The sequence below is a fragment of the Sitophilus oryzae genome, unplaced genomic scaffold (assembly GCF_002938485.1).
Source record: "Sitophilus oryzae breed Bouriz unplaced genomic scaffold, Soryzae_2.0 scaffold_1443_pilon_pilon, whole genome shotgun sequence".
In the NCBI taxonomy this organism is placed as follows: domain Eukaryota; kingdom Metazoa; phylum Arthropoda; class Insecta; order Coleoptera; family Curculionidae; genus Sitophilus; species Sitophilus oryzae.
Window position 1 is genome coordinate 478,056 of NW_022146108.1, and position 259,452 is coordinate 737,507.

Here is a 259,452-nt window from a genome sequence, read left to right on the forward strand (position 1 = left end):
AATATTCTGCTGGCGCCGTTCTTTAAAGCTGTTGCGGACAATTTTATGCGGTTCCTTTAATTCTACCAGTAGTAAATCCATTGTAACTGTCGTCGCAACATTCGATATTCCGGAGGGAGAGGGCCATAAATTTTACGCCGTTCACTATCAGATGTTTCGGGAGAGGACTTCTTTGCATAGTTTACACACACGAAAATAAATGTAGTTATTTTCTTTAACGTTTTGGTGGTTTATTTTTTAATAAAATTATAGACACAACAGTTTAAATTTGTTTTAAGATATATAGAGTTTAAAAATTAAAAATGTAAATGAAAAAACAACTGATAGTCCTTTTAGTTTTAAAACGCTTTATTTTTTAAAAAGATTCTTGGATATATTAATTCGGATAATATTGTTCACAGTAATAAATTCTATCGCTACAACCTCTATCTCTGTCCGTCAAAAAAAAACGAATAACTTTGAATTTGACAGTTCCCGCGGGCTTTTCTAGTGCTAATTTTATTAGGTTAACAACTTGCGGCCATGCTGACGCAATGCCGTCTCTAATAGAACAGCCTCGGAACAAGATTTATGACGTCACGCTAGTTACATACTATAGATTAATATATTGTAGAATACATGGAAAATATAATTATTCCTCGTTTTGGTTTGTATTTTAAAACTGATATAGTTTACATGAAATATACATAATATACAGTTAATATAAACAGTTAATATAAATAAGTTAATATAAATATATATATATATACAGTTAATAAATAAAAACGCTGATTAAGTTTTCATTTGGTTTTTCATTATTTTTTTTGGTTTAAAAAAAACGTTTCGGCTAACATTATGGCCTTAATCAGTGCTGTGTTATATGATTTTTTTTTTTCATTTTAAACCAACAAAAATAATGAAAAACCAAATGAAAACTTAATCAGCGTTTTTCCCGAACCTAAATCCCAAGAAAATCAAAAATCTTAGAATAATGTTACATATAAAATGACAGCGATCTTTATTTCATAGCCATCGCTGACGCCTTTTTTTCTATGATATGGTATTACTTGCAAATATAATTTTTCGAACATTGATAGTTGCAAAATATACATATAAATTTTGTTAATGTAAATAATAGTAGATCACTATTAGAAGATATTGAATGTTTTTTTGTTAAATTAAATCGATTTTCAAACCAAAATTTAAAATATATTTTACATTTTACCCAATATCTATTCATTATTTGTATATTGTAAAACATTTGCTGCATTTGTATAGTTTCATAGTTTATTTGCCAAAGTATTTATTACTATAAATAGATATATAATATATTGTATTTATTAACTGTATATTATGTATATTTCATGTAAACTATATCATTTTTAAAATACAAACCAAAAACACGAGGAATAATTATGTTTTCCATGTATTCTACAACAAATTTATTAATCCGTAGTATCTAACTAGCGTGACGTCATAAATCTCGCTCGAGGCTGTTCTATTTAAAACGGCATTGGTCTGATATTTAGAAATGTCAAAAGCTGATGACATTTGACTTTTGACAATTATGCCATTTCGTGATGATTTTTGCAAGAAGAGGCAGAATTGTGACTTGTTTTATAATTTTCCTTTTCTATTTCACGAAAGTAAAAAGAGTTACCTATCTGATTCGTTCAGTCACTCAATTTAAACAATATCAGTAACTTTATTGACAGAGGGATTTTATATTTGCCATGATGGTAAAAAATAACGGTCAAAATTCAAAGTTATTCATTTTATAGACTATAGATATGTTTTAATTTCAAAGTAGTTTATTTTATTCTACAAAAAAATAAGTTGATACAATTGGAATGCATAGTAGAAAATTAATATATTTAAAATTTGAGTGACAAGTGATTACTTAAAAATATTATGAGAAAGAAACTGTATAAAACTGAAAAAATCTAATCGAGTTGTTTTATTTAAAAAAAATTACGGTATATGTTAGTACAAAACAAACAAGGGTGTATTTTAAATAAAACACCATATACCAGAAAATATACCAAGGAAATAAAACTATTTCTTACTTTCAAGCTTCAAGAAATTTCCTGCATTTAGTATTATATTTATCAATATAACTTATGTACAAATAACAAAAATAATATTGCACAGGAATAAATAAAACTCAACATAAATAAAACAAAATATTTTATTAGTAATAACACTTACGGAATTTTATCCGTTCTATTTACGTATCGTTTGACCTGGTTATTTTACAGTTACTCCTGTTTTTAGTACCATATACGAGATGGTATATAAACTTTACTGATGGTAACTTTATTGGTTATTAACTAAAGAATAACTTAAAATTCACTATAAACTGTGCTCTGGATCTACAGTTCATTTTCCCTCGATTTTTCCTCCACTTCAAAAGACACAAAAAGCAGGTAATCACATAAACCATAATGCAAAAACAATTCGCAAATGTTTATAATCTTTTAAAATGCTGGTTATTTGACATAATTTGATACAAATTTATAACATATAATTTGGCAAGACTTTGACAAACCTCAACAATTTTTATTAAGTCGAGTTTATACGCTTCAGCGTCCATGCATCGTTCACCGCTGCGTCACTCTCAATATGATCTCTCATTTTTGACATAAACTAATCAAACTAAAAGACGATCCACGATGGATTAATATATAAACCTATCCATAGTTAACTTAAAAAAATATTAGAAACTTTTTTTAGTGAAATAAAGAGGTTGGTATTGACGTCATCTGCTTTTTTCTGTCATCGTCTGTCGAAATCTTACCCGAGAAAAATATAGAGTGTATATATTGTTTATAAAGGGTTTACATAAAATTTTGTTAGAAATTAATATTTAAATAAATAAAAATTTTGAGATATACAATATGTAGATTAATTAACGTAAATATATCCAGAAAGACATATATTTTGATTTTGTTTATTGTATTGTTCCTAGTAATTACGTAAGCCGCTGTGACGCCGTTTTTTAATTGCATGGTCCATAACCTGTATTGTTGTATATAAAATGATACAAAACACCCGCATTAATGTGTTTCCATTAAGCTACACGCACACTAGAGCGATCACGGTCGCGATCACGTTCACGATCAGGGTAACGATAACATGAGCGATCATTCCTACAGGATAGCTCACTACATATAGGTGCGGCGGTGAACGTGAACGCGTTGGTGTGTGCTAGAATGATCGCTCATATTATTGCTGCCCTGATCGTGATCGTGATCGCGACCGTGATCGCGCCAGTGTGCGTACAGCTTTAATGTCATTACTATTGTTGTTAAAATGTTGTTTATAAGAAAACGTACCTCATATATCTTAGAATTGTGTAATGTTATAGCTATTTTTTTTCAAACGTCACAAAGGTATTAATTTTTGCGACGTGATTGACAAAATGAAAAAGTAGTTTAAACGCCTAGACATAAAAGTAAAGCCCTTTAACGCCTAAGCATAAAAGTACGAAAATATATTATTGTGTCAAATTCAACAAGCGTAACCATAGTTTCTCAATATATAATTACATACAAGGTATGACTTTTAATCATGTTGATATTATTTAGAACGTTTGAAATTGTTTAAAAATTATTTGTGGCGTTTGAAAAAAATAGCATGTTCTATTCGGAGTAAAAATTACTTTTGAGTATTAGAGACTTAGACTTCGGAGTAAAAACGTACAGCCTCGCCAAAAAAAGTGCCATTTTTACTCCTAATAAATCAATATACTATTTTTCTAACATATAATACAGCCAATAAATAATATTCTGTTACTTTAGGGCTCATAAAGAAGAAAAACTTTATACTGCAAAATTACTATTCCTTTTTTAGATTACCAAAAAAACATTTCAGCCCAAAGTACAACTCTATAACTCCATTTCGTGCAGGGATTAATTAGAACGACAGAGCCTGCGGGTGTGGATTTTAATTTTACGAATTGCCTGTCCGGAAATTGTGTAACGTCGCTTTTACCAGCGACATGGCCGTAACTTACTTCGGCCCAATAAAATGCCAGAAATACTGACGTCGGAATTATTTCGTTTCGTTGATGGGATAGAACCGCCTAGTCTGTCTAGCTCTAGCCGGATATACGGAATATCAACGGAAACAGAACGCTTAACTGATTTTCCATATAATTACCTCTTTATGAGATTAGAACGGATAATGTTATTATCGTTGAGGATTATTTTGCGCGAACTAGTTCTGCAGATAGCCCGTAGTTGTTATTGCGTACTAAACTATTCGTGAAGGCGTAAGGAAATATTAATCCTAGTAAAATTTTATTTTTACAAAGTTTTTTTCTTTTTTTTTTATAAATATTTAAAATTTCTAATGTTTCGATCAAATATTATTTAATTAAAATTATTAATTATAATAATAATAGCTCCCGTATATAGCGTTCAGCGCCTTATGAGTAGCAAGGTACAGTCGACCTAGGTACCCAAACTATTTTTATTTTAATAAAAATAGTCGGCTGATGCAATGCCGGGTATGGGATTTGAGCCCACTACCTTGAGATCGGTAGACGAGAGCCTGTACCCCTACGCCACCGGGCACCTTATTATTATTTATAATTTTGTCAATAATGAATATAAATTACTACAACTTTTGATTTTTAAATAACACCCTTCTTATTTTTTACTTTATTTGATAGAAAATGACACTATGAATAGAATGACATATCGTATGTCAACTTTTGACATTTTTGCATATACACTTGCGTGCATAGAAATCGGCCCAAGGCAAATTTTTGAAGTTAACTATATTTTTTTTAGAATCTATTTGTCAGATTAAGAAAAAATATATGCTGTTTGAAAGACAATTTTATATTCTTTGAAAATAGGTTGGAGATATTAATTTGTATTTTAGTTTTTTTGGATTAAAATTGTTAAATTAATACATGAAACAAATTATCGTTTTTTATTACTAAGAGAGGTATGTTATTATTTATTAATTTATTTATGGACAATTAAGTAAACTAAATTTTCAATAATGGGTATTATACCCTCTTGCTCTAACAACATTTCTCATACGATTTGGCATAGATTCAATCAAGTTTGATATTGTTTCTTGCGGGATGTTAAGCCACTCTTCCTCTACTGCAACAATGAGCTCTGGGATAGAGGTTGGGGCTCTTCGTCTAGCACGAATTCTTCGTTTTAGCTCATCCCATAAATGTTCTATCGGGTTTAAATCTGGACTGCATGCTGGCCATTCCATAACCCGAAAACCGACTTCTGAAATGTAATCTTGTACAATTCTTGATGTGTGTGCCCTCACATTGTCATGCATAAAAGTGAATTCGTTTCCAATGTAGTCGACGTAAGGTACAACATGAAATGCTAAAATCTCTTCAATATACCTAGCACCAGTTAAACCTCCTCTCCCGTGCCGACGGTCGCCCCAACGGATGAAAACTGGGTCGGTTCGCGCAGTCATAGAAATGCACCCCAGATCATGCAGGAACCAACTCCATAAGCAATCCGCTCCTCAATGCAGCATTCTGCGAATCTCTCACCTGGCCTCCGGTACACTTTTCTTCTTTGGTCGCTACCATAGAGGCATATCCTGATCTCATCTGAAAATAAAACAGATTCCCATTGTTCTAGTGTCCAATTCAGATGTTCCCGTGCAAAACGCAGGCGTGCTTGACGATGAGCTGGGGTAAGTTTTGGGCCAATTGCGGGTGTTTTGGGGGTAATGTTACTTTCCTTCTTCTTACTGTCCACAATCTAATAGTCAATCTTCTTCTTACTGTCCACTGGCTAATAGTCACTCCTCTTGTTTCACGGAGCTGTTGTTGCACCTGAATAGCATTAAGACGCCGATTTCTTAACATTGTTGACACAATAAAGCGGTCATCACGATCCGTTGTATATCTCTTTCTACCAGTCCCAGGTCGCCTACGAAAGGATCGAATCTCCTCATATCGTTCAAACACTCTTCGAACCGCTCCACGTGTCATATGCAGTTGCCGAGCTACAGCTCTCTGTTTCAGTCCATTTTCGATTAAGGCGATTACTTGGGCGGCTTTTTCCGGTGATGTATGCATTATATTGAAACACTAATCAAACAATGAAATACAACTAATTAAAGAATGAAAGAACAATGTGAAAATTTCCATTACAAAGGTAGTAATTGCAATATTTGACAAGTTTATTATTCTTATTGTCACCACAACACCAATGCATTTCATTTGTTTACCCGTTGCTACGCATATAAATGATAAGTACTCTGGATAAATTTATACTCATATCAAAGCATGTTAAATTGTCTTTGAAACAGCTCATAGTTTTTACTTGCTCTGATAAATAGAATCTAAAAGACACAGTTAAAGCCAAAAGTTCACAGTGGGCCGATTTCTATGCACGCAAGTTTAGTTTATTTGAAAATGTAACATGCAGATCAACGACAATTTGATTTGCTATGCCAAGTGTGTGGTACCAAATTATTCCACCATATGCTAATGAGCCACCCTTGTTCCATTTGAAAAAATTGAGATATACTTAAAAATATGATCCGGGAATCCTTTAATCGGCCAGGATAAGACAGTAAACGACTCTTAGAGAGACGATCAAATACAACGAGAGACGATCAAATCTATTTTGGTTTGGCTCTTTAATTAAAAATTAGTGTTTTTAACCCAGTTATGACACTCTAGATTGAAATTTAAAATACATTTTTAAACGAAAGTTGACATATTATGTCATTCTATTCAAAATGTCGTTTTACATCGAATTAAGTAAAAATATACCGAGAGTGACATTTAAAAATCATATCTTGGTTAACTCAAAAAAGGGTTATTTGAACATTCCTTGAATACAATCGTATAACTAAAAATATATTATTGGAAATGGTTTATTCTTAGTTAATGTTTTTTTAGCTAAAGAGTTGAATAACCCTTATAAATAATAATAATATTATACACATAAAACGTTGTTTCAACTTTCCCGGTACGCATTTCGAACTAAAAATTAGATGTTCACATTTTCATAATTTGTAAACATTCTTAGTAAGGCCCATGTACCTTAGCAAGGCCAGCCGTCAAATTTTTGATTGGCCTTATAAGGAACCACCGCTGGCTTTCATAGGAACACTACCGATATTTTAAATAAAATCAAAGTAAAATTAATATATTTTTCTTTAGTACCATAACAAATTCTTATATGACAATTTACAGTAAAAAATAAGATAATAATTTGTTATTTACATAAAAACTTACCTTTCCCTGTGCGCGCGAATTACAATTTCAACATCGACAACCGAAGTCTATGAAGCGAGGGATCGCACTAACAAGATAGCGACACGAACGACTCGCCGCCGCGTCTATGTCCTTGAGTTTAATCGAGCTTAGTGTGAGTCGAAGGAATTTGTCATCACATTGCAATAACTATGACTTTTTTATAGTTGGCCTTTAAAGGAGCATGACCTGCCTTGGTTCACTCACATTAAATAATTCTAATATTCATTTAAACGAATGAATCAATTTTTACACGAATCAATTCTCACGAACATTCGAAAGAATAAAAGAAAAAACAAACCGTAATCTAAGCGGTGAATGAACTCACTCTCACTATTTAATACTCTTTCAATCGATTGTTTGACCATCTCTACTAAATTAGTGGGAAATAAAATATAATCCATAAAATTGGTATCCACTTTTTAGCCAAGAGCTTTTATTTTTCCTACAAATTATAAAAAGTATTCTCTAAACTATAACCAGTAGTCTACTTCTTTTCAATTACAACCATTTTACGTATAATTCTTTTTTAAAAGCCTGCATTCCACAAACCTCCGAGGCTATTAATTTGAAATTTCCACTTGGCACTGGCTGCTTCTCCTCTCATAAGTCACCGACGCGATAGTGGCTTTCCAGCGGCTTTTTCCCACGGAAAAATGGCCCAAAACAATTTCATTAGTGAGGCAAACACACTCACAGACACATTTTCACACACACGGAGAGTTTTCCCTCGCAGATTAGATTAGGAAAATTGCCGCGCGATTTTTCCTACTTATCTTGCAGTTTGGGCTTAGCTTAGAAAAAATCGCCCAGTGGGAAAGGAATATATATTTCCGGAAGGAGATGTATGCGGTATACGTTTCGGCTTTTCTTTCCATTAGGGTTACGTGCCTTTATTGTGTCTTTTTTGGGGGAGTTTGGGAATGGTGTGGATTAAGAATAAATTTATTTTTTCCTCGGTTAAGTGTTATTGATAGCAGACGATTTATAGTTGAGTACTGAAATTTTGTTTCATTAAATGAACTGTTATTATGTGCACTATACAGGGTAAGTCTCAAAAGTGGCTCACCTCTATAACTTATTTATTTTTTCAGATAAAAAAACGAGATTTGGTATGTTAGTATATGTACATAATATTATAATATGTTAGTGTATGACATATATTACACCCTCGGTATTTTTTTACTTATATGTAAAAAAAAAGATAAAACCATTTTTACTTAATAAAGGGTATGGCCTCCTCTACTGTTCATTACAGCCCTACATCGTCTCCCCATGCTCCTGATCAGATTGTCGATCTCTTCTTGAGGTACAGCCTGCCACGCTGCATTCACGGCCCGAACCAGATCCCTACGAGTTTCACGAGGCATACCCACTCTCAAAATTCTTCTTTGGACCGCGTCCCATACGTGCTCGATGGGGTTGAGGTCAGGAGATTGTGCCGGCCAGGGTAAGATGTTTAATTGATGAGCATTGATAAACTCACTTACCACTCTGGCTGTATGAGGCCGTGCATTGTCATGCATGAGAATGAAGTTTCTCCCAAAATCATTGGCATAGGGTAACACGACAGGCTCAAGAATTAAATCACGATATGTGATTCCTGTTAGAAACCTTTCAAGAAAAACGAGATCCGTTTTTTGACCTAACTGGACTCCTCCCCAGGCCACAACTGTTCCACCTTGATAAGGGTACACTTCCTGAACATGATCCAACCAAATAATATTTCCCGGTTCTCTCCATATCTCAAGCCTTCTCGAATCCGGATGAATTCCAAAGCGTGACACATCCGTGAAGAGAAAATTGGCCCATTGTTTATTCGACCACTGAACATGATTTTGAGCCCACAAATATCGTACCTCTCGATTTCCTCTCGTTAAGGGTTGAGCTCTCCAGGGGCGTCTGCTTCTTAAGTTGGTCTCTCTTAATCTATTGCGAGCAGTGTCAGGACTAACGGTTACATTATGTGTTTCCTGGAGAATTAAACTAAGCTCTGGTGCTGTAATAGTCGGTCGGCGTCGAGCATTTAATTGTAAAAAAATGATCTTGCTGAGGGGTAGTAATGCGATGTCACCCTGTGTGCCTTTCAGCAACATCACCACTTTCACGGTAGCGTGCATTTAATCGCGATATTACACTTTGCGTTGTATTCAATGCTCTAGCTACGTCGATTTGGCGCATTCCAGCTTCGAGCATACCCATGGCCCTTAGCATTTCGTCTCTGTTAAGATGTCTACGCTCCATAATGTCGTTTAATACTAAACAGAGTTATTTGAATGAATTCTGGCCAGTTATCATAAAAACATAGCCAGTACAGGTTAAATTCGTACAATTGATGCTAGGTGCTTTTTATATATTTGACAAATAATGCACAAACACTTCTGCAAATATCCCAAATTTAGGAATAAATAGTGTGACTACTTCATTTCAATCGAAGTAGAAAGAATCAAACCAAAACATTTATTTTTAACTTTAATAAAATGATATCCCTAGATTTTTCCGGTGTGTGTATTTATATTATAACATAACGCAAAACTGTAAAGCAAGCATTAAACACACCTTCATTTAGAAGCCTGAAGCGAGCACATCATAAACACCATTGGCCTAATTAAAGTAGTGCAATTTAAACGATACTGAAGTAATAAAGTTAATATTAATATGGCGCCGAGCAGAAAATTATAGTTAAATTTCGACCGCATTATTAAAACCAATGGAACCAATTAAGTTGTAAAATAGAACACTCCTAGCGCTATATCGTACGTTGTTGCGCAAATACTTTCTAATTTAACGGTTTGTTATAACTTAAATAATTTAGTTCGCTCGGGCAATTTTCGCTGTTGTTGCCGTACCTTGGGGAATATCGTACGTGTCAGTCGCGTGGTGCAGTTCGATTGCTTGAAACTTAATTTGCAAACGGAATATGTATCCGTTACTGTACTATTATTGTAATTAGTTTGGGAAAATTGCTTGCCAGTAAGATGATTTTAGATATCGGTCGTTGTTACGTTGAGCAGCTATTATATTGTCATATAATTTTCTATTTGGATTGTTATATTTTCTTGTTTGTTATATTTGTTATATTCTTAAATTACGATAATACAAAATGTATATCCTTCTATATGTACAGGGTGGCTCGAATTCGACGCTCATACATTTGATTAATTAACCTGCCCTAATAAACGGACTTTAGCTTAAAATTTATATTTCTTATACAGCGCAACGAAATCTAAAGAAACTCATTGAATTAATTAACAAAAAATAATGCTTTCTGTTATCATTTACATTTTGATCTGCCTAAAGTTATAAAAACACAATGAAATACTGACTGAATTGTCAAGTTCAAATTTGTCACACTATCAAAGATCGAACCCAGAAACACCGTTCTCTTAATTGGAAGGACTAATTATCTTTCGAAAGGATAAGGACCAGATAAAAAAGTAGAAGAAAGAAGACAATGAGAAGAGACGGGGTCCCCAATTCCAATTGTTCTTGCGTCAGCGACAGGAGGGTAATTTTTTCTCCCCTTGGTTATCGAATCGTAAATCGTCACTTTGAAGTGTAAAGGGCATTTTTGTTTTTATAAATACGCTTTTCTTTCCGTATTTCATTCTCCTTCGCTTTTTTATGATGATAATTAGGTAAGTCAACCTGTCATCTTTTATTCTTCGTTTTTTAAAGCTTTTTCGTTTGATAAATACTCTTGATTTTTTGGGTATATTTTACAGTAATGAGATGACAAAACAATTTATATAAAATATTATGCTTTGCTGTTTCTTAGTACTGCTTTGCTTTTTTAATTATTGAAAAAAAAATATTTTCCTGACAAAAAAATAAGAGACCTTTGGTACGCTGATTTCATAATATTTTATGATAACATTTTAAGGCTACTTTTTTAACACCTATTTCAGAAACAGTTGACTGAAAATTTTTTTCTTTTGTTTTTTTTGGTATTTAAAAGGTGTTATTTAAAAAATATTTTTTTTATTTCTTTATTCTTAGTTTGTTTATGAGAAACCAATCAAACCAAACCAAGTACATAGAATTTAAGATTACAATTCGTCAATGCAGAAGAAGAACGTTACATCTTAAAAATTTATATTTTTGAGATTCATTTCTGTACCAACTAAAAATCATTCAAATTTTATTTTATTTTAATAGTAAAGCACAACCACAAGTTGCTTCTTAGTTTAGTTGATGGTAAGTGTTATTAAGACCATTATCATTTTAGTTAATTTTAAATTGGCTCTTCTGAAAATTGTGGTTTTTGAGATGTGATGCTCTTCTTCCGCATTGAAGAAATATAGTTTTTTGTAAAAGGTAATGAGATTTAAGAAAACCAAGAATTAATTAACAAAAATTGTTTCTTTCTGATGTTATTCACATTCACATTTCGATCTACCTAAATTTTATATATAAAATTCACAAATTTTGCAACATGCGCAACCATCATAGGTTTACCCTACCCCTGAGAGCGACGCGAACAGTACAGCGTAATAGACTATTAACGACGAAAAATTCAAAAAAATTAAGTAGATTGGTTCTATAAAATTTTCATCACATTTAATTCCTTTTCCTAATCCTTTTTAATCTTTCTTTAATTAGTATTAATTTTTGGATAGTTTTATATCAACTTATTGTTAATGAGGTCTAGAGATTGACCCCGCCAAGAACAAAACCAAAGCTTTAAGCAAAAAAACTTTAAACAACAGTGAAAAAGAAAAAATTAGCACACTCCCGAAACTTTGCTCCCCAAAGAAAACACACGTGTGGCAAAAAATCCCCAGTAATAAATTACGAGGCCCGGGAAGGGAGAATTTCTCTAACGTGAAAAAATCCCCGCTAGCAAATAAAAATCATCCCCAAAGTGTGTATTTCATCCCTTAAATCGATTTACGAACATCCGCGGGACTACGGGGAAGAAATTATACGGTGAACTGAAACCAGACATTTATGAGCGCCAGGGAAAAAAATTGGATATTCCTTTTTGAGGTCTGATCTATTTTTTAATGTTTTACGATTATCTTTGTATAATAAATTCAAGGAGATAGTAGGTTTACGATATTGGCTTAAACGAAGATTCTGGTTAACAGATAACGGTCTAGAAAACCCAAACTTTTAATAGAGGTTCTAATGTGTTGAAAGAAAAAAAAATTGTGTTAGCACTATGTCCCCATTTTTGAAGTGAAACTTCTTGCCAACAGCTATTAAATTGAAGGATTTGAAGGATATATATTTTTTTATGAATGCTTTTTATAAACTTTAAAAAAATTAGAGTTAATATAAAACCGTATACTATTCCAGCTTTATTTATAATGCTTTTTTATTTTTTATTAAAAAACGATAATCCTATCACTCGGTCGGATAACCTAACAGCTGCTACTACTACATTTATATCTCTGACTACTACTAACTGCTACTAACCAACAGTTTGTTTTGTATAGTCTGTGGTCTGTGTTTGTTTAAATGTTTTGTTCATTATTCATGTTGGGAATTTATTTTTAAATTAATGTTAACCGTTAGGCAAACTCATAGAATATGTATTTCTTTTGCATAATCAAAATTGTCACTCTAAATTTTACAAAACCAAATTATTACTCTAAATTGCTGTTTTTTAGACAGATGTTATTTGTCTTGACATTATTCAATTCATTATTTGAACTCACAGAATGTTGATAACAAAAGTTTCAACAACTATATCAAAATATACCAAAAATAAAATTTTAATCAATCACAATTGTTTATTTCCATCAATTACCGAATTACTAATACCGAAATTACTGTTAAATTACAAACAATTTATTATTTATAGTGATTTACAATAATTTTATTAATTTATACGAATATTCTCGTTGATTATTGGTTTGAAATAAATACGACAGTTTTCTCCAATGAAAATGCGAGTTACTAATTCTAAATTATAATTCTGAGTTGGCAAATAAACTAGATGCTCTACCTAGACGGTTATTCAGATGCTACAAAACTTTCGATGAAAATATGCATGAAAATTTAATTCCTAGCACACAAGGTTGGCACAATAATATCAAGTTTATTATAGTGATTTTTTTAGCGGCCTATGACACAGATAGTTACCCAGTATTGCCACAAGCTTATTTTTCATCGGGGATATTATTACAAGACAGCGGTGTTAAATTGTTGTTTTACAAAGGGGTGGATCTACCCCGAATAGGGTAGCTGTAGCAACACTGCCGTTACCACGTTTCCTCTCGCGCGTCATTCAAGACCGAGCGTCACGGTCTTGAATTTTTACTCCCAACGCGCGTTTCAAAAAATCGTTTTTGAGAACACACAAATTTTTTAAATAAAACATATTTTGTCATAACACAATAAAATATGAATTTCATTTCTTTATCAATAATTTTTAACGTATGTTTTCGAGCTCCAACTACAATAAAAGCTATCTAATAATACTTTAAAATTGTCTTATTAAGTTGAAACACATTTTTTTAAGATTACACCTATTTTAACATTGAAAATGTTTCTGTTATCCTATATATTGGAGCCCAAATCGAATTAAAATGCTACATTTGCCACACCATGACGTCATATATACAAGGGTATAGGAAATCTCGGCGCAGCGGCGGCAGTCGGCCAGCGCGCGCAAAAACCATTACATCGCTAATTGTTTATTTATATATCTTTATTAGTTTAAAAGCAAAAAATATGGGGTTTGCTTTGTTACCTTGTCAAGACATAAGCGAAACTTATAAATTGTTTCTTTTTTTCATTTAGGCCTTCGTTTTTCGTTAAATGAAAGTTATATTTAAAAAAGTCCATTTTTAAACCAAATTTTTTCATGATTGAAATGAGTTATTCATGATTAAAGTTTTTTCGGTCATAAGCGCTAATGGAAATGTTTTTTGTAAATAATTATAAAAATTACTCCCTACGAAGACTTTATTTTGTACTGGATCAAAAAATAAGTATTTGTTTTCTCTATACGGTGGTATTAATATATCGATTTTTGATGACAGTGTCGTTTTTCCCGGTCTAATTTTGTTCTACTTTTAGAATAAGGGTCCCCATATCACGTACTTGTACTTCCTTCCCTGAAAAATTCAGCTTGTGAGACCGAAGTGGGATACATATATAAAATCTCAAAGGTTTTCTTTGTTACATCCATCCCGCCGAAACAGCCTCACCAATCTTGATGATTCTTTTTTTAAATGAAAGGTATATATGTCTAGATTTGTTATGAAGTATTATTATATCGTTTAATGGGTATTTCATTATGTAAAGCGAATAAATATTAAAACATACCTGAAAAACACCTACACAAAATACCCCAGAAATCAATTATTTGTCATTGTCAGTGGTGTGTCAGTTAGATTATAGAGATTATATATCAAGTTTTTAGATATTTTAGGGGTCAGTTCTTACCACCAGCTTTAGATACATCAATATTAGCACAAAGATTCGTTTAAAGGACATTAGTGATTAGTGAATTAGTTATGCAAAGCGATTTTATAAAATTCATCCTCTTAGAGTGTAAAATTATGTCGAACGATTTGTTGTATGAAAATCATTTACTATCTGGTCTAGAAGAATGAAATTCTACAGAAAGAAGAATAAGAAGAGATATTTGAAATTCATCAACCAAATAGGTTTGCCTTTAATAGTTAAAAAATTATATCGTAAAGTGTAACTTTCCGTAAGAATTCTTTATCTATCATCGATCATGATCTGTCATCATGTTAACCTGATGTTTTGTATGTTAATTTCTTTTTTTGCTTGTTTGTTTTACGGATAGGTGCGATCGCATAATTATTATTGATTATTGATAATGTTTTTTTACTGTTAACATTACTACTTTTTCAGTGAATGTTTAAATCTCTTGTTTTTTGTTAAGTTCGTTATTTAAACATATGTATGTAATACACTCATATTAACACTAATCATATTTTTACGTTTTTATTCATCATTTTCAATGCCCCCCCGGTTGCATCTTTGTAAAGGACTGTGAATTTTTTAATGTTATTTTTTAATGTACGATTATCTTCGAAAATTACTTTCAAACAAATAGTTAGTTACTAATCACAATAACACTGCTCAAGAGATTATCTAGTAAAAGCTAAAAGATTATATCAAGCTTACAATCTTTTGAAAGTCTATCGCCATTGATTCAGGAATATCCAAAGGACTACTGGGGGGAAAATATATTTTTCTTCTTCCGGTCCCATATATGCAATCTTGCACGATAAGGATCATTTGTACATTCTCTTCAATTGATTGTGAGGGTATTGTCTTCTGCCCGACGGAATATGGTTACTGCATCTGTTATCCCGCTTCAGTCCCTGATGTTCCGTAGCCATCAGTGCTGTTTTCTTCCTGGCTCTCTTCGACCTTCAAGACTAGTTTTGGAATGACATAGCGAGTTCCTCTTAAAATGTGCCCCAAATATGACATTTTTAGGAGAAAATATACGGAGCACAAGGAAAACATGTTATTTATTTTTGAGATCTGATCTATTTGTTAATGTTTTACGATTATCTTGGTATAATAAAAAATTCAGGAATATAAAAGGTTTGCGATATTGGCTTTTACGAAAATTCTAGTTAATACATTGTCTAGAAACCCAGACTTTCAGTAAAGTTACTAGTCTTTTGAAGACCTATCTCTATAGATTTACGAGTATCTACAAAATTATGGAAAAATGAGGAGGTGAAATCTTCTCTTCTTCTTTAACATATAATATGCGACTGTCCGTCTTTGCGAGCAATTAGAGAGTCTATTCTGGATAAAAGTACTGTCGGAACTTTATGGAACATCAGTGAGTAAATTGTTTTAGGTGATATAAAATAAACAGAGCTAAATAATGGTATCAAAAAAAAATTAGTAAGTCAAACAAGTGATCAAAATATCGATTCTTTTATGAACACTGTGAAAGCATATGACTTAAGCGTCTTAATTTTTGAATAAGAAACTTTTAAATATGAGCTACTGGTTAGACAAGCTACTGGATATACAATTTATGAAGACGAATTTTTATTACAAATATAATGTTATTAATATCACATTCCAAAAAAACTTTTTGCAAGTATTTTTTATTAAATTTCTTTTATTGAAATTACCTTATCCAAAATTATCTTGTCGGTAGCCTTATTATCCTTATTATTTATCTACATTTTTACTTTACAAAACAATAATTAAACAGAAATTTAATTAGTAGTAAAGAAACGGTCTAACAAATCCAAAAATATATCTTAACGGAATTTCAGATTAATTCGGTAAATACAACAATACAAGCTAATTAAGATTGCTTTAGATATTAGATTTACAGCAAAATAATTAGGGGCAAAAACAGAATTCTATTTTAAGCATTATGAACAGCATAATTAAACTGAAGTTGAAAATGAAGTTTTTAAGGACAATAAATCGCAAATTTACGAAAAATGTTGTAGTGTTAAAAAAATTGCAGATATGTAAAATTTTTAAAGTTGACATTAGAGATATACCAAAAGGTAGAACATTGAGTTCAACCAAAAAAAAAATATTAATATATTTTTTATCGATATTTTAAATAGTTTTTTGTTTTGTTTTTGAGGATGGAGGAGATATACCTTCCGAAACTATAAGCATTTTTTGTCGGTTAGTCAAATTTGTATTAGTAGTAAAAATTGGCGCCGGGCGGCACATATAGCCGCCCATACTAAAATATGTTAATATCTCGAAAACTGCGATTTTGACTGATTTTGATGTTATTACAAATTTTGTTGCAAATATTATTCCTAATATTCATTTGAAAACCGCGTTTCGCTAGCTACTGTGATTTTGGAGTTACGATTTTTTTAAATTTTTAACCCCCATACCCCCTTACCAACCCCCACCCCCACCAAAAACTAATGACCAGATTCTCGGGTGCCACAGTATTTTTGTGCCAAATTTGGTTAAAATCGGTTCAGCGGTTTTTGAGTTATCGTGTTACAGATGGCAAACGGACAGACAGACAGACAGACACCATGAAAATATTTTGTATTTAGGTCATTTATGACCCTAATAACTCATTTTTTTTCTCAAAATTTTTTTTGTCGATCTTAATAGCCTACCATATTTATTGGTATGGTGGGCTAAAAAGTCACTGACAAGCTGGTTTAAGTTTAAACTGGTTTTTGTTTGGATTCAACGTAGAGAGGGAGTGGTGTTTAAAAAATATACCTTTTTTACTTTGTAGATTTCTCTTTCAATGGCCAATTTCGACATAAAAACGTTACGCTTTCAAAGCGGTAAACAAAAGTATTCGATTAGCGGAACGCCAAGCACTGGATTTTGGTATTCTCGGTGCCGTGCGAATCGTTTTCTGGATACGTGTTGAGCACATATTGGCAGCATCGCAATTTCTCAGGTATCTAATAGTCAAATGTAGATAAAACAATAAAAAAATGTTAAGGCCCAGCGCTAGCGCCCGAATTCTGTAACTTAGAAAACGCTAAGCGTTTTTAGACGCTCAGCGTATATGACGTTAATTTTCGCTTAGCGCGCACTTAACTACCGATCTGGGCCCGTATTCTGTAACTTTGACATAAAAACGTTACGCTTTCAAAGCGGTGACTTTAAGTATTCGATCAGCGAAACGCAAGGCAGTCGATTTTTGTATTCTCGTTGCCATACGAATCGTGTTCTGGAACGCGTTGAGCACATATTGGCAACATCACAATTTCTAAGTAGCTAATCGTCAAAAGTTGATAACTGACGGATGCAACAATGAAAAATGTCAATGTTACGTGAATTTCATAACCTATTGTTGAGTTATGTCAAGCTACTTTTCTATGGATATGTCATTATTCTTATTATACGAGGGAAGTGTTGAAGACGCTTCTCAGCATTTCCGATGTTTTGAACAATATTTATAATTTATAGAAGAAGTAGTAATTTTCATTAAAGAGCAAGATAACGCACAAAATCGAAAAAATCGTGATTTTTGCGTTATCTTGCTCTTTAATGAAAATTACTACTTCTTCTATAAATTATAAATATTGTTCAAAACATCGGAAATGCTGAGAAGCGTCTTCAACACTTCCCTCGCATAATAAGAATAATGACATATCCATAGAAAAGTAGCTTGACATAACTCAACAATAGGTTATGAAATTCACGTAACATTGTTACATCCGTCAGTTATCAACTTTTGACTATTACCAACATTAGAAATTGTGATGTTGCCAATATGTGCTCAACGCGTATCCAGAACACGATTTGCAAGTCGAAATACCAAAATCGATTGCCTTGCGTTTCGCTGATCGAATACTTGCGTTCACCGCTTTGAAAGCGTAACTTTTTTATGTCAAAGTTACAGAATACGGGCCTCAATAAGTAATTGACAGTTTACGACTTGGCAGCTATAAATATTGTTCAAAACATTGAAAATGCTGAGGAGCGTCTTCAACATTTCCCTCGTATAATAAGAATAATGATATATCCATAGAAAAATAGGTTGACATAACTCAACAATAGGTGTGAAATTCACGTAATATTGACATTTTTCATCGTTTTATCCACATTTGACTGTTAGTAAACTATTACATACCTGAGAAATTTGAAAAAACGATAGAAGATCCATCCTCATACAGACCGATATGTTTACTGGATGTCGAAGGTAAACTTCTAGAACATATGATATTAAACCGGCTTAAGAAAGAATTGGCTCGCACCGGGGATCTCTCAGAAAGACAATTTAGCTTTAGGGAACGGAAACAACCAACGGATGCCTTAGTAGAAGTACTCAAAATAGCGGAGGAGGCACAGGATTTTTCTGCTGCTCACCGAAGACTATGCGCGGTAATAACTTTGGATGTGAAAAACGCATTCAACAGCGCGTCATGGCAAGTAATATTAGAGAGTCTTAGACAGAGAAAAATAGACGAGGGCCTAATAGCTTTCCTAGCATCATACCTTAAGGATAGGAAACTTATAGAAGCGGAAGGTGAGACCAAAGAAATACCCTTGAGCAGTGGTGTACCCCAAGGTTCCATACTTGGACCCACATTGTGGAATATCTTATATGATAGCCTACTCAGAATGGAAATGCCTAAATATAAAAATAAATCTTTAATCGGTTTTGCCGATGATATAGCCATGACAATAGTGGAGAAGTCTGAAAAAATTCTCATGAACAAAGATAATACCGGCCTTCAACGAATTTCAAACTGGATGGAAAGCAAATTGCTTAAACTTGCACCACAGAAAACAGAGGCAATAATATTAACAACAAAACGAAAGGTGAAGCCAATATGCTTTTCTATAGAGAGCGTGGATATTATTCCATCAAAAGCTATCAAATACCTAGGAGTATGGCTGGACCCTAAATTAAAATTTACGGAACACATAATTCGAACTATACAGAAATCTGGAAAAACACTAACAGCCTTGTCTTGCATCATGCTAAATATTGGGGGACCAAGATCCTCCAAAAGAAAAATATTAGGTAGCGTAATACACTCTCAAATACTCTATGCGGCTCCATTCTGGCACACCGTAACGAGTAATAAAAGCAGAACAAAAAAACTCGCGGGGATCCAAAGACTTACTTCTATCAGAATTGCAAGTGCGTACAGAACAATCTCCACAGAGGCAGCAGGCGTAATAGCAGGCGTCCCACCCATAGACCTATTAATAGAGGAAAGGAAGGAAATTGACAATGGAGTACAGAAGCAAATCGCAAGAGGGGACCTACTCGACAAGTGGCAGGAAAGATGGGTGAGAGGAACAAAAGGAAGATGGACATATAATTTGATTCCTGATATTAGGCAATGGATATCCAGGCCATGCGGAGAGACTGATTACTGTGTCACGCAAGCTCTATTGGGACATGGTTGCTTTATGAAGTATCTAACGGAAAGAAAGAAACGGGACTCGAGATAGTTGCAACTACTGTGGAAATAGCGATGACGCAGAACATACACTGTTTAGATGTACGAGATGGGACTACATTCGTAATGATTATAAAACTCATACCGGCTCAGTTTTCAATGTGGAAAATATGATGAAATACCTCACTGGGACAGAGGAAATGTGGAAACTAACTGCAGGGATACTAAGACAAATATTAGAGGAAAAGGAAAATGATATAAGAAGACAGTAAACAGACAGCTATTATGGCGAAGTAATGCGGAAGCGGTTTCCACCATGATCAGCGTTAGGGAAGTGTGGGTTTTTTTTAGCCGGTAAGAATCCGGCACTACCCGGCACTAAGGACAGTAGTTTACTGTTATTAGTGCTGGGTGTCTTATGCAAGATTCTCTTTCCCACAGAAAAAAAAAACCTGAGAAATTGCCATGCTGCCAATAATTTAATAATTATAACTTTAAAATTATTATTACTTTAAAATATTTTTTTGTCATTTCTTTTCTTTCCAAATTTAAAATTTTAACTGCTCCTTTTTAAATGCAGCGTTAGGGTTAACTTTCATAAATAACCAGCCATTGCGACGAACACAACCACACATGGAAATATTTCATTTTTTTGTTCCAAGTCTAAAGGGCAAATACCGCCGTAAAACAAAAAAACCCACCTTAGGCCATTTCTCAAAAGTGGAAATCCAGAAGTGGAGAGAAATTGTTTTTGTGCGTTATAAAAAGGAAAAGAAATGAGGTAAAAGGAAATGCAAACACTTAAAAAGAAAGAAAAATGAGGTAAAATGTTTTATATAATATTTTTCAGCGTGCATGACTTCGACAATGAGAAAAAATAAATGACATTTTTACAAAATATTTACGTAGAAATGTCGATATACTCTGTTTTACGACTCAGGTAAGATTTCGACAGATGATGGCAGAAAAAAAGGTAGATGACATCCATATCAATCCTTTTATTTCACTAAAAAAAGTTTCTGATATTTTTTTAAATTAAATATGGATGGGTTTATACAGGGTGGTCCGAACTGTATTCCGGAAACTCCGGAAGCATATTCTGCTGATAAAAATAAGTAAAGAAGTTCTAAAATTCTTAGTTGCGGAGATACAGGACGTAGAAGTTTCATTTTTATTTCGATTTTTTCCAAATAATTTTTGATTTAACATCAATATTTGGATGAAAATTGGTGTTTGGGAGTTTTTTGACATGATAAATTTGAGCTTGATGTCAATACGACTCCTATTTGTAGGAGGCAGCACCTGCATGTGTTTTAACTGTTTTGAAGAGTAATAACTTTTGGTCCATACATGTATAAAACTACTGAGTGAAAAAATATACATTTCCGTGATTTTGTATGTAAAAAATGTCTCTTGGTAAAAATCGCTACGAGCAACCGTTCTCAAGATATTTAGAATGGAATTAGTCAATGAACATGTCATTATTGACAAAAAATATGCACGTTGAGTAGTAGAGTTATTTCACTGAAATGATAAATTTGGGAACTTTTTTTTAAATGAATCATTAATTTTTCTTCGAAAAAATTGACGATAAAATTCTCTTGAACTTGGCACAAAAACATTTCAAATTTATGATATCAATCTAATAACTATTTAGTCAACATGTTTAATTTATGTCAATGATGACAGGTATTGATAATTTCGGTTCCAAATATCTCGAGAACCATTATTCGTAGCGATTTTTACCAAGAGACTTTTTTACGTAAAAAATGTCATAAATGTACATTTTTTACTCAGTAGTTTTATACAGGTACGGACAAAAAGTTATTATTCTTCAAACTGGTTAAAAATAGTAACCGGTTTAAAAAAGTAGTAGCTGGCGCCCTTTACAAGTAGGAGTTGACATAAAAAATCAAATTTCTCATGTCAAAAAACTCCCAGACACCAGTTTTCATATAATATTGATGTTACTAGAAATTATTTGCAAAAAATCGTAATAAAAATGAAACTTCTACACTCTGTATTTCCGATACTAAGTCTTTTAAAATACATTTATACGAACTATTTTACTTAATATGCTGCCGAAGTTTCCGGAATACAGTTCGGACCACCCTGTATATTAATCATACGTCATTCGTCGTTTCTTGTAGTTTTTAACCAGTCTTATTGGGTTATTTTAAAAATGAAAGATCATATTTCAATATTATTGGAGCGACGGAACGATAAAGGAAGCACGGACGCAGATGTTATGAACTTAATTTAAGATTTTTGAGACAAATTCTTACCAAATTATAGGTTATTATTTATATCACAAATTATGTCAAATAATCTGTTCTGAAAAATGATGAATATTTGCGAATTGCTTTTGCATTTTGCATGTTATTAAGTGTGTTTTGTGTTTTTTAAAGTTAAGCGGAGGAAAAACCAGTGGTGTTTACAAGAAATATTTTTTTTTATTTTGTAGATTTTCTTCTAGTGCAGAAAACCTTAGTTTTTTTTTCAAGAGGTAATAACTAAAAAAAATAACTATACAGGTGGTCCGAGCTGTATTCCGGAAACTTCGGCAGCATATTTTGCAGATAAAAATAAGTAAAAAAGTTCGTATAAATGTATGTCCTAAAATGCTTAGTTTCGGAGATACAGGGTGTAGAAGTTTCATTTTTATTTTCATTTTTTCCGAATAATTTCTAAAGTACCTAACGTCAATATTTGGACAAAAAATGGTGGTTAGGAGTTTTTTGACATGAGAAATTTTATTTTGATATCAATATGACTCCTACTTGTAAAGGGCGCCACATGAATGATAGGAGTCATTTTGACATCTAAATCAAATTTCTCATGTCAAAAAACTCCCAGACACCAATTTTCATCTAAATATTGACGTTAATTCAGAAATTTATTTGGAAAAAATCGAAATAAAAATGAAACTTCGGCACCCTGTATCTCCGAAACTAAGCACTTTATGACATACCATTATACGAACTTTTTTACTTATTTTTATCTGCAGAATATGCTGCCGAAGTTTCCGTAATACAGTTCGGACCACCCTGTATGTATAATATGATCATTAGATCAAGGTTAAATTTAAATTTTTCCTCCTATTCCTAGAAAATAATACCAGATCTAGTTGATTAATTTACCAACATAAGCTCTAAGCTTCCGATTTCAATCAAATACCGGGTACGCATTGGGAGAATCCGGGGATTTTGCAGTTTCACGTTTTGACTGCAGAGATTAAATTCTCTCCTGCAAACGCTAGAACCAATAATTGAGGAATTAAGCGGCAAAGTGTTTTTATACCGGTCAGACAGAGTCGATTCGTCAGGGTAAATTAAATTTAATAAACTGTTTTTTACATTATATTAAAAAAATAATTATGGCGTAAATTATTTTATTATCAAATTACCTCAAGAAGATTTTTTAATTTTCAAAGTAAAATATCTGGTTATTTTGGACTTATTTGAAAAACGGTAAAGAGAAAATATGTTTCTTTTATCGAGATCTATCAATCCTGGAAATATTTGCACTTATTGCTGATTTACCCAGTATATTTTTAAATAAATTAGTTTTAGTTCGTCATTTTCCGCAATTGGCAGCTCACGCACGCTTATAGCTTATTTGTAATAATTGATGTTCACTGAAAATCAATCATATACAGGGTGTCCCACGCTGAGCGTGCATTAGAAGTTTCTAGAGAACTCCAATATCTAGATCGATTAAATTATTTTAATATGCTTTTTTTCTGCTCTTTCAGATGTGTCGTCCCCTTCCTGTACATTAGTAAAATACTCTGGATGGCGAGAAATCCAGCATTCCGATTTGGGAATATCCTGGACGCCTCTGGATTTTGCTCAAGTGTTCATAACCAGAATGAGGTAAGGTAGAAAAATCTTATGATTTTACATTTTAAAGCTAATCCTCTTTCCATAATATATTATGAATGTTCGAGTTAAAAAGTTTTGAGAAAATAAAAAATATAGACATCAGGAATCAAAAATTTCGTAAAGGATTTGTTTACTTCTTTGAATAAGAATACTAAGGAAGGAGCATATCAAAAATCTTAGGTACACCGCGATGGGCCTCAAATATGGCCGACTTAAATTCCGGTTTATCAGTGTCGTTCTAATTTTATTTAAAAAATGTAAAACTATGATGTAGGGTAGACGTGGGGTAGACTCAATAATTTGTTGTTTTATTTTACGGTGCGAATAAATGTTGGTAGTTATTAAAATTGTTATAAAAATATATAATTCTAATAAAAATAGGTAAGTTATAATAAGTATTTATTAACACAAACATCCGATACGCTACTGAAGCAGGTAAGTCAAATTAACGTATCTAAATTCTTTGACATCTAATCTTTGACAAGTAATAAATAAAAGCTAAAATGCAAGAAAAATATATAATTTAGTTAATTTAAGTGAATTTCATGAATGATCGGTTTACTACACGTATGTATATTATATAGTCACTTACTAGCGAAAAGTTGTTCCATTATTTCACTCAATTTTTGCTGAGATCTACCGCACGCTACACAACCAACTATTTTAGAGTCTTTTTCGATAAATCGCGATAGTGTCACTGTTAATTTAAGTTCTGCCACAATTTCCATCTAGATTTACTACCTTTATACAACTATCAGTAGTAGAATAAATAACAAATAACATAAAATAAGCTCCGTAAAGACTGACAAATCCACAAAATTTCAAATCAAATTCAAATGTGTCAAATGAATCGTCAAACAGCACTGTCAAGGATCCCCACCCTAGAGTGCTTTTATGGTGCTTTTTCCGCCCACCATGCATGAATACATGGATAGCATTATGCTCCTTCCTTAGTCTTCTTATTCAAAGGTTTACTTACTTGGTTCAAATCGAGACACATGCACACAAGTTAGCAGCTTGGCGCTTGGCGGGTCACTGATCATTTTTATGTAATGCACGATGTTATAAGAAAACAAATGAGTCCACTTATGACCACTAAAGAGTTCTTGGTAAAATCTTGGTAAAAAAGGCGTGTAACTTCTTACCCGTGTAACAACGTGCCCCCCGCTCCCTTACACGACGATAAAATTGCATTATCATCTCCCGAAATTAATTCACTCGCGATTTCATCGCTCGTGAATTAATCTTTTCGCTCGACGATAAAATGCCATTTTATCGTCTTGTGTAAAAAATAACTATCAGACTACTCTATTTTCATTTTAATTATAATTTACATAGATTACAAACGAAATTCTGAAGATCCCGTTATATTTGCTAAGTTTTAACTAGCAACTTTAACTACTTTTTAAAGTTAATCCTATTTCCATTCGCATCATCTTTAACATAACACCTTTCCCTTCGCCTTATGAAACTGGAAACCCGACCAAACTTTTTCAATATCCATTGCCGGAACGGTTTGCAATATTTCCGAAGTTTCTGACACAAAGGCAAATTGCCCCCCGAGTAATGGAAAGAACTGGAACGGAGATGAAGTATGACGTACCTGCATGTTCGTAAAGATATTCAGTTTGAGGAATTATTTTCCAGTTTCTCCAGAGAGCTTGGATAGTCTTCAATGAAAGAAATAAAATGAACGGCAATAAAGATCGATCAGTTAATCTATACTAATATATAAAATCTTTAAGTGACTCACTGATTAATCACGATCCTGCTCAGACCACTCAACGTAAGAAGCTCAATTTGATTCTAGGGTGTACAGGTTCGATAAGAAGGGATTTTTCGAAATTCCAGTTACAAGGGGGTGAAGCCACCCCTCAAATATTACAATATTTTTTATTTAAAAAACGGTCAAGTTTCCGAAAAAACGCTTAAACGTATATTTTATTTTGTTTTTCTACGTATTTTAAGATTTTTTAAAAATGTATACAGGGCGTTTGGAAAAATCTGGTCATTGATTAATCACGATCCTGCTTAAATCGTTCGACGTAAAAAGCTGATTTTTGGAAAACGGATTGACTTTAGGGTGTAGAGATTCGATAAGGGATTTTTCGAAACTCGAATTCTAAGGGGGTGAAACCACCCCTCAAATATTAGAATATTTTTGTATTTAAAAACCGGTTAGTTTTCGGAAAAACTTGTACACGTATATTTTTCAAACGGATTGACTGTGGGGTGTAGAGGATCGATAAGGAGGGGTTTCTCGAATCTCAAATTCCAAGAGGGTGAAAACGCCCCTCAAATATTACAATATTTGTTATTTAAAAAACGGTTAAAAAGCTGATTTTTGGAAAACGGATTGACTTTAGGGTGTAGAGATTCGATAAGGGATTTTTCGAAACTCGAATTGTAAGGGGGTGAAACCACCCCTCAAATATTAGAATATTTTTGTATTTAAAAACCGGTTAGTTTTCGGAAAAACTTGTACACGTATATTTTTCAAACGGATTGACTGTGGGGTGTAGAGGATCGATAAGGAGGGGGTTTCTCGAATCTCAAATTCCAAGAGGGTGAAAACGCCCCTCAAATATTACAATATTTGTTATTTAAAAACGGTTAAAAAGCTGATTTTTGGAAAACGGATTGACTTTAGGGGTGTAGAGATTCGATAAGAGATTTTTCGAAACTCGAATTCTAAGGGGTGAAACCACCCCTCAAATATTAGAATATTTTTGTATTTATAAACCGGTTAGTTTTCGGAAAAACTTGTACACGTATATTTTTCAAACGGATTGACTGTGGGGTGTAGAGGATCGATAAGGAGGGGTTTCTCGAATCTCAAATTCCAAGAGGGTGAAAACGCCCCTCAAATATTACAATATTTGTTATTTAAAAAACGGTTAAAAAGCTGATTTTTGGAAAACGGATTGACTTTAGGGTGTAGAGATTCGATAAGAGATTTTTCGAAACTCGAATTCTAAGGGGGTGAAACCATCCCTCAAATATTAGAATATTTTTGTATTTATAAACCGGTTAGTTTTCGGAAAAACTTGTACACGTATATTTTTCAAACGGATTGACTGTGGGGTGTAGAGGATCGATAAGGAGGGGTTTCTCGAATCTCAAATTCCAAGAGGGTGAAAACGCCCCTCAAATATTACAATATTTGTTATTTAAAAAACGGTTAAAAAGCTGATTTTTGGAAAACGGATTGACTTTAGGGTGTAGAGATTCGATAAGAGATTTTTCGAAACTCGAATTCTAAGGGGGTGAAACCACCCCTCAAATATTAGAATATTTTTGTATTTAAAAACCGGTTAGTTTTAGGAACAACTTGTACACGTATATTTTGCAAACGGATTGACTGTGGGGTGTAGAGGTTCGATAAGGAGGGGTTTCTCGAATCTTAAATTCCAAGAGGGTGAAAACGCCCCTCAAATATTACAATATTTGTTATTTAAAAAACGGTTAAAAAGCTGATTTTTGGAAAACGGATTGACTTTAGGGTGTAGAGATTCGATAAGGGATTTTTCGAAACTCGAATTGTAAGGGTGAAACCACCCTCAAATATTAGAATATTTTTGTATTTAAAAACCGGTTAGTTTTCGGAAAAACTTGTAAACGTATATTTTTCAAACGGATTGACTGTGGGGTGTAGAGGATCGATAAGGAGGGGTTTCTCGAATCTCAAATTCCAAGAGGGTGAAAACGCCCCTCAAATATTACAATATTTGTTATTTAAAAAACGGTTAAAAAGCTGATTTTTGGAAAACGGATTGACTTTAGGGTGTAGAGATTCGATAAGGGATTTTTCGAAACTCGAATTCTAAGGGGGTGAAACCACCCCTCAAATATTAGAATATTTTTGTATTTAAAAACCGGTTAGTTTTCGGAAAAACTTGTACACGTATATTTTTCAAACGGATTGACTGTGGGGTGTAGAGGATCGATAAGGAGGGGTTTCTCGAATCTCAAATTCCAAGAGGGTGAAAACGCCCCTCAAATATTACAATATTTGTTATTTAAAAACGGTTAAAAAGCTGATTTTTGGAAAACGGATTGACTTTAGGGTGTAGAGATTCGATAAGAGATTTTTCGAAACTCGAATTCTAAGGGGTGAAACCACCCCTCAAATATTAGAATATTTTTATATTTAAAAACCGGTTAGTTTTCGGAAAAACTTGTACACGTATATTTTTCAAACGGATTGACTGTGGGGTGTAGAGGATCGATAAGGAGGGGTTTCTCGAATCTCAAATTCCAAGAGGGTGAAAACGCCCCTCAAATATTACAATATTTGTTATTTAAAAAACGGTTAAAAAGCTGATTTTTGGAAAACGGATTGACTTTAGGGTGTAGAGATTCGATAAGAGATTTTTCGAAACTCGAATTCTAAGGGGGTGAAACCACCCCTCAAATATTAGAATATTTTTATATTTAAAAACCGGTTAGTTTTCGGAAAAACTTGTACACGTATATTTTTCAAACGGATTGACTGTGGGGTGTAGAGGATCGATAAGGAGGGGTTTCTCGAATCTCAAATTCCAAGAGGGTGAAAACGCCCCTCAAATATTACAATATTTGTTATTTAAAAACGGTTAAAAAGCTGATTTTTGGGAAAACGGATTGACTTTAGGGTGTAGAGATTCGATAAGAGATTTTTCGAAACTCGAATTCTAAGGGGGTGAAACCACCCCTCAAATATTAGAATATTTTTGTATTTAAAAACCGGTTAGTTTTCGGAAAAACTTGTACACGTATATTTTTCAAACGGATTGACTGTGGGGTGTAGAGGATCGATAAGGAGGGGTTTCTCGAATCTCAAATTCCAAGAGGGTGAAAACGCCCCTCAAATATTACAATATTTGTTATTTAAAAAACGGTTAAAAAGCTGATTTTTGGAAAACGGATTGACTTTAGGGTGTAGAGATTCGATAAGAGATTTTTCGAAACTCGAATTCTAAGGGGGTGAAACCACCCCTCAAATATTAGAATATTTTTATATTTAAAAACCGGTTAGTTTTCGGAAAAACTTGTACACGTATATTTTTCAAACGGATTGACTGTGGGGTGTAGAGGATCGATAAGGAGGGGTTTCTCGAATCTCAAATTCCAAGAGGGTGAAAACGCCCCTCAAATATTACAATATTTGTTATTTAAAAAACGGTTAAAAAGCTGATTTTTGGAAAACGGATTGACTTTAGGGTGTAGAGATTCGATAAGAGATTTTTCGAAACTCGAATTCTAAGGGGGTGAAACCACCCCTCAAATATTAGAATATTTTTGTATTTAAAAACCGGTTAGTTTTCGGAAAAACTTGTACACGTATATTTTTCAAACGGATTGACTGTGGGGTGTAGAGGATCGATAAGGAGGGGTTTCTCGAATCTCAAATTCCAAGAGGGTGAAAACGCCCCTCAAATATTACAATATTTGTTATTTAAAAAACGGTTAAAAAGCTGATTTTTGGAAAACGGATTGACTTTAGGGTGTAGAGATTCGATAAGAGATTTTTCGAAACTCGAATTCTAAGGGGGTGAAACCACCCCTCAAATATTAGAATATTTTTGTATTTAAAAACCGGTTAGTTTTCGGAAAAACTTGTACACGTATATTTTTCAAACGGATTGACTGTGGGGTGTAGAGGTTCGATAAGGAGGAGTTTCTCGAATCTCAAATTCCAAGAGGGTTTAAACGCCCCTCAAATATTACAATATTTGTTATTTAAAAAACGGTTAGTCTTTCGGGATAACGCTTGGACGCGCATAATTTATTTTGTTTTTTTATATATTTTGAAATTTTTTAAAAAATCATACAGGGTGTTCCAAAAAGTTGGGTAATTAATTAACCACGATTCTGCTCTAGTTTGTATGTTAATGGAAATGCTTGCTTTGCTCTATCATCACCATTACAAATTATTAATTCGACGCGAAGGAAGTCGCGGGTACACGATAGTATAATATATAATTTATTACCTATTTACGACTTTTCTCTAAAATCAACAGGAGAGCCAATATTTGGATTGTTCGAAATTTGCATTGGATTTCCTATGTTTCAAAAGGCGATGCACCATCCGGTATAGTCTGCCCAACAAATAATTGAACTCTTTTACAAAGGTGTGTTTATTAGGTTCATAGGAACGGGATGTCTTTAATGCTAAGATTAATATTAATCCAAAATCTTCTTCAAAAACGAATATCCCTATAACAATAATAATAACCCTATAATATATAACATAACCCTATAATAACATCCCTATAATTAAAATAATAACATATCGAAGAAATACGATCGAGTCCGGGTCATCCCATTAGTACTATCGAATATGGGTGTAATACCAAAAACACTAATTGAATCGCTGAAGGCAATAGACTTAGAACCATACCTGTATCAACTTTATGCAAAAATCTGTAATCCTTAACACCTGCCATAGAGCCAGGCGATTTCTAAACATATAACTTAACCGGGAACGTTTCTAAGCCAAAAAAGTTATTACCATCATGGTTGAGACGAATCACTCCTCCAACCACGAGAAACCAACGGATGTAGTTGAAATAAAAGTACATAGTAATAACATAATAATATTAACTAAAAAAGCTATTGAGATGAATCAAAGAACAAAGTATCGAGAAATAAACCGATTTTTATCTAAATTTGACCTAAAAATTGAATCTGTATCCTTTTAATAAATGTGTTGTTTGAAAACATCCGTATTATTCATCGTCAATAACTAACGAAAACGATAACGTTAAATAACAATTATTATTATTTAACGTTATCCCCTGACATTTGAATACACCTACTATAATAACTATAATGTTATCTGAAATAATAGATCATCTCCAACCACTCTACAGGTACTTACGTAACTTCGCGGCGTCAGTCTCCAATGGAACTTTGCTCCAGTTTCAAACTTTATGCAACTAGTTGCTAGAGTTTGCAGCTGACCTCAGTCCATTTTATTCAACTTGAAATCACTCTAAACGGTCATAATTTTATTCTGCTCTAACTAGTATTGTTGAGTATATCATTTTCATAGTATTAATAAATTTTATTAACGTTTCTACTGAAACAATTAGTAGGAAATGTATAAAAATAATATGTTAAGATAGATATAAGAGTAAGTATTTTAATTTCAATTTAATAATTTTACGTTAAAGTTACTTTCATGTTTGGATTACTATGATTGTGTGATATAAAAACGGATTATTTATTTACTTAAGCATTTTCCATTTTCCATTTATTCAGGGCGGCTGCCAACACGATTATAAGTGAATAGTCACTGAAAGAAGAAGATTTTCTACGATTTCCAATTTCCTACAAAACCATCAGTTGCACGTATCAAAATGATTTTTTTATTAACGAGTTATAAAATTCATAAGAAAAAAGAAAACTGCCTCAAAATTATCAAATTTCAACCTTAAATCACTTTCGAACGGTGACGTTTACAAAAAAATTGTCAGTGCCCTTTTTTGTATTTCAATTTCTTACAATAAAAATAGTAGATACCGAATATATGGAATATAAAAAGGAAAAAATTAGAAAACTGAAAGGCGGAGAACCTTCCTATTAAAATTAAGAGCTTATACTTGGAAATGCCAATGCGGCAAAAAAAGCAGTCCAGTGTGGTTAGGATTGATTGATTGTAATTTTAATGACTTATTTTTTTTTAATTGTATGATTTGTATTGTATATTTTTTATTATTTGTATATTTTTTGTGATTTTGTTTGTTTTGTAAATGCCTTGTCTATGAAGCTATTTTGGCTTTTTGCACAATAAAGAGTTATTTATTATTTATTTTGGTCCACTCTTTTGGGTACGCATTTAATTTTCTTTTTTTATATGAGGTCGTTCTTGATATTAATAAATATTACTTTACTATTCGTAGACTACTATATATTAATCTCAAACCATCAACCCTGGGAGCAGCTCTATAGTGTGACCAACGGATCTGTAGCTACGGGGTATCGGCAGGGGAACGCAGTTGTAAACAAGACACGCCCAATTTCATTCATAAAATAGGCATGGGCGTACGGTGTTTTATGAAAATAATGTATATCATAAATATAAATTCTGATTAATAATTTTTTTTCAAAAAACTTTATCTTGTTTGAATCGTTACTGTTGAGTTAGCAGATAAACACACTAAAAGCTTTTATTAAAGCTCCCTTAAATATTTTGAATAATTTTATTATTATGTGTTGTTAATATAATAGAAGAAATAATTACAGCTGGGAGTTGGAACCTTTGGTGTTACACAGCAAAATAAAACACTAAATCAGCACAATACACCAAAACACTTTTACTTTTACACTGGGCGCACGTTTCGCTAACCATGTTAACATCATCAGCAGATGATCAAGACTGAGTCTTGAGGTATATTTATTTATATATCTGTACTAACTATATTTTTTTCTACAATACATAATTTTAGATATAACTATTTCCAGCAAAAAAAAAATCTTGAAGATTGTTAACTTTGGAAGCGCAAATAAAACATAATTTTACTCACCGGTAGATCCAATATTGCCTATTACACCAGATATGGTATCGCTCCGCCAGCACTTTTTAAAGGTTAGGTCATTGTCTACCCATGTTTCATCCAAATAGATAATACTTGGCGATATTTTCGAATTTCGCGTATATATATATATATATATATATATATATATATATATATATATATATATATATATATATATATATATATATATATATATATATATATATATATATATATATATATATATATATATATATATATATATATATATATATATATATATATATATATATATATATCTGCAATATAGTGGGCCGCTCCATTAATATTTATCTGTTATTTTAACATTTACGCCAAAAAAATCCATTTGATTTTAATAACCCCCTAAGCGTTTCCCTGCCAAAGGAAAATTCGATTCTTCCTGCAATTTTTGCAAAAGCTTTCTAATTGTGGGGACGACTTTGAATTCGAGATAAAATTTATTTATCAAATTCCTGACCACTTGGAAATCAAAGTCGTCGAGCTCACGTATCCGTTTCTTTCCAGGGCTGGATATCATTTTATCGGGGTTAGTTTCCAGTCTTTTTTTATCTTCTGTGTGAATTTTTTTATAGCCGATACGCTAACTCCGGTATAAAGAGATATCCGCTCAAGTTTACGTTTAAGCGGCAACTTAAGCGAACTCTCTGTAGCTTCTTCGTCGCAAACCCTGTTATGAACACAAGGAAATAAACCAAATGAGATTTCATCCACGTTTATTTACATTTATTTTAGTTTAGCTAAAATATTTAGGTAAAATGGGTGCTTTTCATTTTAGCCAATATTTAATTTTAGTATTCTAATAATTACATTATTATTATTCTACTTAGCTATATAAATTAGCTATTATTTCTCTTGTCCTGGCTATGTAGCCTTAACAAATTTATTCATTTTAAAACACAAATATACGATCAAACTTAATATTAATAATTAAAAACTACGAACGAAAAACATTATAACAAGATAACAAAACAATAAAACACATTTTAACTATTAAATATACGAAAAATATAGGAATAAAGTTTAGGATAACCGGTATAAAATAATGAAAGAAAGTAATAATGATCAAAAGAATGACACCGCCACTGGATATTTCAATAGTATTCAATATTTCTACTCTTTTCAGAAGTGACCGTGAAGTTGGGGATAAGGCTAGCGAATAGGAAAGGCGTAAAAGCCATGGCAACCGCGTGGTAACAAATCCTATGACGTACTCTCGCCAATCATGTTCGATGAATAGGCGGCCATGCGCGGCGATGCCGGTTTGCCAATGATATCGTTGAAATATCTTCACCTTTCGTAATAAGCAGATTATACAGAATGAAAGAAATAAGTTATTAAATAAAACATATCCAACAATATAAACTACCTTAAAATTCCTTAGTAATATACGTCAGAATATATGCTAAAGACATTATATATAATAAAAATATATTAAATTTATAGTTCATGTCTGGCAATTTTGCAATTCTATAGATAAACATGGCAATATCGACTTTTTTTTCTTGCATTCCTTCCGTAGCTTCAGATCCGCTGGTCAAACAGTAAGTCGAAAAGATACTCCTACATAATTTGGCGCCCAACGTGGGGCAAAAAATTTTTGTAAAATATTGTATAAACTTTATAAAAAATTAAGTTTTATACATGAATACACAAAATCTAGACTAACGTATACTAAAAAACATTCTCCTATATTTCAGTAATTTTAAGCTAAAAAAAATATTATTTTATCTAGTTACATTGTGTATAAAATTTAATTAGTTCCTGTCAATAAAACGGTAATAGATACGCGCCGCAATAATAAGCTTTATATCCAGAAGGCATAGAGAAAATTACGAGCGGAAACAATAGAGGGCGTTATTTAATTTAACGAAACAAATTAACAACGCGGCTATGCTCCTGCTAATTGATGCGGCCTGTTTGGAAAATTTGATACGTTGTTAATTTTGCGGGTTTATTTTTTGCCCGCCGCCCACGATAGTAAAGTGGATGAAACCTGACAGGACTGTAAATATAATACTTCGTTCTAATTAAATACATATCGAGTTAATATATATTAACCATTTAGTGCACGATTGTTTCATTTATTTATTTTATAATGTAACGTAAAACAGGACTTTACATACGTGATTTCAGTCTGGAAAATAAGGTTTTACAGTAATAAGAGTAGATTAGGACTGTGTTTCCTTTATCCGACTAGGTCTGTATAATTAATATTAATTGTTTTATTCTCCATAACTTCTTTCAGAACCAGATTTTCTGTAGGTACTTATCGACTGAATTTTATCAGCTTTCTTAAAATAAGTAAATTCCTCTAATAGCACTGCACTTTTAACAGTCTATCACGCTGTACTTTCGGGTCGCTCTCAGGGGTCGGGTAGAGCGGGTGTGGCCTAAGAAAATATATATTATATTTCAGAAATCTGCCTAGTGCTTAACCCGATCCTGTCGTGTTAAGCCACACCCAAAATTCCAAGCACACCTGCTTTGATTAAGCGTTGATTAAAGTTTGCAGAGCTTCAGCATTTGCCATAAAATAGTGCACAATTTGTTACAAAACCATAGAAATTATATATCACACTAATCACAAAACTTCAATCTATTTCAGTACTGTAACGGAATTTTAAATTATGACTTTACTTACGAAAAAATTTAGTCCAAACATAATGAATATTTTGTTGATGTTTGACTATCAAAATCTTAAAAATATAGAAGTTGACTAAAAATGTGCTACAATACGGATATAGTTCAATCCTTTATGAATGTGGAGTGAAATGGGCTCTTAAGTGACTTGACTTTGACGTAAGTAAAATTAGAACAGTTGTGTTGCGTGGATATCCCCAACAAAATGTTGCATCATCAAATTCAAATTTTATGTCTCCTGACAATGTTTCGCCCATTTACTGGCACTGTTTCCACCAGTAAATAGACTAGTATAAAGCGGATTAAAAATTTTATAAACTTACTAGCTGGCCCGAAGAGTGAATTGGGTGTTTTATGCCAATCTTGTGATATAGATGGCTGATTGACCCCATGATCTGGAATGATTGAGACCCGGCTAAATTCATATTAGTGAATTTGACTTAGAGATTTATCACTTATACTTTTATCTTTTTGTAATCTATTATAGAGGATGATCCGAATTGAGGCACTGTTATCGAAATAGAAATGGAACTTCTATACCCTGTATCTCCGAAACGAAGCATTTTAGGATCTACTTTTATAGGAACTCTTTTTATATATTTTTATTTGCAGAATATACTTTGTATATGCACCTGAATGCACCTGAATATTGCTATAAGAACACAGGTCCTAAGGTGCTACGTATTCTCCACGCTCCTATATGGAGTGGAAGCTTGGACCCTGACAGATGCTACATCTAGACGTTTGGAAGTCTTTGAAATGTGGTGCTATCGCGGCATGCTCAGGATCTCATACACTTACCATGTCACAAACAACACCGTGATCCAGAAAATGCAAAAGGAACTAAAAATAGTACATAGTGTGAAAGTGAGAAAAATGGCGTACCTTGGGCATGTGATGCGTAATGATAAATACCAACTTATCCAACTGATACTGCAGGGCAAAATAGATAGTAGAAGAGGTCAGGGACGCCGACGAACATCATGGCTGAAAAATATTAGACAGTGGACGGGAATGACGTCCGTACATCTATTCAGGGCGACTGTCAATAGGATTATGTGGACCAACATGATTGCCAACATCCATAGAGGATAGGCATTGAATATACTTTCCCGAACAATTGAGACCACCCTATATATAAGCATTTTGTAGATTTCTCGGTAAATTTATAAGTGAATAAAAATTAATAACTTACAATTAATAATACCCAAATACCCACTTCTATTGGTTTACTTAAATCACTGAATATTAACTTACATATATTAGTGGTTTATATTAAAAATGGAAATATTTGATATTTTTACGGACTTTTCAGAATATATTTCGTATTAAAAAAAATAATCTGTGTATCATAGCTTACCCAATTATGCAAACATACTTATCAATGACTAGAGAATATAAGGGCTGCAGCAGAATTTTTTATCTCTAACGCCATTTTTTTGGATGTAACAAATGAGTCGTCAGCTGGTCATCAGCGACAATTTTAACAATTTTTTTATAGTTTGAGTGTAGGAAACTTTGTATAAACTTTATTACAATTGTGATTAGTTGTTCAGCTTTCAAGTGTAAAAGCTGCAGCGATAAGAAAGAGCCAGGATTTACGTTTCATAGCTTCGATAATTATTTTTCTGATGTTATACCGGGCCAGTCTCAAAAGTGGCTCACCCCTATAACTTTTTTATCTTTTTAGTAAAAAAAATGAGATTTGGTATGTTAGTATATGACATAAATTAGGATTGATTGACGTATTCAATTGTTTTCGGTCACTTTCGGTTTCACCGGAAATGACTACAACTTTTGATTTTTAAATGACACCCCCGGTATTTTTTTACTTTATTCGATAGGAAATGTCACTCTGAATAGAATAACATATCATATGTCAACTTTTGACATTTTCACATATCGTTATTTATCGGTATATTTGAAATTATAACTTGCCGTTCGTAACGAAAATTTGACTCGAAATACCAAGTGTGTGGTATCAAATTATTCTTAAAAAAAATGCTTTTCCCAAATATGCTAATGAGCCACCCTCGTTCCATTTGAAAAAATTGATATTTGATTAAAAATACGATTTGAGCATTTTCTAGCTGGCCAGAACAAGACACTAAAAACATTAGGCGATCAAATCTATTTTTCCAAGTCTCCTTGATGAAGAATTAGTGTCTTTAACATAGTCATGGCACTCTAGATTGAATTTTAAAATACAATTTTTAATTAAGTGAGAATGTCAAAAGTTGACATATGATATGTCATTCTATTCAGAATGTCATTTTCTATCGAATAAAGTAAAAAAATACCGAGGGTGCTATTTAAAAATCAAAAGTTGTAGTCATTTCCGGTGAAACAGGAAGTGACCAAAAACGGTTGAATACACCAATCAATCCTAATTTATGTCATACACTAACATACCAAATCTCGTTTTTTTATCTGAAAAAATAAAAAAGTTATAGGGGTGAGCCACTTTTGAGACGCACCCGGTATATACTTGATATGTACTATACTTCGATACCACTTTTGTACCTTTTGTTAACATTTTAATACGTTTTTTTTCGTAATTAATTAGTATAATAACGCCTCATAGGCCTAGTCAAAACATTTATCAAAAATATAAATATCTCTTCAAGCAGCTAAGTTAAGAAAAATATATACCTCGGCACTGTTTGAATATTAGTCCTTGTATTTTTTAGTCATCGATATAGTATGTATTTAAAGTTTTCTTAAAATATTCATATTAAATATTAGATATTCTTAATCAAAATTTTGAGTTATGAATGGTGTAACTCACCCAACTGTGTTTTATTTTTTTAGATTAGTTTATTATTGATACGTGGTGCTTTTCTAGTAAGACTGTATCTGTCTGTTTTAATAATTATGAATTTTTCCTTAGGTTTTTGTATAAATAATATCTTGTTTCAATAATATCTTGAGTAAACTATAAAAATTATGCGGAATAAACAAATTTTTAAACTTTGTTAAATTTAAATTGTTAGTTTACGTATTCCCATTGCAAAATTTATCTATCAGAACACGGTGTTTACGTACATTCATAGTGAAATATCAATTTCCAGCTTCCGACGGGCTCCGTTCGTTGTGACGAAAATCCGATTTTCACAATATTTGTTTATCGTTTCAGGGGCAATTTAAAACTGCGCTGCTATTGCGCCAAACAATTTGCAAAAATAATAAAATCAACGCGAAAAACATTTTAGAACAAATAAAATAAATTAAAAATTTAAATTTACCGACAAGGAATTCAATCGACTGCGTATGTACACGTATCGGTAAAATTGTTTTTCAATATAGCGTTTGAAAAATTAGAATACCAAACAGAATTTTCCTAAAATTACAACCGTTTATTTTCTATATTTATTCTATGGTACCGTATGATTGAAAAAAAAACGGCGTCGACGATAGCTGGGGAATGACAATGGATAATAATTTTAGTAAGGTCATTCTCTAGACGTCATTTAATAAAAATTTATAATATACATACCTACTGCATTACCGTTAATATTAAATTTTAGATTTTGCATGTATATATATTTTATCATTTCTTGTCTGTGTTTTATTCGAGAAATTCCATTCGAACTAAGTAAATGGTCGTTGTTTTTAAATTTAAACCCTACGAACGGTTATACTGCCTTTGGAAAGGTCACGTAAGAGTTATTACCCATAAACCCGGAGGAAGATATACGAGCGGCAATATAAAGCTTTTATAAAACGGTATAGAATAAACACGGAAAGACGAACGAAAATTTGAATCTAGAACGTTTGTTTTTGTTTCCCGTAAACAGCAAACGGGGATGTTTTCAGTTAAATATAATTAGTGGCAACATCGTAAGATTAATTAATTATTTACGTGTTCTTAATTTAAATTAGTTCGATGTTGATCATGGTGTTTGATGAAGTAGAGTTGTTTGGCTTGGCTTTCTCTAACAACCAATATTATTTATTTTATTTTTAAATTTTAAACTTTAAATTATGGATTAACTTTGACTTGTAGATGTGTTTGCGTTTGTAGATTGTGTGGGGATAATCACAGTGAACTTATAGGTCTATTGTGTCTCCCTTTCTTGATTTATAACTCATCATACAGTCTCAGGGCTTAGACAAAAGCAAGTATATGAGTCGGTTTTACAGAGGCTAGTTTTAAGTTTCAGAGGCCTTTCCAAGAAAAGGGATTCTACTTTAAACATTGTAATATTAACATACCTCGACATAAAAATTAGCAAACAATAAAAAGCGACTACTTTTATACTAATTTCAAATTTTTAATTTGTTACCAGTCAAAGCAAGCAATTCTCGCATGAGTACTCCATGCTAAGTTAATTATTTTATTTATTTCTGATATAGAGTTCCAAATATTCGCCTACTGTTTCCAGTGTTGTGTTGTTTATTAGAATGTCTTTTCTTTCCGCTAGTTTGTTGTACATTACTTTAGTTTATGCTAGATTCATTATGAGACCCACTTTCTTGAACAGGAAGTGCAATGAACCAGGAAGTTCATATAATATTCATCGATCTACAAAAAGCATATGATGGTGCCAATAATATAAGTTATGGGAAGTATTGCATGAATCCAAAATTAACGCAGCTCTTATAAAAGCTGTACAAAATCTTTACCATGGAGGAAAATCACAAATAAAAACGGTCAACGGTCTCTCAGAGAAAATTGCTATCACTAAAAGTCTCAGACAGGGTTGCTGTATATCCCCAACATTATTTAAAATTTATTTTGTCAAGGCATTACATCTATGGAAAAGAAAATGTAACGGAATGGGTATAGAACTAAATGATACATGCTTATGCACCTTGCAATTTGCAGACGACCTGCATAATTGCAAACGTCATTATGAGAAAAGCTCATGAAAGAAAACGCCTTGCGTGACCATCTTCTGATGCGTGTCGAATACTCGTCAGACAGAAAATGTTATTTTGGACAATAATATGGAAATTAATGCATGTGAATTATTATTATTTACATGAGATGGGACGGACGATAGAGAAATAAACAATAGAGTAATACAGGCACGAATAGTTAACAGATGCATAAATGGCATTCTATGTAGCACTGAAATTACAAAGAACAGGAAATATAATATATACCAGACACTAGTTAAAAGCATATTACTCTATGGATGTGAAACATGGACTCACTGAAAGGAATAAAAGGAAATTAGAGACAATCGTAGACCCACATTTTGTATATCGCAAGACAACGATCTACAAAATGTGGGTCAGCTGCGTTTTGCGGGGATACACTTTCGGGTGGGCATGATCCTCATAGATTGTGTATCTCAAGAATCGGCGAATAGGTTGGTGGAAATCGCACCTAAGCTTAAAAATTGGCAGGGGCCGGAACTGGTTGCAGTGAAGGGAGAAAACATCCCTAAAGGGATGGTCATCACGGTCTTTCTGCCGAGTAGTAAGGGGAAAAACACCACCTACCTGCTGAGCCTTATCCAGGGTCAGAACTTCAATGTAAGGGCATTGAGTTGGCGAGTCATCAACTCGAGGGAGGAGGTTCATCGTCAGGTCCTCACAATAGGAATTGACTTCAAATCCAAGGAGGCAATAGAGAAAGAGGGACATATCCTCTATTATAGATACGGGACAACACCGGTATTAGGTCTAAGAAGAGACCAAGTTATAGAGGTGGAGAAAATGGAGACAGATCCTCCAGCCTCCACCTCACGGGTTCCTCAGCCGGAGGCAAGCTCCTCGACTGTGAAGGGCGGCACGGAGGGCCAAACTCCAACCGTGGAAGGGTGTGTACCCTCGGAGGAAGAACTGTTGTCAGAGGAGGACGGGAAGTACCCTGTCCCATCTACAACAGGGGTATGATGGGTTATAGACTGTGTGATGACTCAAGGAAGGGGGGCACAATAGAGCTTTAAGGTCGCAGTGATTAATCCCTCTCTTACTCATTCTATATTCTACAAATGAGAGACAACAGAAATCGACGCGATTTGAAGAGCAATGAAAATTTCACGGAAAGATAAAATCAGAAATAAAGACATTAGTAGACAGATGGGAATAGAAGGAACAATAGTGAATGATATAGAACAAAAACAATTAATATGGTACGGACACGTTTAGAGAATGCACAATGAAAGAATTCCAAAACAATTATTTAATTGGATACCACCTGGTAAACGAAAGAGAGGACGTCCCAAGAAAACATGGATTGAAGGAATAAGATCTTCGATGAGCGAGAAATCTAACCGAAGATCAATAGGAAAATCGCACAGGGTGGAAGTTAGACATCGGACAACGTCGTAGGAGGTTCTGACCCGAATTAACTTACTCCTTTGACAGTTTGGAACTCTGGGGTTGTTTTATATTCATTACTCTTGCTTTGGTTTCTTTGTAAATATTGGCGAGAGTTTCTATACAAGGCCTCTCAACACCTTGTTTCGCTAGGGTTTCTATTATTGCCTTAGGATATATCGAGTCCAAAGGTTTTTCAAGGTTTATAAAGGCTATGACTAGTGGAAGTTCGTATTTTATTTGACTGATAGTTTCTTTTAGTGTTTCTCTTATGTATGTGATCAATCTTGCTGAAGCCGCTTCTAAAGCCTGGTTGTTCTCGTGGTTGTGCAGCGTCTAACCAGTTTTGTATTCTCGGTATATATATATATATATATATATATATATATATATATATATATATATATATATATATATATATATATATATATATATATAGTATATATATATATATATATATATATATATATATATATATATATATATATATATATATATATATATATATATATATATATATATATATATATATAGTAGTAAAACATGAGGGACCCCACTGCATACTCCATACCCCCCCTTACATCATTACCGCATCGGCTCGCGGCCAATAGCAGCCGAGTAAATGCGATCAGGGCCGAACGCAAACACAATTACATAGATACTCTCAGGCCACTGGGAAGATTATGGCGACAAACCGGCCGACGGAAAACAAACTTTTAATCAAGTTAAATTGTTTGGATGACCGGTGCCGGGCACATCGGTTAGAGGTAGAGCAGAGAGAGAGAAATATCACTATTAATACGATTATGTTCTGGATAGAGTTTGCCTCGCCACGTTGGCTTATTAGTCGGTCAGTTGTTTTGTTTGTACCACTTCCGATCGGTAGGTAGAGTTTGTCCAACAAGAGGGTATACATATACTTTTATTTTATTTTTTTTGAAGTGAAACTTCTTTACGTGCGTTGGTAGTAAAAAATTCCATAAATTCAAGGCCGTGATACACGAGCTAGCGTCAGGAAAAGTTGTAAAAGCAGTGTTGCCACAGCTACCCCATTCGGGGTAGATCTACCCCTTTGTAAAATAATTTAACTCGCTCTGGGTAACGATCTGTGCCATACGCGCCCAAGTACCATTTTCACGACTTGCGACCACATGTTTACTAAACACAACGTTGGATTAGTTACAAAAAATAGTTAGCTCTGTACCTTGGGTATTAAAATAAATGTAAACGTTGTTGTAACGTCATGCCGACTTTGAACTAGTACTACAAAAAAGTAAAAGCTTCTTTGACGTCGAATAAACGTTGTCTTGTAACCTTTTTTGCTTAAGTGATCTTTAGGTGATTCGAACAACGTAGTTACAATGTTGAGCAATAGAGAGTTTTCCGACGTCACTTTCAGGACCTATTCCAACGTTATGCAAACGTCGTCTGTTTTACTAATTCCAACGTTGTTTAGATTTCCTTATTCTTACGTTGGCAGGACGTCGAGCCACTACCTTTTTGCAACTGTATTGAACCATAACCTTAAATCTTAAATTTTCACTTCATTGTTCTGTTCATTCAGACAGTTCAGTGAGGTTTTTGTTTTTATAAAAAAAAACTTAATTAAAATGAGACGTAAGAAAAGCACATATGAAACTAAATTTAAATATACATCGACATATTACCGATACTTTATACACTCCCTCGTTTATTTAGAATATAGAGGGCGTGTACGAAAACAAATTATAGACTACATAGTAGTAGTGGTATTTTGGTTTAAGGGCCATAGCTCCCAGAGCTATCCGGCCGGATGATAGAATTAACTATTTACGGTTGAGGGCTTGTGTGATGCCAGACCAGGATCGCCATAGAAGCGAGTCTGGGAAATCCCATATCCCGACTGTTGAACAAAATGTTACCAACGGAACATCCTGTGAAAAATATAAAATTTAATAAAATTTTTATAAAAAGTAGTAAGGGATTGATATAGTTTATATACACTCAGAAAAAATGCATTGTAAAATACACAATAAATCAGGTTAAAATAATTAACTCGTTCTATTGAATTCGATTTACCTAATTATATGTTTCATAAATGATTGCTGATAATATAATATTGTTTTATATACATAATAAAAATTAAAGCATTCGAAATAAAGTGAATACTGTTTTATCGGATATCTAATATTTAGTCCTTTTAAAAAGTCATTATTACTCTATATCTTTCAAAAGAACCACGTTTAAAATAAACTGGCATTGCCTTATTATTTTTGAAAAGTGTTGCTTGTCTATTTATTCCAATAAGACATCCTTATAATAAATTTATTTTAAGCACGAGAGTATTTTATTTCTATAAGAATTGCTAACATCTTTGTTGGGCTTTTGCCACGTGATTAATATTTTCCAATAGAAAGTCATGCATTTGAGGTGGACATCGAAAGGTGGTGTGTGGCGGTATTGACGGGATAAGCCCGATCAGCCACACGTTGTATGATTTTTGTCGCGTTCCATTATTTTGAATAGTACAATGATATTTATAGTATATGACAGTTGTTAGTGACAAAAAGGAGAATTGTATCGTTTACAGGTAATGTGTTGTTTAAGTAGTTGTTTAGAATGATCAAACGTTAATATTATTTCAGTAGCATTATGGCGGCCAAAGGTTTTCTTGAAGAGTGATGGAAACGACGCCGGCCGATATGATGCATTGTGATTTTGAATTTAAAGCTGGACGAATTCAACAATTCAAATTTGCAAAGTAATATTTCGCTAGACGATGGGAATTCAGATGTATAGGAATACGAAGTCAAACTAGCAAAATTGTTAAAAAGGTGGAACTTACTACAGCTTGTACCAGTATAAAAGGTAAAAAAAATATATTGATGAACATTACAAAATGTACAGGGTGAGTCAACGATAGAGTAAGGTCATTATCTCTTTTGTTTTAAGATTTACAAAAAATGTTAAATATAAAAGTTATAGGGAGGGTTAAGATACACATTTTAAAATTATTGTAGAATATGTAAATTCAACACTTTATTTTTTATTTTATTTTTTAAATTCTACGTAAAATTCTGCAACTCTATCGTTGACTCATCCTGCACAGAACTGAAATTTGTACAGGGTGGAAAATTTAATGTATTACCCAACTACAATATTTTTTCGCAAAAGAATAAGTGATTGACTTTCGAGTTTTTCAAGAAATTTAAAAACACCACTTTTTTAAATTCAACACAGCGCAGTTTTCTCATCTATAGTGGCGTTAGGAACCTAAAAAATATTGTTTTTTGCAATTATACGATTCAGAAAACCTGCAAATCTTGTATACCCTGTATAGAAACATTTCTGTTTCAGGTTAACTCCAGTTTTAAGATGGAGAAAAGTATATCATATATTTAACTAAACGTTCCTTTCTTTTTTAGAATCTCTGTGACCTTTAAAGGAATCTAATAAAGACATCAATTCCAGGACATTACAAAAAAAATTCGTCACTAGACAAAATTCACCAGGATACCCTTATATCTATTATTTTTTTTATTTTGGAAGACATTCAATACAATTGTATTTACCTACTTATCACCAAAAGATTAATTCCGAAATAAAGTTATTTTCGTAATAAATTTGATATTTATTTCATTTAAATTGTTAGTACTGATCCTATTCGATTAAAATCAACTCAAGCTTTAAACAAAGTGACATATTAATAAATCATTAAGCATTGCATTTGAAAATATAAAGAGAACGGCTTGAAATAAAAGGAATGTATTTAAAAAACAAAAGGAAAACACGAATAAACAAATGTATATTTCTTTAAATCATATAGGCAGCATTTTTATTCTAAATCTGATATACCACTAACAATGACAATGATCATGTATGTTTTATATGTACGAGTATATGCATAAAATCAATAGATATCTTATTAATTCAATTATCACCATTAATGAGGCCAAAACATGTTTGATTTTATTTGATTCATTAGCATTATTTTTGATTTTACAACGTTTTTTCTCACAGTGTACTAAAGCAGGATATTTATTGCATTAAAAAATAATATAGTTTAACGTTCCAATACTTAAGTATTATATCAGGCAATAGTGCGTCGGGCATCTGTAGCTCCTAGAATAAAAAAAAAGCTTGGAAATTTTGTTTAAGTGGAAATCTAAAAACGCACGTCAAGTACTGCAACGTATCACTGAGTGCGCCGAGACGACAACCATTCGTGCCATGAACTTTGGTATGACTGATATTGGAGATAAAGAACTAACATCTGTGAAATATTTTCAAATACTGGCTTTTGTGTTAAAAAGCCGAACTCAAGGAAGGTGGCCACAATAGATAAAGTTTAAATTAATAAAATACATCGTCTATATTTTAGTAGTACTAAAGTATGTTCTTAAGTGTTTACTGTTTATTAAAACCAACAAAAAGAACAAACTCCGTTTTATACCACTACTATCAAACTGTTGCTTATTCTACTCCAACCTCTTCATTTTTCAAACTTCTAACGCCTCCAGTACCGACTAGATTAACAACGTCCTTCTCTCAGAATTAGACTAGACCATGAATCAAACGTCCGCCTTTGTTTCATCGTGCGCCTCCGACGTAGTTGATGTTCCAAAGCCTTTTCATCGAGAAACTTAATATTTTCAACTAGTTGCCGATGTGGGGAGAGTACACAGAGAGTTTGTAAAGTGTAACGAACCGTTAAGGCCGGGTCAAGAAAATTGTTTTGTACTGATTTACAAACTGTCAGGAGTTTCGGTCTGGTAAATAGGAGCATGGCGGTATCAAAAGCGCGAAGAACAAAACTTGCGCTGCTTTTCGAAGTTAATTGCGTATATCCTTAACGTGGTCTACTCTGTTTGTTATAAGTGAAAGGAGTTGTGTTGTATTTAATTTAAAATTAGTCTCAATAAATGGCTCCGTAATATCCGTTGGTGGGCTAGCACCCAGAACAGGAGAACTTTAATTTCTTTTCTTGATTTGTTCAGGTTCTCTAAGCATTCTTTGACCAACTTAGAATTGATGATTACTGAGTTACTCGTTTTTAAGGCTGCTTGACTATCAGATAAGATGGATGAAAGTTTCTATCTAAGATAAGTTTTACGCATCTTTCGGTAGCGTAGATTTCTGTTTGAAGGATACTGGAAGACATGCCCATTGTTTCGGAGTATTTAGTTTTCGACCCAAATTCTCCTATTGTTCCTGCTTTGGTTTAGGAAGCATCGGTATACCACGTTACAGGATGGTGTTTTAATTGCTGAGCAAATGTTTCTCTCTTTCATTTCTTTGTGTTGTTCAATAATACAGAGAGGTATTTCTCAAAGTTGTACATTATTGGTAAGTTAGTAAGTTGAACAATGTCATTCGACTAGAAAGACTAAATCCTTTTAAAACTACATTTTGCTAGTTAGGCTTTAATTAAGTTATCTCTTGTTTAAGACGATAATGGCAGCATCAAAGAATTCTGCTAATAGTAAATGAATTTTTCGTTACTAGCCACTAAAGCTTCAAGCGGAACTGAAGAACCTGGAGGACTTCATTCGTAACCTGCAATGGGAATCCTCCAACGGTCTAAGACACTCGAAAAAGTTCCTCAGAACTTACGATCGAGAAAAATAAAGATTTTCCTTCATTTAATTAAGGAAAGTCTTTGGATTGTATACGAAATTGACCGAGATCCCAATCAATCAAAAACTACCTTGAAATTTATCGGAAACGGTCTTGACCCGAACGCGGTGTTTGGTCAAAAAGATGTTAAAAGGTCTTGCTATGGTGATGATAAAATTTAAAAATATATCAATATATTTATTCTACCATTTTAATATACAGGGTGGTCCGAACCGTATTCCGGAAACTTCGACTGAGCGCTGTTATTTTGTATGTAAAATTATATGGAGAATGTCATCGTAATTTCCTAGGCAAAACATAAAGTAAAACATTGATGAGTATATCCATGAATTTTATAAAATATATCGATATTTTTTTACCGTCCTTACATTCTAAATTTTATTTACAAAATGATCCAGACCGTAACGTAACCAAGAATTTCAATGTCAGAACAAATAAACTAAATTATATTTTTGGCACCTATAGTATGATTGTGGTATGATGGAATAAATATTTCCGCGAACAACCGAGTAAGTGTGAGTCACTAGCAGCAAATTTCTTCCTACAGCTTACGGAATCGCACTGCTGCCGCTGGCCTCTGTGGAGCCCTCTCAGATACTGGCTTTTGTCAGAGCCCTGAGACTCTATGATGAGTTACAACCCATTATATCTTAAGAAAGGGGAACACACAGTAGATGTGTAAGGTCAGATCGATGTCATCAGAGAGAAAAATTATAATTGAGGCCGAATGGTTACAATAATCTGTGATGGTAAATAGCGGTGTACCACAGGGATCAGTCTTGGGACCTATGCTCTGGAACGTACTTTATGATGATCTACTGATAAGCTGTACTGATAAACACCGTCAACTTGGCAATCCAGCGAGTTGTAAATTGGGTGGAGGATAATAGACTCACCGTAGATTCACATAAAACAGAAGCAGTATTATTGACCAAAAAAAGAAAAATATCCCCGGTGCATTTTTATATACAAGGAGCTGTAATTCATCCAAGTAATTCTTTGAAATACTTAGGAGTGTGGCTGGACACCAAACTGAATTTTTCGGACTATATTAATAAAACGATCACCAAGGCTGAGAAAACTGTCACCGCTTTAGACGGTCACCGCTTAAAACTAGTCCCCGCCAAACGTGGGAGGAGCTAGAACATCCAAAAGGAGAGTGCTTGCTAGTGTGGTACACTCGCAGCTATAGTATGCTGCCCCGGTATGGCATAAAGCCATTAAGAATCGAAAACTTACACAAAGACTACGCAGAATACAACGTATCATGGCTATTAGAGTATGCAGCACATACAAAACGGTATCTGAAGAGGCTATAGGGGTTTTATCTGAAATAGCACCTTTTGAACTGCTCATACAGGAACGGTATGATAGATACCGTGGGATGGATAAGGATCTAGCGAGGACAAAACTTCTTCAACAGTGGCAGCACAAATGGAATACCGGAACATATGGCAGACGGACATACAAGTTAATACCTGTTAGAGATATATAACAATCGATCTCTATAACAGTAGATTGTTTGTTTACAGGTGATAATATATAGGGTTGTTCACCACATACGACACGGAGTATTGTAGCTAAACAATTAGATTTTTACAAATTGTAAGTTTTGGGTTCGTTGAAGGACTATTAGAGCTACAATTTAAAAATATATTTACAAGATACAGAGTGTCCCAAATAAGTAAAAAATATTATAGTTGTATTTTTTTAAATGGAACACCCTGTATATTATTCTATTTTTTAGATTCTACGATTAAAGTAAAGGTAAATTTAATTAAGGTTTATAACACTTAAACCTTACCGTTTTTGAAATATTTTCAATTTTATGAAATTGCAGTAAAAATTTTACGGCTTCATTTCTCCAAGGGTTTCAAAGTTTTTAAAACTAAATATTTACTGAAGATTATTTATTGATCAGATATTATGTAGCAATAATAAAATTTTTACTACCTTATACAGAGTGTCCAAAAATTTATTTTATATAATTACTAGCTTTAAACGACAATAACTTGTTTAATTTAAATGGAACACCCTGTATATTTTAGGAGAATTAGATGTACAATTTAATTGTCTATCAAATTATATTATACCATTTTTTACCTATCTCTTTAAGTTTTCGTAGAAAATGCATTTTGTTATAATTTAGACCTCATTTATCACTATATCTATGGAATATTGATATTCGACATTTTTTTAAAGCGACATACATATGTACAAGACATACAGGTGGTAAATATTGCAAGCCTATTGGTATACAAAAAAGCTATTTAAATCTTTGTAAAACAGTATACCAATTAAATATACCTACCACCATTATTTTCGACCAAAAATTAGTTAGTTATATACTTTTAAATTATTTTAGTTAATAAAGTATTCTAAATAAATGTGGATTTGGCTCAGAAATCAATATAATAATAAGTTTTGAAAATGAACGTCTCTGTTTTTATAAATTAGCATTCGTCAAATAATGAAATAAAATTTATAAGGTGTTACTTTTTACTACAATGTCTAATATACACACAAAATTCAGTTTTTCAGTTTTGGAGCAATTATTATTAATCAACGTGAACAGTCAATTAATGTAGTTTAAATACTGGGATCATATTAATTGGTCCTCTTTAACAAAAAATATTTACAATTACAACAGTTTTTTTATTTTATTTTTTAATGAAATAAGGGAACTATATCGACAATATTAGTGTCTGTACTCTTTGAAAATTTGTTACATCTTTAAAAATAATCTAAGATGTCAATATTCCATGGGTATAGTGATTAATGAGGTCTAAATTATAAGAAAATGCATTTTCTACGAAAACTTGAAGAGATGGGTAAAAAATGGTACAATACAATTTGATAGATAATTAAATTATGCATATGATTCACGTAAAATATACAGGGTGTTCCATTTAAATTAAACAAGTTATTGCCGTTTAAAGCTAGTAATTATTTAATATAATTTTGTGGACACTCTGTATAAAGTAGTAGAATTTTCATTATTGCAACAATATCTGATCAATAAATAATTTTTAGTAAATATTTAGTTTTAAAAACTTTGATACCCTTGAAGAAATGAAGCCTTAAATGTTTACTGCAATTTCATAAAATTGAAAATATTTAAAAACGGTAAGGTTTAAGTATGATAAACCTTAATCAAATTCATCTTTATTTTAATCGTAGAATCTAAAAATAGAATAATATATAGGGTGTTCTATTTAAAAAAATACAACTATAATATTTTTTACTTATTTGGGACACTCTGTATCTTGTAAAAATATTTTTAAATTGTAGCTCTAATAGTCCTTCAATGAACCCAAAACTTACAATTTCTAAAAATCTAATCGTTTAGCTACAATACTCCGTGTCGTAAGTGGTGAACAACCCTGTATATTGACGTTTTAGTAATAAAGTCGTCAGAAGTTTAAATATTTAAATTCAATTTATTTTAAAAGGAATTTTGTAAAAAAGATAACAAATTCAGAAGTGGAATAATCGTCCGACGTTCTTTTATGAGAAGTATGAGTGAACAGGATAGTGAAATTAGCCCAAATCCTGTACTGGAATCAAATTTTGAAAATTTTTACCGAAGTCAAGTAGAGCTGCATATTAGTAATAATACACAGACACGATAGGGTGAGCCTGTGAATTTAAATACTATATTGGATACGATGCAGGCTATAATTCAACAAAATGCCATTATACTGCAAATCATGAATGACCGTCAAAATCACCAACGGGATGTTCCAAATTATAATATTATGCCTGATTTTTCGAAATCCATTCCATTTTTCGACGGTATTGTTTTAAAAAAAAGTAAATTTTGGTTAGAAAGTATAGAAAGTGCCGCACAACTCCCTAACTGGCCTCCAGCATTTATGTTGGAAACTGCGCGTCCTCATTTAAGTGGAGCAGCATACCATTGGTATGGTTATAGAAGAGAATACTTAAATTCTTGGAGACAATTCAGATAGTTTATGATTTATTATATATCATCATTATGGTAATTATGTATCATCATTATGTTAATTATGTATCATCATTATGCTAATTATGTATCATCGTTATGTTAATTATGTATCATCATTATGGTAATTATGTATCATCATTATGTTAATTATGTATCATCGTTATGTTAATTATGTATCATCATTATGGTAATTATGTATCATCATTATGTTAATTATGTATCATCATTATGCTAATTATGTATCATCGTTATGTTAATGATGTATCATCATTATGGTAATTATGTATCATCATTATGTTAATTATGTATCATCGTTATGTTAATTATGTATCATCATTATGGTAATTATGTATCATCATTATGCTAATTATGTATCATCGTTATGTTAATTATGTATCATCATTATGTTAATTATGTCTTATGATCCTATTGCTAGCTTATTGTATTATTATGAATTTCATATGTTCTGTTTGTCATTGTTATGTTTCTTATGTCATTATTATGTTTATTATGTCATTATTATGTTTCTAATTTTATTATAAATCTATTGTTATTTGTTATCGATCGGGGCGATCGAGTGTCAGGTTGGCCGATCTGTTAGAGATATATAACAATCGATCTCTATAACAGTAGATTGTTTGTTTACAGGTGATAATATATATTGACGTTTTAGTAATAAAGTCGTCAGATGTATAAATATTTAAATTGAATTTATTTTAAAAGGAATTTTGTAAAAGAGATAACATACCCGACATTTAATTATGGTTGGACATATCGTACGGAGAAGTGGATTACTTCATGAATCAAGCATTGACTAGCCATGGGTGTTTTAAAAAATATTTGTATGATCGTTGTAGGGTTGATAGTGCATCATGCACCTACTGCGGTCAGGTTGATGATGTCCAGCATACAAAGAGCACGATAAGATAAATCTAGACACCCTTTGCATTGAAGCAATTCGAGAGCGGATTCCAGTGTAAAGTGGTAGTTGGAGGAGGGTTTTTTTAGCCCGTAGGAATCGGGCACTACCCAACTTTGGGTGTCCTATGCAAGATTTTTTCCCTCCTCAACGCAAAAAAACACGTAACCCACCTCCTAAACATTCTATTCTATTCTACTAGCGACTATATTCTCATAAAGAACCGACCGGCCAAATCAAGATTTAATACGCAATAACGAGGCGACGACGCCCGAGACAGTTTTCTTAATTAACGCCGTTGCTCGTACTTCTCCGCAAAGTAACTAGACCGCACCGAGCGGTAAATAATTCACAATATGAGCGGTGAGCACTTGCCCGAACTGAAATTAACTTGCTCGGTTTTAATTAGCTGCCGCCAGGGGGAGAGAAAGTTGCGATACGAAGTGTAAAGAAGTTGAGGTGGGCGAGATGGTGCGAGATCAGGTGTCGTGGAGTTATGGCCAGAAGGAAAGGGTTGAAAGAAAATAATTGTAAACTTGATTTATTAGGATGTTTGAAGTTTTTATGAAGTTTAATTCGAAAACGGTTGTGAATTATCGATATATTTTCTTCTTTAATATAAAATTTAGAAATAATTGACAAATCATATACAGGGTGTTTCAATATTTGGTGGACATAGAACTACTACGTATTTTTGGAACAAGGTGAACAGATATTGCCAACTACATCCAATTACCCGGATCAAGCCCGGATCTCAGGTAATTCGACGTCCTGTGTTGCCATATGGACAAGAAAGTATATGCTTAAAAATAAGTCATAAAATCACACCACCTGAGGAGTTTGGCAGAAATTGCAGAGATGTATTAACATTTTTAAGATTGTGATATTATTACACCAAATAAATTAAAAGAAAACTTACCCAACATTAAAAAAAATACGTATGACAGATCGATGTAACAGTTCTCTTTTTCGATACACACTTAACTAAAATACACTTCACTGTTCTGATTTACTTGTACATGTTATTATAATAACTGCTAAAATAACAGACCCTATTTCTAACACATTATTTTCATATAGGCTTCATCACAATTTGAACCACTGATTTACAAAACACCTTGAAAAGCACACATTACTTTGAATACCTTTCCGAACGAATAAATGAATAAATGTTGAGAATTATTGTCTCTTATCGCTACTTTACAAATTACTTTTAATCTAAGAAAATACATGTTTCACTCAACAATTTTAAATACATATTTTGTTTTTTCGCTATCTTTTCTATGTATTTCGACAATGCCATCGACAGCCAACCATCCACCAAAAGTACCGCGTATCAACTGGTTCTTTGTTCTTCCATAGTTCAAAAATTTCAGATTCAAGACATTCGAAGCAATCAAATTCGTATTAAATTTTAAAAGTAAAACAGAGAAACATGAAACAAAACAATGAAAACAAAAATGAATCGATTATTCGTCTTCGATATATTGATTTCTGAGTTAACGATAAACATTTTAGGAATTTCTTTTTTGTGACCTGATTGTGAATAATATGATAAATCATTTTATTTAAACTTATTCCAAAATAAAGTTATTTTGCAGCATAACAAAGATTTTCGTAAACGACATAAACGTAATGTTTTTGTTAATATTCGGTGGTTTTTTTTCGTTTTCATTGAAAGGGTACCAAAAATAATTTATGTTTTTTTTCTAGAATTATTAGTAATAAGTACCGATAAAAGATTAAATTCATTCCTAATTTTTTGTGTAGAAATGTGTCTATCAATTTATAAATATAGAACTATGTAGAATGTGGATAACAAATGAGGTTAAACGCTGCATGGTTTAGATACACCGTATAGAAATCTCAGGTGAATAAACAAGTGGCATTAAAAGGTTTTTTAAATTTCCCGGAAAATGTCCAAATTTTTTTAAATTTTCAAAAAATTTTTTTTCGCAAATAACCTCGTGGGCGTGTTTCTAGGATCGAAATATACTACCAGTTAAAATACTTGCATTTATTTCTGAGACACCCTGTATATTGTCCACCTCGGAATATTATTGATATAATCAAGAACAAGTTGGACAAAAAACTTGGTGATTTCCTTTAGTGACACTACTTACATCCATCTACTTGTTTATAATGTTCCCCATCGCCTTAATATGCCGGTTAATTATTTAAATGGGACACGTCATCCTGCGGATCAACTCCGAACGAAATCAGTTTGACGCTCCGCATATGTGGGTGTGTACGTATCCTGCATCCCCGCGGGATGTAATCGTCGAGATAAATCATCCAGGGATGACGTAGGGGTAGCCAGCTGGATATATCTGGGCCGAAAGACCTTGGACCCCTGTGTGGAGAAGGGACGATGATTCGACTATAATTGCTTCTGGTTTTACAAGATATTTTGAGTAAAATTAATTTAGAATGATGTAAAAAATGTGCGTGTGGCATGTGTGTATAATGTTTTTTTTGGTAATGTCAGAGGTTAATGTAAAGATTTAACTTTTAATCGCTAAGGTGCGGAAATGAACATAACAGCTTACGTGCGCTATGCTATTTCTTATAAATAAGATTGTACTGTCTTATTGACAGTCCAACAAAAGCAACTCGTTTTATCAGGAGAATTTATTCATAAATTATTTAACTTATAAAAAATATACTGAAATACATTAAAATAAACATTAAAGAGCCGTTTAGACTCTCAGATAATTTGCGCAAACCAAACTGCACCAATAAATTGTAAAGTGTAAACAGAGATTGTTAGTTTGTGCAGTTCAAAATTTTGGCTTGAGTAAAATATGTCTCGTCTTGATTTTTAACTGAGTGTTACCACGGTTTTAGATAGTTGTGACATTAGTTGGTTAACAACATAGATTAATGTCATGTAGTAGAGTTTGGACACTAAGATAAAAGAGATAAGATAAAATTGGACACTGATATAAAACAAATATGTCCGTCATTTAGAGCCACCTCGTGATCCGGAAGAAACTAATGGAGAGTTAAATTGTCAATATTCCATGGGTATATTGATAAATGCGAGGTCTAAATTATAAGAAAATGCTTGTTTTTACAAAAACTTGAATGGATAGGTAAATAATGGTATAATACAATTTGATAGACAATTAAATTGTGCATCTGATTCTCATAAAATATTCAGAGGGTTTCATTTAAATTAAACAAGTTGTTGCCGTTTAAAGCTAGTAATTATTTAAAATAAATTTTTACACACTCTGGATAAGGTAGTATAATTTTTATCATTGCCACACAAAATTTAGTAAATAGAAATACTTCAGTACAATATTTGGTTTTAAAAACTTAAATACGGAAATGAAGCATTAAAATTCTTGTACCTACTGTATTTTGACAAAAACCTAAATATTTCAAAAACGGTAAGATTAAAGTGCGGTAAACCTTAATCAAATTTACCTTTATTTCAATCGTTTAAACTGAAATTTAGTAATATACAGGGTGTTCCATTTAAAAAAAAATACAACTTTGATATTTTTTTATTTATTTTGGACACTCTGTATCTTGTAAAAATATTTTTAAATTGTAGCTCTAATAGTCCTTCAAGGAACCTAAAACTTAGAATTTGCAAAAATCTAATCGTTTAGCTACAATACTCCGTGTCGTATGTGGTGAGCAACCCTGTATAGTTAAAGTTCATAACGTTTACAATAGAAATTCAGTAACTTTCTATGCCGTAATCCGAATACGTTCGAAGAAACTCTTGCCAGATTTCCTCGGTACCGCAACCAGATTAAGGAATAAATTCGTAAAGTTAATATAACCGAGTGTCGTAGTAGTCTTTCATCGTGCAGTGGTCTAAAGCATTAATATTTATGCTGTAAAAATCATGCATGCAATATTGTTGTAATAATCTAAATAATCAAAGATTAGGCATTCTCCATATCTACGATAATTAAACTATAAATTATATAATATCAAGGTTATTCTATGGGACAATCCATAAATTATATCACACGGTATAACGAGAACGAGAAACTTTTAACTTAACAAATTTACTTTTTAAAAATATTTATAACTCTATATGTTCAACTCTATATAAGGTATAAATTGTTTTGTTTTGTTTTGCCTGAAGGATACTGGGGTTCGGAGTTCATTGGTTCGGAGTATTTAGTTTTCGGCCCAAATACTCCTATCCCTGTCCCTGCTTTGGTTTTGGAAGTATCAGTATACCACGTTATGGTATGGTCTTTTATATTATGCTGAGTAAGCGTTTCTTCCTTTTAATCATTTTTATTACTCAATACTACAGTGAGGTTTCTCCAAGTTGTAAATTCTTGGTATGTTATCCACTGGGAGTTGGAGAAGTGGAATTTTCTTTTTGAGGGATAAGCCCCTGATCTGAAAATTCTCCCAGTATTGTTTCCGTCATTGACCATTCTAATCATTATCGCATTGGCATAACTACCGACGACAATATGCAGTGGTGTTAGGTCTAGAATGACCTCCATTGCTGCTGTTGGACATGTTCTCATGGCACCTGTGATGCAGATACATGCCAGTCTCTGTACTTTGCACAGGCTGACAGTACTGACAGAATTCGATGCCCAGCCAGTAGAGTCGCTTATCGCTTTATTTGAAACAAAAAATATTGTTATCTAAAATAGAGCGATTAAGTCAAAAAACATCGTACCACTGTTTGGCGAATTTGACGAAGCATAATATAATATTCTGAACGCCAAGAATTATTGGACGGGGGTGAAGAACATAGGCCAAATTTTTTGCAAATTTATACTGACGTGACAGCTAGTGTCCCAGTGTCGAGGCATCCTTGTTTTTTTAAATACCCAGAGAATTTTTTTGAAGAAATTAATCCCCTCAGAGGTACAGGACATTTTTTATACTTGTTTAGGCGATCGTGTGGTATCTGTGTTCTATATGTCACATCATACAAGGCCACTAACCAACAAAAGCAATCACATAAGAGGGAACAAGAAGTTTTGCCCATTGCCCATCATCCCCAAAGAATTCCTTTAGAAGAAAGAGATTGTAGATTGAAGATAGTTTGAGAGGGAGGAAGTATACATTTCTTGAGTTATAACTCATGATACAGTACAGGGCTTTGATAAAAGGCAGTATTTGAGATGGTTTTACAGCGGTTAGTTCTCTCTCTCTCCGATATCAGTCGTACCAAAGTTTATAACACGAATGGTTGTTGTCTCGGCGCACTCAGGGATGAGGTGTTTCCCTATTTTTCCCATAGAATCTGCATTCGCCGTTGTTTTATAGCTTCAAACTACTCAGGTGTTTTTTAGGAGACCGTGTCCCGTTAAAAACCATGTGATAATTCGAAGATCGTTCTTAGTTTAATCAAGGAAAATCTTTTTTTTGCCGTCCTGTGAAATCTCTTCTAGTGTCTTAGACGATTGGAGGATTTTCATTCCAGGTTGGGGATAGAGTTCCAGGTTCTTGAGTTCTGTTTTATGTTGGTTCCACTTGGGAGATCCTTAGTGGAGATGAAAAAGATGTCGACACAACGAATTTTCAACTAATATTAACAACCCAAACGAGAAAAAAGTGACAGCTGTGTTAGTCATAAATTTGTACTCAAGATAATTCAGTTTGCATCATTCGTTAATAAAAGTAATCGTCTTCTGATTTTTTATTTTTATTTTCAAATTAATATTTATTAATAATGGAAATGAAACTAATTCGAATGTATCGGGAATAAAATCGGGACAAAACACCAGAACATCTCATCAATGAGTGGACCAAGACGACAACCATTCGTGCTATAAACTTTGGTACGACTGATATCGGAGATGGAGAACTAAACTTTGTAAAACCATCTCAAATACTGCCTTGTCTCAAAGCCCTAAGACTGTATAATGAGTTATAACTCAAGAAAGGGAGACACAATAGTGATTAACATCATTCCTCCTATACATTTTACAATGTACATTTTGATTTATCTGTTGCAATCTGAAGATGAATCTGGAGCTCACTCTTTAATGGATATATTTTGGAATATAAAACATTCGAAATCAGAGCTGTGGCCTAAAAAATATGCAGTTTCCTAGACTTTTATATCAAATAAATAGGTACTTGTAAAGCAGTATTTCAGTTTTTTAAACCAGCAAAGGTAAGGGTTATATCCCACTGCGCGCCCTCGTAATTATACTGAAACTATTTAAATTCAACGGAATAGTTAAACAGAAGGAGAACAGTTCCTGTACGCGGATGAGATAGAGAGAGAGAGAGACAAATTATAACGAGGAACGAGGAGAGAGACTTCCAAGCGAATATTTATGAATACAAATGCGGGGGTTAAAACATTATAATAATTTAATTATTTAAAACAAACGGGCCCCGACAAAGGCGGCGCCACTGCTCGCGGTGCGAAGGCCCGAAAAGGCCCGGATTTCGCAACTTCCCGAATAATTATGCTAATTCGAAAAACGGTACATTTAATTCGAGACCGGATTTCGCTTGTCACAGTCCGTGTTTTCTGCCTCTATAAAAAAAACAGACAAAGAATGAACAGAGGTTTCAGCGAATGCAGATTCTGTGGGGAAAATGGGGAAACACCAGAAAACCTCATCAGTGGTACGGCTGATGTGGGAGATCTGGCCTCTGAGGAGCAGTCTCAGATACTGATGGCTTTTGTCAAAGCTCTGAGGTTAGTGAGTTATAACTCAAGACCTTGAGTTCTAACTCAAGAAAGGGCAACACACAATAGATCTGTAAGGTCTCGGTGATTAACCAACCTACTAAACATTCTAAATTCTACATTAATAGTCCAGTCGGTGGGATGTTTTGCCATACAAAAGGTGGTGTAGTAGAATTTTTTTTATATGTTATTAAGGTTTGTGTCTTGACAAAAAATCCAAGTTTTCGACTTTGGGGTGGGACCGCTCGAGCCGCCATCTTGGATAGAAATCTAGTACAGGTACTGTACTCTGGAAAATATGTACTACTTTTCGTCACTGTACTAGGTACAGTGACGAAAAGTTGAACATATTTTCCAGAAAAATAAAAAAACTCCCCAATTTTGCAATTTTTCCGAAATTCTCGCTATTTTTTACATAGGTATAAACAGCAGCGGCTGGTGAGGTAGTGCCACGGAGCGAAAAAAATATGTTATAACCTTCATATGTCTCATTGAAATATAACGCACAACATAAAAAAACAGAGTCTTGGTCATCTTCGTCCTCAATGTCGATGTGAACCTCCGGGACATTTTCGCATGACTGACCACTGCAGAAGCACACAACGGGACACTTCAATCCAGCTTTCCTGCAACCACATGCTGCGCCGCATCCTTTTCTAGAAGTGTTGTAGCGTTTTTTAAACAACCACCACTGCGAACGGCAGCTTTTCATCGGAGAGCACTCGTGGATAAGGTATTTCACTGGAAAAAAAAGTAATTAACAATAAAAAATCAAAAAATAGATATTGGGCGCCAGGCATGTACAGAGAAAGAAAACACAGTTGTATATTACTTAAAACTAATGACTATATTCATTCATGATGTTCATTGCTGATACATGACATTGTAGAGTTCTAGTGAATATGTAGTGGTTATATGTCAAAGAAAGTGGTGGTAAGAGTTGTACTAAATATCTATGAAAACGACTATGATAAAATACAAGAAATGTAAAGTTTAAGAGAATGTATGAAATGTAGCATTACTTTAATTAATTTGATATATTTTATATGATGTTAGAGTGCAATAATAATATCTATAAAAAGTAATACTATTACAAGACATAATGCAATGAAACCTAAGATCTAAATTATATTTTAACTACTAAATCGACATGAATGTTCTTAACAATCTAACCACTCAACATAGTCTATACGATATTATTTAAGATGTACATTATTGTTTAAGACTGTAAATGTTTTAAATGTTAAATGCAAAACTATAACTTAAATATACACTTAGCTGTTCTTTTATGTAACCTTGCTTCAAACAGTAGCAGCGTGAGGTGGTCTAGCATCTCTGTACTGTATGTCGGCGATCCTGTTGGTCAAAACAACAAAAGGGGCCAGATTGAGGACACCATGAATCCTTACAGCCGTAGCTACTGACTAGGCTTAGAAATGGGAGTGACGCAGCATGGGACTCAAGCTACATTCACGTTGTGGCACTTAGATGTAAGAAAAAATCGTTCTTACTCGTGACACTCTGTACATAAGATAATGTCTGTACATAAGACACTACCCGTACCTTGGAAATAGTCCGTACCTTGGACACAGTCCGTACCTTGGACACAGTCTGTACCTTGGACACAGTTCGTACCTTGGAAATAGTCCGTACCTTGGACACAGTCCGTATCTTGGAAATAGTCCGTACCTTGGACACAGTCCGTACCTTGGACTCTAAAAATATGAAACTCTTGTGTAAAACCAAACAAGGTCTAATAAACAAAATAAACCTACCTCGAAATACTTCCGAGGGTTCAATAAATAATAAACAACTTATCCTTTCTTCTATATGACATTCTGGAGGACAAAAGAAAAGGGACGCCAACGTGCCAGCAAAACACAAACACAAGTTGGGACATCCGTAACTCTACCCTAAAAATATTCAATAATAATATCGAATCTATAAAAGGTAATAACTCATCTTTACCTGTAGCCTCGAAATAGCAGCTGATTCAGATTATACAGCAAGATTTAAATAATCACCATTTCTAAAAGCTGGGATACAACAGAGCGTCAAAACAAAGTGAGGTTAAGCACGGAGACAGTTGACAGCGCCTCCTCAGAGCAATAACAGGGTTGTGTCGAACGATAACAGGGTTGGCGACTAGGGAACGTAAAAATTACGCGTCAAATAAACTATCCGGCCTGAACGATAGGGAATCCGGTGATGATAGGCCAGACATCATATATTATATATAAAAAAGACATGTAACGAACTAAAAACGTTACAGTGTATGAAATGAATTTCAATAAATTGTCGGGTGCTGCTTGTTTTGCATTGTGAGTGGAACAAGCCCATTGGTGCCCAGTTTCCAGCCCCAGTCTTCAGGTTTTTTCTCGATACCGCACAGCATCCTTCGTTGGTGGCAATGAAGCAAGATTGGATTTACTTTTTGTGGTTGTTCTAGCAAAATGTTGGGAGCGGATTTCTTCTAAAGTGTCTTCTTCCAAGTTGCCACCATACAAAGCAACGAGAAAGCGTGCTCCAGCATCTGCGATGTTCTCTGGTGTTGTATCCTGATGTTTAAAAATGCCAATAGTGTCACTGAGTCTTGCTGTTTTCCGGAGAAGCGAACAAAACTTCATTTTTCCTTGGTTGAAGATTGACGATGTCATGTCACAGACACTAAAAGCATGGAGAAAGAGAATGTTCTCAGCTACATTTTTTTCAGGTATTTTTTTTTGCCTCCGCCCAAATTATTACTCGACCCAAATTGTTCCGCCCTTTTTACGGTTGTACTTGATACATCGAAAAAATATCGATATCTAACTTTTATTCCAACATATTGATATATGTATTTTGAAAAATACAGTTTTTTGTATCTTTAATTCAAGATGGCGGCTCGAGCGGTCGCACCCCAAGGTCGAAAACTTGGATTTTTCATCAAGACCTAAGCCTTAACAATATGATAAAAAATTACTACTACAGCACCTGTTGTATGGCAGAGGCTTATAATGGCCCCCACTGATTGGACTATAACTCCGTATAAGGGATATCTACCACATCGCGTTTACGCACGGCCACAAAGAAAGCGATTTTTGCGTTTTTGCGTTAAGCATTTTTTGCGACTAAAACAAAATAACAGGATTATACAGGGTGTCCCAGAAATAAGTATTTTAAGGGGTGGTAGATCTCGATAAAAGAATAATATTTTCTCTTTATTGTTTTTCAAGTAAGTCCAAAATAACGGAGTCCAAAATTTCCAAAAAAAAATTTTTTTTGCTAACATTTTGAGAACCTGGATCTTTTCTGGATTTTCTTTCTTGTAAATTTTATGTAATGTCTATGTTGCCGTATTATCAAGAAATTATGTTTTTTAACTAAAAACTAAAAAATTTACAAAAAATTTTTCAAAAAATTTCGAATTTTCAAAATTTCTTTTTCGCGGAAAAAAACTCATAGGCGTGTTCCTGGTGTTGAACTATACTACCAGTTAAAATACTTGCACTTATTTCTGGGATACCCTGTATAGTGTGTAGCGTTCGGCGTGTTTCGGGAAAGACGTAAATGAAAACAAATCAGTTTGTTTTCTGTAGCGTCTTTAGCGATTTCTAAGATGGGACCCCGTCATAGGCGGACTTAATATTTAATAATACAATAAAAATAAATTAAATATTTTGCATTTTTTTTTTCATTTTAGTAAATAAGTTTAGTAAATATTTTTATAGAGAACATCTACTGTTTAGGAAGATTCTATTAAATTGAAGGATTTGAAGGACATGTTTGGAAATGTCTAGTTTGAAATGTTGAAAAAGTAATAAATTAAAAGAATATTTTTTAAGTAAAAATTATTTGTTTTAAGCGCAAAAAGTGTTTGTTTACGCATAAAAAATAGTTTTTTTGCATAAAAAATGTTTTTTTATGAGTAACAAATAGTTTTTTTACGAGTAACATAGTTTTATAAAAAATAGATTTCTTCGGGTAACAAATAGTTTTATACGCGTAAAATAAAAAATCAATGAAAATAGTTTTTTACGTGTAACAAATGGTTTTTTGCACGTAATAATTTGATTCACTTTTATAAATTTTGTATTAAAATATCAATAAATTTATAAACACGTGGACTGCTCACAAATACACGTTGCGTCACTATGTATTTCTAAGCCGTTACCACTTTTCGTTACCACTAGCTCGTGTGTCAGGGTCGCCTCTCTAGTTCCTATTGAATTTATACTCGCAGCGCGCGTAAAGAGGTTTCATTCAAAAATGTTTGATAAATCATGTCCTAAAATTGTGTTAGCAATTAGTAATATTTATTAGTCTATTATATAATTATAATTATTTATTATATTATATTAGTATAATTATAACACACAAGTAACCACAAAACTATAACATAAAAAATCTATACACAAATAAACCAAAATTCCTAAATCAAATGGCAGATAATAATAATTATTTTTACACACACCACTGCCACTAGCGGTAGATTGCGTTTGTCGTTGAATATCCAGCCCGTTCAACGATTGATCCGAGCATATCATTCATCTTCGTCTTTTCAACGCTAACCGCGCCGATCTCGCCTATCTCTTTCTCAAAGGATTGATCGTTGAAGGATTCGTTACTAATTGACATTTTCATAGAAACTGGAGACCTGCCGCTTCTTTTGCGTCTTTTTAATGTGCACAAATCGAAATAAAAGCTTCAAACGGTAAAATCGCAGAAGCGCTTTACACGCAAAAATGGAAAAATCGCTTTCTGTGCATCCGCGGGCTTAGGTGTGACTCCAAAAATTAATTATTTTCGAACTCCTTATATTTTCGAACTCCTTAAACCAAAATCTACTTAGACGCCAATTGTTAACTTTAGATCGGTTCTACTCACACAAGATGAATTATTCAGCGTCTCAACTCCCGACCAGAATTCGCCGAATGTCGTCCGAGACCGGAAAGAAAATGTGTGTTTTTCATCGCAGCAGCGGAGATTTACCGCCCAGCCGCCATATTACTTTATCCCCGGATAAGAAAAATCTGGAAATGACACGAACAGAGTGGAGAATGTCGTTGGGCAGAGTCATATATTTACAAGATGACGTACGCTGGTGAATTTTTTTAATGGAAGCAGGCGAATGACGAAGAGGGTTTGTATAAGATGAAGGCTTTATACAAAAGAAAATACGTTATAAAATTGAATCTGAAAAAAGGATACTACATGTTTCTGATCCGGTGGTGGTATACAGTTCTGTTGATTTATTTAAAAAGTAATATCAAAGTTACTATTTGCCCGTATTGTAATTGTGTCACTGCTGAATTTGTTGTTATGCAACCTATGTAAAAAAATAAAGATACTTTCTCAATTTCAATGTCTAATAATTACTACAAAATCTTCATAATTTTGTTTCTTCGAAGAATGTAACCTTTCTTTTACGGTTATATGACGTTATTATCTTGAACCAATGTTTGGTAAATACATATAGATTACAGTTGGAACCTTTGATGTTACAAGAGCAAAATAAAACACTGAATCACCACAATACACCAACACACGTTTACTTATTTACTGGACGCGCGTTTCGTTAACCATGTTAGCATTATCAGCAGATGATTAAAACTAAACTAATATCTACAAAATAGAGCGTTTATATACTCGCTAACTAGCCAATCGAGTCAAAACCAACTGAGCGTAACAATTAATTACCGAAACTAGAGCAGTCGGAATTGAAAACTGGAAAGAATTGGGCCATTGTCTCTGTTCATACTATCTTTACATTTATTAATTTTGACGCTCTCATATGCATCTAATTGAATGTAATTTGAGACTTGTTTAACTATTTTTAAATTATTAATATCTATACAATGTTTTTATCAACAATAGGTATATTTAGAGATTGTTATGCAAGGTTTATCCGGTCTCCCATATCTTATCTGAGCTATATGCTCTTTAAATCTAGTTAATATTGATTTTCTAGTTTGCCCAACATATTTCTGATTACAATCTTTACATGAAATTTCATAAATACCCGACCTTTCCAGTGGAGGTGTTTTATCTTTAGGCTTACCGAATATTTGTCGCAATTTATTATTAGCTCTATACACAAGTTTATAATTGATATTCTTAAAAATTATTTTTAAACCATTGTCTCCATTTTGGCTAATCTATTCATCATTCATGAACAGGTTCGAAGTTGAGGCTAAAAATCAGTTTGAGTATTTTCCAAGAGTATGGTTCAGGTATGTGGATAATATTTTTGCTATTTTTGACACACATTCTGACACTATAAATAATTTTCTTTCTAAATGATGGTTTCACCGGAAATGACTACAACTTTTGATTTTTAAATTGCACCTTCGGTATTTTCTTCTTTATTCGGTAGAAAATGACACTCTGAATCGAATGACATATCATATGTCAATTTTTGACATAGTCACTCAAAAACAAATTCTATTTTAAATTTCAATCTAGAGTGTTGTGTTAAAAACAGTAATTTGGCTGTGTTAAAAACAGTAATTTTTAATCAAGAAGCCTTGGAAAAATAGATTTGATCGTCTAATGTTTTTAGTGTCTTGTCCTGGCCGGTTAAAAAATGCCCAAATGTCATTATGAATATCAAATTGTCGTTATGAACCGCATGTTAAAATTTCAAATAAACCATATGCCAAAATGTCAAAAGTTGACATATGATATGTCATTCGATTCAAAGTGTCATTTTCTATCGAATAAAAATAAAAAAATACCGACGGTGCCATTTAAAAATCAAAAGTTGTAGTCATTTCCGGTGAAACCGGAAGTGACCGATAACAATTGAATACGTCAATCAATCCCAATTTATGTCATATACTAACATACCAAATATCGTTGTTTTACCTGAAAAAATAAAAAAAGTTATAGGGGTGAGCCACTTTTGAGACGCACCCGGTATTTACATTATGTCTACGACTTGTATGGTGATATACAGGGTGATTCAAAAAAAACACGTGCCATCTCTCCTGGGGAAATTGCGTTTATCTCATCAAGGAGGCCGAATTCAACAAAATAACCAGACATAACTTTTAATTGGCATTAAATTGCCTACAGAATTTTGATATCAAAAGAAAAAAGTCAGTGGCGTACATGTTTTTTTTTGAAAAATATTCCAATGATAACCCATATGCACATTCCTTATTAATTTATCGACACTTTTTTAGCATTAAAATATGTAGCACTTTTACCCTTAAAATTTCATTCGAATCACTAAAACTTGGAAGAAAATTATAATAATTTAGAAAAAAGATTATTAAAACTCTAACACCTTGTAGCTACGAAACAAAGCAGAATCAGACTTATGTTGATATGAAAAATAAATCTTATTTTTACGTGAGGAATCTCCCCGAGAGATGGCACATGTTTTTTGAAACACCCTATATACTGGTATAGTTGCTTTTGTTACACGAACAAATATTGTTTAAATCAATCCTAGTGGGTAAGTACTTAAAGAATTTTTAGTAATAATATACATTACCAACTGTAAGAGCTGAAAGGTTCCAACACCCGCATTACAAAGGTAACTTACAGTGTCCCGCAGCGCAATTACCACCACTTCTACCTCCAAACCGTACACCATAAGAGAAACAGTGTGAGAGCAAAAGCGAGCGAAAAAAGTGCGGATTTGAAAAGCTCCACCTGGCGGCGCGAGCTTTTATTACGGTCGCGACGCCGACAGCTAATGGCATCGAAAATTGCACTTGCGGATTTATCGATTTCATTTCGGTGGCGAATACCCGGCGCACAGGGAAGAAATTAATTTTGCTTTTAACGACGCGTTCGTTCTTTCGTTGGGGTGCCCCCACGCTTTTTTCGCCGTTTTTATTCCGCTCCGAACTTTTAATTGCGTAATTAATGGCCAAACGTCGTCGGGTCCCGGTTTCTTAGCCCGCCACCAAGCTAACGTCTGTGATAAGTAATGGGGGATATTAACGGGGAAAATATTTTACTGGCCAGTGTTAAAAGGCCTACATAGGTGTATAGGGTGTCCCATTTTGGTTGAAATCATACGGTATCTCCGTTATTAGTGAAGCTAGAAGGGTTTTGTTATGAAGAAGAAGTTTTAGTGGAGAATATCCTTGGACCTTTTGAGTTGTCCACCCTGTTTTCTCTTACCGTCTACAAGCTCACCGTAAAGCATAGATTTTGTTAGGCGGTTTTCTCGCATTCTGCATACGTGACCAGTCCATCTTAAGCGGGATTTTGTAATCCTGATTTCAACGCTCTCGTAGCTAGATTTTTTAAGGACCGATACGTTTGAGACATGGTGAAACCATTTGATTCTTTCTCTTTCATTGGAGAGTTGTCTCTGTTGCAACTTGTTTACTGCGTTCATGTGTCGGTGATACGGCACCCAGGTTTCCATATAACATGGTGAGGATTATTATTGCTCGATACACTGCAAGTTTCGTTTTTGTGCTCAAGCCATGATTGTAGAAAACCCTGTCTTTTAATTTCCAGAATACTCTTGAGGCGCTGCTTCCTGTGCTGAAGTTCAGAGTCGATATTGACCTTTTCCGAAATTAAACTGCCGAGGTAATTGAATTCCGCTTCACATTCCAATAGTCCTTTTCTGATTTTTATAGCATTGTTGTGACCTTCTGAGGGAGTGGACATGATTTTAGTTTTATCGATGTTCAGCTTAAGGCCCAAAGCCTCGTATGCCCAGGTATATGTGTTAAACATTTTTTGTAATTGCTTTAACGTTGTTGCAACTAGAGCGCAGTCATCAGCGTATTGAAGTTCTGTGATGAATTTTGTACGTGTTTTTGCCCTAATTCTTTTTATGTTGAACAGACGGACCGTCGTATCTGCATCTAATGCCCTATCCTCTTTCTTGCAGTTTGCTGTCCACTATAATAGAGAGCACTGCAATGAATATGTTGAATAGAAGAGGCGCTAAGACACATCCCCGCCTAACTCCTGTATTTGTTAGGAAGGGATCTTTCAGTAATCCATGGTGTGACTCACGTGTTGTTGTTATGGATGCTTTTAAACACTGTTAAGACATTTGTTGGGTATTCTTAACTTTTTCATAATTGCCCAAAGTGCATCTCTGTTTACTTATCGTAGATAGGAACTATCGGAAACAAGAAAAAAACTTATCGATAGTCAATAAGATCGGTAGTCAATCTTATCCGATAGTCAAGCAGCCTTAAGAGCGATCATCTTGGGTACAAATCAAGAGAGACTCAACTTGGTCAACGAATGCTACAGAAGCTAAATAAATTAGGCAAAGAAAACAAAGTTCTCCTACTCTGGGTGTCAGATCACCAAATAGAAGGTAATGAAAAATAAATCACTATCTGGAAGAAAAACAAAGTGAATACATAATTATAATTATGTTAATTCACTTGCTGACGTAAATATTCACACAAAACACAAAAATATATGTATATAGATACAAGATATAACTTGTTAAATTGAATATGCATGTTAGGCTGTTACCGTTACACTTTATCAGATAAAGGAATATTAATATCCGACAAACAAAAGGAAGATCAACGTGGAGTAAGATTTAATTAGGTTTACATGGCAAGGTATGGATCGCTTAGAATATGTTCTAACAAAGAGCATCAATCATCTCCTTCGAAATTGCGTCAAGACGTGGAAATGGATATGAATGGCACAAGTAGGCCATGTGTTAGGATAAATACGTGCCGTTATGTTGCTGCATAAAATTAATTTTAATTTTGTGATATTAATTTTAATATATTAAAAATGCGAAAAATAATTTATATTTGAAATTCAGTTGAATTTAAGTCATTAGTAATAAGAACAGCAGATATTGGCAATTAGTAGTAAAAAGGTATTTTTAAAACTGTTTATAAAAGATATGCTAATAATGTTAAACAATGGAAGTCCAAAATACTTTTAATTTCTATACTGAACCATAGTCCACCAGAGTTTACCACATTCAAAGAAAGAAGTAATTTTTAATTTGGAGTTTAAAATTTTTTGTGATGTCAGTTTATTCGAACATCAATGGTTTTAATAGACGTGTCTGTGTTAAAATCTCAAGTGTTCACGAAGTAGTTACAATGATAAATTTTTAATATTTTTTTAAATTCTTTTTCTTTCTTGTTTCTGACGACTGGTAGAGATATAGCCATTTTTTGTTAGTAAGCCAAATCTGTTTTACATGTCAAAAGCCACTGACAAGCTATTTTGCAAAAAATAACTTATTTATTTTTTAGATTTCTGGAAGTGATCTACGAATCTAGGAATAAAAAATGTTTGGAAGGGGTATTAATCACCGCGACCTTACAGATCTATTGTGTGTTCCCCTTTCTTGAGTTTTTATAACGAGATATAACTCATGATACAGTCTCAGTGCTTTGACAAAAGCGAGTATCTGAGATGGCTTTACAGAGGCTAGTTCTCCATCTCCGATATCAGTTGTACTGATATTAAATAAAGTTTATGGCTCGACTGGTTGTCGTCTTGGCGCACTCAATAATGACGTATTCTGGTGTTTTCCCTAATTTTTTAATGATTTCTGAAAATTCGACTTTTCAAGTGGAGAAAGATATGTCTAAATATTTTTCGATACCGTTTGATAGAGAGTTATCCCGTGGTCTAAAAGGAATTTTTAAGAGTGTCAATTATAAACTTGTGTATAGTGCTAATAATAAATTACAACAATTATTAGGTAATCCAAAGGATAAAACACCTCCACTGGTATTTATGAAATTTCTTGTAAAGACTGTAATCAGAAATATGTTGGGCAAACTAGAAGATCAATATTAACTAGATTTAAAGAACATTTAGCTCAGATAAGATATGGTAGACCGGATAAATCTTGCGTTGCCGAACATATTGTTGATAAAGAACATTGTATAGATCTTAATAATTTAAAATTAATTAAACAAGTCTCAAATTACAGGCAATTAGATGCATATGAAAGCATCAGAATTAATAAATGTAAAGATAGTATGTAGAGAGACAACCGTCCAATTCCTTCAAGTTCTTTGTTCCTACTACTCTAGTGGCGGAAATCTAACTCTTACGCTCAGTTGGCTCAGACTCGGTTGGCTAGATTTTGCCACGCCCACTCGGTGCCCACTGGGCGAGTATATAAACGCTCAACTTGTAGATTGTACTTTAGTTTATAATCATTTGTTGATGATGCTAACATGGTTAGCGATTGTGGTGATTTAGTGTTTTTATTTTGCTGTGTAACACCAAAGGTTCGAACCCTCAACTGTAATTTCCCATTTTCCGTTGTTTTTTTAGCTTCAGTCTATTGAGGTGTTCGTGAAGGTGACAGTGTCTTGTTAAAAAATTCGTAACTTTGTACTTACCGTAAGATTGTGCTTACCTAAATCAAAGAAAATCGTAGATTTTTCCCCGTCCTAAGTTTTGAGAAATTCTTCGAGTGTCTTAGACCGTTGGAGGATTCCCATTCCAGGTTACGGATGGAGTCTTCCAGGTTCTTGAGTTGCACTTTAAGTAGGTTTCCACTCTGAAAGCAGAATGGTTCTGGTCCATTTAGTGGGGCTTTCGCTTTTTTTCTAGCTAGATCGTTTGCTTTTTCATTGCCTTCTATCCCTTGGTGAGCTGGCACACAGAGTATGAAGACTTTATTTTCTTTGCCTAACAACAAAGCTGAACAAACTTCTCTAGGCATTCTTTGGCCAACTCGGAATTGATGGTTACTGAGTTGACAGCTTTTACTGCTGCTTGATGATCGGATAAGATTGTTATTTCCTGTTTCCGATAGTTCATATCTAAGATAGATTGTATCTATCTTTTAGCGTAAATTGTGCCTGAAGGATGCTGGGGTAAGGGCCTATTGGTTCGGAGTATTTAGTTTTCGGCCCAAATAATGTCTCTCTAAATCTCTGTCCCTGTCTAAAGGTTGATTCTCACTAAATTTTCCATATAAGCTCCCTTCCCTTTCCCTTCTGTTTACATAAAATATTACATCATGTAAATGAATAGGACAATGCAGACTATCCGTTCCGTTTCCCTTCCGTTCCATATCCTTTCCTTCCATACATTTTTTTGACGGACGGACTGAAGGGTATCGGAAAGAGCATTGTCAAGTTCTTACATTTGTACCACCTGTGTTAAAATTTTGCTGATATTTATTTATTCTTTCGCCACTTAATTAAATCTATTACCTTTTTCAAAAGATACAAATTTTTAAAATAAAACTTTCGTAATGATATAAATTGTACAATAAAAAATATAGAACTGATACGGAACGTATAGCGTCAATAGAATAAAAAATACGGAACGGATATGGAATGGAAACGGAAGGTATAGTGAGAATCAACTTTTATACATAAAAAATACCGTAGGATATTGGAAAAAATATTAAGAAAAATGCTATATTTTTCGAAAATAATTCATAACTGATGCAAACTTAGCAAGTATCAGAAGTCCAAATAATGTAAAATTCTTTCCTTTGGGATCTATTAAAATAGGTTTACTTACCAAGCAGACAAATTGCGAATAAGGTAAATATAAAATACCTTGAATCAACAGAAGTATTCCATCTTAGACTATACTTACATATATTTCTCTTCGAAAAAAATATCCTCAAACAAAGAGACTCCGTACCTCATCTCGGTTTTCTTCAAATAAAAGTTTCACATTCCGAGATAACGTATAACGCGCTCCCCCGGGATATCACCGCGCCGTTTTCCCGTTTCATCCTTAAAAATAAATTCAAAGTACATTCGGATTCTTCCCGTCTATTTACCGGGGTTTCCCCGGAATGAAAATTTAATAATTTTCTAAAGGGACCGAACGAGAACATAAATCTTGCTTCTGGTAAATCGGTTTCGGGAAACGTATTAGGGGGAAACTTTCTCATAGCAGAGGAGACGATGTCCGGTGGGAGTAACGTTTAGTTATTTTTACTTTTTTCAGATTCGGAGATTCAGAATTGAAAATCCTATATTATTCTTCGTATTAAATTACACACATGGCCAAAATTATTGCATATAACGATATTTTTATTTTATTTTGGACCCAATATGATTCTTTTTATATTTTTGGACATATTGGCTTACTACACGACTAACTAATATAAAATTAATAATCTAAGTGCAACTAGGCTGTTATTATAATTTTATTTCATAATGGGTGAAAATAAACAAAAACAAATTTCATTTTAAACAGAAAATATTGAAAACAATTTTAATTATTTCTCATAACTAATAGTCTGTATTGCCTCCTCGAGCCTCAATGCAAGCTGTGAGACGACATGGCATGCTCTCAATTAAGTTGTCCAGAAGATGTTGGGGAATGGCTTCCCATGTTTCGGGCTCAGCAATTTTCAATTCATTTTAAGGTACGGGGGGATCATTCCTTTTGGTAATATGGCGTTTAACCATGTCCCAAGCATGCTCCGTCACATCCATATCTGAAGACATCGGTGGCCACCACAGTTTTCTTATACCCTCTTCCTCACGAAATTCGCAAACCGCTAAAATGCGATGGGGAGGAGCATTATCGTCCATGTAAACAAATTCATCCCCCACTGCTCCTCGAAATGAACGCACAGTAGGCTCTAAAACGTCTCTAAGATATGAGGCACCTGTCATTGTGCCATCAATAAAAACAAGAGGAGTTCGAGCTCCGTGCATTATACCTGCCCCAAGCGTGCTCGTCTTCCAGCGTGCTTGTCGCGAGTCTGTCACTAGGCCGATTCTTGTTTCATCACTAAATATGACGAAATTCCTATTAGGTCCATTTGCTCTCATCTCCTCAGCCCATTGTGGTGCGTAATTTTGTGCTATAAATTAAGTTTCAGAACACGTAGAGGCCTCCATAAATGTAATCCTCTGTTATGGAGTCTTCTTGCTATGGTCTTTCTTGAAACATTTACTCCTTCCAGGCGAGCTAACTCATTTTTAATAGCAGTACTAGAAAGTAGGGGATTGCGTCGCCATCGTTCAACTAGGGATATTTGACGGTCTTGCACAGCAGTAGTAACTCTCTTTCTACTTCTTCCAGGCCGGTCTGTACCCTCGTTTGTCTCCCTGATTTTTTTTAACATCGCTTTGGTTAACTCCTATAATTTCAACTATTGCAACTTGCCCTGTTGAGACAGTGTTACTATTCTGACTATTAAACTGTGAAATAATGTTTCTAGGCATTTTAAGGCCAAAACAATGGTCAAATTTCTTCTGAAACCCAAGAGACCGCAAATCGAAATGTGCAAGAATTTGTAATAATATTGGGTCTGAACGGTAAACATTGTTTAACAAAATTTTCATTTCAACAAAAAAATGTTTATTACAGATTATCAGAGTTATGTATAAAAAAAGATTCTTTAAATTCCCTTCCGTATATTTTTAAACGATATATGCAATAATTTTGGTCATGTGTGTATTTTATGCTAATCTCAGTGAGCATTTTATTCTTTCCTTTTGCGCCAAATAGCATTTAGTGGAGTACCCAGAGACTTTTACCTCGGAATTCAATTACTGTGAATGTATTGACATGAAACCTTCTGTATTGTGTTTTATAGATAAAATACTAAAATGTTTACCCATTTTTTTTCGTTGCTTTTAATTTTTTAGTTAAATTCTTAGTTATTTTGTCCTTCATTTTTTGATTTTCTATTTTTTTCCCAAGTAAATTTATTGAAATAAATGAATCTAATGCATAAGATATACCTATTCTGTTTATATTCTAACATTGAAATTTTGATTGAGATTGAATTATACAGGGTGGCGTGTCATATACGACGCGGTTTTTGCAAGGAGAACAAAAGTTTGTATTGAAGTGAAATTTTGTGAGCTTATGTTCTTATAAAAGTTCCCCAAAAAGTTCCACATCAAAGTTGTGTTTTTTGTAATGGAACACCCTATGTATTAATTCGGAGTTTAACCATAGTTTTTTTATTGCAAATAATTAATCTTCATACAATTTTATGACACCCGTATTTTTTTATTTTACTTCAATTTCATCCCATTTTTTTAAAAAAATTAATCAATATTAAGAATTTCAAATTTACACAGTGAAAGTTACAAGTGTCACGGTTTGCCACCAGGTACGAAGGTAAATAAAAACCATTTTTCTAAATGTATTTTAAAGTAGATATAAAATTAATTGTAAAATAAAACTTAATGAACTTACGTTAAAATGATCTTCACAGCAAAATCTCGTACTTTTGCTGACATATTATTCTCTTGCCGCTTCAAACCAGGCTCTTCGACGGCTTTCATCAAGAACAGTTATAAAAACTTTCTGAAGAGCCTTCAAGAGTTGAACAGCCCTTCACAAAACAAACTTTAATACAAAACAAACTTTAATACCCTTCATTACAAAAATAATAAAGGGTACAATAAAACAAGTGAAAACTCAAAGTATTTAATGCCAAACGCAAAATCAACAAAATACAAATCTAACTCAGAACGCCTCGAACATCCGAACAACTTTGGTAGTAATTTTAATGCTTCGATAAAAATGGCAGTAACCTGTTAATTATAAAAATTTAAGTTTTAATTTCTAGTAGTTAAAAATACAAAAGTAAATTTAATATTGGGGTAATAAAGAATAATCCCACATAAAAACGTATTTTTTTAACGATCTTAATAAAAATAGAAAAATCTAACGTGATTTTAAGATATATGGCGTAAATACGGTAGCAGAGAACTAGACACGCCATAATATTATTCTTCAGGGGCTGGAGCGCCCTCTGTCAACTATTCAGTCAAATGCTGATAGGTGACGTCACAATTTTCTACGCGTCATTTCAAACCAGTGAAATTTGTATTGAATTTGATTTATTATTTATTTCTAAATTGTAACTTCGTTGCATTTCTTTTTGTATTGAGGGAGTACTTTTTAATCACTTCAATTGAATTTTATATTAAAAATAACAAAAATTTACTATAGTTAAACACCGGATTGATTTTCGGATTCTAGTAAAAAATTAAAGACAACTTTCACTAGAAAAGTATATGACTAAAATGTATAGTTTTTGAAATACATTTACCGGCACGAAAAATGGGCACAACTTTGATGTATGTTAAAGTATAGTATATTTTGTTCTAGTGGCCGATTTTGATGATTTTTTAACCGGTATGTAACAAAATTATTTGACTTTTTATTACCTCTTTCTAAATTAAAAATGAAACTCCCCATCTGTTAATTATACGAGGGAAAACAAAATGTTGATATTTTATATTTTGGTAAAAGTTTGAAACACCCTGTGGAATATGTTAAAACAGCAAGAAATTTAAAAACCATTTTATCATCTAGATACATCCTTTCTTGATAGTTTGTTTTTTGGTTCGTCTCGTTAGCTTTATTTTTGTTGGAGATATTCACTTTTGAAGCAGACACTAACATTTTTTTAAATTTTTATATTAAGACCATGCCTATACTGTTGGTCCTAGTCAACAGATCTATATAGTAAGTTCTGGTCCCGAAGCAGTCTTTCTTGACATAAGATTTGCTTCATCTAGTCTTCTTCTTATAGTCCGTTAGTTAATATGTACGTTTCTTAGGTGAAATTCATTATAAACTTGAAAAGCTGGCAAACGGCGCCGGCGCGGCGGTTTCTTAGCGATAAACTTGCAATAAGTCGATCGTCTCGATTAGAAGTTCTCTATGGTTAGTTCTATGGTATTAAGGTATTTTCGGAACCGGAATTTTATAGCAAATTCACTGAGCTAAACAAATATAAGGCATTTCATTTAATCAAATGAAACTTAGGTGTAAAAATATATTTGACTCATTCTTTATAACTATAAAAATATTTTTGAAACGTGAAGTAGCATTAAACATATATTTTGTAAAAGGTTTGGAGTGAAAATCTCAAATAGGAATCCGAATACAGAGCTTTTCCGGAATCTTCTTTCCGGCCATCTTGTATGTATGCATTTGCATATGTGTGTTTCTTTAATTACTAAAGTGAAAGCAACGAATTTAAATGGGTAATTTTTTTTTAAATTAAATTAAAGATATATGGAAATTCTAAAAAATATTCAATTTTTAACACCGCTTTTCAAAAATAAATTCGCTATCAACACAAGAAAAAATAGCACAAAAATACAATGATTTACGATTTTGCAGGTCGAGAATTAACGACCTAAACTTGTTCCAGAACTCCCGGAGATCCCGAGACTCGGGAATAAGGAGCATAGGCTCGTTAGCGCTTCCAGGATAATTATCCAGGTGCCGGACGGAATTCGAAACAGGTCCGGGATAAGGGAGAGGGAATGTGGTGAGACTGACCTTGTTTTCGGAGGGCTTAAGGCTAAGTTCGTTAAGTTTGAAGGGAGAAGGTGTTAAAATTTGGCCTTTGTCGGGAATTATTTGAAAGTTGATAGAAACAGTCCCAGTTCCCCTTCAAATTAAAGCAAAATAAAGAATAAATAAACTTATGTTCGTTTCATTAAAGGTAATAGCAGATAACAGACACTGTTTATGAACTAATAAATATAATAATTAAGAATAACTAGTATCATAATATCCATTTTGCCATGCACTGAAAAAAATATAAGTAATTTTACAAAAAATAATATTGATACATTAGAGTATTTTTAATAAGAAACTTGTAAAATAAGATATTTTTGCATAATAGTTTCGCAAAAAAATGTAATATTGCAAACCCGTTTATTAATACGAAATGATTATTACTAAACGATATTATTTTCACAACGAGTCTTGAGTTTAAAAATTAAATTTAAATCCGAAATACACAATCTTGTAATAAAATTGCATGTCTCTGGACATATTTATAAATCCCCCCTTGTGTGAATTTACCAAAATATATTTAGTAAAAAATGACGCCACGTCATGTGACTTATTGTCAATCCCATGCATATTAAGTAATCGATTGAAAACGTATCGAGGAAAGACGAAGAACATTTTAATCTAAGCCGGGTTTTGAACAGGTGGGATTCTCAATACGTGGGTGATTAGTGTTTTTATAATTTAAAGGTAAGTATATTATACTAATTATGTTTATATGTAGTTTCTGTAAATATCAAGTCAGCTCTCTTAGAAAACACAATCTCCATTTATGATAATTATTTGTATTTTAATTTTAGCGATTTTTTTATGTAAACATAATTGTTCCATGATCTCTCTATATCAACATATCTCTAAGTATTATTTATTCTATCAGACTGTGTTTCGGAGGACAAATTTAACAGAGGACCAAAGTAGAGGACTCTATACATCCATAGTCTTTAAGTTGGTAAGCTGACTGTTTTGATTAGATACCTTTTTCTTGCATGTATTTTTTATTTTGTATCTAATGGCAATTTTGTTCCTATTTTGGTTAGGAGCAGAATTCAAGTTAGAAATGCAAAGTATATCTTACATACCTACATAATTTCTGTTTTGTGACTTTCTATTAACCTCTTTATAATTAATATTATAATTATAACCACAACAACATTATACACAACTTTTATTAAATTTATTAATATTAACTAATGCTTTGTGAATTTACAAAAGTAATTAATTGTAAATTTACTATAATAAAATGTTTTAATTTGTTGTTACTCCATACTAATATTACAAGAAGTTTGCGATTTTAAAAGATAAATTTACAATGAATAAGTAAATTTACTATGAGATACACATTTTTAACATAAATTCACAAAGAATATTGCTGAATATAAAGATGTATTATAACATATTTACATACATGCCATAAATTAGCCATACAGCGATTTCACAAACGAGTTGTAAAACTAAAGGACGGATGGTAAATTTACTACAATAATCTGTGGCAAGAAATAACCCTCAATATTGTTATTAAATTCCCAAATTAATTTTTTCAGTACGTAGCTACGAAACAAAGTAGAATCAAACCTATATTGATATGAAAAATAAATCTTATTTTTACGTGAGGAATCTCCCCACGAGAGATGACACATGTTTTTTGAAACGCCCTGTATACATTGACTTGATAGGTTACGAAGAAAATATTTACTTATTAGTATTGCATCCAGGGTGTAATTGTTTAATGTAATTTTATTTTGCATTTGCAAAATAGGGAGATAGATATATAACAAGTGTAAAGGTGTTAAATCTTTCCCGATCACTTTATTTTCGACAGTACTTGTTCCTGTAACGCACACTAATGACTAGAATTTGAACTCGAAAATATTTTACAGCAATACAGGTATTTTTTCTTGAAATTCTCTAATTAATTTATTACCCCCATCCATTAGTTTTAATTTATATTTATTACCCATAATTAAAAAAAGGTGCCTAAACCTAGAATTATAAATTAAAGAAAAAAAGCTTGTATATTAATGGCATAAGGCTTTTCCCTCTTCTTTTTCCACCTTCGTCACAAACATAATCATTATCAAAAGAGATCGTTATAAATTGTCAAAAATTCTCGTAAAAATTGAATTTACAGTCGTTCTCTCTGTTTTCTTTCCACTTCTGTTCTTGTAAAAATAAATTAACCTGGAAATAAAACGAAAAAATTAGGGAGTAATAAATTTCCTGTTACTGTTAAAGGTAAAGGCTCTTAAAAATGTTTTAGATTGTTTTAATTGAATGTACAGTATGTCCCCGGATTGTCTTTGCAAGAGGAAAAACTTTTTTATTATTGACATTTTCAGAAAAATGCATTCTTCCGTTTTAGAGAAAATTAAGAAAAACATGAATATCAATTCGATTTCATTTTTTGATAGATGGGTATTATTCATTTTGATTAATGTCATATTCTTCGCTGTGGCTAAAGTATTATATTTCCGATAAATATCATCACCTTTTCCGCAGCATTGAACTAAATAAAATTTGTGCTTCATTAACATTTTAAAACAACAAAAAACATGACGTTAATTAAAATTCTACGAATAAAAATCTATCAAAAAGTGAAAACGAAGTTATATATCGCCATAGAAACGCGTTTTAATTTTTACTTTTCAGGACACAGGAAAAATTCAACTAAATTTTCATGTTTTCCTTAATTTTCTCTAAAACAGTATAGAAATTTGGAAAAGTATAAACGGGATTAACCGTTCTAGAACAAGCAAAATTTTTAATGAAGAATGCATTTTTCTCAAAATGGCAATAATAAAAAAGTTTTTCCTCTTGTAAAGACAAATCCGGAAACATACTGTAGAATAATTTATAGTTTGTGTGTAGTGATCTAATCTAACTGAAAAAATAATAAAAAGTATTTAAATAACTTAATATTTTATTGGCATTCTAAGAAATTGTCTATTTGGTTGTTATCTGAGCTGTAAACTTCAGCGGAGATTTTAGCAGACTATTTTATTTTATAACAGTTTTTTGAGCTTTTAGTTTAACATAAACACGTAGATTCTCCAGGAAAATTTCTACAAAATGCAATTACTGACCCGAGGTCCATACAAAAATTAATGCCTACCTCGTTTCACATTCTGAGTTAGATCTTGCTTCTGGTAAATCGGTTTCGGGAAACGTATTAGGGGGGAAACTTTCTCATTGCAGAGGAGACGATGTCCGGTGGGAGTAACGTTTAGTTATTTTTACTTTTTTCAGATTCGGAGATTCAGAATTGAAAATCCTATATTATTCTTTGTATTAAATTACACACATGGCCAAAATTATTGCATATAACGATATTTTTATTTTATTTTGGACCTAATATGATTCTTTTTATATTTTTGGACATATTGGCTTACTACACGACTAACTAATATAAAATTAATAATCTAAGTGCAACTAGGCTGTTATTATAATTTTATTTCATAATGGGTGAAAATAAACAAAAACAAATTTCATTTTAAACAGAAAATATTGAAAACAATTTTAATTATTTCTCATAACTAATAGTCTGTATTGCCTCCTCGAGCCTCAGTGCAAGCTGTGAGACGACATGGCATGCTCTCAATTAAGTTGTCAGGAAGATGTTGGGGAATGGCTTCCCATGTTTCGGGCGCAGCAATTTTCAATTCATTTTAAGGTACGGGGGGATCATTCCTTTTGGCAATATGGCGTTTTACCATGTCCCAAGCATGCTCGCTCACATCCATATCTGAAGACATCGGTGGCCACCACAGTTTTCTTATACTCTCTTCCTCACAAAATTCGCAAACCGCTAAAATGCGATGGGGAGGAGCATTATCGTCCATGAAAACAAATTCATCCCCCAGTGTCCCTCGAAATGAACGCACAGTAGGCTCTAAAACGTCTCTAAGATATGAGGCACCTGTCATTGTGCCATCAATAAAAACAAGAGGAGTTCGAGCTCCGTGCATTATACCTGCCTCAAGCGTGCTCGTCTTCCAGCGTGCTTGTCGCGAGTCTGTCACTAGGCCGATTCTTGTTTCATCACTAAATATGACGAAATTCCTATTAGGTCCATTTGCTCTCATCTCCTCAGCCCATTGTAGGCGCGTAATTTTGTGCTATAAATTAAGCTTGAGAACACGTAGAGGCCTCCTTAAATGTAATCCTCTGTCATGGATTCTTCTTGCTATGGTCTTTCTTGAAACATTTACTCCTTCCAGGCGAGCTAACTCATTTTTAATAGCAGTACTAGAAAGTAGGGGATTGCGTCGCCATCGTTCAACTAGAGATATTTGACGGTCTTGCACAGCAGTAGTAACTCTCTTTCTACTTCTTCCAGGCCGGTCTGTACCCTCGTTTGTCTCCCTGATTTTTTTAACATCGCTTTGGTTAACTCCTATAATTTCAACTATTGCAACTTGCCCTGTTGAGACAGTGTTACTATTCTGACTCTATTAAACTGTGAAATAATGTTTCTAGGCATTTTTGTATAAACGGGATTAACCGTTCTAGACAAGCAAAATTTTTAATGAAGAATGCATTTTTCTAAAAATGGCAATAATAAAAAAGTTTTTCCTCTTGTAAAGACAATCCGAAAACATACTGTAGAATAATTTATAGTTTGTGTGTAGTGATCTAATCTAACTGAAAAAATAATAAAAAGTATTTAAATAACTTAATATTTTATTGGCATTCTAAGAAATTGTCTATTTGGTTGTTATCTGAGCTGTAAACTTCAGCGGAGATTTTAGCAGACTATTTTATTTTATAAAAGTTTTTTGAGCTTTTAGTTTAATATAAACACGTAGATTCTCCAGGAAAATTTCTACAAAATGCAATTACTAACCCGAGGTCCATATAAAAATTAATGCCTACCTCGTTTCACATTCTGAGTTAGATCAGCAAATACCAAAGAATCGTTAGAATAGTCCAGGAGGCAGTGAAAATATTCGGTATATATTTTCCCAGTCAGGAAACACAAATAGAATTATTCGGTATTTTATTATAAGCAATTTTTGTATATATGTAGGGGGGGGGTTCCGATTTGTTAGCGCAGAAAATACGGTATAAAGTACAAATATACTGCACTTTTTTTCCAGCGATAAAAATAGTTCTGTTAGTGAGAGATGTTGTGCAGTTAAGAAAAAAAAATAGTCTGGCTAATCTGCGAGAATGGGTAATATGTCTGGCAGATGAAAAATTGGATAAAATTTATTGAAATCATTGCCCTTATTTTCGCAGTCTAAAATTTTTGTCAGATGATAGTTTATATTATAATTACAGCTGCAAACATAGCCTGACTAAAAAAACAGCCTCGTCCAACGTTGGTCAGACGCGCTAAATTCGTCAGGTATAATTATACAGGAGTTTGCTGTCATCTGTACATGTTTTTACTTCTCATAACTTATGGTAAGAACAGTACTGGTGTAGGGCGAAATTTGCTATGACCAAGAACACTTTTCTCAACGACCTCAGGAATCCAAAAAGCAAGGTTTTAGTCCATCCATCCGTCATCAAAAAACTTCATTCACCAATAACTTTATAATTATCAGAGATATAAGGAAGTTATATTAACCCTTAACTGGTCCGGTAATAGATATGTATCATAAACGGTCCGGCGTAGTCTGTGGGACTACGCCTTCTAAAAAGTTTAAAAAACGCAGAAAAACTAAAAAATAACAAATTTTTGTTTCATTATATATTATATTACGTATTATTGAACTAATCTAGACAAAAATGGGTTCAATTAATATTAACTTTAAGAAAATATAGTACAAAATAAAATAACATACATATAAATTTGAAAAAAAATCAATTAGGTTTTTACCAAGCTCTAAAAAATAAAACCAAATTACTAACAGTCATTACAATATAGAAATAAGTTTTTAATACTATATATATAAAATAAATAAGTTATAAAACTGGAGTTAAGAAAAAAATTTTAGTAACAGCATGAGGCAAAGTATTGTATTCCTAAACATGTTTTATACAATGGAATCGTACATTCTAGGCATTAAAAATAATTAACTAGGACATAACATTCTCTTTAACTAGGATAAGAACTCTATAGGATAAGAATATCTCCATGGGCATTTTCTGGTTGTACAGGAATTGGAAGTATTCTACCAATTGTAAAGTGTAGGTATTTCTCGTGGAATATTTGACATTGTCAAACGCATTTGTCTGGCAGATTGTCATATTGTCACTGTCACAGTCCTCATCATATCATTTTAAAAGAGTTTCTTTATAACTAGAGTCTCCTAAACGCATTTTTTCGAAGACCCGGCCATATTTTACAAAAGTTTGTCACACACAAAATCTTACACAAACTGTCCGGCGTCGTCTGAGAGACTACGGCTTAAGTAACTTCTGCCATAACTTCTAAAAAACTAATCCAGTTTGGGCATAAATATGGCTATCAGCTGTTGACCGTGAGGGGGAGGATTAGCTGGAACGCCAATCCTGTAGGCGGCCCCAGTAACTAATGAGAATGAGTTAATTATTTGGCGTAGTCTGTCAGACGACGCCGGACCAGTTAAGGGTTAATAATTGTGAAATACTTGTTATAGGAAATTTAATTCTCTACAAAATCGATCTCTTGAGTTTATTTTGTATCTCCCTTAGTTCTTGAGTTATAGCAATAAGAGAATCTGGTCTAGGTGACTTGTCCTAAACAGCATAAACTTCTCATTATATGATTGTGTTTGGATTTAGAGTGATTTTTGAAGTTGATAGTAATGTTTCTCGATTTTGCTATATTGAAAATCACGAAATTGCAGAGCGTCAAAAATTTTTGCATCTAAAAATACGACCTGACTTGTGAGTCTGGTCGTATTTTTAGATGCAAAAAAATTGTAAATCAGCCAGACTTGCTTTTGATTATTGTTTATGGTAGTATCAAATGATACGTTAAATTTCTACCTTGGGAAAATAAGGGTTATGGATTTCAAAAATCTGTCAAATTTTTGCATACGCAAATTTTTGTGCCAGACTGACTTTCCATTACTTGGGATGTGTGGATAAAATTATTCACTTTAATAAATGTTAAATATTTATGACTGGAAAAATAAGTGGACGTTTTCTTTATTTAATTTAGAAAACCCATCCGGAAATTTTAGCCAGACTTACAAATTGTCATTTAATGTCACCATCCGTACAAACTATTATACCGGGTGTTGCATCGTCGAGCGGGACATAGGAAATCCCATGTAGATTTTAATGGGGTCAATTACTGGCTTCCCTAATTATTTTAGAGAATAATTCTATTTAGGTTTATTGAAGAGCACTAAAACCTACATTCAAAAGAATAACTTTAGATATTTTTGATTAGCTCGTTTACGAGTTATCGCCGATTTCTTTTTAAATATTTCTCCTTTCTGATGGCCCTGTATTCACCAGTCAAGGTAAAAAATAACTGTCAAATGAAGTTGTCATTTCAGAAATTTACCTATTTAGTGCTTTATTATTATTATTAAAAACTCATACCTACATCGAAAATATTAGCCATGAATTACACTACCGAAGAAAAAGTATTGATGATTAAATGGTATTATCAAGGAAATAGTTATCAAAAGGTGTCGATATATATATCCGAATAGGCCGATGCCTGGAAAATCTACAATCGCAAGGAATATCCAGAGATTTGAGACCAAAGGTACCCTAATAAATAACTGCAGATGTGAAGCAAGGCAGGAACAAAGAGAACATGCAAGAAATGATACCGACTTGGAAGTTTTATTGTGCGTGGAAGAGAACGATGGAAAGATCAGCACAAGGAAACTTGAGGATGAAACAGGAATAGATCACACTACAGCGTTTCGAATTTTGAAACGACATAAATACTATTCCTTCAAATATGAAAAGCACCAAGAGCTACGAGATGGGGACGAAATACGGCGGCAGGCGTTTTGTTTTGATATGATGGAAAGAGCAAACACGGATAGGGAATTTTTAAAAAACATATGTTTTACTGACGAATGCACGTTTATCTTAAATAATGAACCCAATGTTCAAAATTATCGATATTGGAACAAAGAAAACCAACATAGGTTTGTCGAAACAAGGACGCAATATCCACAGAAAGTAAATGTTTGGGCAGGGATATTCGGACACAATATTATCGGGCCATTATTTCTTACGCAAAATTTAAATGCAGAATATTATTTGGAACTACTCGAAAATCATATTTTACCTGCTTTACATGATGCCGCTAGGGAAAATCAGGAAGTTTGGTATCAAATGGATGGCTGCCCGGCACATAGTACCCTGGCTGTTCGTGAATATTTAGACAATAGTTTTAACGGAAACGTTATTGGCCTGAATCATACAGTAAATTGGCCAGCAAGGTCTCCTGATATTTCGCAAAAAGATTTCTTTCTCTGGGGCCATTTAAAAAACAGGATATACAAGCATTAAAAATACCCAAATCTAGACGAGTTAAAAATGCTATTTCTGCCGAATGCAATAGAATTTCAGTTTACCAACTAGCGAATGTAAGAAGAGAATTTTATGATCGCCTGGGTTATTGTCTAGCAGTCGATGGAGGAATATTTGAACATCTTCTTAAATCCTAAAGTTCTAACAATTTAATAGTACCCAAATAATAAGTTATTGAATATTGTAATAATACTATAATTAACCTTGTAATTGATTACTTTATTTTACTTTAATTCATATTAATTTATATTTATAAATACATCTTTAAGATTTTCGATGTAGGAATGAGTTTTAAATAATAATAAAACACTAAATAGGTAAATTTCTGAAATGACAACTTCATTTGACAGTTATCTTTTACCTTGACTGGTGCTCATAAGTAAATACAGGGCCATAAGAAAGGAGAAAATTTCAAAAGAAATTGGCGATAACTCGTAAACGAGCTAATCAAAAATATCTAAAGTTATTCTTTTGAATGTGGGTTTTAGTGCTCTTCAATAAACCTAAATAGAATTATTCTCTAAAATAATTAGAGAAGCCAATAATTGACCCCATTAAAATTTACATGGGATTTCTTATGTCCAGTCCGACGATGCAACACCCGGTATATTTATCCACTGGGAAAATAAGCACAAAAAAAAATCACTGCCTCCTGGACTATTATTTACAATTATTAACCGTTTTGTCGAAATTTTACGTAACAACTGAGTTACTGCTGCCCGACCAGATTGAAACATAATAAAAAGTTAATATTGGATAGAAAGTACAAGAGTTTTAATCAATGTTCAGAATATAAACTATAACGTTACTAAAATCCTTAGTCATTCTTTCCTAACAATCCTAATAGAACGGACAAGAAAAAAGAAAAAAAAACATAACCTTAACTTCAGCTTCAAGTAGAAAACTTGTATTCGATGGTCAAATAAAAAGGACGTTAAAAGAACGCGAGGAAAACAAGAAAAACCCATAATTTCCGCGGTAATATGGCATCCCATAAGCCGGCGAACCCATAAACACTATAAAAGAGTCAAATAAAGAAAACGTAGGTGCGGACCGCGAGAATTCGGGATGAATCAGGGCTCCCTCAGGATTAAAGGAAGTAAGTGTTTTGCCGGGCTCCTCCTATCAACTATTTCTTTATCATTCTTTGTGTAAGAAGCTTAACGCACACGTCGGGACTCTATTCTTAGCCGGCCTGGCTTTCAAGAAATCACCGCAATTTTTTTTCAAATTTTTTTTTTCATTTTTTTCCAAGTTCTTCTACACACTGAAAAAAATAATTTGTGAATTTAATAACAATATGATGGTTATTTCTTGCTCCAGATTATTGTAGTAAATTTACAATCCGTTCTTTAGTTTTACAACTAGTTTGTAAAATCGCTGTATGGCTAATTTGTGGCATGTATGTACATATTATGTTATAATATATCTTTATATTCACCAATATTTTTTGTGAATTTATGTTAAAAATGTGTATCTCATAGTAAATTTAACTTATTCATTGAAAATTTATCTTTTAAAATCGCCAACTTCTTGTACTATTACTATAGAGTAACAATAAATTAAAACATTTTATTATAGTGAATTTACAGTTACTTTTGTAAATTCACAAAGCGTTAGTAAATATTAATAAATGTAATAAAATATGTGTTTATAATTATAATATTTATTATAAAAGTTAATAAAAAGTCACAAAACAGAACTTATGTATGTAAGATACTCATTGCCATCTCTTCTTGTCTAGAAGAGCCTTACTGGAATTCTGAGCTTAACCAAAATAGGAACAAAATTGCCATTAGATACAAAATAGAAAAACATACAAGTATCTAATCAAAACAGTCAACTTACCAACTTAGAAACTATGGATTTATAGAGTCCTCTATTAAATTTGTCCTCCGAAACACAGTCTGAGAGAATAAATAATACTTGAGGTATGTTGATATAGAGAAATCATGAAACAATAATTATGTTTACATAACAATCGCTAAAATTAAAATGCAAATAATTATAATAAATGGAGATTGTTTTCTAAGAGGGCTGGCTTTACATTTACAGAAACTACATATAAACATAATTAATATACAGACTGTTAACTGGACGGTTACTTATTGGGAAACAGAATGGCAACACTGCGTACATTCCAAACGAGTACTAAGTTAAGCTGCCGATTTGTCCCGTCGCGTCGTCTCTCGGCGAGCGGGCCGAGGTTGCCATATTTCAACCATAAAGCTCTTGCCGCGGGTAATAAACAAATTAACAACCTGTATTATACTTACCATTAAATTATAAAAACACTCATCACCCACGTTCTGAGACTTTGTCCTGAACTGTTCTTCGTCTTTTCTCGTAACTACGTTTTCAATCAAATACTTAATGCGCATCAGCTTTACAAGAAGTAACGCGACGTGGCGTCATTTTTTACTAAATATATTATGGTAAATTTAGGCAGGGCGCCCACCGAAGTAACGTGGTTTATAACATGGCGTATGTTCTAGCAAGTGGCATGCATCTGGCGTGCTACATCAAACTGAACCAACGTAAACAAATTACGGGAACTCACCAAAGTGACAAAGCGAGCAACGCGCATGTCGTGACACGTGGCATGTGATGTACGGATGTATCCAATGCCTACGTTTAGTCCTGTTTTTATTAATATTAATTAAATTTACTATGGCTAAGGCATTTTCATCTGAGGACGACAGTATTTACTCATAATGGCGAGAAACTATACAAATGTATCAAATGCCAACTGCTGGTTTTTGACTTTGCTTCTGCTAACTTTTGCCATTTAAGTGGGCGTCTACTGAGCCACGCTACTTACGTGTCGTGGTCATGCTGCACGCGCCATATCATATACTACGCATCACGACAGTTTGGTGGGCGTCCTGCCTTACACAAGTTTTGTGAATATGTCTAGACATGTGCAATTTTACTACAGGATTTGTATTTCTGATTTAAATGTTATTTTGAAACTCACTAAACTCATTGTAAAAATAATATCGTTTTGTAATAATCATTTAATATTAATAAACTGTTTTGTAAAATTACATTTTTTGTGAAACTATGTAAAAAATATCTTATTTTTTCTTATAAATATTTTATTTCTTTAATCGTTTTTATATTAAATTTTATCATTAAGGTGTATTTCTTCTCGATCGTCTGTTAATAGGTTCATTTAATGGCTTTATTTCTATTGGAGATTTTTGAAGTAAAATTGCGCGCTGGGAGTAAAAATTCAGAGCCGTGACACACGAGCTAGCGTCATGAAAAGTGGTAACGATCGAAAAAGTGGTAAGCCAATGAAATTGAGATGTGTCTTTGGAGCATCGAAACTGGGGCTCTATGTGAGCTAGAGGGATGAAACTAGGAATGTAAATGGGGACGGGCTACAGAATGACACCCTCGTCGTTTCGAAATGATGTCTTTAAATGGACGAAATCATCAGGATTTATCAGAATTATTTATATAATAAAATATTATTTATTGTTTTTGTAGTGCCACTGTCATTGAAAAGTCATATTATTATTGTTTATAAAGTTTCTTTAGCAAAGATATTTTTTCAGAACTTGATCTGTACCATGTTCAGTTAAAATAACAATAGTCGACTCTACTACAGTAACTGCCAACAAACAACATTAATTTGACTTTCTAAATGTTTATGGAAATAATTTTTTAGTTATAGTTTTACCAGTTAAATGACAATACTCTTGTGATTTTTATTATGCCTAGTTATACATCGCCGCAATTCTCCACACATTGTCAACAATCTTCCTACACAAGAGATAATTTGTGGTAGGATTGGCTCATCTAAATTTGCTTGGGAGTAAACAGATCAATAACAACATTTGAATTGGCTGCATCTGCCTCTTGCATATATTGCCTCTTGCATCGGCGACGAGTGCCTATCCTACAGCCATTGTCAATCGGAAGCAAAGTCGCAATTTAGTGTTACTGCATACACCATGTCGTCAGAATGTTAAATACATATCTTTAGTACTTTAATTTAAATATTAAACATGAATTACTTTCTTAGAATTTTTGTAACTTCCGGTTTAATAATTTTCTTTTGAATTATTTTTGTTATTTTATTTTTTTTAATATAACGTAATTTCAATTAGGTGTAATGAAATATACATTAGATACTAGGTATAGATTAAGAATTAATTAATGAAAAATAACAAAAAAAAATTCTCAGTTTATATACCGGGTGCGTGCGTCTCAAAAGTGACTGACCTCTATAACTTTTATTTTTTTTAGATAAACAAACGAGATTTGGTATGTTAGTATATGACATAAATTAGGATTGATTGACGTATTCAATTGTTTTTGGTCATTTTCTGTTTCACCGGAAATCACTACAACTTTTGGTACCCTAGGTATATTTTTAATTTATTCGAAAAAAAAAAAAGTAAAAAAGTAAAAGTAAAAAAAAAATAAATAAAAAAACAACCTTAACTTACTTTTTTTTTTCTTTGGTAAAAGTGGTTTTTATCGCGTTTTATCTATAACTTTCTTTATAGTATATGAAGCTGATGCACCAGGTCTTGTAAAATTGTTTCTATTACTTAAATACTAAAATTACGTATTTTATTTTATATTTATTTACGTATTTATTTTATTTACATTCTTTTACGACTCTCTCGTCTTGTCTCGTCTTGTCTCGTCTTGTCTCGTCTTGCCTCGTCTTGTCTCGTCTTGTCTCGTCTTGTCTCGTCTTGTCTCGTCTCGTCTCGTCTTGTCTCGTCTTGTCTCGTCTTGTCTCGTCTTGTCTCGTCTTGTCTCGTCTTGTCTCGTCTTGTCTCGTCTTGTCTTGTCTTGTCTTGTCTCGTCTTGTCTCGTCTTGTCTCGTCTTGTCTCGTCTTGTCTCGTCTTGTCTCGTCTTGTCTCGTCTTGTCTCGTCTTGTCTCGTCTTGTCTCGTCTTGTCTCGTCTTGTCTCGTCTTGTCTCGTCTTGTCTCGTCTTGTCTCGTCTTGTCTCGTCTTGTCTCGTCTTGTCTCGTCTTGTCTCGTCTTGTCTCGTCTTGTCTCGTCTTGTCTCGTCTTGTGAAAATGTAAAAATGTACCCCCCCTAGCCTCCTTCTACCAGAAAGTGACCAAAAACAATAATTGTATACGTGAAGAAATCGAATGTTTTTTGAAAAATACAAAAATTTCATTTTTTGCGAAAAAAATCATAGAAGTGATTTTGGGGTCGGAATATATCACCCCCAAAACTATTTACCCATATTTTTAAGACACCTTGTTATACAGGATGAGTTTCCTACGATATTCTCTATGGGTATCTCGGAAACTACTGGAGATAGAGAGTCGGTTAAATGACGAAAGAATTGAAGTTTTGTGGGGTCATAAATATGCGCCTTTCAGATTTTTGAAAAAAATCATGGCTTACTAGATATTTCGAAAAAAACAAATTTTAGCTATTTTAAAAATTACCCCCAATTCCATTATAATCTATTTTAGACAAAAAGTTTTCAGATAAAAGTTGTAGATAATCACATCCCTAATGAGATTGTGTTCTCAGATTTTTTCTAAAGCCTGTCATTTTTGACATATGACACAAACATGTGTTTTTTTAAATGGAAACCATAGTTGGCCATGACTTCATAAAAAGCGCCGTTTTTTAAGCTTTTCAGCGATATAAGCTATAATATGTTTCTTTCACAAAATTACTGAGTTATAACCAATTCTTATCTTTCTTGACTAATTTCACTTAGTTAGCCATGGTAACAAGTTCAATCGTCGTTGCTCTCAGAAATATGAAATTGTCAAATTCAATCTTTGTAAATTAAAATAAACAAAAATTGTAAATAAGAGTTTTTCAAATGAAGAAAAGCGTGTAGGATTACTGGTTCAACTTTTCTTGGCCATACAGTTTCGAGGATACGTTGACCGGTGAACGTTATTTACGTTTTTTAGAGAAAGGTTTTCATGTTAGAAAAGTTAAATTTAGATACTCGCGCATTAATAGAGTGGTTTCAACATGAATTTCATTATGACACACCAACCCCCCCCCCCACACACATACAATGAAAGAAATGTTAAAAATTATTTATATCATAATTATGAAGACTCAGAGATTGAAAGAGATGAACCAATTGCATGGGTCTCCTCGGTCGCTAAACCTATCCATTTTAGATTTTTTTATGTTAATTAAGTCGACCGGTCGTTCTGTGAGAATAGCTAGAAATTCAGTTTTAAAAAGATGCATTTATGTACTCACAAAACAATTTTTCGGATATTTTCAAAATTTTCTAAAATAACTTATAGTGATATTATTTTTTTTTAAGTTTTAGTTTGTGTAATGCAAATTGTAAAGAGGCGTTTAATAATATATTTTGTCTTTTTATAAGTAATAAATTAAATAATAAATTAAAATAGTAAAAAATATGGTAAATAACTTTCATAGGTCAACGTATCCTCGAAACTGTATGGCCAAGAAAAGTTGAACCAATAATCCTACACGCTTTTCTTCATTTGAAAAATTTTTATTAACAATTTTTGTTTATTTTAATTTACAAAGATTGGATGTGACAATTTTACATTTCTGACAGCAACGACGATTGAACTTGTTTCCATGGCTATCTAAGTGAAATTAGTCAAGAAAGATAAGAATTGGCTATAACTCAGTAATTTTATGAAAGAAACATATTATAGCATATATCGCTGAAAAGCTTAAAAAATGGCGCTGTTTATGAAGTCATGGCCAACTATGGTTTCCATTAAAAAAACATATGTTTGTGTCATAAGTCAAAAATGACAGGCTTTAGAAAAAAATCGGAGAACACAAACTCATTAGGAATGTGATTGTCTACAACTTTTATCTGAACACTTTTTGTCTAAAATAGATTATAATGGAATTAGGGACAATTTTTAAAATAGCCATAATTTGTTTTTTTCGAAATATCTAGTAAGCCACGAACTTTTTCAAAAATCTGAAAGGCGCATATTTATGACCCCACAAAACTGCAATTCTTTCCCTATTTACCCGACTCTCTATCTCCAGTAGTTTCCGAGATGCCCATAGAGAACATCGTAGGAAACTCACCTTGTATACACATTAAAAAGTATATGGTATACTAAAATTTTGATTTACTCCTTTAATAAAACAGTAATACAATAAAACGAAAATATCACTTGCCTTGCATATAGCTTTAATAAAACCCTTATTAAACACAAAATATCCCCTTTTACTATTCCAATATCGGGCCTAGGCACAATTTTTATAATTTTAATACAAATTCTTTTCGTAATACTGGGGCACAGGCAGCTGTTGCCTATAAAAGTCCAGGATATTCCATGTTTTATTCATTTTCCGGCATTATAAGTGAACGGGGAAAACTATATGATTATGATAATATAGTTGGGCGTCTGTATTGCTCGGAGCTCCGGCTTTATTTCATATTATGGAGTCTGTATAAATAACCGCGTTAGAGACAAGCTGGTTAAGTTATATTTGCGCTAAAATCACTGTTTTAAGCTTTACTAAAAGTGTTTTGTGTATATTCATGTTATTTGATTTAGTTTTTTAATATTATTGTCAATATTGTTTTTCATTTTTTTAGAAACATCGGTAGAAAACAAAATTATTAAAACTCTTTTCGTCAGTTTTATTTGACATTTTCTTTGACAATTCTGTGTATATTTTTTAATATTCCTTGTTTATTTCAATTGGTTTTATCCCAAGTGTATTAATCTAGGAAAACTTTGTTCACAACTTGAATTATTACAGTTAGGTTATTTTGAATTTTAAGGCCCCCACATACGCTTCCCTTTATCAGTCAGGCCGCCTGTGCAAAACTGGTCTGTGTAAGTATACAGAGTGAGTTTCCTACGATGTTCTCTATGGGTATCTCGGGAACTACTGAAGATAGAGAGTCGATTAAATAGGTAAAGAATTACAGTTTTGTCAGGTCATAAATATCCGCCTTTTAGATTTTTGAAAAAGTTCATGGCTTACTAGATATTTCGAAAAAAAAACAAAATTTGACTATTTTAAAAATTGTCCCTAATTCCATTATAATATATTTTCAACATAAAGTTTTCAGATAAAAGTTGTAGATAATCACATTCCTAACGAGTTTGTGTTCTCCGATTTTTTCTAAAGCCTGTCATTTTTGACATATGACACAAACATATGTTTTTTAAATGGAAACCATAGTTGACATAACTTCACAAAAACGCAGTTTTTTAAGCTTTTCAGCGATATAAGCTATAATATGTTTTATTCAAAAAATTACTGAGTTATAGCCAATTTTTATCTTTCTTGACTAATTTCACTTAGTTGGCATGGTGTTCTTATTTTGTTATGATTTATAACTTATAAAAAGACAACATATATTATTAAACGGCTCTTTACAATTTACATTACACAAACTAAAACTTAAAAAAATAATATTACTACATACCTACACTCTAAGTTATTTTAGAAAATGTTCAAAAAAATCCGCCATTGTTTTGAGTACATAAATGCTAAAAAGATGCATTTATGTACAACTTAACCAAAGTGGTTTTCTAGCTATTCTTACAGAACGACCTGTCGACTTAATTAAACTTCTCCTGTACCGCTTCTTCAAAGTGCCTTTCTTAATTCATAAGTTCTTTTGTAAACCTTGTTGTTAACCATACCGCATAAAAAAAATCTAAAATGGATTGGTCAGGTGATCGAGGAGGCCTATGTAATTGGTCCATCTCTACATAATTATGATATAAATAATTTTGAACATTTCTTTCATTGTGTGGGGGAGGGGTGCTGTGTCATAATGAAAGTCATGTTGGAACCACTCTTAATAGATGTTAGTCTCTTAGTCATCTCACTCTTAGTCATGATGGAATCACTCAAAATGCAAGAGAGACGTTTTTTTAGAAAAGTTAAATTTAGATCGCATTAATATGCGATCTAAATTTAACTTTTCTAACATGTCTTGAAAACCGTTCTCGAAAAAACGTAAGTAACGTTCATGGGTCAACGTTTCGTCAAAACTGTATGGCCAAGAAAAGTTGAACCAATAATCTTACACGGTCTTCTTCATTCGAAAAATTTATATTTACATTTTTTTTTTAATTTACAAAGTTGGGCTGTGACAGTTTCACATTTCTGAGAGCAACGACGATTGAACTTGTTTCCATGGCTAACTAAGTGAAATTAGTCAAGAAAGAAAAGAATGGGCTATAACTCAGTAATTTTGTGAAAAAAAAACATATTATGGCTTATATCACTGTAAAGCTTAAAAAATGGCGCTTTTCATGAAGTTATGACCAACTATGGTTTCCATTAAAAAAAACATATGTTTGTGTCATATGTCAAAAATGACAGGCTTTAGAAAAAATCGGAGAACACAAACTCATTAGGAATGTGATTATCTACAACTTTTATCTATCAAACTTTTTTTATAAGATCGATTATAATGGAATTAGGAACAACTTTTAAAATAGCCAAAATTTGTTTTTTTTAAATATCTAGTAAGCCATGAACTTTTTCAAAAATCTAACAGGCTCATATTTATGACCCCACAAAACTGCAATTCTTTCCCCATTTAACCGACTCTCTATCTCTAGTAGTTTCCTATACGCACTTTTTTTCTGGCATGATATTTGCAGCAGCTCGGTATCTAAAGTCATAGTAAGGCTCAAAATGAAATTGTGAAAATGCATGTTCAACAGCAGTAAAAATATATAAAGATATTTAAAACTATAACATTTACTAATGTTCTTTGCCCAAGAAGCTTTCAAAAAGTCATTAAACCATAGAAAAATAGTATTAAAAGCAAAATTCCAAAGCACAAGCAACAATTTTGTGGTAACAAATATCGAACGGGAAAACAAATGAATCCATCAATACATGTCAAAGATAGAGAGTGTGCGAGAGAGACGTTTTGACCTCGACATAGCAGGAACTAATGATACGTTATATACCTAATGCTTTTTCCGATTGTTCTTTTAAAAGAATTAGGCCCTAAAAAGACCGATTATTTTTTATCCGAATGAGATAAGTAATAAGAAATTAGTCTTGATATCTTTTGGATTTATTCAGATAAATAGCAGATAAATTCGAAGCAATTCGTCGATTTTTTTTAAATATGTAAAAATATACAGGATGTTTCATCAGTAAATGTCAATAATTTGGATTTTTATTCAAGGCCCAGTCATGACTGGTAGCACACATGTTTTGAATGTTTTCTTCTTTAGATAAAGTGGCATTCTAGATTTACCATATCTCAAAACATTAAATATGTCATATCGATATAAAATATAAAAATCAGGAAAATTCCTCGACTTTACATATGTACAAACTATACTATTAAGTACAAAGTACAAACTATACTATTAAAATTTTCCCCGGCAACTCATCGTGCTTTGATTTCTTTTTCGATTTCATCGGCTTGTTAGCAGTTTTGCCGAACACCACCGCCTTTAAAGAAGTTAGGAAGTTTGACATCAAATATTAATCTTGCCGTGAAAGTTTATAAACTAATTTCGAAATCGTCGAGCTCCGATAGAAAAAGAATAAAACCGGATAATAGTTTCGACATTCTTTCTACGTGTATTGAAATATAAAGTTTTATTCGGAATAATTCTAATTAAATATTTAAAATAGTTCAAAACTATTTTCCAACTTTATTTTATTAATACTAGTTCCTCGAAGGAGAATAAAGAGCATAAAAATGCCTCTGGCGTCATTTAGTTTAAAATATATATTTTTTATAATATGAACTCCTCTTATATGTGAATTTAACCCTGGTAGCTGTACAGTAGAATCTGATTTATGATTACTACATTTTTTTTCATTATATTCCTCTATAAATTAAGTAAACAAAGTATATCTTAAACAAGTGTAAATATTCATCGATGTAGATTGTAGAAATATATTATCTATTTACTATTTTCAATTTTATGATTGTATTTCTTCCATTTTTTTCCAAAAACACGTGCCAATTCCCGTAGAGAGGTTCTTCCCATAAAAATAAGATATATTTTTTATATAAGCATAGGTCAAAGTGTTTGGTTTGGTGGGTTGGTTGGTCCAAAGTGTTTTTCTTTCGAGTTATTATAATTTTCGTCCAAAAAAACTAAAAAAAAAACCGTGCGCCACTCACTTTTTCTCTTGTAATGCAAAATTGTGTAGGTTGTTTAATGCCGATAAAAAGCTGTATCTGCATTTATTTTCTTAGTATGCCATCCACTAGAATTGGGAGGAGTGGAATAGACTCCTTTGAATAGATCTTTTCCACATAAATAAGTATGAGTAATCACTTTCTAGAATGTTTCATCTTAGCTTTAAGAGTCCACTGTTCGGTTTTTATATGATTCAAAATAAAAAATACATAAATTGTAAAATTAGTATTTTTTGAATGGCCATAATGCGTTCTTTCAAAATCATCGAACAACTAAATCATTTCCATAGATCCAGTGACGTACCGTGACTTTGAATTTTGAGACCAAAAACTGAAACAATAATTTGTCAAAAAAATCATATTACAGCTATATGTTTTGTTTTGCATAAAAATGTTAACTAATAAGTTAGAATAATTATAATTCTTCCCTAACTAAGTGGTTTTATCGCTAAATTTAACTAAAGCTAAGTACAACACAAATCTTAAATACGTGGACCATTATAACAACAAATACATAGTAAAAGACTATTTTGGTAGCATTCTGAACGAGAATTCAAGTTAAACTTTTTAGAAAATAATTTAAAGGAAAAATGTTAATTCAGTTAATATTAATTTTTGTATACTGCTCAGATTTATCTGGTTTTCTATCATATATTTTGGAAATTAGAGAATTATCTGAAGATTTTCATGTAAAAATTGGCATTGATAGTGGTGGTGGATCACTTAAAGTTTGTCTGAATGTGCTCCCTGAAAATGATCCCGAATATTTCAAGAAATATAAAAGTGCTGGAATTAATAAACTATTCATAATTGGCTTAGGACCAAAGTTGTCTGAATCTTATGCTAACATTAAAAGCCTCTTTGAGACGTTAGATCTGCAGTCCATATGTGGAATTTGTTCCTATACTTTTGCCGCTGACTTTAAGCTTATTATGATTCTCCTTGGTCTTCAGTCAAATTCATCCACTCACACTTGCCCATGGTATGATGTAAATGTAAAGGAAATGGAAATTAAAGGATCATTCAGAACTATAAATAGTATTACAGAAAATACAAATTTATGGCAACAATCTGGAGGAAATATAACAAAAGCCAATTTTAGCCGATTTTAGTAAGCGTTTTTGTTTGAATTTCTTTTTGTATTTTTTAAACTGTTGTTCAATGAACCATATGAAAAAGGGCAATTATTTTTTAGAAAACTGTATAAACATACCTTTAATCATTGGCGACGAAGAAACACCTGTCTTAAAGTATATTCCCCCTCCTGAGCTTCACCTTTTGTTAGGTGTGGTTCAAAAACTATTTGATTGTCTTGAATTGGAGAATACCAATGTTGCAACAGAATGGATAAAAAAAGCGGGATTGAAACTAGATCATTATGGAAAATGTAACGGAAATAACGCCAGAGAACTTTTAAAGAAAGTGGATATTTTGAAGACGATATCGCCCGGTAAAGAATTCTATTCAAAGTTTTGACAAGCAAAAACCTAAACATCTTATTTTTAGGAAATAAATATATTGCAGTGTTTTCTGCATTCAATCAAGTAGTTTCGAGTTGTTTGGTCAAGCACTAAACAAACATTTTGAATATGACATCGAACAATTTAGATTGGAAATACTCAATTTAGGCATTAAAATAACTCCAAAGATTCATGCAATTCTGAATCATGTGCCAGAGTTTATAAAAGCAAATTATAGAGCTCTAGGATTTTACTCGGAACAAGTATCTGAGCAGGTTCATTTTTCCTTTAAATTATTTTCTTAAAAGTTTAACTTGAATCCTCGTTCAGAATGCTACCAAAATAGTCTTTTACGATGTATTTGTTGTTATAATAGTCCACGTATTTAAGATTTGTGTTGTACTTAGCTTTAGTTAAATTTAGCGATAAAACCAATTAGTTAGGAAAGAAATATAATATTTCCGAAGATATTATGTTCGTATAGGGATTATTATAATTTTATTATGATGTAATAAAATGTTTCACTCAATCCGTATGCATTAAATAAAATTTTATGGCAAATTTTATTTTGGGTCTTTTGTTTTACTGGTTGCCTGTGTTAGACTTTGGGTTGGTATCTTGGAGTCCAGCGTCTTTTGCGGATTTTGCAAACACGCGTCCTGTTTTTCTTCTACTTCGAACCGCCGTGGTAAACGCAGCTTTTCTGATCCTGACTGACTGATAAAAAAAAAACTCCATTGAAGTTTTTTGGCCTTGCCTTGCCGTTCCGAATTGGGATTGATTCTTTGGAGTTGTCTGGAATTCTATTGTGGGTCGAGAAGACTGGTTGTGCAGTTTTGGCACTAGTTGTGGGCGATTTTGGCGTGTGTGTGGTTCAGAATTCCAGAGAAGCCTTGTAGAGGGATATATTCGTCAGTTGGTAAGAGACATGTACAGCTGTGTAATGTTCTTTTGTACAACTATTTATTTTAGGGGATAGGATTTTACAACACGGACTGTGTGTGATGGTCGTACGAGATGAGTACGAGGACTTTAAGAGAACCCTTTTCCATGGAGTAACGTGTGGCGACGCCATTTTGTTTCGGAACGTCCACATGGTGGAAAGGTATTTTATTATGTCCAAATCAGAACATGTCACTAAAATAGATCATATTTTAGGGTTCTTCTTCTTCTTCTTCTTCTTTCTTTCTTTTCCTTGGCTGTACTCCTTTAGAGTTTAAGATGATTTAGCTTAAGATTGTTACAATTTTTTTGTACTGGATTTGGGGTACTGCGTACTGCAACTAATGCTACTGTGACGTGAATGCCACTGTGACGAGGAATGCCACTGTGACACTGAAGACCGGCAATCTGGATTTTCTCATGGACTGACTGAAACGATCACTGGATGACAGATAAGACTTTAATCATCTCTTATTTTATTGCGTTTATGATTGATTAAAATTTATTACATTAAATATACAATCGTATGTGAACTTGGTATACCACGGGATTTTTACCTCTAAATTTCATTTTATTCTTTACAGTCATTTAATCATAATCACAAATACGCATCAGGGTTGTTCACAGTTTGGTCACAACAATATTTTGTAATAGTTCATTTTACTAGTATATATATATATATATATTTCATTATTTCGTATTTAAATATTTGCTACATTTTATGATAGATCTTGGTAATTTGTTTTAACTTTAAATTTAATGTTTATTAAACGAATCCAGTACATTTTAGACTTTTCAATCAGTACACTTTTTCCATACACCTCCCTTTTGATATCTCTCCTTCTGTGCATATATATTTTACTTAATTATTTACTGAGCTAGCTGGAACCTATTTGTAACGGAACCTGGTGAACCTGAGTTCCCATTATAAACTTTTTTTCACCCAAGGTGGCGTTATAGAATGTTTAAATGAGTTAAAAAACAGAAACTACAAACTTCTTGCTTATTATATGAAATTCATTAATTATCCACAAAATGATGCACGACAATAAAAACTAACAAGCTCCAGTCGGCAAGTTAGTGAACGTTCCCTTTGATCCTGTACTTTCATTTCGGCATTCCTCGGCTTTTTATTAGACATAAAACGACCCACTTCATACAGCAAGATAAAGATGCAACTCAAATATTAATTAATTCTCTAGTAGACTGGCAAACTTTACGTTTTCTCGTCGGCATATTCGACTTATTTGAGTTGGGTGTTTGAGTTCGTTCCGTTACAAGACCAGTTAGGAATTATGAAACCATTCAAAGGAGCGTCTTTCTGTATAAAAACACCGGAAATGTGGAACGGAACGAAGAAGTATTTAAATTTTATTAATTTAATATTTGTCTCATGAATAATGGGTATTTAGTTTGACTCCTAATAATATTAATGCCCAAGTCGAGCACGACAATCCTTTTTTCGAAGCAACTCAAGGTACTTTGGACCTCCTGTAAGTTTGATGTGACTTTACGAATATAGATTGTATGGGAAAAGGAACTTAATCTATTGTGTTTCTCTTTCTTCAGTTATAACATATTATAAACTTTAGTTATAACTTAAAAAAAAGGTGACATGATATATCTATAAGGTCGCGGTGATTAACACCCCCCCCCCACCCCTGCCCTACAATCTACAAGAGGACACTATAACTGGCTAATACCAATATATCTAATAGATACTGTAAAGTTTATGAATTATGGCTAGTCTAAGCTCTTTAATTTTCACAGCTAGACACTCACCCATCATAAAACTTCTAAGGTACTTCTAGAAGTGTCACAAACTTCAAATGTGTCAAAAACAAAACTTGAATTTTAGTTAGCCTTTAGCCTACAAAGAAAGGAAAAAAAATAAAAATACAGAAATTTTATTCTTCAAGAAATGAAAAATAATAGTTCTTAAAAATTTAATAGCGCTAGCGTCTGGCCGCTACCGGTAACTGACTATCCTTTTGACAGAGAATGACACGAATGGGTTTTGATTGCTTTGGTTTCTACTTTTTCTAGTAGATACTCTTATTAATCTATAAAGGAAGTAAAAAAATGAAAATCCTACAATTTCATTAATTTAATAAATATATTTTTTTAATAATTATAATAAGAATAAAATAACTGTATAAAAATTAATTTAATTAAGCTACTTTTATTTCATTTTTAGTATTTAACTAAATCGTTTCACTAAACGGACTTTCAAGCATGTGTTTTTAATCTCGAACGTAAACATGTTTGTTGTTCTTTAATTAAATGTTTATATTCATTTCGTTACATGAATTTGAAATTAACAAATTATTCTCTCTAAAATCTCCGAAAAAAAATCATATTAACAAAAATTCAGTTTATTATATTGTTCTAAGTAATTGATTTAGTAGACAATAACCGTATGATCGAAAAAAAAAACGGCGTCATTAATAACTATGAAATGAAGATCGCTGTCATTTTATGTGTAAAATTATGTGGGGAATGTCATCGATGATAATTTTCAAGCCATTACGATACATTGTTGACATTAACCTAATATAATGTATAAATAATACAATAATTAACCAAATATAATGGTAAATAAAACAACTGCTGTATTTGATTAAAAAATAAATAAAGAGATGTCACATATTTCAGAGTAATGAAAAGTTTTTTTTTAATATTCTTATAGCATATCGTCGGTGAAATGTGATAAACTGCTAACTCCATTATTCCTAATTTTATAGGAGAGCATAAAAACGATACAAAAAAATATGTACACATATAGGAAGTATTTTCATGTGTTTATATGATAAAGAGATAAGAATTTTATTTGCTGGGAAACAATAAAACTCAATATTTCGTGTTACTTAATTTTTTTTCAGATACAATAGGGAGATAGCAGATATTCGTCTTGCAGAAATAAGAAATAAAATTATATTTTTGGAGATAGCAACATTTATTTTTTGAAATTTTGAGAATGGAATTGAATATTACCAAAACAGATTTAGAAATAATAAATTAAATTTAAAAAATATGATATTCATAACCATATATTTATAACATAATTTATAATATCTGTGATAATATCGTCGGTCTAGAAGCAAAACATACAAGTCCAAAATCGAATAAATTTTTAATGCATTTTTAAAGAACTGAAGTAGCAGCATTTTGGACTTAATGAATATGAAAATAATTTAAAAATTAAACTTATAATTCTTAGAAGATATGGTAGAATCCTTCCATGCTTATCCTATTTTTTTTACAACGGTAGTAGACCGAGCTTGTAAAACAGTGCGGTCATTATAGGATGAAAACAGCGTGATTTTTATTAAATTTTATTACTTTTCTTCTTATTTTTTTAAATTTTTATAAAGATTATGTATTATTTACGTGGAAAAACGTTGAAAAATTAAAACTGATTAGGTATTATGGAAATTCTTGTACAAGTAAGGGTAATGTTATCTAAACTATTTATAGCACGCCGATGAATTGCTCATATATAGAGAATTTCGTTTTTCCCCTTATCCTTTACGGATACCCCGTATTTACAGAACGGATCGACGCAGGACCGGACTGGCTATATTATATATATATATATATATATATATATATATATATATATATATATATATATATATATATATATATATATATATATATATATATATATATATATATATATATATATATAACTATCAAGGGGGCCCCAGCCTTCGCGGGCCCCCTTTATAGTTCATTATTTATTCTTAACAATATTTGCTTTTGCAATGCATTATGGCATTTGCATTGCATTGATTTACCTTGCATTAGGGTAGTTATAAGTGCAAATATCTTCAGGGCTGGTAAATTTCGATAACAGGAACATAATATTTTCTCTTTACCGTTTTTTCAAATAAATCCAAAACAACCCAGTTATTTCACTTTTAAAATTTCCAATTTTTTGCCAAAATTTTGAGAATTACTGGATTTTCTTTCTTGTAAATTTAATCTACTACCTATGTTGCCATATTACAAACAAAGTATGTTTTTAAACTAAAAATTCCAAATTTCAAAGAAAAAAAAATTCGCGCAAAAAACCTCATAATTGTGTTTCTTGGGTCGAAATATACTACCCCTAAAATATTTGCACTTATTTAAGACTCACCCGGTATATAAGGAAAAATTGGCCAAAACGTAAAGCGAAAAAATACGCAAAAAAAATCCACACGTGCCCAAAAAAAAATCCACACACCACCCGGGCGCCTTTGGCCTAGTTCGACCCTGGATCGACGTACTGTACTAAAGAAACATACGAATAAGAATCCGTGTGTTCGCTTTAGCATGATCGTAACGGAAATTACGGAGATAGCAGCATTTTGGTGGCTATTTTAGATCACTGGGAGCAGATATTATTGAGTTAAAATAGGAAATTTTCTTTAATGTGAAAAATGTATTTGCTTTTCCTACTTATAGAGTATTTTTTCTCTTTCTAATAGTACAAAAAACATATTAACATAAAAAATGGACTTAGCAGGTTATCACGTTTCACTGACGATATTTTACATTAGTCACATTGTAATAATATGGACAAAATACAAAATCTGATGTTCAAAATATAGATTTTTAAAATTTGAATTTTGTATAATAAAATATGTGTTCCTATAAAACACCACTTTAAAAAATTGGTCGATATTATGTGAAAAATGATTTGGGAACGCCACCCCGAAAACTTTTCCATCTTAAATTACCTTGCTGATATATAAGACAACTTATTCTTTTCAGAAATATTCAGAAATGTATTTTTTGCTTCTTTTTTATTGGGTAAAAATTTCTTTTTAAAAACAGCATAAAAAAACTTTAAGAATTCATGTTTAATACTGAAGTTTTAAGAATTAGTATTACTACAATTATGCTTAAAGCTTCATTCAGAACCTTGCAATTAGTGAATTAAATTAGTGATTTCAATTAGCGTAGAAGTTTTAATTTCAATGTAAGCATTCAGAACGTTAAAATTAGTGGTAGACATTTTCAATTAGTAGAAAAAGTTATCAAACCTTTAACATTTCCCCTAATTATACTTCAAAATTTGCCAGAAATGTCATTTTGGACTTTGATTATCTTCCGTCAAGAGAAATTGTGGTTAGAAATCAAAAGTTGATTGTTTTATAAGCTAAAAATTAGGCTTTCTCTATGGATACAACTGTTTAACGCAAGCTGTTGCTAGGATATTCTATTAATTTTAATTGTGTTTTTTTTAAAGTATAATTGAAACTACTAATTTATTCCACTAACTGGGAGGTTCTGAATGAAGCTTGAATGATGATGCTAAATATAATGATTATTAATAAACTGCAGCACTATGGGTTCAGGGGATCATCTCTCGAATGGCTTAAGTCATATCTGAGCAACAGAAGCCAACTTGTGACGGTGGATACCACGTTGTCTTCTAGCAAGCCAATTGAATGTGGAGTACCACAAGGCTCAGTACTAGGCCCTATTTTGTTTCTTCTTTTTATTAACGACATTGCTAACATAAACCTCAGTGGCAAAATATGTCTTTTTGCGGACGACACTAGCTTCACTTGGAGCAACAAGGACATCACGGCATAGGATTATATCAAATGACTTAATCACCATTAAATCTTGGTGCGATTCAAACCTCCTGAGTCTCAACATTTCTAAAACTAAAGCTTTGTCGTATAAAAACTCGTTGCAGCCTTTTGTACTTAACAACACTACTATTGACGTCGTAAATCTGTAAAATTCTTAGGGCTTGTTGTGAACAATTCTCTGAAATGGGACATACATATCGAAACTTTGTCGAAAAAATTGAGCTCTGCCTGTTTTGCATTAAGGTCTGTTTCTAAGGAGCTTAACTTGTCAGTGGCTAGAACTGTTTATTATGCACTTTTTGAGTCGCACCTCAGGTATGCCCTTCCATTCTGGGGTACGTGTTGTGCGACTCAATTTGACTGCATTTTCAAGATCCAGAAGAGAGTTGTTCGATATTCACTGGGACTAAACAGCAGAACTCATTGCCGGGACTTTTTTAAGGAACTAAAAATATTGACTCTTCCTTCCTTATGTATCAGCTTCTCAAGAAAGGCCATCTCACACTTATCCACTCAGGAACGCGGAGCAATCACCTGCCATTTGAAATCAAATTCATAACATCATTTTTTTCATTTCGCAAAGCATTGAACTCTTATTTACTAGACAAGGCTTTCTACGCCGTAAATGAATTATATTTTGAAAATCGAATTTGATCTTGCTATATTTACTAATGACATCGAAATAAATTTATTTAGAGGTCATTGATATTTGACTATAAACTAACTAAATATTTTTGAATTTTATTTTTATTTTTTTGTTCTTTGACATTGTAAACATTTATAAATGTTTATTTTAAACAATAAGACTGACAATATTATTTGTATAATGTTTTGTATTATCTTTTGTTTGTTTGTGTACCTTGTTTTTTTACTTTGTTTGTTAGTTTACCTTTATCTACAAATTAAAAAAAATTTTGACAATAAAGGCATTTATTTATTATTTATTTATTTATTTAAATAATGATTATCTAAATATGTGTCCACAATTTAAATGAGTATTTTACTGTAGTTGAATAGAAATGTGTAGTTCTCTCTCTCTTTCTTAAGAAAAAACAAAGGATTCAAACCGAATTGATGTTTTAATACTGGTTAGAATAATTTAAATAATTTATTTTACAAGGTGATTCAAACTTAATGTTAGTTATTTTTGTAGAAGCAGTACAAAATCATAAAGACACGTTTTATCGATCATAAGTAAATTCAGAGTTAAGAAGATGCCTCTTCATTTGAAGTAATAATATTTTGGTTGTTTTAAATGGAATATCCGGTATATTATTACATTTTTGGAAACTACCTTTAATTTCTAAGGGATATGAATGAATATATTTTTTATCTCTATGTGTGATATCAAATCGGTTGTTTTAGACAGATCAAATATGTCGACTTTCTTTAATTTATAACTCAAATCTTACATTTCAGTGTGGTAAATTCATGATTTTGCCAATGCTTATTCAATATCATGTTTTTGTCAATATTAAACATGGTTTATGTTTTACCCTGAAAACTATTAGGGTCAGATGTAGCATAGTATAATAGAAAAATCATGGAAATTATATGATAGAATTTTTAAAAAATTAAATAATATCGGGTGTACCGTTTAAAATAAGAAAGATGCTACTACTTTTCATATAAAGAGGCAACACTATAATACATAAAATAAATTAGATAATAAAAAAGAGCATAAAGATTATTTGAGAATTATTGTCAGAAGATTTGTCAGCATTCATGGAACACAGGACAGAGAATAGATTTTAACAATGCAAAAATTATAATGAAAGAAACGATAGCCTCTAAAAGAAAAATAAGAGGCTTTTTTAATAGAATCTAATAAAAATGAACGTATTGGTCATGCATTTGTAGATGTTAGTAATGTATGGCAATCGCTTCTTTGATTTTCAAGAGCATAACATAAATAAACATAACGTACGTAAATATTAAAAACTAATTAAAAATAATCATACAGAAAGTTTGAAAGCTTTTGGTTTTACTTTATTAAGTAATTGTTATCAGGTAGTAATTGTTAATTTTGAAGTTTAACATGATATAATGTCATTTTAATAGAAGGTCAACGGTTTTTGTAAACGTATCTGTTTAAAAAAAATAAAGTGTCCTGGAATAGTTGCATTTAGATATTTTAAATAGTTTTTTTCTTTGTTCTTTGTATTTTTTTTCTTCCTATGATGGAAAGAGATAATCATTGTTTATTAGTTGTAAACACTGCCGACAACAGCAGTGTTTACAAAAAATTACTATTTTATTTTGTAGATTTTCTTACGGTGGCAAAATACCCATAGGACTTTTTTGGAGACATGAATCCTTCACAGAGGTATAGACATTTTTTAGTAATTTAGATAGATTGAGCAGCTGTCTAATATAAAAATCCAAGTTTTCAAAATATATCTTGTTATCGGTTCTTCATAAAATCATCGCCAAATTAATGGCGGTACTAAACAGTTAGATGTAAAATTACAAATGCGTTTGCAAATTAGACAAAGAAATATCGTTTTCGGGCCTGGTCTTGTATAGCCTACATGCTTTATATTATTTTTTCCGCTGTTTTAAACGACACGGCACATTTTTGGAACTTTTTTCTATTTTTTTGGACTTTTTCAACTCGTTGCTTGCTAAAATATACGCGGTGCAAATTGTTTCGAAAGTATTTAATTTGGCGCGGGCCAGCTTCAAAGGGCGCGTCGGGTGCTTTTATTAAATTTTTTGTTGAAAATGCCTGAAAAATCGCGGCCGGTGTCGTTTCAGCCGGTATTATGGGGCCTAGTGCGGAGAATTGACGTTTAAAATTAGATTTTGGATAAAATTTTACCCTAATACCGACGAACATTACTTTTCAGTGAGTTAAGACTACCGCGATTTTTTTGGGTATCATTACATAAATATTTTTACGACTGGTAGATCTCGATAAAAATATACTTATTATTTACCGTGTATTAATGATTAATTTAAAAAAAAAATACAGTTTTATGTTTTATTCTTTCATGAATTTATTTATAATTTTATTTTTATTTTTTATTTATTACAAACATATTAATAAATAGAATAACTGCTGTACTTTTTTCTAATTTTTTTCTAATTTAAAACGTACGGTAGAAAAGGTATACACTTTTAAAGCAATGGATTCAATATACAATGAAATGGGATTCATATGCTTCAAAGTTATGAATATTTTACACACTGTATGTTTTGTGACAAGTATTGGGAAAAAATACATACATTTATCTACCAAAAAAAAAAATGACAAAATATGAATTTTATAATATTAAAATTTGTTGGCATAAAACATCATTTATTAAAAATTGCTCTGTTTTAAAATGTTTCTCATTTAATTTATGTGTTATGTTAGACAAATATTTTATTACGAGTGGTATATTTCGATTCCAGACACGTATGTTAGTTTTTTTTAAACTTCAAATGTTTAGTAATAAAACAATATAGTAATAATATTATTATAACATTGTAACGTTTTTAGTTCTTTACATGTCTTTGTATATGATATATGATGTCTGGCGTATCATCACCGGATTCTCTATCGTTCAGGCCGGATAATTTATTTGACGCGCTTGGTGTAATTTTTACGTTCTCTAGTCCACAACCCTGTTATCGTTTGACGCAACCCTGTTATCGCTCTGTGGAGGCGCTGTCAACATCGCTTCTGTCAACTCTCTGCGTGGTGGACTCACTTTTGCTTTTGCCTCTGTAGCCTAACCTAACCATCCCGGCTTTTAGAAATGGTAATTATTTAAATCTTGCTGTATAATCTAAATCAGCTGCTATTTCAAAGCAACAGGTAAGATGAGATATTATCCTTTTAGATTCGATATTATTACTCCATATTTTTAGGGTAGAGTTTTGGATGTCCCAACTTAACTTGTATTTGTATTTTGCTGCCACGTTGGCGTCCCTTTTCTTTTGTCCTCCAGAATGTTACATGGAAGAAAGGACAGTTTCTTTGTTTATTATTGAGCCCTCGGAAGTAATTCGAGGTAGGTTTATTTTGCTTAGTAGATCTTGTTTGGTTTTAAACAAGAGTTTCATATTTTTAGGGTCCAAGGTACGGATAGTGTTCCCCTGTACCGTTATCGTATGGACAGTATCCAAGGTTATGGTCCAAGTTACGGACACTGTCCAAGGTAGGGTCATTATCCAAGGTCCTAGTAGTATTCTAAGGTACGGGTAGTGTCCCCATATTGCCACAGTATGGATGCAGCGTAAGCTCCAAGCTGCTTTGTTCCCATTTCTAAGCCTAGTCAGTAGTTACGGCTGTATTGATTCATGGTGTCCTCATTCTGGCCTCTTTTGTTGTATTGGCCAACAGGATCGCCGACAGACAGTACAGAGATATGAGCCCACCTAACGCTGCTACTCTTCGAAACAGGATTGCCTCAAGAACAGCTAAGTGTAGATTTAGGTTCTGGTTTTCAGTCGATTTTCAGTCTTAACTTAATAACGTACATTTTAAATAATATCGTACAGAGTGTGGTTAGATTATTAAGAAGATTTATGTCGATTTAGTAGTTACAATATGATTTAAATTTTAGGTTTCACTACATTACGCCTTGTAATAGTATTATTTTTTATAGATATTATTATTGCGCTATATTTTAAGAGATGAATAACCAGACATAGATTCTAGAATCTACAGGTTGCAACATCTCAGATTTAACATCGCGTAAAGTTTGACAGGTTAAATAAAATAATGCTATCTTTCATATATTTTCTATAACTTTACACGAATTGTATTTGTCCATAGTCTTTTCATAGAACATATTTAATATTATTTACATACATAGCTAGCTCTACTCGACATATAACCACTATAATAATTATTAAAATTGTACAATGCTATTTACCATCAGAATACATCATGAATGAATATAGTCACTAGTTTTAAGTAATAAAGAACTGTTTTCTCTGTTCATGCCTGGCGCCCAATATTTGTATTTTTGATTTATTATTGTTAGTTAGTTTCTTTCCAGTGAAATACCTTATTCACGACTGCTCTACCAACGAAAAGCTGCCGTTCGCAGTGGTAATGTTTAAAAAACGCTACAACATAAGATAAGTAATATATTAAATTTAAAGGAACGAAAATATAGAAAAAATTAGTAGTTTTCAAAATTTATGCAAAAAATAGTTTTTTGTTCAAACGTCACAAAAGTATTAATTTTTGCGACGCGATTGACAATACAAAAAAGTCATTTTAACGCCTAGACATAAAAGTAAAGCACTTTTACGCCTAAGCACAAAAGTACGAAAATATATTATTAAACTGACATGAAGTGTCAAATTCAACAAGCGTAACCATAGTTTCTCGATATATAATTACATACAAGGTATGACTCAGGGGCGGGAAAGTGAAATAGAAAAAGCGGTTCCACCGTTTCCACGGAAATGTCAAATAAATTAGTTCCAGCCCTAGCCACTAGGTGGTAGTGCAATTAATTTTTAGGTTAAGAAGTTGCTACTAGTTATTGCCAGATGGCGTTAAATCAGAATTTTTTTGTAGTTTCCATAGTTTCCAACAGCCATTGTCATATATTATTGTCAAATTCTCAAAAAATATTGTCGTTGTCATAGCGCCAATCATAATATTATCAAATAAATGATTATCAAAACGTTTTTCAAACTATAATTTGTTATATGTGTTGTGTATGTGTTTTAATTAGACAATTCCTTTTGTTTGTGATCTTAAAAATATAATGTGTCTTTTATTTTTGCCATCATTTAAGTACCTATTTATATTTACTCCATTTACAAAACTTTGGGCGTATTACGTTGGTCTTGTTTGATTATAATAAATGATGTTTAAATATTTGACTTATAAATAAAAACTTTAAATAATAAATAATATTTCACATGTTTGGCTTTAATTTTATTTAATAATTGTATAAATTATACTGTTAAATCTTATTTTTTACACATAACAACGATACTTGTTATTAGTATTGTTGAATTTGTGTAAAAAATAAGATTTAATAATCAAATTTAATTATTTTAGAGTAAAATTCAATAAATACGCTCATTTAAAAAGCCCGCGCTTCGATCCATTTAAAACAAGCTCTACTCAATAGATGGCGCCACTTCTGTAGGACCATTTTTCAGTATGGCAGAGTCCATTCTTTTTCTAGCTAGGTATATTCTTTGGTATGACTTTTAACACTTTTTATATTATTTGGAACGTTTGAAATTGTTTAAAAACTTATTTGTGGCGTTTGAAAAAAAAAAAAAATAACTTGTTCTATTCCGAGTAAAAATGACTTTTTGTGGCTCTGTAATGTCAAACGTACAGCCTCGCCACAAACAGTGTCATTTTTACTTTTAATAAAACAATATACTATTATATAAAATTCTTAAGTAAAATAACACTGCTATTTGGGACTTGTTAAAAAAAAATAGCAAAAAAAATATTTTTTTTTATAGAGATCTACCATATTTGCACTTATTTAAGACTCGCCCTGTATAATATAACTTACTCATATCAGAAATGTGCTATACTTATGCTTATTTCTTTATTGACTAACTATTGTTTCTAAAGAGAACATAACATTAAATTATTTGTACCCTAAAATGACTGATTCGTTTCTCTCTCTCTCTATGTATGTTCGTCATATCCACATACATTTTTGTAAAATATTTTTTTCTTTAAATTATTTTGATTTAAAATAAAAAGCAATAAAAATAAATTTAAATTTCGAACATGTACGTCAAATATAGCAGAAAAAAATTGCATTATCGTTTTTATCATTTTAATTCAATTTAATCTTTTTTTAGAAGCCCATAAACAAAAAATCATCAACTATAAAACGTAAAATTGGCCTGTTCGTAAAAAACAGTCATAAATATCATGACTTTCCGCTTTTTCCCTCTTTTCCGTATTGGCAAATAACCTTTTTTCCCTTTGGTCCGTTTTATTTCAGGAATCGTAAGAAAATACCTTACTTTCATAGTCTGTAATCACGCAAAGAGGCAATTGGGAAGCAACCCCGGTGCTTTTCGCCATCCCCTGGGAAAATCCTATTTGAATGATACTTTTTCCTTTTTTAAAGTAAACCCGGGTTTTAATGCCATTTAGTGTGGAGAATTTTATTTTAGAATTAAATGGTGTGCGTTTAACATTTTTTGATATTATGTATTTTTTATGAAGTAAATAGTGTTTTTAATATACAGGGTGTTTCAAAAAACATGTGCCATCTCTCGTGGGAAGATTCCTCACGTAAAAATAAGATTTATTTTTCATATCAACATAGGTCCGATTCTGCTTTGTTTCGTAGCTACAGGGTGTTAAAATCTTAATATGTTTTCGATTTATTATAATTTTCTTTCAAGTACTTTTAGCGTTTCGAATGAAATTGTGAGAATAAAAGTTTTTCTATAAATGCGACATATTTTAAAGCTAAAAAAGTGTCAACATATTCACCAGGGACGTGCATATGGGTTATCACTGGAATATTTTTCTAAAAAAAGCATGTACACTACTGACTTTCTTTCTCTCAGAGAAATAGTGTAAGCAGTTTAATGCCGATTAAAAGTTGTTTCTTGATATTTTGTCGATTTCGGCCTCCTTGATGAGATAAACGCAATTTTATTAATTTGCCTTGATCCAAGTCTAATAGAAACCTTTAAAAAATTTTAATATCATCAACTTGCTATAGTAAACTCTACGAATGTTTGAGAGCAATGATTCATCGGTCGCTACCATGTGAACTAATCTGCTCAAGGTCACATAAAACTTAATTCCAGTGTCGTGGTGTTTCAAGTCATATAATAATCAATATATAATCTGTTGTAATTTGTTGTTTTAACTGTCAAAGTCTTGTCAAAACATATATTTGGTTATAAATATAAACTGAAATGCCCCATTGGTCGCACTGCAAGCACACCAATGGACTGACGCACAAAAACGAATCAATCAAAGAAATGCGATATGGTATCGTCTTTGTCAATCACGCTAACATTTTAGAATAAGTAGGAGGAGCGCAGGCAGATGATTAGACCGGGCTTTTAAAAACCTACGTCTGCGGTAAAAAAATACGTTTTTAATGTAAAAATGATAGCGCGCGTGTCGATTCTCATTTCATCAAGCGATGAATCACTCCCAAACATTCGTGGCGTTTATATTATCTAAAATTGCGAAAGTTCCTCGGAAATTTATTTTTAAATATTATAAAAAGTTCCTATAAACATGGGTATAAAAATGAATACTTTTAGAGTTACAGGATGGTAAAACTTTTTAAAATTAGTTTTTTTGTAATTAACTTTAATATCTTTATTTTTTCATTTGAAATTGCTGTAGGTTGGCCTAACAGTAATAATAACTAATAGTAATAATATTTAATAATAAATTAGGCAAAATATATAATTTATTAATTTTATTTTTATATTAATTTTATTAATTGCGATTAATAAAATTCCGTTTATCTCATCAAGAAGGCCCATTTTGACAAAATATCAAGAGATAACTTTTAATTGGTATTAAATGGTCTACACAATTTTGATATGAAAAGAAAAAAGTCAGTGGCGCACATGTTTTTTTGAAAAATATTCCAGTGATAACCCATATGCACGTCCCTGAATTTATCAACACATTTTTAGGATTAAAATATGTAGCACTTATAGTAACTATTACCCTCAAAATTTCATTCAAATCACTAAAACTACTTGGATTAAAATTATAATAAATCGAAAGACTGTTAAGATTTTAACACCCTGTAGCTACGAAACAAACCAGAATCGGACCTATGTTGATATGAAAAATAAATCTTATTTTTACATGAGCAATCTCCCCACGAGAGATGGCACATGTTTTTTAAAACGCCCTGTATAAATTATATACTCTGTTTTTTTTCTCAGGTAAGATTTCGACAGACGATGACAGAAGAAAAGCAGATGACGTCCCATACCAATCTATTTATTTTACTAAAAAAAGTTTCTAATAATTTTTAAGTTATCTATGGATGGGGTTTAAATATAAATCCGTCATGCGTCGTGTCTTGTTGTTTTTAACCAGTTTTATTGGTTTATTTAAAAAATGACAGATCGTATTTCAATTTTATTGGTTTGGCGGAACGATAAACGACAAACGGACGCCGATGCGTATGAACTCGCCTTTAGATTTTTGTCATTTTTGACGCTTGTCAAAGTCTTGCCAAATTATAGGTTATAATTTTGTGTCAACTTTTGTTAAATACCCTGCGTTTTGGAAGATGATGCATTTTGATTCGTATTATTACGTGTGTTTTTGTGTCTTTTGAAATCAAGAAAAATCAGTGAAAATTAACTGTAGACCCAGAGCACAGTTTATGGTTAATACTCGCGCCCAGGCAGAAAGTCTTATACACCAATGAAGTTGCCATCGATAAAGTTTGTATACCATTTCGTCGTAGATAAGTGCATCTCGTATATGGTAGAAGGATCAAACTAAACACATACTAAAAACTAGAGTAGCTGTAAAATATCGACATCACACGGTAGGTAGATAATGGATTTTAGTACTGCAGAAAAATAATGCCAAAAGGTACTGGTTTAAAAAAATTAAGATTAAAGTTAATAAATCAACCTTTAAGGTATAAAATTTGGTAGGTGTTATTATTAATAAAATAGTTTGTTTTATTTACCTATGTTGTTTTATTTATTCCTGTGGAATATTACAAATTTGTATTTGTACATAAGTTATATTGATAAATATATAAGCATAAATGCGGGTAGTTTCATAAAGCTTGAAAGTAAATAATAGTTCTTTTTTATATTTTTTTGGTATGTAGTGTCTTGTTCTTGTTTGTTTTGTATTAACACATACCGTTTTTATTAAATAAAATAACTCGATTACATTTTTTCAGTTTTATGCAGTTTTTTTCACAATATTTTGAAGTAATCACTTGTCATCTTGTCAATCAAATTTTAAATATATCCTGCTATGCGTTCCAGTTGTACCAACTTATTTCTTTGTAAAATAAAATAAACTACTTTGAAATTAAAATGACAGACACATCTATCACTGTCAAGGATCTTCTCGTTGGACAGACTATACAGGGTTGCTGTTATGTATGGAAACGATCGATTATTAGGTAAAATATACAAGGTACCGCAAAAAGTTAAATACAAAAATGATAGGTTTTCTAAATGTGTATTGGCGAGTAATAAATTTATGTATACAGGGTCGGTCATAAAGTCGTGGCACATCAAAGTTTAATTTTTTTAAATAGAACCCCCTTGTATATTACTGCATATTTCAATTCTTCCTTCAATTCTAAGCAAAAATGGAAATACACACAATGTATCTGAAACAAACCACACATATTTCCGAGTTATACCCTGTATCTCCGAAACAAAGCATTTCAGGACAAACATTTATACAAACTTTTTTACTTATTTTTATCTGCAGAATATGCTGTCGAAGGTTTCGAAATACAGTTCCGACCACCCTGTATAGCCTATCCAAGACCGAAATCTTGGCGAAGAAAAGTGACTGTCGTGCAAAATAAAAATATGCTCAAATTTATTTTAAATTTAAATTTTTAAAGTTCCAAACTAAACCAAGAAACTCTTTTGAATTTAACTCTCTGAATCAAATCCTTTCCTTACCTCAACCAAACCGAAAATATTAATCCCCAACTTCCCACCTCAAATACTTTTACGACTTTCCCTAAATCAGCCCTTTTTTTCTCTTCTTTCACCGTGAAACTCATCCGGCGACCTTTTGGTTTCAGGTCATGCACGGTGCTCTGCAGCGCGGCCATAATCCTGCTGGTCCTCGCCGCCTTCTTCGGCCTCCTGGGCCACTGTAACAGCGACAATAAAGCCATTATCGCCTGCGGCCTGTTCCTGCTGGGGGGTAAGTTTTATTGGGTCCTTTTCGGGCGCGAGTCGCGTCATGCCTTATGCAGGAATACGATTTTTTCCCGCTTTTTTTTAGATTCTTTTGTTATTGCGGAAGAAAAAGCGCTGATGGAATAGTGATTCTGTGTTTGAGATCGGTTTATTATTTTTTTTGTGTGTACTGTTTTATATACTGAGGGTATGTCAAGAGTGGTTCAGCCCTATAACTTTTTTATTTTTTACGATAAAAAACGGAGTTTGTTATATTAGTATACAGGGTTGTTCACCACATATGACACGGAGTATTTTAGCTAAACGGTTAGATTTTTACAAATTGAATCGGTCTCTACCACATTCAAAGTAACGATTTTAATGCTTCATTTCTAGGCGTATTTAAGTTTTTAAAATAAAGTACTTGTACTGAAGTTTTTCTATTTTAAATAATTACTTGCTTTAAACGGCAAGTACTACAAATTCTTTAATTTAAATAGAACACCCTGTATATTTTACCAGAATCAGATGCACGATTCATTTATCTATCAAATTGTGTTATACCATTTTTTACCTATCTCTTGAAATTTTCGTAGAAAATACATTTTCTTATAATTACATTTTCTTATAATTTGGACCCCGTTTATCAATATACCCATGGAATATTGACATTTTAGATTATTTTTAAAGATGTAATAAATTTTCACAGTACGAATATTGTCGATATAATTCGCTTATTTCATTAAAAAATTAAAAAGGCTGTTCAAATATTTGATAAAGAGGACCAATCAATATGATCCCAATATTCAAATTACATTAATTGGCTGTTTGCGTTGAATAATAATTATTGCTCCAAATACTCAGTCTGGTAAAAAGTAACACCTTATAAATGATGTTTCATTTTTATAATAGCAGAGACGTTCATTTTCATAACCTATTATTATATTTATTTCTGATTCAAATCCACATTTATTTAGAATAATTTATTAACTAAAACAATTAAGTATGTAATGAACTAATTTTTGGGCGGAAATAATGATGGTATATTTAATTGGTATACTCTTTTATGAAGATATATTAATTTTCTTTTTGTAAACAAATGGGTTTGCAGTCTAATCTAAAATGTCAATATTCCATGGGTATATTGCTAAATAAGGTCTAAATTAGATAGGTAAAAAATAATGTAATACAGTTAGATAGACAATTAAATTGTACATCTGATTCTCGTAAAATATATAGGGTGTTCTATTTAAATTAAACAAGATATAGCCGTTTAAAGCTAGTAATTATTTAATATACATTTTTATACACTCTGTATAAGGTAGTATTATTTTTATTATTGCAATACGATACCTGATCAATAAATAATCTTCAGTCAATATTTAGTATTAAAAACTTTGATACCCTTGGAGAAATTAAGCCTTAAAATGTTTACTGCTATTTCACAAAATTGAAAATATTTCAAAAACGATAAGGTTTAAGTGTACTTTAAGTGTAGTTTCTACTTAATCGAATTTACCCTTATTTTAATCGTAGAATCTAAAAATAGAAAAATATTCAGGGTATTCTATTTAAATAAATACAACTATAATATTTTTTACTTATTTGGGACACTCTGTATCTAGTAAAAATATTTTTGAATTGTAGCTCTAATAGTCCTTTAACGAACCCAAAACTTGTAATTCGTAAAAATCTAATCGTTTAGCTACAATACTCCGTGTCGTATGTGGTAAACAAACCTGTATAAACTGGAAACTGGGAAATATGCATTTTCACTTTTTTCATTTAAAATTTTTAAAATGTTACAATTTGTTTTGAACAAGTAAATTGATGGCAATTACTGGCCTACGTACTGAACCTTTTTTAACAACGTATACTGCAACAATGTCAAAGTATCAAAGTGGTGTTATTTGTGCATACAATTTTTAATTGAACGTAAACAGCATTGACGAAAAGCCATCGAAAGCAGTAATTGCATAATGTTCAATTAAAATTTAACTATTGTATGTGAATGCACATTTCAAATGCCACACAATGCCACTACGCGTTGCATTAAATCAGAAAGTTTTATTGCTAGGGATACATATTGTATGATGTTCGATAATTCTCCAACCAACAATGTTTCTAGGTATTGTCTAGAAATTTTGAAATTTTCTTGTAATCTAATATACAGGGTGGCCCATCGAAAACGTTCCGCAAGGCATAACGGCCAGGGTATTTTTTTCCCAAAAAATCCAAAAAACACATAAATTTTGTTTGTGAGGGGGACAACTATTGCCCCAAAAATGATTGCAAAATCTTCAACCCTCTAAGCGGGGGTGTCATCCCCCAACTTTTTTCAAATGGGAAGGGGGGTCAAGTGGCGCCGCAATGAAAAGAGCTTTCTATTCTCTATATTTCCCCGCCTCGTTTTTGAAAATCGATCGAGTCATTGAGAAAATATGAAGGATTGAAATTTAAAAAGTTTATTTAAACATTTATCAGAGTAAACGATAAGGATAAATTCCTTACACCAATTTGAGGTTTTTTCCTATTATTTCTAGATGTTTACGCATTTTTTTACTTGCCACAAGGTTGAACGATCAGGTGCGGTAGTTGCTAGATAGCTGTTCTGTGACTTGTACGTTGGAGTTCTTTTCAATATTGTTAAACTGACCCACAATAGAATTTCGAACAATACCAGCCCACACGTTCAATTTCTGAGGGTTTTGGGTGTGCACCTCGTGAAAACCCCTGGGGTTGTCCTCAGCCCAGTACCGACAGTTGTGCCGATTAACTACACCGTTCAAAAAGAAAGTACACTCATCCAAAAAGCACACATTAAATAGGAAATTATTATCATCCGCTATTCGTTCACTCATAGTTTCACAAAATTGCAAGCGACGATCAAAATCGTCTTCGTTGAGTTCTTGTACCAACTGAATGTTGTACAGGTGTAACTTGTTTTTTTTATATCCTTTCGACACTTGTACGATTCACGCCGGTCTCATTGGCTAATTTTCTTGTACTCAGCGTACTATCCATGGCAACTTGACCCAATACAAATACCTCCATAGCTTCATTTACTACAGGATTTTCCTTCTGCCTCTTTTTATTCATAACGGAACCAGTTTCGCGAAATTTTCCTAGTAACTCGCGAACAATTTTGCCATAAAGGTGTTTGTCAGGATGGCGTTCATTGAATATCTGCGCAACCCTGTTGCCACGTTCATTATTTTTAAAATAAATGTCGATTATTTCTACTTTTTCTGCAAGTGAGTACACCAAAATTGTTAAAAAGTTTAACGATATTGAAAAGAACTTCAACGCATAAGTCACAGATCAGCTATCTAGCAATTACCGCACCTGATCGTTCAACCTTGTGGTAAGTGAAAAAATGCGTAAGCATCTAGAAATAATAAGAAAAAACCTCAAATTGGTGGAAGGAATTTATCCATATCATTAACTCTGATAAATATTTAAATAAACTTTTCAAATTTCAATCCGTCATATTTTCTCAATGACATGACCGATTTTCAAAAACGAAGCGGGAAAGTATAGAGAATAGAAAGCCCTTTTCATTGCGGTACCACTTGACCCCCCATCCCATTTGAAAAAAGTTGGGGGATGACACCCCCGCTTAGAGGGTTGAAGATTTTGCAATCATTTTTGGGGCAAAAGTTGTCCCCCTCACAAACAAAATTGACGTGTTTTTGGATTTTTTGGAAAAAAACATACCCTGGCCGTTATGCCTTGCGGAACGTTTTCGATGGGCCACCCTGTATAAAATTCTCATGTCACTGTTTTAGTTACCATACTCCTTCGAAACGGATTGACTGATTTTAATGAAATTTTATATGTTGTATATTCAGTAGGTCTGATAATGGGTTATCAATTTTTATACCCCTAAGTGATAAGGATGGGTCACCCCAAGTTTTTTTATTTTTATTTTTTTATGATTTGGATTTAAAAAATACATGCAACTCTAAATTTTAACCTTTCTACTATCAACCCCTATTTTTTTAAAAGAGTTTTTTTTAAAAATTTTTGTTACTCCTCTGAAAGGCTTGAACGATTTTGATGAAATTTTATATGTATGTATATTTAGTAGGTCTGAGAATAGGTTGTTATCTATTTTTTATACCTTTTGGTGATAAGTGTAGCCCACCCCATTTTTTTTATTTTTTGGGCAAAAATTTTTATTTTTATTTTTTAATGATGTGACATTAAAAAATACATGCAACCCTAAACTTTCGCCCTTCTACCATCAACAGCTATTATCTAATAGGGGTTGTTTTTTTTTAATTTGTTACCATACTCTGGAAATTTTATATGTATATTCAGTAAGTCTCAGAATAAGTTGATATCTATTTTTTATACCCCTAAGTGATAAGGGTGGCCCACCTTAATTTTTTTTTACTTTTTGTGTTTGTTAACTTTTTGTACTAATTGGAACTAATTTTGACGTTTTGAATAGTTACATAGTTACAAAATTAGAGGAACAATGTTCTACGCTAATTGAATCCACTAATTTATTTCACTAATTTCGAGGTTGTGAATGAAGCTTTAGGGTCTTCCAGTAAACATAAAAACTGTAGCATTTCAAAAATCTTTATAAATAAGTTAAAACTATTTTACATGAAAACTGTTTTTACAACATTAATGAATTTATTAAATAGACAATTTTTTTCTTTAAATTGTATTTTTATGTTCCATTCCCTTTTGTTGTCAATTAATTCTGAAAATAAACATTATATCTGTTTTTAAATCTATAGGCTAAATATTCATAATTTGTTGGAGTCTGATTAGCATTTATTTAATTATTTACCTAGTTAACTACTAAAGTTGACACTATAAATTTTTAGATTTATAATACCACACACCACAATTTTAAATAATGTCTACTTTTGTGACTTTAATTGGTGTAATACAATTTGATAGATAATTAAATTGTGCATCTGATTGTCATAAAATATACAGGGTGTTCCATTTTAATTAAACAAGTTATTGCCGTTTAAATCTAAAAATTATTTAAAATACATTTTTAGACACTTTGTATGAGGTAGTATTATTTTTATTATTGCAACACAATAACTGATAAATAAATAAACTTCAATTAATAGTTAGTATTAAAAACTTTGATACCCTTGGAGAAATAAAGCCTTAAAATTTTTACTGCAATTTCACAGAATTGAAAATATTTCAAAAACGGTAAGGTTTAAGTGTGATAAACGTTAATCAAATTTACCTTTATTTTAATCGCAGAAACTAAAAATGTAATAATATACATAGTGTCCCATTTAAAAAAGACAACTTTGATATTTTTTATTTATTTCGGACACTCTGTATCTTGTAAAAATATGTTTAAATTGTAGCTCTAATAGTCCTTCAACGAACCCAAGACTTACAATTTGTAAAAATCTAATCGTTTAGCTGCAATAGTCCGTGTCGTATGTGGTGCACAACACTGTACATAATTAAAAAAAATATTTGGTTTTAAATTTAGGTCCGAACCGGTAAAATATCGAACTTCCGGCAACAACCGAATAAAAACGTTTGTCCCATAGAAATATTGCTCGGTACGCCATAGGCCGTAAATCAGCAACGGGCGCAATAAACATTTTAAAGCCGTCCCGCTCTAATTTCGCAACGTAAAACCGAAATTAAAAGGCATAATGCACTCGGGCGCAAAATTATCTTTTTTAATAACTATTCCGCTTTTATTGTCGGATTGAATTGCTGCGCGGGGTTAATGTTTTTGTTGATGTTTAGGTTTAACATATGGAAATACTCCAGTTGTTTTTATAACTTTTTTATAAAATATAAACCATTATAATATTTTTAAAAATATTAAAATGGTTTTTATTATATGCCTTTATTATTTTACCAATATATTTTTATATACGCTGTACGATCTCCCAACGTTACGTCATATATTCGCAAGTAATAAATAATAAATTATATATGCTCTGTGTCAGCAGCTAGAAGATATAAAAATTCTTAAAATGTGCTACAACACAATTATATGATCCATACCAAAAAGGGCCATTTTTAAGCATTACTTTGGTATTTTTATAAAAAATTGTTTATTATTATTATTGTGATTTAATGAAAAATATACGGCTTTCAGATTTTACTCTTCTGTACAAATTGGTAAAAGTTTAAAAAAATCTCGGAAAATATTTAGTCATCCATACAATTATAATCACGCATACCGTTGCTTAACGTCAATAAGGGGTTACGTACTTTAAATAAAAATTCTATTATTTTATGATTTCATTACAAATGTATAATTTTCGTTTTTTCCTATACTTGTAGTACAAGACGGTATTACTTGCTTGCCTAACCGCTGAAAACACCACCAGCCACTAGATGTCAAATTTTGCCACTGGTCCAAACCACCAGATTTAATGATAAAACCACTAAGGTGGCAACACTGGCTATGATGCATAATATCATTAAAAAAAATTGGCGCCGGGAGGCACGTATAGCCGCCCATACTAAAATATGTTAATATCTCGAAACTGCGACTTTGACTGATTTTGATGTTATTACAAAGTAGGTTTTTTCCGCGACTACGTTCGCGTTACACCTCGAATAGTTCATGCATTGATTTAAATGATTGATTTACTTCTTTGTATATAGAGCTGGTGAGCCTTACAAATGCACTATTTAAACTATGTTTTTAAGAGTGTTAGAGCTACTCGTATTTCATATGAAAGTTATCAATTGTCCATTCTGGGTATTATACAGGGCAAGTCTTGAATAAGTGCAAATATTTTCAGGGGTGGTAGATCTCGATAAAAAAAAATCATATTTTCTCTTTACCGTTTTTCAAATAACTGAATTATTTTACTTTAAAAATTTCCAAAAAAAATATTTTTTGTTTAAATTTTGAGAACCACTACAGCTTTTCGGGTTTTTCTGTCTTTTAATAAAATTTAATCTACTACCTATCTATGTTGCCATATTATCAAGAAATTATGGTTTTTAACTAAAAACTAAAAAAAATCCAAAATGATTTTCAAAAAATTCCAAATTTAAAAAAAAAATCGCGAAAAACTCATGATCGTGTTTCTGGGATCAAATATAACTACTACCGCTAAGAATAATTGCACTTATTTAAGACTCGCTCGACAAAAAATCTATATTGTTATTATCTTATTACACATTTTTTACTTAAAATTTATAAAAAGCCGTCAATATTCCAATTTCAAGAGCATTTTTATTCTCTTTAAATATTATTATGTACTTAAGAAAATTTGAAAATTAAAAAACCGTTTTTTATTTTTTCATCGCCTGTATATGACTTTATGACACACTTTGTATACCAAAAATAAATACCAAAAACCAAACCAAACCAAACTACCTCCATTGACTGAACCTAATTATGCATGGTTGGATAGAGGGTGGATGGCGATCTTCCAGGGCGGTTTTTTATTTCTTAATTATGTATAGATTATTTTCGAAATCGAACTAAAATCAATTTCAAAGAAATTTTGCAAAATCTGAAAAAAATAAGATCTCTCCAAAATAATAAATAGTGAAATGATTATTTACCCTCTATAGATAGAACCCCTACCTATGGTCCCATATATACTAAAATAAATAGTTTTGAAATATGAAGTTTTCAAATGAATATGTGAAATTTTCAATTGTCGCTTTACTTGATATACTCCCTTGATATTTTTTTTTATTCATCTCTTTTTTTTTGTTTATTAAGAGCACTAATACTCTATTTATAGTTATTTTTTATTACTTGAAGGATAATTGAAGAAAAAATATTTCGTTTATATTATTGATGTGTCACTAAATAAACCCTTTTTATACTGCCAGATGTTATAGTAATGCATTTTCGTACAGCAAACTTTCATTTTTTTGGATTATAAATTTCATAAATTTGCTTTATCCAAATAATTAACTAATGTCTTTTAAATGATCCTTTGTGCCAATTTTTATGTGTATAATCCAGAGGTCACCAAGTTTTATATAAATTTTTACTAACTTTACCCATTTGGTTGATGAATTTCAAAAATCTCTTCTAATTCTTTTTGTAGGATTTTATTCTTCTAGACCACATAGTAAGGAATTTTCATACAACAAATTGTTCCGACATAATTTTACTTTCTAAGAGGATGAATTTCCTAAAATCGCTTTGTGTAGCTAATTCACTAATATCGTTTAAACGAACCTTTGTTCTAATATTTATATATCTTAAGCTGGCTGTATGAACTGACCCCTAAAATATCTAAAAACCTGATATATAATCTAACTGACAAACCACTGACAATGACAAATAATTTATTTCTTGAGGTATTGTGTGTAGGTGTTTTTCAGGTATGTTTTATTATTTAGTCGATTTACACAAAGAAATAGCCATTCAACAATTTAAAAATACTTCATAACAAATCTACACATATATACCTTTCATTTAAAAAAGAATCATCAAGATTAGTGAAGCGGTTTCGGCGGGATGGATGTGACAAAAACACTCCTTGAGTTTTTATATGTGTATGGATTTTGTTGCAAATATTATTCCTAATCTTAATTTGAAAACCGCGTGTCGCTAGCTACTGTAATTTTGGAGTTACAATTTTTTTAAATTTTTAACACCCTCCCATACCCCCTTACCAACCCCCCACCCCCACCAAAAACTAATGGCCAGATTCTCGGGTGCCACAGTATTTTTGTGCCAAATTTGGTTAAAATCGGTTCAGCGGTTTTTGAGTTATCGTGTTACAGACGGCAGACAGACAGACAGACAGACACCAAGAAAATATTTTGTATTTAGGTCATTCATGACCCAAATAACTCATTTTGAGTTAAATTAAAAAAACTTTTTTTTGCCGATCCTAATAGCCTACCATACCTATTAGTATGGTTGGCTAAAAATTAAAAATGTATTATTTTTTCTTAAAATCCTTTAATTTTTAAATGCATTATTTTAGTTTTAAAATTTTTGGGCAATTTAAAAATGAAAACTTTTAGTCCGAAAAAGATAAAAAACCATAGATGATAGGTCCGGCGGCCTCGACGGCCAACGGCTGGGACCTTGGTTAGTTCTTCAGTTATTCTCGAAATTGGCTGCAAAAAATTGCTAATAAGTTCAGCGTTGTGAGGCGGTACCTTGTATTGCTGGAAAAATATGTTTTTGAAATCCATTAGTGGCAGATCATCCATAAGGGGTCCAAAGCCTACTAGTTAAGATTGGCAAACATTTAAAAATTCTGCATTTCGATAACAAAATATCAAGTGTGCTATATTTAAAAAAAAAATAATTTTAGTTTCTTTTCAGTTAATTAAAAATATACAGGGTGTCCCAAATAAAAAATCATTTTTTAGTTCAATAACTCTTAAATTATTAATTTAAAAGAAATTATACTTAAACCATTAAGTTCTACATAAAAAGGTGCTTTGGAAATATTTTCATAGAAATACAAAATTTCTCATAGCAAAAAAAATACAGTAAATTGTTAAAAATACACATTTTTGAAAAACATCCCATAACTCCGAAACGGTCACAGATATCGATATGCGCTTTTTACAATCATGTTTTAGATAAATATTGCGCTCCAGACACCAATATCAGTTTTCGTCTATCTCCTATGGAAAAGAGTGTTTCTCTTTAAAAGTGTCCAATTTGGCCCACTCTGTACATGTTTAACCAGCCGATATCCTTAATTTTATGTGAAATGTGTTGCCTTCCTCGAATTTCAAAAATTAATCGTAAACATGAGTTTCGTACTTTCTGTATTTTTCTTGAAGTAACCTGATCCAAATATTAGCCAGTAACAGTAAACTGAAGAATATTTAACCGCGGCTTCATATTTTAAAAAATCACCCAAGATTTTTTCATTTCACTGAACCCATCACAAAGGTATAGATATTATTTATTGAGCCGTTTTTTAAACTCTCGATGCCAATGTTACCACCCTTAGTCACAATAATGTCGAAATAGATAGTTATTAATAATATTTTACAACAAATAATACCGAAGCCGACCAAATTTCAAATTTATTAAAGCAATATCCGATGTTTTACGCGAAACAATAAACTTATTAGCCCGGCGCGTTCAGATTAGCCGTATCATTTAGAAAATTAAAATATACATCGAACAGCAATTAAATATTAGCCATTTCCTATGAATATCAATTCCACAAACGAGCTCGGCCATTGAATTTGTTGCTAAATTTGATACCGGTTATGGGCGGGGAAAATGCCCGACGAAATTAATATATGTGTTGCAAATTGTTGCATTTTACAGTATTCCGATGTAGGTATATTTTATATTTTTACTTTTGTTTGGCAGAGAACATACAGTATGTTTCTGGATTGTATTTATAAGAGGAAAATTAATTTTATTTTTTTTAGCTAAAAAAACTCATAGGCGTGTTTCTGGGGTAGAGGTGGGAATTCTAGTTCCTTGTGAGGAACTAGTTCCTTAGTTCTAGTTCCTCCAGAGGAATAGTTCCTTGAACTAGGTCTTTAGTTCACAATAGTTCCCGACTAACATTGACATCCCCGTTGCTTGCTAATCGGTTTCGTTTTCAGTCAGAACTATTCACAGTATGATCTGTATATAGAGACATTGATTTTTCTCCGGAGAGTAACCATAACTCCGATTCTGAATATCTTACTTATAGAAGAGAGAAAATTTAATAATCATTACCAGAAACGAAAGAGATGAGGTATACGTCAACTAAGAAATGACAAAATACAAAAATCAAATGTGCACAATCCATATGCGGCAACTGCAGATCCTATGTTAGCATGAACTGTTTTGAAAAAGTTATGTAAATTCAAGGTTTGCAGTTTTGTTGAATATAATTTATGTTTATTACTTTAGCATCAATTTCAGTTGTTTGTACTTTTAGTAATACGGGAAAATTATAAAATATATATGTTATGTTTCTGTAAAAATTCCTAAACAATGCAATTTATTTTATTGTTGTGTCCGTTCTTATTAATTTATTGAAAATAAATTAAATTGTTTGTTTACAAGTTTGAATATTTTTTAAGATATTTCTTAATTTTAGAGTCCTAAAGTGAAATATTCCCATAAAATATCATTTTATGGAAATGATTTAAAAGTTTGAAAAAATTATTTGTCATTCTATTTGTCATCTACAAAAAAAAATAATTTCTCGATAGTAAGGACAATAAAAGTTAAGGGTAAAAATCAAAAGAGTTAGTAAATTTAGATTAACGATTTAGATGCATAAAACTGAAAATATAATAACATATATCTACTGTCTTTCTAAAAAAAAATAATTATTATGTTTTAAAAAATATTTTTATTTCCTGATTTTAAGTGACATAGGAGATAACTTCAAAAAACATCTATAAAAAGTTGCAAAGGACCTCTCAAAGGATAGTAAAGTTAAAGGCAAAAAATCCGCCAGCAAAAAAGTTACGATTTTTATGAAGTTGTTTATTATGAAGAAACACTCCGCCGTAAACCATTCATATCCGAGAACATAATGTCGCGAGCACTTAAGAGTTTCCAAACTGGTAAAAGCCGTAAGCATTCCGGGAATGCTGTTATTTTTAACGGCGAAACAAAAATGAATTTATTTTAACGGTCTCGCGAAGTTGTGACGAAATATTTCGAGAATTTTTTATAATCGTCTATAATGATATTAATATTTTTAGTAAATATATATATTATGAAGACTTAAAAATATATTAATTTTTCTTTAAATAATAAGTTAAATATTTCTACACTAATTAAATAATTTCTGAAATATCTAGACTATTTACAGTTTTAATGGCATGCCAGTCTTCCACTGGCTATCAGTGAGACCAGTGGCACCAGCTACTGGATCTCTCTACACGTATCCAGTAACTGGCGCCAGTCCCAGTGGTACGCTAGTCAGTAGTTTACCGGAAAATATTGCTATGTCTTGGAGTCCTCTGTCGCACGCGGATGATTGCAACGTAATTGTTAGCGCAAAATCAATTGAAGATCTTTTCTTTAAGTTTACTAGTAAGGACAGAATAAAAATCATTAGAAAACATTGATAAAACAAAATTTCTGGGAGTTTATTTTGATCAAAAAATGACATGGACTAAACCATAGAGTTATTATGCCGAAATTGAGCTTATACTTAGGACACTTGTATATACTTTGCTTATACTTAGGTCACTTTTAGGACATTTGATTTACACCAAGTTGACGTTCCAGAAACAGTATCATTACTACGAGTAATAAGATCTTCAATTGATTTTGCGCTAACAATTAAGTTGCAATCATCCGCATACAACTGAGGACTCCCAGACATAGCAATATTTCCCGGTAAACCACTGACTGGCGTACCAGTGGGATTGGCGCCAGCTACTGGATATCTTACACGTATCCAGTAGCAACACTGGCAACACTAGCAACACTGGCGTTACTGGCATCACTGGCGTCACTGGCATTACTGGTGTCACTGGCACTACTGGCGTCACTGGCGTCACTGGCATTACTGGTCTCACTGGTAGCCAGTGGAGTGGACTGGCGCTTCAGTGATACTGGCGCCAGCTACTGGATACGTTTAAGAGATCCAGTAATTGGCGCCAATGGCCTCACTGGAAGCCAGTGGAAGACTGTCGTGCCAGTTATACTGGCGCCAGCTACTGGATACGTGCATAGAGATCCAGTAACTGGCGTCACTGGCATCACAACACACGTTTAGGTATAAGAACATGATTTATCGTTGAAAAGCAATTTTACTTGGGTGTCACTTTTTTAAATAATATACATAGGTTTAAATTTATATACAAACCAAATTTTAGCTTTCAATATGCCGAATATATGATTTAACCAAGATCATGTTCTTGTCAATTTTACAAATGTTTTATTTTTTATCTCGAAAATTATTAGAGATTGCTATAGGTTAGTATAATAGAACATTTTTGAGATATGGAAGTAGTTTCGAAAAATATATTAATAATATAGTGGGTATTTTATTTAAAATAACAAAGATACTACCACTGTTAGTATAAAGTGGCAACACTGTAATCCTGAAAATAATTTAGACAGATGGATCAGGTGTCTTTATGCAAAAATCCAAATTAAAAAAAAATCCCATCACCGGTTTATCCATAAACGTCTAACCTGTATATTAAATGGAGAATCGTCAGACAATTTCAGGCAATACGATATTTTTTTTGAAAAATTCCTTATAATTTCCTTCAGCGCAACAACATCAATATTTCAAAACGCCGAAATAACTGAAATTTAACAAGCATTTCTTGTATCTTGAGTTGAATGGAAACGTTACGCGTTCCTGACAGCTATAGGTTAGTATAATAGAACATTTTTGAGATATGGAAGTAGTTTCGAAAAATATATTAATAATATACTGGGTATTTTATTTAAAAAAACAAAGATAATACCACTGTTAGTATAAAGTGGCAACACTTTATACTAACTTAGACAGATGGATCAGGTGTCTTTATGCAAAAATCCCAATTAAAAAAAATCCCATCACCGGTTTATCCATAAACGTCTAACGTGCCATGGCCCTGAATTACCCTGTATATTAAATGGAGAATCGTCAGACAATTTCAAACAATACGATTTTTTTTTGAAGAATTCCTTATAATTTCCTTCATAGGACTGGATCTCTTAAACGTATCCAGTAACTGGCGCCAGTATCACTGGCAGGCCAGTCCACTCCACTGGCTACCAGGGAGACCAGTGACGCCAGTGAGACTAGTGATGCCAGTGATGCCAGTGATGCCAATGATGCAAGTTACGCCAGTGGTGCCAGTGATGTCAGTGAGGCCAGTGACGCCAGTGATGCCAATGATGATTACTGGATCTCTATACACGTATCGAGTATCTGGCGCCAGTGTCACTGTCACGCTAGTCTTCCACTGGCTGCCAGTCAGTGAGACCACTGGCGCCAGTTACTGGATCTCTTAAACGTTTCATCGTTCAATCATCCGTGTACAACAGAAGACTCTCAGACATAGCAATATTTCCCGGTAAACCACGGACTGGCGTACCAGTGGGACTGGCGCCAGCTACGTCCAACGGATATTTTGATTTAGCGAAACTTGTAAAATTGCAGTACAAAATTCCGGACGCGCCCGCTCGAGGGTTAAACTTAAACGTTTTATTGGATATAGGTCTGCTAGAACACTTTGCTTCTTTCCAAATTCCCTAGCTCTACTCCCCTCCCGCATTTATTCAAGAGGTTAAAACAGAAATGGTGTCTGGGCAAACAATGAACTAATTGCGAAACAAATGTCTGCAGGAACGCGTAACGTTTCCGTTCAACTCGAGATACAAGAAATGCGACGACCGAGTTTCAGGGAGGGTGTGCAAGTTTATAAGGGACGGGGGTGGTGTGGCTGAGAGTAAATTTTAGATTATGGTATGAGGAGGCGGTTAGCGGTTAGCAAGTTTTGATTAGTTTCGATATGCTGTGCGCGGTTAAATTTCAGTTATTTCGGCGTTTTGAAATGTTGATGTTGTTGCGCTGAAGGAAATTATAAGGAATTTTTCAAAAAAATATCGTGTTGCTTGAAATTAACTGACGATTCTCCATTTAATATACAGGATGATTCAGGGCCATGGCACGTTAGACGTTTATGAAGAAACCGGTGATGGGATTTTTTTTTAAATTTGGATTTTTGCATAAAGGCACCTGATCCATCTGTCTAAATTATTTTCAGGATTACAGTGTTGCCGCTTTGTCAAAACAGTGGTAGTATCTTTGTTATTTTAAATAAAATACCCAGTATATTATTATATTTTTCGAAACTACTTCCATATCTCAAAAATTTTCTATTATACTAACCTATAGCAATCTCTAATAGTTAGATTAGAAATAGAATAGAGATAAAAAATAAAACATTTGTAAAATTCTCGACAAGAAAAAAAAAGTCTCAACAGAAACACGTCTATTCTTATACATTGGTTATACCGGGTGCGTCTCAAAAGTGGCTCACCCTTATAACTTTTTTATTTTTTTCAGATAAAAAAACGAGATTTGGTATGTTAGTATATTACATAAATTAGAATTGATTGACGTATTCAATTGTTTTTGGTCACTTCCTGTTTCACCGGAAATGAGTACAACTTTTGATTTTTAAATGATACCCTAGGTATTTTTTTACTTTATTCTATAGAAAATTACATTCTGAATAGAATGGTAAACAATGACATATCATACGTCAACTTTTGACATTCGCATATTTTGAAAAAGCATTTTTTACGGATGATTTGATACCACACACTTGGTATTTCGAGTCAAATTTTCGTTACGAACCGCAAGTTTAATTTCAAATAAACCATATGCGAAAATGTCAAAAGTTGACATATAATATGTCACTTTATTCAGAATGTTATTTTCTAACAAATAAAGTAAAAAAATACCGCGGTGCCATTTAAAAATCAATTTCCGGCGAAACAAGAAGTGATTCAAAACAATTGAATACGTCAATCAATCCTAATTTATGTCATATACTAACTGTAGAGTACTAACATACTAAATCTCGTTTTTTTAACTGAAAAAATAAAAAGTTATAGGGGTGAGCCACTTTTGAGACGCACCTGGTATAACAAAAAATATTGTTCATCCAGAAATAATGATTTTGGCACTAGAACATTATTTACTTCATGACTTCAATTGTTGTGCATTTAAAAACGTGTTTTAATTTTTTTGACAAAAACTAAATTATAGTCAAAATCCAATATTCTATGTAAACAATCGTTTAAGATAAGTTAATTTCCAATATTAAAAATTGCATAGTTATTTTAATTCCGATGTTCCGCAAATTTCAAACTCTGTGTTCATATTTACTCCACTATTTTTCGTTTTTGAATTATGTGTCAAACTTCAATAGATTTTATAAACAGTCATTTAAATTTAAATCAATGATCCGATTTCAAAAAGCAAGAAGTTGTTTTAATTTTTGTTGTTTCACAAATTCCATACCTTATTTTTATGTTTAACCTGCTCAGTGATTGAGTACCTACTTTCAATTTTAAAAATTCAGATCTAAAAAAAAATAAATGCGACGTTTTGTTTATCGCGTTGTTTACTAAAAATGTATTATCGGAGATTTGTAGTATTTGCTTTCATTGTTTCATGGAAACTGTAAACACAATATTCTAAAAAGCTTTTATTTAAATCAAAATCCTGTTCGAACCGGTGCGGTGTAAACAATTGATATGCGGGTTATTAATATCGAACATAATTTGTATACATTCAATAATTTTTCCATCATATACAGTGTGGAGAGGTCGTGGCAGATGACCCACCACTTGTGACGATCAACACACTGAAGAGAGTTATAGGAACTACCATCAAGGTGAAGCAGCAAGAGACCTGGCAAGACCGTGAGGACTGCGTTACAGCTCGAAGACTGTGACCAATGACAACAAAATGACAAAACAACTACTAGAGCACAAAAAGTACCTAGTAGGCATAACGTACATGTGGAACTGTGAAGACGAAAATATATGGGGGTACAGGAAATTACAATAACTTGGAATATTCTTCATGTTGTTAAAGAAAAGAAAAATATTGACTCCTGTTTATTGAGGATACGGTAGGAAAAGAACACAGGATCTTTCGCCGAACGTCTTCTTCCTGTGGAGTACACTCAAAAACCGTTTTTATGGGCATATTCAATACAGAAATTTAGATGGACTGAAAACGACACCTCTGTGGAATGCTAAAGATTCTCCCCTTAACGGTTTTGTATTGTGAAGCGTGAATTTCACTATCATATTATTTGGCTGTGAATGGGGAATTATGTAAACATTTTATTAATTAAATATTAACTAAGTTCCCGTGTGTGGAATTGTCAGTTACCTCCATCGGGTGCGTCCCTATCGGAATTAGGGGAAGCTCACTGGATCTGCAAGCAGACTCAGAGGGTAGTGGAGAAATAAAATATCCACCGTGAAATAAAAACTGACCCTGTCCTCCAGGTTTGGGGGTTGAGGCATTAGACTGGTTCTCTAATACTCGGAAAAACTTACACCTACCAAAAAACTCAAACGAAGCCTCGGAACATTGGACGGATCACTAAAACGACGAAAACGGCAAAGAAAATGGACTATGAATTTCGCTACATGGAATGTACAGGGAATTAGGCTAAAAAAGGACATCATCGCTGCTGAAATGCAAAAACAACACATGGATTTAATAGCACTTACTGAAACCAAGAATAAAGGCCAAGGCACCGAAAATGTTGGAGAATATATTCATCTCTATACCGGAGTGACAAAAGAAAAAAGAGCAGCCAGAGGAGTATCAGTTTTAATAAAAAAGAGCTGGAAAAACAAGATTAAGAATTGGGAAGCTGTTAATGAAAACATCCTAACAATCAACATCATATTATATGGCTATAATATAACCATCATAGCAGCCTACGCACCCTCAGAGGACGAAAGAGACAGTGTCAAGCAAGACTTCTTCGACAAATTAGATCAGCTCCTAGAAGATTTTGGTAGACATGGGGAAGTTATATTGCTGGGCGACTTCAACGGACGAACGGGAAGAAAAAATAACAGCCAAATAGTAGGACCCTTTGGAGAGGCAACAACTAATGATAACGGTGAAAGACTTATTGATCATTGTGAAACTCACGATCTGAAAATTAACAACGGCTTTTTCAAGCACAAAGATATTCATCGATACACATGGACACAAAATATATATAATATATGATAAGTAAACAGGAAACACATATTGAAATAAACGACGTAAGAGTCCTAAGAGGGATCACCTGTGGATCGGATCACTTTTTAGTAAGAGCCAAAATAAGAATACATTTTAGAAAAATGGATAAGCTCCAAGAAAATCATAACACTGGGATACCAATGGAATCAATGAATACAGTACAATATAACTTTAACAGCTTTAATGATGACAGTACTGTGTTTTTGTATCAAAGACGACTCGATAGTAAGCTCTTGGATCCTGAGGAATGCACATTTAATGAAATCTACGAGAACATTAAAAGTAGTCTAATTGCCGCTACCAAAGAGGCAATAGGAACAAAAGAATACTCTACCAACAAGAAATACTGGTGGAACGATGAGATGGAGTCTTATGTCCAAGAAAAAAAAACAAAAATATCTGAAATGGCTATCTACTAAAACAGAACGCGATCTTGAAGAATACAAGAATTCAAAAAGGCAACTAAGGACACATATTAACAGAGCTAAGAACAAAGCATGGGATATGAAGTGTGAGCAAATTAATAACTACATAGGTGGAGGAAAATGCTCAGAAATATGGAAATTTATTTCAAATGTTAAGAACCCAGGAAAAAACAAGGCTAATATACACTTAATTAAACATGAACAATGGTTCGAACATTATGGGGCCTCCTTCAGGAATCTAGACAAGAGTACTTAATTGATTCACCAAGAAACATCGACGTACAGGGAGAAGTAGTTGAAATATCGGAAGAAATAATAAGAATGGCTGCCAAGAACTTAAAATCAGGCAAAGCAAGCGACCCAGAAGGAATATACTCCGAAATGTTGAAAAATGGTACGCAGAAACTATTTAGAAGCTTGGCATTAATTTTCAATATTTGCTTAAACGGACATCCCGTTCCAGAAGACTGGAAGCTGGCTTATATATCTTGGATCTATAAAAAAGGCAATAAGCTGGACTGCAGTAACTACCATGGTATATCAGTGACGAGCACAATGAGCAGGTTATATGGTAGAATTTTACGTGATCTCATAGAAGAAGATTATAGAGAAAAGGAGGAAGAAGAACAGAATGGTTTTAGAGCAGGAAGGTCGTGTACAGATAACGTGTTCTGTTTAAAACAAGTTATAGAAAAAAGATCGGCAAGAAACTTGGACACACATATAACATTTGTTGACTTACGGAAAGCGTGCGACACTGTCCCAATATCAAGACTATGGAGGGTACTAGAACAATCTACGATCAACCATACTTATATAACAGCTCTTAAGGAACTATATAAGGACGCAAAATCAAAAATAAAGGTAGGAAAAGAGCTTACAGAAACATTTATAACCGACAAAGGTTTGCGTCAAGGTTGTTGCATCTCCCCTACTCTCTTTAAAATATACGTTGCAGTCGCTTTAAAAAATTGGAAAAGATAAATCCGTGATATGGGCATAGAGATTGAAAATGAATGTTTGTTCACACTTCAATTCGCAGACGATCAAATAATAGTTGCCAATGACAAAGATAATATGCAATATATGCTAAGAAAACTTATTGAAGAATACGGAGAATGGGGCTTGACAGTTAACATAGCCAAAACAAAATATCTATGTATAGGCGCACAAGAAGGAAACTTCAACTTGGACAATGGTCACGAAATTAAGCAGTGTCAAGAGTATGAGTACCTGGGAATTACATTTGATAACACTGGAACTGACGGCAGACGAATAGAGAAAAGGATTATCAACGCGAAAAAAATAATCGGATGTCTAAATGGAATCTTATGGAGCAAATCAATAACAAAGCGAAGAAAATTCAATATATATGAAACCATGATAAAGAGCAACCTCCTGTATGGAGCAGAAACATGGAGAATAACTGAGAGATACAAGAAGAGGATAGAGGCCGTAGAAATGGATGTCATTCGAAGATCAATGGGAATTTCAAGACAACAACGAATAAGAAATAATACCATAAAACAACAAATGGGTATAGAAGGTACGATAACACAGGTTATAGAGAAAAAGCAGCTGATCTGGTACGGACATATAGAGCGAATGAAGGACACTAGATGGCCCAAGAAAATAATCAATTGGCAACCAAAGGGCAGAAGAAAACAGGGAAGACCAAAACTGGAATGGCAAAAAAGCGTACACAAAGCGATGAGTGAAAGAAACCTGTCAACAGAGGATTGTACGAATAGAACAGGCTGGAAATTGGGTATCGGACAACGTAGAAAAACGTTCTAAACCGACTAATATATATTAACTAAGTTCCTTTAGTTACAAATATTTTTTTATTTGTTAAATTATTGTAGATGTATGTGGTATGAGCGAGGCCTGCAAGTGATCGAGTAACGAACAGCAAACAAGTCATACACCGCGAATACTAGTCCCAGTTCAACTAATTCTTTTATAGATTCCAATTCAGAAAAAAATTAACCACTTTTTTTCAACCACAGAAATTCTTGTAAACACAAAAAAATATGACATTGAATTTGACATTGACAAAATCATATTTTTGCTGGTATTTTAATTATTGTAGCTTTCTCTGGGCAGTATTATAAATTTTTAGAAATATGAAGGTAAATTTTTGCAAATAACTTTAAGATGCCTATTCCAGAGATAACGAAATTCTAGACGACAAAAAGTCTAATACAATTTTTGCATAAAATATAGAATATAGAGATATACTTTCCGAAACGTTAAGCATTTTTTTTGTTAGTTAGGCATATTTGTTTATTAGTAAACCACTGCTGACAATTATTAGTCTCCATTGTATTAACGCAGCAGCATTTACAAAAAAAAATATTTTGTAGATTTTCGTTCAGTGGCGAAATACCCATAGAACTTTTTTTGGAGAGATTTAATTATTATCTTTCTGTTTCACTGAAATAATAACATAATATTTAGCTATGGACTTTTTATTCTTCTTATCTTTATACTAATCAAAGCTTAAGAAATTGTATTATAAAATAAATATTATTTTTTTATTATCTTTCATGTTGTTTATTCTTTATTTCAGTAATCTATATTAATATATAAAATCCTTAAGTGACTGACATACCGATTAATCACGATCCTGCTTAAACCACTCAACGTAAGAAGCTCAATTTTAGCATACAGGTTGATTCTAGGGTGTAGAGGTTCGATAAGAAGGGATTTTTGGAAATTCCAGTTCCAAGAGGGTGAAAACGCCCCTCAAATATTACAATATTTGTTATTTAAAAAACGGTTAGCCTTTCGGGAAAACGCTTGGACAAGCATAATTTATCTGTTTTTTTACATATTTTGAAATTTTTTAAAAAATCACACAGGGTGTTCCAAAAAGTTGGGTAATTTCTTAACCACGATTCTGCTTAAACTGCTTGACGTATAAAGCTTATTTTTGGCAAACGGATTTTACGAAAGTCAAATTCCAAGGAGATGAAACTACCCCTCAAATATTACCAAGTTATATAATAATATCGCCATATTGTTTTTTCTCATGCTGACATAAATGTGAGAAAATTTATCTAGTTTGTATGTTAATGGAAATTCTTGCTTTGCTTTATCATTACCATTACAAATGATTAATTCGACGCGAACGAAGTCGCTGGTACACGCTAGTAAATATATAAATTAATATGTTTTTCTCCTCTTTTGGGATTAGTCGTTTTTAATTTAATAAATTGATTGGATCCAGGATAAAGTTGACGTAACCAGAAACTCAAATCAAAACGGAATAAGAAAAATAATATATATACATATAATAATATAATATATAGTACAAGCCATAGAAAGGTCATAAGGGTATATATCGTGAAGCAAAGTTTGTCGAGCTTATTGGAACAGAAATATAACTCTGCAACAAAAGTTATGTAACGGAAAGGCAGAAAATTTTTGTAAGAAGACTGGAAATATTAAATTTGTAAATATGAAATTTTATCAATTTTTATCTTGAAACTATAAAAATTTAATAATACTGGATTATTTTGGGACCCAAAAAAGTTACTGATTAAAAATACTGTATTTAACCTGAAAATACTAACCATAAATATCGTTAAATGTAAACGATGTTTTCTTAACAAACGAAATATCTTGTTAATTTTTTTTATTTAAAACAATCATTTGTAACTTATGTTATGATTTTTATGAGTACCTTGTTTATATAGTGTATTGTTATGATTAACAAATTATGGTTTATGTATTATGTCAGATTGTATTATTCATAATGCATGGTTTTTATGACAGGCGATAGAATGTTATGGGAGATAAGATTGGGAGTGAGGCGTCCGCAGCAGTCAGTCGGTACCGTGCGCTCGCACGATACACATGTTTGTGTCGTAATCCTAAGTACTAAAATGTAATAAAGAAGTTATGAGGGAAATCCAGTGTTTTATTTGGAAATACGAGATCTACTGTTACATATCAGAAGTTGGATAGAACTACTAGAAGTACCACAAGAGTTTAAAAAGTGCCAATATGCCATGTTGGGTGTGAATCCATAAGTTAAGTTGCTGGAAAAGGACATAAAGCCATAAAGCAACAAGTCCAGCAGTGTTAGTGAATAAAAAGGATAATAGTACATACAGGAATATTTGGAAATTGGCTTATCCACTCCTACTTCAAAAATGGGAAAAGACAAAGCTGTTACGATGTGCAAGGTGCAAACTGCAAGTCATGTTTGCTAAAATAAGTTCTTTGATTGACCATGTTGACATAAACACTAAAGCAGTGAGAAAATATAGCTTCAGAGGATACATTCGAATAAGATAAGTACCTACACAGATTCATAGTTACGAATATAAAATTTTTAGTTGCTTGTTTATGATTTTAAAGACGTTATTGAAATTAATATTCCAATAAATTGAATTTGTAAAAGAATCAAATAAAATAAAAAGGTTCAGATCAATTAATGATAGTGATATCAATATAGGACAGCCTGTATAACAAAAAAAATGTTTTCACTAAAATTAAAACCAAGCATCTTTTGCATAATCTCTTTGCAAATTTGATACAAGCAAAATCAAATTTTTAATGTCTAATTATTTAAATTGATTTTGTAAAGGCTATTCATTTCTAGTGAATAAAATTAAACAATATGAAGGTTTAAAATATCACCAAGGTTTAAATTTACACTGTGAACAAATAATCGCAAAAATAAGTCTCTACAAACATTATAGACCGGTATAGTCTAAAAATAATTATTGTTTTAATAAAGTTTATGATTCAAAAATTATTTCTGTTTCTTATAAAGATATAACGTTCTTTTTAAAATAATTAAGGACTAATTATTATTTTCAGGACGGTCTTGGAAAATAGTCTGTTAATAAAGGAGTTACACAATATGTTTCAAAAAAAAAATATGGTGATAATTGATAACAGAAAATGTTCGTATACAGGTCGATAAACACACAGAGTTTTTTACATAACACAATAATATTTGTTTGGATTTGTAAAAAGAAATTAGTATGCACAAAAAAATTGTTTTGTATGTTTAACAATTTATAGAATGGACAATAAACAACAATAGAAACCATTTAATTAATTTCGTGTTGTGTTGATTATATTTTATGTTATGGTTTTAGTAAAGCCTTCATTTTACCAGAAGATAGAGTGTCGGAGGAATAAAATGTTTAAATAATTACTTTTGTTCGGCCTCAAAAAAAATAAATAAAAAGAAATAGGAAGTTTGAAATACCAAAAGCTGTAACTTCAGACAATAGCAATTAAAAAAAAATAAAAGTTTATCAATATAAGAAATCAGACTGTTTTGCAACAAAAATAAAATAAATTAGCATTGTCTACACAACATTCTACTTCTTAAAAAAAATGTTTATTCTGAATGTTCTCTTTGGAAACAGTATATGGTTTCACTTTTTGAATGATTATTATTTTGTTCCATGATTTATTCGCTAATCTCTTTTATTGAAATCTGTTTTAGTGACATGGAAGACATATTTAAAGTGCTTCATGAATTATAAAATTATAAATGAATTGGGAGATATTATCAAGATTCTAGAACCCTAGAGAGAGCAAGGTGTCTCTTTGGTAGCACAGCCGAATAGAGTAAGTTACAGATGATAAGTTTGCTGAGCGATTTGGAATATGAAGTTTAGAAGAATATGAAGTATCTGTTTCTTTTATATAGAAACAAATTGAGCAACTACCTACTACTTATACAGTTGGAACTTGATTTCAACCATCATATGTATTCTTTCAAGTCATCACACCATTATTCACTCTGTACTATTTATTTAACAAAATTCTTAATGCATTTAAAAAAATCGAATTTAATTAAATTAAAATATAATTTCCAATCTGTAGTGTTCATCAACACTAAAGTATCAGAAAAAAACAAAATAATAATTTATGTTTATTACTTATGAATAGCAGTTAGGTACAGATATCAATTCATTGCCTCCAGCTTTCATGGAATGTTGCAAATTTGACTGCTGTATATAGTTTATCAAAACTCAATAATTTCTTATTAAAAACAATTGAGTAAATATCATTTCCTATTTAACCACAACAGAGTTCAAGCAAAAACACTCAAATTGCACCCTGTATGTTTACAGGATAAAATTTTCTTTTTAATTAAAAATACCAAGAATTAAATATGACTAAGTACTTGCTAAACAAAGAGGATCAGAATATCATCAATATTTCTAATATTTCTATATTTTGTTTTAAAGACAACTGCGATAGTTTAATAAAATGTTCGAAGCATATTGATAAAAACTAAAGTTCTTTGGTAAAAAAAATAACTTTGGTAAAAAAAACCTGTTACAAACAAATTACTGCATACAACTAACACTATATTTCGTACAAGGAATTATGAAAAACCATACCAGTCTTTCATGAAGTTGGCTATTATTAGTAAATTGATATTTAATATTTAAGACTATAAAAAAAACATCTCCAGTTTTAACAAAAGTTTCAGTTTTAATTAATTTTAAATTTTACAGGAAGGTATAAAAAATTAGAACTAAATGTTCTTATACTTTTAGTAACACGTATCTTTTAGCAACACGTGTAAAAGCACAGGGTTACAATGCTGCAACCCATATTAATTAATTAATGTTTGGCTTCGATAATGATCATTGAGGATCGTTGGTTGCAGGGGATTATGGGCCCGATCCTCTTCAACTGGGTTCTGATTGGTGGTCTAATTGAATCTAAACTTTTCAGTAAAAATAGTAAATAAAAAAAAATAATTAAAAATAAAAACGAAATATCTTTAGTATTAAAAATAATTGGAATATTATTCATTAATACTTATTTTTATTAAAATAGGGTCAAAATATAATCGATTGAAAATATACTTGGTTGGTTACTGTATGAAAAGCAAGGTGAATTTAATTCTCATATTTGGAGAAGTGTGATTTAAAACTGCAAACAGAAGTAAAAGAAAAATAAATCAGTTTATGAAAGCTTTTGGCAGATAAATATTTCTAAATATAAAAAAAAATTACAGTTCCATAGTAAATAAAATTTTCTGTCAAAAACTAAATGAAATCTATGCAATAATCAAAGATCAAAAGAGTTTGTAATAAAAATAATTAATTCTGACAATTGGGGTACTACAAAATACAGTATCTGCCATAATGTGACGTCTAATATTAAAAAAAAAAGAAATCTAACGTCTAATATAAAATACTCTTTGACTTTATGGATTCACTTAAGGCGAACAATTATTAAGTAGATATAAAGTTTTGTATGTTTCAACATTCAATTTCTTAGAACCATAAAAAGGGACATCGATTTGTAGCGATGCGAGTAAGGTCAGGATGAACGAACGTTCTTTTAAAGTTACAATTTACTCTTAATACAACAATTTAAAAGTGGATTAGGTTTTCCCCACTTTACTTATTTTCATTCTTACTTACTACTAAAAATAAAACAAAAATCAAAATTTAAGTAGATCAGGATTAAATGTTTAGATGGTGTTAATATAAGCAAATACTTTAGCAGCCAGTATAAGGCGTGTATTGTCAGTTGCTATATTTTGAAATTTGGTTATTAATTATTTTACTAAGGATTAGATTCTGGTCTTTGTTAAGATGACCTTATGAGATTTATTTTTGAATATAAAACACAACGAAGGTATTACTGATTTAAACCTAAAAATAAGTAGAGCTCTAATGCGAGCATAAAACCTAAAAATAAGTAGAGCTCTAATGCGAGCATAAAACCTAAAAATAAGTAGAGCTCTAATGCGAGCATAAAACCTAAAAATAAGTAGAGCTCTAATGCGAGCATAAAATCTAAAATAAGTAGAGCTCTAATGCGAGCATAAAACCTAAAAGTAAGTAGAGCTCTAATGCGAGCATAAAACCTAAAAATAAGTAGAGCTCTAATGCGAGCATAAAACCTAAAAATAAGTAGAGCTCTAATGCGAGCATAAAACCTAAAAGTAAGTAGAGCTCTAATGCGAGCATAAAACCTGAAAATCAGTAGAGCTCTAATGCGAGCATAAAACCTAAAAATAAGTAGAGCTCTAATGCGAGCATAAAACCTAAAAGTAAGTAGAGCTCTAATGCGAGCATAAAACCTAAAAATCAGTAGAGCTCTAATGCGAGCATAAAACCTAAAAATAAGTAGAGCTCTAATGCGAGCATAAAACCTAAAAGTAAGTAGAGCTCTAATGCGAGCATAAAACCTAAAAATAAGTAGAGCTCTAATGCGAGCATAAAACCTAAAATAAGTAGAGCTCTAATGCGAGCATAAAACCTAAAAATAAGTAGAGCTCTAATGCGAGCATAAAACCTAAAAATAAGTAGAGCTCTAATGCGAGCATAAAATCTAAAAATAAGTAGAGCTCTAATGCGAGCATAAAACCTAAAAGTAAGTAGAGCTCTAATGCGAGCATAAAACCTAAAAATAAGTAGAGCTCTAATGCGAGCATAAAACCTAAAAATAAGTAGAGCTCTAATGCGAGCATAAAACCTTAAAAATAAGTAGAGCTCTAATGCGAGCATAAAAACTTAAAAATAAATAAAGCTCTAAAGCGAGCATAAAAACTTAAAATAAGTAAAGCTCTAATGCGAGCATAAAACTTAAAAATAAGTAAAGCTCTAATGGGAGCATATAAACTTAAAAATAAATAAAGCTCTAATGCGAGCATAAAAAACTTAAAAACAAATAAAGCTCTAATGCGAGCATAAAACTTAAAAATAAATAAAACTCTAAAGCGAGCATAAAAACTTAAAAATAAATAAAGCTCTAATGCGAGCATAAAAACTTAAAAACAAATAAAGCTCTAATGCGAGCATAAAAACTTAAAAATAAATAAAGCTCTAATGCGAGCATAAAAACTTAAAAATAAGTAAAGCTCTAATGCGAGCATAAAAACTTAAAAACAAATAAAGCTCTAATGCGAGCATAAAACTTAAAAATAAGTAAAGCTCTAATGCGAGCATAAAAACTTAAAATAAATAAAGCTCTAATGCGAGCACAAAAACTTAAAAATAAGTAAAGCTCTAATGCGAGCATAAAAACTTAAAAATAAATAAAGCTCTAATGCGAGCATAAAAACTTAAAAATAAGTAAAGCTCTAATGCGAGCATAAAGACTTAAAAATAAGTAAAGCTCTAATGCGAGCATGAAAACTTAAAAACAAATAAAGCTCTAATGCGAGCATAAAAACTTAAAAATAAGTAAAGCTCTAATGCGAGCATAAAAACTTAAAAATAAGTAAAGCTCTAATGCGAGCATAAAAACTTAAAAATAAGTAATGCTCTAATGCGAGCATAGAAACTTAAAAATAAATACTTTTTTTTCTTTTTTTTTATTTTTTTTTATTTATCTTTTCAGAAGCAATAAAGGAGGGAAGTCGAGGACGACCGGAAAGTAGGATGGCCGAGTGTTATGATTTTTATGAGTACCTTGTTTATATAGTGTATTGTTATGATTAACAAATTATGGTTTATGTATTATGTCAGATTGTATTATTCATAATGCATGGTTTTTATGACAGGCGATAGAATGTTACGGGAGATAAGATTGGGAGTGAGGCGTCCGCAGCAGTCAGTCGGTACCGTGCGCTCGCACGATACACATGTTTGTGTCGTAATCCTAAGTACTAAAATGTAATAAAGAAGTTATGAGGGAAATCCAGTGTTTTATTTGGAAATACGAGATCTACTGTTACACTTATATGTGAAAGTTCAGAAAACAATATGATGGCAAAAGAAATCAATAATTATTTTTCAGTGTCGCAAATCTCATATGGTAATCTCAAAACAATTTCCGATGCACTTGATTAACTTTGAGTGATAAGATTGTGATGGATTTTTGAGATGAATTTTAATTTAAAATTGACAAACAACACATTTTTATTATATCATTTTTTAAAGAGTTTTACGTTTTAATTTTAATTTAATAACAAATATTTTGAAGAAATGTTGTTTTTCGGGTTATAAGGCCGTCGTCACGTCGGTTGGAATTGGTTTCTGACGTTTCGTGGTGTGTTTGCCCCGACTGCTCACACTAGACTGATGCCTCCGCGTCGGCGGAGGGGGCGTGGCTTGTTCCGGTGGTAGTTCTTCCGGAACTGGTCTACTTCTCTGTGCTGCTACTTTGATCCTAGATATAGCTGTATGCCAAATTCTGTTAAGGTAGAAAGTTTCTTTCTTCCTGTTGAAATTATTTAGATGTTTGTGAATTTCAACAGCTTCCCTGACAAAACGAGGATGATATCCAGATGTTGTGGCAATGACTTGAGTGTCTTCGAATTGGATATTGTGGTCACCATCTCTTAGAGCATGTTCTGCTACGGCCGACTTCTCTGTTTGCCCTAATGTGCAGCTTCTCTTGTGTTCTGTAAATCTCGTTCCTACTGAGCGTTTGGTAGTTCCAATATATACGCTACCGCAGGAACAAGGTATACGGTAGATCCCTGCAGAGGATAATGGTTCCCTTTTGTCTTTGGCTGATCCTAAGTAGTCCTTTATTTTCCGGGTAGGTTTGTATATGGTTTTGATGTTATGCTTCTTGATAACTTTACCAATCTTATCGGTGACCTGGGAAACATATGGAAGGAAAACCTTATTAGCGGTGTTTTCCTGTTCATTGACTTCAGGTCTCCTCTGCCTAGGTGCCAGCGCCGCCTTTATTTCTCTGTCATTATAGCCATTGGCAAGAAAGGCTTTATTTAAATGGCTTAGTTCCTCTTGGATGTGTTCCTTTTTGCATTTGTGCTAAGGAACCAATTCCAACCGACGACGGCCTAATAACCTGAAAAACCACATTTCTTCAAACGATGGCCGCGAAAGCCTAAACAACAACAAATATTTTAGTGATTAATTGATTTATTTTGTTTTATAGCTTACTTTACTTATTATATATTGGCAAAAGCTAGGCCATTATGAAGATTATTCTAAGCGTTATTATGGGTTATTTATTTATTGATGTACATCTTACAACGCCACAAGTACCGTATGATCGAATAAAAACAGCGTCAACGATGGCTATGAAATGAAGATCGCTGTCATTTTATATGTAAATTTATATAGGAAATGCCATCGATCGTCATTTCCAAGCCAACTGGACGCCGTTTTTATTGATCATACGGTAGTAATAACAAGTAAGAGGGTGTTATTAATGCACAAACTAACAATCATAGAATCTAATAAAAATCTAATAAAAAAAAAACACATATAATGTGCTTATTAATCAAACTTACTTCTCTGACTGCAGTAAAGGGTAATAAAGGACTTTTATTATCACTTTCTCGTTCTAATTGTTTATCAGGGAAGCTACAAGCTCTTTGCTTTGACTATTTTCATTCATGCTTTATTTTTTCATGCTTTGACACACAATTTCAAGAAATGCAATACAAAAACTCGAAAATTTAGTACTTAAAAGAATTGTATGGGCTTAAAAGTACAATTTAAAAAAAAACTACGAAAATAGGCAAAAAACAAGAATTGCTCACAAAGATTCAACAACAACACGATATTATACAAAATAATGAATGACATTAGAATAATTGTCAAATAATAAAGGACAACATTGCTGAACACGGCGCAATGTAACTAACATAGCGATAATAAAATTCCGTTAAAACTAATTTTTGCAGCTTTAATCTAAATAAAATATCTGTTACAATCATTTGCTCTATAAAGTAAACATTTTTAGCAAAATTGAATTTAATCAGATTTATACAGTTTAGGGTCAATGTCGATATGATTGATGACGTGCATCGGAAAATGTTTTGCGATTACAATATATTTTCTACCTAAAAACTAACATAAGAAAGTTTAATAATTTTTTTCTATATTATTTCCAACAAACACATTTTTTTCTACATTTTCGGTATTTATTATACATCGCTGCTAGCTTTTCTTCCCCCATTTAAAACATCAATGGCTCGATAAACAAAAAGAGCAAGGGCTCTAGTTAAACTATCGAAAGCGAAGAGGGTGAATGCAAAACCGACAAAGCGGGGAATCCCGGGGGATGTTTTTGCTACAAATCGTCCCTCGACAGCCGCAGCTTTTTAGGGGTGACAATAATTCCTGTCTCTCGCCCCTGCTTGTTTGCCAACTGCGAATGTGTCAACCGTTTTTTGTCTTAATTGCGGTTTGATGTGCTGTGTTTCGACCTCGTTGGGTTTTGGTCACTATTATTTTTTGGTTATATGTTTTTTGCTATGTCCAGGTTTCTTTAGGTTTGTGTTGTGTATGTTAAAAGAAAATTTAAGAGTATTTATGTTAGAAGCATATAAATATAATGATATAATTAGATTATATTAGATTTATGAAGTGGCTATATCGGCCTGTTCCACTGAGATTTTTTTGAGATATATTGTCGTCTTCTTCTGATCCTCTAAGTTAAATTCTCCAGTTCTATCCTTTTCAAAAAGTCTAATAATTTGGACACTGAACCCTACATATAGCTTTTTGTCAATGGCTTGTTATTGCCTCATACAAAGAATCACACATTTGCCAGGCTATAGCACTGACTTAAAGTTTATTCTGTCGTTTCTTTTCCAGATTGACAAAATTTGTACTTTGCCGCCTTGTGATAAAATACTTAGCATATGGTTTTTCCAAATTTAAAATAAACATCAAAATTTTATTAAAACAAACCGGTAAGGTATATTCATAATTAATAATTGATTATTAAAGTAATCACTTAATATTCTAATTATGTTATAACATTAAAATGAAATATTTGAAAAAAGTAGAGATAGTTTTATTTGAAATTTATTTATTTCCTACATATCAAAAGGTGTACAGGGTGAGTCAACGATAGAGTAAAGTCCATTATCTCATTTGTTTCAAGGTTTACAAAAAAATTTTTAATATAAAAGTTATGGGGATGGTTAGGATACACATTTTATAATTATTATAGAGTATACAAGGTGGTTCAAAAAAGTGTGGCGGCTATAACATATGTTTTTTTAAATGCAACACCCTATTTTTTATTTTATTTTTAGATTCTGCGTAAAATTCCATAACTTTTTTATATATAATGTTATATACCTAAAATTAATAGTTTTTGTAATATTTCAATTTATTTAAACAGATGTTAAATTGCAGTGTGGTAAAAAATTGTCAGTGGTGCTATTGTTTCTGATGTTGGAGTACCAAAATTTGGTAGGAGAGTTTTATAGAGATGCAAAAAAAGATATATGTAAAGATATATTAGTTAAATAATACAGGGTGTTCAAAATATATTTCTGAATTTCAACTACTTAAAATTAAAAAATCTCAATTTTTTTAAATGGGACACCCTATATATTATCATTTTTTCTGATAAATTTTACAAAACTCTTCAACTTTTATTAAGTATGTCATACCTATTTTTAATTGTTTGGGATTTATTCCCATTTTTTCTATTTTTACCTATATTTTTAATACAATTACCCTATAGAATCATAGTTGCCATGACAAAACAAAACTCTTTATTACTTACCTTTAACAAGTAGCTTCATAATTAGTTACAATTGCTGGTATTAGTTAAAATTAATTAACTTTACTCAAATACACTAAATCGCAGTAGTGAATTTCTTGTGTATTTCTATATTATGATAAATGACACTTGGGATTTTTCGTCGAGGTGAATAGCTACAGATTAGCGTAATACTGGATTACCTAATTGCTAAAGACTACTGATATAGGAATTTTTTTCGACATACAGTAAAGTTTTTTCCCGTATTCTGATTTATAAATTTGGTAAAGCCAATTTACTACTGCCGCGAAACCGACCCATTACACACTGAAGATGTTTTCTAGATAATATACATCTATTCTTATAGTAAGTTAGCAAAGTACTATATAATATATAGTACTGAACAAAAAATGTGGTTTTCTAGGCTTGTCCGTGTATATCAGTCACATTGACTAATTCATTTGAAGAAAATCTGTAACTATTATCTCTACCATTTATACTTATTACAACAAATTAAACTAAAATTCAAATTTTGTTCTTAACTTGCTTAACGGACATGAAATTGTGATAATCATTACTCTTTGTCATGGCAACTATGATGCTATAGCGCAATTGTATTAAAAATATGGGTAAAAATAGAAAAAATTGGAATAAATTGCGAACTAATAAAAATAGGTATATGACATACTTAATAAAAGTTGAGTAGTTTTGTAAAATCTATCAGAAAAAATGATAATATATAGGGTGTACCATTTAAAAAAATTGAAATTTCTTAATTTTAAGTAGTTGAAATTTATAAATATATTTTGAACACCCTGTAGCATTTAACTAAAATATCTTAACATATATCTTCTTTTTAATCTCTATAGAACTATCATACCAAGTTTTGGTATTCCAACTTCAGAAACAATGGTACTACTGGCAATTTTTTACAACACTGCAATTTAACATTTGTTTAAACAAATTTAAATATTTCAAAAACTGTTAATTTTAGGTATATAACATTATATATAAAAAAGTTATAAAATTTTAGGCAGAATCTAAAAATAAAATAAAAAATAGGGTATTGCATTTAAAAAAACATATGTTATATCCGCCACACTTTTTTGAAGCACCCTGTATACTCTATAATAATTTTAAAATGTGTATCTTAACCTTCCCTATAACTTTTATATTAAACATTTCTTTGTTAACCTCGAAACAAATGAGATAATGGACTTTACTCTATCGTTGACTCACCCTGTACATATTTCAAATACTACTTTCTTTCCCATTAAAATCAATAAAAATTCGCGATAAAATTAGATAATTTTGATAATTATTAATTAACTTTTCGACCACTACCAGTCAATGATTTATGCATGCGAAACCTGGATACTTAAAACGAATATTATAAGGGAACTGCAGGTCGCACAAGGCTAAAAGGAGACCGCAAAAGTATACAGTGGATACGACAAAAGACCCAGATAATAGATGTCATCCACAGAATCAAATCCCTCAACTGGCAATGGACAGGACACCTGGAAAGAAGGACAGACAACAGATGGACCACAAAAATGACATGTTACAACTAGTCTATTGTACAATTATACACATGTAATATGTACTTTAGAATATTGCCATTTTGTGCTATAATAAATATGACACTTTATACTGTATGATCGAAAAAAAAAACGGCGTCAGCGATGACTATGAAATGAATACCGCTGTCATTTTATATGTAAAATTATATGGGGTATGTCATTAATCATCATTCCCAAGCCCGCCCTTATTCGATCGATATGGTATTAATAAAATTCGAATTTTATGCAGACGAAGTCACGGGAAATAACTAGTACTTATATAACAAAGAAGTGCGAATCATGTTTAACAGAATTGTGAAAAATAATCTAAACTGATATTGTTTATTATAAAGTTAGTTTTGATGAAATACCACGTAAAATTCAAACGGAAACTCGCTTGTTTGTGGCCTTATACCCGGAAAACAAATTTTACGTGTATGAATGTTTTCCAAGAAATACCTTTAATTTTTAGATTTATCTTTTGGTGGCCAAATATTCAGGCTTTCTTTTAAAGAAACGAACCTAATACAAAAGAATAGACATTATTTTAATCTAACACTCCCAACATACATTTTTGTTATTAGCCTAATAAAAAAACAGAGAAGTGAGAATCCTGTTTTACAGAATTATGAAAAATATTGTAAAAGGATGGATATTATACAGCTAGGAATTTTATCAATAACAAAGGAAGTTATTATTTATTATATTATACTAAGAAATAAAAAAATATATATTTTTTACGAAATACCTATGCACCAAATCTAAACGAAAACTCGCTTATTTGTGGCTATATATTCAGGGGAGTATTCAAAACAAATATTAGGGGAGTACTTTACAAAAAATATTTTTTCTATTTTTTAGAATCTCTTTCAGTGGCCTAATACCTTTTTTAAGAAGCAAAACCGCCACAAAAGTATAATTTTATTTTTATTTAGCTGTATAGTAAAAATAAAATCTATATATTTCTAGCGCTTTTTTTGATGAGGTGGTAAAAAAGCCTGCATAGCCACTTTTGATATCAGTGATGTTGTGTAATATATAGTGCGTTTATATCTTATTAAATCCTTACATAACGGAATTTCAAAATAAAATTAACTGGAAATTATACAGGCTAACACACCAAACATTCTGTAATCTTAACAATTAAAACTTGATTTCCGTTTCCCCTCATAACGCGCGCAACAATTCCTCTCATTTGTCGTTAATATTTCGCACAAGTGGGGAAAACTTTAAACAAAGGCCTGCGCGCTCCCAGAATTAAACACTGAAAATTTATTATGTCAAAAGTTGCTAAACAGTCAGCCACTGTTTCGGGGGGCTGGGAGAACAAGGGGTTGAAGAGGGTTGTGTTGGGTGGAAATGAAATGTGGATTTTGGGGCTATATCTTGATATGAGATATAAGTTAGGTTTCGTTGTTATGCTTACCTTGCTACATTGATGAAAAATGGTTTGAAGAAAAGTTTGGTGAGTTTGAGGTAAACCTATCGATTTAAACGCCATTTTAGAGAATTAATAAGAAAGTACAGGATGTATGAAAAGGTCCTTTGTACGTGTCGGTTAAAATTTAAATATGATTACAGAGTAAAGCCAATAGTTACGGATTTTCCTTCAAATTCAAATTAAAATTCTTTATTCATGTTAAATTACCATTAAGGTTTACAAACGTCAGTGTTACCAAGCATTGCAAAGGATGGATACAAAGTAAAATGAACCGTTATAGCTAGACAGTTGAAATTTTTACAGATAATGTATATATGTTGCCGCTATAAGAACAAATACTAAAAACAGAATTAAATAAATGTTTATAAATAAAAAAGTACTTTCACTAAACATTATCTTTTAAGTAAGAATTTTACATAGAATCTTTCAAGTCCTCGGTGGCCGCGTGGTTAAAGCGTTAGGACTTAATGCTGCTATGACGTTGGAGCCGTAGTAAGGCAGGTTCGAATCCTAGTCAAGGCGACTTTTTTTTAATCGTTTTTTTTTAATTTTTACATATTTTTACATATTTATTTTTACTTTTTACATATTTATTATTGATTAATACAATTTTTAGTAATGTGTTTCTTCATTTTTTTTAAATTACTTATACGCGCATTCAAAATTTCAACTCAGTTTCACTTCAAATATGCACACATAGTACACGTACAATTTTTTTAAAAAAATGTCATAAAAATTAATTTTTGAGACGTGATTGACAATATATAAAAGTCATTTTAACGCCTAAGCATAAAAGTAAAGCACTTACTATTAAGCGCAAAACTAAGAAAATATATTATTAAACTGACGTAAAGTGTCAAATTCAATGAGCGTAACCATAGTTTCTTGATATATATAATTACTTTTTGTTTGAAAAAAAAACATGTTCTATTCGGAGTACATATGTATTACATATATAATAAAAATAGAACATTACAGTAAAAATTTACACATTAACATTTACAAAGCACAAACACATTAAAAGGTACCTTAGCCAGAGAACTTAAAAGAAAGATACTTGTCTTGCAAGTAGAACGCATTTTCAGTTAAAAATGTCCTCAATTTAATTTTGAAATCCTTGTTTGATAAATTCTTAAAACATTCAGGCAGGTTAATATAAAATTTGACAGACCAATACCCCAGACCATCCTTCTTAGACGCCAGTAGTCTGTTACAATATTATTCGTGTTTCGTGTATTATAGTCATGAACTTCGCTGTGAGTTGTGCATGAGTCTATGTTATTCCTTAAATTTAGTAGGTTGCCATAAATACAGGGTGGCCCATCGAAAACGTTCCGCAAAGCATAACGGCCAGGGTATTTTTTTTTTCAGAAAATTCAAAAACACGTCAATTTTGTTTGTGAGGGGGTCAACTTTTGCCCCAAAAATGATTGCAAAATCTTCAACCCTCTAAGCGGGGGTGTCATCCCCCAATTTTTTTCAAATGTGAAGGGGGGTCAAGTGGTACCGTAATGAAAAGAGCTTTCTATTATCTATACTTTCCCGCTTCGTTTTTGAAAATCGGTCGACTGATTGAGAAAATATGAAGGATTGAAATTTGAAAAGTTTATTTAAACTGTAATTATTTAGCTGTTCTGTGACTTGTGCGTTGAAGTTCTTCTCAATATCGTTAAACTTTTTAACAATTATGGTGTACTCACTTGCAGAAAAAGTGGAAATAATCGAACTTTATTTAAAAAATAATGAATCTGGCAATCGGGTTGCGCAGATATTCAATGAACGCCATCCTGACAAATACCTATAAATTGTTCGCCACAAAATTGTTCGCGGGTTAGTAGCAAAATTTCGCGAAACTGGTTCTGTTACGAATAAAAAGAGACAGAGGGAAAATCCTGTAGTAAATGAAGCTATGGAGGTATTCGTATTGCAAGTGTCCAAAGGATAATAAAAAAAACACAAGTTCCATCCGTACAAAATTCAGTTGGTACAAGAACTCAACGAAGACGATTTTGATCGTCGCTTGCACTTTTGGGAAACTATGAGTGAACGAGTGGCGAATGATAATAATTTCCTATTTAATGTGTGTTTTTCGGATGAGTGTACTTTCTTTTTGAACGTTGTAGTTAATCGGCACAACTGTCGGTACTGGGCTGAGGACAACCCCAGGGTTTTTCACGAGGTGCACACATAAAACCCTCAGAAATTGAACGTGTGGGCTGGTATTTTTGGAAATTCTATTGTAGGTCAGTTTAACGATATTGAGAAGAACTTCAACGCACAAGTCACAGAACAGATATCTATCAACTACCGCACCTGATCGTTCAACCTTGTGGCCAGTGAAAAAATACGTAAACATCTAGAAATAATAAGAAAAAACAACAAATTGGTCGAAGAAATTTATCCTTATCATTTAGTCTGATCTTAGTCAAATTTCAATCCTTCATATTTTCTCAATCACTCGACCGATTTTCAAAAACGAAGCGGGGAAATATAGAGAATAAAAAGCTCTTTTCATTGCGGCGCCACTTGACCACCCTTCCTATTTGAAAAAAGTTATAGGATGACACCCCCGCTTAGAGTGTTGAAGATTTTGCAATCATTTTTGGGGCAAAACTTGTTCCCCTCGCAAACAAAATTGACGTGTCTTTGGATTTTTTGAAAGAAAACAATACCCTAGCCGTTATGCCTAGCGGAACGTTTTTAATGGGCCACCCTGTATAAAGAGATGGCAATATCAGTACATTGGCATTTTTCCTAAAGATAATTCAGAATCTTCCAGGACTTAGAAATATTCAACTATATTTTCATGTTTTCTTAATTTTCTTTAAAAATGTATGGAAATTTGGAAAAGTATAAACCAGATTAACCATTTTAGAACAAGCAAAATTTTTATGAAAAATACATTTTTCTCAAAATATCAATAATAATAAAAATTTTCTTGTAAAGACAATCCAGGAACATACTGTATAGTTGGTTGGCTCGTCCTGTACAACACATATTCAAAAACCCCAAATATCTGTAATGATCGTACTATAACTTTCGTCTCTCTAAAATATCGCAATGCAGGCAAACTTCAAACAATCGACTATGGAATTTCTGAACCGAAATAGAAAATACAAAAGCTCCTTTCACGATAAACAGCTAATTTTCAAGAAGACAGAGATATCTAAAACTGCGAGATTTTCTCGCAGACATTGTTTCGTCGCAAACTCCTTCGCAAACTTTAAAATGCTGATATCGTCAAAAGTTTATAAGTCAAAGACGAGCAAGAGACGAGATCACCGCACCATACTTTTCACCCCAAAGAGTCGAAGATTCTTCTAAATGGGTATTTGTAAGGGAAAATGGCGGCTCCGTGGATGTGCAAGCAGCTGAAAAGGTAGAATAAAAAAGTTTCGAGATTGATTTTACGAGAAAAGTTGGTACGATTATGGTCTGTTATCTTCCATTTGTGAACTTAAGAATGGCTTGGAATTGTGTATCTGAGCCCTATTTCTTTTGACGGTTGGTGTATTTTGAGTTTTTTAATGACTTGTTGCTATCTGAAATAAAATATATTCCATGCATCTAATTTTACAAATTTACATAATATTTCATAAACTAATCTTTCTTTAAACTACTGAGCTTACATACCAGAATAAACTATGCACTACTCGTGACAAATTTGAGTGCTGTCAAGACGCATTGGGAAAAAGATGCTTAGTCTCAGTGGGAAAAAGATGCTTATTTCTTCCATATAGACAAGGAACATCAGAAACGGCCAGGCAAATAGCCAAATAATATTGATATATTGTTATATCAAAGAAGCGAGTTAGAAATAGAATAGCGAGTTACGTTTTAAAAATATTCAGAAATTATTATTTCAAGGAATTTATTACGAGTAGAAAAAATATTGTGCTGGGTTGGCGTTGGTTTCTATGTAATTTGACAAATAAATAAAGCTGTCTCTTTAGTTGTCAGTCTTGAGTCAATATTTTTTAATTCTCTTTGTGTCGATTGCTGATTGAATTGGAGCCAGAAATGGCTCAAAACGAAATAAGTAAATTACCCACAGATATTCAGGCTGAGGCGACAAACGCCATATCCAAACTACTTCCATTTAAATCCCGAATAACTTATGAAAAGGAATACAAAAATTTTCAAAAATGAAAGAAAGCAATTAAAAACGTGCGAGAAGAAATAAAGTTTTTAACCTATCCTCGCTGTTTATCTACTATTTTTGATAGATATAAGGCAATTTTAACAGTTGCTATGGAAAAATTCACAGATTTTGCAACATGCGCAACCATCATAGGCGTATTGAAAATACCAGACACAAAAGTCGGCGGTGGTCAGCAATCACCTGTTTTTTACATTTTATATTAACTTATGACGTCATTTGGAAGAGCTCAATAGAAATATAAAAGAACTAAAGCTTGTTTGGAAAGCAATTTGACATTCGTGACGTCAGCACTCCGGCAGTCTAACGTATCGCTAATTGCCATTCGCAAATATATTCCAGATAGGTATAGTGAACAAATGAACCGTTCGCAACGTTAAATAATTTTGATATTTGACTTTTATCGTGATGGCTTTTTATAAAAGTGAAGAATTTCACACAAAATCCTGCATCCCGTTTTCCATAAACGTCTAACCTAGCACCGACCGTGAATCAGCCTGTATACTTAATAATAAATAAATCAGTTTATTATAGTAAACACCACCGAAATATGGACTTGCATAACACCACAGTTTATTTGGGTTAAATATCACCTTATAGCAAAGTTTACAGCTTATAGTTTGGGCAAATGGGTTAAATCAGCTAAAATTGTTGAAATTAATATAAGCAGCGACCTTTATTGTTCAATTAAAACAATGATGTTTTCTAATTTGATGCATTGAGTTTTAACATAACATCTCCGATAACATTATTTTTTAATTTTTAGTAATCAAAATTTAATTATATTCCTGCTTGTAGTAGGTAAAATAAGTAGGTGCCTACATAGCAATACGCCCGTACTATGCAACTATGCACAATTCGGTATATAGCTAAATTGTTTCTTATCACAAATCTTTTCCTTGCATTTTTTGTTTATCATAATCTCAACAAGAAACGGACTCGGTGTGTATTGAGTTTGCGAATTTTATTATAAACAATTAATTTTTTCTATGTAATGTGTGATAATATACTGTTTATATCAAAAGTCTGGAACTCATCGAATATCTGACGAATTGCTAATATAGTTTTTTTAAAAATTGGTTAGATTAAGTTCGAAATTACGGCGGATCCATTAGAGATATTGACGTTGCCAGGTCTACAGTTTTTGAGAATCTGATAGCAACTTTTGTTTTTGTTATGAAACGCTCTGGGTTTTATTCGATATTTGGATTCTGAGAAAAACTCTACTTTTTATTAAACATACTTTAATTTAAACTTCATAATTTTCGAAGTATTCGCAAACATTAACATTTAAACAATAAATGGTGTTTTTTTTTTATCTAACAGACCGACCGACGGATAGTGACAGATTTTGGGCCACGATTTGAGGCAGTATGCTTTTTAGGGGATAATATTATACATACATACATTCTTGTGTTAATAATGCATGAATCAAAGAGTTATCATTTGTTCTTCATATTAACAAACGATCCTTCATTTTTTCGAAAATTATGTATTTAATACGATTATAATCCGACCAGGAATTTTGATTTTTAATGAAATTCAAAATCAAAATTCCACTGGAAACAATATTGGCAACCTGTTTAAAAACGCGAAATATTCCCTTATTCAAACATAAGTTCACATAAATGGTATGCCTATGGTTTGTCAGGATTTTTAGTTTGAATTTCATTACAAAACACAGGATAGCCAGATAAAGTCTATCAAAGACATATTTTTCGAACAACAATGACGAATCAGTTTTAATATGAAGAACACAATCATGATAACACTTTGATTCATACATTACTAACAAGGCTGTACGTATCAGGGGCGGATACAGGAATTTATTTTAGGGGGTCCCATATAAAAATGAATACACGGCAAAAGCCTAATATTTAACCCAATTTATAGTTTAGAAGGTTAGTTTTTATTTTTTAGATAGTTTTTATTTTTTAGAAGGGGCCTTGGCGCCATGGGCCCCCACTCTGTATCCGCCACTGATACGTATAATACTATCCTCTAAAAGGCATATCCGGCCTGCATGCCTATAATCGTGTCCCAAAGTACGAGGATGTATTTCAAGAAAATATTTTAACTTCTATAGGGTGGCTCAAAAAAGTGTGAGTGGACCGGGATGATTTTTTTAAAGGAACACTCTGTATTATTGCATTTTTGGCTTCCTTTCTGATTACTTTACATAATCCTAAGATAAGATGTAAATATATTTGGATAGTTTTAGAGATATTAATAAATAAATAAAAAAATATATATTTTTCAATAAGTTACAACGTAAGTTAATAAAATATTGTATTTCCAAAATAATTACAAATAAAATTAAGGTACAGCTGTTATCATTTTTTAAGCAATTGCCTCAAAAGTCTTAAAAAACGATTTTTAAGAAAAAACTAGTTTTATAAAAAGTTGATTACTTTCTTACTTTTGGGACACCCTGTATAATAAAAATTTTCTCATTTTTGATGCTTCTAGGCTCATACGTTTTTGGACACTAGTTAAGGTGTGCCTTTAACCTGAATCTGCGAAAATATGTTTTTTACATAAGTGCGTTAATATTGTAACACCCTGTATAAACCATTTCCTATGGGCTAATAATTGTTAATTTTTTCATATTTTGAATTGATTTTGTGATTTTAACACTAATTCATAATAAATAATACTAAATAATATCTATGAGCAAAATAATTTTTCCATAAAATAGGGTCCGCTGGCCCTCTGTGCGCCGCTGAAAAACTGTAGACTTGGTAACGTCGGCGTCGCTGTCGCGGATATTACTCACACAATCCGTCGTCATTTCGAACTTGAATCAATTTTTTTAAAAATTGGATGGGTAATTCGTCAGATATTCAATGCGTTCCAGACTTTTGTTATACTCTGTATAATTGGTTAGTTTGTGTTTGGATTTGTTGCTCATTCACATTTTCATCTTTAACAGAAATAAATAATGTACAGGTAAATTTAATAAGTTTGACTAGCGAATTTATGTGTTTTTATGGAAGCCGATATATTCCTACTTCAACTTTATGATAGAAAGTATATACATTTTACACCCTGTAATGTTTTTTAGAACACGTACAGAGAACTTAATGTCATACTAATTTATCACTAACTCAAACAAAATAATAATAATTAATTAATTGTTGTTCCAGAAATATATAGAAATTGCCATCATTTTCGTCACAGAAGAGCAATAACATTAGGTCCCATAGACAAATCAAAATTATTATTTTTTGACATAGACTAAGACATTACGTTGCCTCTAAATGTTTTAAAGTAAATAGACAACGATTACAGGGTAAAGAAAAATATAAATTTTCTATCAAAAAAAAAGATTTTTAAAAATTTCAAAAAAATCTTTTTGCTGAGATGGTAGTTTTCCTAAACCTGTTATAAATTTCAGCCCTATCACTGCAATAGAAGAAGCTTTAAGATGGGACTGAAACTTTGGCATGTAAAATCTTATGACCCTCGATAAAAAACGCACTGCACCTATACTCTATTATTATACATATACGAGTAGGAAAAAAGCTCCATTACTTCACTAAGTAGGTACTTACCTTTTTTTTCACTTGTTTTATTAAAGATAACCCTTGTTTGTAATTCTTGTATCACTAATTGAAACACACTTTCATTTTCCAATACACAGGTTTTTCGGTTTATTTTAACATACGCAACACTTCTTACTTTTATTTTTGGTTGTTTTATTTAACACGTACCTATCGTCGGAAACGAACAAAATAAAATGAAATATTCATGAAATATAACACACACCCTATTAGCTTCACGGCTTATACAATCGAATAAATCACATAATATTTCTCTCACATACACACTTGACTTAAAACTCAAAAAGTACCCACCAATATCTTAAACCTAACAGATTTTAATTAATTTTCAACACTTTTAAAACTTCGAATCGTATTTTAACATTATGGATCATTTTATTTACGACCTCTACCTCATTTCGGCCTTCGAATGTCCTTGCCCTATTACATTTTTCTAACGCCGGCTAAACTATCGACGTGTTGACAGGCAGGTTATCGAACCCATGTTGGCTCGAGCATGTCGTTTTTTCGAAGATGGGTCCCATATAAACGCGGCCAGAAGTATTTTCAATACTAAAAATATATATAAAATTGATTGACGTATTCAGTTGTTTTTAGTCATTTTCTGTTTCACCGGCAATGACTACTACTTTTGATTTTCAAATGACACAGTCGGTATTTTTTTACTTTATTCGATAGAAAATGACACTTTGAATAGAATGGCATATCATATGGCAACTTTTGACATTTTCGCTTAAAAAATCGTATTTTAAATTTCAATCTAGAATGTCATAGCTGTGGTAAAAGCACTAATTTTAATCAAGATGTCTTGGAAAAATAGATTTTATCAGTTACAAGATCATATTTTTAATCATATCTCAGTTTTTTCAAATGGAACGAGGGTGGTTAATCGGCATATTTAGAAAAATCATTTTTTTAAGAATAATTTTGTTTGTTAAATACTAAGAAGCAGGTTATAGCCGCTGCGATTTAAAAATCGCCATGGCAGTTTCAATTGCGATTGAAGAATCCGAGTTTTACTCATCTCTAGTTGAAACCATAAGATATGTACGATCGCTCATTTTCTTTTTTAGGAAGCAAAAAAATTGCATTAAAATATATTACAGAGAAGAAAGTCAAACAACAAGCTTTAAGAAAAGACGCAAACAATTAAAAATGAAATGAAACAAATGGGTTAACATCAACTATCGCGCACAAAAACATACCGGAAGAATAAAAACCGAGGAAGAAAAAACAACAAAAATATATATAGCATAATATAAAGGAGGCAGAATTGCTGCGTTTCTTTTGCTCATTTTGTCGCCCCGGTATTAAAAATATGTCGACCCGCCCGCGGAGGGCAGCGTTTCAGCCGCCGCCCCCGTCGAGATAAAAGGATTATGCCCCCGGGGGTGGGACGATTATTACTGGACGTGGACGGCGCAAAGGAATAAAAGCGGTCCTTTCGGGTTTCGGCATTCGGTCTGGAATTCGGTTATTTATTTTTTATAGTGCGGTTCAATTGTGTTGTTAGCATTTTTTTTATTTAATTATAAAATAGAAACATCATAGAAAGCGAGAAATTCTAGAGAATAATTTTAGAAATTTTTATCTATACTAATATACAGGGTGTTTCAAAACAAATGCGAAAAACTTCAGAGGGTGATTCCTTGTTCAAAATAAAGGGTAGTTTGCTTCATAAACGTTTGGTCAAAAGTCAACCATTAGGGAGATATTGTACAAAGACATGTAGAACAAAGACATGTTGGTACAAAGATGGCGGAAAAATAATGTTTTTATTTTTTATCTTGAAAACGAAAAGAGATCGACTAATAAAATTTTATGGAAGCATTACTGTTATGAAAACACACTTTCTGGTAATTTTTTCACTTTTTTAAAATGAGTGAAGGGGTTGAAATAAACTACCCCTATCATTCTTGTTAACGAAATTTAAAGAAAAATATTATCAAATACATGCAAAAAAATTAATTTGGATAGTTTAGTTTGTTTAGAAACTTTTTTATCTCTTGTATTTTTTTGATAAAACTCACCGATTTGAAATTAAAAAATAAAATGTAAAGCATTACATGTCAGGACAAAAAATATTTTCTGATAAAGAATCTAGTGGGCTGCTGTAATTTTTTTAGGAAAAAATCTAGTCGGCCGCTGTTACTTTTTAGGATGTTCCTAATATTTTTTCATTCGACATTACTCTACTGCAATACGTTATTATCTAGATGATTATTATTATCGTTATTATCACTAGATTCTTAATCTAAAAATGTTTTTTGTCCTGACATGTAATGCTTTACATTTTATTTTTTAATTTCAAATCGGTGAGTTTTATCAAAAAAATACAAGAGATAAAAAAGTTTCTAAACAAACTAAACTATCCAAATTAATTTTTTTGCATGTATTTGATAATATTTTTCTTTAAATTTCGTTAACAAGAATGATAGGGGTAGTTTATTTCAACCCCTTCCACTCATTTTAAAAAAGTAAAAAAATTACCTGAAAGTGTGTTTTCATAACAGTAATGCTTCCATAAAATTTCATTAGTCTATCTCTTTTCGTTTTTTGAAGATAAAAAATAAAAACATTATTTTTCCGCCATCTTTGTACCGCGATATCTCCCTAATGGTTGACTTTTGACCCAACGTTTATAAAGCAAACTACCCTTTATTTTGAACAAGGAATCACCCCCTAAAGTTTTTCGCATTTGTTTTGGAACACCCTGTATAAAATCCTTAAGTGACTGACATACTGATTAATCACGATCCTGCTCAAACCACTCAACCTAAGAAGCTCAATTTTGGCATACAGGTTGATTCTAGGGTATAGAGGTTCGATAAGAAGGGATTTGTCGAAATTCCAATTCCAAGAGGGTGAAACCACCCCTCAAATATTACAATATTTTTTATTTTAAAAACGGCCAAGTTTCCGAAAAAACGCTTAAACACGTGTATTTTATTTTGTTTTTTTACATATTTTAAGATTTTTAAAAATGTATACAGGGTGTCTCGAAAAATCTGGTTATTGATTAATCACGATCCTGCTTAAAGCGCTTGACGTAAAAAGCTGATTTTTGGAAAACAGATTGACTTTAGAGTGTAGAGGGATTTTTCGAAACTCGAATTCTAAGGGGGTGAAACGGAAAAGGGGGTGAAATTTTTTATTTAAAAACCGGTAAGTTTCGGAAAAACTCTTAAATACGTATATTTTATTTTGTTGTTTTACATATTTTAAGATTTTTTATAAATTTATACAGGGTGTTTCATAAAATATGACCATTGAGTAATCACGATTCTGCTTGAACTGCTTGACGTTTAAAGCTGATTTTTGGCAAACGGATGGACTGTGGGGTGTAGAGGTTCGATAAGGAGGGGTTTCTCGAATCTCAAATTCCAAGAGGGCGAAAACGCCCCTCAAATATTACAATATTTGTTATTTAAAAAACGGTTAGTCTTTCGGGAAAACGCTTGGACAAGCATAATTTATTTGTTTTTTTTACATATTTTAAAAAAAAATTGAATCTTTCTCCTCAGGCAGTATGTGAAAATATTTACAAACAAAAGGTTGCACGATTGCTTAAAATTGTCAAGCATCACAAACTGATGGATATGTTTTTTTTCAATTTTGTAAATGGGAAAAAAGTACCTATATTGGTTTTTACTTCAACATGAATTAAAATCATAATTTCAAAAAATAGAAAGTTCTAGTAATTAAAGTGGTTTGTGACATCTAATACGAATAACAGAAAACAATTTTTGTAAATTTGTATTATATTTTCAAATGCATAAGTAAATTAAAATACTGTAAAATAAATAGCTTCCGTTATTCAACACTATGTCATGTAACAAAATTTGATCATAAGTTTTCTAATATCTTTACGAAGTCCTCAGATGTTCGATATCTTTGAGTCTTTATAAAATACGTATGTATAAAATATACGTCTTTGGTATATTGCATATCTGCGAATTCAAATTGCTTTCAGAATATTATTATTAGGTTTCCTATAAATATGGTAATCCTGTTGTTGGCTATCATGTCGACGTAAACATATTTATATTAAACAAGTAATGTAGAAACGTGCTATTTTTAGTAAAATATTTGGATACCTATATAAATATCTTGAAAATGTAATCTTGGAAAATTTCATTAAAATAATCAAACTGATTTAATTTTACATATATCCAAAACACACTCTACAACGCCCTACACACTTTGTCGCCCAATTTTGTCGCATTTCGGTTTATTTCCAGTTATCTTTACCTACCTCGTTTTGTCTCGACCTACTTTTGATTCTATAAAACGCCTTAAAACTACTCGTGAAATTGCGGAGAAAGGCGTGGGAGTATGTTTTATCTGGCGTTTCCTGTTGCATTGTTCAATTTCGTTTCATTTCGAGCTATTTCCAAAATGGGACGGTATCTGTACCCGAGGCAAAGGACTTTTTTCATAAATCTCTGTGAAATAAGTAAACCTAGACGTTTCTAAAATAACTGTTTTTACGATGATATTTCGTTTGATTGGGAAAATTATTGATTCACCCAATGCCAACAAAAGTATGGTCCACGGACATTTTTAAAAGCATTTTTTTTGTTCTTTTGCTGTTCTGTTTTTTTAACGATGCTTTTATTAGCACCCAGTATGGTTTGATATAAATCCATTCAACTAGTATTTATTATGCAGGGATTTAGACAATTAAAAATAGAAAAACAAAACCAAATTCGTAAACTAAGCTTTGCTATAAACTACAGTATATAAATATTTTACCATAATAGAAATATGAACCGTACCGAAATATGACCGTAAAAGGAATATGAAATAATTAGACGATTTTTTACATAGTTTTGTGTATATTTTCTTCATGAGGTGCAATACCGTGGATTATAAGCCGATAAATGGTAGACCGCTACTTAATCACTGTTGTCCTATAGTTTTAGGATGAACACGGGCTTATATTTGAGTTTACTTCTGAGAATATTTCCAGAAATATTTTGCGAAATGTTTCACGAAATATTTCCAGAAATTTTTCGTAACATTTCGGTGATTGTGTAGAAGGCTGTTTAAAAGGGACATCTTTTTTTTTGAAGAATTAAGAAAAATTATCAAACCAATCATAAAATATACAATAAAATTGCTAGTTGTTATTTATTTAAGTATACTAAATCTTTTTTTTTTATTTCCTTTTTCAGGTTTATCCTTGGGATGCGGACTGGTAACTTTTGTGTCCGCTCTAACAGAGACATTGGCGGAGATCTATGAGTATCATAAAGATGGCGCCAACGGTCCAGACTACGACTACCGATACGGCTGGTGTTTTTTCACGGCCAGCATAGCCTTAATTTTGTCGTATCTCAGCTCGGCACTGTCATTCGTCGGCTATCTGAACAGATACACTTCGATCGATGAAATGGTGAGTATAATATAAAAGCACTATATTTCATTTGGTTTAGATTTTCATTAAAAAATATATACTTATTAATTGAAAGAAAGAAATTTTGCTGTTGTTAAACAAAACACCAGATACAAAAAATCTATTAAAAAAATATTTCTTACTTTCAAACTTGAAGAAACTTCCTGCATTCACTATTACATTTATCAATATAACTTGTATGTATAAAAATAGTCTTAATATTGGACATGAATAAAGAAAACACAACATAAATAAAACAAAATATTTTATTAATAATAATATTAATACCTAATTTTCAACCTACTGAATTTTATACCTTAAAACTTGGTTAAATTGCTTTTTATTTTTTTCAACCATTATCTTTTGACTATATTTCTCAACAGTACTAGAAGCTATTATTATTTACCTATCATATTATGATGTCTTTATTTTACAGCATCTCCAGGTTTTAGTACCATATACGAGTTATAAAACTTTACTGGTAGCTAAAACGACCCTCTGAGACTACATTTACTTTTCCACCGATTCTTCTTTCACTAAACTTTAAAAAATATAAAACACATGTAATAACAGAAACCAAAATGCAAAAGGAAAAAAAAATGCATGCTGACATATTTATCTTTTTTCATAACGCTAGTTTTTTTACCTAATTTGACAAAAATAATAACCAAATAACAACGTTTAGTTTGACAAGAGTGTGACAGGTTTCAAAAATCTTAAGTCGAGTTTATCCTCTAGATCATATATACTTAAGTGAATACGTAAGTCACTATGGAAACTGTCGCCAACATATGAAAGACTTATATTTATCTTCTTTCTTTGTTGCACATGCTTTGCTTCTATTCTATCTATCTTTGTAGAGGACCTTGTCGAGGAATTTGAATATTAATTTTAAAAAAAATAATTTGTAAAATGCATATATTTGAACGTTAAATTGAATGTTTACTGTCACAAAAATAATTAAATTATATAAAAAATACATTTAGCTACTCCGAACGATTATCAATATTCTTAGGAAATCTAACCAGAAAGTATGCGTGGGGTTTAATATAAATAAATGAACAACTGAATACTTTACTTGCTTATGAAAAGATAATTCGGGGACCTTTATATCAGAACTTCACACACCAAATACTTTTCTAGTCATTTTTACGAGTATTTAAAATTCCAACAAAAAAAAAATAGAAATATAATTGCACAAACTTAAAATTAACTTTTCACTGAACACACTTGCATCCTTGGCTATATAAAAGCCGATCTATAAAGGAGTAATTAATACAATTTTTAAAATAAAAAACGCAAAAAAGCGTCATTACACAATGAAAATACGATTATGATATATGATTGTGACAACATTATGACAATATGATGATAATGAAAATTTAATTTCCATAACATTGTATAATTTGTATTTTCTAACCCGTATAAAACTCTTTGATTATTCTGGAAATACGTGCAACCTTTAATGCGCGTGCGCAAAGTAAGGTCCTCGGAAAGGAAAAGCGTACTGAACGTTTCATAAGTGCAATAAAGAAGGTTTGAAAATGACATATTGTGATGTTGGAGACATCGTTTTTAATGCTAATCGTATGGCGTTTATGCATCCACGTAAGTATGGATGATCTAGGGCATCTGCTTCCGAGCGACGTTTACCGTGCCGTCACTCCAATTATATTAAAATATGATCTGTCATTTTTGAAATAAACCAATAAGACTGGTTAAAAACAACAAGAGACGACGCTGTGACGGATTTATATACAGGGTTGTTCACCACATACGACACGGAGTATTGTAGCTAAACGATTAGATTTTTACAAATTGTAAGTTTTGGGTTCGTTGAAGGACCATTAGAGCTACAATTTAAATATATTTTTACAAGATACAGAGTGTCCCAAATAAATAAAAAATATCAAAATTGCATTTTTTTAAATGGAACACCCTATATATTATTACATTTTTAGTTTCTACGATTAAAATAAAAGTAAATTTTATTAAGGTTTATTACACTTAAACCTTACCGTTTTTGAAATATTTTCAATTTTGTGAAATTGCAGTATAAATTTTAAAGCTTCATTTTTCCGAGGGTATCAAAGTTTTTAATACTAAATATTTAATGAAGTTTATTTATTGATCAGTTATGGTGTTGCAATAATAAAAACTTTACTACCTTATACAGAGTGTCTAAAAATTTATTTTAAATAATTACTAGCTTTAAACGGCAATAACTTATTTAATTTAAATAGAACACCCTGTATATTTTATGAGAATCAGATGCACAATTTAATTGTCTATCAAATTGTATTATACCACTTCTTACCTATTCCTTCAAGTTTTCGTAGAAAATGCATTTTCTTATAATTTAGACCTCATTTATCAATATACCCATGGAATATTGACATTTTAGATTGTTTTTAAAACAACAAATGTACAAAATGTACAGGCTAGTAATATTATCGTTTTTTTTACCATTTGTATGCAAAAAGAAAACTATTTAAATCTTTATAACAGAGTATACATTATATAAAATATACCACTACTACTAATACATTAATTAAATATACCACCAGTATTTCCGCCCAATTACTAATTAACTATATACTTTATTGTGTTCGTTAATAAATTATTCTAAATAAATGTGGATTTGAATCAGAAATCAATATAATAACAAGTTATGAAAATGAACGTCTCTGTTGTTATAAATAAGCATTTTTCGAAAAATTAAATATCATTGTTAAGGTGGTACTTTTTACCACATTGTCTAATACACATATATAATTCAGTTTTTTAGTATTTGTAGCAATTATTACTAATCAACGCAAACAATTAATGTCGTTTGAATACTGGAATCATATTAATTGGTTCTCAACAAATATTTAAACAGTTTTTTTTTTATTTTTTAATGAAATAAACGAACTATATCGACAATATTAGTATCTGTACTCTTTAAAAATTTGGTACATCTTTAAAAATAATCTAAAATGTCAGTATTCCATGGGTATATTGATAAATGAGTTCTAAATTACAAGAAAATGCATGTTTTCTACGGAAACTTGAAGAGATAGGTAAAAAATGGTATAATACAATTTGATAGATAATTAAATTGTGCATCTGATTCTCATAAAATATACAGGGTGTTACATTTAAATTAAACAAGTTATTGCCGTTTAAAGCTAGTAATTATTTAAAATAAATTTTTAGACACTCTGTATAAGGTAGTAAAGTTTTTATTATTGCAACACCATAACTGATCAATAAATAAACTTCATTAAATATTTAGTATTAAAAACTTTGATACCCTCGGAAAAATGAAGCTTTAAAATTTATACTGCAATTTCACAAAATTGAAAATATTTCAAAAACGGTAAGGTTTAAGTGTAATAAACCTTAATAAAATTTACTTTTATTTTAATCGTAGAAACTAAAAATGTAATAATATATAGGGTGTTCCATTTAAAAAAATACAACTTTGATATTTTTTATTTATTTGGGACACTCTGTATCTTGTAAAAATATTTTTAAATTGTAGCTCTAATAGTCCTTCAAGGAACCCAAAACTTACAATTTGTAAAAATCTAGTCGTTTAGCTACAATACTCCGTGTCGTATGTGCTGAACAACCCTTATATAAACCCATCCATAGTTTAATTACATTTTTTTTTATAGTAAAATAAATGGATTGGTATGAATGTCATCTGCCTTTTTTCTGTCATCGTCTATCAAAATCTTTTCTGAGTCGTAAAACAGAGTACACCTGTATTGTCTATATTGAAAGCATCGATACAAACGTCTGATCCAATTGTTTCTATCTAAACCTATCCCTAGTGTTGTTTGGAATATTGTTTAACAGGCCAAACTTCAGAACAAACATTTTATATTAAAAGAGGGGCAGATCGATTAACGAAGGTCTAAAATGGTATAATGACCGTTCGGTTGATTGATTTTAGAAAGTTTTATAGAGGGTATGTTTACATGGATATTGAGGTTTCACCATCCTCTTTGTCTGAAGGATAACCTCTCCTTAAAAAAAAATTGAAAATTCCTAAAACTCTACGGGGTGCGTCTCAAAAGTGGCTAAACCCTATAAATTTTTTATTTTTTCAGGTAAAAAAAACGAGATTTGGTATGTTAGTATATGACATAAATTAGGATTGATTGACGTATTCAATCCATTCAGCCACTTCCTGTTTTACCGGAAATGACTACAACTTTTGATTTTTAAATGACACTCGGTATTTTTTTTTACTTTATTCCATAGAAAATGACACACTCTAAATAGAATGACATATTTATCATATGTCAACTTTTGACATTTTCACTTAAAACAAAATTGTATTCTAAATTTCAATCTAGGGTGCCACGACAGTGCTAAAAACACTAATTTTGGCGCTTTGGAAAGATAGATTTGATCATCTAATGTTTAAAGTGTCTTGTTCTGGCTGGTTAAAAGATGCCCAAATCGTATATTTAATCATGTCTCAATTTTTTCAAATGGAACGAGGGTGGCTCATTAGCATATTTGGAAAAAGCATTTTTTTACGAATAATTTGGTACCACACACTTGGTATTTTGAGTTAAATTGTCGTTATGAATCGCATGTTGCAATTTCAAATGAACTATATTCGAAAACACCAAAAGGTGACATATGATATGTCATTATATTTAAAGTGTTATTTTCTATTGAATAAAGTAACAAAATAATGAGGGTGCCATTTAAAAGTCAAAATTTGTAGTCACCCAAAACAATTGAATACGTCAATTATTTCTAATTTGTCATATACTAACATACCAAATCTCGTTTTTTGTCTGAAAAAAATCTTCTGAGCCTGAAATTAAAAAAGTTATAGAGGTGAGCCACTTTTCAGATGTACCCGGCATAAACCTTCTAAATCTAATTCAAGTATATTTAAAACATTTGTGAATTATATGATAATATAATTTTATTTTAGTCACTTCTCTAGTAAATTTTCATAATTTATTTGGATACTATACATTTTTGTTAAATTTTATTATAAAACTCTTGCGTTATCATGTTTCAAACATGTAAATCAGTACATTTATCAAGTTCCTGACGTCTCCATTTACTGTCATTGGATTAATCTTTGCCGGTATTAACTCTATTGATAAAAATCGGGAAAAATAGGGAAGAATGGAAAGATTTGTACAAATATCGATTTTGTATCTGTAAAAATAAAAAAGTTATAGAGGTTAGCTACTTTTGAGACGCACCCGGTATATTTCTATTACTTACTTCAAACGAAAATACAGATTTAAATGAAATAGAAGAACCCTTTTAAAGGAAAATGTATCAAATTTACACACGATATCTTTATAAACATCGTCAGTCTGAGCGGTCCGATGTCGGATGCAAATTGTTCTGCATATTCATTCGATCTGATAGGGATGATGTAAGCAAATTGCCGGCCAGATATGTTTATGTAATTTGTAGGGCACCGAAAGGAGTAGCGAACGAGCAAAATGGGGAAACGCCAGAGCGAGGAACAGGAGACAAAGACGTTGTGGAGCGGAATGCTGGCGAATATTTGTCGCCAAATTGTTTTAAATATTTAAAGGGATCTGTATCTCGGTCTGTTAATTCCCTTTTCAATGGAAATCGTAATAGAATAAAACAAGAAGGAATAAAGAGATTTATGTAAATTCTAAAATACAGTGTTCCGGAATATTAACACATCTTTGAAAATTTTATTTAAAATATACCGACGCACAGTGGTTCCCCTTAATTAGCTGCGCGGTCATAACTGTTAGATATCTAGATATAGCTTGACTGCACCTTTTTTAATAGAAATTGATAACAAATGCTAAATAAATGTATATAAAAAACTTAATGTAATATGTATTAAAAAAATTGGGCCCAGTTGGTGTGATTTGCATTTTAAGTTCTATAACTATTCGGAAAGGTATATACAGATTATGCTTGCACATATGTACGTGTTTTTTTTTCATATTGAAGAGGTCAAATTTATTTTAAATGTTGAAAAAATAAATGAGAGTTGTTTCATTTTATATATGCAATTTTATTGTCAATTGATATACAGTGTGTCCACGAAATAAGTTGACACGAAGAGGAAAAAATAGGTTACTTTTATTTTAAGACAAAAAGTCAATCTTTAACCACCCGGTATAAGATCCGGCGGCAATTCGCGGCAGCCAGTGACAATTAATTTATATGCAATATACTTTAAGCAACAAGTATTATCATGCTATTTAAGAGGATTTGAAAGGGAAAGTAGTTAAAAGTCTTAAAGAGTGACAAGCAAAAATGTAAAAATACTATTTTTCTTGCCCTCAAATACATTGCCATAAACTAATATTACTTAGGTTTAATTAAGTGTCAAAAAGAAAAAACAGTTCTTTTTACCTTCTTTTCGAACGTCCATTACAGAAAAGTCAACAGCTTTTATCAATTTTAATAAAATAAGTAATTAATTGGCGTTATCTGAAAACTGTTTATGTCACCTTGATATCAGTAGCAAAAATGTGACATTTCTAATAAAAAAGCGCTACACTACGCTTACTTGATTTTGTTATTTATTATGTATCGTTGACAGGGGAATATAAGAAAAGTATTAGCAACAGTTTCATGCAAACATTTTGAAATTAGTATTTCTAAGTAACGACCTATCTGGGAACCACTGTGCGACGGGCCGAAAAATATTCAAGCTTATTGAGATGAGTTTAAGAGTTTAGTTTGTCAGATAGAAACACCAAATACTAGTTTTGGAATAAACTTAATAATGTATTCTTTACTTTAATTTATTCATAGTGGCATAATTTTTTCACTTGTTGGCGGAAAGACATTTAAAATAATATATGAGAAAATGCGAATCAGGGATCATTCAGTTATGAAAATTTTTGTCAAATAGAAACACCAAATACTAGTTTGGGAATAAACTTAATGTATTCTTTACTTTAATTTATTCCAAGTGTTTAGAAAAAACAGTTTCACTTGATGGCGGAAAGACACATTTAATGTAATATATAAGAAAATGCGAATCATGGATCCTTCAGTTATGAACATTTTTGTATGAAAAAAATACCAAATACTGGTTTTAGAATAAACTTATTAAACACCTTAATAAAAGCTCTTAAATAATATTCAAGCTTATTGAGACTCAAACTTATTAAACACCTTAAAATATTCAAGCATTTTAAAATTCCATATCTTTTATTCTAGTGGGTCAATTGTGGGCCAAAAGCATAGGTAGTCAGATAACCACTATTATATTAAGGCGGTAGATATACGCCTTATTAAAATAATTATAAAATTCTTATATTCAATTTTTGTATTTTGTAAACATTGTTGGAAATATAAAAAAGAGTCTTAAATAAGAGCAAATCGTTTTAGAGGTAGTATAGTTCGATCTCAGAAACACGATGATGTGTGAGGTTTTTTTTCAGAAAAAACACGAAAAAATAAACCTCATATTATTTTTTTGGATTTATTTTTAGCTTATAGTTAAAAAACATACTTTCTTTATAATATGGCAACATAGGTAGTTGATTAACATTACAAGTAAGAAAACTCAAAAAAGATCCAGTGGTTCTGAAAATGTTAGCAAAAAATAATTTTTTGGAAAATTTTCATAGTAAAATAACTCGGTTATTTTGGACTTATTTGAAAAACGATAAAGACGAGATATGTTTCTTTTATTGATATCTACTAGCCCTGAAAATATTTGCATTTATTTGAGACTCACCCTGTTTAATGTCGCCAAATATCTGCAATGGTCTGTGCTCACTCTGTATATGATAAAAAAATGACTTGTTTAAAATGGCCATGTCATATGTTATTTGTAAAGAACCAAGCCACGATTCATAAAAACATATCGAAATCCCGTCGAGGATTTGAGTGGAAATTAATGGTTAAATTTTGTGTAAATTTTGTCCGTATCTCTATAATAGTATGTTCCAGTGTGTACATATTTTTTGAAACGAATTAAAGTATATTTAAAATATTGATCAACTATATGATAGTATAATTTATTTCTAGTTAACCTTTTCGTATGAATTTTCATAACTTATTTGGATAGGATAGATTTTTGTTAAATTTTATTACAAAACTACAGTATTATCATGTTACAAACATGTAAATCAGTTCATTTATCAAGTTTTTGACGTCTCCATTAATTTGCTGTCATTATATTAATCTTTGCCGGTATTAACTTTAGCAAATCTTGTTTGATAAAAATCGGGAAAAGAAGGGAAGAATGGAAAGGTTTGTACACAATGAAGTGGCAATATAAAAGAGCTAATACCGAACCACCTAAAGCGGGAAGAGGGGATATACCGTCACACACAAGTCAGTAGCGGCTTGTGACTTTTTTAAATATAGGCGGAAATATACCTTTTTGTAAATAAAATTACGTATACAAATTGAGCGTTTTACAAGCACTTGATTAGTATTATTCCTAAACACTCATATTGTCAAACTGTTCGTATTTATTATAAATTCCTTTATTTTGTTGCATTCATAAGCCAGTAATTTTTGACATATTTGATGGATTTTAGGTTACGAACATCGATTGTAAAATATGTTGAGCAACACAAGATTTATCTGTTCCAGCATATCTTAACGTATGCTCATTGAATTCAGTTATTATTGACCTCCTAGGTTACCCAACATTATTTCTGATTATAATCCCTACATTCTTCATATTGTATACAGGGTGGCCCATCGAAAACGTTCCGCAAGGCATAACGGCCAGGGCAATTTTTTTTCAGAAAATTCATAAACGTCTCCGATCCGTAGGTACAAACAGATTCAAAGATAGAGTTGTACATCATCTGTTTCGTTCTTCTTGAAATTCTATCGCTCCAAAGAGTTCAGTTCCCTAATTATTTTTCTTCCCTGTCCAATTTTATTAGATATATCCTCATTGCTTTTGCCATCTGAGGAAAGAGTTACTCCAAGGTATTTAAATTTGGAGCAGTGTTTTATTGTTTTGCCCATACCAATATCCAAATCACTATGATCGTCGTTTCCTACAGACATGTATTCGGTCTTTTTCATATTTACAATCAATCCAAATTGTTCCAACTCTTTTTGAAGCACCCTCAGCATGTAGCTAGCATCATCTCGATCTCCCGTTATCAAAACTTGGTCATCGGCGAAGAGAAGAGTATAGAGCATAGAGTCCTCGATTGGTAGACCCATTCCACCACATCTTCTTTTCCATCTTTTCAGAGTCTCTTCGACATATGTCTTAAAGAGTAGAGGGGCTAAAGAACATGCTTGTTTGAGTCCCTTGGAAACAATAAATTCCTCAGAGTATTGAAATGATTTCAAAAAAGATATACAGAGTGGCCCATCGAAAACGTTCGGCAAGGCATAACGGCCAGGGTATTCTTTTTTTCAAAAAATCCCAAAACACGTCAATTTTGTTTGTGAGGGGGACAACTTTTGCCCCAAAAACGATTGCAAAATCTTCAACCCTCTAAGCGGGGGTGTCATCCCCCAATTTTTTTCAAATGGAAAGGGGGGTCAAGTGGTACCGCAATGAAAAGGGCTTTCTATTCTCTATATTTTCCGGCTTCGTTTTTGAAAATCAGTCGAGTCATTGAAAAATTATAAAGGATTTAAATTTGAAAAGTTTATTTAAACATTTATCAGAGTAAATGATACGGGTAAATTCCTTCGATCAATTTGCTGTTTTTTCTTATTATTTCTAGATGTTTACGCATTTTTTCACTTGCCACAAGGTTGAACGACCAGGTGCGATAGTTGCTAGATAGCTGTTCTGTGACTTATACGTTGAACTTCTTCTCAATATCGTTAAACTTTTTAACAATTATTATAGTGTACTCACTTGCATAAAAAGTGGAAATAATCGAACTTTATTTTAAAAATAAAAATAATGAATGTGGCAATCGGGTTGCGCAGATATTCAATGAACGCCATCCTGACAAACACCTTTATGGCAAAATTGTTCGCGAGTTAGTAGGAAAATTTCACGAAACTGGTTCCGTTATGAATAAAAAGAGGCAGAGGGAAAATCCTGTAGTAAATGAAGCTATGGAGGTATTCGTATTGGGCCAAGTTGCCATGGATAGTACGCTGAGTACAAGAAAATTGGCCAATCAGACCGGCGTGAATCGTACAAAAGTCCAAAGGATATTAAAAAACACAGGTTCTACCCGTACAAAATTCAGTTGGTACAAGAACTTAACGAAGACAATTTTGATCATCGCTTGCAATTTTGTGAAACTATGAGTGAACGAGTGGCGAATGATAATAATTTCCTATTTAATGTGTGTTTTTTGGATGAGTGTACTTTCTTTTTGAACGATGTAGTTAATCGGCACAACTCTCGGTACTGGGCTGAGGACAACCCCAGGGTTTTTCACGAGGTGCACACACAAAACCCGCAGATATTGAACGTGTGGGCTGGTATTTTTAGAAATTCTATTGTGGGTCAGTTTAACGATATTGAGAAGAACTTCAACGCACAAGCCACAGAACAGCTATCTAGCAACTACCGCACCTGATCGTTCAACCTTGTGGCAAGTGAAAAAATGCGTAAACATCTAGAAATAATAAGAAAAAAATCATTTACTCTGATAAATGTTTAAATAAACTTTTCAAATTTCAATACTTCATATTTTCTCAATGGCTCGACCGATTTTCAAAAACGAGGCGGAGAAATATAGAGAATAGAAAGCTCTTTTCATTGCGGCGCCACTTGATCCCCCTTCCCATTTGAAAAAAGTTGGGGGATGACACCCCCGCTGAGATGGTTGAAGATTTTGCAATCATTTTTTAGGCAAAAGTTGTCCCCCTCACAAACAAAATTGACGTGTTTTTGGATTTTTTGAAAAAAAGAATACCCTGGCCGTTATGCCTTGCGGAACATTTTCGATGGGTCACCCTGTATATATTTTTTGAAATAATTTCAAAATACTGCATTAAAATCACACAATCTTAGAAACATTTTATGAGTAGATCAACATGTCGTGTATTATCTGGCCAACGGATCTGAACCAGCGAAAGAAATGCTAGCAAAAAATTGATGTTTTAAAAAGTCCTAATTGCTATAAATTTAATATACTGTTAGTTCATTCTAGCATATCTGTGTTTCTTGCTGCATAAGGCGTAATTTTAATGAAAATTAATGTCATCTTATTAAATAGAACCAGATCAGAACTATTTTTAAAGTTATTTTTAACAAAAAATCTCAGTAAAAATGTCTACCTATTTGGCGATTCATCTCTCCAAGAAAATCCTATACGGGTATTTTGCCACTGCAACAATTTTAACAGGACGTCAACGGTTTTTAGATGTAGGTATCTGTTTTAAAAAAAAACTAAAGTGTTCTCGAATAGTTGCATTTAAATATTTTAAATAGTTTTTTTCTTTATTCTTTGTATTTTTTTGCTTTCAACGACGGAAATGAGAAAAACTTTCCGAAACATTTTTTTGTTAGTTTCGTAACCTAAAATCATCAGTAAACCTAAGGGCTCGAACTCACTGACGACCAGGTCGCAACGACCTGGCCGGATGGATTGCGTTTATAGCTGCGGCCAGATGAACGACCAATTTCAACAGAGTTGTCAGATCTAACAATTTTTTACGTTTTACCAATTAGAAAATATTGTTTCAGAAAGAATCAGAAGTTTCAGAAATATTAAAATATCCGATTTAACTAAAAAGCGAAGTTGCTATTCATGAGCTTATTAACTGTTCTAATATTAAATAATGCATTTAAAATATTCTTGGATTTTTTGTTAATAAATACTGGTGTGGTAAATGGAGTAAGTAAAATCTCCAACACCGACTATACGATAACGTCGTTATTTCCATGTTTTTCAAATCCGCGATGCCTGCTATTCCATCAGTCGTCTGATAACAGAATATGCTACATCCTACGTCTATGTAATTTAATATGTGTAGAGTGAGACATGTAACTCATGAAATTTTCAGCATTATATCAATAAAGGACAAAAACAGTATTGTGCCTAAAGGTGCGTCCAGACTTCGTCATTTTAGCCCGAACGAACCGAGGCCGAACAAAAAGCATTGTGTACGCGCCGCGACCGACAAAAAGGGAGATATTTTCTGTTTCTTTTTTCTACTGATATGGACTTCTACTGATGGCTCTTATCGACTTTAGAAGTAAACATATTAGGGCCATCGTAAAAAAAGGTCGTCAGACACTGGCTCTAAATATAAGCAGGTGGAAAGTTTAGTTTCCAGTTATTTCAATGTTTACAATATAAATTCCTCTTTTTTATTGTTACTGAGAATCTACAACAGTAAATACTTCTATTTTTATGAATGTTTAAGTTACTTTTACTCTTAATTTTTTTAAAAAATAATGTACCTAATAGAAATATAGTCTAATGGACCTGTTTGGAAAACGTTAAATTAAATATAATATTTAAAATACAGTAGTTGTCCTCCCTGTACATGACTACAATACAACTAAAAAAACTAATTTAACAAAAAAAACAAGTGGTTGTAGAAAAACTTTAAATAGGTTTTTTTTATTTTTTAACATCGAAACTCGAAGGTATAATAACAGGTATCATACCAACCATAAATAGAGTATGTCATATCAAAATGTTTTAAATTTTTACTAGAATCGACCCTTGATAAAAAAGGGACTAGATTTAAGTTTCCCTTTGATCCAGTCTGTATACTATTTCTGTGGATTTTCTGCACGTGTGCAAAAAATACACTAAAACACTATATCTTATAGAAAATAAAATATTGTGCGTTGAATTTGACGAATTTCATCTGAAAAATTATTAATTTGGAAGAACCGGCAAAAACCGGCAACAAGCGGCAGAAAATTATAATATTTTAGTGCAGTCTACTGGTCGCAACAACCAACGGACGGCCAGGACGTTAGTGTGCGCGGTATCATTTGATTTAATGGTTTTAGAGGTAGCAGCAGCCTGGCCGGTGCGACCTGGTCGCCAGTGTGTTAGAGCTCTAACTGCTAAAAATTAGTCTCCGTTGGATTAACGCAGCAGTGTTTACAAAAAATGAATATTTTATTTTGTAGATTTTCTTGCAGTGACGAAATCTCATATAGGATTTTTTGGAGAAAAAGTATTGGTATTCCTCGTTTTCCCTGGTGCCTTTTATTTGTACTTTGGAACGTGTCCAGTTCCCTGATTAGAAAAATCGGACGCCACTGTCCTTCCCAACGGTCAAGGAGTTAAAAATGGCGACAAGATAAGACGGTCCAGCGGCCAAGAACGACTTTCCAGGGAACAATGGGACCGTGCCACCCTCGCCACGATATATGTTCCCGACGATTAGATTAAAGACGGGAATAAAAAGGAATTTTCGGGAGCTCCATTCCTTCCTTTGCTTCCCTGCCTCTCCTTTGAGCCAGGTCTCCACCTTGTTCGCGACGAACAATATGAAGGATTAACCTGTCGGCTATATTACGTTGTCGCTCGATCTCGCTACGTGATTCGCGGTGATTGATGGAGACGGGGCCTTAGGGAGCTCGTTTAAGATGGGTTGAGTAGGGGCGGGATATGTGTCTTGAAAACTTGAGACGAATAAAAAAGGGATCTTTTAACTTCTTTTAAGAGTATGGGGATAATATCGGATGTGTATTATACAGGGTTGTGCCAATTGAATTTAGGAGACTTCGACAGTATATTTTGCAGATAAAAATAAGTAAATAGGTTCGTATAAATGTATGTCATAAAATGCGTCATTCGGAGATAGAGGGTAATTGGAAAAAACCGAAATAAAAATAAAACTTCCACACCCTGTATGTCCGAAACGAGGCATTTTAGGACATACATTTATGCGAACTTTTTTACTTAATTTTATCTGTTTTATCGGCAGAATATGCTGCTGAAGTTTCCCGAATAAAATTCGAACCAACCTGTATAAATAATGATTATGCCTTTGTGGCTTGTTTATTTCTTGGAAAAATACTGGCAGAAAGAGTGCCTATTATTATATTTCGCTCTTATAGGCTTTCTATTAGTGATACCAACAAGAATAAAAACAATATTATTTTCAGATATCCACATGTCTATAGTTATTGCTTTTATATAATTTAAAATAGTTTTTAAAGCGACGAGTTGAGTTGTAAGTCTAAGTAAAATATATATCATTAGCTAATATGTTTTCTATTAGGACGGCTATAGGTATAGCGGATTCAAGGCTTTAAAGCAGGACGCACATTATCGCGGAACGGAATGGATCGGAACGGATCGCAATGGAACGGAAATTTTAATAAGTATATAATTAAGTTAGAGGCCGCACACTACCGCGGATCGGAGCCGCGAGGAATGGATCGGAACGGAAGGGAATCGCTGGGATAGCTTGCCGAGCGAATTTTTTTCGTGGTTCCACAGTCCCTTCCAGTTTTCAATAGAATGTTTACAAAATACGCACGATGCACAAGAATTTTAGACAGGTTAGAGCAAGTAGTTATTTATATTAACGTTATATTATCACACAGTTCTGTGTTTGTGGATGCGATGAATGAAGAACAATTGATTAATTTTATTCGTGGTTATCCACATCTTTATTTATTGAGTGATAAAAATTATCATAATCAACAAATGAAAGAAAATGCATGGGATGAAATTTCTCGAGAAATAAAAATGCCGGGTAGGTAAAAAGCATTCTAACTATATTTATTATGATAATATAACCATTTTTTTGTCGTATAACAAAACATTATTGCAATTATCTTTCATTTTGCCAAGGAACAAGTCCTTCAGGCGAATTGAAATATTCTGCGAATCTGTCTCGAATATTCATTGCACCACGAGTAGAATTAGCTCCCATATTTCTCAGCATCTGTAATCCTTGTGGCACTTCAGTTTTCTCTAGCTCACCAGGTGCCAAGAACATTTATCATTTCTTAAAAAGTTGTGCAAGCAAGTAGCTGCCATAATTATTATGTCAAGATGTTCAGGAATAACGTTTAATGTTTTTAAAAAAATTCTAAACTTTTTACAAAGTAGCCCAAATGGGTTTTCGCTACATCGTCTAGCTCTGCTATGTCGGTAGTTGTAAATTTTTTTAATGTTGTTGTTTCGAAGTTGAACTCCAGGATATGGACGCCATAGATTTGCACTTAGAGGGAAAGCTTCATCCCCTACAATTACATGAGGCATCAAAATATCACTTCCAGGCAACATTTTTGGTCCAGGTATTTTCAACGTACCACCATTTAAAGCTTTTCCTAGTGCAGAATTTTTGAAAATCCCTCCATCGCTATTTTTACCGAAAGCTCCTACATCAACGGTAATAAATCTTAAGTCAGCATCGACTAGCGCCATCAGGACCACACTAAATTGTTTTTTATATTTAAAATAAGTTGAGCCACTATTTGGTGGTTTTTCCGTTACAACATGCTTCCCATCCAAAGCACCTATACAGTTTGGATAATTCCATTTTGTACAGAAATCGTTTTCTATATTTTGCCACTGTTCAGTTGTTGGTGATGGCATCACAATGGAATGGAGTTTTGACCAAATTTCAGCACAAACTTCATAAACGATGCTTCGAACTGCTAACTCCCCTAGTCTGTAGCTAAACGCCGAACTAACAAATGAATCACCATGTCCCAAAAACCTGAAAAAAATATTAATATTAGATCTCTTTTTAGTTGATGATTGTAAGAAAAAATGGAAAAATTTAAAAGATTGCTACAGGAAATCAAAAGCCAAAAAACGCGGTAAAAGTGGGGATTCTGCAGATTGTATCCCAAAAAAATGGAAATATGAAGATGAAATGAATTTTCTTCTTCCAAACCTGAAGGAAAGGCCTCAAAAATCAAACATAGGTTTACCGACTGAGACTGAGGATCCAATTAATGTACAAAGTGAAATTTTTGAGGATGAAGGTACTCAAAATGCATTACTTGATGAAACGGCTGTTTTGTCGCCTCACTCAAAAAGACTTTCATCACCTCAACCAGGTATTATTACACACTTAATACCAAGTTCTTCAAATACATCAACTGTCACTAAACCAAAACGCCTCTCAAAACCTGAATTAAAATCAGCAGAAGTGTTACAAAAGTTTTTAGAAAACAACGAAAAACGTAAAAAGGCGGATCATTTAACAAAATTTTTTGATAAATTTTACTGAAGCTGTGGTTGGTTCCTTGTGAAACATCGTTGAAATATTAGTATTTTAATAAAGCACGCTTTTAGATGTTTCAAAAAACTTTTAATAAGAGTAACTTTAACTCTACATATATGTTTCGGCTTGTTAGGCCTTTTTCAAGAGTTTTTTAAGAACTAATCGTCTAACTACACTGTAACTATATATATATATATATATATATATATATATATATATATATATATATATATATATATATATATAGGGGTATATTCATAGAGTTTACAATAGCAGGGTAATAACAAAATGTGTTTAGAAATCCTTGTTGGTCGTTAACATTATTTTCGTTGTTAACAGATTTTAGTATTTCTAACTGTTCAATGTAATTTAGGCGTCTACCTTTTGTTTCTCTGTGTAGTAACTTAATTAATTTTAGAATGAAAACTCAATTAAGTTACTACACAGAGAAACAAAAGGTAGACGCTTAAATTACATTGAACAGTTAGAAATACTAAAATCTGTTAAAAACGAAAATAATGTTAACGACCAACAAGGATTTCTAAACACATTTTTTATTACCCCTATTGTAAACTCTCTGAACCCACCCCCATAGCAAATATATATATATATAGTTACAGTGTAGTTAGACGATTAGTTCTTAAAAAACTCTTGAAAAAGGCCTAACAAGCCGAAACATATATGTAGAGTTAAAGTTACTCTTATTAAAAGTTTTTTGAAACATCTAAAAGCGTGCTTTATTAAAATACTAAAATTTTTTGAATCCGCTGAAGAAACGACACGATCTTTGCCAACTGAACTACAAATTGAAGTAAAACATCGAATTTCAATGTTGCTTAATGAATTCGAGCTGAAAGCAGTGAAAAAACCAAGTTTAAGTGCTGATGTGGTTGAAAGTACTGACAAATCAACAAACACTGATGACTATTCGGTAACAATTGATAACAATTATATGTATACGAATTTGTAAAATAAACTTTATAAAACTGTGTACATACTTACTTTAATGCCAACGCCAAGTTTTCTTCTGCACTTATAGCTTTTCGATAAGTCGTATCTTGTTTCTGAATGTCAAAAATTTTTAACAAATCGTAAAATTTTTCGCTAGACATCCGAAAGTACTTGAAAAATTTTTGCTCGTCTTCTAATAGGTCTGGGAATAGATGATGAAATTCGCCATATTCTTGCCTTTTCAAGTTAATTTCATGGACCCATTTGCGTTTTTTTGTGAATTTCTCTTTCAACTTCTTCTTCTTCTAAAAATACACACAATGTCACAAATTCTTCGTCTGAAGTATCCATCGCAAAAGAACAACACACACTAAAACCAAGCCGGTCTAGTCGTTAATTACTCAAATATGTACAAATAAATTTTTCCGGGGAAGTCCGCGCTAATGTGCGGTGATTCAAAATTTCCATTCTATTTCGTTCCGATCCGATACGTTCCGATCCATTCCGTTCCGCGATAATGTGCGTCCTGCTGAAAAATCCATTATTTTCCACAATAGTAAGAGTTTGAATATCCGAAATAATTATTATTAGCATTTTTTTCCGATTATTAGTTAAACCGGGCCCAAACAATACACTTTTTCAAACTAGACATTATGTCGCACAAAAACTTAAAAGATGCACAATAACACAATACTACCACAATTTATTAGGTGCTACAGTTTATTTTCGGTGACAATACGCTACTAAAAAGTAAAAGAAAATATATTTTTTATCTCAGTGACCGGCCCCCGACATATAAATAATAAATAACGAGTTCATTTAAAAAAGCCGCCCGTATTTCCTAGAATTACTTGTTTTCATTTGGTCTGAAAGGTTGCCAGATTAATTTCAAAGTAGGAGTCAATCGGAGTTAAAGAAACAAAATCAGCACAATATAAAGCGAAACCTATGAAAATTTTATTTCTCGCATCAAATTATACACGAAAATATTAGAAATTATTAAAAAAGTGTTTAAAATAATTATTTGTTTATATTACAATATTATTCATGTCATTCAGGTACATGACAACAGTGTACAGAAAGCAAGTAACACCCAGCACCGAGCATTAATTCAGGTATCGATCGAAATATTATACAGAGAAAATTTTATGATGCAGGATTCCTCGGTTGATCATCCGATTATTGGAATCCTCGAGGATAAATACTCGAGGATCGCAATCATGGGCCGAAAACTGAATACTCCGAACCAATGGGCACCTACCCCAGTATCCTTCAGGCAGAAATTTGCGCTATCGAAAGATGCGTACAATTTATCTTAGATAGGAACTATCGAAAACAGGAAATTGCCATCCTATCCGATAGTCAAGCAGCACTTAACACGATCAACTCAGTAACCATCAATTCGAAGTTGGTCAAAGAATGCCTGGAGAAGCTCAACAAATTAGGCAAAGAAAATAAAGTCCTCCTACTCTGGGTGCCTGCTCACTAAGGGATAGAAGGCAATGAAAAAGCAAATGATCTAGCTAGAAAAGGAGCGAACACTCCACTAACTGGACCAGAACCGTTCTGTTTTCCAAACGGGAACCAACTGAAAGCGGAACTGAAGAATCTGGAAGACTCCATCCGTAACTTGGAATGGGTGTCCTCCAACGGTCTAAGGACACTCGAAAAAGTTCCTTAGAACTTATGACCGAGAAAAATCAAAAGTTTTCCTTGATTTAAGTAAAAACAATCTTTGGATTGTCACGGGGTTTCTAACAGGACACTGTCTCCTCAACGAACACCTCAGTAAGATGAAACTGAGAAACAACGGCGAATGCAGATTTTGTGGGGAAAATGGGGAAACACCAGAACACCTTATCACTGAGTGTGCCGAGACGACGACCATTCGTGCCATGAACCTTGGTACGTCTGATGTCGAGGATGGAGAGCTGGCCTCTGTGGAGCCGTCTCAGATACTGGCTTTTCTTAAAGCCCTGAGACTGTATGATGAGTTATAACTCGTTATAACTCAAGAAAGGGGAACACACAATAGATCTATAAAGTCGCGGTGATTAACTCCCCTCCTAAACATTCTACATTCTACATCGCAATCAATCTATATCATCTCTCGTTATTGGATATGATATCTGTATGATTTTCTCAGACACTACGAAATGCTTATTCTTTGGTTTTGGTTAAGAGATTTTTAATAGAAATATTAAGATGAAAATTAACTAGTTAATTAATTAATTAATTTTTGAAACTTTTAATAACTTTATTTACATTTTGGTAAATATAAAACATATATAAATACATATAAACCATACGAATTTAATATCGAGTTTAAAAACTTCTCTGCCCGTTTGGAGCGAGAAATTTGTAAATACCGCAATTAAACGATTTTGGCGCGCGAGGGCGGTAGTATTTTATAAGTAACCCCACGGCCATAAAACGAATTGTTTTAGATGCTTTTTACGTACCATTTAGTACGGTTATTCGTTTTTTAGTGCGCTATTTTTATGTAACGTTTTCTAAAGCGATAAAATCAAACGGTAAAGATATATAGCGGCCATTAAAACCAACAAGGACTCGAAAATAATTATTTAGTTTTTTATCGTTTGGACAAAAACCGTAAAATTAAAATATAGACTAATAAAAAGTGTTCAGAGACTTTGATAATGTTATAATAATTTGTTTTGTAAGTTTTTTTTTAACATCTCTCGAATGGTTTAAGTCGTATCTGAGCAACAGAAGTCAACTTGTGAGGGTGGCTACCACGTTGTCTTCTAGCAAGCCAATAGAATGTGGAGTACCACAAGGTAGTGATGGGCAAAACTGTTATTTTTAGATAACAGTTGAAACTGTTATAGTTATTTATAAAAAACAGCTTAAAATAACAGCTTAAAAATAACAAGTTTCTTTATTTTACTGCTAAATATCTGAAAGAGTATGAGGCGGTCACCGCCAGGCGTATTAACGCAGTTGCAAGTTGCAACAATGACGTGCTCGATGGTAGTATTTCCAGGGTGTCAAAACATTTCTAAATATCGATTGTTATCTAAAATACCTCTCTAAAAACGGTGGTTGTTTACAATAAGCGCTGTTTACAAATTGCGATATAAAAAGCCAAAATTCCGCCACTCGTCTATACCTATACATTCCGATCTACCTACGCCCTGCCCCTCGATCCGGGTAGATCCTGAATTGCGTAGCAGTGTACAGGGTGCATCTCAGTCGACGGGCGAGAAGCTCTTAGTTATGATTTTACCATTTGCGGTCAAAAAATAGCAATATAAGAAAATGTGTAGTATATTCTTCATAAGTAAACCAACTACACACTAGAGTTCGAATTAATTTTACACTTAAACTAGCGTGTACCCGCGACTTCGTTCGCGTCGAATTAATAATTTCTAATGGTGATGATAAAGCAAAACAAGAATTTCCATTAACATACAAACTGGATAAAATTTTCTCACATTTGCCAAAAATAAGCTTTCTAACGTCGGCAGTTTAAGCAGAATCGTGCTTAATCAATTACTCAACTTTTTGGAACACCCTGTATGATTTATTAAAAAATTTCAAAATATGTAAAAAAAAAACAAAATAAATTATGCGTGTCCAGACGTTTTCCGAAAGACTAACCGTTTTTAAATAACAAATATTGTAATATTTGAGGGGCGTTTTCACCCTGTTGGAACTTGAGATTCGATTGAGTACCCCTCCTTATCGAACCTAAACCCCACAGTCAATCCGTTTGCCAAAAATCAGCTTTAAACGTCAAGCAGTTTAAGCAGAATAGTGATTACTCAATGGTCATATTTCATGAAACACCCTGTATATATTTTTAAAAAATCTTAAAATATGTAAAACAACATAATAAAATATACGTGTTTTAAGAGTTTTTCCGAAAAACTCACCGGTTTTTAAATAAAAAATATTCTAATATTTGAGAGTAGTTTCACCCGCTTAGAATTCGAGTTTCGAAAAATCCCTTCTTATCGAACCTCTACACACTAAAGTCAATCCGTTTTCCAAAAATCAGCTTTTTACGTCAAGGGCTTTAAGCAGGATCGTGATTAATCAATGACCAGATTTTTCAAAACACCCTGTATACATTTTTAAAAAATCTTAAAATATTCTGAAAATTTTTCAGAATAAACAAATACCTAAATATTGAAACTTAATAAGTAAGTACTGAAACATACAGCGCCATAATATCTCGACCTCCGTCCGTTATGCTCGTAAAAGGTTGAAACAGAATGTATCTAAAACAACTGATGCGTTATTCCCCAACCTGTTTCAAACCTCCATTGACAATCGACCGATGCAGCAGCGTTCCCTTCCTACTCCGATTATCTCGACAGCCGCCCTGTTATGCTCGTAACAGGTTGAAAAACAACATATCTAAAATGACTGCTTCTCCAACCCGTTGCGAGCCTCCATCGACAATCGACCGATGCAGCAGCGTTTCTTTCCCACTCCTGTTATCTCGACCGCCAGGCGTTATGCCCGAAACTGTTTCAAAAAACCTGCTTCTTTTATATCCTATTATTTTTAAGCTGTTGCAAACCCAATACGACCATCGACGGTTTCGACCGAAGCAGCTACGTTCGCCGTAGCGCTTTCCCCACTCCGTTGTCCGTTGTCTCGCCGCCTGTATCGATGGTTTACGAAATAACATGTTTTCCATCCATACTAGTTGTTTTTTGGAATTGCTTCGAGCAGCATAGAATTTCGTGGTGGTGCAGAGCGGCGACTTCGTTTTTCGTTTCACGAGCGGCTGATCTCTACGTGTCGTTATTTTATATCTGTTATTTTTTAGAAGTAGTAACGGTTGCGTTATGTTATTTATAAATAATTGTTATAAAATAACAGATAGTTAAATAACAACCCATCACAACCACAAGGCTCAGTACTAGGCCCTATGTTGTTTTTTCTTTTTATTAACGACATTGCTAACATAAACATCAGTGGCAAAATATGTCTTTTTGCGGACGACACTAGCTCCACTTGGAGCAACAAGGACGTCACGGCACTTCATAGGATTATATCAAATGACTTAATCACCATTAAATATTTTGGTGCGATTAGAACCTTCTGTGTCTCAACATTTCTAAAACTAAAGCTTTGTCGTAAAACCCGCTGCAGCCTTTTGTACTTAACAACACCACCATTGACGTCGTAAAATCGGTAAAATTCTTAGGGTTTGTTGTAGACAATTCTCTGAAATGGGACATGCATATCGAAGCTTTGTCGAAAAAATTATGCTCTGCGTGTTGTGCATTAAGATCTGTTTCTAAGGAGCTTAACTTGTCAGTGGCTAGAACTGTTTATTATGAACTTTTTGAGTCGCACCTCAGGTATGCCCTTCCATTCTGGGGTACGTGTTGTGCGTCTCAATTTGACCACATTTTCAAGCTCCAGAAGAGAGCTGTTCGATATTCACTGGGACTAAACAGCAGAACTCATTGCCGGGACTTTTTTAAAGAATTAAAAATATTGACTCTTCCTTCCTTATGTATCAGCTTCTCAAGAAAGGCCATCTCACACTTATCCACTCAGGAACGCGGAGCAAGATGTTTATCTACCTAACCCACGCTCAGAGTTAGTTAAAAGTTCAATATTATACAACTCGAAAAAAATGCACAATCACCTGCCATTTGAAATCAAATCCATAACATCATTTTCTTCATTTCGCAAAGCATTGAAATCTTATTTACTAGACAAGGCTTTCTACGCCGTAAATGACTTATATTTTGGTAATCGAATTTGATCTTGTAAACACTGGTTTAATGTTTGCTATTACTATATTTACAAATGATATCGAAATAAATGTATCTAGAGGTCATTGATATTTGCTATAAACTAACCAAATATTTTTGAATACTATTTTTATTTTTTTTATTCTTTGACATTGTAAACATTTATAAATGTTTATTTTAAACAATAAGACTGACAATGTTATTTGTATAATGTTTTGTATTCTCTTTTGTTTGTTTACATTACCTTTGTCTACAAATTGTAACATTTTTTGACAACAAAGGCATTTATTTTTTTATGTTCAACAATCGTTCAATGTTACGTCATCATAATTTATCATATATGCGTTTTAGGGTGTGTCTGAGATCAGTTCATATTGCTTAGAGACAATGTCAGTCCAGGAAAAATGTTATTTCATAGTTCATCACGGTCAGTAGGCCATGATTATTTGAAACCAGTAAATGTTAAACAAACCAATACTGACTTTGGTACGACAGATGTACAATATGATCGAAAAAAAAAATCAGCGTCAGCGATGGCTGTGAAATGGAGATCGTTTTATATGTAAAATCATCTAGAGGATGCCATCGATATTCATTTCCAAGCCAACTGGACGCCGTTTGCTTTTTTGTTTGATCATACGGTATTTTTGGTAGCCATTTTAACTATAAAAAAGTAAAAAGCTTAATTTTATTCAATACTTTACCATTTTTATAAAGAAATAAAAATATATGCAGATCATATTAATTCGGGTACACAATTTCATAAAATCTGCATATTCCGGATAAAACTTTTATATTAATAAAATTTTGTGGACCCCAAAAGTGTTACCTAAAATCGAATAAAACGTGCAACTAAAATAGCTATTTATGTAACTAGTACCTAAAATGATGTTTTTTAGGACGAATCATTACTGTTTGCGGACGAGGCGTTAGAATTCGAGTTTCATGAAAATCAAATACGAACCTCTACACCCTAAAAGTCAATCTGTTTTCCAAAATCAGCTTTTTACGTCAAATTCAAACATATTTCTCCTACAAAAGGAAACTTTAATGGGGATCAAGAAAATAATATAATAACTTCCTGTGGTTTCTTTTTCTTTAATGATTAAGGATGAGGAAGTTGTTAATGAATGGAATATAAAGACAGGCAGCTTTAAAACTAAAGTGAAGATCTCATTATAAATTATATTTATGGAATATTTGAACTTCCTTATCTAATTGAGGATATTATATGAGAAATACAGGGTGCTACAAATTCGAGTTACGAGCATTGGTATCTCGATAACCGTAATAGATACGAACATTGTTAAATTGGGACAAAGTTGCGTGCAGTGTTCAAGAAGATGCCATCATATTTTTTAATTTCAAGACTTGCGAAGTTTTTTGAAAAAAAGGATTTTTATGAAAATCAATTTTATTTTTTCTTGTCATTAATTTTTAGAAAATCAAAAACTAATTGCACATTCTCATAGAAACTTTATTTGGGCTCTCTGACAGTATTTTTAGATTTTCATATTAGTTGATACTTTGTGAGATACAGAGGCCAACTTAATTTTTATTTTTAATACGGACCTACATTTTTTTTTTCAGGTTTTGAAAGAACTCGGTTTCCTGAGTACAATAATGTAACGAAATCAAGAGATTAATTTACTTAAAATTTCTTTACATTTTATCATTTCACTAGCACTAAAATCGAAGATTGTAACGTTTAAACGCAATATCTTGAAACCGTTTAGTTGTTTAGAACTAAACGAAGAGCACCTTTTTAACAAGCTCATAACTTTATATCGTCAGTGAAACGTGATTACCGTGCAACTCCATTTTCATTTGGGAAGATGCCATCGATTAGCAGCGTTTTAAAGATAGAAAAAACGAATATACAGGTCGTAGTTCTGCTACTCTTGCTGCAGATGCAGATGTGGATTTTACATCGCTGAAACGCCTAGGAGGTTGGAGGTAAAAATTTTAATATTTTCCGATCTTGTTCTAAACAAATAATAATTATTTAGGTCGTCCGCCAGTGGCCGAAGGTTACATAGAAGAATCTATTGAGAAAAAGAAGAAAGTTTGCAAACTGCTAATGGGGAGAAAGAAAATCGCGACCACTTCCACGGATGTATTACCAAGTACATCATCGTTCGCATTTACTCCACCTCATCAGAAAGTAAATTTACCTGCCAATGAGGAGTCGTTTCGATTGCAGATGCAAGTTTTTCAAAATGCACAAAATTGTTCATTTCATTTTTATTTTTCCAAACAAAGTTATCTCTACATTGAGCAATTTATGGGCGTAAAATAAATACAATGGAATAATATTATATATTTTAATATTGTTAGTAATAATATCGCTTACTTGTAGAAAAATAAATAAGTTTCATCACTAGCCGTGGCCAAAAATAATTACTTAATCAATTTTATTTTTTCTCTTCAACGTTTTTTCACACAAATGATTCCAAGTTCGGCCTGCTACCGTTGTCGTAAAAAAAATAGGCTCAGCATCCTGCCTTTAAACAAAAATCGACCAATTTGCAAGTGGCCAATGTAATATCATTTTACTAGATTTCTATCCAGAATATAGAGCTATATGCAGGAAAAATCTACCATATCTTCTAAGAACTATAAGTTAAATTTGTAAATTATTTTATACATTTTGTACAAAATGGCGCTATTTTAGTTCATTAAAAATGCATTAAAAATTTATTCGTTTTGGAATTGTGTATTTTAGCTCCAGACCTTCGATATTACAAAAATATACTAGCGTGTACCAGCGACTTCGTTCGCGTCGAATTAATCATTTGTAATGGTGATGATAAAGCAAAGCAAGAATTTCCATTAACATACAAACTGTATAAAATTTTCTCACATTTATGTCAGCATGAGGAAAAACAATATGGCGATATTATTACACAACTTATTAACGTAATATTTGAGGGGTAGTTTCATCTCGTTGGAATTTGGCTTTCGAAAAATCCGTTTACCAAAAATAAGCTTTTTACGTCAAGCAGTTTAAGCAGAATCGTGGTTAAGAAATTACCCAACTTTTTGCAACACCCTGTATGATTTTTTAAAAAATTTCAAAATACGTAAAAAAACAAATAAATTATGCTTGTCCAAGCGTTTTCCCGAAAGACTAACCGTTTTTTAAATAATAAATATTGTAATATTTGAGGGGCTTTTTCACCGTTTTGGAATTTGAGATTCGAGAAACCCCTCCTTATCGAACCTCTACACCCCACAGTCAATCCGTTTACCAAAGATCAGCTTTAAACGTCAAGCAGTTTAAGCAGAATCGTGAATACTCAACGGTCATATTTTATGAAACACCCTGTATAAATTTATAAAAAATCTTAAAATATGTAAAACAACAAAATAAAATATACGTGTTTAAGAGTTCTTCCGAAGAATAATTTAATATACAAACAAAATATTTTAATATTTAAGGGATAGTTTCGCCCCCTTAGAATTCGAGTTTCGAAAAATCCCTTCTTATCGAACCTCTACACCCTAAAGTCAATCTGTTTTCCAAAAATCAGCTTTTTACGTCAAGCGCTTTAAGCAGGATCGTGATTAATCAACGACCAGATTTTTCGAAACACCCTGTATACATTTTTAAAAAATCTTAAAATATGTAAAAAAATAAAATATACGTGTTTAAGCGTTTTTTTCGGAAACTTGACCGTTTTTTAAATAAAAAATTTTGTAATATTTGAGGGGTTGTTTCACCCTCTTGGAATTGGAATTTCGAAAAATCCCTTCTTATCGAACCTCTACACCCTAGAATCAACCTGTATGCCAAAATTGAGCTTCTTACGTTGAGTGATTTGAGCAGGATCGTGATTAATCAGTATGTCAATAACTTAAGGATTTTATATATTATTCATAACCATCTATACTAATATGATATTCATAACCATCTATACTATCATATTTTTTTAAAATTGAATTGATTATTTCTAAATCTGTTTGAGTAATAGGTATTCAATTCCATTTTCAAAATTTCAAGCAATAAAGGTTGCTATCTCCAGAAGTATATTTTTATTTCTTATTTCTGCAAGACGAATATCTGCTATCTCCCTATTATGTCTGAAAAAATTAAAGTAACACGAAATATTGAGTTTTATTGTTTCAGCAAATAAAATTATTATCTCTTTATCATATTAACGCATGAATATACTTCTTACATGTGTACCTACATATTTTTACCGTTTTTTATGAAGTATTTGAATAATGGAGTTAGCAGTTTATCACATTTCACTGACGATATGACACTATTGTTTGACACCCTGTATATTGAAAGCAAAAAACCCTGTATAAAAAATAAATCGAAAGGAATTAAAAATCTAAAAGAGTTAATTTCCTTTCTCTGCTTACTTTTTTTAACACTTTTGTAGTTATGGTATTAATTTCAAATACAATTTTTGTCAGAAAGCAATACACGATTCATTAAATCCAAACATTTTCTTCAGAAATTCTATTCCTTTTCCCAGGGCACCTTAAACAATTTTTTTCCGTAACAAATTTTATTTTATAACGGTACAAAGGACGCTTCATAAATAAATTTTCCGCGCAATATTTCTGTAAAAATACGGAAGAGAAACGCGCGAAACAAGAGATAGAGTTTTGTTTCTTTGTTTTTCATTACGGCTTTTTAATTTTCTCCGCTAGACGTCGCCATTCACTGCCTCGCTCGGGGATTAAGCTCGTTCCCAACGTTATGCTTCTGACAAGGAGATTATAAGCGTTAATAAATGCCTTAATTAAATCTTAATCGCCACGTATTAATTTGGATTTTTTTTCGATTTTTTTATTGCAAAATGAAATATTTTACAAAATATCTACTTATTTAGTAAGCAATGCTCTTCGACAATGACATTTTTATATACTACTAGCGTGTACCCACGACTTCGTTCGCGTCGAATTAATAATTTGTAATGGTGATGATAAAGCAAAACAAGAATTTCCATTGATATACAAAGTGGATACAATTTTCTCACATTTATGTCAGCATGAGAAAAAACAATATGGCGATATTATTATATAACTTGGTAATATTTGAGGGGTAGTTTAATCTCGTTGGAATTTGACTTTCGAAAAATCCGATTGGCAAAAATAAGCTTTTCACGTCAAGCAGTTTAAGCAGGATCGTGGTTAATCAATTACTCAACTTTTTGGAACACCCTGTATGATTTTTTAAAAAATTTCGAAATATGTAAAAAAACAAAATAAATTATGCGTGTCCAAGCGTTTTCCCGAAAGACTAACCGTTTTTTAATTAACAAATATTGTAATATTTGAGGGGCGTTTTCACCCTCTTGGAATTTGAGATTCGAGAAACCCCTCCTTATCGAACCTCTACACCCCACAGTCAATCCGTTTGTCAAAATTAGCTTTAAACGTCAAGAATCGTGATCACTCAATGGTCATATTTTATGAAACACCCTGTATAAATTTTTAAAAATCTTAAAATATGTAAAACAACAAAATAAAATATACCTGTTTTAGATTTTTATCGAAAAACTCACCGGTTTTTAAATAAAAAATATTTTAGTATTTGAAGGATAGTTTCACCCCCTTAGAATTCGAGTTTCGAAAAATCCCTTCTTTACGAACCTCTATACCCTAAAGTCAATCTGTTATCCAAAAATCAGCTTTTTATATCAAGTGCTTTAAGCAGCGTCGTGATTAATCAATGACCAGATTTTTCGAAACACCCTGTATACATTTATAAAAAATCTTAAAATATATAAAAAACAAACTAAAATATACGTGTTTAAGCGTTTTTTCGGAAACTTGGCCGTTTTTTAAATAAAAATTTTGTAATATTTGAGGGGTGGTTTCACCCCTCAAATAACCCCTTGGAACTGGAATTTCAAAAAAACCCTCCTTATCGAACCTCTACACCCTAGAATCAACTTCTATGCCAAAATTGAGCTTCTTACTTTGAGTGGTTTGAGCAGGATCGTGATTAATGAGTGAGTCACTTAAGGATTTTATATATTAGTTTGCTTATTTCGCTAAAAAATAATAAAAAAAACTGTATAAATAAAAAAACTGTTAAATATTTAGTATTAAAAACTTTGATACCCTTGGAGAAATGAAGCCTTAAAATATTTACAGCAATTTCAAAAAATTGAAAATATTTCAAAAACGGTGAGGATTAAGCATGATAAAACTTAATCAAATTTACTTTTATTTCAGTCGAAGAATCTAAAAATAGAATAATATACAGAGTGTTCTATTTAAAAAATAGATAACTTTGATATTTTTTATTTATTTGGGACACTCCGTATTTTGTAAAAATATTTTTAAAACTGTAGCTTTAATAGTCCTTCAACGAACCCAAAACTTACAATTTGTAAAAATCTAATCGTTTAGCTGCAATATTCCACGTCGTATGTGGTGAATATTCCTGTATATCAATATACAATAATTATTAAAATATGTAATACACAGGGTAGTAAGAATTCACAAATTCCCTTTTGTTCCAGGTATGCAAGATGGTACCAGGCGGCGAGCGCAAGATCCGCGAGCACCAAATCTCCACCGAGTACCTCATCCGACACACCAAACCCCGCCCAACGTACGAACCAGTTGGTGCTGAACAACAGGTTCCCCTAGAGCAGTTCGAAGTCGACGAACACGGTCCCATTCTCAGCAAAACACCCCCCGACGTTTGCACTACCAACAGATGCCAAGACTTTGCCACCAGCAGCGACCTATCCAGTGCCGGAACTCTGGAGATCAACTATTGCTCAGCTGGTGCAAGTTGTACCGGACATTCCCAGGTCTCCGGTGGAGGGCTTGCAGGACAAACCATCCCCATCACGATAAAAAATCGAAATTTTGTTACTCCAGTAGGATTTTCGAATACCCCAACCTCTAAGTACGGTACTTTACCGGGTACAACTCTCCACCAAGGGTTTCTGGGTGTTTCTGATTTAGGTTCGTCAAGTTCGAACAGCTCTAGCGGGTATTGCGGAAAGAGCAAAACGTTGCAACACCAGAAAATTAAGAAGCAGTCCAAACCTGAGACGTTCTACGTACCGGATGGTTCGTTCGAAGGGTTCGGTAAGCAAAGAACGAACAGTGCTCTGAGCTACTCGGGTAGTGCGGTATGACAGCTAGAGATGGAAGGTGGTGACGTGATATTCTAAAGTTTCGAATGATTGTAGTGAACGAGAACGTTTTTTTAAAGTGAAAAGTTAAATAAGGTTAAATCAAGTTTTATTTAATTTGTTTATTATTGAATTTATATGTGAGGGTTAACTTTTTAGGAAAATCTGCATATTGGGTTTCATATTATAGATTTTCACTCCAATCTGGGGAGTAATAGGAATATATTTTTTTTTATAAAAATATACAGGGTGGCGCACCTCATTCGCCTCAGTAAAATTAAACATGTTGACTAAATAGTTACTAGACTAAAATCATAAATTTAAAATGGTTTTGTGTTAAAAGTTCAACAGAAACTGTTTTATCATTATAATGACATGTATTAACTATTTCCATTCTAAATATCTTGACAACGGTTGTTCGTAGCGATTTTTCCGAAGAGACATTTTTTATGTAGAAAACTATGGAAATGTGTATTTTTTGAGTCACATGTAGGTGGCGCCGCCTACAAATACGAGTCATATTAACATCAAAATCCAATTTCTCATTTCAAAAACACTTCCAGACACTAATTTTCATCCAAATATTGACGTTACTTCAGAAACTATTCGGAAAGTATCAAAATAAAAATGAAACTTCTACACCCTGTATCTCCAAAACTAAGCATTTTAGAACATACATTTATACGAAACTTTTTACTTAATTTTAACTGCAGAATATGCTGCCGAAATTTCCTGGATACAGTTCGGACCACTCTGTATTTTATAATTGTTACTAAAGTCAAAAGTGCGAGTTGGAAACCTAATATGAAGTTTTTTTCTGAATAGTAGACCGTCCTGTATATTGTTAATAGTATGTGATTATAATAATTTATTGAAAGGCTTAATTGAATTTCTATGAAACATATGATTTTATATTTTGAGAAGCATATACATATGTTCAGAAATAGAATTTTTTTAATTAAGTAATAATCTCATATGTTTCCAAGTTTAAAAGAGTACCTACATTCAATATTATTAACCCTAACGTTTTCAAAAATTAAAAAAAATTAACAATATATTATACAGTTTCCAGTTATTACCACAGTTTATTCAAAGCCAAGGTACACCAAATACAAATAAATAAATTAGGTATGTACTTGAACAGCAACATTACAGTCATATAACATATTATTAGTACAATATGATCGAAAAAACGGCGTCAGCGATGGATATGAAATGAAGATCGCTGTCATTTTATATGTAAAATTACAAGGGGAATGTCATCGATAGTCATTTCCCAGCCAACTGTTTTTTTTTTCGATCATACGGTATTACTGTAGTATTACTGTTTCTATTTTTTTTCTTATATCTCTTCAAGTATATTGAACATCCTGTATTTAAAATTCTAGTAATAAGTTTGAATTAAGGTACTTTTTTATAAAAACAATTTTGTTCGTTATAAGTATACGATTAAAATAGATTCAATATCAAACTGTAAAAAGAAAATTCTTAAGAATTGCGAGTAGGAATACGTTTAAAAAAGAAATATATTAAAATCCATAACATGGATATGTCTAAAAACATAAATTAAAAAGATTTGATTACTTTAGTAATTCTAGATTAAATTAAACCAACAAAAAGGGACTATTGTTATTTTTATATCGTTAACAAAAATGGTTTTGACAAATCAGATATTCATATCGTCTAAGTATCTATAAACTATTTATTAATAATGAATGTTTTAAACATTTTAAATAATTACGTCGGAATAGAATACTATTCAACCGATAGATTGTAAAAAGAAAATTTAAGAAAAACGTAAAATAATTGTAAATTGCTGTGATATACATTATTTACTATCATTCATGTATATTACCGATATATACACAGTGTAAAAATGTGATTTGTTATATAATTTATTTGTTATTAAGCGAAAATAAAGTTATTTAAACAAAGCGACTATGTGTTTTAATAGACTTATATTTTTTCCTTAGTTTTATTTCTTATAGGTGTATAAATTTCAAGGCTAGAATCTCTACAACTGAATGGTAACTATATAGTTTGATGTATGATAAAACGACGTATGATGACAGCGTTAAGGCTTAAAAATTACGGTCAATAACATTTATCTTCTAATTTTACATTTTACATACATATATTTATTTTCATTTGCAAGTGACAGTCAATCTTCATTTCCAAGACAACTCTAAAGCCTAAGTTTAACAATAACGAAATAAATATATAAAAACGAATATAAAAAATAACGATAAAAAACGAAATTTGGTATGTTGAAAGTATATGACATAAAATAGAATTGATTAACATATTCAATAAAACAGAAAATGATTAAAAGTTGTCACTTTCTGTTTCACCGGAAATGACTACAACTTTTGATTTTTAAATGGCACCCTCGGTATAATTCTACTTTATTCTATAGAAAATTACACTCTGAATAAAATGACATTTCATATGCCAACTTTTGATATTTTCGCCTATTGTTTATTTGAAATTGTTAACATGCGTTTCTTAACGACAACTTACTCGAAATACCAAGTGTGTGGTACCAAATTATTCGTAAAAAAATGCTTTTTCCAAATATGCTAATGAACCACCTCGTTCCATTTGAAAAAATTGATATATCAAAAATAAGATTTGGGAATCTTTTAATCAGAACAAGATACGAAAAACATTAGACGATCAAAGCTATTTTTCCAAGGCTCCTTGATTAAAAATTAGTGGTTTTAGCAAGGCCATGGCACTCTACATTCAAATTTAAAATACGATTTTTTTAAAGCGAAAATGTCAAAGGTTGACATATAATATGTCATTCTATTCGGAGTGCAATTTTCTCTCGAATAAAGTAAAAAATACGGAGAGAGCTATAGGGGTGAGCCACTTTCGAGACGCACCCGGTATAATAATAAATAAAATAATAAGATGAAAAGGAAATTTATGAAAATACAACATAATATGGCTACCCAGTAATGTAGATGTATACTAATATTATTTTACTCTGCATATATAAACGCGTGTAATGACCCAGAGATATAAAAATGTGTATCATAAAACATGAGATTATGCTAAATTTATTGAGTAAATAAATCGTCAATAGCTTGAAGAAATAAGAAGAGTGTATAATATTTTATATATTTATGCTACTAATAAAAAATATTAGAATATTTATAATTTTTATAATCCATAGAAATTTTGTCATAATGAAAAATTTGAAGGAGTCACTCCATCAAATTTACATCGATTTTAACGTAGTTCCTGTTGTAGCTGTTAAACGGCCCACAGACGATCCAATCTGTTGTACAACAAGTTGGACGATTTGGTTTGATCCAACGGTTTGAACGATAATCGTAACGTCTGTGGGCTTGTCGTCCAACTTATCGTTAAGACGTGGTTGGATCGTATGGTAGTTCAGCATGTTTAAAAATCTGTCGTATAACTTGGTTGGATCAACGACAAATTTGAACGTCTGTGGCTTTTTCACCGACTTGTTGCTACTATGTTAATACAGAAATACATCGTGTAGTGAGATTGTGGTGTTTCATCATGGAAGAAAATAGGCAGTTTTGGACAGAATTTATTGAAATTTATAGAGACCATCAAGTAGATTCATATGCGAATGAATATGTCTTTGTAACAGCCATTTTTTACACCATACGCGCCTTTTCTTCTTTTGCACTTTATTACTATTATCATCCGAAAACAACGCGACTACTAAAGCAGCTACAGTTTTTTTGACATGGTTTGTGGCATAGTCAAACATACACTGAGTCACTGAACTAATTCATTTAAAACATTTAACTAATCGTACAACAAGTCACTTTCATCCAACCTATCGTACGATCAGTTGTACAACCGATTATATCGTCTGTGGGCTCCTTTAGATATATACTTATATAATAAACTGATTTTCTTCATTTTGCCTATTATGAAAAGTAAATATTTCCTAAAGATATCGTCCGAATTGTGCAAGTCGGCAACGCTGATAAAAATTATCATTGCATTCTGTATTAAATTCCAGCACGTTTCCAGTGAAATAGTAGAAATCCTTTCGTAGTAGAATTATTTAATACTTTATTATCAGAATATAAAAACGAGAATAAAATAAAAAACAGCTTACCCAGAGCCGATTTCGAACTCGGACTTCTCGCTTCATACGCGGAACTTTTGCGCATCGCGCTATGGTGACTTGCTTGATGTATATTCAATAGTAGAATTTAACGGACTAAGGGTGGCTGTAACGACGTCCCGTAATCCTGCTGTTAAGACATAACAATTGGTGTTATATAAAAACCAGCTGTTATGTTTTAACAAGAGAATTACGAGACATCGTTGCAGCCACCCTAAATAAAAATATAGGATCTTCTTCCAATGAGCAGTAGTGTACTATTTCAAGTACAAGCTATTCCTGAACGCATAGAAAAATATATATTAGAGCCAGCTTTCTTAAAATTCTGTCTCGAAAACGTTGCTAGCTATTAGACTATACGACACTCGAAGAAATTTCTTGGTACTTACAACTTAGTTTAAGTAAAAACAATCTTCGAATTTTCGCGGTGTTAAAGCTAAGAAATAACGACAAATGCAGATTCTGTGGGGAAAATGGGGAAACGCCAGAACACCCTATCACTGAGTGCGCCAAAACGACAACCATTCGTGCCATAAATTTTGGTAGGAGTGATATCGGAGATGGAGAATTAACCTCTGTAAAACCATCTCAGATACTGCTGATAACTTCAGTGTTCTGAGGCGGTGCCTTGTCTCAAAATATCAAGTGTGCTATATTTTTTGGAAAGGGAGTTCTTTCCAGTTAATTAAAAATATACAGTGTGTCCCATAAAAAATCATATTTTCTGTTGATAATTCATAAATTATTAATTAATAAAATATACTTAAACTATTATATTCTACGTAAAAAGGTGCTTTGGAAATGTTGTCATAAAAATACAAAATTTTCCATAGCAAAAAAGTTACAGCGATTTGTTGAAGTTGCACTTTTTGAAAAACACCCCATAACTCCGAAACGGTAACAGGTATCGATGTGCGGCTTTCACCATCATATTTTTGATAAAGATTAAGCTCCAGACACCTATATTAGTTTTCGTCTATCTCCTATTTGGCCCACCCTGTACACTAAATAAAATGTTTCGTATTTGCGTCATTTCGTTTGCATTACGCCAAACAATCATCGTTTAATTTAAAATCACAAAAGACTGCTGCCGCTTCGAAACGTAAAAATAAAACGTCAAAGCGCATTAAAGGCCGATTCACAGTAATCTCGCGGTTAAAGCTCTCCAAGGAAAGAGCAGCGGAAATGCAAATGGTGGCGTCGACTGCCTCACGGATGTTGGCCGACATCCGCTTGTTCTCTTCGAGCCTTGACACGTCAACTGCGTCGATTAGTCGGTCCTAATCCGAAGAATTCTGTGCTGGACGTTGCAATAATGCAAACGTCCTAGAGAATAAAAGAATGCCCTTGGTGGGATAGAAAAATTGATTGTTCTGTGTGGAGAATAATCGGTTCTTTGTTGTTGGTGTTGAAAAATCTAGAAATGTTATATATAATGCCTGTAATATTATAAATTCGAAAGAGTTGAACCTGGCATTAGACGGTAGGTTTAAAATCACCTGAGAGGTGACGCGAGAACATTTTGCTTACATTCTCTATAGATATATTATAATATTTCTTCTACCGTGACAACTCTTATTTTTGTGTCGGTATTTACATGTGTGGAAGTAAATCGCATAAGGATCTTATTAAGTAAGGCGTTGCTACATTGCTACGGTACGTCTTTCCTTATCAAGTAAATATCGTGATTTTACGATCGAAACCGCTTATTTTTAAAAGACTTTTTTCGAAAAGGTAACTAGATAAAATTACTAGATATGTTTCTGAGCATCTGAAATGGAATTATAAGGATATCGTTAGGGTTCCATATTTTCTATAACGAGATAACGTCAGTAATCGCGATAATTTAAAAACTCAACTTTTTAACTCATAAAACGCTATAACTCAAGAACCACTTTAGGTATTGAAACTTTTTTTTAATTTGAAGTTCTTCTACAAGATGTTTAAATGAGAAAAAAATCGATAGGTTTGTTTTTTTTTTCATTCAAAAATTTAAAAACACCCGTCCGTTTACTTTTAGTGCAGAGCAATTTTCAGCAATCGTGTAATTTTTTTATTTGTAAAGATTTTCACATACTGTCTGCGAAGAAAATACAGCAGAAATATTAGGAAAGTTTCTTAAAAAACTTAAATCAATTATTTCTAATGGATTTTGAGATATCGATTTTTGAATTCAGAGTTCAAAGAGTGACCACTGTCGAACACCAACTCAATTTCATTTATTTTTACCAAAAGTGCAAGTGTTTCTAACTTGCACATCAAAATTTATAAGCTATAGGGAAAATTTCAAGAACTCGTTAATAAATAAACAAATAAAGTATCACGAGACGTAATTGAATCGTAAAGTAAAACGCATAACGCAACTTCTCTCTTTGTTCAGTACATTATAAGCGCATTGTACTCTTCTTACATACGGAAATCTCGACCTAAAACTAAACTTTGCCAGCCGATAGTTTAACACTATTAAAATATTCATAATTTTTATTACTGTTTGGTAGAAATTAGAGGAACTACATACATATTTGAAAATAGTATTTAAGGCCTTTATGGCCATGTGGCCAACTATTGTAGAGTCCAAAAAAAGCTTTTTCTGTGAAACGCACAATGGGCACTAATATTATGTTCCAGATAAGCGATGACACAAAGGCTTACTCAAGCTTTATTTCCTTAGAATATATCTACTAAACAAAAGATCAATAGGTTAACATGAAAAGACTCCAGATATTCAGATATCTAAGCTCAGTTATTTGCTTAATTAGGTACTTAAATAGTATCGAGTTATTTCTAATGGATTTCAAATGGACATGTAACAAAACGCATTTAATGCGTTTTGTTACATGTTTCTACGTCCTACGATACAGTTAGAAGTACCGTTTGAATAATATAGGATTTAGTATTTTTATTTATTTTATTAAACATTATTTTTACAAGTTAAAATTCAAAGTATTTTGTGATTTTTTTTGTAATAATGATTTTTGCTTTTATTTGATAAAGGTTGCTTTTATATTTAATTCTTTCAACTAATTTTTATTTTGCTTTGGTTTATTCTGGTTGTATCAGTGTTAATTTTAATTGAACAATTCTTCTATTTAGGATTACATACTCTTCGTCAAAACAAAAGCGTATTTGTTTAACTCAAAAACAACTAGCAAAATTAAGTTATTTTTATTTTTTTTTAATTTCGTATTGGGCATACTGCGGTGACTCATGCATATCTGCTTAAAAGAGAAATATCTCCAATGTGCATAGTCTGTGATGTTGAGTTGACAGTAACCCACATTATATGTGAATGTCCTCAATATACGGTAGAAAGAAGTAGATTCGATATACGTGGAAATTCGTGAAAATTTAATCGAAGAAGAATAAATTAAAATTATTTTGAACTTTATGAAAGATGTTAATATATACCACCAACTGTGATACTATAATCCAACTGTGACACTGTGATGTAAATAATTATCTATTCTTCTTATTGTTTGTTTTTGTATCTCTACTTTTTTTGTGTTAAGTTTTTTTTGATCCTTTGTCACTCAGCTTGAAATGTTTATGTCAATGTATATTTTTAAATTTTAAATTGTCCTTGTAAGAGTTAACCCCTTGAGGATATTGAGATAGATCCGTGTAATTGCATTGTTAACAATAATACAACGAGTTGTACATGGCTAATGATCCTCGTGATCGATGAAAAAAAAGTTATTTTTAACGATATTTAATAATATGATATATCTGGCTTACCAAATCTCTCAAAACTCGTGTTGTAGCTCGGAAATAAGAAAATTTTAGATTAGACGTTAGAAATGACGGAAGGAGGCCTCAAATCTCAAATTTTCTCTCGGTAATCTTCCCGAGATAAAGATGAATTAATTAAATTTTCCTAGTCTGAATAAAAGAGAAAGAGATGTTTTGTTTTCTTATCCGTGTTTAAGAACGAGTTGGCATGGTTGGCGGAGAAGATTTTCCGCTTATTTTGTTTATGTCTGAATGCGACTTTAAAGTTAAGATGTTTGTTTTATCTTGGAAGTGAATGAAAGGACAACACAAAGGACAGGAAAATATAGCATAAATCTAATGTTCAACTTAAAAAGAATATAGACAAATATTTTGATTTTTTTTGACTAGGTTGTAAAATGTATGGGAGGGGAAAAGTTATTCACTGCGACCTTATAGATGTATTGTGTCCGCCTTCCTTGAGTTATAACTCATCATACAGTCACAGGGCTTTAATAGGAAAATAAATTCTATATATACATACTGGTTTAAAATATAATGTCGCCATCAACTCTCCATTAATAGTGGAGAGTTGGCCGCCATTCAACTTGGAACTAACGTGTTTCGCCGTTCCATGCATGGACGGCCGACCTAACCTTAATTACAAACGACCCGTGTAAGGGCCGTTTAGAAATCAAGCTAAAATTAATTTTCGGTCGTGTGGAGAGAACAGTGTAAATAACAGTGAAGAAGCATTAACAGAGAGTTTTGTATAGGGTAAGGTATATTTGACTAGCTAGAATAAGCACTACTAATATTAGTCAATTCTTATGTATTTCTCTTACTTTTTATATTTAAGTAAAATAAAATAAAAATGCCTTAAATAATATCTTAAACATTGCCTACTTATAATTAGAGATTTTTGTGAATAAATTTTACGCTACTGGTAGTAGGCTTATTGGTCTATAGTTTTTGATGTCTTCTTTGCTGCCTTTCTTATGAATTTGAATTAAAAAACCAACAGAACACAAAATACTCTAGATATACAACAGAATACAACCACGAGAACAAGCAACCTTTAGAAGCAGCCAAACAAAAGAATACGAACTTCCACCTTTATAGATTTTAAGAAGGCTCGTTATATCCTAAGGCAATAATAGAAGCCCTAGCGAAAGAGGGTATTGACAGGCGTTATATAGAAACTCTCGCTAATATATACAAAGAAGCAAACCAAACTACATTCTACATTTAAATGAAAATAAAATAACTCCAAATTCTAAATTCTAAATTCTAAATTCTAAATTCTAAATTCTAAATTCTAAATTCTAAATTCTAAATTCTAAATTCTAAATTCTAAATTCTAAATTCTAAATTCTAAATTCTAAATTCTAAATTCTAAATTCTGGAGTTCTGGAGTTACTGGGTTCTGGAGTTCTGGAGTTCTGGAGTTCTGGAGTTCTAAGGTTCTGGAGTTCTGGAGTTCTGGAGTTCGTTCTGGAGTTCTGGAGTTCTGAGTTCTGGAGTTCTGGAGTTCTGGAGTTCTGGAGTTCTGGAGTTCTGGGTTCTGGAGTTCTGGAGTTCTGGAGTTCTGGGTTCTAGGTTCTGGAGTTCAAAGTTCTAAATTCTAAATTCTAAATTTCTAAATTCTAGGTTCTAAATTTAAATTCTAAATTCTAAATTCTAAATTCTAAATTCTAAATTCTAAATTCTAAATTCTAAATTTAAATTCTAAATTTAAATTCTAAATTTAAATTCTAAATTCTAAATTCTAAATTCTAAATTCTAAATTTAAATTCTAAATTTAAATTCTAAATTCTAAATTCTAAATTCTAAATTTAAATTCTAAATTCTAAATTCTAAATTCTAAATTCTAAATTCTAAATTCTAAATTCTTTAAATTCTAAATTCTAAATTCTAAATTCTAAATTCTAAATTTAAATTTAAATTTAAATTTAAATCTAAATTCTAAATTCTAAATTCTAAATTCTAAATTCTAAATTCTAAATTCTAAATTCTAAATTCTAAATTCTAAATTCTAAATTCTAAATTCTAAATTCTAAATTCTAAATTCTAAATTCTAAATTCTAAAAGGTTTTGGCTTTTAGACTGGTGTAGATTTATATTATAATTACTGGTATTTGAAGATTTACCGGTAATAGTTTACTCAATTAGGACATTTAACCGGTAAACCGTCAAATAAACCGGTAATACAATCCCAATAATATTAAATAAAAAAAAATATTTTATATTAACAAAATTATTATCCCACCCCATACATTTTTCTCGAATTTTCCCATTTTTTCCATTCGGTAATAATGAAGGCATTCGAACAAGAAGGCGGCATTCCCCCACATCGAGAGGAGCTCCTCGATTTAATAAAACGCCAACGGTAAAAATAGTCGGGCGCTACGTGAGACGAATGCTGCACTGAATTATTGGGACCTTTTGTAAAACAATCCCCATCCCCCATTTATCCTGTACCGGAACTTTACGAGCGCCTATTATCCTCGCAGGCTCTATTTATCGTCCTCCTTTAGGTCGCGTATCCATCTCTTTGTTTTCGGCTCATCATCGATAGTTTAGCTCTCTATTTTCGATTTTATCGATACCTGATACGATTACCTACGTATAGGGCATGTTCTGAATTGACTGCGTAAAATTTCTATCGGCGTTATTGTGTTAAATATAAGGGTTTGTTGTATTGAATGTCGTAGCACTTATAAAATTTGAAATAGGGGACGGGGAAATCGTAGATACTTAAAGTACGTGTCAAGGATAAAATTTTTTTTTTCTTTTTCTTTGTATTCATCTTCTCTTGGATATTTTCCAAACCAAATTTAAATTACATCTTGTTTGTTATCAAGTCAATCTTCTTATGCAATCTTGTCCTTACAATATTTGTTGATGAGTATATCTTATCTTGCTGAATGACATACCAAGAATATACAATACATACACACATGGTATTTCACACGCATCAGAAGATGGTCACGGCAAGGCGTTTTTTTAATGAGCTTTTCTGTGACTGAAAAGCCCGATACGTGATGTTATCTGTCTACCGCACTCCGGACATTCAAAAATTTCATTGCTTTGTTGCCTCTCTAAACTCTGTTAACTGAGTTTACAATTCTTCTCCATTGCGTTCTGTTGTGAACTGCTTCTTCCTATTGATTCTGCATATTAATCCTCTTTAAGTTTTCGTGGAAAATATCCTAGTACCTTTTGAGTTGTCCATCCGGCCTCCTCTTACCGTCTACAAGCTCACCGTAAAGCAGAGATTTTGGTATGCGGTTTTCTTGCAGTATATGTGAGCAGCCCATCATTGACACCACCAAGAGTTGTCTAAGGTGTCCCTGTTGCAACTTGTTTAATGCATTCATGTGTCGGCGGTACGGCAGCTAGGTTTCGCTTCCATATAACATGGTGGGGATTATTATTGCTCGGTACACTGCATGTTTCGTTTTTGTGATCAAGTCATGATTGTAGAAAACCCTGTCTTTTAATTTCCAGAATGCTCTTGAGGCGCTACTAATCCTGTGCTGAATTTCAGAGTCAATATTGGTCTTTTCCGAAATCAAACTGCCGAGGTAATTGAATTCCTCTACATATTCCAATAGTTCTCCGATTTTTATAGCAATGTTGTGATCTTCCGGGAGAGTGCACATGATTTTAGATTGTCGATGTTCAGTTTAAAGCCCAAAGTGCTCGTATGCCCATATATGTGTTCAACATTTCTTGTAATTACTGTAAATTTTTTGCAACTAGAGCGCAGTCATCAGCGTATTGAAGTTCTGTGATGAACTTTGTATGTGTTTTTGCCCTGATTTTTTTATGTTGAACAGACCGCCGTGCCGTCCTATCTGTATTTAATGCCCAATCCTCTTTCCTGCAATGTGCTGTCCACCATAATGGAGAGCGCTGCCATGAATATACCAAAAATATACAACTTTGAGAAAAGCCGAGCTCTAATATTGATCAACAAAAAGAATTGCAAGAGAGAAATATCGAATACATAAATATTTTAATCCAGAAGAAATTAATACGCACAAGCAAATTAGTAAAAATCCAAAAAAGTAGAAGTGGAAGTAAAGAGATTTTGTCATGATCGTGATATACCTCATACCTTATTCTTTGAAAGCCGAGCTCTAATATTGATCAACAAAAAGAATTGCAAGAGAGAAATATCGAATACATAAATATTTTAATCCAGAAGAAATTAATACGCACAAGCAAATTAGTAAAAATCCAAAAAAGTAGAAGTGGAAGTAAAGAGATTTTGTCATGATCATGATATACCTCATACCTTATTCTTTGCCTCTTTAAAAAGCCAGCATAACATATTTAACTGAGGAGGTAAAACCAGCAACTTCATGTTTTCATTCGCGAAGTTCATATATTGAGAGGATTATTTTATCATTTATATAAGGTCACCGGAATAAAGCTGAAGCTAAAAGATTTTCATTAATTATTCTCCGATATCAGGTAGGAAAAGAGAGACAGAAATATCAGGTAGAGAGAAAGCAAAAGCGAGAGAAAGAGGATAGACACCTCGCGCGACCGTCTCTTCATATTAATGTTTAGCGATTCGACTGTCGGCATTCTTCGCCCGTTATTAATTGCAAATTTTCCGATTATTTATGGGGAGTATTTGTCTGTCGCGCTACTGAGACCTTATGACGGTGGTGGAGGAAATAAAGGAAAAGAGAACGATTGGTTCGGATTATTAAAGCGACGATTTGTATGGTTAGTGACACAAGACAGTGGTTAATTTTGCCGTAGTATTTAATAGTTTGATGGCAAGAAAGATAATATTTGCATTATATTGAATATTCCAATAAACTAGAAATTAACTAATATTCTATCACCGTTATAGGTCAATAATCACCACATATGCTAATAAAACTACTTTTCAAATTTGTCAAGCTTTCTAGAAATTTATTGCCATCATCAGGACAGTTTGAAGAGTTAATTAACAAAACAACATCCTTTGCAGAATAAGGCCTTACAAAGTAACATTATTAGACATCGGAATCACAAAGATTTATTTTAAATATTCAAAATACATATATTTCTAAAGCAGACAGTAGTATCGACTGACTAGTGAGAACGAAAATCTAGAAACTACTGGCATTGCAGTCAGAAGGGTTTGGACTAGAATTAATATATTTTGTTAATGGTCAAGCTTTAGGAATTTATTTGTTCCATCCTCAAGACACTGAAATGGAAATACATGTTACAGAAAAAGCTATAAAAGTCAAGTAGAATGAACTTACTCAACGTGGTGAAAAATCTTCTCTAAAAACTACATTAAAGAAAAGCTTAACGGAAACATTGAATATATTTCTAAATACACTTATTTAAACAATTGCTCAAATAGAAATTGCTACATTGTAGTTTCAAGCTCGGTCAGACAATACTAAGTTTTACAGTACTGGCAGTTTCGAGCTCGATCAGGTAGTGGGTACAATGCTCTAATTTTGTGGTCCATCTGTTGTCTGTCATTTTTGCCATGTGTCCTGTTCATTGCCACTCGAGAGATTTAATTCTTTGGATGACATCTACATATTATCTATTATCTGGGTCTTTTGTCGTATCAATTCTATTCTTTTACGGTCTTTTTTGGATATTCCCAGCATATTTTGTTCCATTATTTTTTTGTCCGTTTTAAGTGTCCAGTTTTCGCACGCATAGGTCATGACTGGCAGTACACATTGGTCAAATGTTTTTTTTAGATACAGTGGCATTCTACATTTGAATATGAGTGAGTTTCTTCCATAAGAAGTATTTTATGCTAACTTAATTCTTATATTGATATTTGGCAGGAGAGATCCCGAGTTATGTATTATCTGTCCCAATTATATATTTTTTTTACTATTTTTATTGTTGTGTTATTTATTAGAATGTCTTTTCTGTCTACTAGTTCGTTGTATATTACTTTACTTTTTTCTAAATTCATTTTGAGACCTACTTTATTGCTGGCTGTATTTAATTCGTTAATTTGTGCTTGTAGTTCTTCAGGACTATTGGCAATTAGGACTATGTCATCAGCGAATCTATAAGATATTCTCCATTTATTTTTAATCCTCGTTTGAGGGTCCAGTCCAGTTGACGGAAGATCTCTTCTAGTGTTGCTTTAAACAGCTTTGGGGATATCGCGACTAAGGTTCGACCGAGATCTCGGTCTCGGTTATAGTCATTCTCGGCAAAAAATCAGGCTGAGATCTTGGTCTCGTTCTCAGCATAAAAAGGCCGAGATTATCAGCCACGGCCGAGACTGCTCACGATCGTCAAATAGAGGTGGGAATCCTAGTTCCTTAGTTCTAGTTCCTCCAGAGGAATAGTTCATTGAACTAGGTCTTTAGTTCACAATAGTTCCCGACTAACACATCCCCCTTGCTTGCTAATGCGTTTCGTTGTCAGTCAGAACTATTAGGTAAGTTTTATAGCAGATAAAAAAAAATTTAAAAAAACTCAAATCAGAATTTTAAAAACTATATCACAAATCAATTGGGGCAAATATTACAAATCCTCACTTCAAGCTTTTTGTTTTTGTCTAAAAATTCAGAATATCTACTTCGTTTTATAAGATATTTCGTAATTTTAGGGACCTAAAGTGAAACATTCCCATAAAATATTTAAAAAACAAACTAAAAATCAAAAACAGTATCCACGACAATTTTCTGTGGTAATTACGCCGCGCCGGCTGTGGCAATATACAAGGCCGAATCCATCGTCGTCGCCTTGTATTACATCTCGGATCTGCCGACTGAATAGATGCCCGTGAACTAGTCTTTTAATAGTTCCTCTATGTCCGGATCCGATAACATACGGCTGGCACTCCCCACGCCTGCCTAGCATCAATCGCGCTGGCTGATCCATACGTAAACTAGTCTTTTATTTAGTTCCTCTAGTTCCTTTAGGTCCGGATCCGACAACATACGGCATACGGCTGGCACTCCCCACTCCTGCCTAGCATCGATCGCGCTGGCCCGATCCGTTCGTACGTAAACTAGTCTTTTATTTAGTTTAGTTCCTCTAGGTCCGGATCCGATAACGTACGTCTGGCACTCCCCACTCCTGCCTACCATCAGGCTACGTGCGCTAGCAGATCCGTCGCCGTCGCATATTATTCTATATCGGACACAGTCTCGATCCCGGAATAGGTCCTGAGGAACTAGTCCTTTGAGAAACCAGGAATTAGTTCCTTTTATTCCGGGGTCGGAATAGTTCATTGGAACTAGTTCGTTCACGAACTACACACCTCTATCGTCAAATTAGCTTCTTTTGAGCGCATCACCCCACCTATCGATGCGTGGATGGATGAAATACTCGTCCGAAGTAGAAATGGAAAAAAAAGAATGGATTACATCTGATATATGATCTGATTGAATCACGATGGGGATTTCCCGGACGGCTGAAGAATCGCCTTCGTATTTCGATGCGTAAAAAAAGAACGAAATGTTAGATGTTATGATAAATTTAACAGAATTGTGCTTTTATTAAGAATTACTCGTATATCCTACTAATAAGTAAAATTTTGGCCTGTAAATATTCACCTCCATACAGAGTTCTGAAACCAGCTGTTTCTAAATTTCTATTCTGCACCACCAACAAGCGTCACTAGCAAACAACTATTTAGAAAGAATATGATAAAATACTGCACAATTTCAAAGGATGCAAGAAATGATAATTCGTCGAACAATTGCTTTTATAGCCTACAACAGAGACTAAAAAAAGTAATTTTATTAGCTTTAGTAATTTTATAGTGTTAAATCCCAATAAAATCGTTTCTGCGTGACAATAACAATTTTATTACATTATTATCATTTTTTTCATATAATAAACTATTAAATAAATATTGCATCGAGCCTCGTCCGAGAACTTCTTTTCTTTTTTTTTTTCTTTTTTTCGGCCGGGACTAAAAATCCAGGTTTGGTCGGACCTTAATCGCGATATAAAATATAATACACGGGAGGAAATATATCAAATAAATTTATACAGCAGCAAAATAAAAACACTAAATCACCACAATACACCAAAACACTTTTACTTTTTTTTTAATGATTATAAACTCAGTTTATAATCATCTGCTGATGATGCTAACATGGTTAGCGAAACGCGCGTCCAGTGTAAAAGTAAAAGTGTTTTGGTGTATTGTGGTGATTTAGTGTTTTTATTTTGCTGTTTAACACCAAAGGTTTCAACCCTCAACTGTAATGTATACAGCAGGTCAGAGTCGGACTCGCGCACGAAGGATTCCGTACCATTCAATATACAGAGAAGACCAGGCTACTAGTAACATAGCAAGTTGCCGGACGAATTTACGTCCGTTCGTACTCGAGATTAACTGGAGGCTAGTCAGGCAGTACGCAGTATGTACGCAGTTGCAGTTGTGATTGGACGGGTCGGTCGTGACAAACTAGGAATACGACGCGAGGAGCGCCGAGTATTTATTATTTTCATTTTAAGTGTTTACCTTCACTTAAGGTAACATTTAAAATAAAAGTACTTAAATATTTATTATTTGAGTGTGCTTACAAGCCAAAACTAAAAATAAATACGCACCCATGTGTTTCAAAATTATTAATAACTTGATATAGTAGGGAAAGACGGAATTGGCCTATTTACAAAAGTTTGTGGAAAAATTGTTTGTATATCCCGATAAAACCTATTTTGGAAATACCATTTTACAATTTGAATTTTCTAACGAACTTCGTAAACATCCATTATTTTACTTAAAAAATAAATTTTACACGAGAACTGTCGCGAGAATCTATGTATCCGTTTTGGCTATTAAAACACAAATAATTACAAATTCTGAAACATTCTTATCACATGTCTACCTATTTTTATTTTATCGCATTTTTTCGCCTGCTGTTTATCCGGCGGACGGGTATACGCTAATTCGTCCGGTTCTGCCTATGTTACTACTACCACAGTGGTGCTACTACTACGGTGAACCGGTCTGTATATACAACATTAGACACTATATTATTATAAACTTTTTTTCCGATTTAGCTGAAATTTTGAATGCGCGTATAAGTAATTTTTAAAAAAATGTAGAAACACATTACTAAAAATTGTATTAATCAATAATAAACATGTAAAAACTGAAAATAAATATGTAAAAATTAATAAAAAACGACTAAAAAAAAGTCGCCTTGACTAGGATTCGAACCTGCCTTACTACGGCTCCAACGTCATAGCAAAAGTCCTAACGCTTTAACCACGCGGCCACCGAGGACTTGAAAGATTCTATGTAAAATTCCTTCTTAGAAGGTAATGTTTAGTGTGTAAGAATACAAAAAATTCAAACTTCGCCACTTAAATTTTATCAATTTTTATTAGAAACATACAAAAGACGCCATCAGCGCCAAAATCAATCTAGCCTAACCCCCAAAACTCTAGCGTGGCTTCCTTATTATTTTCTTATTTTCGGTATTTCCCAGCGCCTTCGCCAAACTACATAAATTTTGCCTTGAATCTTTTAGGGGTTACAAGTGAAAGTACTTTTTTATTTAAAAACATTTATTTAATTCTGTTTTTAGTATTTGTTCTTATAGCGGCAACATAGATACATTATCTGTAAAAATTTCAACTGTCTCGCTGTAACGGTTCATATAGACATTTGTGACAGACAGACGGACGGACGGACGGACAGCGAAGTCTTAGTAATAGGGTTCCCGTTTGTACCCTTTGGGTACGGAACCCTAAAAAGATAATGGAAGCTCCACATAAGAAGTTTTTTTGAATCGCAATATGCTATTGAATTACTTCCATTCTCCGCTCAATATATCTCGTAGTAATGTAGAGTAACTCCTGCAGAAGAAAGAGTTAAATCATTGCCAGTAAAATATGCGGAAACCTAGTGTCCATCGAAGTAAAAAGCCGCCTGATCGGATGTTATCGTCCAGCTGACCGCTGGCCGGACCAACCGAATCGATCGGTCGAACGAATGGAGCGATTTGCAGGCGGCGGAAAGTGATTTTTGGCCGGAACTCTGGCGCAAATGGGGCGGAAACGGAGCTTGGGAGAAGGACGAGCGTTGGAAATCGGAAAACGGACCAAATAAGGCGTGCAGCGAGAAATGTCGTCATTTCGTGCGTGTGTGTATGTATCTATTAGTTAGGAAGTTACATTGAATCCGAATTTGTGCAAAAAAAAATTGTGTGTGCACTATGTGCGCATATTTGAAGTTAAATTTCTTACTAACATCTATTAAATTGGAGAATTATTGTGCTTAGCGGCACGTTGGCGATTGTCTGTACTCTTCATACAATGTGTAGAGTGCCGTGTTCGGCTCTTCGAAATATGGTGGCTGCGTCGCTGATGTTACACCAGTTCCGTATGTTTCTTAGCCAGGAATGTTGTTTTTTTTCCCAGGGCCTCAGTGCTTTGAAGGATAGGGTTTGCGGACAAAAATGAAAAAAAGCATAAAAACGGGTTTTTAAAAACATGTTTAATTAAGAAAAAATCTTGATTGTAAATAATAAATCAAATGAACTCAATCGTGAACGTAAACTAAATATACTTTAAGAAAAAATATCTTCTGTCTCAGAAACCAATCACAAAGCACAAAATTCTTTGCTCTAAAAAAATATAAACAAAAATAATACATTCGGAAACTATAATAAACTTTAACAAAACTTTTCTGTCTCAAACACTAACAAAAAAAAACAGAAAACTTTATTGTAAAAAATGTAAATTACAGAACACATTCGTAAACTATAACAAAGTTCAACAAGGGCCTCATCAGAATATTGACCGACGTTCAGCAGTGATTGGATTTTCAATGAAATTTTATTTTATCGGTCACTTTTACCACTTGCAATCCACTCTTCTAATAGGTCAATATTTTTTATGGTGTGGTCAGCATCTAAAATAAATGAATTCATGACATCATACCTCCCTAGTATGCTAGCAGAGCGCAATATAATTTGAATCTGTCAAAAACTCCTAATTTTTTTTGTTATAACATAAATGATTGAAAAAAATGCGTGTTATTATAATATATATCGATTTTTTGTTCAAAAGTTACATACTTTTTAAAATTTTAACTGTAAAAAAATCCTTAAACTTGATGAATTTTAACTAAACTTCATTCGGCTTCTCAGAAGCCCCAACAGCATTTTTCCTGAAAATTTCATTAAAATACCTCCGACGGTTTCGGAGCTCTCGTAACAGACACACAGACAGAAAAAAAAATCATACTAGCATAAGTTGCCAGTAGTTGCAAAAAACCTTTACAATTTCCATAGCCCAAGGTCCACATTATTTAATAAAACTGAAAGTACAAGATGTTTGGCATAGAACTCAATAAAAGTTTAATTAAAGTTAATTACAACAAAAGACTAGATTATTTTCAGTCAGTTTTTGCTGCGGTATAACTTTGTACCCAAAAATAAAATTGTATATTTCATAATGTACAAAAATAATACATACCTTGGTCTATGGCAGGTTTATTTTTTTTTAATGAAAAGGCCCTTGTTGGTACGATTCGTTTTAATCACAGTACAGGATTGAAAAGACAATTTTATTTCTTCTACATTTTTATCATTTTTCATAATGTTTTGTAACGATATCTAGTATCCTAACAATATAAGTAATGCTGTTTGCGGTATTTCGATTATTTATCTCTGATATGGGAGCAAAAAAAATTTTTTTCTTGCACGCAGAATTTTGATTATTGTCCATCGGCGAAGCATTGTGCGCCGTCCCTCTATTTTTCCTTGTAGAATCAGCTTAGGAATGTAATATTTGTCTCCTCTAAGGATATGGCCGAGGTATGAAACTTTTCTTTGCATTTCTCGTTCATATCCTGCAGCTCTTAAAACTTCTTCGTTGGTGGCATGTGCGGTCCATGGCACACGTAAGAGTCTTCGGAGAGTCCACATTTCGAAAGCCTCGATGCGGTTCAGGGTTCTAGCCTTGAGAGACCACGTTTCTGCGCGGTATAGTAAGATGGGCCATGTAGCATTTTACTACCCGTAGTCTAAGTGCTAGCGGGAGACTGCGTGCTAATAGGAAGTTTTTAAGTTTAAAAAATGTTGATTTTGCATAATTCGTTCTAAGTTTAACTTCCTCATCACAGTCCCATCGTTCATTGTTCATGGCACCTAGATATTTAAATCGTGGTACTCGCTGTATAATATTTCCATCCACCGTCAATGCGGTGTTGATTATAGGCTTGCGTCCTAACCATAAGTTGGTTTGCGCTGATTTTAAGACCGAAACGATTTCCCATGTCCTCTATCTTATTTATTATTTGCTGGAGATCCGCTAAAGTTGGTGCTAGGATTGCCGTATCGTCTGCATATCTTATATTGTTAATTGGAACTCCGTTCATCTTAATTCCTCCACTTTATCCTTCCAGGGCCATTTGAAATATCTTTTCGCGATCATTTTAATGAATGCTTTTTATAAACTGCAAAAATTTAGAGTTAATATAAAACCCTATAGAATAGTCTAGCTTTATAATTTAATAACGTTTCTTATTTTTTATTAAAAAATGATAATTCTATCATTGGCCGGATATTACTCGGCCTGGCAGCTGTGGCCATTAAACCAAAATACTACTATATCTATATCTCTGACTACTACTAAGTGCTACTAACCAACAATTTGTTTTGTGTGGTCTGTGGTCTGTTTTTTTAAAATATTTTGTTCTTTATTCAGGTTGGGGATTTATTTTTAAATTAATGTTAATTGTTAGGCAAACTCATAGAATATGTATTTCTTTTGCATAACCAAATTGTCACTCTAAATCGCTGTCTTTTTTAGACAGATGTCACTTGTCTGGTCATTATTCAATGCATTATTCGAATTTTTAGAATGTTGTTAACAAAAGTTTCATCTTAAAATAGAATTTTAATCAATCACAATTGTTTTTCTCCAACATTTACTGGATTAATAACGCAGAAACAAATTCATAAATATACTTGGATTCAACCAACACGTGACCTAAAATAAATAATAGATTATATAATTACAAAACAAAGTAACAACATAAAAACTAATGATGTAGGAATCCTAAAGGGCACCGGACACCACTCAGATCATTACCTTTTAAGATCAAAAATTCTCTTTCCACCATATCAAATTAAACAAAACACAGTAAGATATAATTTAGAAAGTCTAATGCATGACAGCGTTAAATATCTTTATCAGAACAGGCTTGATGAAAAACTTATAGAAGATTCGGAAAGGCCTTTTCACCTAACATACAATAATATAATTGACAGTATTCATGGAGCCGCAGAGAAAGCATTAGGAATAAACGCGAGACAAAAGAGCAGAAAGTTGTGGTGGACTGATGAACTTGAAAACTTGTAGAGGAAAAAAAGATACTGTATTTGAAATGGCGAAATTCGAAATCTGAACTAGACAAGCGCACTTATAATGACAAGAAAAATGAGGTGAGGAGAATGGTAAAAGAAGAAAAGAATAAAGTGTGGGATGACAAATGCAAAGAAATTAATACGTATATAGGAAGAAGAAGGAATACGGAAGTATGGAGATTTATAAAAACAACAACAACTGAAAAACAGGAGTCAGCCCCTATAGAAATAATAACCAACAAAGAATGGGTGAAATACTATTCCAAATCGTTGTCAGAGAACAGATCTGAGTATCAAGAACCGCCACAGCCAGAAAAAACATTGAAGGAGAGGAAATCTACGTGGATACCAACAAAATAAAGACCGCTATAATGTCTTTAAAGAATGGAAGAGCATGTGGCCCAGCGGGAGTATATGCGGAACTCATAAAATCTGGAAGCAAAAAACTGTTTAGAATGTTAACAAACATAGTTAACCAGTGCTTAAATGGTCATCCAGTACCTGAACAGTGGAAAAAAGCATATATCTCCTCTATATATAAAAAGGGCTCAAGGAAGGATCCCAATAACTACAGAGGAATTTCGGTCACCAGCACTATGAGTCGCCTATATGGAAGGATACTGAGGAACTTAATTGAAGAGGAATACTCCAGCTACGAAGAAGAAGAGCAGAATGGTTTCAGTAGTGGAAGATCATGTACAGATAATATCTTTGCATTGAAAGAGACCATCGAGAAGAAATCTGCAATGAACCAGGAAGTTCATATAACATTCATCGATCTACAAAAAGCATATGATACAGTGCCAATATAAAATTATGGGAAGTATTGCACGAATCAAGAATTAACGCAGCTCTGATAAAAGCTGTACAAAATCTTTATCATGGAGGAAAATCGCAAATAAAAACGTTCAACGGTCTCTCAAAGGAAATTTCTATCACTAAAGGGCTCCGACAGGGTTGCTGTATATCCCCAACACTATTTAAAATTTATATTGCCAAGGCCTTACATCTATGGAAAAGAAAATGTAACGGAATGGGTATAGAACTAAATGACATATGCCTATACACCTTGCAATTTGCAGACGACCAGGCCATAATTGCAAACGACAAAGATGACATGGAATATATGGTGCGGAAAATAATTGAAGAATATGCTAAATGTGGTCTCACAGTAAATACAGAAAAAATAAAATACCTTCCAATTGGTGCTAATACAGAAAATCTTATTTTAGACAATAATATGGAAATTAGGGCATGTGAAGATTACAGGTATCTGGGATCGATATTTACAGGAGATGGAACGGACGATAAGGAAATAAACAACAGAGTAATACAGGCACGAAGAGTTATCAGATGCATAAATGGCATTCTATGGAGCACTGAAATTACAAAAAACAGGAAATGTAATATATATGAGACACTAGTTAAAAGCATATTACTCTATGGATGTGAAACATGGCGACTCACTGAAAGGAATAAAAGGAAATTAGAGACAACAGAAATGAGAATTTCACGGAGGGATAAGATCAGAAATGAAGACATTAGACAACAGATGGGAATAGAGGGAACAATAGTAAATGATATAGAACAAAAACAATTAATATGGTACGGCCACGTTCAGAGAATGCACAATGAAAGAATTCCAAAACAAGTCATTCATTGGATACCACCTGGTAAACGAAAGAGAGGACATTCCAAGAAAACATGGATGGAAGGAATAAGAAGGTCGATGAGCGAGAAAAATCTGACCGAAGATCAATGGGAAAATCGCACAGGGTGGAAGTTAGGCATCGGACAACGTCGTAGGACGTTCTGACCCGAATTTATATATATATATAAAGCAGAAATTACAGTTCAATGACAAACAATCCATTATTTATAGTAATATAGAATAATTTTATTAAATTATACGAATATTCTCGTTGATTATTGGTTTGAAATAAAGATATGATAGTGTCCTCCAATGAAAATGCGAGTTACTAACTCTAAATTCTTATTCTGAGCTGGCAAATGAGCTAGATGCTTTCAGGTGCGATCACGATTTTCGACGTCTAACATCCACGTCTCCTTTTTAATAAGAACTCTTGTACTCTGTATGCTGTATATTATTCCTTTGTCACATTTAGAATTAAAAAATGAACACTTTTGGTATTTAAAGAATTTTAAATTTTTTAACGGTTTCGCAGATATTCGCGGTTTTATATCTCATATGGCATTTTCTACAGTAAATTTTCATTAAAGCCACCCAATGATTTTTCTCTCGTATTTTACCGTTGAAAGAGCCATATGAAATAATACTATGTATATCTGCAAAACCATTAAAAATTTTGAAATATTTTAGATATAAAAAGTGTTTATTTTTTAACTCTCCATCTAATAAAAAAAATATACTGGGAGTTCCATTAAAAAAAAACAAAGAAAAAATATTTTATAATTTAGAAAGTTTGGCATAGAATTTTGAACACCCCGTACGATTCAAGATAGCAAAGTTAAGTATGGACCATCTGAAGTAAATACCTAATAAAATTTTGAGTTCAGGACAATTCTTGTATTTGTAATATTTTGTTTAAGAAACGTTGAAAAATATATATTTTTTATTTATTTTTATCTCTGAAATTATCGAAATATATTTACCCATACCTTAGGATTATGTAAAGTGATCTGAGAGGAAGCCAAACATGCAATAATATACAGAGTGTTTCATTTAAAAAAAATCCTGATTTACTCAAACTTTTTTGAGCCACCCTATAGAAATTAAATTATTTTTCTTAAACATATCCTTGTACATACTTTAGGTTTGCAGTTAATCAAAATTCTCAATTTTGTTTTTATTCTAGAAGCTACGCACTATTGCCGAACCCTGTATAGACATTCAGTGTTCTTGAATGTATTTACACATATTAAATAGTTCATTCTTTTCCTTGTTTGCCTCTAAAGGCTTGTTTTACTAGCAAAAAGCCACTGACAAGCTGGTTTCTGTTAGGATTTGGAAAATTAATCAACTAGAAAACAAAAACCGACAAGAAAATCATCAAATTAAAATCATAAAAAATTATAAAACAAAAGACACATAAAAAAACAATTTAGTAAGTTGTATTTATTAAAAGTGTAAAGAATCATCTATGAAACGCAAACAAAATTTTAGTTCATTCTTTGATACTCTTTTTGCGTTACTTTTTTAAAAGTTTACTTATTTACTTCTAAGTTAAAATAAGCAATTTTAACTTAAACCAAACAAATTTCCTGCAAATGTCCTCTTTGCTTATTACTTTCATTCATCAAAACCTACTAAACTGTTTGCACCGACCTAGGCCAGACTACAGTTCCGATTAGCTTCATTTGTGTAAGTTTCAAGCGAGTTTGATAAATGAACATACCAGCAACTAGTTGGAAAGTTTAGTTAGAAATAGTAGCGGTAGGGGGTTAAACACTTAGAGCCAAGAAAAATATAATTATAAAGTTAGCATACGTACAATGATAAACTTTGATATCGAATAGCACATTCATTTAAAAAGCAATACTAAATTTTGTTGTTATTGCAAAATCAATGTAATAAACTCTTTATTGCAACATCTCTGTAATAAACTTTGATGTTATTACAGGAAAGTGGAAAAGTACCTAACGACTTCACAACGTGAATATAGTGAACATATTTAAGAACAAAAGAAGTGCATCAGATTGCGGAAACAACCGGGGAATTTCAATACTGTCTACATACATACTTACACATATAGAAAAAATCCTTCCAGAATCACAAACGAGCTTTTGCACCAACAGCGGTACCATTGACTCCATATTCTCCGGCCGCCAATTACAGGAAAAAGTAGCAGTAGAGTAAACTTTATGTTGTATTCATCGACCTAACAAAAAACTTTAACTCTGTAAACAGAGATGCACTTTGGGCAATTATGCTAAAGTTCGGAGTACCCAACAAATTTCTTACAGTGTGTAAAAGCCTGCATAACAACAAGTCAAGAGTGTCATATCATGGATCACTGAGCGATCCCTTCTTGATAAATACAGGAGTTAGGCAGGGATGTGTCTTAGCTCCTCTCCTATTCAACATATTCATGGCAGCGCTCTCTATTGTAGTGGACAGCAAACTGCAGGAAAGAGGAATGGGTGTTAGATACAGGTATGGAGGACAGTCTGTTCAACATAAAAAGACTCAGGACAAAAACACGTATAAACTTTACAACAGAAATTCAATACGCTGATGACTGCACTCAAGTTGCAAAAACGTTACAGCAATTACAAGAAATGCTGAACACATATACCTGGGCTTTAAGCTGAACATTGCTAAAACTAAAATCATGTGCACACCCCCGGAAAATCATAACAGTGCTATAAAAATCGGATATAAAAATCGGAAAACTATTGTAATATGTAGCAGAATTCAATTACCTTGGCAGTTTGATTTTGGAAAAGGCCAATATCGACTCTGAAATTCAGCACAGAATTAGCAGCGCCTCAAGAGCTTTCTGGAAATTAAACGACAGGGTTTTCTACAATATGACTTGGGCACAAAACGAAACTTGCAGTGTACCGAGCAATAATGGGTCCATTTTTCGTGACGGTCAGTGTATAAAAAATTTAGTTTTTTTATTGAAAAATAAAATAGTCCAATTTTTTCATTGAAAAAAAAACACCAATCTTAAATTCAATTCAATTGACGACATGTCTATGTTTTTATTACTTTATAAGGAAACTTTATCTGTTTATCTATTTCTTTCGTCTGTTTCGAACAATCCAGAAGTGACGAGAAAGATTTTCTTCTCCCAAGTTCCTGATGGACGAGGAAAACTTTGCAGTTTGCATCTAATTTGGCTTGTTTTCGAGTTGTTTCTGTGAGTTTGTATCGGCATGGGATTGTAGGCAATGGACAGAAAATCGATGTAGCTCTATAAATTTTGACAATTTATAAAGTGTTTAAATAAATTTGCCTATAATGTTTTATCAGAACAATATTAAACAAATAAAAAAGCAATAGCAGGTTCAGTAGATGGTTTCTACATCAGTGAAGGTGGAGGCTGTAGATGTAGATGTAAATTGTATAGGAGGGGGGAGATAATCACTGCGACCAGATAGATATACCGGATGCGTCTCTAGTTAGTTTTGTCTAAAACTTTTAATTTTTAAATGGCATCCTCGGTATTTTTGCGATAGAAAATGACACTCTGAATAAAATGACATATCAAACTTTTGACATTTTCGCATAAAACAAACTTGAATTTTAAATTTCATCTAGAGTACATGGACGTGTTAAAAATACTAATGTTTAATCAAGGAGCTTTGGAAAAAGAGATTTGATCGTCTAATGTTTTTAGTGTCTTGTCCTGGTCTGTTAAAAGATGCCCAAATCGTATTTTTAGTCATACCTCATTTTTTTCAAATGGAACGAGGGTGGCTTATTAGCATATTTGGAAGAGATATTTTTTAGGAATAATTTGATATCACACACTTGGTATTTCGAGTCAAATTGTCGTTATGAATCGCATGTTGCAATTTCAAATAAACCATATTCGAACATATGATATGTCTTTCTAATCAGAGTGCCATTTTCTATCAAATAAAGTAACAAAATACCGAGAGTGTCCTTTAAAAATCAAAAGTTGTAGTCATTTCTGGTGAAACAGGAAGTGACGGAAAAAAACTGAATACGTCAATCAATCCAAATTTATGTCATATACTAACATACCAAATCTCGATTTTTTATCTGAAAAAATAAAAAAGTTATAAGAGTGTGCTTCTTTTGAGACACACCCAGTAGTGTCTCCCTTTTTCTTGAGTTATTACTCATCATACAGTCTCAGGGCTTTGACAAAAGCTAGTATCTCAAACGGGTTTACAGAGGTTATTTCTTCATCTTCGATATCAGTCGTACCAAAGTTTGTGGCAAGAATGTTTGTCGTCTCGGCGCACTTTTTGCCTAATTTATTCAGATTCTCTTAAAAATGTTAAAAAACACCAATAAAAAAGAAAAAAACATATATGTAAACAAAAATCAATAGCTAAAGAACAACAGATAAGCCGGTTTAAACAAGAACAAAACTAGTTTTTTATTATGAGCTTTACTGCATTTTATTTTTGTTTAAAGGTGTTTTGCTCGTTTAGTAGCGTTTTGGCCATTTTGTAATGTTTTATGTCAGCTTGATGTCACTTTACCACCTCCCCTGATGCAGAACCGGTCTTCTACCACTACTAGCAATAAAAATCTAAATCCAATACAAATCCAGCAACCAAAGAACAATCCAGCAACCAAAGAACATTTCGAAAAAACAGTCGATTTGCTGTGAAAACTCTTTACTTTTATTTTTGTATCATATTTTTTGGGGAATCCCTATTAGAGATAAAAACATTTTTAAATTTTGCTTACATTTTTGACTTAAAAATTAATCTATTTTCATAATATTAGCGTACACGATTCACATATCTTTATTTTTTAAAGTTGTTTTCGATTGTATTGTGTTAATAACTATGATTACTATTGATAAGCAAAGACAGGAAGACTGTCAAAGCTGTAGTGGGTCTAATACCAGGGCATTGTATACTTAACAAGCAGCTAAAGCTGTTGGGATTGACGTATTATTTAGATATCACTCTGAAAAAGAAACTCAAGAATATATTTTATGTCAATACGACAGCCTGATAAATGTGGGATTCTTTGTTTTAGGCAATGATAAGTCATGATAAGCTACAAAGCGCTATAAGGAGGATTTAGTCAGAAAGTTATTAGACAAATTATCAAAAAAGGATAGGACTGGAGATTGTAACCTAGAGATCAGAAGAAGAACACACAATTGATCTAAAAGGGTCGCCGTGAAGCAAGCCAATAAAATATAATCTAATCTAAGTACAGAATAAATTACTAATGATACAAAAATACGTACAATAAATTTTTTGATATTATAGAAGCATTACAAAAAAAAATAAACTAAAGCAATAAATATTACTATTTTTAAATGTGCACCAAACAGTAACTAATAAGTACGTCAATCAAGTAGTTTTGTAAATGTCACCTGTCTAAACCTAATGCGGCTGAATCGCACACAGGCAGAAAACAAAAATAAACGCAAAATTAAAAAACCGAAAATTTTTCGTCCAATTTAGGCAAAAGCGGCTTTAATATTTTTTTGTACTGTCTACTGTTGAAAATGGGGGGATTGGGGGAGTGAAGTGGGGTAAACAAACCCCAGTGGGCGTAATCTTTCCAAAATTGGATATTAAAAACGTCACATTAGATGATTGACGTTAGGAAAATCCGATATGCGGAAGCTAAATTTCGGAAATAAATCAATCGAGTAGGGGGTAATTGTTGAAAACATTAAATATATTAAAAATATTTATGATGTATTAACAAATGTATTAATCATTTATTGAAAAGCAACATGTGTTACTTTTCTGAAAATTCAGTGTATCCCAGAAATAAGCGCAAGTATTTTAAAGGGTGGTAGATCTGGCCAAAAAAACACATTTTCTCTTTGCCATTTTTAAAGTAAATTAAAAATAAACGAGTTATTTAACTTGAATGCATACGACAGAAATAAAATATATATGACCAGTTAACAGACAGAGAGACAAAATAAAAGGCGGCATACAGTGTTGTCGGTCCGTACGAGAAATAAATCTATAAATGAAGATAATATATCTAAACTATTCAATAATGCTCATTTCTGTTAGACAGCTGTTTAAGAATCTATTACAGGCTATAGTAAAATGAGTAACTAATAGTCCAAGATCCCAGAGCGATCAGACATAACTTATTTTCACAAGGATGAAACCTTAGGCTCGCTTTTTCAATGACCAGTTTCGATGACCAGATCGGTATACGAAGAGTATTGGCCATAAACTTTAGCGAGCAATATTGGCATTTGCCAATGTGTAGAAGAGCCAATACACCACGGGAATTTAATATCATAAAACTAACGAAATAAGTGGAGAAAAGTAGGATATAAGTAGAAAAACATTTATATAGATTCATATATAAATTCTAGAGATTATATTTAAGGACACATATCCAACAATAATAACAGTAATAATAGGAATCCGCTAAGTAAAAAGTCTGAAAAACTAATCCGGCTGTTGTCAGCTTTTCCAACCATAATGAAAAAAGTTTCAAAGCGATGCGACACATAACGTCTCGTGCGTTACAATGGCCGGATTTAAGTCTTTGTTATCTAGTTTTCATCCGATGAAAAGTTTGTTTGGGAAATATTATATAACACGAGCACGCCCGCTTTCGTGAAATTAAAATTAATGTTGTTTATTCAGAACTGATATAAATTGTGCCAAATAACTAATATATTTATTTCAGTGTTATGAAGATTTCTTTAAATATATCGTTGTAGTATGTATGGTAGGGTGGTTATATAATCACTGACACCTTACAGATCGATTGTGTTCCTTGAGTATTAACTCATCACACAGTCGACTTTGACAAAAGCCAGTATCTGAGACGGTTTTACGGAGGTTATTTCTCCATCTCCGATATCAGTCGTACTAAAGTTTACGGCAAGAATGTTTGTCTCAGCGCACTCAATTATAAGGTGTCCTGGTGTTACCCCATTTTTCCCACAAAATCTGCATTTGTTGTTGGTACTTAGCTTCAATTTACTGAGGTGTTCATTGAAGATTTAGAATTTTTAGAATTTAGAATGAGTGGGAGGGGGGTTAATCACTTCGACCTTACAGATCCATTGTGTCCCCCTTTCTTGAATCATAACTCATCATACAGTCCCAGGACTTTGACAAAAGCCAGTATCTGGGACGGTTTTATAGAGGGTAGTTCTCCATCTCCAATATCAGTCGTTCATTGAAGATACAGGGTCCTGTTAAAAACCCCGTGACAATCTGAAGACTGTTCTTACTTGCTGCCAAATTACTTCTCTGTAAAATTTGGATTTCTAAGACCGTTGGAGGAATGTCTAAGACCGTTTAGTCTTCCAAACGGTTGATTTTTCATTGCTTCCTATCCCTTAGTGGGCTGGCACCCAGAGTAGGAGGACCTTATTTTGTTTGCCTAATTTTTTCAGCTTCTTTAGGCATTTTTGCGTCAATATCCTTAAAGTAACGCTAATTTAGGATGGACTTTTTTTCCCAAAACCTAAATTAATTATGGCTATTAACCTTAATTATTAACTAACCGCTAACTTGCAATAACGCACGAAAAATGTGCAGTGGGATGCTAAGTATCTCTCGGAGCTATGACTACAAAGTTTCTTAGACAGTTGACAGCATCTTGCCAAGTGCAATTTGGTAATATGTGAAAAATGTGTCGTCAAGGTCTACAAGACTTCACGTTAGCGATTATGAACCGGAAGTAAACATATTATTTCCAATGGTTTTCTCTTGGTAGATATTATAAGCATTTTACAATTAAATGCTCTCTAATGATCCAAGGACTTGAATAGTGGACAGAAAACTTTCTATATCAAAATGACGGCGGTATACGATTGAGCGAAAAGTTACGAGTTAGAGTACTTGGAATTGAAGAGGTGGATAAAGATGAATTTTATTTACACTAAGTTTTTTCTTAAATTTGACGTGAAATTTGTTTCGATAGACAAACTTGAAACTCATTAGAATTGCGCATAACAATTGAAAAAAATATGTGGTAAGAAATGAGAGTACAGCGTTAGAAATCCATGTTGCTTTAATAGATCCGGAAGAAACTTGTAATAGCATACCTATCTCAAGATTGTGAAAGGAGATGGAAAACTTAGAGATCAATCCAATATTTTATTTAGGCTGCACAAACGTATTATAAAAATAACTCTACAAGAATTAAGATAGGAAATGATGTTACCAAATCTTTTAATACCATAAAAATAAAAGAATTAAGACAAAGATGATGCTTATCACCTAAACTTTTCAAAATCTACTTGGACAGACTTGGGTATAAAAATTCAAAAATATAGGGCTAAAAGTGGGAGATGACATGTTATTTACATTGATCTTCGCAGATTGTTATTTCTGAAGACGAAGACGATCTCAGTTACTTGAGCTCCAAGCGAGGTAGGTCTTCAGATGAATCTCTCGTTTTGTGAATACTTCATAGTAGACAATGAAGAGATAAAGGATCTAATCTTAGATACTGGTACGATAAACGGATTAAATCTAGTAAATACCTTGGAATAATATTTAATAAAAAAAAGAAACAACAAAAAAGCAATACAAGAAAGAATAAAAAAATGTAAAAGATTTAATTCTCTTTTCTGGAATAAAAAAATTAAAAGATTTATAGTAGCCTAGTTCAAAGTGTAACCCTCTACAGTTCGAAAATATTGGATGTTACAAAAGAAAATAAAAATACACTTATGGCAACTGAAATGGATTTTTAAGAAGCTATGGAATATTAGAACTATTAAGAATAAAGAACGACGTCATCCGAATTCAGATTCAAATGGATAGAAACATAGACGAAGACATAAAAAAAGAGAACTAACTTGGTTTGGATATGTCAAGTGAGTAAACGTTGACATATGGCCCAGAATAATATTAGAATGTACGCCGTTGGAAAGAAGACAGAGAGGACGATAAAAAAGGAGTTGGCGGGATAACATCAATCAGGCGATGACCGCGAGGAACTTAGATGAAGTCGAGCTTTTTGATAGGAGTAGGTGGAAATTTGGAAAAAAACATACGATTCTAGATTATAAATCTCTGACTCGCGCAAATCTTTAATATAAAAGACCAGACGATATTTTTCAACCAAAACGCAACGACAAACTAAAACCAAAAATCTCTCATCGAAATTGACGACCTTTTGTCATTCCGGGGCGACTTTTTTCATTTTCCGAACGGAAAAGCGAGGAAGAGTCGACAAAGGCCGGCCCCGGGCTTTCCACTAGTTTTTCCACACTTATATATTATTATTATTGTAAAAGTCGCGCAGCTTTTCCCGAACGGCACCGCTTCTGGACCATATTTCTGTCGGCGCAAAATGTTTTTCCACCGACTCCATGAATCACGCGGTCGGGCAGAGGACCGTTGAATAACGGACGGACTTTTTTCCGGTCATAGACCGTCTGCGCCAATGGAAATTATTTACGGTTTTTTTTGGAACGCTGTATCTCATCTATGGAGGGTATAGTCTGTCCAACGAGAAAATCCTTGACAGTGATAGATTGACAATGACAGGGTCTGTCATTTTAATTTCAAAGTAAATTATTTTATTTTACAAAGAAATAAGTTGTTTGTTACAAGTGATTATTTCAAAATATTGTGAAAAAAACTGTATAAAACTGAAAAATTTATTTTTATTTTATTAAAAAATAATTGGCGCCGCGCCGGGAGGCAGGTATAGCAGCCCATGCTAAAATATGTCAATAAAAAGTTGGTAGATAGTTCTTTTAGTTTCAAAGTAAAGGAATTTTTCCAATTTGTTTTATCTCAAAAACTGCGAACCCCCTTACTTACTTAACCCCCTCCCATACTCCCTTACCAACCCCCCACCCCCACCAAAAACTAATGACTAGATTCTCGGGTGCCAGAGTATTTACATATGGCAGCCATAGGCAGTCTTCATAGTCATTGGCAGTCGCTTAGCAGTGGAAGGATATTTTGGCAGTACGTGTACATTTTTTACCCGAGTGAGACACCCCTCGAAAATATAGAAAATGGAGACCATCACCATCAGAGTAGGCGACCATGATATCAAGTCGCAACCCCATATCCGGCACCTTGGAGTGGTCTTGGATGAGAGCGCAACTACAAAGAGCATATCTCCAGTGTCAGCAAGAAGGCGGGAGCAGTTCAGGGCCCACTCTCAAAAATAATGACTAGATTCTCGGGTGCCAGAGTATTTTTGTGCCGAATTTGGACAGACAGACAGACAGACAGACAGACAGACACCATGAAAATATTTTGTCATTTTGAGTGAATTTAAAAACCTTTTTTTTTGCCGATCTTAATAGCCTACCATACCTGTTGGTATGAATGTAGAATGTTTTATGGGACCGTGTGCACCGATAAAGAGAATTATCTTCGTATATATTGAAAAGTGGTCATCAGAGCGAGCGAAGTTAAGATGGCGCTGCTGTAGCAAAAGTTTTACACTTCAAATGGGCGCCAAAAATGTTTAGAACAGGAAATAATTGAGAACAGGATGTAGGATGTAGGATGTAGGATGTAGGATGTAGGATGTAGGATGTAGGATGTAGGATGTAGGATGTAGGATGTAGGATGTAGGATGTAGGATGTAGGATGTAGGATGTAGGATGTAGGATGTAGGATGTAGGATGTAGGATGTAGGATGTAGGATGTAGGATGTAGGATGTAGGATGTAGGATGTAGGATGTAGGATGTAGGATGTAGGATGTAGGATGTAGGATGTAGGATGTAGGATGTAGGATGTAGGATGTAGGATGTAGGATGTAGGATGTAGGATGTAGGATGTAGGACGTAGGACGTAGGACGTAGGACGTAGGACGTAGGACGTAGGACGTAGGACGTAGGACGTAGGACGTAGGACGTAGGACGTAGGACGTAGGACGTAGGACGTAGGACGTAGGACGTATGACGTAGGACGTAAGACGTAGGACGCAAGACGTAGGAAGTAGGATATAGGATGTAGGATGTAGGATGTAGGATGTAGGATGTAGGATGTAGGATGTAGGATGTAGGATGTAGGATGTAGGATGTAGGATGTAGGATGTAGGATGTAGGATGTAGGATGTAGGATGTAGAGATGTAGGATGAGATGTAGAGATGTAGGATGTAGGATGTAGGATGTAGGATGTAGGATGTAGGATGTAGGATGTAGGATGTAGGATGTAGGATGTAGGATGTAGGATGTAGGATGTAGGATGTAGGATGTAGGATGTAGGATGTAGAATGTAGAATGTAGAATGTAGAATGTAGAATGTAGAATGTAGAATGTAGGATGTAGGATGTAGGATGTAGAATGTAGAATGTAGAATGTAGAATGTAGAATGTAGGATGTAGGATGTAGGATGTAGGATGTAGGATGTAGGATGTAGGATGTAGGATGTAGAATGTAGAATGTAGAATGTAGAATGTAGAGTGTAGAATGTAGAATGTAGAATGTAGAATGTAGAATGTAGAATGTAGAATGTAGAATGTAGAATGTAGAATGTAGAATGTAGAATGTAGAATGTAGAATGTAGAATGTAGAATGTAGAATATAGAATGTAGAATGTAGAACCTAACTAGATTTTGTTTTCTTTGCCTAATTTGTTCAGCTTCCTTAGGCATTCATCAATCTTCGAATTGATTGATACGGAATAATCGCTTTTGTCGCTGCTTGACTATCAAATAAGATACCTATTTCTTTTTTCCGATAGTTCCTATCTAAGATAACTGGTAGGCATCTTTCGATAGCGTAGATTTTTGCCTGTAGGATGCTAGGGTAAATGCCCATTTGTTCATATTATTTAGTTCTAGGCCCAAACTCTCCAATCCCTGTTTCTTTGCCGCTTCATAACACCGCCTGTATAAAACGTTTTCGTTAAAAAAATATCTGCAGCTGGTAATACCACTAGAAATACCCACCGAGGTATCCTACAGCCTTTTTGAACAAACTCCATCTATCTATTATCGAATTTAGTCTTTTCGTCTGACACACGCTTAACATTATTATTAATAATTTTATGTTCCACTTCTCCTTGGTGTAGACGGTCTATTCCTTTCTTTAACACGCCGCATTTCTTTGATATAGTGGTCGCAGATTATGCCTCACAAGGTTCGGCGTTATTTTAGCGTTACACGACACCTACGTCTCTCGCCAGTGTGAACCTTTTCAGGCTCCGAATGCGAATGTCCCTGCGACTCGAAAGGGAACGAAGAAGGACAAAAAGCAGCAGGAAAATAGAGAAGTAAAAAAGAAGACCGCCAACGACTGCAGTTCACTTTTCCTCTGTACCTGACTCCTTCGGCTTTTAGCACAGTCCTTTTGCCGGAAAATGGAAAAATCGTGATTTTTCTCGGCAAAAGGGTTCGATACGGGAGCGTCAAAGTGAGAGAAATTAGAGAAACCGGTGTGAGAAAATAGGACGCGTGTAGAATAGATGGAGAGTTTTGGGGCAAAAAAATTAAATGTGACAATAAAGGAGCGGAATCAATTGTTAAAAATCACTGGTACGAGAATTGAATACTATATTTTAGGGTATATTCTTTGAATAAAAAAAATTGTATGCTCTATTTGCGCATATTTGAAGTGAAACTTCTTCTTATTTTTGTCTGTCTGTCTGTCAGAGGACTCCATTATTACCTCTATCCATGTGCTGAGTTTGGTTCCAATCAACCCATAATTAAGAAAAATCCTGATTTTAAAAAATGATTTCGTCCATTTAAAGGCCTCGGTTCGAAATGCCGAGGGCGTCATCATGTAGTCCGTCCCCAATTATGCCGAAATCGACCCACATTTTTCTTCAATATCAAATCCTTAGTCCCACCCTGATGAAGATGTAAACGAAACGTCGTATCCTGCTTTTCAGGGTGGGACCGTGTGCACCGTCGCTCGCATAGGACAATTTTTTTTTAATTTTATTCATTGAGGATGGGGTTTCGTAGTGTACGAAAGGTCGTCAAAATATCATGAAAAGATGGGGCTCTTTGAGTCCCTCTTTGACTAATCATTATCCTAATCATGCCTCTGGGGAACACAGTAGGCTGTAACTTTCCTAATGGAAGAATTATTTCCCTCCTGGAACCCTATAAAACATCATGAAAATTAAAACCTATGTTTGAAAACTTTCTATAAACTCACCTCAAAATGTTTCGAGGGTTTTCATGATCACTAAATGCGGTCTTTTCACTATCAAATATGTTGAAGGATGAAGAGCAATATGAGGATCCAAGTAACTAATCTGAAAATGAACCAACATATAGTTTGTCTTTTGTGTGCTAACAAAAATATTTTCTTTTCGCATGATGAGGAAGTATTACATCATTTAAAAACTGTTGGGAAGTTGATTATTTATCATGGAAATGTATGCCAATGGAGATTAATTGTAATAGAAGTAATTCTAAGGGTAAAGTTTATTATAATTATTATATTATATAATGACCTGTGCTACTTTTTATATGTAGATGTTTCAGATTTTGAGAATAAATCGGTTGAACCCAAAATCTGGAGGAAGTATTTGCATACACAGAATATACCCATCAAGTATAATAGACCAAATTTGCTTTAGTGGTCGGCAATTGTTCAATACAAATTAACTTTTTAAGTGACTGAAATATTAAATAGTTTACAATATGGTATATAAATTTAGACTGTGACATTGTTTTTTGCTTTTAGAACCTATGTTTGAAAACTTTATGCTTATTAAATTCGATCTTTTCACTATCAAACATGTTGGAGGATGAAGAGCAAATACAATGTGAGAGCAATATACCAAATATGGATAACTCGGGATGATCTGGACTCAACCAAAACTACCCTAAAAATATGCAGCAAGAATAGTGAATCTGCAAAAGACACTATCACATTTTTAGTTGTTGCGTTGAAATTTCAACCGATTCAGATTTTTCCGTTTACTTTTCCCTCCACTATTAGTTTTTTAGGCCGTTGGTTTTCTTCTGATGTTGACAGTCTAGAATCAATATTAATAATAATTTGTTGAAGAATTGGAATGTTTATACGGTGAGCTATGTTTGATATATGATAAGTAGTAGGTAATGATTTCGGAAAAGGCCAATATCGATTCTGAAATTCAGCACAGAACTAGCAACGCCTCGAAAGCATTCTGGAAATTAAAAGACAGGGTTTTCTACAATCATGACTTGAGCACAAAAAAGAAACTTACAGTGTACCGAGCAATAATAATCCCCACCATGTTATACGGAAGCGAAACCTGGGTGCCATAACGCCGATAAACGAGCGCATTAAACAAGTTGCAGCAGAGATACCTTAGACAACTGTTAAGAATCAAATGGTACCACCATGTTTCAAACGCATCAGTCCTTGAAAAAGCAAGCTGCGAGAGCGCTGAAGCCATGATTACTAAATCCCACTTAAGATGGGCTGGCCACGCAAGAAAACCGCCTACCAAAATCTCTTCTTTACGGTGAGCTTGTAGAGGGTAAGCGGAAATCGGGTGGATAACTCAAAAGATACAAATATATTTTCCATGAAAACGTAAAGAGGATAAGTATGCAGCATCAGTGGGAGGAAGCAGCGCACAATAGAATGCAATGGAGGAGAATTGTAAACTCAGCGTCACTCATCGTCAACCAAAAAGTAAAGAGGCAACAAAGTAATGAGATTTTTGAATGTCCGGAGTGCGGTAGGCAGATAACATCACATATCGAGCCTTTCAGTCACAGAAAAGCTCATGAAAGAAAACGCCTTGCGTAACCATCTTCTGATGCGTGTCAAATACTCGTCAGCGAGTAATGGCAGTAAGTAAGTAAGTATGATATATGCAGCATCCATTATAAAACCGTTAAATTACATTTAATTAACAAATAAATTACTTGTAAAACTAACTCAAATTTCATCTAAAGGTCTCGTCAACCATTACTTTTGACAAACTTATTATCCAGACTCTTTTGTTCTACGTCCTCTTTCAATCTGATTAACTTAATTCTATAGAAAACTGCAAAAAGGCGGCTTCCGGTTAAGAACAAGGGTTCTTGTAACATTCATTTGTTGCTTTGCAATTTACTGTAAGAGAAAACGGCCAACAAAACATCAAAAAGACACGGTATTTTGGATTTTCCGAGGATTAATTTACATTGAACGGGTGGAAATTCTTTTCAGGAACGCGACATCAAAAGATCTATTGAAACCGAGCCGTATTTGTTCGTAGTTGATGTTCCCAGATGGGATGCTAAATAAAACATAACCTAAAATATAGGATTTAATTTGAAAGAGAATGTTTTTTTTCGTAGATTTTTGGTGAGATTGGTATTGGATATTAATATGAAAGGAAATATGAATATTGTTAAATGCTGTAATGTGTTTAGTAAGGGCTTTACTATATTTTATTCGGTTTGAAAAACGATACCGACGTTTTGTACACCATATCTAATGTTCCAAACCAAACCTATTACATAAGTTTTATTATTCCAATGTTTTTTCTGAACCAGCTATTTTAAATTATTCATTGTTCGTACTCCAATCCGATTAAATAAGTAATTCTAAAGAAAATCACCATAAGAAAACGATTTCCTCCGAATCAAAGAGAATCGTTTGATGCTCACTTATTGCTTTAGATTCCACTGGCGAATTGGGGGAGGCAAAGCATCCACAAAAGCATGAAATTTTGGGGTTTCTGAGGATTAGTTTACATTGAATCAGGAAAAAGATGTTTTTTAAGGTATTATGATATAAAAAATTTTAATTTGGTCGTTTAAAATTAATCTGGCTCCGATGAAAAAAATATGACCTAATTTGAAATATAGAATGCATAAAAAATTTAAAAATGAGTCTTTTGATTTTGAGTTTTTTGATGAGTTTTTGATTTTCTAAAAAGTAACTACAGGAAAAAATAACATGGATTTTCAAAAAACCGGTTTTTTTCCAAAAAAAACTCAGCAAACCTTGAAATTGTTAAAACATTTTTGATGGCATCTTGGTGAACATCCCAAGGCGCAACTTTGCCCTAATTTAATTATCTTCGTATCTATTACGGTTTCCGAGATAGCAATGCTCGAATTTGTAGTACCTTGTATACAGGGTGAGTCTTAAATAAATGCAAATATTTTGAGGCCTTGTAGATCTCGATAAAAGAAGCATATTTTCTCTTTACCGTTTTTCAAATAAATCTAAAATAACCGAATAAAATTACACTAAATCACCACAATACACCAAAACACCTTTACTTTTACACTGGACGCGCGTTTCGCTAACCATGTTAGCATCATCAGCAGATGATTATAAACTGTTTAAACTGTTAAACTGTCAGTTTATAATCATCTGCTTATGATGCTAACATGGTTAGCGAAACGCGCGTCCAGTGTAAAAGTAAAAGTGTTTTGGTGTATTGTGGTGATTTAGTGTAATTTTATTTTGCTGTGTAATACCAAAGGTTCCAACCTTCAACTGTAATAAAATAACCGAAATATTTTACTTTAAAAATTTCAAAAAAAATGATTTTTTGCTAAAATTTTGAGAACCACTTAATCTTTTCTGGATTTTCTTTCCTGTAAATGCAATCTACTACCAATGTTGCCATATTATCAACAAAATATATTTTTTAACTAAAAACTAAAAAAATCCAAAAAAAGTTCAAAAAATTCCAATTTTTCGAAAAAAAATTTGATTTTGAAAGAACAGGCGATTGAGAATATATGGATCACTCTTATGTAATCTTGAGTACTAAGACGGAATAAAGGGATTATGAAGGAAATCCAGTGTTTTTTATTCGAAAAATACGTACTGTATTCTGACATCAGAAGAGGGATCGGCCTACTAAAATTAACACAAAAGTTTTAAGTGCCAATATGCAATGTTTATAAAACTTTGGAGGATACGTTTGAATAAGACAAGTTCATGTATATCAATTAAGTTACGAATATAAAAATTTTGGTGGCTTGTTTAGCAATTTTAAAGACAAAATAGATAAATTAAATTTGTAGGAACAATCAAATTAAAATAAAAGGTTCAGATGAATTAATGATATCATTATTGGACAGTCTGTATGCCGATAAAAAAGTTATATCTAAAATGAAAAACAAGCAACTTTTGCATAATCTCATATACAGGGTGGCCCATCGAAAACGTTCCGCAAGACATAACGGCCAGGGTATTTTGTTTTCAAAAAATCCAAAAACACGTAAATTTTGTTTGTGAGGGGGACAACTTTTGCCCCAAAAAGGGGGGTCAAATAACACCGCAATGAAAAGAGATTTCTATTCTCTAGATTCCCCGCTTCGTTTTTGAAAATCGGTCGAGTCATTGAGAAAATATGAAGGATTGAAATTTGAAAAGTTTATTTAAACATTTATCAGAGTAAATGATCAGGGTAAATTCCTTCGACCAATTTGCGGTTTTTTCTTATTATTTCTAGATGTTTACGCATTTTTCACAGATGCGGTAGTTGCTAGATAGCTGTTCTGTGACTTGTGTGTTGAAGTTCTTCTCAATATCGTTAAACTGACCTATAATAGAATTTCCAAAAATACCAGCCCACACGTTTAATTTTTGAGGGTTTTGTTGTGCCGATTATCTACACCATTCAAAAAGAAAGTTCACTCATCCAAAAACACACATTAAATAGGAAATTATTATCATTCGCCACTCGTTCACTCATAGTTTCACAAAATTGCAAACGACGATCAAAATCGTCTTCGTTGAGTTCTTGTACCAACTGAATTTTGTACGGGTGGAACTTGTGTTTATAAATCCTTTTGACACTTGTACGATTCACGCCGGTCTCATTGGCTAATTTTCTTGTACTTAGCGTACTATCCATGGAAACTTGGCCCAATACAAAATACCTCAATAGCTTTATTTACTACAGGATTTTTCCTCTGCCTCTTTTTATTCAACGGAACCAGTTTCGTGAAATTTTGTTACTAACTCGCGAACAATTTTGTCATAAAGGCGAAATAAAAGTGTTTGTCAGGATAGCGTTCACTGAATATGTGCGCAACCCGATACATTCATTATTTTTAAAATAAAGTTCGATTATTTCCACTTTTTCTGCAAGTGAGTACACCATAATTATTGTTAAAAAGTTTAACGATATTGAAAAGAACTTCAACGCACAAGTCACAGAACAGCTATCTAGCAACTACCGCACCTGATCGTTCAACCTTGTGGCAAGTGAAAAAATGCGTAAACATCTAGAAATAATAAGAAAAAATAGCAAATTAGTCGAAGGAATTTATCCTTATAATTTACTCTGACAAATGTTTAAATAAATTTTTCAAATTTCAATCCTTCATATTTTCTCAATGACCGATTTTCAATAACGAAGCGGGGAAATATAGAGAATAGAAAGCTCTTTTCATTGCGGCGCCACTTGACTCCCCTTCCCATTTGAAAAAAGTTGAGGAATGACACCCCCGCTTAGAGGGTTGAAGATTTTGCAATCATTTTTGGGGCAAAAGTTGTCTCCCTCGCAAACATAATTGATGTGTTTTTGAATTTTCTGAAAAAAAAAATACTTTGGCCGTTATGCCTTGCGGAACGTTTTTGATGGGCCACCCTGTATACATCGCTATTATACCATATAAACATCAAACATTCATTCATATTAATAAATATATCAGTTTATATGAACTGCATTATGTTAATTTTGTTTGCTGCTATTTCCGAATGTGTCAGTTTGTAATTAATTAATTTATGAATTTATAGTCCAAATAATTTCAGTCTATTAAACACGTTTTGTCCAGATTTCCGACGTTTTGAACGCGAATTAAATCTACGCGTAGAGCAGGCATCATATCAAAAATGTAGACTTTGTTTAATGGCCGTTAAATTTGAACAAATCCTGATATTATTTGGCGTTGTTACAGTAAATATGTTTAACATTTATTATATTTCCATAATAATATATGCCATTATTATGACTGATTGAATTAGGCAGGTATTTCTTTATTAAAAAATAATTTCAAATATTATAACAACATACTAAAATAAACACATAGATATCCATAGAATTTACATTTTAACAACATCACAGAAATGCATTATTTTAGTATATTTTTATTTATTTTTCTAACATTGCGACCATATTTTTTCAAATTTTCATTTTCTAAATAACTTCTTTTATTAACTTTCAAAAATATACTACTCTCAGATGCAAAAAAAACGCAACGGAGAAATTTTTGGACAAATTTAAACTGTTATATTTTTGTTATTATTAGCTCTATTTTTAAAAAAAGTTTATAAAAACTTAGTTTACGAATTAAAGTTGATATAATTATATACAGTTTGCTAAAAAATTATGAAAATAGGGCTAAAAATAACAAAAATATAATGCTTTAAATTTTACCAAAATTTTCTCCATTTCGTTTTTTTGCATCTGAGTGTAGATTCAATCCCTTTGATGCACAGCGTTGCCCACTTTTATATATTTTCTTTCAATCAAAATATTTTGTTAAACAAAAATAAATTAATTATAAATATATATAATCAAAAACCTTTCTACTCGAAGGTGTAAGGTATACTAAATTAAATAAATTCACTTAATTGCTATACTATACACAAATTGTTTCCAATTATTTTTGTCTCATGCTAAACTTTTGGCTTCTGTTAATGTTAGTCCTTTATCCTGCACTATCTTCTCTATTATGTCATTCCATGTTTTAGTTGGTCTTCCCCTTGGTCTCTTTCCCTGCATTTTAGCTTCCCACACGCCTTTTACTGGTATGTCGTTATTCATTCTGATCAAATGTCCATACCACCTAAGCTGACCTTGCTCAATTTTATTCAGGATCGAATATACTTTTAGTTTCTCTCTTATAAAGCTATTCCTTAGTCTATCTTTCCTTGTTACTCCAAGTACTCTTCGTAGATATAACATCTCCATTCTTTGGATCTTACTCTTCAATCTTTTAGTTAATACCCAACTTTCACAGCCAAAAATCAACGTCGGTATGAATACTGTCTTGTATACACTCATCTTCACTGCCCTCGAGATTTCTTTTTTATTTAAGAAACTGTTCTTAATGGCTTGATACAAGCGGGACGTGTTGCCAATTTTTTCGATGATTTCCGTCTCTTGTTCTCCTGTGCTACTGATGTTCACTCCCAAATATTTATATGAATCGACTTTTTCCAAATTGATGTCATATATCCAGAGGCGGATCGTGAATTTGTGGGGCCCTGGGTTGAAACTACTTAGGGGCCTACCTAAGTACTCAATTATAGCCATGTCAAAAAACATTGTAGTGACCCGCCATATTGGCAGCGTTGTCATAAGATTTCCCCCTCAGTAGTAATCCATTTGTTTCTATAAAGTCTTGTAGAATATTAAATAAATGTAAGGCAGTATGACTACTAATTTTAATGAAGGCTACACATCTTTCATATACTTTTCCCCGAAAACAGTATCGTAATACAATAGCAAGTTGTGAGACAGATCATTGTGAGACAGATCTGGTGTAGAATCCATCACAGTTGAATAATATTTTGTGTCTTTGTGTGTTTTTGATAAGTACGATATTATCGGTTTTGGTGGCAGCTCCCGATATTCAATGTGTTCACGAATGAATGGATCGAACTCTCCCAATAGCTCCAGACTCCTCATAAAACTACCATTATGTGGAGAACCAAATACTTCCTCGGAATTTCTAAATGCTAAGCCTCTTATACTCAAAAATTTTACCACTACAATTACCCGTTTTTGGACATTCTGATAATAATATATTTCTTTTCTTAATTACTCCTGAAGCTGCTTGCCTAAAACAGATTTATTTTCTTTTCAACCACACTAACATTGATTTCTTATGTTCATTAGAATTTTCGTGGGTTTCTAAACAAGTTCCTATGTGTTTCCAATCAGAAATTCCAGTCGTGTATTGAGAAGAGGTTTACAAAAAAAGTTTGCAAGGCAAACAAAAAACAGCACAAACACTGGTTGAATATGTTAGCCAAGATCTTTCCAGTGATTGACCATTTTTCATTTTTTAGTGAAAAATGAAAAATTCTGTTTTGTTCCTTGTATTTCTTTATAGAAGCTGAATATATATATTTTGGATTTTTATTTTGAAAGTCAGTCATTTTATGTGAGAGGATGTCATTAAATCATTATTTAGCAATTCTAGCCACAAGCCCACGTCAACATATTTCTCAAACTCAAAATTAATAGGTATTCTCTAAATCCGTGTCTCTGTCTCCGTGTTTGTGTTACCATCCTGTCGCTGAACACCAATATCGTTTTCCATTTGATCAGAGGGTTGCTGGTAGTCAAAACTTTGCACATTTTCATCATTTGTCTTTTTTTCTTGGTGTTGCGATTTGCTACTCCCTTCAAATAGATTCTCTTCAGATAAGATCCCTTCCTTGGCGCTTGTTGATGAATTTTCAGCGAGTTCGTCCTCGTTTTTATGTTTTGATTTGAAAAAAGTCCCAATTTTCGCACATTTTTTTCTTTCTTTTTCTCAATCTAGCTGTAATTTGCGTTTCTCAGCTTCACTTTTATACTTTCGACCAGACATTATTGTAAATTAAGACTTTGATTTTTTTCTGAAAATAAACAATGAACTTGATAGTTTTCTGATAAATAAACAGTGAACGAGATAATCGTTGCATTTGAATACGTGAATACTTTGTAATGAGCGCAGTAATTAAAAATTATGGTAGTTTTTTTTAATTTAGATTTTTTTTAAATTCAAATTATCGCCTATTGTTTTTAGCGGGGTCTGGGGGCCCCTTGCAACCTCGGGGCCCTGGGCTGCAGCCCAAACAGCCCTTAGGTAGATCCGGCCCTGCATATATCTCTATATTCATATTGACTTATGTTTTACCTAAAATCATAACTTTTGTTATAATCTCATTGATTTTTAGATTTCTCTCTCCAAGAGCTTCCAGCTAGATTTCTAAATTTCTTTTCAGTTCTTTTTCGCTGTTAGCTATAAACAGTTATTATTTACATCAACAAAACTCGCCTGTCTTCTTAACACCGCTTCGTACTACAGTTTGCCCGTTCAAAATATTCTAATAAAGTTGCGATGAGTTTTTTACGGCTATTCTTGTACACTTCGCACTAAAAGAGGTTCTAAAAAGAACAATGTTCGACTGCAAGGTCTGCTAGTAAACATTTTTTAAGCTTATAAAGTATCACAACATCACAACACTATTTATTTAATAGAAAACTAAAGTGTCAAAACGAATGACAATATCAGGAAATAAAAAAAATAAATGCGGCACCTTGACATTTTTTTACAGCAGAGCTTCCACCTAAATCCCCAGCGCGAAATTTAAATTCAAGTTAGTCAGCCCGGCGCCGAATATATCCATGGTTGGCACCAATCAATTACGTAACTAAAACTTTAATTGATATGAAATATAGAATATCAATAAATAAATAGAGAGAAACAATATTTGTCTGATATATTTTTATTATTTTTCAATTTAAAACACTTATAAGTCTTGGCCTTCCTTTTTTTTTGCAAGACAAAGACCAGAGTAATCAATCTAATAACGAAGATCATATATAATTTTGTTTTATTTAACTAACATTATTTTCTTAGTTAAAATATAAAATCAGAATATTATTTAATCAGCTTTAAATCAGATGTGAATGTAAAACATAATAGAAATATTATTTATCAAGCTGTTTCTATATATATGCAGTAGTATGAAATCGGCTTATATATGAGGGGCTTAATATGCAAATATCACCAAATATGATTAATTTTCCGAAGGCAGACGGTTATTTTAAATATTATCAGTCGAGTTTATGTGTTTCGCGATTATGTTCATTTAAACCGTTTATATTTAGAAACGAAAATTTATTACTTATTGTTAAAAACCATTCAGTAGTCCGCAGTGGAATAAAAGTATTAACATTGCAGAGACAGACATGCAATACTAATTGACAATTTTGTATGTATACAGTATATTTCTGGATGGTCGTTACAAGAAAAAAAAACATTTTCATTATGAACATTTTGAATAAAACGCATTTTTTATAAAAAAGTTGCTTCTGCTAAAATTGTTAATCCCATTTTATACTTTTTCAAATTTGCATGCCGTTCTAGACAAGTGGGATATTAAAGAAAGCGCGAGCAGTCTTAAATATAGTCTCAGTTAGTCTCAGAGTTATATAGTTAGTCTTACCAAGAGTCTGACGGTTTTAATATGATACTTATAATTCTTGGAATTTCTTCGCTCACTAATTATTTTATTTAGTATATAGATTCGCTGATACGTATGGGAACGGTCGAGTATTAAGTAAAATATACAAGTTACCGCAAAAAGTTAAATACAAAAGTTATATATACATATATATATATATATATATATATATATATATATATATATATATATATATATATATATATTATATATATATAATATATATAAATAGCTTTTAAAACGTTATCCGACGTTGTGTGATGCCTAGTCGCCATTGGTTTTCTTCATTCCAGTCTTCGTCACGCAGATCCCTTGAGCTCATCGCCTTCTTGACACCCTCCATCCAGTTTGTCCTTGGTCTTCCCCGTGTCCTTCTCTTTTGTGGAAGCCAGTTTAGGCTTCAACAAAAGAGAAGGAAAACAAAAGGCTAGACGGTTTTTTACCTTCTCAGGCAGTCGCGAGTTGTCCATCCTTCTTACATGTCCATACCACTTCAGTTGGGCACTTTTTATTTCCCCTGCTATAGTTTTCCGTCTACCCATTTTGTCCCTGATTATCTCGTTTTGTACTCTATCCTTGATGTTCGTGCTGATTGTTCGTGCTGATTCTCCTTATCGCGTCCATTTCTACCGCCAGTAATTTTCTGTTGTTATTCTCCGTTAACCTCCCAATGTTTCCGCCCAAAATAACAGATTGCTCTTGATTATCCCATCATAAATCCTAGTTTTCTGTCTTTACTTATTTTGTTACTCCAGAGTATATAATTCACACATTTTATTGCATTTCTGGCCTTGAATATTCTCGAGCTTATTTCGTTGTCGTCTTTGATCCGATCCAATGCAGAGATATTTAGTTTTTGTGATATTCATCTCCAGTCCCCAAACTTGGTATTCCTCTTTAAGTTTTCGTGTGATCGATGAACAGGTATAACGTTTTCGCCATTGGAAAAGTAGATTATTTAAATAGAAAAATTGTTATTTTTTATAAAAACCTGTTTATGAATCAAGTTCATAAAATGTTACTACTAGAGGTGGGCAAAGATTGAACGAGTCGTTCACCTGAACGAGTATTAAAAATGAATCGTGAGATTTGATTCACCGCTTTAGAATAGGTTCGTTCAAATGAATCGTGGCCATGCAGCACGGATCCATAAAATTTCAACGAATGAGTGGTAAAAAAGAGTAGTAAGAATTGAATCGGATCACAAAGCGACTCCTTCGTTTCTACGGTTTGACGTTCAAAGAATCGTGAAAATTAATTCATTGTTTACAATTCGGTTCGTTCAATTGAATCGTCGTTTGATCAAAAAGAAAGCAAAAATTGTATAGTTCATCGGACCCCAAATTTTCTTTGAACAAATATTCCAATATCCAATATATTGCTGTAAGAACTAAAAATAAAGCATAATAAAATTTAACAAATATTTTACACAATAGTTAATAAAAGCGCCTAAAATAGCAACACACACACCTTATCTAAGGATATCCATTTCAAAGGTATTGTTGATTTGAATTATGTGTTTATTGCTTGTCTGATAACTGATTGATTTTTTGGTGAGTTTCAAACGATGTTCTCTATGGAACTTCTGGAATCTCGGAAACTACTGGAGATAGAGAGTTGGTTAAATGGGGAAAGAATTGCAGTTTTGTGAGGCCATAAATATGCGCCTTTCAGATTTTTGAAAAAGTTCATGGCTTACTAGATATTTCGAAAAAAACAAATTTTGACTATTTTAAAAATTGTCCCTAATGCCATTATAATCTATTTTAGACGAACAGTTGTAAATAATCACATCCCTAATTTTTGTATTTTCCGATTTTTTTAAAGCCCGTCATTTTTGACATATCACACAAACATATGTTTTTTTTTAATGGAAACCATAGTTGGTCATGACTTCATAAAAAGCGCCATTTTTTAAACTTTTCAGCGATATTTTTTTTTCGAAAAATTACTGAGGTATGGCCAATTCTTATCTTTCTTGACTAATTTCACTTAGTTGGCATGGTGTTCTTATTTTGTTATGATTTATAATTTATAAAAAGGCAAAATATATTATTAAACGGCTCTTTACAATTTACATTACACAAACTAAAACTTAAAAAATTAATATCACTACATACACTTGAAGATATTTTGGAATATGTTCAAAAAATCCACCATTGTTTTGAGTACATAATGCATAAGATTTGGCTGTAACTCAGTAATTTTGTGAAATGTATTGGTATTCCTCTTTAAGTTTTCGTGTGATATATTCCAAGTCATCTTTGTCTCCTGCACAAATAATCTGGTCGTCAGCGAATTGCAAAGTGTATAAGCAAGAATCTTCACTTATTGGTATGCCCATGCCTCTACACCTATTTTTCCACTGCTTTAAAACTTGGTTGACGTATATTTTAAATAAAGTTGGTGACAGGCAATACTCTTATCTTAATCCTTTTGATATTTTATTTCCAGTTTTTATTGAGGGACAAGAATTTTTATATATCTTTTGTATTGCTGTTATAAGAGATTCCCACAGTTTGGCAATAGGGACGCTGTCGTAAGCTTTCTGGTGATCGACAAACATTAGGTGTGTATCTTCATTTATAGCTATTTTCTTTTCTATGAGAAATTTCAAACAGAATACACTATTAGTGCAGGATCTCCCAGCTAGGAGATTATATAAATTTAATTAGGTTCTGTCAAGTTAGGGTCTGTCATAAAGTCGTGGCACATCAAAGTTTATTTTTTTTTAAGAAACCGTTGACGTCTTCTTGTAGACGTATCTATTTTAAAAAGTAAAGTGTTCTCGAATAGTCCAATTTAAATATTTTAAATAGTTTTTTTCTTTATCCTTTGTATTTTTTTGCTTCAGACGACGGAAAGAGATAAACTTTCCGGAACGTTAAGCATTTTTTTTTCTTTGTTGGGCATATTTTTAAAACTGTAAACATAACTTCTGACAAGCAGCGTCCGTTTAGGTTTAACGCAGAAGTGTTTACAAAAAATAATAATACTATTTTATTTTGTAGTTTTTCTTGCAGTGCAGTGGCGAAATACCCATAAAGGATTTTTTTTGGAGATTCCTGTTTAAGTGACAATATATCCAGACTTTATTCAATTTAATTGGGACGCTTTATACACATTATGATATAATTAAAATATTTTGCGCTGATAGCGTAAAAACAAATAATAAATAATTCCTCTGTTGTTAAGTAAATTTATTTGATTTTGTCCGTTTAAACTAATACAGATGTTTTGTTCCATTGCAACATCGCTAAATACATACTGAGAATTCGCCATAAACATAAAAAGTCCAATGATAGCAACAACCTTTCGTGAATACAAATAAATTTTAAGAAATTATGTGAAATGGGTTTTTCATGGCTGGCTATTCTAGGTTACAGGATGACCTAAGTATATATGTTTATCATAAACTGATATAAGAATGCATGTAAGTAAACCACTTTATACAATATATATAATATTTGAGCCACACTATATTTAGTTTTAAGTTTTGTTTTTGTTGTGAATTTTTTTTATCAGATAATACACATATCTTTATATAAATACAGTAAACATAGTTGATGATAATTGTTATTGTTATTGCCGGGTAAACATGGATGTAGTAAACTGTTTTCTTTATTTATTAATCAGTACATTAACTTTAATTAATAATGCAGTATCGCAAAGAGAGCCTCTTGTAACTGTTGCCCAGGGATCTCTACGAGGTTTGATCAAAAATGACCAGGATGGGAATAAATTTTACAGTTTTACGGGCATACCCTACGCGAAACCACCAGTAGGACCAAGAAGATTTAAGGTAAGTCAAGTAAATAAGTATTTTAAACTCTGAAAGAATTATCACAAAATTACTTTATGTGGAAAGGAAAATAATAATAAACAATATACAGGGTGAGTCATAAATAAGTATATTATTTTTAAGGTAGTATATTTTGACCCCAGAAACACGTCTATGAGGTTTTTTTCGTAAAAAAATGTGAAAACTTGGAATTTTTTGATTTTTTTTTAATTTTTAATTAAAAAAAACACAATATTTCCATAATATGGCAACATAGGTAGTAGATTAAATTTCAAGAAAGAAATCAATTTTCTGGAAATCTTCAAAGTAAAATATCTTGATTATTTTGGACTTGGTTTGGTTATGGAGATCTACTATCTTGTCATTGAACAAATCTGTACCTTGATCAACCATCTATTTGCATACCCCTTTTTTAAGCCCAAAAAAACATTCAATTTCTTTTAAAAGGGTTGGTAAAATGTTATACAGGGTTGTTCACCTGATTCAATATGAAGTATTGTAGCCAAATGATTGGATTTTTAGAAATGGTGAGTAGTAAGATCTTTGGAGGACTACTAAAGCTACAATTTAAAATTATTTCCAAAAGGTACAGAGTGTTCTTAATAAATAAAAATATCAAATTTGTATTTTTTTAAATGGAACGCCCTGTATATTATTACATATTTAGTAAAATAAAGCAGAGAAGAACCAGCTTGGATAACTGACAGCATAAAGGCCTTAATCAATGACAAACAAAAATTCTATCAAAGATGGCTCTCAGACCGAACAGATACTAACTGGAGTCATTACAAGCAAAAAAATAGAGAGGTACGAGCCGCCATTAAGGTAGGAAAAACAGATATTTGGGAAAGAAGGTGCCAGCAAGTGGAAAGCCTAATAGGGGGCGCACGGAGTACTGAGGTATGGAGAACAATCCGACAAATGAAAACCAATCAAACGGACAAGCTCTTGAATAGAATGGATATAGAAAAATGGCGCAACTACTATGCAGAATTACTGACAGAAAACCGACCAGAATTCCGAGCAGTAGAAGATGAGAACAACCTTGCAGGCACTTTAATGATAAGCAAAAGAGAAGTACATCAAAGTTTCAAAAGAATGAAAAATGGACGGTCACCAGGTCCTGGTAATATTGTAGCCGAATTGTTAAAGTGTGGAACCCAAAGACTGCGCTGGCGTCTGGCAGAGCTATTTAACCAGTGCTGCCTGCAAAGTAAACTACCCCGAGAATGGCGAGTGGCTCACATAGTGTCCATCTTTAAAAAGGGAAATCGTAACGACCCCACTTGTTATAGAGGCCTAAGCATTAACAATTCGGTCGTTAGACTTTTTGGAAAGGTGCTACAGGATAGGCTCAGGGACAATATTGGTGACAAAACCTCGGAAGACCAAAGCGGATTCACACCGGGGAAATCTTGCACAGATAACCTTTTTGTCCAGCAGGTGATGGAAAAAAAAGATAGCAGTAGATCAAGAAGTCCATCTAGCATTTATTGATTTGGAGAAAGCGTACGACTCTATTCGCCGCAGCAAGATATGGGAAGTATTGAATATCTTAGAAGTAGATAGACCTTTGCTTAAGATAATAAAAGAGCTATATAAAGAAAATGAATCGTACGTTAAGATAGGACACAGGCTATCTAATCCAATTAACACCACAAAAGGGTTGCGACAAGGATGCAGCTTATCTCCTCTGATCTTCAACGCTTACGTCGAAGTAGCCCTTAGGGAATGGAAGACGAAATGTCAAGGTATGGGAATACCCATTGGGGACAACACACTATTTACCCTGAACTTTGCAGACGATCAGGTCGTGATTGCGCAGGACTCATACGATCTAGAGTTCATGACTAAGAGACTTTATCAAGAATACAACAAATGGGGACTTCAGGTTAGTCTAAAGAGACCAAATACATAGCTGTCAATTCCAACGCTTGTTTTGAAGTCTTCATTAATGGTAACGTCCAGATTCAACAAGTAGACAAATTTAAATACCTGGGTGCTACTATCAACAACGAGGGTTTGGGCAAAGAAGAAATACAAACCCGAATTCAGAAGAGCAAACAAGTTATTGGACCGAAACTTATCTGCAACAACTAAAAAGAGACTTGGAAGAACATTGGTGGAGCCAGTTCTTTGCTATGGTTCAGAGCTGTGGACTCTGAGTGCAGACGCGAAGCGCAAAATCCAAGTTGTTGAAATGGACTACCTTAGAAGAAGTGCAGGTATATCTAGGATGGAAAAAAAGACAAACATCGAGGTCAGGCGTATCATGAATGCATCGGAGGAGACAGTACTGGATCGAATCGAAAAATCCAGCTTAAAATGGTTTGGACATGTTCTGCGTATGCCGGAGAACAGGTGGCCAAAAAGAGGTTTTCAATGGGCTCCCCAGGGCAGAAGAAAGAGAGGTAGACCTAGAAAATCCTGGAACGGAACGGTTACGGAAGCAATGGAAGCTCGTAACCTAGAAGCTGATGACGCTCTAAATCGAAATGTGTGGCGTAGGGTAACGGGAAGGCAGCAATAGGCTGTAGTTGGAAATAAGTATTATATACTTAAATCAAATCCCGTTTATATATATATAGTAAAATAAAGGTACATTTGATTAAGGTTTATCGCACTTTAATCCTACCGTCTTTGAAATATTTACAATTTTGTGAAAATGCAGTAACAGTTTAATGCTTCATTTTTTAGGTGTATTTAAGTTTTTAAAACCAAACATTGTATTGAGGTTTCTCTATTTACTAAATTTTATGTTGCAATAATAAAAATAACATTAGATCTTGTACAGAGTCTAAAATTTTATTTTTAATAATTTTTAAAGTTTTATAATTTAAACTTTATAATAAAACTGCAGCTTTAAAAATCTGATTCCAGTTGATTTTCTTAGGTTAGTGAACCCCCTTCTTCTTGGGATGGTGTCCGAAATGCAACTGTGGAAGGCAGTGCATGTCTTCAGTATGATGACACGAAGAACACTACAGTCGGTAAAGAGGACTGTTTGTACTTAAACGTATACACAAGAGATGTAAGTACCTACAACAAAAATAATATTTTCTTCAAATATTTTTTTACTCCAGAGGATGTATTTTTTTATTCTGTTATTATTATTTTTTACATTCTCTATATTATTATACAGGGTGAGTTTCCTACGATGTTCTCTATGGGTATCTCGGAAACTACTGGAGATAGAGAATCGGTTAAATAGGGAAAGAATTGCAGTTTTGTGGGGTCATAAATATGCGCCTTTCGGATTTTTGAAAAAGTTCATGGCTTACTAGATATTTGGAAAAAAACAAATTTCGGCTATTTTAAAAATTGTCACTAATTCTATTATAAGCTATTTTAGACAAAAAGTTTTCGGATAAAAGTTGTAGATAATCACATTCTTAATGAGATTGTGTCCTCCGTTTTTTTCTAAAGCCTGTCATTTTTGACATATGACACAAATATATGTTTTTTTAAATGGAAACCATAGTTGGTCATGACTTCATAAAAAGCGCCATTTCTTAAGCTTTTGAGGGATATAAGCTATAATATGTTTTCTTCGAAAAATTACTGAGTTATAGCCAATTCTTATCATTTTTAAACAATTTCACTTAGTTAGCCATGGAAACAAGTTTAATCGTCTTTGCTCTCATAAATGTGAAGCTGTCACATCCAAACTTTGTAAATTAAAATAAACAAAAATTGTAAATATGAATTTTTGTAATGAAGAAAAGCGTGTAGGATTATTGGTTCGACTTTTCTTGACCATACATTTTCGAGGATACGTTGACCGGCGAATGTTACGTTTTTTAGAGAACGGTTTTCAAGACATGTTAGGAAAGCTAAATTTAGTTAAAGACAATGTTTATCTTTCTTGACTAATTTCACATAGATTGCATAGTATTTTTATTCTGTTATGATTTATAACTTATAAAAAGCCAGAATATATTACTGAACGGTTCTTTACAATTTTCATTACACAAACTACTCGTAAAGTTTAAAAAAATAATATCACTACATACAAATTAAGTTATTTTAGAAAATGTTCAAAAAATCCTCCATTGATTTGAGTTGCATCTTTTTAAAACTGAATTACTACCTATTCTCACAGAAGGACTTAATTAAACTTTTCTCGTACCGCCACTTCGAGTGCCTCTCTTAATTCATTAGTTATTTTGTAAACCTTATTGTTAACCATACCGCATAAAAAATTCTAAAATGGATAGGTCAGTTGATCGAGGAGGCCCATTCAATTAGTCCACCTCTTCCTATCCCTGCGTTTGCATAATTATGATATAAATAATTTTTAACATTTCTTTCATTATGGGAGAGTGGGGGGTAGTGTGTCATAATGAAAGTCATGTTGGATTGATGCGTGAGTATCTACGCGCTTTTTTTCATTTGAAAAATTCATATTTCCAATTTTTGTTTATTTTAATTTACAAAGTTTGGATGTGATAGCTTCACATTTCTGAGAGCAACTGCGATTGAACTTGTTTCCATGGCTAACTAAGTAAAATTGTTTAAAAATGATAAGAATTGGCTATAACTCAGTAATTTTTCGAAGAAAAGATATTATAGCTTATATCACTAAAAAGCTTAAAAAACGGCGCTTTTTATGAAGTCATGGCCAACTATGGTTTCCATTTAAAAAAACATAAGTTTGTATCATATGTCAAAAATGACAGGCTTTAGAAAAAAACGGAGGACACGATCTCTTGAAGGATGTGATTATCTACAACTTTTATCTGAAAACTTTTTGTCTAAAATAGCTTATAATGGAATTAGGGACAGTTTTTAAAATAGCCGAAATTTGTTTTTTTTTGAAATATCTAGTAAGCCATGAACCATTTAACCGACTCTCTATCTCCAGTAGTTTCCGAGATACCCATAGCGAACATCGTAGGAAACTCACCCTGTATATAATAGCTCATTAAAGCATAAAAAGGCTCATGGCTTGATTGGTTATCTTTCTGCATTTGTTACTGTCTTTCGCCTTTATTCTCCACTCATCCACTATTATCCTTCTCAAGTCCTCTTCAACATCCTTTTTCCATCTGGTTCTCGGTCTACCCCTCCTTGTCTTTCCACCAATTTCACGTTCCATTATTATTCTAGGAAGTCTTGATTCAGCCATTCTTTCAATGTGTCCCAGCCATCTCAGTATTTTTGTTCTTGCTACTCCCGTTATACTCGGTGCCCGATATAGTTGCTTTAATTCTTCATTTGTTCTTCTGTTCCACATGTTGTCTATCTTCTTTCCTTCAAAAATCTTCCGCAGTATTTTTCATTCCCAAATCTCTAGTCTCGAACTTTCCGTTGCATTGAACGTCCACGTTTCACATGCATACAACACTATTGGTCGTATCATTGTTTGGAACATTCCGATTTTTAAACTTGATAGAGATATTCTTACTTTTAATAATTTTCTGTAGTGCACTAACACATCTATTTCCTGCCATTATTCTTTCCACAATTTCCTGAGTTACATTTGGTTTACTTATTTTATTTTTTTATTATTACTGATGTTTAATTCAATATTTTTTTATCTTTTCTTAGTTTTTCTACTCCTTATCTAAACATTTAGCATTTAAATTTTACCAAGTAAGATTTTCTTATTAATATATTTAGTTGCCCGATAAAGGAACCAAACCAAAGCCAGTAATGTTCTGGATCCATGGCGGTTCTTTCATTTCCGGAGATGGTGGATCGTTCTACGGGCCAGACTTTCTTCTCACCCAAGACATAGTTCTAGTAACAGTAAACTATCGTTTAGGATTTCTAGGTTTGATCGAAATTAACCTTAAGGTAATAAAATTAAAACAATTTTTTGGGGGTTTAGGATATATCCAAGCAAAAGGCATACCGGGTAATTTGGGTTTCAAGGACCAAATTGTGGCAATGAAATGGGTGAAAAATAATATTCGGGTATTTAATGGAGACCCAAACCAGGTGACGATATTTGGTGAAAGTTCTGGTTCAGCATCGGTTCACTATCATGTGTTATCCCCATTGACGAGGTAAATTTATTGTTAAAAAACCTATAGTCTGTCCAACAAGAAGATCCTTGACAGTGATAGATGTGTCTGTCATTTTAATTTCAAAGTAGTTATTTTATTTTACAAAGAAATAAGTTGGTACAACTGGAACGCATAGCAGGATATATTTAAAATTTGATTGAAGATGACAAGTGATTACTTCAAAATATTGTGAAAAAAACTGTATAAAACTGAAAAAATATAATTGAGTTATTTTATTTAATAAAAACGGTATGTGTTAATACATAACAAACAAGAACAAGACACTACATACCAAAAAATATAAAAAAGAACTATTATTTACTTTCAAGCTTTATGAAACTACCCGCATTTATGATTATATTTATCAATATAACTTATGTACAAATACAAATTTGTAATATTCCACAGGAATAAATAAAACAACATAGGTAAATAAAACAAACTATTTTATTCATAAATTTTATACCTTAAAAGTTGATTAATTAACTTATTAATTATTACTTATCTTAATTTTTTTAAACCAGTACCTTTTGACATTATTTTTCTGCAGTACTAAAATCCATTATTTACTTATCGTGTGATGTCGATATTTTACAGCTACTCCAGTTTTTAGTATCTATATATGTGTTTTATATATGTGTTTAGTTTGATCCTTCTACCATATACGAGATGCACTTATCTACGACGAAATGGTATACAAACTTTATCGATGGCAACTTCATTGGTGTATAAGACTTTCTGCCTGGGCAGCGAGTATTAACCATAAACTGTGCTCTGGGTCTACAGTTAATTTTCACTCGATTTTTCCTCCACTTGACTTCAAAAGACACAAAACACACGTAATAATACGAATCAAAATGCATCATCTTCCAAAACGCAGGGTATTTAACAAAAGTTGACACAAAATTATAACCTATAATTTGGCAAGACTTTAACAAGCGTCAAAAATGACAAAAATCTAAAGGCGAGTTCATACGCATCGGCGTTCGTTTGTCGTTCATCGTTCCGTCAAACCAATAAAATTGAATTACGATCTGTCATTTTTTAAATAAACCAATAAAACTGGTTAAAAAACAACAAGACACGACGTATGACGGATTTATATTTAAACCCATCCATAGATAACTTAAAAATTATTAGAAACGTTTTTTAGTAAAATAAATAGTATGGGACGTCATCTGCTTTTCTTCTGTCATCGTCTGTCGAAATCTTACCTGAGAAAAAAAACAGAGTATAGTTGAAAGTATTAAAGATGCGATAAATCATAAACCAGTTTATAAAATACACCGCATTTTTCTATTCATCTCTATATCCTAAACTTGACAGATACACACCTTAAATTTTTAATTTTTTATTTTAAAGTTTTGTTCTAGTGGGCTGATTTTGATTATTTTTAAGCAATTTGTAGCTAAATGATTTGACTTTTTAGTATCTTTCTAAATTAAAAATCTAAGTTTCCATCTGTCAATTATACGAGGGAAAACAAAATCTACAATTTCCTGTCTCACAATGTAGCGTTTGTGCCCGGGAAGCGATTTTGTAATATATACATGAATACAGTGTTAACTGGATTTTTCTTGAATCCTATTGGTTAGCCTAAATTATAACTGATAGAGTGTTCCCAGAAATAATGTACGCGGTTACAGTGCTGGTCACTCGCCGTATCAAGAATTGCAAAATATACACGGCTATCATCATGTAGCCATCGTTGTCCACTGCTGAACGTAGGCCTCCTCCATATTTCTCCATGTCTCTCGATTTTGGGCCGTCCTCATCCAATTTCCAGCAGTCCTCTTTACATCATCGGTCCAGCGTGTCGGTGGTCTGCCTCTGCTACGTTTATCTGCTCGAGGTCGCCATTCTAACAATCTTCTAGTCCACCTGTCTTTAGATGTTCTCGCCACATGACCTGCCCATCTCCATTTCATTCGAGTTACGTGTTCCACTATGTCTTTAATTTTGGTTTTTTGTCTGATAGTGTTATTAGGAATTTTGTCTCTTTTAGTTATTCCAAGCATGGCTCTCTCCATGGCTCTCTGGGCTACTCTTAAACTTTCTGCTGACTTTTTCGTTAATGTTAGAGTTTCCGCTCCATATGTAATTACCGGCAAGACGCATTGTTCATAAACTTTCCTCTTCAAGCATATAGGTATATCACTTTTAAAGGTCTCCCGCAGTTTGCCAAAAGCAGCCTAACCCAAACCTATTCTGCGCTGTATCTCGTGTGTTTGGTTGTTCTTTCCGATTTGTATTTCGTGCCCGAGATATTTGTATATATGTGTTTCTTTTATGTCGGCGTCACTTATTCTGATGTTCTGTGTCAGCACTAAGTTTGTCATTATTTGCGTTTTACTCGTATTTAAACGGAGACCGACTTTTAATGAGGCCTGCACTAATTCTTCGAGCATCTGCTTTGAATCTCCATGTTATCTAAGACAAGGACGATGTCATCTGCGAATCTGAGATGTGTCAACCTTTCACCATCGATATTTATGCCCCTATTCTCCCAAGAGAGTGATTTCATTACGTATTCAAGGACAGCTGAAAAAAGTTTAGGCGAAATAGTATCCCCTTGTAGAACTCCTCTGCCTACCTCAATTTTATCTGTTGTTTCGTGAAGTTTTACAGTTGTAGTGGCATTACTATATATGTATTCTATAAGCCTTGTATACCTATAATCTACTCTTCCCTGCTCCAATGCTGCTATTATTGATGTTAATTTTACTGTGTCAAATGCTTTGCCTTGCAATTTTACTGTGTCAAATGCCTGTTGTATTCCACAGATTTTTCTATCAGGACTTTAATTACTTGAAGATGATCGTTTGTTCCATAACCTTTCCTAAAGCCTGCCTGTTCTCTTGGTTGATAGAAATCTAGTTTACGTTCGAGACGTTTGGCAATGATTTTGGTAAACAGCTTATACGAGTGACAAAGAAGGCTTATCGGTCTATAATTTTCAAGCTCGGTGATATCACCCTTTTTATGGAGAAGTATTGTTATGGCGTTGTTCCATTGAGACGGGATTATTCCTTTTTCAAGGCATAGATTAAATAAGTCTTTAATCCATTTTAATAGTGTTCCTCCTCCGAGTTTTACAGCCTCAATCACTATGCCGTCCTCGCCCGGGGCTTTGTTATTTTATACACGGCTATAGTACCACGGAAAATAATATACACGGTAGCAGTTTGCCATTCTGCAGCGTATATGAACACGCCATTTCCAATTTCTTGTTCTCTTTTGTTTACTTCCGTAGGTATTTAATTTACTTGTGAAGTTAGCTAGGTACCTACTCCGTGGTTGCCATATGCATTTGTGTATTTTGATATATTTAAAAGATAATATGGAAAAAAATCCTGCAACTTTTGTATTTAAAAATTTTTCCTCCTAAAATAAAGTCTCTAGATAGGGTGCAAAATATAAAAGACAGTCCTATACATATGAGTCTATAGTCGTTGCATTTTTAGTGTAGAATATTTTAAAATGTAATTTTTGTGTATTTAAGATGAAAAGGACGATGAGGCGATGGATGCAGTAAATAAAATGGAGACTGAACTTGAAAGAATTGTGGGAATTGCAAAACTATCGAAAAATACGATACTTATTAACAAATTTACAAAGTCCCTACAGCAGATAAAAACAACTGGTCAGTTAGAAAAACTTTTTATTACGAAGATTAAAGAAAACAGAAAGGGAAAAATGATTGGTGCACACCAATAGTTGCACAACCAGTAGGTTGCACAACCTACATCATGCATATGAAGAAAAGTTCGGTCTGATTTTAAATGTGGCAGAAAACGGATTCAGAGCGGAAGACCTTCAAGAATTGAAGGAAAAACAAAGAAGAGTACTCACAAGTTAATACAAAACATCAATGAAAATGTATCGCACGCTAAACAGCACTAGTTTGTGTAATATTACGATTTTTTCATAACTACTTTTTGGTAATAAAAACTGATGAATGAATTTTGTATTAACTTATTGTTTTAAAAAAGTTATAGGAATCTACTACCGTGTATATATTTCACTGCGTACACTGCAATCATGTATGCTCCTTCATTTGTGCAGTCTGCACTGTAGTCGTGTAGATTATCACTATGAACACTGGAACGCTGTATGATTACCAGCAACCAATAGCTTTTCAAAGACAGAGATATTATATAAATCATAAACACTATTTTATAGGTCTGTTGGCTAGTACCATAAGCAAAGGCATGGTTTTAATGTAAAAAATACGAGAAAATGTTATTGTAGCTTCTTCAAAAGTGAATATCTCAAAAAAAAAGTTATTGAGATGAATAAAAAAAAAACTATCGAGAAAAGGAACACCAAGATGATAAAATTATTTTTAAATTTCTTGCTTTGTTTACATAATCCACAAGGTGTTTCAAAATTTTACCAAAATGTCAGCATTTTGTTTTCCCTCGTATAATTGACAGATGGCATCTTATATCGCGATACCATAAATACATAGTGTCCCAATTTAGGAATTCATACAGGGATCTCGTCGACCACAAGAGACACAAAGATGAAGTTATAAAAAATTATTTCATTTGATGAACCCTACAACGCAACAGCGTCGTCTCTCAAAATCCAAAAAAATTATTTGGTGTTTCCAAAAATATTTGGAAGTACCTAATATTTTTTTTATTGATTTACAATAGTAGTTTTACAGTAACTATGCTTATTGAAACCACTAATTTAGAGTATATTGTCTTCGTGTATTCTAATTTCAGCAGATTTTTATATAAACATACTTCCAACTTTTTGATTTTAAACGTCATATTTCTAAAAGCTTAAAATATCAGTAAAAAATAAAACACAAAATTTTTTTTCTTCTATTTTAGGGGATTATTCCAAAGAGCAATCTTGGAAAGTGGCACAGCCTTAAACCCTTGGGGCGACTACAGTTACCACGACATAGTAAAGGTAGCAAAAACAGCTAACCCAAGTATTACAACTGAAGAACAAGCTGCCGAGTACTTCAGAAATCTTCCTTCTGATGAGATACTCAGACTTCAGAACACCATAACTAGTTCACGAAATGTTGGAGGACCTTATGTCTTTGCTTTGAACATAGAAAAGCCTTCACGTGATGCATTCATTTCTAGAAACATCATTGATATACTGACGTCAGGAGAATATAACAAAGTGCCTTTACTTATAGGATTTAATGATAGAGAAGGTATATAAATAATGATTGGTGATAGATAGTTTAAAGCAGATGTGTGTGGGTATGTTATATGATTAGGTTCTATAAGGACACTAACAGGAAACAGGAATTATTATCTTCACTAAATAATCAATTATTAGTAATTTTAATGCAACTAATCCACCAGAGTTGTTTTAGAATTTATTTACAATGCAAAAATACTTATTTTTTCCATAGCAACTGTTAAAATTGCCTTATACCCTGCTGGCAAGCGAAACCTTGGGTCGGCGTTTACATGTATAGGAATGAATCGCTATGGCAATCTAGTAAGTCGGAGAGACAAAAAACCGAAGTATTTATTACATAACCACTTAATCTGACGCTACCCAACAAGCAAACTTAATCTTCCGCCAAATAACATTGCAGTGCAAGGTTGAAAAAATGTTGATGCAAGTTTATTGAAACTTTGTCACAACCTCGTGAGAAGATTTCACAATATTATTGAAACGTTGCTAATGTGACGTTCAAGAAAGTACTCATTTGAGATTTATCAGCAATATTGTTAATTTTACGTCAATACAATATTGGTAAAATTATATTGTACCCATGTTTCAAAACTTATTGTCCATTAAACTTTCTATTTTGTTATAACTTACTAACTGACTTATTGCCAAAATAATATAGCAAAAAATAGATAATGTTAGTAATAAAAACCATTTCATTCATCGGAGAGTATACATAGAAATGATTTTTTAATATTTACTTATCAATTAATGAAAAAGTTTTTTCTTACGAACATTAGCACTGACAACTAAAGAGACAGCTTTATTTATTTGTCAAATTACATAGAAACCAACGCCAACCCAGCACAATATTTTTTCTACTCGTAATAAATTCCTTGAAATAATAATTTCTGAATATTTTTTAAAACGTAACTCGTTATGAAAAAAAAATTTGTTTTATACACGACGATAAAATTGCATTATCGTCTCCCGAAATTCTTTATGGTCCACGATAAAATACCATTTTATCGCCTTGGATAAAAAATAACTATTGTTGATTAGATTTTTGGACCAAAAATCACTAATATTATAGCTGTGATATTAATAGTCATTTTCGTATTTGTTCAATTCTGCATTTTTAGTTTATTAGTTTAAAATAGCTTTGAAAATGAATTATTAAAACTATTTAATTTTAATTTTTATTTTAAGGTATTCTAGACGAAGTAGTACGAGAACTGGAAAATGAAACTGTGACAGCTAAGAATTTTATACCTCATAATATTGATTTTCATGGAAATGAAACACTGAGACAAATTTATATTAAGAAATTTAATGATTTTTATCTAAGTACACCTGATAGGGATAGCTATATAAAGGTAAAACAATAAGTACTTACAATGATTAAAAATAAACAGTTAATTAAAATATTACTTAAAACTTTATTATTATTACCGAAATTTTTTATTTTAGGCGTACTCGGACACGATGTTTGTTGCAGGTATATTTGGGACAGTAAAGAATCACATAAAGACATGTAATAAGAAAGTGTTCTTATATAAATTTGCAGGAGATACAGGGCTGAATTATATAAAAGTTGCAGTTAATGTCACTGATATTCCAGGTATACCCAACATAAAGTTCAATTTTTATAATTTTCATATTTTGTAATATTTAATTTTAGTTTTCTTACAACAATATAAATCTTACTTGAGTAAAATATATTTTATTTACTTTTAATTTTATAATCATATAAAAAAAAATTATAGGTGCATCCCATGGCGACGAGCTTGGATATTTATTCAAAACTACCTCCACGCCTAACATCCAACCTGGAAGTGTTGAAGATAAGAGTTGGAGAAGAATGGTGAAGTTGTGGACCAATTTTGCCAAATACGGCAATCCAACGCCTAATGCAAGTGACTTGGGAGTAGTCTGGACACCGGTCGATCTTAGCCAGTGGAATTTATTGCACATCGAAAACAGCGGACTGACAATGAAGTCAAACACAGAAACACGGACTATTGAATTTTGGGCTGATTTGTACCATCAGAGTAGAAACACAATAAATTATTTGTAAATTTAGAAGTTTTGATTAATAAATACAAACAAAAGGAAAAATGTACATTTGTCTGAATCTCCTGGTTTATTTTTATTATACCTAACTAAAGCTATCAATAACAATTCAAATTCAGTTTTTTTTATTCCATCCCCTTTTAGATTCAAATTGGTTATATATTTATCATCCTTAATAGCCAGAACAGCTTCCAAAACTGGAAGATCTATTTAGTGTACACGATATACGGTGTTTTTTATTTTGCTTTATTTTTCAAAAATTTGACAGCCTAGATGGACAAAAACTATCTGACTATATAGCACAAATTAAATATATTTATTTTTACACACTTTCCTGTCTCACAATGTACAGTTTGTGTCCGGGAACGGTTCATAGTTTCACAGTTGTCGATTTTCGAAAGATTTCACAAACACAACAGCACAGAAACACAAGTATCACTTTAAACACTTCTAAGTCTTTAAATTGATAGTCAGATGATTTTAAAAATATTTAACCTACATATTCTGTAATTAAACCTCTCATTGAAAAGAAAAAGAAACGCCTTTAAGCAACTGTTCAATCATATAGTGACTCTGATTCAAGTACCAAAGCAGTTAGCTGTACTCATAGATTTAGTAAGAACAGATATCACATTGTGCATTTTAACCCGATCAAACAATGGGAGGTTGACTACGTACTGTAAAAACCAACTGAGATAGAGAAGGCGACATTGCCACATCTCAAATTTGCGCCTATCTACTTAGTTTGATTTGCAGAAAAAGTGACTTTAAAACCTTCACCGGATATCAATAAATCTCAATTTCTTAATTAAATTAATAGTTTATTTTTAAAGAAGCATGCGCTTTTATGTATGGAAACGGTCGATTATTAGCTAAAATATAGGAGGTACCGCATACAGTTAAATAAAAAAGTTATAGGAACTTTATATATCTATTAGTGAGTAATAAATTTAAGTGTACAGGGTGGTTCATAAAGTCGTGGCACATCAAAGTTTCATTTTTTTAAATAGAACCACCTGTATATTATTACATATTTTAATTCTTCCTTCAATTCTAAGCAAAAATCGGAATAAACACAATGTACCTCAAAGCAACCGTTTCCGAGTTATTGGCTTTTGAAAATATCACTTAACAATTCGATTTAATTAATTTCGATGTGTTTGGATTGATTTAATGATGCCATTCTGCCGAAACTGTGATGCTGTTGCAATATCTATATCTAATATAAACCCTATAACTTTTATATTTAACTTTTTGCGGTACCTCCTATATATTTTACCTAATAATCGACCTTTCCATACATAACAGCGACCCTGTTAAAGAAGAGCCATACCGGACGCGTCTCAAAAGTGGCTCACCACTATAACTTTTTTATTTTTTCAGATAAAGAACGAGATTTGGTATGTTAGTATATGGTATAAATTAGGAATCATTGACGTATTCAATTGTTTTTAGTCACTTCCTGTTTTACCGGAAATGACTACAACTTTTGATTTATAAATGACAAGCTCGGCATTTTTTTGCTTTATTTGATAGAAAATGACACTCTGAATAGAATATCATAAAAAATTAGCGATGGGAACTATCGAATGAATTAGACTATCGAATGGTTAATGAATGAATGATTTCAACTATCGAATTGTTTTATTCGAATAAAATCATTCATTCATTTGTATACTAAAGCATATGTGACAACCTCGCCGTGCGACTAAATGGTTATCGTTGAGCCACGACTATCGAATGCTTTTGATAAATGAAATTTAGTATTCGTTTGATTTTTGTATGCGTCAGTGCATTATTAGTTCTTCCAAATTATTATAACTTCGCCGTATAAATACTGTGCTATTTTTGCGTTTATTAAAATAGTTAAAATACTAAAATAGTAGTTATTTTTTAATTTTATTTATTGACGATTGTGTGCATGTGCAGGTGGTCAAAATTTTTCCGAAAATTTGTGTGGTTTTCCGTAGTCCGATCTTTCGATTATTTAATTTTATATGGTATATGGCTATTTTTTAATAGGAACTTTTGAGAAGTAGCAATTTTTAAGAGAGATGAGATGAACTTACAATTAATTTTAAAAATAGATATTTGTATTTTAGATGTTTTAATAATATGAATTAGTTGAACTTAATAATCATATTTAAGTAATGTGGTTAAGTAAATGTGGCTATCGAACTTAAACTATGGGGTGAAAATTAAATTGAAAGTTTTACACGTGCCAATTTTAAAAAAAAGTTAACGATGTTTGTATTTTGTTTATGCTAATTCTCTTACATGTAGTTTTTTGCGAAGAAATATTTCATTTATTTTTTAGAGTAAATGCCAGTAAAAGTAATATAATTAATTAATATAATTTTTAAATAGAGATATAAAGCACCTAATATAAATAATTTTGATTTCTAATTTTTTATTTATATTTTCGTTCCATTACACTGCATGCTTAGAAAATTAATAAATGTTTATATTTCATGATTTTAAAATTTGTTGTTAATATAACAAATTAGTTCTGTAATTATTATTATTTAACAAACCAACGTTGCCAAAAAATTTAAAGACTATATTATTTTTAAATAGGATCTAATATAAATAATTTTGACATCTAATTTGTTGTTTATATTTTGCTACTACTTAAAAAAATATTGATATTAAATCATTTTAAATTTTGTTGTTAATAGGTATAACAAATTATTACTGTTATTATTATTTATTAAACCAGTCTTTGCTTAAAAACATTAAAAATCACTTTCATGTTCTTACATCCAAAATAACAAGTATTATTGCAGTGTAACAACAGAATATTAATAAAAAAAAATGCAGAATATATAGACATACTATCCCTAACTAACTAAAGCCAAACAATAATATTCTTTGCTAATATCAACTAATGCCAAAATATGGCAACAGCGCCCTTCATAATGTATTTTCTGTGTAAATACTAGCACCTCAATAAAAAAAATAATGTGTCCTTATCTATATCTGACTCCGCAAAAAATCAAAGATGCCGGCTTCTTTCATAGCATTGCCACCGACCGCTGTCGGGTTTCTCGGAAAGAAACCTACGTCGCCGGGCGACAACTAAAATTCAATTAATATTTTATTATAATCGATCCTGACGAATAAATGAATTTCATAAATGAATGAATTTTATAAATGAATGGTTTTTGCTGCCGAATTACTAGAATATAATATTTCAAGGCAGATGACGGATCTATTCGATAATCTTTATTCGAATAGTTTTCAACGAATGTTTTCTTACTAACTATCGAATTATTCGAATGAATTGCAACTATCGAATGTTTCGATAGTATTCATTCGATAGTTCCCACTACTATAAAAAATGTCTATACCTATGTGGCGGATTCATCTATTCAAAAAAATCCTTATGGGTTTTTCGCCACTGCACAGCAAGAAAAATCTACAAAATAAAATAGTTATTTTTTGTAAACACTTCTGCGTTAAACCTAAACGGACGCTGCTTGTCAGAAGTTGTGTTTACAGTAATACACATTTGCCTAACAAAGAAAAAAATGCTTAACGTTTCGGAAAGTTTTCTCTTTCCGTCGTTTGAAGCAAAAAAAATATAAAGAATCAAGAAAAAAACTATTTAAAATATTTAAATTGAACTATTCGAGAACACTTTACTTTTTAAAACAGATACGTCTACAAGAAATCGTTGACGTTCTGTTAAAATGACATTATATTAAGTTAAACTTCAAAATTAACAATTACTACCTGATAATTACTTAATAAGGTAAAACCAAAAAGCCCAAACTTTCTGTATGATTATTTTTAAATTTCACGTATGTTATGTTTATTTCTGTAATGTTAAAAATCAAAAGAAGCGATTGCCATACATTTCTAACATCTACAGATGCATGAGCAATACATTTATTTGTATTAGATTGAATTAAAAAAGCCTCTTTTATTTTTTCTTTAGAGGCTATCGCTTCTTTCATTATAATTTTGGCGTTATTAAAATTTATTCTGTGCTCCTGTGTCCCATGAATGCTGACAAATCTTAGATTTGTGAAAATCTCCCTTTCTTAAATAATCTTTATGTTCTTTAATTCTAACATTTAAGGGTCTAGATGTTTCAACAATGTAAAATTTATCGCATTCGCATGGTATTTGGTATATTACATTTTTGTTTGTTATTCTGTATTCATTGGATTAGTATGTGATAAAATGGATCTAAGTGTATTTTGTGTTTTGAAAGATGTTTGTATGTTATATTGTTTTCCTATCCTTCTTATTTTTTCCGAAACGCGTCGTATGTATGGAATTGTAAGTTGTATATATTGTGTATTGTTATCTTTGTGTCTATGATTTGGGGTTTGTATTTCGTTTAATGTTTTGTCAATAAAATATGGTGGATAGTCGTTTTTTATTAATGTATTTTTTATGTGGTTTATATCTTTGTTTAGTGAAATATCGTCTGCACATATTATTTTTGCCCTATCATATAAACTTTTTATAACACCTTTTTTACACTTATACTGTGATTAGATGTGAAATTTAAGTATCTATCTGTGTTTGTGGGTTTTCTGTAAACATCTAAAATTAGTTTATTTTGAAACTTTGACACTAAAACATCAAGAAATGGCAAACGATTACCTCTCTCTACTTCTAAAGTAAATTGTATGGTAGGTTCGCGAGAATTTATATATTCCAAAAAAATGTCTATTTCAGAAACGTTATGTTGCCATATTGCAAAAATATCATCAACATAACGCAGCCATATTAAAGGCTTTTTTGAAAAACTATTTATTGTATTATTTTCAAAATCTTCCATAAAAATATTACTTAACAAAGGAGAGAGAGGTGATCCCATTGCCATACCGAAATCTTGTTGAAAAAATTCATTA

At 32.5% G+C, this 259,452-nt stretch overlaps 4 protein-coding genes across 4 annotated transcripts; 2 read left to right on the forward strand and 2 right to left on the reverse strand.

The window, feature by feature from the left end:
* Window positions 1-5,617: 5,617 nt before the first annotated feature.
* On the reverse strand, window positions 5,618-6,052 carry LOC115877329. Its single transcript, XM_030893474.1, has one exon. It carries the CDS (start codon window positions 6,050-6,052, stop codon window positions 5,618-5,620), a length of 435 nt encoding a protein of 144 aa, XP_030749334.1.
* A 17,773-nt stretch (window positions 6,053-23,825) lies between these two features.
* LOC115877278 lies at window positions 23,826-191,911 on the forward strand. The gene is made up of 4 exons (XM_030893414.1): window positions 23,826-23,939; window positions 114,027-114,151; window positions 161,548-161,768; window positions 191,038-191,911. Exons 1-4 carry the CDS (start codon window positions 23,935-23,937, stop codon window positions 191,665-191,667), a joined length of 981 nt encoding a protein of 326 aa, XP_030749274.1. The 5' UTR covers window positions 23,826-23,934; the 3' UTR covers window positions 191,668-191,911.
* Window positions 191,912-233,975: 42,064 nt separating this feature from the next.
* LOC115877330 lies at window positions 233,976-234,620 on the reverse strand. The gene has a single exon (XM_030893476.1). It carries the CDS (start codon window positions 234,618-234,620, stop codon window positions 233,976-233,978), a length of 645 nt encoding a protein of 214 aa, XP_030749336.1.
* Window positions 234,621-241,118: 6,498 nt separating this feature from the next.
* Window positions 241,119-254,645, forward strand: LOC115877279 (esterase FE4-like). Its single transcript, XM_030893415.1, has 8 exons — window positions 241,119-241,349; window positions 244,243-244,380; window positions 246,972-247,125; window positions 247,183-247,360; window positions 252,205-252,542; window positions 253,721-253,887; window positions 253,982-254,132; window positions 254,278-254,645. Exons 1-8 carry the CDS (start codon window positions 241,146-241,148, stop codon window positions 254,586-254,588), a joined length of 1,641 nt encoding a protein of 546 aa, XP_030749275.1. The 5' UTR covers window positions 241,119-241,145; the 3' UTR covers window positions 254,589-254,645.
* Window positions 254,646-259,452: the final 4,807 nt, after the last annotated feature.

Bases quoted from the DNA above. Each gene is read 5' to 3' on its own strand.
- LOC115877329 (XM_030893474.1), bottom strand. From the start codon at position 6,052: ATGCATACATCACCGGAAAAAGCCGCCCAAGTAATCGCCTTAATCGAA.
- LOC115877278 (XM_030893414.1), top strand. The intron at 114,152-161,547 runs GTAAGTTTTATT...TTCCTTTTTCAG, and splicing joins CGGCCTGTTCCTGCTGGGGG to GTTTATCCTTGGGATGCGGA. The intron at 161,769-191,037 runs GTGAGTATAATA...CTTTTGTTCCAG, and splicing joins ACACTTCGATCGATGAAATG to GTATGCAAGATGGTACCAGG.
- LOC115877330 (XM_030893476.1), bottom strand. From the start codon at position 234,620: ATGGCTATAATTGAGTACTTAGGTAGGCCCCTAAGTAGTTTCAACCCA.
- LOC115877279 (XM_030893415.1), top strand. From the start codon at position 241,146: ATGGATGTAGTAAACTGTTTTCTTTATTTATTAATCAGTACATTAACT. The intron at 247,361-252,204 runs GTAAATTTATTG...CTTCTATTTTAG, and splicing joins GTGTTATCCCCATTGACGAG to GGGATTATTCCAAAGAGCAA. The intron at 254,133-254,277 runs GTATACCCAACA...AAAAAATTATAG, and splicing joins TAATGTCACTGATATTCCAG to GTGCATCCCATGGCGACGAG.